The 203,343-nt window shown below is 46.5% G+C and overlaps 1 protein-coding gene across 1 annotated transcript; it reads right to left on the bottom strand.

The window, feature by feature from the left end:
- Positions 1-2,444: 2,444 nt before the first annotated feature.
- GLP2R (glucagon like peptide 2 receptor) lies at positions 2,445-185,728 on the bottom strand. The gene is made up of 13 exons (XM_019498124.2): positions 185,411-185,728; positions 149,354-149,447; positions 137,308-137,412; positions 132,633-132,754; positions 112,785-112,891; positions 103,309-103,465; positions 90,671-90,830; positions 80,066-80,126; positions 73,909-73,978; positions 50,183-50,271; positions 41,736-41,874; positions 20,847-20,888; positions 2,445-7,747 (listed from the first exon to the last, which is right to left on the bottom strand). The coding sequence occupies exons 1-13, from the start codon at positions 185,513-185,515 to the stop codon at positions 7,412-7,414; spliced, it is 1,587 nt and encodes a 528-aa protein (XP_019353669.1). The 5' UTR covers positions 185,516-185,728; the 3' UTR covers positions 2,445-7,411.
- Between the last annotated feature and the right edge of the window lie 17,615 nt (positions 185,729-203,343).

Genomic DNA, 203,343 nt, shown 5'->3' with positions numbered 1-203,343 from the left:
GACAGACACCCTGTCTTCCTGTCTCAGGATGTTGTAAATCAAAGTAACTCTTCACCATCCATCTGCATACCTAAGCCATGAGGTATGTGACTACAGCCCGCTCAATGACAACAAAGTGATTGGCTGAGTGGGTTGTTAGGGGTACCGCAGCAGTCTGCCTACACTAAGTATGTAAAAAGTAGGCCTGTCTGAATAGGGAACTATTCGATTCATGTTCGGATTGGGCCAATTCAGATGCCAGTGAGCTCCAAATCGGTTTTCCACTTCAATTCAGCCAAATCGGCTCCGAAGCTTCAGAGCTGATTCAGAAATTCGGCCATAGGGTAAAATGGGGAATTTTTGCCACAAGTTTTGCCTTTCAGCAGCTAGAGGTGCAGGGCCCCAGAACCCCTGCACCTATCTCCTTGACAGTTGGTGGGCTTTGTGGCCTCAGCAAGGGCTAGCGTGCCTGCGGCTTTCACCCCGCTGCACCTTAACACACACAGTGTCACCCATGTCATGAGTTTTGCTTGTCAGCAGCTTGAGGTGCAGTTTCCCCCAAACCCCTGTGCCTATCTCCTTGAAACTTGGCAGGATTTGTGACCTCAGCAAGAGCTACCATCCTGGCAGTTTTCACCCCACTGTGGCATCACGTATACACATGAAATGAGTTTTGCTTTCAGGACTTTGAAGGGCAGTTTCCCAGAAACCCCTGCACTTATCACCTTGGAAATTGGCACACATCATGCTCTCAGCAGAGGCTACCATCCCTTCAAGCATCAGATGAATCAGCCAAAAGACAACAAAGTTATAGATATTTCATTGATTCTTCATTATACCCTATAGCCAAATCACCAAATCTTTTCAGAATTGATTCGGAAGCTCCGAATCGATTTGGAAAGCCTAAAGCTTCCAGCTACTTGATTCGGATTCATAGATTCAGCCTCCGAATCATCCGAATCATCTCCAAATCCAAATAGTGATCCGAAGCTTTGCACAGTCCTAGCAAAAAGACAGTGAAGACTGGGCCCCGATGACGCTGTATACCACCCACACCCCATTGGGAGAAAACTGCAGGCATCCCTCCCATAAGATCATCATGTCCAGAGGCACTGCGACTAGCCATTGTGACTGAACCTGAGCACCAGAGGATTGGCCTCTTTGTGTGTGTGTGTGTGTGTGTGTGTGTGTGTGTGAATGATTTGAGATAGAGCATTGCTTTTTCCTACTTGATCTATGTGTCACTCAATAAAGACCTTGGTTACTGTACCCATGTGTTGGTCTTTTCTCCAACACTGCCACCTGTCCCACACTCTGCCTCTGCTCCCTGCCACCACCTACCTGCTGCCTTTGGCCTGCACCCCCGCTTACTTTCCCCTCAAAGCTTCAGCTCTGGCTGGGGCCTTGCTCCCACCCGGCCACACAGTAGCAGTTACAGCATCAGCAGCTCCAGCCCCAGAGCCAGGCCAGAGCTGCTACGACCACTACTGCTGTCACTGCTCTTGCATGGCTGGGCAGATGCTGGAGGCAGAATGTACTCAGAACTTTGTGCTCTATGTCCCAGGCTGGAGTTGGGCTGGAGCTGGGCCTGCAAAGAGAAGGTAAACAGCAATGGCTCACAAAGCACCGGCCAGGCACATGCTGCCTTCAGATCCTGCACAGTAGTAGCGGGATGTGGTGGTGGCAGCTCTGCCTATGTGTTGAATGGGGGGTGGGGGGGAGGCGGGGACTCATTTTGGGCTCAAGTAAATACAGTAGCTACTCGCAGCACAGCCTATACACATTTGGCTAATCCATATTTAAACCTGGTTAACTAATCACTCTCTATAACTTCTTGGGACAAATCCTATTTCACCTTCACATGATTAAGTGGTGTGCACATATTCCAATGTAGCTGAATAATTGGTATTTTTTGCATTTAGACCAATTTTGGATCCTATTTCCTCCTCCACCAAAACACTTGCCCTCCTGAGCAGGCTCACTGGGAACAAGGGGCTGCCAGTACACTATTCCTTAAAACCAGCAGCTACCTCACTGAGCCACGCACCCACCATCTTGTCTGCTTTCTCCTGGCCTCACATACCTCCCTCCCATTGATGCCTAGGGAGCCAGCTTCAAAAGGCATGCCAGAGACAGGACTCATTAACATCTGCCCTGCAAGGTGGTGGTTAGAACACTGTTGGGAAGCTATATTAACCTCCACAAGCAAACCTGCAGGAAACAAGCCAATGTTTATTTCTGCTAGCAAAACTTCAGATGCTTCTCTCATATACCTGCTGTAGGACAGATCAGTTCATAAAATGCGTGACATGTCATAAAGTAGAACAGACGGAAATCTTTTGATCAAATATTTTATTTGCTGAAAAGTGCACATACAGGTATACTAAAAATATCTGTGAATTTGTGAATCCATATAATACTTTCAGTCAACACATTTAAAAAAGTAAAAAAAAGTCACATTTCACTTTGATATTTTTAAAAGAAAAAGTTTGACTTTATTTCAAAAAGATATTACTACACTAAATTTGCTTCAATTTATAAGAAACACATTAACAAGGTCAGAAACAGCCTTTCAAAAACAGTGAAACATCAAATGTCCAATAAGGTCTTAACATGTATGTAGCATAACTTTCCATTCCAAAAAAACTGAGGCTATGGCTAGGAGATTGTCTCGTGGATCTTGTTCTGACAAATAAGAAATGGCTGAGAATCTGAAGGTGAATGGAAATGTGAAAGGGAGTGATCATGACCTTGATGGCATTCATGACTCTAAAAAGAAGAAGGTCTACAAAACAAATATACTGGACGTTGTAACAAAGCAGAGATGAAGCAGAGCAAGGGGATGGGGAAGGGACCTTTACCAGGGGATGGAAACATCAGTAAACACACAGCAAGGTAAGGGAGGAAAAAGTGTCAAGTGGGGGGGAGGTGAAGGAGGTGGAATGAGCCAGGAGTGCCTCACTTCCTTCCCATTTTAGGAGTGGGGTAAGGGCCCCATTACAGACTCATTTGGCCAGGCCATAACATCAATTGGGATAAATCCTCTTATATGAATGTGTCAAAGAGCAGATCCATCCAAATGTTTCCATTCTCAGCTAAGGAACTGTAAGGTAATAAGCTGTTTAGGCATACAGGTAAGCTCTATTTTTTACAATATGGTGCAAAAAAATATTGATTAAAATCTTAACTAATATTAAAAAGATGTGGAAAGATAGAAAACACTTTCTATATCATTAATAGGAAGAACAGAAATAATCAAAATGAATGTGTGTCCCACCATTAACTATATACTCAGTTAATTGCCCTTGAAAGTACCTGCATCTGTTTTTAAGCATAGAAATTAAATTATATTTACCTTCATATGGCAATTTAAAAGACCAAGAAGGGCATGGTGCAATGGTGGAGTAGATGTCCCAGATTTCTATTTATATTATATGGCTTTTCATATGAGGGTATTTAAATATTGGATGTATGAAACTATTTTAAGGGACAAACCTATGTGGTTGAGAAGGGAAGAAAAGTTAGCTTCCAAGTTTGGATTATTATACTCATTTCCACATCTTAAGAGTTTACCTAAACCTCTGAAATGAAACATTGTATTTAACTCTTCATGGAGTGCATTGCAGAAAATCAAAGCCATACCATCTTTAGATTTAACAAGATCTCCCTTTATTCCTTTGTGGGGACACCCTCAATTGAAGTTTAAAGATAATAAAGGAATCTCAGATATCTGGGGGGGAGGGGAGGATATAGCTGCAATAAATTCCATCATTAAGGATGGTAGTCTTGCAGCTATTACTTACTATGTGATGGTTCATTTATGTCATGAACAGGAGATATTCTAGAAAAAAATTTTGTGCTTGGCTCAGTAAGACATATGGAAATATATGGAATAATTTATCACATACAAATTTGGAAAGAAGTGTTGTATTCTAGGGATAAATCTCACTTTGTTGGTAATACATACAAATGGTTTAATAAAATATTATATCCAGCGGACTCATAGATTGTTAGGGGCTAGAAGGGAACTTGCAAGATCGTTGGGTCCAGCCCCCCTGCACTAGCCAGGAAAGAGAACTGGAGGCAAGTGAACCCAGCAAGTTGACCATCCAGTCTCCTCTTGAAGATTTCCAGGGTAGGTGGTTGCACCACCTCTGGAGGGAATTTGTTCCACAATCTAGACACCCTGACTATGAAGGAGTTTTTCTTAGAGTTGATGTTAAAGGTAAATGGGAAAAGGATTTACAGTAGGGGTCTGCGAAATGGGCTGTATTCAATTTGGATTCGGCCTAAATCAGGGACAATAATTTGATTCGTTGATTCAGATCACTGTCCCTGATTAGATTCAGCTGAATCCAAATCTGAAGATTCAATGTGGATTCAGAGAATCAGGTATTTGGCCATAGACACAGCTTTAAATGTTTTTTCTACATACCTTATGGTACCAAGAATGTCTCATGAATGCTGTGATGCTGGAGCAGATGGAGTGTCCACAGGAGTGCGGGCCACCCCTCTCCCCCCACCCATGTGCTCAGCGGCACACCTGGAAGCGGACCAGAAGTAATTCTGATCTACTTCCAGGTCTACCGGGAAGGGTGTTGTGGGGTTCCCCCATGCCCCTCTGGCTTGGTGATCAGTTGCAGGTGCCCCCCCAGACTCAGAAGGCACCAGTCACTGAGCCAGGGAATATGGGCCTCCACGCGTTCCCTGGTGGACCCAGAAGTGGACCAGAAGTGCTTCTGGTCCACTTCCGGGTCTGCTGCCAAGCACGCTGGGGGACCCCCCTCCCCCCCCTGCGTTCCTGTGGGCCACTCCATCTGCCCCAGTATCACAGCATTCACAAGCTGCCTGGTAACTTGCGGTATGTAGAAAAAGATTTTAAGCTGCATCTATGTCCGAATCGCCAAATCTTTCTGAATCTCTCCAAATCAATTCGGAGGGTTCCAATTCAATTCGGAGATATTAAACGGTCTCCTGATTTGATTCAGATTTGGAGTTTCAGCCACTGAATAAGGCCAAATCTCCGCCGAATCGAATCAGGGACCAAAGCTTTGCACAGCCCTAATTTACAGAAATTGTTAACAGTTGAGAATTTGGGTAGTTTCTGGAAATCACTTCGTAAAGCATCTAATTCATTGCTTTTAGGATTTTTTTTCAGAGCAAGATCTTAAATAGCCTTTCTGGGGCCCAGAAAAACCTATTTAAAACAGGGCTACCTTGGATGGCTATTGCTGGAGATGTGGAAACCAGGTTGGATCTCTTAGTCGTGTTTTATTCTTTTGTTCAAAAATTACTAGCTTTTGGCTTAGCATGCATGCAACACATTCTAAAATACTTAAAATTAACATGGTGCCATCACCAGATTTATGCATATTGGGGATTATGGATTCATTACTATTGTCTGTGCCCATGAAAAGATGGCTAACTATAATATATTTGGTTACTAAATGGTTAATTTTAAGGAAATGGAAAACTCCCAGTGTACCTTCCCTTACAGAATCATAGAAAATTAGGTTTGGAAGGGACCTCGGGAGGTCATCTAGTCCAACCCCCTGCTCAAACCAGGACCATTCCCAAATAAATGATTCCAGCCAGGGCTTTGTTGAGCCAGGCCTTAAAAACCTTGAAGGATGGGGACTCCACCACCTGTCTAGGTAAACCATTCCAGTGCTTCACTACCCTTCTAGTGGGAGTTTTTCCTAATATCTAACCTAAACTTCCCTTTCTGCAACTTGAAACTATTGCTTCTAGTTCTGTCTTTGCCACCGTCTCCATCCTCTTTCATTCTTGGAATGGTTAAAAGAATTTGTGCATGTTGCATTATAGAATAGATTGCATATGCAGATAGGCATAACTAGGCTCAATATGAAGAAATATGGTGCAATATGAATCTTCTGTTAAGTTTATAAGTTGATTTGCTTGTGGTTTGGTGTCCTTTAAGTGTATATGTATATTTGTTAGCTGGTTGCATATAATGTCAAGCTCGTCGAGCTCTCCCCTTCCCGTAGTCTCTATTAAATGTATAGAAGGTATGCTTAATTATCTATTTTGTAATGCTTTGGATTTGCTTATTTTATTTTACTTATTAGTTTATATTTTATCGTTTTTGTTGGTTTTATGTTATTGTTATAATATGAAAATTAATAAATATAATTACCAAAAAAATAGATGGATAGCTAACTGGCTCAATAATCACAGGTAAAGACTAATTATTAATTGATTGACATCAGAATAGCAGGAAGTTTTGAGCTGGGCTCCGAAGTGTTCTGTGCCTGGTGCTATTTAACATGTGTATTAATGATGGAGTTTCCTGATCAGCTTTACAGATTACATGAAAATGGGAAGAATTACAAACTCCTTTGAGAGTAGAAGTAGAATTCAAAAAGTTAGATTGGAGTGGGACTAAAGACAAAAGAATAAAGTTTACTACAGAGAAATGTTGGGTGCTACACCTTCTAGACTCTACATTTTAAGGATGTGGAGAAGGGTCCAGAAGTAGGAAAAACAAAATGATAAAGGTGTTGGAAGGCAAGCTATACGGGCAAAGATTGAGACAGGTATATTTAGCTTGGAGAAAAGGAGATTTGACAGATAACTTAAAGAAATGGGAGAACAATTGTTCTTCCTTGCTGCTGAAAGCAGGGCAGATGGCAATGGTTTTGATTTGCAGCAAAGTCAAATCTAGATTAGATCCCAGGATCAATTTACTTAGTGTTAGAATAATAAGTCAGTGAAACAGAAAGCGCAGGAAAACTGTAGAACCCTGGATAAGTATTTGATACAGAGAGTTTGAGACTAGCTTTGTTTTACCAGATGACCCTTGAGGTCTCTCTCAACCATATGATTCCATGCTTGTATGAAAAGCCTTAAAACCCAAAACATGCATGTTGTTTTGAACAAAACATTTTGTTTGACTTAAAATAATGTTTTAATTATGTGTTTCTCCCAAAAATCAAAACTATTTGTTTTGAGTTGACCTGAATCTTCTTTTTTAATTTTGGTTTGTCCAGTGAACAAAAAAACGCATTCACAAAGCTAGTTATGATATATATATGGGATCAAAAGAAAATTCTCTTCTCCATTAAATGATTACCATAATAGAAATATGCAGATAAAGCCATAAGAATGATATGGTAAATCTGCCATGTGCCCAATCTAGAATATAGCTAGCTCCTCATGATGAGTGGATTCACCAGTACCAACAGCCCTCTTTTTCTTTTAAGCATCATGTAGACTGAAATTAAGCTTTTTTTACTTCTTACCACCAGGTCTGTAGGAGTGCTAATGCTCTGCTTATATATCCCTCCTGTAATTAAGAAATATTTTGGGAAAGGGGCCAGACAGAGTTGAATATTACTTCATAGTAAAAACAGAAAGAGGTATCTTCTAAAGATGTAGATATTATGTTGTCCTTTGACAGAAAAAAACCCTTCTAAATCTCACTTTCTTCAAAGACTTCCTCGGTTGTCTCTCCACTAGTGACTTCTCCTTCACTGCTGTCGGACATGCTAAATCTGGGGTTTCGGTGGACTGCAGGGCCTGGCTCTGGGTTAATATCTGCTGTCCTCTTTACCAACGTCTGCTGTAACTGCATACTGCAGGGTTCACTTATTTCTAGGTAAAACTGGTTGCTGGCCTGGTGCTGCTTCTTTGGCTTCTTTGAATATTTCCCTAGGTATTTGATGTTTTCCCCAAGGAAGCATTGCCAACAGCCAAAAGGATCAGCTAGCAGGAAACGAGACCATTGCTTCTGCAGTTCTGCCTTCACCTGTTAGAAGAAGAAAACAACCTGATGCAAAGTATCTGTGCAGTGTCTTTCACACAGGTGATATGCTGCATTACATGGCCTCAGAGGTTTATACACAGAGGTGTTGTAGATAAAACAAGCTTTTCACCCTTTGGGCTAGGGACAGACATTACACATTAACCAGTTTAAGTGATGAGAAACTGGTTTAAACCATTAACAGAACAGATGTTCATTGCACATAAGCCATTTGAAAATGGCTGAAACTGGTTTGAGATAAACCTGGTTGAATGTAGTATCAGACTTAACTGATTTGGGTCAAACCAGTTTATGCAATCTCTGTCCCAGACACCTTGCTGGTTTAAGATAAAACCAGACACCCCCAGCATCCTGGCATGCTCTCTATGCTGGGCAGGGCTCTCTGCTCCACAGCAGGACTGGCCTCTCCTCTGCTCCCTGGCTGCAGCTCTGGCACAGACTGTGTGCTGCTTTCTCCCCTCCCCTTCACCACTCCCTGCTACACAGGAATTCCCCCCTCCCCTCTGCCTTGCTGTGGGGGTGTCTGTGTATTAGCTAGCAGATCACATTCCGGCTATGGTCCCTGCTGAATCAACAGGTAGAATCAACAGGTAGCTGGTAATGGCCTTCTGTTTTCTTAATGGGGTGATAAACACTGAGTTAGGGGTGCTAAACACTGTTATCAATTCCCTACTGAGCTAAACAGAGTGTCCTGTGGTCTGGCCATGCCCCACCCCCTCCCCTCAGCTCAGTACTACAGGAGGGCTGCTCTAGTGCCCCCAGCTTCTAGCTTGAGCCACTGCAGTCATGTGCCTGCATTTCTGGGATGCCTGTACAGTTACAAACCAGTTCAGCCTAGCCAGGTTAGTCTAACCTGCAAAAATTGAATCAATTCAGGCTCAGGTTTTTGGAATATCTGTCCCTTAGCTCTAATCTTGCATGATCTCTTCTGGGGAGAGTGGAAGTCAGTCTCTAAGGCTAACTCTATCTTGCACTTTTTTGACTGGGCTTCAAACAAGTAAATGTCAGTGACACAGATTTTGGGATGTAGCTGCCTATATGAAAGGAACTATGCAGAAATCTGTGCATAAGTCAGATAGGAAACTGAGCTGCTGTTAGACAAGAATGGCTATAGGGTCTGGGAGGCACAATCCTCAGCCCTCCAATTTCAATCCTGAGCTGACAGGCCCCAGGCCCACTGAGTTTATTACAATTTCTGTCATGAAAATTACTTTTTTTCAGTGGTCTTCCTTGACAAAGAACCAGGAGGCCGTAAGTTCCAGAATAACTCCCAATATTAATAGTTCTTGGCATTTTGGAACTATGTTCCTGAGTGAGGCCTCTCCTGCAGGAAAGCATCAGTTGTCTGCCATATAAGATTGAAGGAAAGATTGTTCTAACCAATTCTGAGAACACTGGCAATAAAATCCTAGCATACAATACAGCAGGCCCAAGTCTCATCCTCTTACTACATGATGTGAAGTTTCAAAATGTGGATACGTGTCAGTAGAATGAGGCTATGCTGTATATGTGCCCCACTCTGTTGACAAGGTAACTGTGTTAGCTCTCAGGTGGCTAGGATGCCTGCTGATAAAAGCCCCTTTCTTATTTAAAAAAGCAGATAAATATGCTATAGGTGCAAAGGGCTGGGGCCAAGACATTGTTAAGCACAAAGTTAAGTGTATCCAGGCATCCATCCCTTGCCTTAAATGGAAAAAAGAGCATACTGCATATACATGAGGATATGGCCTTTGTTTGTAATGCTCACAGATAAGCATTCAAGCTGAATTTCTACATGTTTGGCTTCTGTTTCAGATTGCTTTAGAGAGCTTAAGCAAAAGTGGTGCACTTGTTTCAAAAAATTTAGTGAAAGTTCAGTGAAAGTTACTTACAGGGCGCATCTACACAAGTAGCCTAATTAACTTTACAATAAATGTCTTGTGTCTACACATGCAGCACTGTTAGGCTGCAGGAAACTAAACTCGGCAGCAGGGTAGTATTTGTAAATACAAGTACTATATCTTACTGTGGAGTTACTATACAACAATGCATGTGTAGATGCTGACCTGGGCATAAATTATGCCCAGTTAGTCCAGTCAGCAGGTGGCCACACTCCTGCCTGCTACCTAGCCACATGGCTGCAGGAGCCTGATGGCCCAGCGAGCTTCTTTGCTGCACAATGCAGCCACCCATTGCCTAGGCCTGAACCCCATACCCCTGCCAGAAGACTTGCCCTCTGGACTCCAAGCTACACTGCCAACAGTCAGAGCCCAGAGCTGGCCCTCATGCCCCCTGCCAGCAGGGCTGGCACCTGGGCAGCTGCAGCCAGAGCCTGGAGCTCCCCCTGGCTGCTGCTGGCCTGGACGAAACTGCTCCTTCCTGGCTCTATGTGCCGCTGTCCCAGGTGCATTTATAGACACTGAACCCAGGAGTTTACTGTGAAGTATAGTTTCATAGTTTCATAATAGCTAGGATCAGGAGGGAACTGAACAGATCATCTAGCCTGACTGCCTGCCACAGGCAGGAATGAGTGCTGGGTTCACAAGACCCCAGACAGGTGATCATCCAACCTCCTCTTGGATTTGCCCAAGGTAGGGGCGAGGACCACTTCCCTGAGAAGTTGGTTCCAGATTTTGGCTACCCTAACTGTAAAATATTGCCTTCTGATCTCTAACCTAAACCTATTCTCCATCAGCTTATTACCATTGTTCCTTGTCACCCCAGGTGGTGCTGGGGAGAAAAGGGCTCTACCTATTTGCTGTTGATCTCCCCTGATGTGTTTGTAGGCAGCTACCAGGTCCCCCCTCAGCCTCCTCTTGCTGAGGCTGAACAGGTTCAGGTCCCTCGGTCTCTCCTCATAGGGCCTGTCCTGCTGCCCTCTCACCAAGCGGGTGGCCCTCCTCTGAACCCTCTCCAGGCTGGCCACACCCTTTTGAAGTGCGGCGCCCAGCAGTGGACGCAGTACTCCAACTGCGGCCTGACCAAAGTCGCATAGACAGGGAATATCACTTCTCTGGACCAGCTTGAGATGCACCTTTGGATGCATAACAAGATATGGCTGGCCTTTCTGGCTGCGATCTGGCATTGGTGGTTAATGTTCATCTTGGAGTCAATAATGACTCCAAGATCCCTTTCCGCCTCTGTGCTTTCAAGAAGGGAACTCCCCAGCCTGTATGTATGCTGTGGATTCCTTCTCCCAAGGTGCAGCACCCTGCATTTATCTACGTTAAACCCCATCCTATTCTCGTCTGCCCACTTTTGTAGTCTGTGTAAATCTAGTTGCAGCCTCTCTCTCCCTTCAAGTGTGTCCACCTCACCCCACATCTTAGTGTCATCAACAGACTTGGACAGCGTGCTTTCCACCCCCTCATCCAAGTCACTGATATAGATGTTAAACAGTGCGGGCCTGAGGACCGAGCCCTGGGATACCCCACTGCTCACATCTCACCAGGTTGAGTACAACCCCTCCACCACTACTCTCTGGGTGCGCCCCATCAGCCAATTTTTTACCCATCCAACTGTGTAGGCATCAATGCCACAGTCACTTAAGTTATTGATGAGGATGGGGTGAGAGACAGTGTCAAAGGCCCTCTTAAAGTCTAGAAAGACTGTCCACAGCGACAACATCATCCAAGGATTTAGTTACTTGGTCATAAAAGGCAATCGGGTTGGTTGCCTTTTATGACCAAATCAAGCAAATTTCCCACAATTTATAAGGTCACAATAATTGCACATGTAGATGGGCCCACACTGGTATTCTTTTCCACTCCTGGTTATATAACTATCTTAATTCAGACATCACAGGGTATTTTTGGTACTTATATGTCCAGGGGTGTTCCATTGCTGGACGTGTAGCCCTGAGTGCCTGGATGGGTACATTGTTGCTTACATGCGTATGCATGCAAAGATACACACTGCAAACTTAGACATCTGAAAATGGAGTTGTCCCCTTCTTTTGCCCCTAAGCTAAGGCCCTCATCATGGATGCTTGGAGTCTATGGGTGCTGGCCTCCTCACCCAGAGAGAGGTTTGAACCAGGGTGTCTTTCACTTCTCAGCACAGGGCTCTAACTACTATACCACAGGTCAGCCATTTCCATCACTCCTTCTGAAGCTGAGTCAGCAATTGATTCACTGGAAAAAATGGATGGAGGGCAGTGCACTGAGAGCAAGGGTCACAGCTAGAACCCAGGGTCCCTCCCTTCTAAATAAACAAGCACCTCACCAGCTCACACATTCCATGGCTTGTTCCTATCCTGTTAGCCCCACTCCCCTCTCTTGGCTGCCCAAAGGCCCAGCTTGAAAAGGAGTGCCAGAGAAGGGGCTTAATAATGGATGACCTGTGTTGTTATGGTTTGAGTGCTGCACTGGAACATCAGGCACACCCAGGCTTTAATCCCTATGAGTGGGGGCCTAAAACCCAGGATCTCTGACATCCCAAGTGAATGTCCTAGCTACCTGGGGGGATTGTTTTTTCTCTTTTCTGCATGCATATGTAGCTCTCAACATGTGCAAGGTGAGTCAGCCCTGGGCTCTGACTGATGGTGGCAGTGTGGCCTGTGGAGCCTTTGCAGAAAGGCTCGCTAGCCTAGTGAGGAGAGCTTTCAGGTAGATTCATGGGAATGAAGAACAAAGCCCTGAGGGAAGTGGGGAACCAGTAGACAGCAGAAGCAGGAGGCAGCAACAGAGGAAGCCTCATTTCTCCTGAGAAAGTAGGACAATTGGCTAGTCACTCAGGCGTCTATACACAAATGCATGGAGCCTGGGAAACAAGCAGGAAGAACTGGAAGTCTTCGCATAGTCAAGGAACTATGACGTGATTGGAATAACAGAGACTTGGTGGGATAGCTTGTATGACTGGAGCACTGTCATAGATAGGTACAAATTGTTTAGGAAGGATGAGAAGGGGTGAAGAGGAGGAGTTACGCTGTAGGTAAAAGAGCTGTATGATTGCTCAGAGCTCCAGTATGAAACTGGAGATAGTCCTGTTGAAAGTCTCTGGGTTAACATTTGAGGGGAGAGCAACAAGAGTGATGTTGTGGTGGGTGTCTGCTACAGAACACCAGACAAGGAGGATGAGGCAGATGAGGCTTACTTCAGACAAATAGTGGAAGTTTCCAGATCACAGGCCCTGGTTCTCATGGGAGACTTCAATCACCCTAACATCTGCTGGGAGGACAATACAGCAGCGCACAGGCAGTCCAGAAAGTTTTTGGAGAGCATTGGAGACAACTTTTTTGTGCAAGCGCTGGAGAGACCAAATAGGGGCCATGCTCTTCTTAACCTACTGATCACAAACAGGGAAGAATTCTTGGGGGATGTAGAAGTGGATGGCAAGTTGGGCAGCAGTGACTATGAGATGATCAAGTTCAGGATCCTGACAAAAGACAGCAGCAGAGTGTTAGACCCTGGACTTCAGAAAAGCAGACTTTGACTCCCTCAGGGAACTGATGAGCAGGATGCCCTGGGAGGCCAATCTGAGGGGCAAAGGTCTCCAGGAGAGCTGGTCGTATTTTAAAGAAACCTTACTTAGGGCATGGGAACAAATCATCCCAATGTGCAGGAAGAATAGCAAATGTGGCAAGCAACCAGCTTTGCTTAACAGCAAGCTCTCCAGTGAGCTTAAACACAAAAAAAGGAAGCTTGTAAGAAGTGGACACTTGGACAAATAAATAGGACAGAGTATAAGAATATTGCTTGGGCGTGCAGGGATGAAGTCAGGAAGGCCAACGTATAATTGGAGTTGCAGCTAGCAAGGGACATGAAGGGTTTTGACAAGTATGTTAGCATCAAGAGGAAGGTCAGGGAAAGTGTGGGTCCCTTACTGAATGAGGGAGGCAATCTAGTGATAAATGAGGAAAAGGCTGAAGTACTCAATGCCTTTTTTACCTCAGTCTTCACAGGTAGGATCAGCTCCCAGACTACTGCACTAGAAAGCACAGTTTGGGGAGAAGATGAGCAGCACTTAGAAATGAAAGAACAGGTTAGGGGCTTTTTAGAAAATCTGGATGTGTTCAAGTCCATGGGGCCAGATACAGTGCATGCGAGGGTGCTGAGGGAGCTGGCTTATGTAATTGCAGAGCTATTGGCTATTCTCTATGAAATCTCTTGGTGACTGGGTGAGGTCCCAGGTGGTTGGAAAAGGGCAAATATAGTGCCCATCTTTAAGAAAGGGAAGAAGGAGGATCCAGGGAACTATGGACTGGTCAACCTTACCTCAATCCCTGGAAAAATCATGGAGCAAGTCCTCAAGGAATCCATTTCTAAGCACTTGGAGAAGATAATGATTAGGAACAGGCAGCATGAATTCACCAAGGCCAAGTCATGCCTGACCAACCTGACTGCCTTTTATGATGACATAACTGGCTCTGTGGATGTGGGGAAAGCAGTGGATGTGATATACCTTGAGTTGAGCAAGGCTTTTGATACTGTCTCCCACAGCATTCTGCAAGCAATCTGAGGAAGTATGGGTTGGATGAATGGACTGTAAGGTGGATTGAAAGCTGGCTGGATTGTTGGGCTCAACAGGTAGTAACCAATGGCTCAATGTCAAGTTGGCAGCCTGTATCAAGTGGAGTGCCCCAGGGGTCAGTCCTGGGGCCAGTTTTGTCAATATCTTTATTAACAATCTGGACATAGGATGGAGTGGACCCTCAGCAAGTTCACGGATGACACCAAGCTCAGGGATGTAGTAAATGCACTGGAGGGTAGGGATAGGATTCGAAGTGACCTAGACAGATTGGAGGATTTGGCCAAAAGAAATTTCATGAGGTTCAATAAGGACAAGTGAAAAGTCTTGCACTTAGGGTGAAAGAATCCCATGCACTGCTACAGCCTGGGGACAGACTGGCTAAGCAGCAGCTCTGCAGAGAAGGACCTGGGAGTTACAGTGGACCATAAGATGGATGTGAGTCAGTAGTGTTGCCAAGAAGGCTAACAGCATACTGGACTGCATTAGTAGGAGCGTTGCCAGCAGATCGAGGAAAATTATTATTCCACTCTATTCTGCACTGGTGAGGCCGTATCTGAAATACTGTGTCCAGTTAGAATCATAGAATCGTAGAACTGGACAGGATCTGTAAGATCATTAAGTCTGGTCCCCTGCCATGAGCAGGAAATTTTTGGTTTCACATGAGCCCAGCACAGTGCCTGTCCAGCCTCCTCTTGAACACCTCCCAGGTTGTTGACTACACCACTTCTTCTGGGAGTATGTTGCAGATTCTGGCGACCCTTACAGAGAAGTTCTTCCTTGTATCTAGCTTTAATTTACCCTTTATAAGCTTATGTCCATTAGTCCTCATCCTTTCTTAAGGTGCCTTCCTGAAGAGTCGCTCACCTGGCTCTTGGTGTTCACCCCAATATACTTGTAGGCGGCAATCAAGTCTCCTCTCAGCCTTCTCTTACTCCGACTGAACAGGCCCAATTCCTGGATTCTCTCCTTGTAGGGCCTACCTGCATAGTTCCCGGATTCTCTCCTTGACTATGCAGGTGGCCCTTCTTTGTATCCTCTCGAGTTTATCCAAGTGTGGTGCCCAGAACTGGACACAGTACTCCAGCTGAGGCCTCACCAGTGCCAAATGGAAAGGGAGGAGCATTTCCCTGGATCTATTGGATCCACATCAACTGATGCACGCCAAAGTTCTATTTGCTTTCCTGGCAACCTCATCGCACTGCTGGCTCATATTCATCTTCTGGTTGATCATAGCCCCCGGGTCTCATTCAGATGCTGTGCCAGCCAGTGGACCACCACCCATCATGTAGTTGTGGTGAGGGTTCTTCCTACCCAGATGAAGGACTTAGCACTTATCCCTGTTAAAACTCATTTGCTTCCATTTCACCCATGAGTCCAGTCTGTCAAAGGTCATCCTGGATCCTGACCATATCCTCCAGTGTGCCTGTGTTTCCCCATAGCTTGGTATCATCTACAAACTTAATAATTGAGCTTTCCACCCCCTCATCCAAGTCATTCATGAATATTTTAAAGAGCAAAGGTCCAAGCACCGATCCCTGGGGGACACCACTGGAGACAGCCTTCCAGGATGAGTCCATCCCAACAATTACCACCCTCTGGGAGTGGCCTCTAAGCCAATTGTCCACCCACTTCACTGTAGACTAGTCAAGTCCAGCACCCTTGAGTTTGTTTGAGAGAATCCTGTGGGAAAACAGAATCAAAGGCTTTACTGAAGTCTAAGTAAATTATGTCTACCTTGTGTCCCTCATCCACATGGCTAGTTACCTCATCATAGGAGGACACAAGGTTTGTTAGGCATGACCTACCCTTGACAAAGCTGTGCTGATTGCTTCTTAGCACCATCCATTTCCAACTTGCAAATAATGGCCTCCTTAATAAATTTTTCAAAGATTTTACCCAGGACCAACGTCAGACTGATCAGCCTGTAGTTTGCAGGGTCATTCCCTTTCTTGAAGATGAGCACCACTTTGGCCTTCTTCCAGTCATCCAGGACCACTCCTGAGTTCCCTGATTCTTCAAATAGCTTGGCCAGTGGTGCTTCTATTAGCTCAGCCAGTTCTTTCAGGACTTATGGGTGCAGGTCATCGGGCCTAGCACACCTGAAGATATCCAAGTGTTTTAAGAGATCCCTTACCTGTTCAGGATTGATTTTGTGTAGTTTGCTGTCTTTCCCATGTTTCCCAGGCATCTGGTCAGGTGAACAACCACCGTTTGATTTCAGGAGTACTAATGTGAAGTATTCATTTAGAAGCTCAGCTTTTTCGTGGGCATTGACCATGGGCTGCCCCTGAGCATTCAGTAGGGGTCCCACAGTGGTCCCTGACTTATTTTTCTTACCCCCTGTGTATCTGTAAAAGGATTATTTGTTGTCTTTTATTCCGGTTGCCAGCTTGATCTTCATGCCTGCTTTGGTTTTCCTTGTCTTGTATCTGCAGGCCCTGGCGATACAGGTGTATTCCTCTCTGGTGCTGAGTCGTTCTTCCATTGTTTATATGCTTCTTTTTTCTTTTTCGAAAGCTCTCTAATATGCCTGTTGAGCCAAGTGAGTCTATTGGCTCCTTTCCTGTTTTTTGCCCACATGGGGAGGGCCTGTTTTTGGGCTGTGAGAATTGCCTCCTTAAGGAAGCTCCATCATTCCTGAACTCCCAAGTCATCTGGTTGCTGGTTGCACAGGGCCTTTCCAACTAGCCTCTTGAGTTTGCCAAAATTTGCCTTCTTGAAGTCCAGGACTTCAGTTCTGCTGTCTGATTTCCCAGTCTGATGGTGGATGGTGAACCTAACCAAGTCATGATCTCTGTCTCTCAGAGTACTACCAATCCTTAGGTCACCTATGATGTCATCACCTTTGGCCAGCACTAGATCCAGGGTGGCCTTACCCCTGGTAGGCCCTTCCACAACCTGTGTCAGAAACAGGTCATCTACTGTTGCCAAGAAGTTGGCTGACCTGCTGGAGGTGGCCAAATGATCCTCCCAACAGATGTCAGGGTCATTAAAGTCACCCATGACAATCATGTCTCTGGAGAATGCCTGATCACTCTCCTCCTCTTGTGAGGGAGGCCTGTAGTAGACTCTTACCATATCCCACCTTCTGTGGGCAGAGGGAGACCCTGGCGCACAAGACATTCAAGTGTGCCAGGCTGCAGCCCCTCCATCTCCACCTCCGGAACCTACTTCTGGGGTTCTGGATGAACTTTAACTCCCACCTTTTTATTTGTAGACACCCCATCCACAGCCCCACCAAGTCCTGGGACCTCCTGGTCAACCTCCTCCTGGACCTGGCCAAGTGGGCCCTGTACATGACCAGGAAGGAGGCTCTGGCTGGGAAGGTGCTCGGGGATTGCGGGGCGGCTTTCCTCTCACTGGTCTGCACACACCTCCAAGTGAAGCACCACTGGGCAGAGTCCACCAGCTCCTTGGATGCCTTTGAGGACTGGTGGATGTGACCGGAGGGGGGCCTCTGCTCAGTGTCCCCCTCACAACACTCCTATCCTGTTTTTGCCTTTGTTGTCCCAAGAATTTAGTTGTCCCATTCATCCATTAGCCCCCATGAAAAGGAGCTATTAGTTAGCCAGGTGAGCCTTAGAGTCCATGGTAACTGAATGGACAAATAGACAGGTCTCCCTCTCCTGATCCCCCTTGTATCCTGACTGACCCATAGGGTCTCAAGGGACCCTTCTCTGCTGTCAAATTTCCCTGCAGGAGGGGTACTGCTCTTTCACATAGAGGGTCACACCACCTCCATTCTTCGCAACCTGATCCTTTCTGTAAAGCCTATAGCCCTCAATATTGACTGCCCAATGGTGTGTGTCATCTTACCAGGTCTCCATTGACCCAACCAGACACTTGAGCTCTCCCTTAGTCACCTCGGGTTTTCTGATGTGCCGCCTGTGTTGCAAGATGTCAGTACCAATCTGGTTCTCCATTTCTTGAATACCCTCACATGTGTTGTTGTGGCTAGTGGCTTTGTGAACCTTCTCCCTGGTCCCCTGACTTGCCTAGTTTAAAGCTCTCCTCAACAAGTCAGCAACTCTCATAGCGAGAGTTTTGGGCCCCCAATTCAGAAAGGATGCGGACAAGTTGGAGATAGTTCAGTGAAGGGCAACAAATATGGTTTGACGGCTGGGGCACATGGCTTCTGAGGAGTGGCTGAGGGAACTGGGTTTTAATCTGCAGAAGAGAAGACAGAGAGAGGATTTGATAGGAGCCTCCAGCTACCTGAAGGAAGGTTCCAAAGAGGATGGAGCTAGACTGTTGTCAGTGGTGGCAGATGACAGAACAAGGAACAATGTTCTCAAGTTGCAGCCTGTGAGGTTTAGGCTGGATATTAGGAAAAACTCTCACTATGAGAGTGGTGAAGCACTGAAACAGGTTACCTAGAGACATTGTGGAATCTCCATCCTTTGAGGTTTTTAAAGCCTGGCTAGACAAAGCCTTGGCTGGGATGATCTAGTTGGGGATGGTACTGCTTTGAGCAGGGGGTTAGACCAGATGACCTCCAGAGGTGCCTTCCAACCTTGATTTTCTATGATCCTATGAATGCACCCTGCAACAGAAGGCTCCTGGATATATAAGTACCAGAAATGTCCTACATGTGGCTGTAGCAGATTTCTGCCTCAGGGCCTTTTCTGCAAAGCTTTTTCCCCTTCCCTGAGCATCCTCAGCTATCCTCAGTAGTAGCCAGTCTTTAAACCTTCTAGCTTTTGCTGTCTAGAGCACCTCTCAGCCTGCCCGAGTCATATACAGTCTTTCATCACACAAAGTAAGCGAACAAAAACCTTATTGCATTTGACCCTGTATGACAGGAGGATGTCACAAGGCCAGTCGCAACATCAGCCTGCCCACCTATCTAGGACAGTCTTCCCTGTCTCACCTGCCACACCCTGATGTGTTAAAGAGAAAGTAATAATGTGGGAGGCTGTGCATTTTATGCCTCAATGCCTAGGGTGTTATACACAGCTCCAAACTTCCCCATATATCATGTCCCATGCCTTGCAGATGGCATCCAAAGTACAAACTCAGCCTCAGGCATCCTCTGATGTACTGGGCCTCCTGCCCCCTCACTAGGGCCTCCACTCATGCCATTTCACTAGGGCTCCCACTTATGTTACCTTATTATTGGGGCCAACCTGTGCACAGTCCTTCAGGCCACACAGATTCTACTCTACATGCCCCTGTGAAGTCCGTCAAGCCCACCTATGCAGACCCTACTCTGTGCCATCACATACAGCCCTTCAGACCACCCCTGCAAACCCTACTCTGTGTGACCTACTATACCCTCTATACCCCTTCACTGGGGCCACTATTCCATCCCCTCACTGGAGCCTTTACTTGGTCCCCATATACTGGGGCCGTGGGTCTTACACTCCATGGAACTCAGGTGTCCGTAGAAGTGCCTGGATCCTTCCTGTCCCTACTACTGGGTTACCCATCAGGTTGTGGGGTCTGAAGCTATAAGGCACCCCATACTCACCTTTCACTATAGGGTGCAGCTGGTGTGGCATTTCCTGGGGACCACCCCACCACAGGCAGCCCCACCACACCATCCTACCCCAGCAGGGTGTAGTTTTAGGTCATACCCCAGGACCAGGAACCTCCTCCATCCCCATAGTTCCTGTCCTGCACCTCCAAGGTGTTATGTGAGCAGCAGCTCCAGCCGGGCAATGTTCCCCCTCTGGCTGATGGCAGCAACTGCTACCTCCACTGCTCAGGGCCTGCTCTTATCACTAGCAGCTGGGCCCTCTTCCCAATTAGGTGGCCTCCTACTGGCCATGTGACTCCTGATTGGCAGTGCAGTCACCTGCAGGCTGCTTTGCTGTCTGTTCTAGCCCTTAAAGTAGTAGGCACCAAAAGTACTCTGCCAGACCCTGGAATGGGTCTGATATGGCCTCCACTTTCCTTTCCCTCTTGATTCAAACATCCTCAGCTTCTCCTCCTCAAACCCCAGAGGTCTTCTGCCTCTGATGTATCACCTCCACTTAAGCAGCTGGTTCTGCCTGCTGGGTTTTTTGCTTCCCAGTGAGCCATGCCCTCATTAACTTTCCCACAGCTGCAGCCCTTCAGTCTAATTAGCTACCTTCCCTAATGGGGACAGGCCACCCTGATACAATGGTCAAATCTAGGTGCTCAAATCAGCAGGAATGGAACAGAATGCCACCCTTAATCTTCTCTATATTAGAAGCAATTATTTTTAATATCATTATCATCATCATTGGCAACCATTGGCCTCAGGAGACCATGGACCATCATGCCTTTGGTGGATTACTGGGTACTACCACAGCTTCTTGAGCGGCTGAGTCTGATGTACAACAAGCAGACCCTCTGGCAAGTTGCAAATACAAACTTGATTGAGCTTGCACTGGCATGCTGAGTACCATTTTGTCTTGCCTGCCTATGACACCTCTTCTCTAGTTCATCATTAACCCTCTCTATCTCAAAGCAATGTAAGCCGTGCTTCACAGAGGCTTTCCACTCACAACAAAGCAATTGATATATTTTTACATATAGGAGAATGCATTCAGGAATTCCTAAATAACGAATACTGGTATTACTTTTGTTATTTTCATTCTGCTTATTCCCACAAATGTTTTGCACAAGTCAACTTGAAACATGTCCTCGTATATAATGCCTGTCTTACCTCTCCATTAGCAAAGCAATATAAAACTGCTACAAGGAACCCCTACAAGAGAAAGAAAAATAGGAGGAAAATTAGATAAGGCAGAACATCCTTCTCATTGCAGTGTTAACTTAGTTGTGATTATTATTAAAATTGCCAGTATACTATTCCAGGAAGACAAACCCTGTTTCCTTTAAAAAAAAACAAAAAACACAACAAACTCATATACAATTAAGTCTGTTTTAACAGAATGCAAAAAGACCTAAGCATTAAATTTATTAAATATAATCTAATTAATAAAGGAATAGACTTTACTTAACAATATTGAAAATATTTTGGCAGAGACTCTCATTAATGAAGAGTATCTAATCAGTTGGTTTTCTGTGTCTATGCAGTGGGGAAGTTTGTACCTAAAGGAGGAAGGCATAAAGTTAGAACATAGACTCACCTCTTTTTGAGGGTAGCACCCACCCCATTGAATCACAGCGCATCTGGCTTGCTTGCTTTCTCCTGTCCTCAAAACTCTTCTCTCTTACTTGGATAATACTGGAGTACTGAATAATACCTGACCTGTGCTGTTGTGATTAGAGCACCACAGTAGAAAGTTTGAGAGAGGCAGGTTTAAACACCCTTTGGACAATGTGGGCCCAAACATCAGGTTCTGACTTCCTGGAAAAGTATCCTAACCAGTCAGCTATTGAAATCAGAACTTGGGAGGGTCCTCTTCCTCTGTCCAACACTTACTAATTGTAGGTTTTGGTTTGCTGACATTTTCATACCATGGACTCCGGTGTGTGGCACATGCACAGGTGAGGCATCAGGGGGGCATTGGAGGCCACACCACCCAGGTTTCTTTACCAACACCAGGGTGCAGGGAACAGGGCTGCAACCTGGATAGATCCAGGGCCCAGGAGCAGTGGGGGTGGTGGTGGCAACAGGATTTCTGATCCAACAGCAGGGTGTGGGGCTGCAACACAGCTAGACCCAGCTGCAGCAGGGGCAGTTGTGACAGCAAGGGGTTGTGCCACCCACCCCAGCACTTGCATGTGCCCATAGGCAACTTGTATGTTACTGCATCTCTGTACAGCCAGTGAATAACCTACTATACACGCTCAGTTTCTATGCACTGTGTGCATGCATACTTGCATGTCCAAACTTCCAACAAATAGAAGGGCTACTAGGGCTGTGCAGAACAGTACCGTTCCATTTCAACTTCCATTTCGACATTTCAATGGGGCAGTATTTTGTTTTGTGTTTTATTTAGTTTTGAAACCCCTGTTCCGTTTTGTTTTGTTGAAACTGTTTTGCTGTTTTGACGCTGTTTCGATGTTTCATCCATAGGCTATAATGGGGAAGCACACAACTGCCTATAACTTTCTCATTTCTTGCCTGATTCAGACAAAAATTGCAGGGATGGTATCCCCTTATGAAGTCATGAAGCCTGCCAAGTTTCAAGAAGATAAGTGCAGGGGTTTCTGTGAAACTGCATCTCAGGTAGTTGACAAGCAAAACTGTGACAAGGCTGACACTGTGTGAGCGTTAAGGTGCAGTCCCACTCCTCAAGTGGCAGGGGATGGGGCCTGGCAGGGGTCCCCCCATGGTCCCCTCCCCACTCCTCAAGTCCCCCTCCCCCGCCCCCTATTTACCAGCACAGAGTCTGGGTCCAGCTCCCTGCTGGAGCCAGTGGGGCTTCCTGAATTGCTGAAGCTCTCCTAACTTTTTCTGAATCAATTCAGAGAGCTTCAAATCAGTTCGGATCTTTGAAATTGGTCCCCTGATTTGATTCAGATTCAATGATTCAGTTACCGAATGGGACCAAATCTCCTCCAAATCAAATCAGCACTCAAAGCTTCACACAGCCCTACTGAATAGTTAGTTACCGAAATATATCTTAGCAAGCTTTCAGCTGGCCTGGCATGCATTGCAGGCAAGAAAGCCAGTCAGTGAAAATGGAAATGGAAGCATCAGGGGGTGAGGGACAGGCTGGGGGAAAGGGAAATGTAGCAGCACAGGTAAAAGTGGAGAGGTACCTGGGGAGTCAGATGTCCTAGTGCGTCATAAATCCAATGTCTATACTAAGTCCATGAGTTTCTGTACCTAGGAGGCTGATGAAGTGAAGTTCATAGGCCCACCTGTGAAAAGTGGTTTGTAAATTCAAACAAGCACCAAACCTTGCTAACATAACCTCATCACCAGAAGCCAACTTCCTACAACTTAAAACACAAAACCTGCCAACAATCTCCAGTACCCCCACAAACTGCACACCAGAATCCATCAAAGACAACAATACCCAACTGCCTATGAGGGCACATTTCTCACAAAAAAACCCCACTCTGTCTCCAGTCTCTCAGGCCTGATCCTGAAAGGGAATGTACAAACCACTTTTCACAGCCAGGCCTAGGAACTTCACTTCATCAGCCTCCTAGGTAGTAGGTACAGAAACTCATGGACTCAATATAGACAGTGGAATTCTGACACACTAAAACCTGCTGGACATCGGACTCCCAGGTACCTCTACACTTTTATCTGCACTGCTACATCCCCCTCCTCCCCCACCCCAGCCTGTCCCTCACCCCCTAATGCCTCCATTTCCATTTTCACTGACTGGATTTCTTTCATGTGGACCATACTGGACTACAAGGAATCAAGCCAATTCCTGATGCACTCCTTCAGCCACCTCACCAGTGCCTGCACATCTGGTGACAGTGGCTTGCCCCACCCAGGAACATTGATCCCCTGCAAGCTCTCCATTTGGCTCTGAAGTTCCCTCACTATGGGGATCTCCTGGCTAAGGAGGGCATCTCCAGCGCTGAGCATCTCAGTGGCCTCAAGGAAGGGCTTGAGGACCATCAAGATCTGGGAGATGGTATCCCACTCAGCTCTGTTCAGTGGGGTGCTGATCCCAATCTCCCCAAGCAAGGCCATCTCATGGATGGTCTTCTGTTGATCCACCAGCCTCTCAAGCATCAGGTATGTGGAGTTCCACCAAGTCTCCAAATCCTGCATGATTTTGTGCTGCGGGATGTTCAGCTCTGTCTGTTTGTCCTGCAGCATCTTGTCCCCCTTGATGCTCTGGTGGAAATAGCCTGTCACCTTCCTGCATTTGGAAATGAACTTGCTGGGGGTGCTGGTGCCATCACTGGCAGCCCTGTCCCCCTCCAAGGCATCCCTGACAATGAGGTGCAACTTGTGTACCACACAGCAGATGCCAACAAAATTGGCATCATGGATCACCTTGACCATATTGGCCCCATTGTCGGTGACCATGAACCCATGAGTGAGCTTCCTCTACCCAGTGAGCCACCCCTGCACCAAGCGGTTCATGGCCCCCAAGATCTTGGTTGCTGTGTGGGACTCATCCATCACCTCGGCTTGAAGAAGAGCCCACCAACAGCCTAACTAGTTGTACCAGTGCCCTGTGAGGGAGAGGTAGGTGTGTTCTCCACCCCAGCTCCTCCAGATGTCCGGGGTGACATGTAAGGCCACCTGTGGCCCTGCCTTGCACAGCTCCTCCCTCAAGTACTCCCTGCATGCCTCATACAGGGAGGGCACCACTGTCCTGCTGAAGGTGATGCATGCAGGCACTTGTTAGAATGGGGCCACAAGTGCCATGAGCCTTCTTAAGCCTGGCCACTCAACTAAGGAGAAGGGCTGGGCATTGACAGCAAGCATCTCCCCAATCTCTGGGTGATCTCACTCACCCTTGCAATGCGCCCCCCTTTCCGTCCACCTTTCCCCCACTGTTCCAGGGTGGCCTGCCTCTGCTTTGGGGGGATGGGGGCTTTGGAGTGAGAGGGGGACTTCCCTTTGGGCATGCTCCCACTGGTACCAGGCTGAGGAGCAGGGGATGGGAGGTGGTGCCTGCGGAGATGCATCAGCATCCCCATGGTGCTCACATTTTGTTCCTTTGTCCCAGCTGGTTTGGGCTCGGCAGTGCAAGCAGATAATGTATGTGAGATCATCTGCCAGCTCAAAATGATCCCAGACCACACTACCCACTTGCTTCTGGGGTGTGGTTGCATGTGTGGATGCAGCCTTTCCCCCTCCTCAGCAGGCAGAGGCACAGCAACAGGAAGAGCAGGCTCAGCTGAGACGCTTGCCTCCACAACCTCTACCTCAGCCTCCTCTGAAGTGCCTTCTGGGGAAGACCTGGCCCTAGGGGAAACTTGAAGGGTGTAGAGAACAGACTCAGATTATTCCCTCTCCTTCCCCATAATTTCTCTTCCTAGGCCACTCGAATCCAGCTCCAGCTCCAGCTCCAGCTCTTCCTCTGGTACTGGAAGCCTCAGCATGGGAAGTGAAAAGGGGAGGAGAAGACTGTCGTGCTGGTGCTGCTGCTTGTTGTCATGGTGGTGGTGGTGCAGGGGGTTATGGCTGTGCTCTTGGAGGGGAGACAGTCTCAGGCAAAGGCAGTTGCACTGGCAGTGCTCCCCTCTCCTTGCTCCTTGTAGAAGCCTCATTCCTGCTACTTGTAGGCAAGAGGCTGTGTCCCTGTTTTGCAGGGGCAGAACTTACAGCTCTCCCTCTACTTCCTCTTCAGCCCCTCCCTGAAGGGTTGCCAGCTGCCTTTCCACCACACTTCATAGTATGTTTCATAGTGTCTTGCTTTTATACAAATATATAAATGTATCTGCGTTCCTATATATATTCTTTAAGGTGTGTAGTCTATGCCACAATGTATAAATTTACAGAAATGAAATATAAATGTATCTCCCTTCCTATATAAATTAAATTCTATAGTGTAATATGCAATATAATTATAAAATTGAAAAGAATAAATCAATGAATATAATAATAAAATAAAAGCATCCAGAAGAAAGAAAAAAGTATTCTGGAATCCCTCTTGCTAGGTTAGGCTAGCAAGTAGGAAATCATTCAAATCAATGCTAGTAGTAGCCTTCATTGTCTAATGGTCCTGAGCGGCTGGAAGATAGCTCAGTAACTGTCAAATCATAAGGCAGAAGGCAAGCCAGTTCAAACAATGTGGCCTTTTATGCTGTTTATCCATCCCTCCCCCAGAGCACTGGGATTGGACAGGACCTCAGGGAAGGATGACAGTCACTGGCCAGCTACACAGTCAATATCAGATCAGTCCTTCCTCCCTCTTCCCCCTCCCTCTCCTTAATTTCTGTTTCCCTGCAGGCAAGCCCAGCTTGAGCTTCGAAACTCAAAACGTTTTGAAACTTTTGAAATGTTTTGGCTGCCCTTGTTTCATTTTGAAGCTGTTTCAAAGCCCTTCATTTTGTTTTGATTTTGCTGTTTTGAGCTCAAAACAAGTTGAAACAGTGTTAAAACAAAACAGCCGATGAAATTTCACACAGCCCTAACAGCTACCCATGCGTAAGAGTCCCTTGTACCTTACTAGCTGAAAAACTACTGGATAGTGCCATGCTCTTTGAAAACATGATGGGGGAAAATCTTCCTCAGCAACTGACTACAGAAGGAAGCTCTACTTTGCTTTACCATTCACCTATAGTCTTTAAGCTTAATTTTTCATCCAAAAGAATTCATCTGCTTTAAGATTTTAGTAGTGATGGAGCTTCTCATGATGAAAGCAACACTGAAATCTCATTATCTAGTGCCATGATTCTCAACTAGGATGCCACAGCACCCAGGGGTGCCATGAGATCCTTTTAAGGGTGCCATCAGTTACTGCACAATTATTAGCACTGTTAGATGTGCAAACACTTGCACATAATTCACAAGATAAACCCTGCAATTCCAAATAGGGAGCTTCATTGTCCAAAACATTCTGACCTGTTGCAGTTTAAGTTCTTTTCAATAGAGGAATTGATCTATTATTTTCCTGTAGTAAAATAACAATTAAAGACTAAGAGCTGGCATTTTTCAAGCAGTGTGTGAGTCTAAAAAATTCAAGAACCACTGGTCTAATGGATATACACTAGCTTGCTGTATTTAGATCTATGTACTGGTGCAACAGACTATTGTGCAGTTTATAATACACTGGGTTTAAAGTGTTTATGTTGCAGTAATGTTGCATACCTCAGTTTCTCTGACAGGATTTCACATGGGGAAAGGAGGACTTAACTGAGTTTTGAGTCAGACCTGTGAGAACCTTCCTGAGTGCTTTATTAGTTGGGAAATGGCCATGAAGAGAGCAATAGACTGATTTGCATATGAGTATAGATAATAGCAGGATTGAATTCCAGTCCTTAAATAGACTCTTTGATATTTCTGATGCCAAGGAGGGACTTCAAAGCCTCAGTGCAAAGACATAGGAAAAAAGAGAAAGCCTGAAAGAGAGGAGCCTAAACTCCTAAAGGCCTTGTTAGACCTTACACTGTAAACCAAACAAATGTTAATTGACTTAGTATTGTTCTGCTTGTAATGTAAAGGCAAAAAACCTGCTCTGACTGTCCTCCACCTGCACACCTGTGACTTGCCACTAGAGCAGGGATGGGCAATTATTCAGGCTGGTGGGCCACTTAATGAGTTTTGCTGACCTGTCAAGGGCTACAACTCTCTCTCTCTTTCTCTCCCACCATCCCTCCCTCCAGGGGCTGTGACCAATGTGGAAGCCTGAACTCACCCACAGCTTTGGCACACCCCTAGAGACTGTGTAAGGCTCAGGGTTCTAAGCAACTACTCCTCTGGGGAATCTGTGACAGATTTGTGTGTTTGCAGCAAGCAGAACCAAATTATCTTTGACTCAGAATCTCCAAGCATACTTTTTGGCCCTTGATGCACTTACTAGTACCCTTCTGAAAGATTGGTACTAGTACTGCCCAGCCACCTCAGTAGCTCTTGCACATTCTTAGAATTCAATCAAAGCTGTGGATCCTCTGGATTTCTGTTTCCCCTTTGAGGGCTACATGACAATGAAAATATAGAGGACAGAAGACTTTGAAAAGGAATTTGTAAACCAATCACATTTTGTTCAGACAAAACCTAAAAAAAAATGCAGATCTATGGAAAACAAAAAACAACTGCCCGTCCTCAAACTCTTGGTTGTGTCCTCACCACTCTGAGAACCAGGTCTGGTTTTATCTAATGTCCTTTCAGGACTCTAATTTCTTCCGTCTCTCCCAGCCTATGCTCGCCTGCTACTGCTTCTCGTCTCTTCTTTCTCTAAAAATGACTAGCAAAATATAGATTTATTTGTATAAGTTTTCACACCCTCCTGAAAGGTAACTCTCTTTAGTGACTTCATAACCCTTGTTAGGTGATCTATTACTTGCTTACACATCCCTGATTCCTCTCAATAATGGCTATCTTATTGTCTTAGGTCAAGGATACTTCAATTTTAATGGGAGACTCTCCATATAAAAAATTCTTGATTACTCTAATTTGTTTTCCCAGGACAGGTTTACTCAGTTGTTCATTGTTCTTAAGGAGTTTTATATTCAGGAAGAGCTTGGTGACAGGCCCAAAATATATGATGCAAGGGCACAGAGAGAGACATTGATAAGATTATAAACAAGAGTTTAAAACATGAAATTGAAATTAAATGTTCCCAGGTTGCTTCAGTGATAATCCTTAGTTTTAAAAAAAAATCCAGAAATCAATATTCTTATTTGGGAGAGCAGACAATCAATTGTTCCCCCTCTCTTGTAGATAATATTTGACGATAAAAGAGAAATTGAGATTCTTCATTTTAGCGTCAAGGATAGTTTTTTACCCACTTCAGTTTGCCCTGCTGTTTTCACCAAAATACTACAAATAAATAACTACACCCCTCAACTCATGTCCCTCTCTTCTCTTTCTCTTCACAACCTCATAGAATGTCTTTCCTTTCTCAGCCAATGCCACAGAGGCAAGATGGGCAGAATAGGTGCTATTAGCCTTTACATACATAAACCAAAGTTTGAACTGAAGTGCCCAGAGGAGGACTGAGACACCTAATCCCTTTGTGGGTCTAGCCAACTGCTGCCAGGAGAGTGGGACATACAATGACAGATAGCAGTAGTATCTACATGTGATGATAAGGAAAATAGATGATCTTTAAAGTTTGTCAGTAGAGTTTCACTAAAATCAAGAGGGATATGTTAATACATGGCAGCTAAAGAACAAGTCTGATATTTCTATACAAATACTGTTCATGTTCACTTTTAAATGCTTTTTTACCCTTCACTGCCTTAGCAGTTACTTTTAGAAGGAATACCACTCTAGTACTCCCTGCACTTCCTGCCAAAATGGCATAGGGAAGAGTAACAGGGAAGATACCACCAGTATCTGGGGGAACGTTTGTTCACCAGAGCGCCCCAAGGGATGATGACTAGGTCGAATGGTCATAAACTACTACAAGACCATTTCAGGCTGGACATAAGGAAGAATTTCTTTACTGTCCGAGCCCCCAAGGTCTGGAACAGCCTGCCACCGGAGGTGGTTCAAGCGCCTACATTGAACACCTTCAAGAGCAAACTGGATGCTTATCTTGCTGGGATCCTATGACCCCAGCTGACTTCCTGCCCTTTGGGCAGGGGGCTGGACTCGATGATCTTCCGAGGTCCCTTCCAGCCCTAATGTCTATGAAATCTATGAAACAGCAAGAATCTCAGCTGACCATCACCAACACAGGGTTTACGTATCAAATAAATGCAAGGCTTCCTGGATGCACCATTTTTCTGAAGATTTTCATTTGATTGACTGTGTATTGGTTTGGCAGAGAGATGTCACAGACCTTAAGCACTAAATCCTATTTCATTTTTTTACATGACTCGGTGGCATTTATGTAGCTACATAACTGTCACTTTTGGCACTTGGGCACACTTTGGATTCTATTTGTACCTGCGTAGCTATGCTTCCTCCATACTTCCCTTCTGAACTGGTCTGTAGTCCATACTATCCAAACACCTGGGTGAAGAGAAGTGTTCAGGCATGTGTATTACACTGAATAAGCCCTGAAACTATAGGCACAAAAAAGCCTAACTAGCAACAGTTGCCACATGAGGATTGCCCTCCCATCTTCTAGCCCAACATCCTAGAGATTTTGCACTTGCCTGAGGCGTCACACACCCAGATTTTACATCCCCCAACCCTGCACGTGTTAAGCCACTATTGCCACAAGTTTCAAAGGAGAAATTTCTTTCAAACAAATGTATTAGGCAGAGGAAAAAAATATTCAGAAAAAAAATTGCTTCCTGGGTCCTTTCTGAGCCTATATGGAAACCGAGATATGGTGTAGGGTTTCAGTAGTACTGTTTATCTCAGATGTACACAATGTAAACAGCACTAAATTATCCTTACATGATTATTTTTAATCCATCATCAGACAATATATTTTTCTGTGGGTAAAAATGCATGTTATGCAACACTAGGTCAAAATGACTGGATCTTTCCACTCTGAAGTGGAGATGTAAGTTGTGTTGTTAGAACTAAAGAAGAGCTGCATCTTAGAATTTAATTCACATTGTTTTAGTTAAACCTTCCAGCTGACATTCAAGAGGTAATTAGTTTCCTTTAACAAAAGTTTAATTTAATTTAAAATTAGTTCAGTGGTTAGAGACTAAACAAAATTAACTGAGTCTAGTTTGGATGTTTTTCTCTAATTCTTGTACAAAATAATGTTTTAGTTAAAATGAGATTCTGTAGTAAATGTAGGTGAATCCTTCTAACTATTTTAGAGTTTTTTAAATGAAAAAGGTTTGTTAAATTGCAAGTCCTGAAAATTCTCTTAGATCTAATGAAACTGCCTTACTATATACCAGCAGGTAGCATAAAGTTGTCTTAGAGTCAAATTACACTTAGATCATAATAAGAGCGCCTAAAATGTGCACACATCCATAGGTTAAAACGCATTAACTCATGCTAAATGCTCTCTGAGCATCCACTTCAGGCAAGGGTGAACTGAACTCTGGCCTGTCCTATCTCACTCATATTACAGTAACTTCAATCAACTCCATGGAGATAAAACAAGCAATTTGTAGTCCTCCAGCATCCTAGGGTTCACTGCTCCCCATCTCTCTTCCCCCATTCCCTCCCTCCCAGAGCAGGGATAGCACCCAGGTGTCCTGGATCCTAGCCATGCTGCAGCTAGCCAATCCTTTAATAGTATTAACCCTTAACATGTGACTGCTCACAGCATGTTTTAACTTTAAGGGTAAAGTTACACATTACACCTCTATTTACCAATCCATTAAACAGATTGTTCATTTAAAGCCATTTAACATTGCTTAAAAGTGGCATCTATTCAATGCAAACATTAAGAATAAGGAAAAGCCAAATTAAGGAACGCACATCTCTTATCGATGCCATTATGTCCACAGGGTGCAAGAAGCATTATAACTAACTAATTTTACAAGGAATTCCCTTCTGCCTCCCCACATAAATCTCTCCCCAGACTTAAGTAGAAAAACCTTAATTACAATCATTATTGTAATGAATTAGTTAACTTATGTCTCACTACATTTCACTATACCCATGACTTTTGGGTGAAAACAAAGGCAAGAAAATGAAGGTTACGGATCTGTCCTGCTGAGATAAACATTTGACCAATATGGAAAGTCAAGAAAGTAATACTGTGTATAGGTAGGCATGTAGATCTGCATGGCAGCTTTGCAGACCTCCTAGACTGAAACACTATGTAAACTCACTACTTCAAAGCTTCCTTAATACAGAGGTAAAGGAATGGGCAATGCCTGATACTGAATGCCAAGGGTACCTAGACTTAAAATTTTGAAAACAAGGAAATAAAAACTTAAGGTGAAGCAAACAAATCTCTACAGAAAAAAAAAATATCTGTACAGTACCTATCATTTTTCAAGTTATATTGTTTGTATACATAGAAATAAAGGACTGGAAGAAGTTTCCTGGACCGTCAAATCCAGTCCCTGAGTTTACAGGCAATCACAGCAAGCTTCACAAATGCAACTTCATGTTAAACTACAAAGTACAATATCTGAACACCACGATCACTCTATAGCATGCCCCAGGTATGAGTGAGAGATACAAGGGCACAGCCAATGTCCTGCCCCTGCAATGACAAGGAAGCGATTGGTTAGTATATTCCCAGAAGACCCGAGGGAAAGGAGCTTCATAGTGGCTGCATCTACACGAGACATTTACTGTGGCGTTGCCTTAATTGGCTCCACAGTAAATATCTCAACATCTACATGTGCAGTGCTATTAGGGCAGAGTAAACTAATTAACTCTGCAGCAGGTTAGTACTGTTTAACACAAGTACTATCCTGCGGCATAATTTTTTTATTCTGCATCAACACATATGAAAATGTTGATGGAGCTGGCTGGAGACAAGGATGCTTCAATTTGGGGGCTTTCTGTCAGCCAGCTCCACATTGGAGCACCCTCGTGCCCCAGTCAGCCCCTCTGCAGTTTGCTAAGCCAGGTCAGAGAAGTCTTGGGCTGACAAGCTGGCACCCCTGGATCGCCTGCCAGCTGGGCCTGTTTCAACCAAGCTTAATATGCTGCGGTCCTGGGCTATAAACTCTGATGTGATGTGTAAAGAAATCCCCTCCTCCTCTCTTGGCCCCTCACTTGGGTCATCCCAGGTGACCCCTCTCTCTCCTTGCTTTCTTCTTGGTGCAGGCTGGTCAATCAGGTGACTTAGCCAGATAAAATTCCTAGGGGGATGGAGGGAGCTCTCTCTTCCTTTCAGCGGGCATTTTGAAAACTTCAAGCAAGCACCCCAGGCAATTGTCTGGTGAATTTTGTAAGCAGAATTCTGGAAACCAGCCAGGAGATAAGAATTATGTGTAGGTCAGTCATGTCTTAAAAGGGTCACCATATCCAATCTCTGTAATGGTTCAAGTTGCTTTTGTTTGCTCAAGGTGTTTTCTTACTTCCTCATTCTACCCCCTACCACCCCGGCCAATCAATAAAGGTGTACAACCTTCATTGCTGTGCTGCTGAGGTGGGAGGCTTCTGCCCCTTGCTTGGCCAGTGACATTTTTTTCTTTCTATTCTCCTTCAGTTTTTCCTGATCCTGTCTAGGGATGCTTCAGGCTAAAAGAAGCATGCAGAAATATTACTGTGGACAAAGCACCCCCAAGGTTCACAGGGTTTGTGTGCCCCAGGCTGCACAGAGCCCTGCCAAAGACCCAGTGCCTGGGTGGTGGCGGAGTTACCCCAGGTTTGCGAGTGTTCTCCAGGAAGCAGGACAGCTGGCTGCAGGCTCCCCAAGAGAGATTCCTGAAGCAAGGTTTTGGGCCTGGCACAGCAAGGCATAGTAGTACCCTCTACTGTGCCTCCACAGTATGCACTGGAGTTCATTGGTGCTCATTAATTGCACGTGTAGATACATTCAGTCAGGGCTAATCTTATATAAGAGAAAAATCCATCCTCAAAAATCTGGTGATGGTCCTGAGCAGAAGACCCACTAACCGGCAACCTTGAGTTTTCTATCCAGCATGAGCGCCAGCACAACATGGTCAAATATTGACCAATATGCAATACTTCAGACAGCAAAACAAAAACAAACAAGCAAACACACAAAATGATTCCCCCCTCTTCCCTCTCCAAAAAAGAAACGCTGGGTGCCAGTGGCATTGATGAAGGGGAAAAAAATCCTTCTTGGCCCTGCTTCTGACCAGCAACATCTAAAATAAAGTTGTTTAATGTTCTTTATTTCATAAAGAAAAGATTTCCATTCCCTTAACAATCTCTTTGGCATTTTCTTGACCTTGTTCCTGCTGAAGTTAATCTTTTCTGAACACTAATATCCAGAATTGCACACAGTATTCTAAATGAGATACTATCTATGCCCAGAAAACTGTTACCAATGCATTCTTTTCTCTTCAATGCGTGGCCTGCTTAACTAAGACTCAGTGGTGACTCCTAGTCATCCTGCAATCAAACAATATAGTCAGGTCCCTCTCTTCCTCGTGTCTCCAGTCTATGCACATCTATCTTCTAGCTAAAGTCCTTGAATCCTTGTTATTGGCCTTTAAGTGCATGATTTTCCACTTCATATTGGTAAACTACATTCCATTTCTAATGCTTCATTCTACAAGATTAACTAAAAAAATTTCCTGTATAATAATATGGCTTCACTTCTGTACTCACAATATCTCCAAGTTATTGCTGCCACCCACAATGTTCATGAGGACACTTCTATTTCTAGTACTAAGGTTTCTGATAAAAAAGTTAAGCAGAATCAGTTCCAAGACAAATCCCTGAGGATAAAACTGGGAACTGCTTTCTGGATAAGCAACTCAGCATATTTCAATATTTCAGCATATTTCAATGAAGTCTGTCTTTTAGTCGATTGCCCTTATCCACCTCACAGTTATAAAATCAAGCTCCATCCCCTCTGGTTTGGCCAATAATTTATCATATTCTTCTTTTGTATGACATTTTAGGGTTACAGCATGCATAGATTAGTATCTAAATTTGATAACCATGCGACTTCTTCAGGGGTAGCTACATGGATTAATTTTTAGATCACCATTAAATGATCGAATTAGGCAATTGTACACAATGTGTTGCATCATCTGAAAAATCACACTACAATCACAACCCAGACTCTCTTTGATTCTCCATTTATGGAGTAGGTGTCCGCATTTTCCTGGAAGGATCTGAATGCGATTCAGGGAGGACCAAATCTTTCTTGGTAGGCCAGATCCTGGCTGGTGGATTGTAGGGTTGCTGATGATGTATTTCTGTGGCCAGTTGGTATTTGCCCAGGCTTTCCTCCATTGTCCTTCAGTGCTTTTGTTATCATGATAGAGCTTCTTGGCATATTTCCAGAAAGGTTTTTTTGATTTGAGCCTATCCGGTGGTGGCATGGTGATGTCCTTGTTGATTGGGAGGTCTGGGTTACTGATGGCCTTATGGTATTCCCTCATGCATGTGGCATCACAGTGGAGCCGTGGGCGAGCAATGTTCCCTAGGACTGGAAGCCATGGCAATGGAGTACTTTTTAGCGTTTCTGATATAATCCACATAGCTGCTTTAACTGTGTATCAACAATCTTTGTGTGCACGCTTTTGTTCCAGACTGGGAAGCAATATTCTGCTGCAGAGAAAACAAGAGCTAGAGTGGCCACTTGAAGCATGGTTGCATTTGCTCCCTATGTTCTGGCCAGTTTATGTACAAAATGAGTTTGTGCTTTCACTTTTTTAGCAACATCCCATAGATGTTCCTGAAAGGTGAGGCTCTGGTTAAGAGTTATGCTGAGATATTTTGGGAACTTCTCATGCTGAACGCCTTCTCCTCAGAAAGTGATGGTGAGTTTCTGGTCAGCATGGGTGTTGTTTAGATTAAATGATGTGACAACAGTTTTTCTCAGATTTGGATAGAGTCTCCAACACATGAAATATTCTTGAAGCAACTCGAAGACTTTGCAAAGATCTGTCTGGACTTCAGCCTGGGTCCTTCTTTGACTAGCAAGTACCAGGTAATTGGCATAGCCAAATTTCTGGCTGGTGGTGACAGGAAGATCACTTATGTACACATTAAAAAGTGCTGGTGCAAGCACTGATGCTTATGGGAAACTGTTATTTAGTAGATGAGTTCTGCTGACACTGATCCTGAGATGGACATGATATCACCAGTTAGACAGGAGTATTGATAAAAGGTAGAGGTTCTACTAGCACCTGATGACCCTTGATACCTGCAGCAGGAGGCCATCTTGACACACAGTATCATAAGCTGCTGATAAATAGATGAAGGCTGCTCCTGTGATCTCTTTGCTTTGGTACCTGGCTGCAATATACATAATGAACACCAGCACTTGGTCACAAATGCTGCATCCTGAGTGAAAGCCAGCATATTCAACTGGTATAACCTTCTTGAAGATGGAAGACATGTGAGCCAGTAGCATTTTTTCAAGCTTATACATTGTACAAAGCAGAGATATAGGACAGAAGTTGTTGGGGTCCATGGTTGATTTTCTGGGTTCTGGAATGGCAATGACCTTTGCTTGTCACCATATCTTGGCAATTTTCTTGTGGCCATTATGTCAGAGAACAATCTGGCCAACCAACAGCATATTTTTTGGCCAAGATGTTTCAAGAACTTGGGGTAGATCCCATCTCATCCTGCAGTCTTCCCTGATCTGGCAGCTCTTAGGGCTTCTATGACCTCCTCTTCAGTGAAGGGAGATTGTAACAGGGGACTTTCTTGGGGCCAGTCTGCCATTGGCCTGCCCACCTGCTCTGGGCCAACTGTCTGCCTCCTCACCTGCTACGCTTTGTTTCTTAATTGGTTTTAATAAAGGCAGGAGGCTGCCTATTCTTGCCCTGATGCCAGGGGGCGCTATCTGCAGCTCTGTTCCTCCCCTACACTACAGCCCAAGCCTCGCAGATGGCATCCAGGTGACAATGCTCCCAGCCTACAGCTGGACCAAGCTTAACCCTCGTTGTCAGGCCTCAGACACATGCACATTCATACCACCCTCCTTTCACTAGGGCCTCTCACACTCCACTCCCTCTCACAGGGCCTCTTTCACACATTGACAACTCATACTGCCTTGCTCCCTCTTGGAGTGGGCCCCTTCGGCTATAAGCTTTACCTAGTGCATGCCTTGGGTGGCAGACATACCATCTTTTGGGCCTCTCCCATGACCCTCACTGAGGTAGTGGCCAGCCAATTACCAAACCAGGGCCAAACTTGCCCTGGCCCCTCCCAGGGCAACTCTATACATACTCACACACATATACTGAGCTCCCAGCCCTCTGGTTTCCCCCTCACTGGGGCTTAACGCCCTCCCCCTCCCTGGGGCTGCCCCCTCACTGGGGCTCATCTCTGGCACTTCACTGGGGCCACGGGGTTTCCCTCCCTGGTGGGGGCTCAAGTGGCCGTAGCCATGCCTGGCCTTTTCTGGGTCTTACAACCTCTTTGGGCTCAGGTGGCTGTAGCCATGCCTGGCCCCCTTGTACCCACAGTGCTGTGGGGGCTAGAGATTAAGGTACCCCAACCTGCCTTTCACCGGGTGGTAACTGGCCTGGTATTTCCTGGGGGCTCCCATGCCACTGGGTGCCCCATCAAGCCACCCACTCCTGGCAGGGTGCAGTTTTAGGTCATGCCCAGGACTAGGAGCCTCCAAACCATCCCTTACAGCTCCTGCCATTTCCTCTAAGATGTTTCTGTAACAGCCTTTCAGCCAGGTAATGTTTCTGCCTAGCCTGCCAGGAGCAAACTGCTCTGTTTATATAGGCGGACAGAGTTCTAAAATGGCCGCCATAATCAAGCACCTGCTGACTGTTTGGCTCAGCCCTTAAAGTGGCATGCACCAACAGTGCCCTGCCACAGAAATGTTTTCGGTGCACATTCTGTCATTTACTGCTGAAGTTGAGCCCTTACTTGCTGTCTAGTCTGGTGATCTGTAGGGGTCTTTCCATCCAGCAGCATTTTTCAGGTGATGGTATTTACAGATATATTTATGGTCTTATTTGTTGGTGGTAGCACCACTCCTAGGTGTCTCAAGAGGCTCCAAGCTTTACGACTCGAGTCTGTGAAGTCTAATGACTCCATTGCTTTGGTCCATATTTGTCTTCTGGATTCATTTAGGGAGTTCAAGAGAGCTTTGCCACATTCCAGGTTTCCTGAGGCCAAGAATTCCTGGAACAGATATTTGCTTTGTTCATTCCGACATAGAGAATATTCCACCTGGTAGCTCCTGGGGATGTGTAATGGGGCCAGTTTGAGTACAAGCTTGGTGAAGTGCTCAAAATTTTCTGGTTTTGGTGGAATCCAAAAAACAGTGTGCTTGATATCCTCAGTAAAAATGTTCCCAATTAGCCTTTCTGAAGTTATATCATGGCATGGGAATGGACATTAGTGTTGGAATTTCAATTTCTATGTGTATCAGGACTGGCCTGTGCTGGCTGTTTGGGAAATTGTTTAATACCATTCTTGAAGCACACAAAGGTTCACCTGCACTATAACGTGACAAAACATAAAACAAGGTTTGAATCCTTTCTCCACCATGTGAAGTGGAAAGAGCTTCAATCTTTAGCACCAAACAAAAGGAACAGGTTTTCTGTAATTGCTTGGTCAATGACCTGTTCTCTACAGTTTTTGTCAGTTGTGTAGCCCCCAAGTCGTGTGATGGCTGTTAAAATCGCTGGCAAAAACCACTGGATGTTTAATGTTAGGCAGCATGCTTGGAATCCATGTGGCATTTGGAGGTTTATATATATTTATCATGGATAGCTATAGGTGTATTGTTTTCCAGATTTGTTGCGGTGACATCTTTAAGGGTGAATATTACATATGTTGCTCTAGTCCATGTTTGGGATGTTGGTGGCTTGTGACTAGCAGAAATCCCGGGATCTTCATTTTTGAGGTTCTTTCATTGTTAATTATGTGTGCTTCTTCAAGTAGTAGCACATCAAGCTTACGAAGTTTGAGGAGTCACACTGGAGCCTTGATAGGCCCTCCCCATTTAAGTGACACAAACATAGTGATGGTTCCATGTTGCAATAAGTTTGGTCCTGAAAAAGGTCTTTGGCATTGAAATCCTGATCGGGAAGCCCTTTACAGGCATTCAGTCATCGAGTTGATGACATTTGTTGTGCTTTAGCACATAACAGGAAAGACCACGAGAAGGTTGTCATCTTCTTCCCCAATTTCTCACGAGGCATAGAATCATTACTTCTTTGCCTCTATACCAGAAGTCTGCTACTATGTCAGAAAAAGGCTATTATATTAATCCTGGTGGTACCTAATAAACCAATTTTTCATTTTCTCCCATTTTCCATTTTCTTTCATACCCTTAACTACTGTATTTGCTCAAAATCCAAGATGAAGTTTGTTCCCCATTTAACATGGAGAAAAGGTCTCTTGTGTTAGATTCCAGAGCAAGGCAGGGGTCAGGTGGCTGCTGCACCTCTGGCTTCAGTTCTGGCCCTAACCTGAATGCAGGACTAGAGGCAGAGTCACAGCCACCTACCCACTCTCTGCTTTTTCTCCCCATCCACACTGCCAGCCTCCCTGCAGCTGTTGCTTACTTTCAGTCACAGCTCTGGCTCCAGCTCTGTCCTAGGACACAAAGCACATGGTGACTAAGTATGTGCATAGAAAGTTAACAGTGGCAGTGGTGACAGCTTTGGCCCTGGCTCCAGCCCCAGCCCCAGCCCCAGCTCTGGCTCTGCCCTATTTCTGGTCCTCGTTTTGATCCTGGGGCTGGGGCTGGACTGGAGCTAGGGCCTAAACTGGACCAGAGCTGCTGCTCCTGCTGCTGCAACTACTGCTGCCTGGTGAGAGTGGGGCCAGAGCCATGACTGAAGCTTAGCAACAGTGGAGGGGGCATCCAGCAGGGAAGGAAAAGTATGGGGGAGTGTAGCAAAAGGCTTAGTGCTCCTGCTACTTTAAGAGAAGGCAGAGTGCATGAGGAGCAGCCCACAGGTGTGGCAGGAGACAATTAGAGACCCACCCAACTAGAAGGGGGATAGTCTTGAAGCACATAACCCCAAGGCCTAAGACGGCCAGGTAGTCTAGCCCAGAGAACCATGGAGAGAGGAGCTCATGGGCAGTAGGGTTCCTGGGTAACATCTGAGCTGGGATAAGCAACTCTGGAGGTTTGAGAAAGGGACTAAGGAGAAGAGAATGCCCCAACAGGCCTGAAAGTAAAGAGGCCGTGAACATGGAATACAGAGCGTACGGCCCATATGGAGTAGACAGGGCCAGGGGCTATAGTGCAGTAGGAGCAGACTTGGAAGTGTTGACACAGTGAAAGGGCTGGAGTCTCAAGTGAGACTGAGAATGCAGGTCTGAACTGGGGGGCCCAGTCCCAGGGACTGAGGCTGGAGGTCAGGAAGGATGAGTAAGCAAGGCTGGAGAGCCCAGAGGTTAGTAGCCCAGAAGCGGCAAGTGTAAGCAAGGCCAGGGAGCCCAAATGCCTCACTGGCTCAGGAGTGGTCCCAGCATCCAGAGATAGGGGCCAAAGGCTGAGGAGAGCCACAGCTGGAGGCTGGCAGGGCTAGGGGAGCCCATAAGTCTCAACTGGCCTCAGAGTGAGGCCAAGGACTAAACCAGGGATGGGCAATTATTTGGGACCATGGGCCATATAGGTAGTTCTGGGGAGCTGCTGTGGACCAGTCAGGACCCCCCATCCCACAACAGCCCAGAGCCTGCATGCCCTATGGCTCTTCCCCACCACTGCCAACAGCACACAGCCCCAACTCGCCCCCAACCCACCCCAGACTCGCCTTGGCCAGAGCGGACCAGCCGGAACCCATACACATAGCCATGAACCTGGCCCACCCTGCACCTGCTCTGGACTGCCTGCCCATGCTGAGCAGTGGCAGCAGCCAGGCAGAAGCTGCTGCTTGACAGGGGGGGGAAAGTGGCAACTCCTCCTCACTGCTGCTGTGTCCTTCTTGCTCTCCAGATCCTATGACTGTCCTGTGGCTCCTCTTTGCTGCCATCACTGCCACCACCACCTCCAGGCTGCCCAGCAGGGCAGCGGTGGTAGTGCAGAAATGCTGCAGGGCAGCCCAGGCTTGGGCTCCAGGTGGCTGCAGCAAGAAGGACTTGGTAGTGGTGAGGGAGAGGGGCTGCTTTTCCCCCAAACCCAACAGTAGCTTCTGTCCAGGCACCACTACTGCTGCTGCTGGTAAATGTTAGTGGGCAAGTCTGGCACTGGAAAGGGTGAGCCAGCTCATGGGGTGAGCTCATGGCATGGGGTGAGCCAGCAGTGCACATGGGTTCTGGCTGGTCCAAAGCAGCAGCAGTGGCAGCCAGAAGGAGCCACAGTTGCCTACTCTTTTAGCCTTTGGTAAAAGGATTCTTCAACAGGAAACAAAACAGAAATTTTTAAACTTTCTTCTAAGGAAGTAAGTCCTAAAGAAAGAGGCCATTCTACATTTCTCCATTTAAAATTTTCTGGCATTTAAATTTGTTTTTCCCTCCTGATAGTCAGTGCTAATTAGTCTGCTCATGGCACATATGAATGCAGTTACACTGCTTCCAATACAGGAGGTGGCTAGCACAAAGAAATACAACATATTTGTGGGTGTTGTCTGGCATGGTATGTTTGTTGATTAGCCATGCCTGCTCTGTGTGAGAAGGGACATGGGCAGGTGAGGAATCAATTTTCCCACATTAGTGCCTATGAAACTGCAGAACTTGAATAGGTTTTAATGAACTCATGAAGTATAGTTTCATAGTTTCGTAGTAGGTAGGGTCGGAAGGAACCTGAGCAGATCATCAAGTCCAACCCCCTGCCATGGGCAGGAACAAATGCTGGGGTCAAATGACCACGGCTAAGTGATTATCTAGCCTCCTTTTGAAGACCCCCAGGGTAGGAGCAAGCACCACTTCCCTTGGAAGTTGGATCCAGATCCTAGCCGCCCTGACTGTGAAGTAGAGCCTCCTGATATCTAGCCTGAATCTACTCTCGGTCAACTTATGGTCATTATTCCTCGTTACTCCCGGTAGTGCTCGGGGGAACAGGGACTCTCCCATTCCCCACTGGTCACCCCTGGTAAGTTTGTAGACAGCCACCAGATCCCCTCTCAGCCTCCTCTTGTGGAGGCTGAACACGTTCAGGTCCCTTAGCCTCTGCTTGTAGGGTCTGCCTTGCTGCCCCCTGACCATGAGAGTGGCCCTCCTTTGGACCCTCTCAATGCTCTCCACATCCCTCCTGAAGTGCGGTGCCCAGAACTGGATGCAGTACTCCAACTGCGGCCTTACCAGTGTTGCATAGAGGGGGAGGATCACCTCCTTGGACCTGCTCGTGATACATCTGTGGATGCATGACAAGGTGCGATTAGCCTTCCTGACTGCGTCCCCACATTGGCGGCCCATGTTCATTTTGGAATCAATGACATCAAGATCCTTTTCTGCCTCTGCGCTGACGAGAAGGGAGTTCCCCAGCCTGTAGGTATGTTGCTGGTTCTTCCTCCCCAGGTGCAGCACCTTGCACTTGTCAGTAATGGTATTGTAAGCCAATAAAGATTGGAGTGCAATAATAAATTAAAACACTCTATCTGATCTATATAGGACCATCCTATTCCTATAGAAAAGATACTTCAATTAAGTACTTACATGAAAGGAGCTCATTGTTAATTGAATGAAGACTCTTATGTGTCTTGAAAATCCTTCTACTTGTTCATCTGCGATAAATGTAAAGACAACTTCATGGATTCCCAGCAATGGTATCAACACAAGAGTAGACCTTGCCAATCTGAAAAATAAAATGTTTGAATACTGGATTTTTCAAAAAGCTTGGTGAGATGTTATTTCTTCAGCTATGGAAAAATAACTAGAAAAGCAGTTTGTTCACAGGACAGAGCAGAATGCTAGGTACCAAAATTGAAGGGACTGCACATTCAATAAAAAGAGAATAAGTAAACAGAGAAAATGAGAAAACAAAGTAAAAAGAGAATAAGTGACCCAAGGCAAACATGACAGAAGTAAGACTGTATTCAGAGAAACAGCAAAAGAACTGGCTGTAGCAGTGGGGATCGGGGCAGTGGGGGGACAGTGGGGATCTTCCCCCCCCACCTAGCACCCATGTGGCAGCTACCCCATGGCACAGGTATGATGCTGCTCGGCAGGGCACTGCATGCTGTCTGGGAGCTGGAGCCACTGGGGCTGAGCAGTGCTGTGATCCGAGTGACTGCTGGAGCCACCCCAGCTCCCAGACAGCACGCAGCACCCTACTGAGCTGTGCTGCACCCACATGATGCAACAGCGGCCGCGCGGATGTCAAGCAGAGAAGGGCAATCCCTGCTGCCCCCCACTGCCCCTGCTGCACAGGGGTACTCTGCGATGAGCCCTCAGAGTTCCTGATCACCGCTGCTGTAGCTGGTGACTGCAGGGATTTTTAATTTTTTTTTAAATACCAGGAGGCTGTGCTGGGCGGGAGATGGAGCTGGCCAGGGAAGGCTTGGGGGCTTCTCCCATGGCTCCCCCTGCTGGGGCACAGGCAGGCACAGTCGGGGGCAGTGGTGATCATTCCCCCTGCTTGGCACCCACATGGCAGCTGCCACATTGCACAGGTGCAGTTCGGCTCAACAGGGCACCACGTGCTGTCTGGGAGCTGAGGTGGCTCCACCTGTTACCTGGAGCCCAGCACCACAGCCCCAGTGACCCCAGCTCCTAGACAGCATGCAGTGCCCTACTGAGCAGGCTGCTCCCGCACCATGGGGTGGCTGCTGTGTGGGTGCCAGGCAACAGGAGGTTATCCCTGCTGCCCCCCACTGCCCCATGCTGTGCTGGAGGCTCTACCACAAGCCCTCAGAGGCCCTGATTGCCACTACTGCAGCAAGTGGGTGTGGGCCTTTATTTTTTTTAAAGTGCTGAGAGGCTGGGGCTGGGCGGGGGATGGGGCCAGACAGGGCAGCCATGGGGGCTTCTCCCACAGCTCCCCCCACCCAAGGAGAGGCAGGCACAGCCAGAGGAGCCGTGGGAGAACCTGCAGCCATCCAGCTCTGTCTGCCTCTCCCTGGACTATCTGAATCTCTCCAAATCTTTTCCAAATAGATTCAGAGGCTTCAGATTCGATTCAGACCTTTTAATGGGTCTCCCAGTTCGATTCAGATTTGGAGATTCAGCTGCTGCATTGGGCCGAATCTCCTCCAAATTGAATTTGCGACCAAACCTTTGCACAACCCTAGTGCTCATGGCTCCTATTATTCATTTCAACTAGCACTTCCAAAAGTCAGAAGATCTTAACAAAAGTGCATTAAAAGATAGTCAGGTATATATACAAAGATATATACCTATATGTAAACAAATATATATATAACAAAGATATATACCTGTTAAGTATATATGTTTGAAAACGTGACTGAAATCATCTTGGACATAAGGGAGAGCCCTCTACCTAACTACATGAACTTCACCTGCAGTCACCCAATATCAACTTCACCTGCAGTTGCCCAATATCACTCAGCATAACTACTATTTCCCAGCATGCCCTTCATCACTAATGCACTCCTGTACCACAGCTGCTTGCTACCAAGACTGGAACTGGAAAAGTGGAGGAAGAGGTGGAGTGGGGGACATGAGGGCGCTGCCCTCTCATTAGGCAGCACCCAGGGCTTATGCCTTCCTTGTCCAGCTGTCCTTATGCTTACTGCTCTGAGCATCTGTAGACAGGTGTTAGACAAAGGAAGTCTTTAGACAGTACTTACAAGAGAAAACTTACAGTCATTTTTCTACACATTTTTACAGCAGTCAGTTCAATGGAGGCCTGAGAATGCTTGGGCTATCAGTACTAAAGCAATATAAATATTAAGGTATACAGACAACTATTAAAACAGCATTGCCTGAGTTCATAGAATGATAGAATTATAGCTAATTGGGGTTGGAAGGCACTTCATGAGGTCATCTAGTCCTGCTCAAAGTAGGACCATCCCCAACTATCCCCAAGCAAAAGCTAGGAAATACCATAATTGTGTCCTGATAACCTAACTTCATAGTTTCATAGTTTCATAGTTGGTAGGGTCGGAAGAGACCTGAGCAGATCATCAAGTCTGACCCCCTGCCATGGCAGGAAAGAATGCTGGGGTCAAAAGACCCTGGCAAGGTGTCTATATAGCCTCCTTTTGAAGACCCCAGGGTAGGAGCAAGCACCACTTCCCTTGGAAACTGGATCCACATCCTAGCCGCCCTGACTGTGAAGTAGTGCTTCCTGATATCTAGCCTGAATTTACTCTTGGTCAACTTATGGTCGTTATTCCTCGTTACTCCCGGAATTGCTCAGGGGGACAGGGGCTCTCCCATAGCCTGCTGTTCTCCCTTGGCCAGTTTATAGATGGCCACCAGATCCCCTCTCAGCATTCTCTTGTGGAGGTTGAACAGATTCAGGTCCCTTAGCCTCTCTTTGTAGGGACTGCCCTGCTGCCCCCGGATCATGTGAGTGGCCCTCCTTTGGACCTTCTCAATGATCTCCACATCTCTCCTGAAGTGCGGTGCCCAAAACTGGATGCAGTACACAACTGTGGCCTGATCAGTGTTGCATAGAGGGGGAGGATCACCTCCTTGGACCTGCTCATGATGCATCTGTGGATACATGACAAGGTGTGATTAGCCTTCCTGACTGCATCCCCACACTGTCGGCCCATGTTTATTTTGGAACCAATAATGACTCCAAGATCCTTTTCTGCCACTGTGCTTTCAAGAAGGGAGTTCCCCAGCCTGTAGGTATGCTGCTGGTTCTTCCTCCCTAGGTGCAGTACCCTGCACTTGACAGTATTGAATCCCATCTTATTCTCATCCACCCATCCCTGTAACCTGTCCAGATCCAATTGCAGCCTGTCCCTCCCTTCTAGCATGCCCACTTCTCCCCACATCTTAGTGTCATGTGCAAATTTGAAGAAGGTGCTTTTCACCCCCTCATCCAAGTCACTGATGAAGATGTTGAACAGTGCAGGCCCGAGGACTGAGCCCTGGGGGACCCCACTGCCCACATCCCTCCAGGTTGAAAACTTCATCTACCTTGTTCATATACACAAGGTGTATATCCAGACATGGGTCATCAGCAAAACTGGTACTTTTAGAACTGTCCTTACAGAGTAACTGTTGATATATAGTTGCTATATAGACCAACCACTGATTAAAGGAAGAAACTCACACTTTGTCAGTAGGTTTCATAACCATGTTCTGAGGACAAAGAAGTGCTGGATTTACGTTGCAGTCACATGTTTTGTACATGAGTGCACTATAGTGGTTACAGACGGTCCTAAAAAAATCTGTCACTTACACAGACAGCATTGGGAACACAGCAATCTATCTTATTCCTGGTGCCTGCCCCCACAGCGGATCATGGCACCTGAAAGGAGCCCTGAGTCATGCTCTTTCACTTTCTGTAGATGGCATGTATCTACTCTGTCTGCATGTCAGACTTGTGAGAGGCTGAAGTACATCAGCTGCACATGGAGCCTTCAGAGAATATTGCCAGTTTCTGGCAGACTTACACTGTGAAAACAGATTTATAACTTGAATCAAGCTAGATATTTTTTATGTGCATGGCAAACAGCAGATTTCTTACTCCAAGGTAAACTACCAGATCTCAACTCCCTGAACCAAAACATGCTGAGAAAATTAAGGGTTAAATCCAGACTGGTAAACTAGGCACATAGGCAGGATTTAGGCAGAAGACCTGACTAACACAAAGCATTCCAGAACACTCCTGCTCCAGCAGCCACAAAATTATATAGATGATTTGATTGATTTGATGCCTTCATTTTGGATTGTGAATTTAATCATAGGTTTTGAGGTATGTGCAGAAATGCTTCAGTTTGAGCAGGTAGATGCTTAGTTTCTATATAAATTCTGTTGCTATCCAGAATGGAAGTGAAGTGGCAACCCCATAGCACCACAGAATCATAGAAAATTGGGGTTGGCAGGGACCTAAGAAGGTCATCTAGTCCACCCCTGCTAAAAACAGGACGAGACCCAACTACATCATACCAGCCAATGCTTTGTCTAGCCGGGTCTTAAGAACATCCAAGGATGGCAATTCAATAACCTCTCTGGGTAATCTGTTCCAGTGTTTTACTACCCTCCTCATGAGAGAGGTTTTCCTAATATCTAACCTAAACTTCCCTTGCTGCAACTTGAGACCATTTCTCCCTGTTCTGTCATCTGCCACCAGTGACAACAGTCTAGCTCCATCCTCTTTCAACCCCTCCTTCAGGTAGTTGAAGGCTGCTATTAAGTCTCCTCTCAGTCTCCTCTTCTCCAGACTAAATAAGTTGAGTTCCCTCAGCCTCTCCTCAGAAGTCATGTGCCCCAGCCCCTAAACCATTTTCACTGCCCTTCACTGAACTCTCTCCAATTTGTCCACGTCATTTCTGTAGTGGGGGAATGGCCAAAACTGGACACAGTACTCCAGATGTGGACTCACCAGTGGCAAATAGAGAGAAAGAATCACTTCCCTCACTCTGCTGGCAACACTCCTATGAATGCAACCCAGTATGCCGTTAGCCTTCTTGGCAACAAGGGCACATTGTTGGCTTATATTCAATTTATTGTCCATTGTAACCCCCAGGTCTTTTTCTGCAGCTCCAGTTGGTCCCCAGCCTCTACCAGTGCATGGGATTGTTATGTCCTAAGTGCAGGACTTTGCACTTGTCCTTATTGAAGTTCATGAGATTTATTGTGGTCCAATCCTCCCCCAATTTCTTAAAGTCTCTTTAATCCTAGTCCTACTCTCCATCATATCAACAACACTTCCAAGATTGGTGTAATTTGCAAATTTGCTGAGGGTGCTCTCCATCCAATCTTCCAGGTCACTGATACAGATATTGAACAAAATCAGCCCCAGGACCAACCCCTGGGGCACTCCACTTGATACTGGCTACCAACTAGACATCAAGCTATTGATTACTACCCTCTGAGCCCAATAATGCAGCTAGTTTTTTATCCACCTTACAGTTCATTCATCCAACCCATACTTCCTTAACTTACTGGTGAGAATGTTGTAGGAAACCAATGGCAAATGCCTTGCTAAAGTCAAGGTATACCATGTACACTGCTCTACCAGGATCCACTGAGCCAGTCATCTCATCATAGAAGGCAATGAGGTTGGTCAGGCATGACTTGCCCTTGGTGAATCCATGTTGACTGTTCCTGATCACCTTCTCCTCCAAATGCTTAGACAGATTCTGTGAGAACATGCTCTATGTTTTTTTCAAAGATTGAGGTGAGGCTGATTGGGCCTTAGTTCCCTGGATCCTCCTTCTTCCCTTGCTTAATAATAGGTACTATATTTCCCCTTTTCCAATCATCCAGAACCTCTCCCGATCACCACGAATTTTCAAAGATGATGCTCAGTGGCTCCACAATCACATCAGCCAACTCCCTCAACACCCTGGGGTGCATCATGCCCAGCCCCATGGACTTGTACATGTCCAGCTTTTCTAAATGGTCCCTAACCTGTTCTTTTGTCACTGTTGGATGCTCACCTCCTCCTTAAACTGCTGCCAGGGGGTATAGTTTGGGAGCTGACCTTCCTTTGAAAATTTAGGTAAAAAAAGGCATTGAGTATTTCAGCTTTTTCTGCATCAGCAGTCATTAAAATGCCTTCCCCATTCAGTTGAGGACCCACACTTCCCTGTTCTTCCTCTTGTTGCTGAAATCCTTGTAGAAACCCTTCTTGTTACCCTTCATATCTCTTGCTAGCTGCAATTCCAATTGTGCTTTGGCCTTCCTCATTTCATTTCTGCATGCCTGAACATTGCTCTTATATTCCTCCCTAGTTGTTTGTCCAAGTTTCCTCTTCTTGTAAGCTTCCTTTTTGTGTTTTAGTTCATTGAAGAATTTATTGCTAAACCAAGCTGGTTTTCTGCCATACTCGCTAGTCTTCCTGCACATTGGATGATTCATTCCTGCACCCTCAATAAGGTTTCTTTAAAGCACAACCAGCTCTTCGGAACTCCTTTCCCCCTTAGACTGGCCTCCCAGGGGATCCTTCCCATCAATTCCCTGAGGGAGTCCAAGTCTGCATTTCTGATGTTCAGGGTCCTTACTCTGCTGCTCTCCTTCCTTCCTTTCCTCAGGATCCTGAACTCAATCATTGCCTGGTTTCTGCTGCCCAAGCTGCCATCCACTTCTACATCCCCTACCAATTCTTCTCTGTTTGTGAACAGCAGATCAAGAAAGCATAGCTCCTAGCTGGCCTCGCCAACACTTGCACCACGAAGTTGTCCCAACACTCTTCAAAAACTTCATGGATTGCCTGTGCACTGCTGTATTGCCCTTCCAGCAGATATCAAGATGACTGAAATCCCCCATGAGAACCAGGGCCTCTGTTCTTCAATTAGCATGCATAATGTGCACCTACAGTACTGAGTTCAATACAAAATGCAGCAAACATATATTATCAGTCAAGACCACAGCTGGAGGAGAAGAATGTGCCAGGTATCTTTTACATAATATCCTAGTGGTTAAACACTCAGATAGTGGGAACACTGGATTATACCCCCACCCCCAGCCTAAAGAGATTTAAACCCAGGTATTTCATATTCAAGCAGAATGCCCTCACTATCAGGCTATAGGGCTCCCTCCACTCTTCCTGGGACAGCTGGGTAAGAAGGCAGCAAAGATTCATAGGACAAGAAGGAGAACAAATGAGAGTAAAGCTAACTCTGTAGCCTTATATTGAAGGGACACAGATGGAAGAGGTTTCAGTCCTTATATTCAGGATTATTTCCCATTTCTCCCCAGTGTCTGTGTAATATAAAATGCATAAGTAAGTGGGAAAGCAATGGCCAGAATTCATGTCTCGTATCTCCCAGCTGAGAGCACTAGAGCCAGCACTTAGCCTCCAGAGTCAAGTGTACATAATGGGTTTACTGCTGCTATTAACAGGGCCATGTTTTGACAGTGGAACTGTGTAACATACTCAGAAACACTGAGTTTTCAGATGCTGCTACTGATCTGCAAGAAATTCCCATCTGATTGACTATACTGCCCATCCTCCTTCTTTCCTCCTGTAATTAGGTATCTTGTCAGTGCTGTGCTGTATATGGAAGAACAGTTGGAATTACTTTTCCTGCCCTCTGCAAACATAGGCTGAAGTGTTCCCCAAATCCTCCTGTCTGGTATTCTGAGAGCTAAATGGGAAGCAGCATCTCCCTGTCATTCTGCAATTCTTGGTGGAACTCTTTTCCACCAAGCTCAGGTAAAGAAGCTAGACCTCCACCTGGACCAAGAGGGGATGAAGAGGCTTCCAGCCATGTACCAGGACAATGATAGCAGAATCAGCTCTGAGCCTCTGCAGAATAGCAAAGGAAAGAATGAACAGTGTGGTTGTATTGTTGGGGAGTGAAACTACCTTGTATGGTGTGTGAAAGAAATTAGCTGGTCCATAAAAGGTAGGGGTGATCTGAATTTTGTGTGAATGGAAAGGGACAAAAATTCATTGGAGAGATTCATAATTTAATGACATCCTGTTTTATGAAGTTTTTTTTCTATTTTTTGCTCCTGTGTTGTATCTCATAAATGAAGTAGTATATTACTTATCTTCTTAGATTGGAAATCACAAAAAATGCAGTGGGGGAATTCAGTAGGTGGTGCTCATCTCTTTGCAGCTTTAAGGATTCCAAATGTCTGTATGTTATACTAACAGAAGTGAGCGACTGATGAGGGACCCTTTCTTTTGAGTTAATAATAGACAAATCCTGAAATGCAGGATATAAATCCTGTAAGAGGTGATGTTTGTTTTGAATGAGGTATAAAACTGAGGTTCCACCCACTTATTATTAAAGAGTTCATGACAAGTAGAACAAAACAAAGAACACTGTAGTGGTATTCCAGGATAAGAAAGTACATTCAAACTCTACATTTTCCTTCAGCTGACAGGCTATTATTCTTCCCTTTTTCTGAAACACTTATAGTACAGGCTCAGAAAAACTGTCCTATTTTACCTGTTTGTTAATTACACATAATTATATATCCTGCAAAGCACCATGGGACATGTTTAAATAAAAAGTTCTAAGGAAGCAAAATAGATTAGTAGGTCTTTCAAATTTATTACATACCTGTACTTGTAATCATGAAAGCTCATTTGCTGGGCTTTGAGTTTGGAAATTAACAACTTCAGAATTTTTAGAAAGATGCAGAAATTAACCTTAAAAGAAAATATATATTGATTAGTAACAGAAAATGTCACAATACAGTAATACCATTTATATATATATATATATATATATATATATATATATATATATATTTCTATATAGTTATATAGAAATATATTTGAACATTTTATATGCATGCACACATACATAAATGTATGTCAAACATGCAAAAACTAAACTAAAACAAATGAAGATTGCAAAGTTAAGTACTCTAAAGTTAGAAAATCAAATTTTCTAGATGGCATAATCTTACTTTTGCTTGTTTTGTTTGTATTTTCATAGGAAAGTAGGAAAGCTGGGCTGGAAGGGACCTCACAAGATCATCTAGTCCAGCCTCCAAGATTGTGTTATGATACAAGCTTTAATTACAAGATCAGATTTTGGGTTTAATGTAAGACACCTGCCTCATTCAGTGAGTGGGCAATTATTCTAGTTCTTCTAGTCTTCTTTATTCAATATGTGATTCCCAGCCTAATTTAACTCACACAACACTAATAATGCACTGAATACAGCTTTATTCATATCCTCATCTATATTTCTATGCTACTTTCACAAGGATATCTGGAGGATTTACAAACAATGACTGTATTTTCACAACAGCCTGGGAACATGAAGGAATTGCATTATCCCTGTTTTACAGATGGAAAATGAAGGTACAGGGAAATAAAGGCTAAAATGTCAAGTGTTCACCAATTTTGAGCATTCAGCCTGAGACACTTCTGCATCTACATTGTAAACTATGCATAAGTGCCTCAAATAGCAGCTACACAACTAGAAAACCGCCATTTGGATGCATAAAGTGAAATGTGATTCTGCCCTACATGCCTACCCAGGTGAAATAGAAAACCGCCCTGTTCCCAGTCTCAATAGCTTGAAGAAAGCAGAAATTGGCCGTATCTACACGAGATGCTGGCTGCGCAGTAGCCTGCAGCTACTATGCAGTAGCGTTGCATGGCAACAACAGCAGTGTGACACTACTGCACAGTAACTCGGGTTACAAAAAGCCATTTGTTGGCACTACTGCACAGTAACTCGGGTTACTGTGCAGTAAGTACTTGTATAAATTTGTTTATACAAATACTAAATGACTGCACAGTAACGACTGTACAGTCAGTGTCTCATGTAGATTTGGCCTCTAAGTCATACATTTGGCAGCAAAGCAGAATTTACACAGAGTTACAGATGATGACAATGGAACAGATTCAATACTACCTTAAGGATTTCCCAATTTTGAGTGGGAGAGAATACCAAACGGCAAACAGGCAGCGTTTTAGGTACCTGTCAAAATAATACCTAAGCTACCTGTCAAGATCATAAGTCAGAATTATCCAAGAAAATCAGTTGTATAGAAGGAACAGAAGAGGTCTCAGCACACTGAGGAAGACACTTGCTCTTTTTTGTGGATGTGTCTAGGATGCTGCTGACAGAAATAACTAAAGCTATGGACAAACAAACATTTTAACTGCTTTAAAAGAGGAAGGGCAGCTGATAGTGGGAGCTATATCTCGATTGTTACAATGTAACTCTTATCCCAAAGCTCCTCTAATGTGATACAAATTTTAACACTGAGGGTACATACAGACATTCAGGAAGGTTACGGGGAGGTTAAATCGTGTTAAAAATGGTCACCTGATTTAACTTAGTTCACTCAGGTGGGGACCTTACACTTAGATCCCTAGTTAGGTGGTTCAGTGTGTGAACTCTACCAAAGTTCAGGATTGTTAGATCGGTTTAAAAATGGCCAACCAAATCTAAGTTAACTGTACCTCAGAGGTAGTCTAACTTAGACTAGATCCAGTGAGATTGAGCTAATTGAACTTTTGTACAGTTCCCAGCACAGCCCCAGGCCTGGGAAAACCCAGGTGCTGCTCCAGCCCCAGGGCTGTGCTTTTCCTACCTCCTGCCCCCTCCCCTGCAGGCACTGGGCTATTTTTAGGCCCTGGACAGCCCCCCACCCCACAGACCAGTCAGCCACCCCACCCCCAGAATCTGCCAAATGCCCCATCCCATAAGCCACTCCCAGTACCAGTTTTACTCAGTACTTGGATCCAAGGAATTAAGTTGGAGTGGAGGGAGGGGCAAAGGGTATTGGAATAGATCTGGTTCAATGGGGGGGGGGCGCTGTTTGTCTGAGGGTGGGTTGTTTGGGGGGCTAAAAGTAGCCCCTGGTTATAGGTGGGGAGAAAGCCCCTATCCCACCAAGCACCACAAGATCCCCTCTAACCCCCCTGATCCTGCCAAACTCTCTTGGACCCCACCAACCTCCCCCTGTGGGCCCTGTTTGCAACCCCCCACCCCCGCCCCAGACCCTGCTGGCCCCCTGACCTGTCAAGCCCCCCACAGACCCTATTTGCCCCCTGAACCCACCCAACACTCCTGGACCCCCATCAACCCCCTGTGGATGACATTTGCCCCCCACAGTTCTCCCCAAACCCTCCTGCAGACCCTGCTAGTCCCCAAGCCTTCTGCAGGTTCTGCTAAACCCCCCTTCCCAATTTACATTAAATCAGGTGGATGTTTTTAACTCAAGCTAGCCTCTCCCTAACTAGCCTGAATGTGTGTACATACCCTGAACAAAACAGAATTAAAGTTGCAATGGTTTTGCTACCCTTGATACTACAGAAGCATGAAGATATAAATTCTATCATAATAGCCTATATCAGTACTATTTGATATTGATACAAGTGTTGTCTGTCTATATCTTTACATGTTCCCCATCACTGACAAGGACAAACACCAGCAGCAGTACATGCAGGCCCAAGGAGCTTGACCGACCCTAGAACATGAAGTAGCTGTGAATTCACAAAGCCTCTGGGATTCAGAGGATGTTTCTGATAGACCTGTCCAATAGTAATAAATCATTATAATCATCTCCTGTGAGCACACCCCTCTCATCTAGCTGTACCCACCTGGAAGTTAATCCTATCACTGCAGAGCATAGTCACAAGCATGGGAGAATTTCAGTCCGCTAGGCATCTGATAGTATGCTGATGTACTGTATGCCTAGAGGAAAGTACAGTAGTGCTCCAGATATCACACTAATCTTGGTCAAAAACCCAAGGACACTCATAAACTTCTATTAAGTGAAAGGATTCCTTTCTTATTGCTCCCAGAGGTCCAGCAATGACCCAAGAGGTTCTGCATAGCACTCTTAAATGACATATTTTATTTGCAAATGATTTTGCCCACAACATACAGTTTAGAATTTTCAGTCATATCTAGTGCAACTGTATACATTGGTTCCTATTAGTTATGAAATATGTTAATTCAGTAAGACATTTTCCTTGCCTCTCCCACTCCAGGAAAATTGATCTATGCGTTGCTTTTTGGTGTTCAGCATTTGTCTCATATGCCTATATAGGCTTCTTGAACTCCGCAGCTAATACTGACTCGATCCTGCAGATTTATAGTCATTTTAGGGCTCACTTTCCTAAAGTGCTCCTCGCACCATCAGGAGTACTTTTCTTTTTTAGTAGATGGCCTTACTTATATATTTGCTGATGCTCCTTCCTTGCTTTTTATTTGCATATTATTGATATTCTGTAGGTTTTGGCAAGCCGTGCACATCACACAGCCTTCCTTAATATTCTTTCCCACTATCCATGGCTACATTCCTGATTTTGTACTATGACATGATCATATGTCCAGGGTATCAATTTTCCATGGATGTATATGTAAGATGCAGCACTTTCATATAATATAGCCAGGATGTGGCCCAAAGTATCAACAGAGTTCAAGAACCAAATTTCAAGAAAAAGCAAAATAAAGTTAACATCTACCAATTACTCAATATAGCTAGTACAGGATCAAAAGCACAAACACATTAATGTACTATTGATTATTACTATAAGTCTAGTATAAATTAATTAACATTTTCTACAGCACATGCAATATTCCACATGTGTTTTACATTTGCATAACCATTAAATGAAAACTATCCAAATCTCAGATGGTTAGATTTTTTTTTTAAATATTGAGCAAAAATAATCCATTTCTCAATAGTTCTTTTCTATTTCTACGCAAAAACAAGGAGTCACACTTCCAAACGTGGACTATCTTTTTTTAATATAAAAATAATTTTCCCTTTTCCTAAGTAGAATTAATACCAAAGTACAAGTTCATATAAGTTATCTGAATCTGAATTCCCTTTATTTATTGCTCACTGAACAGGTAGTTCTCGTGAGATTCAAGAGACATTGGTTCTTGACCCTACACTGCTTAACACTACAGAAATATAAAATCCTTCCTGATAAAATTTGCTTGTAACACAAAAATTGAAGGAATGATAAATAATGAAGAGGACAGTCCAGTTATACAGTGTGATCCAAATTGCTTTAGTAATGCCAAGCATAAATTCATAAATATAGGATCAAATAATATAAGACATACTTGCAGGATAACAATGCCATCGTTAAAAGCAGAAGTTACGAAAAAGATTTAGGGAGTAATGGTGAATAGTCAGATGAAATGAGCTTCATGTGCAATGAACAAAGACAAATGAATTTTTGGATGTATACGTATGGAAATCTCAAATTATATAACCTCTGTATCTGGCACTTATGTGACTGCTATTGGAATCCTGAGTCCAATTCTTGTGTCCACAATTCAGGACAAATATTGAAAAATTGGAGAGAATTCAGAAAGAGCCACAAGAATGATTAAGGGATTATAAAATGCACAGCATAGTGAAACTTCCAAGGGGTTCGATCTGTTTAGCTTAAAGAGAATGGTAAAGGGTGACCTGATCACAATGTATAAGGTCATAAAGGGAAGTGAGAATTTGGCAATAAGAGTGCTTTTCAATTTGTCAAATAAAGATAAAAGATCCCATGGCTGCAAACTGAAGTTAAACAAATTCAGAACGAAATAGGGTAGAATTTTTTTTAACAGTGACATTTTAAAATCAAGAACGGATGTTATTATAGAAGATGTTCTCTAGTTCAAATGGCAATTAATTCAGAAACGTCCTTTGGCCTGTCCTGTGCAGTTGGTTAGATGAGATTATCACAATAGTCCCTCTTGGTTTTATAATCAATGATCTCTAGATATGAATTACAAATAGTACTTTTAAGTTATTTATGCAGGATATTTCTTTCTGAGTATCATCTAAATTATGTCCTGGACCATTTGAGTTTTCCCCATGCCAGCTTTTTTTCAATATATCTAGAATATGAAGAATGAATTTTTCCTTTCCAAAATGTAATTCTCTTATTTAACAGTGCACATGTACATGTGAACCGTAATGCACTTTAGCCTATTTTAATGTGATTAAAGCATCACAAAAAAAGTGTTATTTAGCTAATGTGCATTAAGCATCACTTTAAAGTGGTGCTCTTTAGTTAATGCACATTAAGACAGGCTAATGCACATTTTTGTAGTACCTCACAATGGAGGTAATATATTTAATGTGTATTAACTAAAGTGTATTAATGCATGTATAGATGTGCCCACAGAGAGGCTGCTTTAGTGGCAGTCAAGCCAAAAATGTGTTTCAAGATTAGGAGGAAGTGTTTCCAACTCACTACTCTATTACTCCAAGACAAGACAGCTTGACAGAATAAGAACTAAAGAAGATATATAATTGTAGCTGTCAAGTCACATCTGAAACAAATGTTAGTTTTAAAGATTCTTTGGGTTAATCTGATATCTTTTATTAGACCAACTCAAAGAGTTGGAAAAATTTTTCTTTGCAAGCTTTCAGGTGTAAATACCTTTCATCAGGCTGAGGAAGCATCTGCAATTGGTGTGCTCTTCCTGGATGGAATGAATAGTAAAGAAGCAAGAAAACCACTCAGTGAAGGTATAAATTGAGAAGTCAGTGGGTAAGGCAGGCTGGGTGGGGGGAGGAAGGGAAATGAATGTAGCTGGTAAATAGTGGAGAGGTAACTGGGGAGTCAGATATTAGGCAGGTTATAATTAAAGGTGCACCAATACATTGGTCTGATATCGGATCGGTACCAATCTAAAGAAAACTGGCTGTATCGGATATCAGGCCGATGGGGCCAATAATTTGACTGATAAATGCTTGTCCTGAGTGCAGCTGCAGTGCAGCATTCAGGCAGTGAGGAGTAGAGCTGGCAGCATGGAAAGCTGCCTCTAGCTGGTAAGTGTGGTGGGGTGAAAGGGGAGGGGAAAGGGAAGTGGCATGGTGGGGGCAGATCAATGCCCCCCGCAGTGAGGGAGGAAGCAGAGGCAGGCACTGCCGGGGGGGCAGAGCCATGGCTTGTCAGGGGGAGGCGGCTTCCACTGCTGTTTGCACCCCAGGGGGACATGGGGGGCCTTATGCCCCCAGATCTGCATGAGGTGGGGTGAGCTGCAGCCGGGGATGCACAGGACTGTCTTGGTGGGGCCTGGGCTCAGAGCAGGGACCAGCGGTGCTGGGAGGATGCTGCATCCACCCCAGATTTTGTACCACTCCACTTCCAGTGCTGCCGCCGCCAGCCACCCGGCACAGCCCCAGCTTTTCCCAGCACATGGGTGGATGCAGGGCATTGAGCCAGGGCTGTGTCAAGTAGCTGGTGGCAGCAGCAGTGGGAACAGAGTGGCAGCAAAATTTGGGGTGGATGTAGCATCCTCCCAGTGTTGCCAGCACCTGCTTCAAGCCCAGCCCCCACCAAGAAGAGCCCCATGCAGCCCCAGCTGAAGCCCACCCCACGCAGATCTGGGCAGCACATGCCCACCCCATGCCTTCCCAGGGTGCAAGCAGTGGCAGGAGCCACCCCCCCATTATGAGCCATGGTTCCACCCCACCCCCCGGCCTCCTTCCTCACCATGGGGGGCATTGATCTGCACCCCGCCATGCCCCTTCCCTCCCCACCCCCCTTCCACAACACCGGACTTACCACCTGGAGGCAGCTATATCAGCAATCAGGTCAGTATTGGCTGATATGCCTCCTTAAATATTGGCTATAGGTTTTGGCCCCCAAAACCTCTATTGGTGCACCCCTAGTTATAATGTGTCATAAATCCAATGTCTATATTTAGTCCATGACTTTTTGTATCCAGTGGGTTGATGATGTGAAGTTTGCAGGCTTGTCTGTAAAAGCTGTTTTGGAAATTCCCTTTTAGGATTAAAACTGAGAGATTGGAGAGAGAGTGGTTTTCTTGTGAGAAATATGCCCTCACAGGTAATTGGGTATTCTTGTCTTTGATAGATTTCTGGTGTGCATTCATTCTGGTACACAGTTGTTGTTTGCTGACTCCTACGTATTTTCCATCAGGTCATTTGGTGCATTGGATGAGATATATTACATTTCTGGCAGTGCAGCTGTAAGATCCAGGAATGCTAATGTTGCAGGATATACCAATTGTGGGGGTGGTGGAGATATGCTGGCAGGTTTTACATTTCTTGTCATGGCATGGTCTGAGTTCATTTGGTGTGTTTTGGGCTGTAGGAAGTTTGCTTCTGATGATGAGGTTAGCAAGTTTTGGTGCTTGTTTGAATTTACAATATACATCATCATTGTCTGGCTTTCTTGCATGCATACCAGCCTCTGGCTTCTTTACTATTCATTCCATCCAGGAAGAGCACACACCAATGACAGATGCATCCTAGTTTCATAGTAGCTAGGGTCAGGAGGGACCTGAACAGATCATCTAGCCTGACGCCCTGCCACAGGCAGGAATGAATGCTGGGTTCACAAGACCCCAGACAGGTGATCATCCAACCTCCTCTTAGATTTGCCCAAGGTAGGGGCGAGGACCACTTCCCTGGGAAGTTGATTCCAGATTCTGGCCACCCTAAATGTAAAATATTGCCTCCTGATCTCTAGCCTAAACCTATTCTCCATCAGCTTATTACCATTGTTCATCACCCCAGGTGGTGCTGGGGAGAAAAGGGCTCTTCCTATTTGCTGATGATCTCCCCTGATGAGTTTGTAGGCAGCCACCAGGTCCCCCCCTCAACCTCCTCTTGCTGAGGCTGAACAGGTTCAGGTCCCTCAGTCTCTCCTCATAAGGCCTATCCAGCTGCCCTCTCACCAAGTGGGTGGCCCTCCTCTGAACACTGCAGGCTGCCCACATCCTTTTTAAAGTGCGGCACCCAGTACTGGATGCAGTACTCCAACTGCGGCCTGACCAATGTCACATAGAGGGATAGTATCACCTCTCTGGACCGGCTTGAGATGCATCTTTGGATGCATGACAAGGTATGGCTGGCCTTGCTGACTGTGGTCTGGAATTGGCGGCTCATGTTCATCTTGGAGTCAATAATGACTCCAAGATCCCTTTCCGCCTCTGTGCTTTCAAGAAGGGAACTCCCCAGCCTGTATGTATGCTGTGGATTCCTTCTCCCAAGGTGCAGCACCCTCCATTTGTCTACGTTGAACCCCATCCTATTTTCATCTGCCTACTTTTGTAGTCTGTCTAAATCTAGTTGCAGCCTCTCTCTCTCCCTTCAAGTGTGTCCACCTCACCCCACATCTTAGTGTCATCAGCAAACTTGGACAGCGTGCTTTTCACCCCCTCGTCCAAGTCACTGATGAAGATGTTAAACAGTGCAGGCCCGAGGACCAAGCCCTGGGTTACCCCACTGCTCACATCTCGCCAGGTTGAGTACAACCCGTCCACCACTACTCTCTGGGTGCGCCCCATCTGCCAGTTTTTTACCCATCCAACTGTGTTGGCATCAATGCCTCAGTCACTTAATTTATTAATGAGAATGGGGTGAGAGACAGTGTCAAAGGCCTTCCTAAAGTCTAGAAAAACTACGTCCATGGTGACACCATCATCCAAGGATTTAGTTACCTCATCATAAAAGGCAATCAGGTTGGTAAGGCAGGACCTGCCTTTGATGAACCCATGCTGGTTGCCCCTGAGCATGTTCTTTCCTGCAGGCCCCCCACAGATGTGCTCCTTGATGATTTTCTCCAAGATCTTCCCGAGGACCGAGGTGAGGCTTACAGGCCTATAGTTACTTGGGTCCTCCTTCCTTCCTTTCTTAAAAATTGGGACCACATTAGCTAGTTTCCAATCCCCTGGCACCTGGCCAGATGACTACAAATGCTCATACAGCTCAGCCAAGGGCTCTGCGATGACCCCTGCCAGCTCCCTCAACACCCTTGGGGGAAGGGCATCTGGACCTGCAGATTTAAAAATGTCCAGCCCTTCTAGAAGATCCCTAACTATATCTGCGCTGACCCAAGCCCTGACAGACATATCCCCAATTGTCCCTACCTCTGGCAGGAGGGATATCCCGGTACCTGTCCAAGAAAACAGAGGCAAAGAAACTGTTAAAAATTTCAGCTTTCTCATCTGGCATAGCCACAAGGTTACCATTTGAGTCTTGCAGGGGCCCTACATTGCCTGGTGCCCTCTTCTGGCTCCCAATGTACTTGAAAAAGGACTTTTTGTTGTCCTTAATCCTGGACACTAGCCTGAGTTCCGTCTCTGCCTTGGCCTTCCTAATAGCCCTCCTACACTCACGGGCCGAGAAGGAGTACCCTCCTTGGTGATAGCCCCTCCCTTCCACTGGTTGTACACCACCCTTTTAGTCCTCAGGCATTCCTGTATGCCCTTGCTGAGCCAAGGGGGTTTCTGAGCACTCTTACCCCCCTTGCTTCTCTCAGGGACTGTTACCCTTTGGGTCTGGAGGATTGCCCCCTTAAGGTACGACCATCCCTCATGGACTCCCATCTCCTCTACCTTCTGGGCCCTCAGTGCCTCCCCCACTAATCTCCTAAAGTCATTGAAGTTGGCCCTTCTGAAGTCAAGGGCTTTAGTCTTGCTATAAGCCCTTGACACCCTGTGCTGGATACTGAATTCCAGCAGGTGATGATCGCTATTGCCCAGGTGGTCAAGGACTTGCAGTCCCCTCCGCAGGTCATCCCCAATGGGCAGGACCAGGTCCAGCAAGGCATTACGCCTAGTGGGGCTGTGCACCTCCTGGATAAGGTGAAGGTCCTGTAATACAGCCAGGAACCTATGCGAGCGGTCAAACCTGGTTGTCTGCTCCTCCCAACAAATGTCTGGGTAGTTTAGGTCACCCATGACAATGACTTCCCTCCAGCTAACCACCTCCATAAGCTGACCGGAGAAGTCCTCGTCCAGCTCTTCCCCCTGGTTGGGTGGTCTGTAGTAGACCCCCACCGTAAGGTCCCTTTCGCCACGCCCCCCATGTAGTTTGACCCACAGTGTCTCTGCTCGACCTTCCTCTAACCCAAAGCTAATCCTTGATGATGCGAGTTGCTCTTTGACATAGAGTGCAACCCCACCACCACCTTTCCTCTCTGTCTTGTCACTTCTATATAGGGTTTATCCCTGAATGCCCACCGCCCAGTCATGGGTAGGGTACCACCAGGTTTCTGAGAGCCCTACTAAGTCTGGATTCTTACTCGCAATCAGGAGGCACATTTCCTCTTGCTTGATCCCCATACTATGAGCATTGGTGTAGAGGCACTTGAGGCCTCCTGAGGGTTCATGCACCTCTCCCCTACTCCCAGGACTATTGTGGCCCCCTACTCCCAGGACATTGGTGCTTACCTGGGCATCCTTTTCTCTTGTCACCCTGCATCCTCAGTCTGATGGACGGGTATTTTATACCCGAAAGCTTGCAAAGAAGAATTTGTCCAACTATTTGAGTTGGTCTAATAAAAGATATCAGATTTACCCTAGAAACCTTATCTGCCTATGTCCTTAGACCAACTGGCTACAACCTATACAGCTTTAAAGATTTAGATTCTTTAGAAGCTAAAGATTAGAGACTTTCATTCTAAAGTTTTTACTAGAAAGAAAACAGCTCAACTATTGTTTCTGATCATATTTCATAGAATTTCATAGATTTCATAGACATTAGGGGCTGGAAGGGACCTCATGAGATCATCGAGTCCAGCCCCTCCATCATAGGCAGGACATCAGCAGGGATCAAGTGATCCCAACAAGAAAGATATCCAGATGTTTTTTGAAAGAGTCCAGAGTAGGTGTTTGCACCACCTCTGTGGGGAGTTTGTTTCAGACCCTGGACACTCACACCATAAAGAACTTTTTTCTTATGTCTAGTCTAAAATCAGCCTTCCTGGAGTTTATGGCCATTAGACCTTGTTATCCCTTGGGGAGCTATGGTGAACAGCTGTTCTCCCAGGTCCTGATATACCCCTCATATATAATTGTAGGCTGCTACCAAGTCCCCCCTGGGCCTTCTCTTTTCCAGACTGAAGAGTCCCAAATCCCTCAGCTTCTCATTGTACGGCCTGTCCTCCAGGCCTTGGATCATACGAGTGGCTCTCCTCTGGACTCTCTCAAGCTTTTACACATCCCTCCTGAAGTGGGGGGCCCAAAACTGGATGCAGTACTCCAACTGCAGCCTCACCAAGGCCAAGTAAAGTGGGAGGGTGGCATCCCTGGTTTTGCTTAAGATGCATCGGCAGATGCACGCCAGAGTTTGGTTTGCTTTGCCAGCTACAGTATCACATTGGTGACTCATATTCATCTTGTGGTCAATCAGGACCCCCAAGTCTCTTTAGATCGTGGTGCTAGCGAGCATAGCACTGCTGAACTTGTAACTGTGTTGAGGGTTCTTCCTACCAAGGTGAAGCACCTTACACTTCTCAACATTGAAGGCCATCAGGTTTTGGTCAGCCCACCTTGAGAGCATGTCCAAGTTGGCCTATATCCTCAGCTTGTCCTGCAGTGTCACTGCCTTCCACCATAATTTGGTGTCATCTGTGAACTTTGCCAGTTTGCATCTGACTCCTGACTCCAGATCATTAATGAACATGTTAAAGAGAACTGGCCCAAGTACCAAGCCCTGAGGAACTCCTTGGTCACCTTGCACCATGTTGATTTACTCCCATCAACTAGTACTCTTTGGGTCCGACCCTGTAGCCAGTTACCTAGCCATCAGACCGTAAGATGATCAAGGCCACAGTTCCCCAATTTAGCCATGAGGACATCGTGGGGAACTAAGTCAAAGGCTTTCTTGAAATCCAGATATATGACATCCATGTCATCTCCCTTGTCCAGGGCTTGTGTCACCTGGTCATAGAAGGAGATGAGGTTGGTCAGGCAAGACCTGCCAGTTACAAAGCCATGTTGACTGGCCTTCAGAAGCTTGCCTTCCATTAGTCTGGTGTTGATGGATCCCTTGACAATTTTCTCCAGGATTTTTCCAGGGATGGACATCAGACTGATTGGTCTATAATTCCCCAGGTCATTCCTCCTCCCTTTCTTGAGCATAGGAACCAAATTGGCTCTTTTCCAGTCTTCAGGGACCTCACCCAAGTGCCACGAATTTTCAAATATCTTTGCCAAGGGGGGTGCAATGATGTCTGCCAGCTCCTTCAAGACTCTTGGGTGCATTCCGTCTGCGCCCACAGACTTGTGAATGTCCAGTTTCTCAAGGTGTTCCTTCACCTGATCCACATCAATTTTTGGTCCGTCACCTGCTCCCAGGTTGATTTGTGTCCTTTCTGACAGTGTGATCCTCTTGGGAGGGTAAAAAAACTGATGCAAAAAAGTCATTTAGGAGATTGACCTTTTCTTGGGCATCAGATGTCAACTGCCCTGTTTGATCCCACAGGAGCCCAATGCTATCTTTGTTCTTTTTTTTTTTTACTTTCCACATATCTGAAGAAGGACTTTCTGTTGTCCTTGGTCCCCGAAGCTAGCCTGAGTTCAGTTTGTGCCTTGGCTTTTCTGGATCACTCCCTACAGGTGCGAACAAGTGCTGAATAGTCCTCTTTGGTGATGCTTCCCATTTTCCAACTGGAGTAGGCTTTTCTTTTAAGTTTAATGAGGTCCAACAGTTCCTTTTTCAGCCAAGGGGACTTCCTTGCTTGCTGATTACATTTCTTGTGAGATGGAATAGTTTTCCCCTGTGCCTCAAGGACCATGTATTTGAGAGATGACCATTCTTCATGTGCCCCCTTATCTAGCGGGGTATGGCCTCTAATTGCCTAACTTACCAAATCTTTGAGTTTGTAAAAGTCAGCCTTCCCTAGGTTAAAGATTTCTGTTTTACTGAGGGATTTGTCTGCTCTTCGGTGAACTGAGAAGGTGACCAAATCATAGAATCATAGAAGTAGGGTCGGAAGGGACCTCGTAGATCTTCAAGTCTGACCCCCTGCCTGGGCAGGAGGAAAACTGGGCTCAAATGACCCCAGCCAGGTAGGCATCGAGCCACTTCTTAAAGACCCCCAGGGTAGAAGCCAGCACCACTTCCCTTGGAAGTTGGTTCCAGATCCTAGCCACCCTAACGGTGAAGTAGTTCTTACGGATGTCCAATCTAAACCTACTCTCCAACAACTTGTGGCCATTATTCCTTGTTATCCCGGGGGGCACTAGGGGAAACAAGGTCTCCCCAAATGCTTCTGGTCCCCCCTAGTGAGTTTATAGACGGTCACAAGGTTCCTCCTCAGCCTCCTCTTCTGAAGGCTGAACAGGTTCAGGTCCTGTAGCCTCTCATTGTAGGGTCTGCCCTGCTGTCCCTGGATCATGCGGGTGGCCCTCCTCTGGACCCTCTCAATGTTGTCCACATCCCTCTTGAAGCGGGGTGCCCAGAACTGGACACAGTACTCCAGCTGTGGCCTGTCCAGTGTCGCATAGAGGGGGAGGATCACCTCCTTGGCCCTACTTGAGATGCACCCGTGGATGCACGATAAGGTCCGATTAGCCCTGACGACCGTGACCTCACATTGTCGGCCCATGTTCATCTTGGAGTCAATGATGACTCCAAGATCCCTTTCTGCCTCTGTGCTCTCAAGAAGGGAGTTTCCCATCTTATATGTGTGCTGCCGGTTACTACTGCCCAAGTGCAGCACCCTGCACTTGTCCATATTGAAACGCATCCTGTTTTTGTTAGCCCACCCTTGCAACCTATCCAGGTCTTTCTGCAGTCTTTCCCTCCCTACTAGCATGCCCACCTCACCCCAAATTTTGGTATCATCAGCAAATTTGAACAGGTTGCTTTTTACCCCGTCGTCCAAATCGCTGATAAAGAAATTGAACAGCGCGGGCCCAAGGACCGAGCCCTGGGGGACTCCACTGCCCACTTCCCCCCCAGGTCGAATATGACCCATCCACCACCACCCTCTGAGTACAACCCTTCGGACAATTTGCAATCCATCTGACCATGTAGGCATCAATGCCACAGTTGCCTAGTTTTTTAATGAGGATGGGGTGGGAGACAGAGTCAAAGGCCTTGCTGAAGTCCAGAAAGACTACATCCACTGCGACACCTGCATCCAAAGCTTTTGTGACCTGATCGTAAAAGGCAATCAAGTTGGTCTGACATGACCTGCCCCTAATGAAACCATACTGGTTGCCCTTGAGCATCATCCCCAATGCCGGCCCATCACAGATGTGTTCCTTGATGATCTTCTTAAAGAGTTTCCCCAGGATTGAGGTAAGACTGATGGGCTTATAGTTGCTCGGGTCCTCCCTCCTCCCTTTTTTAAAGATGGGGACCACATTGGTCATCTTCCAATCATCTGGAACCTGGCCCGAGCACCACGAGCGCTCGTAAAGCCATGCCAAGGGCCCTGCAATAACCCCTGCTAGCTCCCTCAACACCCTGGGGTGGAGAGCATCTGGACCTGCTGACTTGAACACCTCCAGCCCCTCCAGAAGCACTCTAACCCAGTCCTCCTCAACCTTAGGTCTTGAGGCATTCCCCTCGAGTCCGTCTTGAAACACGGTGGGGGGGTCCCAGTCCCTGCACAAGAAAACGGAGGTGAAGAATTTGTTAAAGAGGTCTGCCTTCTGCTCTGGCGCAACCACCAGATTGCCCAGTGCATCTTGCAGGGGCCCCACATTTCCCGGTGCCTTCTTCATCCTCCCTATATATTTGAAAAAGGACTTTTTATTATCTTTGATCTTGGACGCTAGTCCTAGCTCTATGTCTGCCTTAGCTTTCCTAACAGCCCCCCTACAGGCCCGAGCAGTGGAGGTATACTCTTCTTTGGAGATAGCCCCCGCCTTCCACCAGGTGTACACCGCCTTTTTGGCAACCAGGCATTCCAGGACGTCCTGGTCACTGTCACCAAGATTCCCCTCAATCCTCAGGTCACTCACCAGTTCCTTCCCTTTGGCCAGGACCAGGTCAAGCAGTGCCTCTCCCCTAGTCAGCCCATAGACTTCCTGTGTTAGGTAAAGGTCATCAATGCAAGCAAGAAAGCTATGCGACCTGTCAGATCTGGCTGTGCGCTCACCCCAAGAGATGTCAGGGAAGTTAAAGTCCCCCATGATGATCATGCATTGAGAGTGCAGGACGTCAACCACTTCCCTACTGAATTCCCAATCAAGTTCTTCCTCTTGGTGGGGAGGTCTATAGCACATTCCTACAAATATGTCACCCTCACCATGCTCTCCCTGTATTTTGACCCAGAGAGTCTCAAGACACCCTTCCTGCTTAGAAAACTCAATTTGCAGGGAAGTGAACTGATCCTTGACAGAGAACAACACCCCCACCCCTCTTCCCAATATGGTCTCTCCTATACAAGGTATAATCCTCCAAAGCAACAGACCAATCATAGGCAGAGTCCCACCAGGTCTCCATTATCCCTATAAGGTCATAGTCATTTTCACATAAGAGAAGAGTCAGTTTCTCTTGCTCATTTCCCAAGCTCCTGGCGTTCATGTATAAGCAGTTGAGTCTGGCATGAGAAGCCCCATGCTTCCCTTTGGGGTGAGGCAGGACCTTTCCTCAGGCTGTTATCAGAGTTGGTTCCTTTGGGCTGCTCAAGTTATTAGTAATGCGGCTGACATGACCTGGGCTAGAACTGTTAATAGACTGCCCATCCCCCAGCAGTCTTAGTTTAAAGCCCTGTCAAGAAGGTCAGCCATTCTGGCTGAAAAGAGCTTCTTCCCTTTCCAGGTGAGGTGGAGGTCATCCCTTCCCAACAGTCCACTCTCTCCATATTAACCACCTCCTATTCTGCTCTACAAACATATTGTTCCACTTTGCTTTGATCAGTTCTTTATCTGGTCAGGGAAAGAATGGATAGCATGGTAAGGTACTTAGGTCTCAAACTGAGCCTGGCCACACTGGGTTAGTGGCATGCTTCTCTTAATATTTCTGACTTACTCTCCAAAATCTCAGCTCTTGTTCCTTACACACCACACTCCAGTCTTCATGTTTCTGGAGAAAAATGTCAAAAGTAAAATGAGCATAATTAGTGCAGTGAAACCTGTCTTCATCTGCAGAGAGTCTGAAACAAAAGTTCTGAGAATTGGGAACTGCCTATTTTATCTCAATAAGACATTAACTTAGAAGCCTAATAATAACCCATTAAATGTGAACAATAAATTATTTATTAAATATTTCACTGGTATCAGAATACATAAAAAAGGAGACAGAAGACAGAAGATTTCTCACTGTGGTGCCAAAAGCAGGTGGCAATTAAAAGAAAGACATCACCTTTTCCTTTTGTCTGACCTCTGAAGGCTAAAGACCACAGAGGAAAAACAGCATATGGAGGCCTCTAAGCAGTCTGACATGGCTTCCATTCTCCCCAAACAGCTGGCCACTCACACCTCACAGCAGTTAGCATATGGTCTGCTACAGGTGTAAGAACTGATGTCTTTGTGGCATGGCTGCTGCCTCTTACACAGGAAGATATTTGCAGACTCCAGAAGATTTTTTACAGTTCTGACACTGCTTTCATGTTCTTAGACACTTCTTAATGACCATAAAGGTAGACAATTCTTTTAATGAAAAATTAATTTCTGACATCAATACATGATGTTGGGAGTGCAAATTGTGGAGCCGTGCCTGTTCCTTTTTCTGGTGATCCTATAATGCATCTGAACAACTATAAGGAAACATTGACTGTGAGAAGTCCAGCAATTGTGGTCATAATTTAAACATCTACACATTCTGCTGTGAGAGGCATCTCATTCTAGTAGCTCACATGGGCAAATGTTGGTTTGTGGGTAGAACTAGAGAGAATATCATCGCTACAATTTTTCCAGCTCAAGTCCTATGCTTGGTGGCACATTTTCTCACTGATACTCAGCTACATAACCCATAACCCAATACTATGTAACTTTGACCTGAATTGAGTTATTCCAAATGGAAATAGGATACTTAAATAGGAAAACTTCCCAACAGAGGTTCTCTAGGTGCCATTGATTTGTCTTCTCCCAGGAACCACAAAAGAGATTGCAGCAGGGAAAGAATGAACTGAGATACTCCTTGATTCTGTGCCTCCTGAAGCCAGACAAGGGGATGATTCTTCCTTTTGGGTTCACTGTGGGTGGTCTCAAACAGAGATTGTGCAGCTGTTGCAAGACAATGTTGATAGGTTAATCTGCCTCTCCAGATCACAGTAGTACTAAAGTTACAAGTTTGGATCCCATGGCACTACAGGACAATGAAAAGTGGGAGGGTAATGAGAAGGAGGCAGTAACCTATATATGGAAAATGAAAATCATACATGTCTGCATGTCCATGAGAAGGAAGCCAGGGTTAATGGGAAACAAAGAGACTGCCAAATGGCAATAGCCAGCAAGAACTGCAAGAAAAAATAATTAGGTGCTTGTGTGATGCAACAGGGATTCTCCATATCTGGCCCCTATAAGTCCACAAAACTGTCTTTATCCTCTCATAGAAACAGCCACCAACATGGTGAAATTCATGTATTAGCCTCCTTCCCACTCCTTGTTCCTGTTAATCCCCTTCCTGAAGACATACACAGATAGAAAGATACATTTTGGTAGATGATTATATCTTTCAGCAGCAAAATATCTATTCCTATATGCCCATAGGGGCCAACCTTTTCAGCAGGTGTGCTACAAATTAGCTCTGTACACTGAGTGCTGCTCCAATCTCCTTCCTTTGCTCAATCTGCTGCTCTGCTTTCTTCTCTCTATCCTGTACTCCCTGCCTACTCTGATGCTATGCTTTTGTCTTCCTGCCCTGTCTGCCACTGTGCTGCTCATCCCCTCTCCAATTTATTGTGTGCCATACTCAGGGGCTGCTTCTACTACTTGTGGCACATGTACTGCAGGTTAGCCACTCCTGCTATAAGCTACTAATCTGCCTGTAAACCCTATAATGGGCACTGACATGTCCCCACAAAACAAGATATCCCCTTGGTGAGGGGCTGGACCACTGGCTCCCTTGGCTAAATCAGTGGTGAGGGGCAGGACCACTGCCTTCTCAGCCAATCAGAAGTAATGGGTGGGGGCCACTGGGCCCCTTGACCAATCAGAAGCAAGGGGCAGGGCCACCAAAAAGAGGCCACATCCTTCCCTCCCTCCTTCCCTGGCTGGCTCAGAACTCTGCTCCTCCTGGGTGTGCAGTGCCCTAGCTCTAGGCACGTACAATTGAACCGCAAGGACAAATGACTGACATGTATTTCACCCAATGAACTGAAAAACAGGACTTTTTGCAGTCTGTTCCTTATTCAAAAATGACAGGGGGAAAAAGTGTTTTAAAATAGGGCAGTCTGGTCAGGGCCAAATTAATGCATAGACAAACTAGGCACATAACTAGGGCCCTCAGCTGCAGGGGAGCCTGGTACTTCAGTCCACAGCAGCAACACAGATGGCCCCATCCACCTCCCTTCTCTTCCCTTCCCCTCCCCTCTGCTGGCCTCACCACTGCCGCTACACCTGCTTTCTAGCAGCGACTCTGAGTCCTGTTCCCTGTGGGCAGCAGCACTGGGGTGAGGGGCGAGGTCTTGATTGGCCAAGGGCCCACAAGCTTGTTTGTCTAGGGCCCACTAAATGATTAAGCCAGCCTTGGGTCTGGTATAAAACAGTGGAGACCCTAGTAAACACTTTGTGAAGAGTGAGCACATAGACAGTTCTTGTAAATAGAAGACAATATGTGGCAGAGAAGCAGGTGGTAGTGCTCAGACAGCTTTGAGACAGAAGCTGGTGAGGGTAGCAGCATAGCTGAAAAATTCTGGGAAAGGTGTCCTAGCCAGAAATCACAGCTGCAGTCACTTCTGATGGGACATATAGCAGAGTGCCTGGAGCTGCTGCAGCTATTGCTCACTGTAGTACTGAAGGTTGTGCAGTCCCTTATGGCCCCTGCTATAATTAATAGGAACTAATGGAACCCAAAGCAGTTGAGACACACCAGCCCACAGCTACCAGGGGTCCAATTAAATATCCTACTTCTGCATCTAGCTAGCTTCCTAGGTCAACTTAAATGTGGAAAAGCACTAGCCTGGCCTTGTGTTTGGCCTTTAAGAAGTTGCTGAGACCCGCCGGCTAGTGGAAGGAAACCAGGAAGTATGACCAGATGAGAGTAGACAGCTGGTAGCAAGATTATGCAAATTGAAGGAACAGAATTAATGCTGCAAGGAGAATGGGATTGGATGCCACATGTGGTTCTACAGCTTCTTGGGAATATGCTCTAGCTCCTTTCAATAGTCATCTCTTAGTGCTAACAGGTCAGTAAGAAGCTATCTGCCATGACAATGGCTGAGAGAACATGAAAGATGACTGCTCCTGCGGCTGCTCTGAAGAAAGGGCTGCTTCTGGTCATCATTTTGACTGGAGCTACTTTCATCTTTTACATCAATAGGGTAAGAAAATGCTGTTAAGGTTGCCAGTGACTAGGAGTCTTAGTCTCCTGCCATATCTGGTATCAGATGGATGCTACCTGGACTTTTTCTGAGTCAGACATAACTGCTGATGCTGGGTCTAATAAGGGCAAAAGGATCAAGGAAGAATCCAGTCACCTGTCAGAAGGAACCTGCTGCGGAAAGGACTAATTAATATCTTCATGAATGGCTTGCAATATGGAATTGCAGATGATATCAAGCTGGATGGAGGACAAGATTATAATTCAAAATACCCTTAAAAAACTGGAGAAATAGTCCAAAATTACTTAGATGAAATACAGTAAAATGCCAAATACTATACTTAGGATAGCAATTGGAAAAAAAATATATACAGGTTTCCATCGCTTTATGCTGTACATGCATTCCTGGAAAATGGAGCATACCTCAAATTCACATAAAGGGAACTCAATTACAATGTAACAAATAGGGATACATTCCAAGACCTTGACTGTACTGACCCCCAGACCCTTTTCTACCAGTTTTACAAGACAATTCTGGTACTCACAAACAGCAGATCCTACACGCAAGCACAGAGCACTATCATAATGGGAATGGCAACTACAGAAACATGTTTTGCAGACAATGAGCTAGGAGCCCAGTTGCACACAGGAGACTATATTTTGGTTTGCATCACTCCCACAATACACAGCACAAAGCAGCTTCAAAGAGAAGCTTTGTGGATTCCACTACACTGATTGCATAAGAGTGAATTTACCTCACATATAACTAATTATTAGCATAAAAAGGATCACCATCAGCTGGGCCACCTACCTCTCCAGGTCAAATTAGGCCCACAGGGCTTATTGCTGCAGCCACTGGAGCCCGTGCAGTGGCAGTGCTATTGAAAATACATATATAAAAATATTATGTGATTTTTAACTCAACATGTATATGTATTACTATATGATACACATGAACATATGAAAGCAATACTTTAAAAGAATACATTGTTTTCAGATTATTTCTTGCCCTCCCAACTATTTTTAATTAGTTCTATTTTTTAGCAAGCTCTACTAGAAATTTTTTTTTTTTTAATTCTCATTTCACACACAAGGCAGCTGCATTTCTCTGTGTATTTTATTTTGCTACCTAACAAATTGCATCTTGGGCTTGGCGGGTTTCCAGCACCCCATGCACCATCCCCACCATCTTCTCCAGCCACCAGCACATGCAGCCTCCCTCCTGCCACCTTCCTACACTGCCCAGGGGTAAGCCAGCCCATTCCTGGGCAGTCTCAGGAGACAGGAAGGCAGTGGGGTCAGTGCTTGGGAAGCTGGAAGCCCCGGTGGACTCAGGAAAGGGTTGGATAAGGCCAGGTGCTGCCTCCAAGCTGAGGCAACACCAGGCCCACTAGCAGTCCACCCTGGCAGCCCTGGGGGAGCCACCACCATGGAGAGAAGGACTGGGGTCCCCCACAGCAGCTCAGGTGTTACCTGACCTGCCAGCAGCTCACCTCCCCAGTCACAGGCAGGCTCCGCCAGGGGAGGAACACATAGCAAGGGTCCCAATCCTTTTTTTTCCCCCTTAGTGGAGTCAGCTGACAGCCAGAGAAGATAAGCTGCCAGCGGTGTCTGAGCTACAGTGGGCCTGGGTTCTTCCCTCTGTGGTAGTGGCATCCCCCAGGGCATCCCAGGTGGGCTGCTAGTAGGCTGTGTGCTGGTCCAGCTCGGAACCAGCACCTGGCCCACTAGCAGCCCACCTGGGCAGCCGCAGGGGGCACTGCTGCAGTAGAGGGAAAGACTAGGGCCCCCCTGAAGCTTAGGGCCCACTGGCAGCTCACCCCCCTGGCTGAGGGAAGGCTCTGTCAGAAAAAAAAAAGATCACCAACAGTGATGGAAGCCCCTAAATTGAAAGAGTGGGTTTTTAATTGTCACAATTAAAAAACCACCAATTAAAAACCCACTGTTTCAGTTTAGGGGAACTAAACCACTGTCACATACACAAGTGGCCCAGGTGTCCTCCAATTTATGGCATCACAAAATGTGAATGTCTTTTGCCATGACAACTTCTTTGAGTACCTGGAGCATGACATGAAGCTAATACATCTCTCTACTTGAAAGTTGTGCCACCATAAACATTTTTAAGGTGACACAAGAGTAACATCTTTTTGCACCCTTACATTAATGGAGTTATTCTTGATATAAAGAGTCAGGCTCATCATATTGGTAATCTAACAGAAATGCTGCTGTTTGATTCTTGCAGTCAGGTTCTGCTACCTCCCTATTCCTCATCCAAGGGAGCAAGTTGTAGATTGCTCAAAATTGGTCATCTGCATATACTACCTTATCTCAGAACAGTGCATATCCATGAAGCAGTTCAGGTTTTACCATAGCATTTTTTCCTTTAACTTTCTCAAGCTTTCCAGTGCCTTTCAGATTCCTGAGTACTTCCTCTTAGCAGTAACTAACCTCTGTGGCATTCTCTCCTCTCTCCCTCTCTCTTCAAGTCTATTGATTCTCTCACCTCTTCTTGTTCCATATATTGTTGCTGGGTGACATGACTTGCCGATATGGGTTTAACTATCTCTTCTATGTTGATTGTTGCTAATTGCTTTTCTTCATTCAGTTCCACATCTCCGCAGTTGTTTTAATAGGTTAACTGTCTCCTCAAACTCAACAGGGACATCTATAGGTGAAAATTACTGCACAGTATGAGCATGTCTACATGTGTGCCCGTACTGCACAGTAACGATGGCAACTTATGCTGACTTGGGTGTAAATTTGCTGCCTGCATGATGCAGGTAGCAAATTTATGCCTGAGTAGTTACTGTGCACTAAGGTACATGTAGACACCTCACTGCGCAGTAACCCTGTTTGTGTGGACTGATTTGGGACTAACTTTAGTCCCAAGTCAGTCCACACACAGCGTTACTGCACTGTAACACCTGCATGTATACACGCCGGTGTAAAAGCTGCTTACTACGCAGTAAGTTACTATGCAATAACTGCATGTGTAGACACACCCAGCATGGCCAAAACTAAGCTCATAGCTTTTCTTTCCAAACCAATTCCACTATTTATGTCCTTCGCTTGGGCTGAAACCAGCATTTTCTTTGTCACCTTAATCTGTGCTTTAGTATTGAGCTTTGGTTGCTCCCTCTCTTTTTCTTCCTATCTGTCTTGACAGATAAGTCACTTGTTCATGATCCAGTCCTTTCCTTCATTGACTCCTGCAATTTCATCTTCTAATACCTTCTGTATATTTACCTTACTCCACCCCAGTCTTCCCAAAACAGTGCTAGCACAATCATCTCCTCTCCTGCTGTTCTGACCAGGTCAGCTCTACCTTGGAAGTCAGAATACCCAGGAGAGCAGTCAGAGTACCTTCAAGTTGATGCTTGTCATTGCTTTCAAGGCCCTTCATGACTCAGCTGTAACAAACCTCTGTCTGTCTTTCTTATGTTTCCATGGTTCCAGTTTAGAAGTATCCTTCATTTCTCCCTCCCATTCCAGGATCTGTTCATTTTTCCAGGGTTCCTTTCTAACTGTGGTCTATAGTACTTGTATGAACATACTAGTGGTGTGCACTGTGTTCTAGGATTTACTATATGGTACCTAGCTAGCTTTCACATGTTGCATATATTTAGTAAACCTAGTTATTTTGATCCCAGTATGCCCCTTCATCAGTCCTTCATGGTATATTTCTTGAATAAAGAGTAAGGGTAACAACTGGCAAGAAAGATAATATCTTAATGCAGTCATATACCAAAAAAAGGAAGTGACTGCAAAGTCTTAAGAAAAGCAGAAAGGAAACTGTACTCTGCAACACAGAGAGCATGAGTAACCTGATAATTTAGAGAAAATAGGTTGCATATGTCTAGCGTAAAAGACACAAGAATCACATACATAGTACAGTTAAGCCCCACTTAAAAAAAAAAAAATCAACAGCTTTGCTGTGTGACCATGTCTTTAGAGCCCTCATTGCTTTGGAGATGGGAAAAAATGAGCTTCGTTTCCCCTCAGAACCCTGGTTGGCTATGGAGTGGTTAGGAAGCCCTACTCTAACTTCCAGTTGCTAGCTGTCATCTAACTGGATGAAGGGATTTTGCTTGGAGAATGGATCAAAGCAGAAAGACAGTTAGACCTATGTAATACATAAATGACAAATTCTTCTTACTGAAATGGAAAACAACACTGGTCCTCGGATGATCCACCAGATTCCCATGTGTTCATTTATTCCCCAGCACCTCAAAAAGAATTTGAAATATAATGATATTAGAGTGATATAGACAAGTTTGAAAAATTAAATTTCAACATCACAATGAAACATCAAATGTAATATGACAAAGTTTAACCTATTTATCTGTTAGTTATAAAAAATAATAAAATGAAGTTAAGACAAAATATTTACCAGTAATTTGTAGCAGTGTAGCTGCCCTATGCTGCAAGTTTCAATGAAAGCCATTTGCTTCAGGAGATACACAAGCACCCCTCACAACACCAAACATGAATGGCATATATAAAAGATGGTTAGTCAAATCACTCACATTATTTGGACCATATAGCAAAAGTCCCCCTCCTATGCACACAGAGAGGATTTTGTCCTCCCCATAACAAGAAAAATGAGTTAAAATTAACGCCCTCTGGCTGCACGACAATCCCAGAAAGGAGTGCAGAGCAAGACTTGATGTTGCAGCCAAAAAGCTGGTTTCTTGCACCACTAAAACCCAGCTGTGATATCCTTACTCTGCGGCATTCCTCTGGTGAGAATGCTGGTACTTATGGGTGGGGATGGTTAGGTGTTGGGGATGGATGGCAATTATACAACAAACTGAACAAATCTGGGAATTGGCTCCCCTCCCCTCCTCTGCCTTCTCCCCATCCCATCCTAAGACAGTACAGGAGCTAGGAGAGAAGGGGCAGCGCTTGGGGATGAGGCTGCAGAGATGGAGCGTGTCTCCTGAATAGACTCCAAATTGGAGCTCGATCTCCCACCCTCCGGACTCAACAGCTATTTTATTTTCTGTATGTGATGAAACACTCGGTCAATCATAATTTACAGCATGGAATAGTGACTCTATTGTGAATTACGTAAAAAAATTAAAAATATGTCAAAATATTAAAAACAATGTGAAAAGCTGACATTCTGGAATTCCTGTCCTAAGCTGAATTATAATTAAAGTGAATTTTAAAATAAATCAATTCTTCTTCACAAAATATTTTGTTTACTTTGAAACAGCAATTGTGATAGAAAATGTTTTCATCTCAAAAAATATTGAGCACCTCTAGTGTAGAGAGATGTAGTTAGCCCAGTTAGTCTGAAGTCAGTCAAAAGGCAGGATAGATATGCACCTTTATAGACTAATTTAAACTGAAGGAAATCATAAGACAAAAACCCTTTCAAACTCTGGAGTACAGGCAAATGCAAGCCCAGGAGGACCTGACCGAGCATAAACTAAAATGGATACAAATTAAACAGAATGAGAAAATGATTTAAAATATTAGTAGAAGGGAAAAAACAAGTTTAGAAGCGATTACACAGAAAAACAAGATAACCAGAATGGAGACACCCATTTAGAACAGTTCTTTTAGAAAATCTTTAAAAATATTTATATTAAAGAAAAGAGCAAAGAATTTGTGTTTAAATATTATGATAATGCCAAATAGTATGAAAGGGTTATTGGCTGGGATTCTCAAAACAGCCTGATGGAGACATACATGAGCACCTGAATGCCTACACTGTAATCCACTCTAACAGTTTCCTAAATCATTTAGACATGTCATATAAACATACTTCACAAATTCATACACAGAGAAAGAGTATACTGGAAGCTGGCTACCCCTATCAGTAACCAGTGACAAACCTGACAAATCTTGATTCTTAGGGTTGTTTAGGGCTGTGTAAAATGGGTCCTATTCGATTCTGATAGTGACTTGAGCTGTTGATTCAGATCACTGTCCCTGATTCGATTCAGCCAAATCCAAATCTGGCAATTCAGTGCTGATTCAGTGAATAAGCGATTCAGACACAGGCACAGCTTTAAAAGTTTTTTCTATATACCCTGAGGTAGCGATCACTGCGGTGCTGGGGCAGATGGAGCATCCCACAGCAACGCGGGGAGGGGTCTCCAGCATGTTGGCAGTGAACCCAGAAGTGGACCGGAAGTACTTCTGGGTCTGCCGGGGACTGCGCTGGGGCCCCCCATGCCCCTCTGGCTAGGTGTTTGGCCACAGGGGGACCCTGGGTGCCCTCCTCAGACCCAGGAGGCACCAGTCACTGAGCTGGGGGGGCACAGGGGCTCCCCAACATGCTCCCCAGTGGAGCAGGAAGTGGACTAGAAGTGATTCTGGTTCACTTCCAGGTCTGCTGCTGAGCATGCTGGGCCCCTTCCCCCCCATGCTGCTGTGGGACACTGCATCTCCCCCAGCACCACAGGGTTCAGAGCCTCTACTACCTAGAGGTATGTAGAAAAATAATTGAAAGTTGTATCTATGCCTGAAACGCCAAAACTTTCCAAATCTCTTTGAATCAATTCATAGGGTTCTGAACCGATTTGAAGAGATTAAAGGGTCCTTTGATTCGATTTGGGTTCAGAGATTCGGCCACCGAATAGGGCCAAATCTCTGCCAAATTGAATCAGGGACCGAAGCTTCGCACAGCCCTAACTGTTATCCACAAATGTGGCTAGAACATCTTTCTACTGAAAAGTAGGGGTGCACCAAAATATCTGTTAACTATGGGATCAGTACCAATAAAAGAAGAAATGACGTTATTGGCTATCGACTTTTTTTGGTCATGGTAGCCAATAATTATGACCACATACCCAGAGCACCCTGGTGAGCGTAGTCCAATCCCCACATCCCACTGCTGGCCTGAGGCTGTGGCAGACTACAGGTCCCAGCAAGCAGTGGGAGGTAGTGCCAGAAAGCAGTCACAGGGCACTGTGCTCAGCAACGCCACATGTGCAGGTGGATGTGGGGGAGAGGGGCTGAGTGCCAGGGCTGCTGTGGACACATTGAGCTGTGCATGGGTGGGGTAAGGTGCCGCATGAGGGATATTCCTGCCTTTGCAAAAATGGCTACTCCATGGCGGCTGTGGGAGCTGAGGCAGTGGTGCACTCTGGGGCTCCAAACATGTCTGGCACCGCTGTCCACATGAGAGTCTGCCCTGCCCACCCAGGGCAGCAGGACAGGCTGCACAGGGAGTGGGGCTGCGGGTAGGAGCTGTGGGTGAGGGGGCAACATGCATGGGAATAAGGTGGTCGCCACCTACCTCATTGAGGGCCGGAGCAGGCAGGAGGCATGTGTGTTATAATGCAAAACAAACAAAAACGGTTTATTTATGTCAGTAGTTTAAAATGCCCTGCATTATTACTAAATATTGTTTATCACATCAGCATTGGCTAATATTGCTGGTTAATCATCGGTTATCAGTATCAACCAAGAAAATCTTTATCAGTGCACCCCTATTCAAGAGTCTCTGTTCTGTTTTACCAAACAGACCCTCCTGACTCCCTCCAACCTGACCAAAACCTTAGGCTGTTTTTCTGATACGTTTTGAAGAATGTCCACTTCCAAGCTGAAACTCAGCCTGCAAAACAACTTCTCTTTCCCCCAGCCCTGCTTTCCCTACTTTCTGTATCACAATCATCTTTCTTATCCCTCAGCTCAATCATTTTGAACATATCCCTGATGTAAGCCCCCACTTTTTGTCACACATCCAACCATGTCTAGATCTTCTTGCATTTTTCACATAACAAATCCAAGACTCAGCATTTGCTTTCTGTCCACACAGACAAAACTGTTGTTTTAGCTCTGATTATGCCACACCCTGGCCTTGATGTCAACAATTCATCTCCCTGAAATCCAGGAGAGGCTCTATAGTAAGCAGATGGGGAAAAGACACCCGATAGTAGACAATTCTTTAAGCTACTGGACAAAAGCAGACTGAGATCCAGTGGCTGGAAGCTGAAGCTCAACAAATATAGAGTAGGGAAAAGGTGAGAATCTCTAATCTGAGGACAATTAAACATCACACCATCATTTTAAATCTTCACCTAAATACTAGATACTTTTCTAAGATAAATTACAGTTGAAACTGAAGTTATGGAAGTATCTCAGTGTGAAATTCTCTGGTTTAAATTACACTAGAATAAATGACCTAATAATGTCTTCTAGCCGAAATCTATAAATCTTTGAAAAAAATATTCAAAATGTCGCTGCTAAAATCCTCTTCCTGCCCAATCATTTAAATAATATCACTTATATATCTTTAAATTCCATCACTGGCTTTCTGTCCTCCACTAAATGAAACATAGACCCTTCACAATTTAGCCTTACCCTGGCAGACATCTAATCTCAAAGCTGATGCCAATCTGTGTTCCACCAGTGATTGAAAACACCATAGCCTTATACTCCAAAAATCTCATTTAACAACTTCTTCAAGCTTTCCCCAACATGTGAGAAACATACTTCTGATGACAGTATGATTAAAGGTCTAAAAAAGGAAAGATTGGAGTTTGGTAGTTGTACATATGTTCACACTACCATATATTGGTCTAAAAAAACAGAGATGATGTTAGTCACAACCTGTGGACTTCTTATTTCCCTCAGAAATGTCAGATTTTTTTTAAAGCACAGAATGGATAAAAACAACCCTGAACTGTATGAATAACACTAGCTTAAAGCTGGCTTCACAAAAATAAAAAAGGCTCAGAGATGAAGTTTTCAAGCTCACCTAAGTTAAGGTAAAACTATTTTCTTAGAACATTTTCTTGTAAGAGGGATGGATGATGCACATGTACCAAAATGGACCAGGTGCAGACTATGCTTTCTATAAATTATTGAATTATTGTGGCATAGTGTATCTGGCATAACTGTGGAATCACTCATTTTTGAAGGCTGACACAGTGGTTGCTGTATATTAACAATTTTATTTGTTATAACGTGATGGTTTTGTAGTTCTCTCTTTAAGGCTGAATTGAGTTTGTCCTTAAGGTATAAATTCAGCTAGTTTGAAATGCATGAGAGAGGCAAGGATTTCTTAGGGTGATATCTTTCATTGGACCAACTATGTAGTAGAATTAGACACGCTTTTGAATGCAAGACATTCTTTGCCAGGTCACAAGAATGTATGAGGGTATCCAGTATCATTCCCAAAGTTATTTACTTTTGGAGGCCAGAATACATTTTCTTGAAATTAAACAAGTGAAGACTTCAGTTTTTAAGTTAAAATTCATTTAAAAAATGAAATTTAACACATCCTATCAAACCATTTCTGCTCCAAATTATCTTAATAATTGAAAACTCACATCCCTCAAGATTTTGAACTACAATAACATCTCATAGGGCCTTGTTACACTGTGAGCTCCACAAATGTTAATCAAAGTTTGGAGCAGTTACACTTCAGGCCAGCAGGGGCCTGGAGGACTGAAAGGTAAGAATCACCCCCTCCCCTTCCCATTCTGGGCTTCCCCACTGCTACCCTGCCCCACCCCCCACCCCTAGGGTTGTCCCCTTGCTCCTCAGGGTTCCCTCTTGCATCCCCCTGGACATTACTTACTTATGGCTGCCTGCATGGTTTGTCCCAGGGGAGCAGGCAGCGGAGGGCTACCTGCCTTCCTGGCCACCATTGCTGCTAGGCTGCTGCTCTTCTAGCCCAAGACCAGAAGCAGCAACTTTGGCCAGGCACATAGTTTAACCCTTCCCTGCCTGCTCCCCATGGGCAGATAGCGCAAGCAGCCACAAGTGAGGGTGGCAGTGGGGCAATGAATGGGGATCTGGGGTGCTGGGAAGGGGGAGGCAGTGGGCCTGCTCTTGGGCAGCAGGGGAGGGGGGTAGGTGGGATGTTTACACTAAGGTGTAGCATAGCATGGCCATACCTTCAGTGTAACACAAGCTGGGTAGTACAGATCAGAAATAATCCTGCCCTGGAGTGGTGTAACTTTGAGCTGTATAACACAAGCTTAAAAGCAGTTTCAAGTGTTAATGTGTGGACAATCCAGGGGTAAAGAGCTCCATGAACCACCCAAAATTACCAAGTAACGAGGCCTATATATTGGCCATATTGAAAGATTTTTTATTTTTTTTAACGAGTGATAAAGGTACTAAAACTATGGACTGTCCTTTAAAGAGCCTTCCTTAAAGAATGCTGTTGATTCTCATTGTACTCAGTGGGAACAGAGTCAAAGTGCTTGCAGGGTAGATGTTGATATCCGATGCTGTCAAAGATGTCCAGAAAAAAAGTAGCAAGTTTGCTCTATGTACTATAAAACAAGGACAAACCACATTAAAATAGGCAAAGTAGACAATACCATCTTAGTATGGTAACCTACCCTGTATCCTCTAACTTTGATTTACTTATTCCCCAGGGGGCCACAAAGAGAACTGGAACAACTAAAGACAAGAGAAAGGTTAAATTAATACCAGATTGCAAAATGCATCATACAAAATACAGACATGCTACAGCTCTACACAATAAGAAATATAGCAATTCTCATCTTTTAAGGATCTTATCAAAAAATTACATACTGGGTGCATCTATACATGAAATTAAGGTGAAGCAATAAACTTTGGAGATGTTTGTGCCAGAGTAAACCGTGCCTGGGCGTAGCATCTACACGTGTGCCCAAGACAGGCCTGGGCTGCCAGGGGGCATGGGGAGGGTCAGCCCTAGGCCCTGGGTGGCAGTACTGGGCAGGGGAGGGGCTGACTGAGGCACAAGAATGCTGAGTCAGCAGAGCTGTGTGGCTAGGTGGCAGCCAGCAATCTTGCTTCCACCCGGTCACCATCTACACATGCATTTCAGTGAAGTTAAATACTCTACCATAAGATAGTACTGTCCCCAATACTTTACTGCAGAGCTAACTAGTCTACTCCATAGTACAGTACATGTGTAGATGCACCGACTGAGATTCAGCTTGCTTCTTCTTGTTCACACAAAAATAAATATACGGAAACCTTACAAGCAGAGATGAGTCCCTAAATCTTCATGAAGATGCTTGCATATTGCTTGTTTTGATAGGAATTTAGAAGCTTCTGACACCTAGAATGCAGTTTGGTTATCTACAAAGAGGCAGTGGCATCTTCCAGCTGGGCCATTGCCAAGAATACCCTTTTGCCTGTTCTCACAATCTCACTCCAAACCTGAAAACACATTGTTAAGGTCCCTCCAGAGTATTCCTCTCAGGTCACTCTCCTGACCCTGGTCTCAAGCATGCTTGAGCACTGCTGGTAGGCCTCTAGACCAGTCTAACTAGACCACTTCCAGGTACTGAGGATGGATGCATGGGCCCTGCTTAGCAGTGATTCAGCTGGGATACATTGCCACTGCAGTGTAAATATTATCAGTAAGTGCTAGTAAAGGCCTCACAAACTATGTAATGGATTCATATACATGCAAGCTTCAAAGGACAAGCTTAAGGCTTGGAAGGTGATGGACAGGTGCGAATAAAACTCTTCACTAGGAATTAACTAACTTGGGTTTGAGTCCCAGCACTATCCACAACCTTTTGTGTCACTTGGTATAATCTAAGTCAGGGGTTGTCAAGTGAGAGTATGCATACCCCTTGCAGTACCTGGAGAGGTGCTATGGTGTAAGCATGGGTGGGTGGGGATGGAGCACCACCCGCGGAGTCAGTTTTATTTATGTTATAGTCGGATTCAGGAATACTACATATGGACTATGACCCCACTGTGCTAGATGCTTTATAAACACTGAGCAAAATATAATCACTGCCATAGATTGTGTTGAGTTTAGGACAAGAGGCAACAGGTGGATACAGACAGCAGGGATGAGTACAAAGAAGCAGTGAGACAATACAGGTCAGTATGACAGGCAGTGATCTCAGTGCTCCAGTTATTTAACCACTTTCAAAGTTTTTTACCCTTCAGATCCTGACACATTCATGGCTTTAAGTCCACTCTAACAAAATTTGTCTTTGGTAATACTTATTGAGCTCCAATCACCATCACATCAAGGTGTGCTACTTTTCTGATGCCTGCATTCATCAGTACCAGTGGTTCTAAATGTACAGGTTAATACAATCAGCAATTTTAAAAAAAGAGGTATCATTGTACTCATCTAATCTGAAAATCCTATACAGCCTGATCCTGCATAGATCAAAATAACTAACAGCTGAACTATACCATTTCATTTAGAAATACATTAATTCTTACTTCTTAAAACTCCAGTGACAGTCTACCACAGGCCTCTGTAAGATGTGGTAATATACTGCAATGGTAATTTCCCTCCCAGTTAAAAAGTATCATCTTCCTCCCAAATTGATGAAGAGGTGATTAAATTCATTCTCATGTAGCAGTTGATTACCATGCTGTTACAACCTTGCACTGTATTTTCAACATGAACTCTACCTACTTCAGTTTACAGTCACTCTATTTTTCTGTGTTCTAGACTAGATTTATAAACCTTCTAGCATGAGATGTCTGCTCTGCATGAGTACCTAGAGATTGTGATCAGGTGTCCTGTTGAACTTCCCTTTTATAAACTGAAGGTACTGAATTCCTTCTAGTCTTAAATTCTGGAAAACACAACTTGAAATTAATGCCATACTAGTACAAATTCTTTCCACTAGGTGTGTCTATATGTTCATTAATGCACCATAGTTACTGCACATTCAGTTTAGTACTTGGTTAACCAAGTACTAAATCAATGTGCAGTAACTTGAGCTACTGTGCAGTAGTGCCAGTGCATGGGTTTTTAGTGATGCTTACTGTGCAGTAGCCTAATACTACTGTGCAGTAGCATATTAACAGAGTTTTTGCTCAGCACGCTACTGTACATTATTAGACTACTGAGCAGTTATCATCTCCTGTAGATGTGTCCATTGATTATAACATATTATAAATCCTAGGGGCCAAAAAAGAGGCATACAGGCTGTGGAAGGAGGGGGTATCTACCAAGCCTGAGTACACCTACTTGACCCTACTGGGCCTGCACTTGCAGGGAGGCAGTCAGAAAGGCCAAAGCAGAAATGGAACTTAGGCTGGCAACAAAAATTAAAGACAACAAAACATCTTTCTTCAGGTATATAGGGAGTAAAAAGAAGGTGCAGGGTAGCATAGGACCCCTACAGGAAAAACTAGGGCAATTAGTGATAGATTGGGGGGGGAGAGGGGGGGCAAGGCTGACATCTTCAATGAGTTTTTGGCCTCTGTATTCCTGAAGTCAGATCAGGACAAATCTCCCAACTGGACCACAGACAGGCTATCAACTGTAAGGGAAACTATCCCACCAACTGTTAGGGACACTTGGAGGGGCTGGATGTGTTTAAGTCAGCAGGCCCAGATGATCTTCATCCAAGGGTGCTGAAGAAATTGGCCACTGTCATAGCAGAGCCACTACTATGGCTGTTTGAGCACTCATGGTGCTCAGGTCAGGTCCCAGAGGACTGGGAAAGGGCCATGTGGTCCCTATTTTCAAGAAGGGGAGGAAGGAGGATCTGGGTAACTACAGAGCAGTTAGTCTCACCTCTATCCTTGGGAAAACCTTTGAAAAAATTAAGCATCACATTTGTGGGAGTCCAGTGGGAAAAACAATGCTGAAGGGCAACCAGCACAGATTCATAGCAAGTAGATCCTGCCTGACTAACCTTGTTTCTTTTAATGACCATGTCATAAAATATTTAGATGCAGGAATCAAGGTAGATGTCATCTACTTGGATTTTAAGAAAGACTTTGATATGGTATCTCATCCTATTCTCGCAGATAAACTGAGTGGCTGTGATGTAGATGATTACATGGTAAGGTGGGTGGCAAATTGGCTTAGGGGCTGCACGCAGAGAGTGGTGGTGGATGGATCAGTATCAGCCTGGAAAGATGTGGGCAGTTGAGTCCCACAAGGCTTGGTCCTTGGACCTGTGCTGTTCAATGTCTTCATCAGTAACTTGGATGAGGGCATGGAAAGCACTCTGTTCAAATTTGCAGATGATACCAAGTTATGAGGTAAAGTTAACACACTAGTGGGTAGAGAACAAATCCAGGTGGATCTGGCCAGGTTGGAACAGAATAGGATGCAGTTCAACAAAGACAAGTGCAAGGTGCTGCTCCTAGGGAGAAGGATATTTACTGACTAGGGGAGGACCTTCTCAGCAGTGGAAAAGGATCTCTGAGTCATTGTAGACACCAAGATGAACATAAGTCACCAATGTGATGAAGCAATCAGTAAAGCTAACCACACTTTATCATGTATTAGCAGGTGCATGGCAAACAGGTCCAAGGAGGTGATACTTCCCCTCTATGTGGCATTGGTCAGGCTGCAGTTGGAGTACTGCATCCAGTTTTTGACACCACACTTCAAGAGGTATGTGGACATCCTCGAGAGGGTTCATAGCAGGGCCAGTCACATGGTTAGGGGCCTGCAGGCAAAGCCCTATGAAGAGAGACTGAGGGTCCTGTATCTCTTCAGCCTCCACAAGAGAAGGCTGAGAGGTGATCTTGTGGCTGCCTATAAATTCATCAGGAGGCAGGGGGCAGCAAGGAATAGGAGATGCTCTGTTTACCAGAGCACCTCTTGGAGTGACTAGGAACAAAATGGCCAAACTGACGGAGAGCACATTTAGGTTAGACATCAGGAAGAACTTTATGGTAAGGGTTGCCAGAATCTGGAATGGGCTTCCAAGGGAGGTGGTGCTCTCCCCTACCTTGTGGGTCTTTAAGAGGAGGCTAGACATGCACCTGGCTGGGGTCATCTGACCCCAGCACTCTTTCCTGCCCAGGGCAGGGGGTCAGACTCAATGATCTACTGAGGTCCCTTCCAATCCAAACATCTATGCATCTATGAAAAATCTAAGTTATGACGTATTTTGGCTGCAGGGACGGGAGGACACCAGAACTGCTGTAATGTTCTTTTGATGCACATGGTTATAAGAAAGTAGAGCTGAAAGGGACCTCAAGTCCTATTCTCTCCAATTTTTCTATATCCCTTTTAAAATGTGGACTTTAGAACAGGAAACGATATCCATTAATGGTCTCACTAATTCAGTATGCACAGGTAATTCAGTCTCCTGCCTCCAACTCCATAGTCCCCTAATCAAGGATCATGTTTAGTTCTTTAGATTAACATTACACTGGGAGTTCATATTCACTTGCTTTTCTACTGTGACATTTTTGTTCTTTTTAAGTTACTGCTTTCTGGGACTGAATTCCATATCCTGGATTTATGATAATGTGATCTACGGTCTTTGTTTCTAGAGTTATGAGTTTCAATTTGGCTGTACTAAAATATACACATTTTAATGGTAACTGCTTAAAAATAATTTTAAATCTATTCTTATTATTTCTCATTCTGCTAAACATTGTCAACCACAAATTTTTACCAGAAATGCAAATTGTACCAGCTGCATCTCTGTAAATAATGCTGAGTTGTTTGAAGTTAAAAAAGGATTCAGCGGCTTTCTTATTTATGGAAAAAGTATATCCTCCTAGATATGACAGAATTTACTTTTTCCTACTTTTATAAAAAATTACGGTCCAATGTGGTGTTTGCCATGATCCAGTTGAGCCTTCTGTATAACACAGGCTATGAGTCTCTTCTGAATTCATTCTTGCATGAATTACCACATGAGAATCTTTTTGAAAAAACATTTAGTCTTAATCAAAACTTACTTCCACAGCCTTTAGTAAGGTGTTACAGTCACTGGATACCTTTACTGCTAAGATTGAATTGGTTTGTTTTCAACTTCCAACCACTGCTGGAATTATTATCTGTTAAACTGAACTCTATTATTAAAGTTTTGTTCCCTCTATAGGTAATTATATATTGTGATCAAGTTTCCCTTTAACTTTCTAGTAAGACAAATGTGTTTGGCTCCTGGAATTTCTTATTATCTGACATATTTTTCAACTGTTTAGTCATCCTTGAGGCTCTTTTCAGAACCCTTGCAACTTATAAACATCCTTCTTGAATTGTGGACTCTAAAATTGGACACAGTATTCTGGAAATAGTTGTGCCAGTGCCAAATAGAGAAGTAATATAATCTTTCTACTCCTACTTGATATTCCTCTGACATCCAAGGATTGCCTAATTCCTTTCAGCCACAGTGCTGTGCTGGGAGCTCAAGTTCAGTTGATTCTCCACCTTAACCCTCAAATCTTCCTCGGAGTCACTGCATCCTGTGACAGTTTCCCACTGTTAAGGACGGCTTACATTCTACAGTTTTTGTATGTACACAAATTATTTTAAGTTTGGCTTTACTGAAATACACAGACATTTAAGTGTTAAATTCATATAAAACCATAGATTTAAGGCCAGAAGAAACAGTTATAGTAGTCTCCTCTGTTGTCCAGCATAACAAACCAGAGAATTACAACTATTAATTTCTGGATCAAGTTCATAATCTTCATTTTTAGTCTTCAAGTGCCAGTACATTGTAAAAGTAATGACCAGACAGCCACTGAATAAGCTGCTGAATACTGACAATCAGAAAGCCTTGGTTTTCTCTTTGACCCTAGCAAGCAAATGTAGCATGATATTTAGGAATAGGATAGCCAAGGGAAATATATTTGACATATTCAATCTAAAACCAACAGGAAAATGATTGTCATGGTGTGGATGGGAGTCTTTCATAGTAGACAGTGGGCCCAGATCCTATTTTGCCTCTAAGGTGATTAAGACTTTGGTGTTGGTTGCCCCAAACTGATGTGTCTAGGCTCAGGAGGGTAATCCTATTCCCCCTCTGAGGTGCCTGTATCTCCTGCTCTTTTTATGTGCAGCCTTGTGTGTCTCCAGAGGCTAATCCTATTCAGCTGAGGGAGATACACATATCACATACCTTTCCCATTCTCTCAGTAGCCAGAGTTATGGATGGCCTTTCACTCTTCCATCATGTCAGGATCCTACTTGACCAGACCTGCTATAGGAAGACACCCTGTTCGGACGGAGTTCTCTCAGAGACACCTACCAATGTGCTTAATTGAGAAACAGTAGCATTTACTTAAGTGAATAAAGTGAGGAAAGATGTGTGCTGATGGTGCCTACCCTTTGCCCAACAGCTTAGTGGTTACGGCACTTGCCTGGAAAACAAAAAACTGGGATCCTAGGCCCGCATCATCTGCTGAGAATTTGAGCCTACATTGCCTACTTCCCAGAGAGTATCTTAGACACCAGACTAAAGATTGGACATCCCTCTCTCTTGTTGAAACTGGGCCACAGGGTACCTGAATAAAGGAGTCAAGGAGTCATGGCAGCAAGCAAAAGAGAACCCAGTTCTGTGGCCCAGTGCAGTAGGAGCTACCCTGGGAAGAAGCCCTGAATTTTGTCCACACTCCCAATACTTTTCCATTTTATTCAATGACTATCTAACATCAAATACATAAACAGTCCTGAACCCAGGATTTCCCCTCCTAGTTAACTCCCCTAACTACCAGGATACAGTTGTACTCCCTTCTGTTTGTATTCTGTGACAGGGACAAGCTTTCACACCCAGTGCAAGCACTAGCCTGCCTCCTGTCTATGGGCCAGCCACCCACCTCACTTTCCTGCCATGCCTTGATGATACTTAGATGAGTATCTATGAATACCTGATTATGGTGTTAATTAGGCTGGAGGCTGCCCATTTTGCACCCCAATGTTTAGGGGGATCTCTGCAGCTCCTTTCCATCCCTGCACTGTAGCCCAAGTCTTGCAGATGGCATCTCAGGCAGCTAGACTCAACCAGACCCTTCACCCATTAACTGTGGTCCTCCCTCTGGGACCTTCAGCTCCCTGTTAGGCCCTGGCCCTGTCTTAGGCCAGTCAGGACCCCAAGCCCTTTTGACCCCTCTCTGGGTCTTGGCCCCAGCATGGACTAGTTGGGTACGTCGGGTCAGGTCTAAGCTGCATGCCTGCCTACAGGGTTGAGGGGTCCCCCATTCTTGGGTCAGGTGCTTCACAAAGTGTGCCTGGCCCTGCAGGACCACTCACCCCAGCAGGCTCAGGCACTTCAAGAAGCTTACCTGGCCTTCCCTGCATTAAATAAACTAACTGAAGGTGGGGCTGAGGCTAAGGTGCCCCAACCTGCCTTCCACCAGGGAGGTGCTCACTCTTGGCATCTAAATGGGGACTGCCACATCCCCCAGAAGCCCCACCAGGCCTTCCTGCCATGGCAGGGTGTAGTTTTATGTCATGCCCAGGACCAACGAGGCATCCAAGCAATCCCCATAGCCTCACCCTTATCTCCAAGGTGTTCCTGGCACAGCTCAGCAGAGAGATGTTTCTCCTCTGGTGGCTGATCATGAACTACCCTCAGCCCAGGGAAATGGGCCTTAAAATGGCTGCCCTAATCAAGCACCTGCCCTTCTCTGGCCTAGTCCTTAAAGTGGCAGGCACTACCAGTGCGCTGCCACATACTCCTTTAAGTCACCCTTCAACATGTGAAATGGAAGATTCTCCCATCCCTGCCTAGCCTATAACTTGGTGACTAGGACATTATCCTTGGAAATATGTGTCCAAATACTCTTAGGGCAGGTGTGTGTTGGGGGGGGAGGCCCTAGATCTGAAGTCTTCTATTTTGTTGACAGGTGCTTAACAACTAGGACATTGGGCAAAATGTGAGTGGTGGTGCCACTACATTTCATTGCAGCCTCAAACAGGTACTATATTTTCTCTTTCTTCATCTAGGATTTATGTCTTGCCTCACATTCACAGAGCAACAGCAATGGGTGCAAGGATCAAGAGAAGTTGATGGGATGGACTTTTCTGGGTGCTCATTTGTGTTTAACTTCTTCACACATAAGATGTTGGCTCTGCAGTTGCTGGTATCTCCAGCTGTACCCTGCCCCAGTAGCCACAGCGGGTTGGCACATGAATTCTCTGGCTGCCATGTTCACTCACTGTGCCTACTGCCACCCCCCAATGACCACTGCCTCCCCATAACACCCTCTTCCAGAGCTGAAAATGGCCTCCTCAGAGCTAAAATTTGGATGGCAGTGTTTAATTATGTGCAAAAAGAGACATCTCTAGGCACCACCATCAACGCTCATCCCAAAGTCTGGCAAAGTGGATGTTCATGCACACATAACACCAGGAGATTGGCATCTGTGTGACTGACTATCTCTGGCCATGGTGCCAGTGGGTGGTGAAGCCACTGCACCTCAACTGGAAGTGGTTCAGGCAGGATCAGGCCAGATATCACAAGGCAGGACACACTGCAATCATTGGCATCCAGGCATATCCTCAGGCATCTTCAGCATATCTTGAGGCTCCCAAAAGCATGCTCCATGACTATCTGGCAGCTGCCAAGCCAGTAGTTAAACAGCTTATTACAGGCATCCAGGTAGCCAGTGAATGGCTTCATCAGCCAGGGTAGGGTCCACAGTTAATAGCAGGGGTACAGTCATTTCCCCCACCTTGATGTTTGGTACACCAGGGACAAAATCTCTTCACCTGTGGGAGAACTGTGCTTCTAAAGATGTTGGCATTGTGCAACCTACCTGACCAGCCAGCACTTATGTGCATTAAATGGCCAAAATGGTCCACAACTTCCTGCATCACTACTAAGTAGCCCTTGTGGTTGATGAAGTTGCTACCATTATGTAGGGAGAAGGATGGTGACATGTCTGCCATTGATTAGGCTGACACAGGGAATTCCAGGCAAAGCTGTCCAGAACCTCCTGTGGGTCAGCAAGGTGTATGATTGGTGGGGCCATAAGCCATTGGATCATGAGATACCACCCACACTGCTTCACTCACTGTGGACTTCTCAACACTGAAATGGTTTGCCACAGACTGGAGGCTGTTTGGGATAGCAAGATTCCCTATTGTGATAGTGACATGCTTCTCAACGGACAAAGGCAACCTTATCCCAGTAGTTTGCTGCTAGAGGCAGGGGGCCAACTCAGTTCAGATCTCCATTAAGGTCCCCTGGACATATGAAAGTTCTTACATCACTGCTGGTCATCCAAATTCATGAACTTCTCACCCTCAAACTATCTTTTCACACTCACTATATGACTAGATGTTGCCTGTCCAGGCCTGCTGGCATTGTCTTCTCTATGCAATCTTTCATGTAAGCTCATGATGCTGGCCCAACCATCTAACACTTGACCACTGCAAGACATACTGGGATGAGTGTTCTCACTGGCCGCCTACTGGCAGAAAAGTGGCAGTGTATTCAACCACTCAGTGAACACTGATTGGAAGGATGATGTATGCACCTGATAATCCTGTGACTTTTAAGATCTGAAATAAAAGAGGCACAACTGGCCCTGGGGTAAATGTGACATCTATTTGGAGCCTTAGAAACCTTTCAGCCACCTAGTTTGCCTGTTTGCTGAGCTTGGGTGTACAAGGAGTGAATAGGTAGGTCTGTTTTCACAATGGTGGTTTTGGGTACAGCAGGGATATGGAACAGATACAATCTTCCATGACTAGAAGCTGCCTAAGTGCCACTTCAGTGTCTTACGGGTAGAATAGAATCTGAGCCACAGTATTTAGAAACCTTCACCACCTCTGGCAAAATAGAATTTCTGGCGCTACCTTAATATGATGCTATACCATACAATTATAACATGTAAACACAGGATTATTTTATGTAGGTAGAGATGTTTCTGGATAGTTGTCTCATAATGTGAATTATTCAGTAACAAATATCTATAGTCACTGATATCATTTTAATACCTGACTGACATTTAAAAAATGCGGAAGCTGGGGGGTTTTGTATTGGAACATTGTTTCCTCTTAATTCAAGAGAGGAAAGGGTACAGATTATTTTACCAATTTTAAATGTGTCAACTGCTGAGCCCTACCCGTTATGTTGCTATGAACTGGACCCTGATCACATGATCAATTCTAGGTACCTTATCAGTATAAGGAAGCTCACAAACTGCAGAGCTAAGAACATAATCCAGTCTCCTCTTTTTTTCATAACATATCAAAATCCATTTTATGATATCTATCAAATAGAACATGACAAACCATTTCTTTGAAATTGTTATTTACTTACCCCATCCAATCACAGTATATGTCTTTAGTAGTTGTTTATCGGGGAGTACTGCAGTCACCAATAATGTGTAGAGATAAATTCCTTCTACCAAAAGCCAAAAATAATTTGTACCAACAAAATAATGCATGAAAAACTGTGCCGTCCTGCAAACGGTTGAAATCTGCAGAAATTACATCATAAATTATTACATATTATATAACATTAAAAAATGAATGAAAAATCCTAGTTATTTTATGACTTTGTTTATCCTTCAAAATAGCATGTGGTTTTCATAACTAATTTAATTCAGTTAGACACCTTTCTAGACTTTCACTGTGTTACTAGCCTACAGTTTCCATGCATGTTGCCACCTGGATACGAGAGAGAAGTCGACATTATACCGAGATTTCCAAAAGACCTCTGGTATAGTATCCCATGATGTTCTCATAGGAAAATTGGAGGATTGTGGGCTTAACTGCTTGACAGTTAGGTGGGTAGGAAACTAGCTGTGAAGTAGGACCCAGAGAGTTCTTATGAATGGATCTGTGGCATCCTGGCAAGAGGTGGCCAGTGGTGTCCCTCAGGGGTCCATGCTTGGTCTAGTGCTTTTCAATATCTTTATCAGTGATTTGGATGAGGGGGTGAAGAGCTCACTGGCCAAGTTTGTGGACAACACCAAGCTATGGGGAGGCATGGGCATGCTTGAAGATAGGCTGCAGATACAGGCGGACCTACACAGCCTGGAGAGTTGGGCGGATTGGAACCAGATGAGGTTCAACATTGAGAAGTGTAAAGTGCTCCATCTGGGGACAAACAGTCTCCAACATACAGGCTTGGTGGCACTAATTTCACTAGCACCACAATTGAATGGGACCTAGGGGTAATAATGGACCATTGCATGAACATGAGCTGTCAGTGTGATGCTGTAGCCAGCAGGGCAAACAATACTCTGGCATGCATCAACTGATGCATCTCATGTAAAATCAAGGAAGCAATTCTTCCACTTTACACAGCGTTGGTGAGACCACAGCTGGAATACTGTGTCCAGTTATGTGCACCACACTTCAACAAGGACGTAGAAAAGCTTGAGAGAGTCCAGAGAAGAGCCACCCATATGATAAGAGACTTGCAAGGCAAGTCATACGAGAAAAGGCTGAGGGACTTTGACCTCTTCATCCTAAAAAAAAGAAGGCTGAGAGGGGACTTGGTAGCAGCTTATCGCTACATCAGGGGAATACATTAAGGGCATGGTGAACAACTGTTCACCAAGGCACCCTTGGGGAAAACCAGGAGTAACAACCACAAACTCCTGGAAGACCGTTTCAGACTCAACTCTAGAAAAAACTTCTCCACGGGCAGGGTGTCCAGACTGTGGAATAAACTCCCTCCAGAGGTGGTGCAATTACCTACCCTGGAAATATTCAAGAGGAGACTGGATGGTCACTTCACTGGGGTTACCTGAGCCCAGCTGTCTTTCCTGGCTAGTCCAGGGGGGCTGGACCCAATGATCTTGTGAGGTTCCTTCCAGCCCCTTACAATCTGTGAATCTCTGAAAGTTTAAATTAGGGTCCTAGGTATACGTAACTGAGCCTAGGTGGAAACTTGTGACATCACACACAGTACCAAACAGTAGGGCTGTGTGAAACAGCACCATTTTCTTTTGACTTCAGTTTCACCATTTCGAATGGACAGTGTTTTGTTTCAACATTTAATTTCATTTTGTTTCGAAGTACTGTTACATTTCATTTCATCAAAACTGTTTCACTGTTTCGACGCATTTCAACGTTTAGCCCATAGGCTATAATGGGAAATCATGAAACTGCCTATAACTTTGTCATTTCTTGCCTGACTCAACTGAAAACAGCAGGGATGGTAGCCCCTGCTGAAGCCACAAGGCCTATCAAGTTTCAAGGAGATAGGTGCAATGGTTTCTGGGAAACTGCATCTCAATCTGCTAAGAAGCAAAACTCATGTCACATGTGCGTTAAGGCACAGTGGGGTGAAAAGTGCATCCATGCTATCCCCTGCTGAGTCCATGGAGCGTGCCAGGTTTCAAGGAGGTAGGTGCAGGGGTTTCTAGGAAACTGCATCTCAGAGTCTTGAAAACAAAACTCATTTCGCTTGTAAGTGTGAAGGCACAGGGGAGTGATAACAGCAGGCATGGTAGCCCCTGCTGAGGCCACAAAGCCTACCAAGTTTCAAGGAGATAGGTACAGGAGTTTCTCAGAAACTGCACTTCAAGATGTTGACAAGCAAAACTCATGCCATGTGTATGCGTTAAGGTGCAGCAGGGTAAAAACAGCAGGCATGGTAGTCCCTTCTGAGGTCATGAAGCCTACCAGGTTTTAAGAAGATAGGTGCAGCAGTTTCTGGGAAACAGCCATAAGCTGCTGACAAGCAAAACTCATGACGTGTGACTTTGTGTGTGTGTTAAGGCATGCCCTCACTGGCACTGGGGCCTCTACATGACATGGTAGTGTGCCCCCATGAGTTCTCCTCCACCTCTACAGCTTCAGTTCGGTCCACCACTTTAAATAACAAGAGGTAAGTAAGCGGCACAGTAGCACTAGCACCTCAAGCAGCCAAACTGTCACAGAGCTTTTCTTTCCTTCCCTGCAGGAGCTTCTTCTCCAGCAGCTGCCAGAGAACATTCCTTGCCAGTCCAAGCCCTGAAGCTTAGAGGTGCCCAGGGCCCTACCTCCTTCTAGTCAGCTGACTGGGGACAGGTGCTAGGGATGTAGGTTGTAGCTGTGTTGGTCTAAGGACATGGCACTGGCAGACAAGGTTATTTTGGTCAATCTGGTATCTTTTAGTAGACTAACTGAATAGTTAGAGAAATATATCTTAGCAAGGTTTCAGGTTGAAAAACCACTCGTCAGGCTGAGGAAGCATCTGCACTTCATGTGTGTGCTGTTCCTGGACGGAAGGAATAGTAAAGAAGCCAGAGGCTGGCATGCAATGCAAGCAAGAAAGCCAGTCAGTGAAAATGGAAATGGAGGCATCAGGAGGTGAGGGACAGGCTGGGGTGGGAGGAAGGGGGATGTAGTGAGTGTTCCCTCACTACAGGAATCACCTGGCTAAGAAGGGCATTGCCACTGCTGAAGGTCTCAGTGACCTTGAGGAAGGACTTGAGGACCACCAAGATCTAGGAGATGGCATTGTACTCAGCTCTGTTCAGGGTGCCACTGATCCCAATCTCCCTGAGCAAAGCCATCTTATTGATTGTCTTTGGTTGCTTGCTGGTGGTGCTGGCACCATCACCAGCAGCCATGTCCCCCTCCAAAATGTCCCTGACAAGGAGGTGCAACTTGTGGGCCACACAGAGGATGCTAGCAAAGTTGCATCATGGACCACCTTGATCATATTGGCCCCATTGTCAGTGAACATGAACCCGCGGGTGAGCTCGCCCTGCCCAACGAGCCACCCCTGCACCAAGTGGATCATGGCCCCCAGGATCTCAGTTGCCATGTGGGACTCATCCATCACCTTGCTTGAAGGAGAACCCACCGACAGCCTGACTGTGTTCTTTTGTAATGTAATCTGATTTATGTCATATATGTAGGTAAGATAATTGTATGTATGTGTTTTTATGTAATGTATTATGTATTTATGTAAGAAATAAAATATATAAATGTATGTAGTACGTGTTCCTGAATAAATTCTATATTATAATATGCAATATATGCTGTGCTTCCCTGCAGAGTGAATGGAATGCACACTGTGAGAAAAAGCACAGATTTATTTTCTGGGGGAAAAGAATCAAAATAAACTAATAAAAACAAAAAGAGGATTTTGGGGGAGGAATAAATTGAAAGGAATCAATGAATATAATAATAAAATTAAAGGGTATAGAAAGCGAAAGGTATTGATAAATCCCACTTGCTAGGAACAGGCTAGCAAGTAGGAAATCATAGCCTTTTTTTTGTCTGACACTTTTGAGCTGCTGGAAGACACAATGCTGCATTTTATGTTGTTTTTCCATCTCTCCCCCAAGAACACTGGGATTAGAAGCGACCTCAGGGAAGGATTACAGTCACTGGCCAGCTACACAGCAAATATCAAAGCAGTCCTTCCCCTACCTCCCCCTCCCTCTCCTTACTTTCTGTTTACCTGCAAGCAAGCCCAGCTTTGAAACTTGAAACATTTTGAAACTTTCAAAATGTTTCGACTGCCCTCATTTCATTTTGAGGTTGTTTCAAAGCCTTTTGTTTCATTTTGATTTTGCTGTTTCGAGCTTGAAACAAGTCAAAATAGCATTGAATTGAAATGAAACAGCTGGTGAAATTTCACAGAGCCCTACCGAACAGCTCATTAGGATGTGCCTTGGACTTCAAGATATCAGAAAAAGTATACAGGAGAGAGAGACCGAGTCCAATCCAACTCAGTCCCTAGTGTAAGTCAGGCATGTTCTGAGGATCCAGCTGCATCATTCCTAGAATGCACTGCCCTTGCTTAACAGGCAGCTCCTAAAATCAAGTTGGGGATTTGACTGTAAGCTCATGATTATAGCCTATTTAATGTGTAGTAAAGCATCACTGCATGGCATTTACTGTGCATTAGCTTAGTCTAACATGCCATTTGCTAGTACTGACAGGGACAAGTACTAGAAAATGGCGTGTTAGTTTAATGCACCATAGTGCACATCTAAATACCAACCAGGAACAATTTGCTCCCAGACAGCCCAGACAGCAGAGGGCCACAGCTGCTGCCTGGCTACACCCCAAGCTCCAGGAAGCGGTGGGAGCTGTCCCAGGGTGAGGGACAACTCTCAGCCAAGCAGAGCTCAGGATTGCAGCCCCACTCAACAGTACTGGCTTGAGGTGATACCTCGGGCCTGAACAGAAGCAGTGCCCTGATCTCTCTCCTTGCTTTGCTTGCAGGTGGTGGAGGCCAGGATGAACTTGCTAGATCAGTCCATCATCAAGAAAAGTAAGGAGGCATCTGCTAGCCCAGCAGACTTGGCCTCAAGCCCTGCTCTAGTCTCCAGGGCCAGCTTTTGGCGAGTACCAACCTCTGCACCTCAGGGTCACTGTCTCCCAAGGCATTCAGCTGAAGGGAGGCAGTGATGAGCTGGGATCCCCCAGCCCACACCCCAGTTCCTTCCCAGTACTGAGGGGAGATGGCAGCTGAGCAGTGCTGGAACTGGGGGGAGACCCATCAGCTAAGCAGTGCCAGGACAAGGGGGAACCTGGGAGCTGGGCAGTGCTGGGACCAGGGGGAGACACATTAGCTGAGCATCGCCAGGACTTGGAGGAGACACATCAGCTGAGTGCTCCTGGGACCAGGTGGAGATGTGTCAGCTGAGTAGTGCTGGGACTGGGGTGAGGGGAGACATGTCAATGATCAGTGCCAGGACTAGGCGGAGATGCATCTCTCCCCAGTCCTAGCACTGTTCAGCTCCAGCATCTCCCCCTGGTCCTAGCATTGCTCAGCTTCCACCACCCACCAGCACTGGGCAGGAGCCTGGACATGGGCTTGGAGATCCCAGTGTGTCACTGCCCTCCCTCTGGCTGAGTGCCTTGGGAGGCAGAGCAACCCTGAGGTGCAGAGGATGGTGCTTGTCAAGAGACAGCCATGGAAACCAGAGCAGGGCCTGAGGCCACTGAGCAGGTGGATGTCTCCTTACCTTTCTTAACGATGGACTGATCCAGCAAGTTCATGCTGGCCTCCTCCACTGCCTGCAAGCCAAGCGAAGAGAGAGATCAGGATGCTGCTGCCAGTCGGGCATGGGGCATGATCCTAAGCTAGCACAGCTGATCCAGGCTGTGATCCTGAGCTGCACACAGCTGGGAGCTATCCCCTGCTCTGGGACAGCCCACTCCCCCTCCCAGAGCTCAAGCTTGACCTTCATACCCCATGCCAGCCCAGGGCTGGCACCCAGGGGATTCTGGAGCTCCCCCTGGCTGCTACAGGGGGGCAGAGCAGGAAAGTGGGGCAGGACCAGCCCTGGACTGAACTCTCATCAAGAACAAATTTGCTCCTGACATACATGCCCGGGCAGTTTAATGCACCTGAATTTTCTGCACAGAAAATTCAGATGTGTTCATTGCACAGGTAGACACATTCACAAAGTCTGTTTGCTGTGGTTCTGTGAGAATTTTAATTTGGAAAGGTGTCTGAAGTCTCTAAAGAACTTGACACCACCTACCATTAAGGAGGAAATACTGCCAATTCTTGAATGAGGAAGCAAAAGCAAGTTATCAGAGGGTTTTCTGCAGGACTGTGTAAGAGGCACAGATGAGGAAGCAGTTACTGTGATGGGCAGCAGAAAAGGCATGGTTTGTTTTTTGCCTGAAGACAGAAGATTTCATATACACGATGTGGGAATCAATAACATTACTGAAATAAAAGATGGATAATCTTGAAGAACAGGTGCTCATGTTATCTTCAAAAACCAGGTTCAGGCAGCATCTGCACAGATTTAGCAAAAGAAGGGATTGGTAATGAAGGAACTGGAAAGGACAGAAAATAGAGAAGAGGATTGGCAATCTTTTTCTAAGTGAGGAAATGGAACCAGGAAGCATTTGATACATCCTGAAGCAGAAGCAGATGTGCAGTCTTTGACCATCAGAAGGAACAGATCTAGAATTAATTAAGGACCTTTGTAAAGTATTGAGGTTAATTTTTAATTAAACTTAGAATATTGAGACCAGTAAAGCTCAGAACAGCAATAAACAGGATAAACCAGGTAACTATAACCTGATTAGTAAGATACCAGTCCTGGGCAAAATCATGCATACCTGTGGTATGGAACTCAGTGGGCACGTCTACATGAGACGCTGACTGCGCAGTAGCTCATTACTACTTTGCAGTAGCATTGCATGGAAGGAAGCGTGATGCAACGCTAGTAGTAACTGTGCAGTAGTAACAAGCTATTGCGCAGTCGGCCTCACCTAAAAGCCACTGGGCTGCTATTGTGCAGTAACTCCAGTTGGGGCCTTTGTGATCACCCTTTCCTTCTCCAGATGCTTGCAAATGGACTTCTTAATATTTGTTTATACAAGTAATAAATGACTGTGCAGTCAGTGTCTTGTGTAGACGTGGCCACTCAGTAAATAATTACAGAATCGTAATGTGTTTAATATCACCAGATGTTTTTTACAGAAAACAGGCTTTGACAACTGCATCTGATGTTTTTGAATGACTGTTTGATGAAGGTAATTTATTTTTTATCTTAAAATTGAAAATGGAGGGCTCTTTAATTTAGCAGACAAAAGTTTAATAAGATCCCAGGGCTAGACAAACTCACACTGGAAATGAGAAGAAAAATTTACTGTGAGGTTATTAGTAGAACTGCTTGGGCAGGGACACAAGAGATTCTTCACCGCTAAATCAAAACTGGATGCCTGTTTAAGAGAACTTTTCTGTGAATAATAAAATAAATTCAGTAGACCATGTTATTTTTTAACAATAAAAACTCTGTTTATTTTATTTTGTCTCATGTTTTCATTTTCTCCATATTGACACTGCACTGCTGATTGCAGAAGTTGGAAAGGGAAAAGGGAAGTGCTGGCATCTGGCTAGGGGAAGGTAGTTTGGGGACATAGGCTAAAGATATTCATTACAATTTTCTGCCAATAGGGTCTGAACAGCAACATTTAAATATATATTTTATTTATGTATTAAATTCAGTACCTTGTTGGGCTAAAAAAGGCAATTCATATCTCTCAGGATATTTTTCAAGAAGAGAGCACCACTGGAATTAGCTGGTTACTCCCAGCTTTCATGGTTTTGTGGCCAGTCTAACAGAATGCAATAGTTCCCACTCTGTGCTCTTGCTAAGGGACTGAAGTACAGCAAAATCTTCCAGAGATGCTTCATCCAACATCCGCAATGTTATTTTGATTTCTATTTGTCAATACTTTTCTGAGGTCTTCATGCAGAGATGTCACTGGAATATCCTCCCGTGTGTACTCTTTGTTTTATTCTCTTCTCCATCCTTATCACATGAAAATGCCTCTGATCATTCTCTAGAGGATACCTATGGTATATCTTGCATTTTCATGGAATCATAGAAAAGTAGGACTGGAAGGGACCTCTGAAAGTCATCTAGTCCAACACACTGCCTGAGGCAGGATCTTTTCTATCCAAACCATCTTATGCAAATCCATGTCTAAACTATTCCTAAAACCACACATATGCTCCAAGAGATCCAAGGAAATGGCAGAAGGCAAACATCCCTCCCTCCCCAAGGTCCATATCAATCTGACCAAATTTGGCAAGTGGTTTGACCCTGAGTGCAAGGGCAAGACCCTTTAGACAGGAACCTCAGGGTTTTGTCCCAGAAGGAGCTGCTGTGGTCCATAAGAATCTCCTTTTGTATGTCTGCTCTGAGACTGAGTTTTCATAGCCTTCTTGAGCTGATCCAGTTCGCTTCACATGTCTCTCAATGTCTCCATTATTGTCTGCAAGTCTGAGGACTCTGAGGTTGGGGTGTGTGCTCCTGACTTTTCCTCCCTGTCATGCATGTGTACCCTGGAGACCTCGGGCTACCAGTTTTCTCACCACTTCCATCTCAGTGGCTAGCTTTATGGCATCCTCCAGGCTATGGGGCTTCCCCAACTGAAGCGGGACATGCTTCTCTCCACTGAATTCATCGCTGACGAACTAATCACAGGCCAATAGGTCTTGCATCTTGTGGGAAGGTCTTTACAGCTAATCATCTTATGGCAACGCCAAACTCTTACACTGACTCTGTTGAAGTCTTCTTACAGTTAACTAGAGCTGCATGGTCCCGGTTAGGACCTACACTTGGTTCCAAAGCATTCCTGAGGATTCCGGGCAGGTGCTTGTAATCCTGTTTGGCTTCACTGCTGAGTGCACAGTAGACTTCCCTGGCCTTCTCTGTGAGCAAAAGGCTCAGGAATTTTAGCTTAGTGGACTCATTCCACCCATTTAGCCATGAACGATGCAGCAGCAGCAGCAGCCAGGGGGGATTGTGGACCACCCACAGATGCCGCCGGTGATGTCAGTGGCAGGGTGGCAAGCGGCTACTGCCTGCAGGCACTGCTGACAGTGTCAGTGGCATCTTTTTGTAGGGGGGGCACCGCCACACTCAGGGGGTGCACATGCACCCTCGTGTACCCCCTATGCATCACCCTTGAATTTAACTCAGCTGCCATTTCAAATTGCTCATCCCATTCTTGTTGCTCCCCCCCCCATAGGGTGCTGGATTGAATATAGGCCTTGAGACACTGGATGGGGTGGGGAGGTTCCTCTCCCCCTGGGGGTACCTTCTCTTCTATGGTATTCATCTTCCATGATCAAAATGGGGAGGGGGGGGTTCTGCTCCCCCTGGGGGTATGTTCTCCTCCATGTTGTTCATTTTCTCTGATCAAATGCCCACAGAACAAACACAATGTATACACTCAATACAGCAGTTTGCCCTGTGCCTTAGGACCTGTGACTACAAATTTCCATTTGCCTCATTTGTGCAATAGCCCCTCCTCCGCTTCAGAATCCCACCACTACCACCATTTTGTGCCAACCCTGCAGGCCTAGAAACTGGCACAAGAAACACAGGGGAGTTCCCAGTTTTATATAGAAAATCATAGGAGTTATAAGCCGACAGGCCAAAGGGAGGGAACAGGTAAAAGCTAAAGAAATATCAACACTGCAGTAACTTACACTCAGTACCTTAATTCCACCCACACACCACCTTCAATACTGCATTTGTCAGTATTGAATTCTATCCTGTTAGCTCCAGCCCAGCTTTCCAATCTGTCAAGATCCTTCTGAATTGCACTTCTGGCTTCCAGCATGTTTGCAATCCTTCCAAGTTTTTGTCATCTGCAAATCTGTTCAAGAAGCTTTCTATGCCAGCATCCAAATAATTAATAAAGATATTGAATAGCACTGGACTCAGACCCCTCTGGAACTCCACTTAAAACCTCCTGCCATTCCAACATGGTTCTGTTTATAGTCATCCTTTGCTTGCAGCCATGTAGCCAGGTATGTCTCTACCTTCTAGTAGTTTTCTCTAATTTGTTTATGAGAAGATCATGTCAAACTGTCAAAATCTTTGCTAACATCCAGATATACTATATCCACTACATTCCCTTCAACCATCCTGTTGTAGACAGAGATCAAATTTGTTTGACTTGATTTACTGATAGTAAATCCATGCTGGAGGCCTTTGTGATCACCCTTTCCTTCTCCAGATGCTTGCAAATGGACTTCTTTATGATATACTCTAGTAACTTCACAGGTATCAAAGTAATGCTAATTGGTTTATAATTCCCCAGATACTCTAGTTTGCCTTTTTTAAAGAGGAATACTATGTTGACCCTTTCTAGTCCTCAGGTATCTTGCCTGTCTATTATGAATATAATTTATGGTAAAAGTTGACTTATACAAATACAAATTATTTTACTTCCTAAATTGAAATAAGCTAGACTCACATAAGTACTTCTATGCTGGTGTAACTTTATCTACATACTGAAGTACAAAATTTATATATTGGTAAGTATATGTACAGAAGAAACATTTTATAATATAGATATTGATAACCCCTTCAAGTGTTCACCTTTTCTTTCCTCTCCTATCACATTATGCCTGTCAACTTTAATTGCTGCTCAAAAAGGTTTTTTGGTGTAATATCATATATTTTGTGTTTATCAATGGCAAACAATACTATGTACAGACCTAACAGTTGAACTGTTCCAAGAATGTCCCTGTTTGGGAGCTGGAACACCACTGTTCTGTTTTAGAGGTATCTGCATATACACTATTATACATCATTTAGACATTGCAGTGTTGTCAAACTACGACCAAAGACTGGTAATGAATAACCAGCTCAGCACAATTGCTATTGGTGACTGCCCTAGGAATTCCTTGAACAGAGAAGAAAGACTCTGGTCAGCTGGACTGTAACAGCGGGGGAGGGGATCCCCAGGCACCCCAAAGATATTGATGCCCCCTCGCCCCCGTTTAAGGCAGCCTGCCCTGCTCTTGTCTGCCATGCCTTTGATGTCAAATGATTTCATGTAAAAATGCAGGAGGCTGCCCATTTGGGGCCCTGGTGTTCTGGGCCAATTACACAGCCCCAAACCATCCCTATACCATGTCCCATGCCTCACAAATGGTATCCAAAATCTCCTACTATTCCCCCAGCCACTTTGCTGGGCTGCACTCAGCCTTTGACCTGAACGTGGCCTCCTGGCCCCTACTCTGGGCTATACCATTCCACCCCTCACTGAGCTACTCTCTGTCTCTCACTAGGCCACTCTTTTTCTGGTCAGGCCCTACTCTGCACAGCCCTTCAGGATCACTCTGCCCTTCACTGGGTCATACTTTGCCCCCTGTTCTGGGCCTTTTCTCTGGACCTTTCACCCATTGGGCCTAGGGTGGCCATCATAGAGGAGATTCCAGTTTTCTGCTACTCTGATACAAAATCCAATGCCTTTAGTTCCTATTTTTTTCTTTTCAAGAGAAAAATAGAGGACATAAAGACGTCCAGTTTCACATCAATAGAGGACAGAGGACAAGTGGACTGTCCTCTATGATGGCCACCCTAATCAGTCCTCAGGCCCCAGTTAGTGGGCCTTGGCCCCACTTGGGACCACCCCAGGGTCCTGGTGGCATTGATGCTGGGTGCTTTTCTTTCAGGGTGTGCTTCCCTAGCCTTTCCCCTCCACAAGGTCACCAACAAGGCAGTGGGAGCTGGGGCTTTCTGGTGTCCCATCCTCACCTTTCATTGGGGAGGCACATGTGTGGCATTTCTTGGCGACTGCTCTACTACAGGCAGCCCCACCACACAATCCAGCCACAGCAGGCTGTAGTTTCAGGTGTTACCCTGGACCAACAGGAACCTCCTCTATCCCCATATTCCCTACCCTAACCTCCAGATGTTCTAGGAGCTGCTGTCTTTTGACTAGGACATGTTGTTCCTTCAGGTTTCTAGATGTAACTGCTGGCTGCTTCCAGGGTCTGGGCTTATAAACTCCTTGCCCAGCCCGCCTACAATCAGGGAGCCATCTGTGGTTATGTGACTGTCTAATTGGGCCTGAACTCACCTGCTGGCTACTCTACAGCCTAACTGATGTTCTTTAAGTAGCAGGCGCAAACAGTGCACTGCCACATGGACACTGGGGAAGAGGAAGAAGATGCCAATTGCCTGTACTGCAATTTTTTTGATCCCCCTTCTTGCTAACATTTAATTCAATAAAGAACAACTCGGTTTAATAAAGACCTTTCCTACACTTTACTAAAATCTGTGTGGTGGTGTACTGACTAGAGGTACCTAGGTGTATAGTGATGAAGAGAAAGGGACTGCATAGACCCCTGCTTGTGGGTTCCCAGAATCTAGGTGCTCTGGGGCTCTCAGAGCTTTTGTGGCTTTTAAAGAACACTTTTCCTCAAGCAACCCAGCAATTTATATCAACTCTTGGCACTGTATAGGGTTTGCTGCATCACAGGCTGATTTGGGGGTAAAGGGGTGGCTAGTTGGCTGGGGGGCACTACCTTGGCCCTTACTTCTCCATCCCTGGGGGCCTGGTGCTCTACTGCCTTAAGAAGTCGTTTCCTGGGAGGGGTACCTGGACCTCTGCTTCTGGGTTTTCAAGGAGCAGAGTATTCCCAAAGTCTCTACCATTTTAAACAGCATTCTCCTCCAAGCTGCTTATTAATTTCATTCCATTAATGGATTAACAAAGCATTACCTCAGAACTGAAGTAGGATAGCCATCCAGTTTCATTATTAGGTGTTTTTGAATAGGTGTTGTAGAAAATGGCATCTTTAATAAGAATAGCTATGGCTCGCAATATAAATGAAGCAAATAAATTCATATGGATGTAGTTTCTAGTGCAATGAAGTTTTCTGTGGAAGTACAAAAGAGAAACATATCCGTCTGTGAATCTTTAATTATTACCCTGATTAGAAATGATATACAATAATATCGTATACATAGATCAGAGGAACGTTGGACTGGAAGGGACTCAAGAGCTCATCCAGTCCAAACCCCTGCTCAAGGCAAGATCATCCCTAACTAAATCATCATAATTCAGTGTTTGTATAACCTTCTCTTGAAAATTTCCATGCATGGATATTCCACCACCTCTTTGGCTTATACTGGGCATGTCTACACATGCATTTAAGCGTGATTAAATTTATTGTGCATTCAGCTAATACACAGTAAGCAATTTTTGGCAGGTGTCTACACAGCAGTGATTTGACACTAAATCTTGTGCCAAGTCCCTCCAGGCCTGCCATGTGCCCCTATGGCCACTAGAGGGAGCTCCAGCCTCCAGTCACATATCTGCCAGCACTTAGCAGCCATGTTGAAGCCAGAGCCAGCTGCCAGCACTTGGCAGCCATCTTGGAAACACATCCCCACACTGCTCCCTGGCCAGCCCTTTTCCTGCCCAGGAGCCATGCATATGCCAGCAGGGGCTAGGGCACCAGGCGCAGGAGGCCCTGATCAAACCCCTCCTCCTACACTCCCCACTCCAGCCCACCTGCCCCGCTACCTACACAACCTCCCTACCCCCAGCCCACCCCCAGCACCACTCTCAGGACACACACATTGTTTTAAAAAAAAAACTTTATTACTCTCACAACATCCGCCCTCATCCCTCCACCCTCACCACATAGAGCCCTCTCACCCTCGTTCCCCAACACACTGAGCCACTTCCTCTCCCCCATCAACTAACAGAGCCCCTCCACCAGCCTCCCCACACACCAACAATAAAAAACCTGCTTCCCAAAGTGCAAACTATTTACAATAGTTTCAGTCTCTATCTGAATCCCAAAGTGAGAGGCCGTGGGGTGGGAGCACCTATGGCTCAAATCCTGGGGACAGGTGCCCAGCACTCTGGCCTCATTTTTTCCCCTGTTGGTACAATTGTGGCAGCAAGTGTAGTGGATAGAGGGCTTCCTCTGAGGAGACAGTGGCTGCTGGTCCTCTGGTGTGGGTGCCTCCCACTCTCCTGGGGGCTGCCCATAGCCAGCAAGGCTGGTGTGGGGTCCTGTCCCCACTGCTGGCTGCTCTGGTTCTGCACCCACATGGAGCCAGGGTGAGCAGTGGGCCTGTGACCAGGTGAGGAAGCTGGGTGGTGGGAGACCAAGGTCAGGTGCTGGAGCAAGAGGTTCCAGTCTTGTGTGCACTGCTGGCCCAGCCAGTGCATCTTTATGGCTCCAGCACTGGGCGGCAGCAGTCCAGAGGCCACATCTCTGCTGGGGCTGGTGGGCTCTCCCCTGGATCCAGATGTTGGCCCTACAGAGGCAGGAGACAGAAGCCTTTTGTGAGAATTTGCAACATTTCAGAAATAAGATGCTCTACACCAGGGGCTGTGCACTGCCCAGCCTCAGATGCGGGGTCAGCCATGCATGGGGCAAGGGACTGGCCACATTCTCACCCTCCTTGCTGGGGACCTCTCCAGGGAAGTGCCCTGGGGCCAGCTCCCCCACCCCCCATGTCACCTCTGCACCCCAAGCATATCCCTTCTGCATGTGCCCCAGGTGGTGTGCAATGAGCTGTTTGTGCAGGCTGAGGGGTGCCCAAGCCACTATGCCCTGCTGATGATGATCCTTCTGGTGCCCTGGGCACACTTGCACTCCTGGTTTTAGACCCTAAGCTATGAAAGTGCAGGGAGCAAGCCCAAGCTGCTCCACAACCTCTGCCAGCACCTGGAGGGCTACCTGTGGTAATGCTATGCTTCCCTGCCCCCAGATCCTGAGGAGGACATTGCCACTGGCATTGACCCCTTCCTTGGGGTGTGAAAGGTCCATGCCATCTTTATCCATGCCTACCCAGATGCAGGGACACAGGCTGCTCAGTACAGTTTTGAACTGTTTTCCACCTCTGCGTGCTGTGGGTGGGTGGGGAAAACCCAGAGCCAGAGAGAGTGTAGGTGGGAAGGGGGACAGGAGCCAGGGCCAGAGATGGGGATGGGGCAGAAGCTGGAATGAGGGCCAAGAGCAGAAGCAGGAGCAGGGTCAGGGACCAGGATGGGAGACAGGGGCAGAAGCAGGGACTGGGAGGGAGGGACAAGAGCAGGAATGGGGACTTGGGGGGCTCTCCTTCCCCCAATGTGAGACTTACCATGTGTCAGGGACTGGTGAGGCTGGCAGCTTGGCATGGGCTTCCTTGTTGGTGATGGTGTCCGGCTGCACCCAGTGTCCTTGGACCACAGTCTGCAATGGGCTGGCATCCAACCAGAGCAGCTTCTAGGGAGGGGCTGGTGCTGGTGGTGGCCGGTGGTGTCATGGCTGGCCACTCCTCATAGCAGGGCCTGGGGATGCATGTCTGTTGGGCAGCTGCTGGCCACGTCTCCCTGATCTGCTAGTGGTGCAGCAGCTGGGGAGATGGACAGGGCAGGGTGCAGAACACCTCAGGGCTTCTCCTCTAGAGAGGTGTCACCACTGGAGAGGTCAGAGTGGGGTGGGGGCTTGGCCAGGCCACCCCTGATGGTGAACACTGCAGAGTTATGGCCTGGGTCCTGGGGTGCCAAAATGTTATCAGTTCCCACATAAAGGGCATGGTCTTGTGGGCATGACCAAACCAATGATTGTGGTCAGTCACAGCCACCCACTGTGCCCACGAGGTGTTTATCTTTATGCAGTACTGCTGTGCCACCCAGGAGTGCCCTCACTAGTGCATCCTGCCTAACAGGGCCTCATAAATATGGGTGTTTGAGCTCCCCCATGCACAAACTGCCTCTGGACCTCCGCACCTCCCAAGAGGGCCACAAGGTCTCCAACCTCCTCTTGGCTCCAGTTGTGGCCCTGGGAGGAAAGCTTGGAAGTGTGCACATGGGTGGGGCCAGTTCTCAATGGGGAGGACAGGGAGAACATGGCGGTGCATTGTGTTCTAGATGGGCCCCTGTGTTGCACAATGGCCAGCAATGCTCAGTAGAGGGACACAGCCAGGGACTAGGAATAATATGGCAGAGGCACTTCACCACAGTGTTTTCAAGGACAGGGGACAGTGCTGGGGGGTGAGCAGCAGCAGGGAGCAGGTGCTGGCCCTGCTGCCAGAGGCCCTACAGCACTGGGGAGATGTCAGGCTCAGCAGGGGGAGCAGCAGGCTGCAGCCTCTTTCTGACACTCACCTGTAGCCAAGCAGGAACTCTGGCTAGGGGACAGGACTGGCAGAAGCAGCCTGGATCCTGTCCAGGGGGTACACAGGGCCTCCAGCGTTCCAAGGTCCTGGTGTGTGTCCTCAGGGCACAAAGTGGCTGGAGGCTTTTATAGCCTGCAGGTAGGGGCTGCTGAAGAGCATCCCAGCCCCTTGGGCAGGACAGGCGCTCAGTCAGGAGATCTGGGTGGCTAGGCAGACCCAGCACTAAAGTTAGTGCTGGATCATATCTACATGTGTGATAATATGCTAATGTGCTCTAACTAATCACACCTACACTTGATACCTGTATTTGCAGGTATCAAAATTAGGTGTGATTAGCCACTTTTACTGCACAGTAAGAGCAAGTACATGATGACATGTGCCTGTACTGCACAGTAAATTAGGTTAATTAGCATTAATGCATCTCATGTAGACGCACCCAAAAATGAGTAAATACCCTCATGGTAAAAAAGTTCTTTCAAATATTCAACCTAATTTACCACAGAGTAAACTCACCCTAGGGTTCCCTGCCCAGCCAGAGGCTCACTGGTAGCTGTCCCACCTGCAGATCAGGGCCAAGGGTGGGACCTGCCCCTCCCCCACAGCTGTTTCCAAGCCCCGTGCCTTGATCACCTAATTAAGGCACAGGGCTGGGAAAGAGCTCTGGGGCTGGGACCTGTCCCAGACCAGGATTTTTTCCATCCAGCCCTGAGCAGCATAGGGAAGTCTGCAAATACAGCCTGGAGCTAGTTGGGGACCGTCCCATTTGAGGCAGTTCCCAGCAAACTTCAGGCTGCACATGCAGACTTCCCTGTGAAGCCCTGGTCTGGCTTGGAACTATCATAGTCTGGGGCAAGTCCCAGCCTACCCCAGTCTAGGCAGGGAACTCTTCCCATTCTTGGAGCTCCCAGCCCCAGCTCTGCAATTGGAACAGGTCCTGGGAGATTGTTTCCTGCTGGTTTCATAGTTGATAGGGTCAGAAGGGACCTGAGCAGATCATCAAGTCCAACACCGTGCCATGGGTAGGAAAGAATGCTGGGATGAAATGACCCCGGCTAGGTAATTATCTAGCTTCCTTCTGAAGACCTCCAAGCTAGGAGTGAGCACCACTTCTCTTGGAAGTTGGTTCCAGATCCTAGCTGCCCTGACTGTGAAGTAGTGCTTCCTGATGTCTAGCCTGAACCTACTCTCAATCAACTTGTGGCCGTTATTCCTAGTTACTCCAGGTAGTGCTCAGGAGAGCAGGGCCTCTCCCATTCCCCGCTGCTTCCCCCGGTAAGTTTATGGATGGCCACTGGATCTTCTTTCAGCCTTCTCTCATGGAGGCTGAACAGGTTCAGGTCCCATAGCCTCTCCTCATATAGCCTGCCCTGCTGCCCCCTGACCATGCGAGTGGCCCTCCTCTGGACCCTCTCAATGCTGGCCACATCCCTCCTGAAGTGCAACACCCAGAACTGGACACAGTATTACAACTGTGGCCTGACCGATGTCACATAGAGGGGGAGGATCACCTCCTTGGACCTGCTTGTGATGCATCTATGGATGCATGACAAGATGTGGTTAGCCTTACTGACTGCATCCTCAAATCGGCGGCCCATGTTCATCTTGGAATCAATAATGACTCCAAGATCCCTTTCTGCCTTTGTGCTGATGAGAAGAGAGCTCCCTAGCCTATAGGTATGATGCTGGTTCTTTCTCCCTAGGTGCAGTACCCTGCACTTGTCACTATTGAATCCCATCCTATTCTCATCCACCCACCCCTGTAACCTGTCCAGATCTAGTTGTATCCTGTCCCTCCCTTCTAGTGTGCCCACCTCTTCCCACATCTTAGTGTTATCCACGAACTTGAATAAAGTGCTTTTCATCCCCTTATCCAAGTTGCTGATAAAGATGTTGAACAGTATGGGCCCGAGGACCAAGCCCTGGAGGACTCCACTGCCCACATCCCTCCAGGTTGAAAAAGACCTGTCCACCACCACTCTCTGGGTAAGGCCTTCTAGCCAATTTGCGACCCATCTGACTGTGTAGGCATCAATGCCAGTCGCCTACTTTTTTAATGAGAATGGGGTGAGAGACAGTGTCAAAGGCCTTCCTAAAGTCCAGAAAGACTACGTCCACTGCAACACCTGCATCCAAGGATTTTGTGACCTGATCATAAAAGGTGACCAGGTTCATCTGACAGGACCTGCCCCTAATGAACCCACGTTGGTTGCCCCTGAGCATAATCTCCCTTGCTGGTCCCTCCCAGATGTGCTCCTGGATAATTTTCTCAAACAGCTTCCCCAGGACCAAGGTAAGACTAACAGGCCTATAGTTACCTCAGTCCTCCTTCCTCCCTTTTTTGAAAATTGGGACCACATTGGACTTTTCCCAGTCCTCTGGCACCTGGCCAGAGCACCACGAGTGCTCATAAAGCTGTGCCAGGGGCCCTGCAAAGACCCCTGACAATTCCCTCAGCACCCTGGGCTGGAGATCATCTGGACCTGCTGATTTAAATACATCCAGCCCCACCAGAAGTTCCCTAACTAGGTCCTCCCTGACCCTAGGCCTGGTGGTGCCTGTCCTGAGTCCACCAGAATCCTGGTGGGGGAAATGTCCCGGTTCCTGCTCAGAAAAATGGAGGCAAAGGATTTGTTAAAGCGGTTAGCTTTTTCATCTGGTGCAACCACCAGATTGCCAAGCGTGTCCTGCAGGGGCCCCACATTACCCAGTGCCTTCTTTTTACTTCCTGTGATCTTTGATCCTGGTCACTAGTCCTAGTTCTGTCTCTGCCTTAGCCTTCCTAACATCCCCGCTACAGTCTAGAGCAATGGAGATATAATCCTCCTTAGTGATAGCTTCTCCCTTCCACCAGGTGTACACCTCCTTTTTAGCTTTCCAACATTCCTGAATGCTTTGGTGAGCCATGGGGGCTTTTGAGCACTCTTGCCTCCTTTGATTCACATTGGGACTGTCACCCTTTGGGCTCAGAGGATCGTCTCCTTAAGGAACGACCACTTATCTTGGACTCCCAACTCCCCTACCCTCTGGGACCTCAGTTCCTCTCCTACTAATCTCCATAATTCATTGAAATTGGCCCTCCTGAAGTCAAAGGCTACTGCCTTGTTGCAGGCCTTTGACACACTGCGCTGGATAGTGAATTCCAGTAGGCGATGATCACTATCACCCAGGTGGTCAAGAACCCACAGTCCCCTCACCAGGTCATCGCCTGTGGCCAGGACCAGGTCCAGTAAGGCATTTCCCCTGGTGGGACTGTGCACCTCCTGGGTTAAATGGAGGTCCTGTATCTCAGCTAGGAACCTACGTGAGTGGTCAGACCTGGCTGACTGCTCCTCCCAGCAGCAGCCTTCTCAAACTGGCCAGGAACTGCCTTCTTGAGCTGGCCTGAGAATTCCCAGTGCCAGGGAAGTTCCCGGTGCCAGGGAACTTCATGGTGCCGGGGCAAGCTCTGGTGGGCAGCCTCTCAGACTTCTAAGCATGTTTATTGTTCTTTCCTGGACTCTTTCTAATCTATCCATATCTTCCTTGAAATGCAGAGCCCAAAACTGAACACAGTACTCTAGGTCTGCCCATAGCAGTGCAAAATAGAGCAGATCACCTCCCTTGACTTCAAGGGATGATCCTGTTAAACCAATACAGTAGGCTATTGACTTTTTCCACAGAAAGAGGACACTGTTGGCTCATATTCAGCTTGTGGTCCACTGTAAGCCCAAGATCATTTTCTAGAGTACTGCAGCCTAGCCAGCTATTTCCCAGTCTCTATTATGTGCATTTAAGTGCAGGACTTTGCACTTGTCTTTGAGAAATTTAATTTGATTGATTTGATTGATTTTGGACAAACTGTCCAGCTTATCAAGGTGATTCGGAATTCTAACCTTATTCTCCAGAATGTTTGCAACTCCACACAACTTGGTATAATATGTTAAGTATGAACTTAACCCAATCCTCCAAATCATTAGTGGAGAAACTAAACAACATCAGAAATGGGACAGATCCCTGGGAATCTCCACTCAATATTCATCCCAGCTGGACTCCAAGCCACTGATTGAGCACAATGATTCCATCAGTTATTTTGGACCATAGTACCTTACAGTACTTTCATTCAGTGTATACTTTCTTATCTTACTAATGAGACAGTTGTGGAGGACAGTGTCACAACTCAATGTATAGCACATCCACTGCTCTCCCTTCATCCACAGAGCCTGTAATCTTGTCTCAGAAAGAGATCAAGTTCAAGTATGACTTACTCTTGATGAATCCATGTTTGCTGTTCCTGATAACTCTGTTCTCTTTCAGCTGTTTGAAATAGATTCCCTACTCTATGATGTTTGCCTTTTGCTCATGACCTGGAGCAAATTTGCTCCTGGTCAGCCCAGCCACTAGGGGCCCTGGGGCTGGGAGCTTCTCCTGGCCCAGTGCTGGGCTGGCTCTATGCCAGCCCCAACCCCAGCCCCAGCCCCAGCCCCAGTTCCAGGCCCTTAAAAGCCTGCAGGCACTGTGGAGCCATGTGCAGGCATCCTGTGGTCACTTGTGGCCATTGCGTCCCTGTGCACAGGCTGCAGGCCAGCTCAGCCAGCCTGCCTGCACCCTGGCACTGCTTCCTGGCACTATAGTGCTGCACAGCTACCAGGGCTATGCTGTCCAGCCCCAGAGGCCTGCCAGCACCTGGGCCTAGCTGCAGCCAGCTCCTGACCACCAAGGCCAGCTCCATCTGGCCACAGAAGACCCCCCAGATGTCTGCCTAGACCCTTCAGATGCTGTCTCATACTGCCTCACTGCACAGTTTCCAGTCCTGCATTCTGCCCCTGCACTGGGTGCTCCAGGCAACTTCCCAGGCCTGGCAGCACTAGAACAGCTACGTGGAGGCCCAGAAATCTATTGTGGAAGCCACACTGGCATCCTCCCTGATGCCACACACTGTCTCCCAGGACCTCAACTGATTGCTGTAGGAGACTGGGGACCTCATAGCACTGTGGGGTGAGGCTGAGGTGCTGAAGCAGCTCATGTGCGGTGGGCACTCCAATGCACATGTTTATGAGGGGTTATCAGACCGTATGCGTGAGCATGGGCATGAACAGTTGGCACACCAGTGCCACATAAAGGTCAAGGCCTTGTGGGTAAAGTGGGTCACTGTGACCAACCACAACCATTGATCAGGGACTGCCAACAAGTCCATGCCCTTTATGCGCAACTGGACACCATCCTCATGCCCCAGGATTCAGGCTGCGGCCATGCTGTGTACTACAGCAGGGGTGGCATGCCCAAATCTCTGATATGGCCTAGCACCCACAGTGACCCATCACTGGGGGGAGGGCCCCTTGTGCTGCCAGCAGCCCATTCCACCAAGCTTCCCACCCCCAGCATCCTCCAGCTCCGGGAGCCTGGGCCAGCACCTGCCCCATCAGTTCATCAGCCTCAGACCTGTCCACAAGGCCAAGCTGGCCATGTCACCACCAGCTGCCAGCAGCACCAGTTCCACCTTGTGGGGGCCCCAGCCCAAGGAAACCACACGCTGTGCCTCTCCAGCCAAGGACACCATGGGAGCCCACTAATGTAGGCCAGATGGAGGTCACTGTGGCAAGCCGGCAGGGCCAGCACAGTGGCCATCAGGAGCATGGAGTGCTGGCCATTGCTGCCAGGGGCAGGGGCTGGAGCAGCCATAGCATGGGAAGGCAGAGGCTGTGGTTACAGAGCTGCTTTGTGCTGTGCTCATACTCTGCATGCCGCTCATCACCAGAAAAGCATCTGGCCATGGAGCAGGGCTGCCTTTAAAGATGGCCTCCAGCCACAGCCAGCTGTGGCCAGAGCCTCCACCTCCCTCTGGTGGTGGCAGAGGCCCATTGCAGGGACTCAGGAAGCGGAAGTAGTTTGCTGCTAGGAACAGCAAATCTGATCCTGCTTCCCTGCATGTGTAGATGCCTGCCTGAGAGCATTTGCTTTCAAGTATTTTACTTGAGAATAAACTGCTCCCAGATCAAATGCATGTGTAGACACACCCAATTACATTAAAAAGAATGTGCATTGTATTAAGCTTGAAAATGCAGTACATATTCTGTAATAGCATTGGTTTACACTAACCTGAGCAGAAGAAGTATAAGTAGAGCTAATATGAGGGAGATGAGGGAAAAGTAATGTCCTACAGTGTACAATAGCTGTAGTGAGGATAGTAACATGTGTTCTTCTTCCTAATCATAAGAGCAAAAGAGAAAAACATATAAGCTATACATTTGGGGAGTCAGCATAGACTAGTGGGAAGGGCTCACTATTGGAGTCAACAAAGGTTTTATTATTTTCTGTGACTTTGGAAAATTATTTGATCACTCACTGCCTGAAGTGTCCCCTTCTGTAAGGAATTTGAAATCTTTGAATAATTCAAACAGGGACTGTAACAGATCCATAGGCAGAAACCCTCTAGAGACTTCTCTAGCTCCTCCGAAAGTAGGTGAGAGAGGCAGAAGCTGTGTGGAATGTTCTGGAGGTAGTAACCATTAGAGGGTGGCTAGAGAGAAAGGGGGGGGGAGCTAGAGGAGAGGGGAAATGGAAGTCTCTGGGAGGGAGCAAGCTGTGACTGAGGGGAAACTGACCCTGGGATACTTTCACAGGAATTTTGAGGGCTAGGTGGCAGTCTGCATGGAGGGTAAAGATTTTGTCAGTTTTGTTTTAGCATATTCTTCTCTCAAAAGCATTTGATCATTTTCTTTTTCATACCATTTGTTCATCCTTGTAATAAGCCCTTTTGTTTTTCTGCTATGTTACCAAAGTGCCTGTGGTAAATTATGATTTCTGAGCAAATGAATAACCTAGGCACACCCATTCAAGCAGAGTGGGGGACCAATAAGCTTACACAACCCCAGGGTATATCTCTGGGATCACCCCAACGCCCTGGGGTTTTGTCACAGCCACATAAGCCCAGATACCATTCCTCCTCCAAGAGGTATGTTTTGTGGTTCTTAGCTGCTAAATCATTAAATGCAATCCAATTTCACCCTGTACAATAATCACAAAGCTGCTAGGATGTCTAGATTCTTTATGCATCTTCATTTTGACTGGCTGAACACATTGGTGATGTGTAGGGGGTGCATGCGGATTCACATGCACCCCCTGAAATTGGCAGTGCACCCCCTGTGAAAAGCACCACCAACCCTGCCAGCAGCACCTGCATGCAGTCACTACCTGCCCCCCCCTCCCACCACCGACACGACCACAGCTGCCTGTGAGAGCTCCCCGCTCACCACTGCCATGCCCCCACTGCCAGCATCACCACTGCTGCCTGTGGGCGGTCACCGTGCCCCCCCAACCCCCTGGGGCATACTACATTCATGTCTGAACATATTCACATATATCCCACTGAGTGATCTTTCTGTTGCCAGCTTTAACCATTTTCAAGGGACTTAGGACAAGCTACAGCAGGGTGGTGAAAGCAGAAGGCCCGGTTTTTGAGTCACTGCAAAATGAACCTTTGCAGACTTTACAACTAGTCTGATCAGAAAAGTGAGGAAAAAAGCAGGGAAAGCCCCACTCACTGCTACATGCACACACCCCACAACACACACACGTGCACCTATCCCCCCACACACCTCAAGCCACCCTCTCCCTCCACACAACCCACAAATCCCATACCCATCCAGAAACACCCACATATTCCCACACACTTCCCACAACCCCCCATACCCACATCCATACACACCCCCAAACCCCACATGCACACACATCCACACACACCCACAGCCTCCTACAAAGCCAATACCCACCCACCCATACCTCCACCCCTCCACACCCCCGCAATATACAAGAGTAAAACTTCATTTTGAGCTATTATGCAATCACCTCTATACACACAACACAAACACACACAAATCAGGACAAAAATATTGGAGTTTTTTTTTTAAATAGAATTAAAATATGTTATTGTGGATGTTTGATTTTTAGTATATAATTTTTTCCCCCCATTCCAAGCTGACAAACCCCCATCTCAAATGAGTATTTTTGTAATGAAGGGAAGGACTTCCAGTGGCAAAGGTCAGGTGTTAGGGGGTGGGACTTGCGGTCCCAAGATGGCGACCAGGGGATGAGGCACCTGTCAAGGGGTGGGACTACCCTTGAGGCCCTTGACAGCTTGCCAAAGCTCATTAAGCAGCTCTCCAGCCAAAATAATTGCCTGCCCCTGCTCTAGGTCCTTTTCAGTCAGAGACATTTATATCTCACAGACTTCCTAACATGGTGCTCTAACTATCATACCTCAGGTCAGGCATTATCCAGTCACTTCTCCAGCATTTCTTTTGCACCATGGTACTAGGAAGCCAAGAAAGAGACATATGTGGACCTGGAAGGACAAGCCAGATCCATATCTAGCCAATGTGTAACTCTCCTGTGCATGCTCAGTCTTTACAGAGACATAGGTGCAGTATAAACGTAGGTTCCAAATCATCCAGGTAGATGCTTAGAAAAGTGACATTTAGATGCTCAAAAGGGAACAGATTTTGGCTCTACATGCCTTAAATTTAGTTATGCTATAATATGATATTTTTTGTTAGGGCTCTTTGCTAAGTGGTAAAAACAAAAGAAGCCTTGTCAGAGAAGACCATAAAATAAAGGAGAAAAGAAAACACGATAATAGCAAAGGACATCACCAAATTGTTTAGGAAGGATATAGAAATCCCTCCTACCAAAATTGTATTTTCACTGAAACATAAATCCAAGCTACTTGCCACTTTCTATGGCCGTGTATGGACTGGTTTAGTCCAGTTTTAAAAGTTTCAGAGCAACAAAATAATTTAAATAAATCACAGAATATTTGTAGAGTGAATGAATGTAAATATGCAGTACAGAATAAAGGGAAAATTGGACAACTCAGAAAATCCAAGAAGACCTGCTGCCAATCTATTGCCAGCCTGCATGATAACTTCCTCCTCCCCCTTGAATTTCCTCAGGCAACACAGGTAAGAATCTATATTGAGCTGTTATAAGTAGACAGAGAGACAGTGGAATGACCATCTAAAGACAGTGATAGGGTTCAGACAATATTCTGAGTAGGCAATGAAAGAAAGGATAGACGAGGCTGCACAAAGAAAAATCTTTCTACAACCATGATCCGCACTTCCATGAGAGAGGCACCCTGGGACAAGATGGGCTGATCTCCTCTGAAGGGCTTTAAACTAGGTTCATTGGGGGATGGGGAAGCAGAGGATAAGGAGACCCTATGATTAGAGAGCCATGAGCAATGCACTGATCAGTCCAGGCAAGTACTAAGGTAAGTACTAAGGGGCCCAACAGACATCAGGACAGGGGGGTACCAAGGGGACCCATCAGGGGGCTTAAATGTCTCTACACTAATGCTAGAGGCATGGGAAACAACCAGGAGAAACTTGCACTCCTGCTTGCAAGCAACAACTTCGACCTGGTTGGACTAACTGAAACCTGGTGGGACCCTATTCACAATTGGGCAGTAGACATTGAGGGTTACAGGTTGTACAGATGGCATAGAGTGGGGAAAAAGGTGGGGCGGGTGTTGCTCTCTATGTAAAGGAGCAATATACATCCTCTATAATCAAGATGGGGTCAGAGGAGGGCCAAACCGAGGCCGGTGATAAAAATTAAGGACAGCAAAAAGTCCTTCTTCAGGTATATAGGGAGCAAAAGGAAGGCACAGGGTAGCATAGCACCCCTACAGGACAAACTAGGGCAATTGGTGACAGAGAGGGGGGACAAAGCTGAGCTCTTCAATGAGTTCTTTTCATCTGTATTCCTAGACACAGACCAAGACAAATCTCCCAGTTGGATCATAGATAGACATAGGAGGGACACCAGCCTACCAACTGTTAGCACAGACTTAGTGAAGGGGCACTTGGAGGGGCTGGATGTGTTCAAAGCAGCAGGATCGGATGATCTTCATCCAAGGGTGCTGAAGGAATTGGCAAGTGTCATAGCAGAGCTGATGGCACGGCTGTTTGAGCACTCATGGTGCTCTGGTCAGGTCTCAGAGGACTGGGAAAGGGCCAATGTGGTCCCTATTTTCAAGAAGGGGAGGAGGGAGGAACTGGGAAACTATAGGCCAGTTAGTCTTATCTCCATCCTTGGTAAAACTCTAGAAAACAAAATTAAGGATCACATTTGTGGGATCCCAGCAGGGGAAATAATGCTGAAAGGAAATCAGCATGGTTTCATTGCAGGTAGATCATAGAATCATAGAATCATAGAAGTAAGGTCGGAAGGAACCTTGTAGATCTTCAAGTGCGACCCCCTGCCTGGGCAGGAGGAAAACTGGGCTCAAATGACCCCAGCCAGGTAGGCATAAAGCTGCTTCTTAAAGACCCCCAGGGTAGGAGCCTTCTGGTCCCCCCTAGTGAGTTTATAGACAGTCACAAGGTCCCCCCTCAGCCTTCTCTTGTGAAGGCTCAACAGGTTCAGGTCCCGTAGCCTCTCATTGTAGGGTCTGCCCTGCTGTCTCCGGATCAGGTGGGTGGCCCTCCTCTGGACCCTCTCAATGTTGTCCACATCCCTGTTGAAGTGGGGTGCCCAGAACTGGACACAGTACTCCAGCTGTGGCCTGACCAGTGTCGCGTAGAGGGGGAGGATCACCTCCTTGGCCCTACTTGAGATGCACCTGTGGATGCACGATAAGGTCCGGTTAATCCTGCCTGATTAAACTTGTTTCTTATTATGACCAGGTCACAAAATCCTTAGACACAGGAATAGAGGTAGATGTCATCTACCTAGATGCTAAGAAGGCCTTCAATACGGTATCACATTCCATTCTTGTAAATAAACTGACAGTCCGTGATGTAGATGATTACACAGTCAGGTGGGTGGCAAATTGGCTTAGGGGTCACACCCAGAGTGTGGTGGTGGATGGGTCGATATTGACCTGGAAAGATGTGGGCAGTGGAGCCCGGCAAGGCTCAGTCCTGGGACCGGTGCTATTCAATATCTTCATCAGTGACTTGGACGAAAGCATGAAGAGCGCCCTGTCAAGTTCACAAATGATACCAAATTATGGGGCAAAGTTAACACACCAGGGGGTAGGGAATGGATCCAGGTGGTTGGAAAAGTGGGCAGAATGAAATAGGATACAGTTCAACAAAGACAAGTGCAAAGTCCTACACCTGGGCAAAAAGAACTACTGACATGCTTACAGCCTGGGGGATGACCTTCTCCACAGCACAGCAGTAGAAAGGGATCTTGGAATCATAGTTGACTCTAAGATGAACCTGAGTCATCAATGTGATGAAATGATCAACAAGGCTAACTGCACTTTATTATGCATTAACAGATACATAACGAACAGGTCCAGGGCAAGGTTCCCTCCAAGGCGCGCATGTGTGCGGCTGCGCACAATTTAAAGTCTTGCTGCGCACCAACTTTTTAATGCCGTACACCCACCCGGGGAGGACCTGGGCACAGAGTGCAATGGAGGCATCGGGAGCCTGGTGGTGTAGGACATTTACCAGAGTTAAGCTGCTCACCCCACAGGCAGCAGCTCCTCCCCGAGGCGAAGCAAGGTGAGGCAAGGCAGGGGCGGGGATGGGGACAGGGGCTGGGACAGAGTGCCTCCTCATGGCTCTGGGAAACTGCTCCAGCTGTTTTTTACCTCACTCCTCACCTCACTGGCATCCTCGTGGGGAGGGGGAGTGGCGTGGGGCAGACAGAGGCTCCTCCCCAAGGTGAGACGGGGGCAGGAATGGGGCTGGGGCAGAGCTGGGCACTGCATGGGCTCTGCTGGCTCTGGGGAACTGCTTTGTTCTCCAGGCCCTTCAGGTGAGCTTTGCCCTGAGCCCCAGCACCATGTGCCTCCCTGGCCCAGGGCAGTTGGAGGAATGGAAAACTTGCCTTGTGACAGGAGATTGGTGGGTTGTAGCCCCAGGGTTCAGGGCTTCTGCTGATCATCTGAAGGAGCAAGAAAGAGCTTGCCCCTCTCAGCTTTAAGTCCTGGATGTTGGCCACAGCCAGAAGTGGAAGATGGGCTGGGAGAGGGGGTGCTGGTGCCCCCAGAGGTATTGAGAGGCCTCCCCAGTGCAAGGACTGTGGGGGTTTTGCCTACTTCTAGCACACTCGTGGAACAAAGCAGCGCGCTCACGGACCACTACACCTTAGAGGGACCATTGGTCCAGGGTGGTGATGCTTCCCCTCTATGCAGCACTGGTCATGCCGCAGTTATAGTACTGCATCATTTTAGGCACTGCATTTCAAGAGGGATGCGGAGAATCTTGAGAGGTTTCAGAAGAGGTCTATTCGTATGGTCAGAGGCCTACAGGCCAGGCCCTAGGAGGAGAGACTGAGGGACCTAGATCTCTTCAGCCTTTGCAAGAAAAGGCTGAGAAGTGATCTTGTGGCTATCTCTAAATTCATCAGGGGATGGCAGCAGGGAATAGGAGATGCTCTGTTTACTAGGGCATCCCCTGGAGTAACTAGGAACAATGGTCACAAATTGATGGAGAGCAGATTTAGGTTGGACATTAGAAAGATCTTCTTCACAGTAAGAGTTGCTAGAATCTGGAATGGGCTTCCAAAGGAGGTGGTTCTCTCCCCTACTTTGAGGGTCTTCAAGAGGAGACTGAACAAGCACCTAGCTGGGGTTCCCTGACCCCAGCACTCTTTCCTGCCCAGGGCAAGGGGTTGGACTCAATGACCTACTGAGGTCCCTTCCAACCCTAACATCTATGAATCTATGAAACTATGAAAGAAGTCCCTGATGCCTACCAAACAAGATGTTAAGAAGAGGAGGGGAACCCACAGAGGCCTATATAAGAAAAAGGCAAAAAGATAAATTAGCTAGTGGAGGTGAAATGGAATGAGGAAATAAATAGACAGGATCAGAAGCCCAGGATGGCGCAGAACAAAAAAAGCAAACCATCCACACAGAAAAGGCTGAAGCAATCTATCTAAAATGGACAAAGGATGGATCAAGGGAGAACAAAAGACAAGATCTACGGAGAGAAGAATTAAGAGACAATAACAGACCAGACAGTAACATAAACACTGAGAAAAAGCAACATTTACATAGCTGAGGACTCAATACTAAGAAGAGTAGACAGACCAGTCACAAAGGAAGATCCAAAAAACAGAAATGTGTGCTATGTGTTAGAAGCAAATGTACAAGTCATAGGTCTGAGGTTGAGAAAGATTCTGATGAAAGCAAGAAAGAATCTATTAACTGTTCTTTATGTAGGAACAAATGACATTACCAGACACTCATTGACAAGGATAAAGGATGACTATATTTGGCTCTGGTAAATGCTTAATGAGATCAAGTGACAATCAGTGGGATTTTTCCAGTCCCAAAAGAAAGAAATAGAGCCAGACAAGATAATAATATTAATGGATGGCTTGGAACTGGTGCAATTGGGAAGGTTTTGGGACAGTCAAGTATTAGCAAATATTCATGGTCAAAGGACTTCTATCCAGGGATGGGCTCCATGTGACTAACTGAGGGAAGAATCTTCTGGGGCCAAAGTTAGCATGAATTATTAGAAAAGCATTTTAAGAACTTAGGGGAGAAGTCTGGGAGAAACATACAAAATATATACACTGATAAAAAATATATGATAGGAATAAAATAAGAAGGTAGTCAGTGAGAAAGGAACACCAAATTGTGGAAAGGAAGTAGCATTACAGAAAATACAAAACAGGCATTTGAATCATACATTACAACTGGGAACTTGGTTAAGATCAGATGGAAACCACTGAAATGTTTATATATCAATGCAAGGAATCAAGACAATAGAATGAAGGAACTAGAACTCCTGGTTTGGAAAACAAAACAGGACATTATAGGAATAATGGAAACAGCTAAATATTAACCATGCATGGAATATAGCAGGGGTCAGCAATCTAGAACCTGTGGGCTGGATCCACCTGCAAAGAGATTTCATATGGCTTGCTGTCACAGGGCACTAAGTTGTGCCGGCTCCTTTAAGGGCAGAAGCAGCCTAGCCAGGGGGGAGGGCCCTGCAGGCTAGCCAGAGTGCTACAGCTGCAGGTTGCCTGAGAAACATGCTAATGAGGTAATTAGCTGGCACCTGCAGGCGGTCAGCTGACCGGAAGGAAGTAGGGCCCTGGGTACATATAAGCTCATGGCTAGTGCTGGCAGGGTTCACTCTCCCTCTGGCAATTGCCAGGAGAAGGAGCTCCTACACAAGAGAGCTAACTGAGACGTTGTGCTGCCTGCTTTGCTACCCCCAAGTGCAGTAATACTCCAGGAGCTCACAAGGTACCAGGGCTAGGGGACACACTATCTTAGAGGTGGAAGTTTGACCTCATAAAGGGACAGAGTGCTGCCTTCACTGTTAGTGTTATGTTATAGCCCAGGGGCTTATTTTTGTGCTATTGTTTGTACTTGAGGTTTGGGGTGAGGCTGTAAGGGGAGGTACGGAGGCCTCACTAGTGCCCAGTGGAGGCACGCAATTGTCTTGAGCCCTGCCAGAAATGGGTACAGGGCTAGAGCAGTTAGGAAAACCTGCAACAGGCGGAGGGTGTGAGACAAAAGGCAGGTGGGACCAGGGAGCGCAGCACCAGAGGGGCGCACTCAGCCAGGGCCAGAGGCCCAGCGACTGGAACAGAGGGAGCAGAGCTAGTGCCTCAAAGCCATGGCCAACTCAGTGGGCCTAGGCTAGAAGGCCTAGCCAGATTAAAGGAGCAGTAGCCAAATAGGCTGAGGCCCCAACAGAGGTGACAACAGTTGTGTCCCAGGGGAGCGGGGATGCCGGGATACCCCTGTGGCGGCAAAGGGTCCCGCTTACCTCCCACAGGGCCGGAGGAGCCAAAAGGAGTCCACGCGCCAGCGCGAGCCGTCAGCCGGGCATTTATCTGGCTGCGGCTGAGCGGTAGGGGCGGGGCACGCCGGCCGGGAGAGACAAAAGGCGGCCCCGCCGAGACAACGGGGCGGCTGAGAGGAGAGAGCTGCAGCGCGGAGCCCCAGCAGGCGGGGAAGCAGCCGCCACCCGCCGAGGGCAGGACGGAGGAGGAAACTGACAAGGACGGCTGCGAGCGGTGCAGCAGCGCAGCCGGGAGCAGCACGTGGAGGGGAAGAGCCAGCTCCGTGAGGTGGGGCACAGCCAGTGGAGAAGCCAGCAGCGGAGCCGGTGGCAGGGCCGGCAGCAGTACCCAGGAAGGGGCTGGCTGGGCCCTGTACCGCGGAGCCGACGGTGAGGGTAACCGCGGCGTCACTGGTAGGGGCAGCGAAGAGGCCAGCGGCACCCCGGAGAGGGAGGGGCCAAGTCGACAGCTCTGCTGGAGGTACGCCTGGCCCGAGGACCGCTGTTGACGGCCAGAGGTTTGAGGCAAGAGGGAGGCAAGGCGAGGACGGAGTAGAGGTCAGAATAGGAAGACCCTAAGGTGGTGAATGGCTTGGGTGTAGGGGAGGACGGAGCCCCGAGATTGCCCGCGGAGGAACGCGTCAGCACCGAGGGATACCCCAAGGGAAGACCCCCCACTGAAGATGTCATCAAAGTCGTGGCAGGCGAGTTCTGGGGTCCCCCTTGATACCAATCGGGGTAAACTTCGGGGCGCATCAGCAAAGCCCAGGTGGGCGAGATCTGGTGCCCAGGCGAAAGCGGCGCATGATCTCCTGGTAGAGCAGCGGCGGGTACAAAGTGGTGCATTGGCCAGGAAAATGGAAGACCCAGACATGGCGGCCTATGCCGGGGCCCAACCCATGCCGATGACAGCGATCGAGGTTTTGGAACAAAACCTACAGGCCTTCACACAAATTGTCAGCTCCCAGCAGCAGATGTTTGACCAACAGCAGGAATGGTTCAGGCGAGGCCAGGTATCCTTTAAGATGCCGAAGATGACGAAGGAGGATGAACCCGAGGCATACACAGAGGCCTTCGAGCATCACGCCTTGATGACCGGCCTTCCCCAGGACCATTGGGCCAGCCAGCTGGGAGCCCTGGTAGTTGGGGTGGCGCAGGCGGCCTACCGAGCCATCCCGAGAGAGGAGGCCTGGGACTACGAACAGGTGAAACAAGCAATAGTCTATCGGCTGGAGATTAGCCCAGACTATTACCGACACCTGTTCAGGGCCAAGAAAGGGCCCGACGAGAAGCGTCCCTGGGTGCTACTACAGCTGCTGCGGGACCTGCTCGACAAATGGGTGAGCCCGGTGGGGTCCGACCGCGAGGACCTGGCGGATCGGGTCATTTTGGAGCAGTTCCAGATTGACCTGGATGAGAGGATGCAACACTGGGTGCGACAACACGCCCCTCGGAAATGTGAGGAAGCATTAAAACTGGCAGAAGCCTACACGGCAGCAGAGGCAAGTTATCTGAAGGAAAGAAGAAACCCGAGGCCAGCGTCACCGCCACCAAAAGAAGCTGAACAGCGGCAGGCCCCTATCCGGGGGGTCAGTAGAGACGTAGTGTGTTTCTGCTACGGGCAGAGGAGACACCTCTCGCGAGAATGCCCCACGCAACCCGCTGCGCGGTGGGTCCCAGCTACCCAATCCAGAGGCTTCCCTGACTGGCGCCGCAGTGCGGAGGTGGGGGAACCTATGGACTGCAGCTACGCCAGCTGTGAGGGAAACGCAACATGGAGCCGCCCGACCGTCAAAGCCTGGGTGGACAGCCGGCCAGTACAGGCCACTCTTGACTCCGGGTGCGCCCAATCTATGGTAAGAGCCGACATAGTCCAACGGCGAGACGGAAGGGAGGCCCCACCAGTGACAGTGACCTGCCTCCATGGTGAAGCCAAACGCGTACAGCGACAATGGATACAGCTGCGCGTCATGGAGCACCAAGGGGAACTACTCATAGGAGTGGCACCGAAGATGGCGTGTGAGATGCTACTAGGACGGGATTGGACACCCCTCTACGATGTGCTAGAATGAGTGAGAGATGTAGAACTCACCTGAAAAAAAAATGGGAGCCAGCGAAGGGTGGCTAGGCGAGGAAGAAGCGGACCCAACCGACATTGAGGGACACATGAACTTTGACCCAAGCCATATCACCAGTAGCCAACAGTTCCGGGAGGCGCAGAACGAGGACCCGGAGCTCGAGACCCTCTGGAGACGAGCCCACAAGGGCCAGGATGAGGCCGTGTCACCCAGAAGAGAGCAACCCCAGTTCGAGGTAAGGAATCACCTCCTCTATCGCGTGCCAGGGCCCAGGCGGGAGGGCCCCGCAGAAGCGCAGCTAGTAGTCCCGAGACAGCTCCGCCAGGCGGTCTGGCAACTCGCCCATGCGAGCCCGGTGGGAGGCCATTTGGGGCGAGATAAAACCCTGGCCAAGGTAGGGCGATGGTTCTTTTGGCCCGGGATGGGAGAGGAGGTGACCTGCCAATGTGCAGCCTGCCCAGAGTGCCAGAAGACCCGGACTGAGCACCCTGCTAAGGCCCCTTTACAGCCAATGCCGGTCATAGACACCCCCTTCACGAGGGTAGCCCTGGACATTGTGGGGCCCTTACCCCGTAGCAGTTCCGGCCACCAGTATATTCTAGTCATGGTGGACTACGTGACACGGTACCCCGAGGCCATCCCATTGTGAACCGCAACGGCCCCCCGGGTGGCAGAAGAATTGATAAAGTGGGTCGCGAGAATGGGGGTCCCTAAAGAAATCCTGACTGACCAGGGCAGGAATTTCATGTCCGGCGTCATGAAGGTGGTGTGTCGGACCCTACAAATGCAGCAGATACGGACCTCGGTGTACCACCCCCAAACCAACGGGCTGGTGGAACGCCTTAATGGCACCCTAAAGAGGGTATTGAAACGGTGTATCCAAGAAGATCCTCGGAAGTGGGATTTACTGTTGCCATTAGTCCTATTCTCGCTCAGAGATACCCCCCAGGACTCCATGAAATTTTCCCCGTTCGAGCTAGTCCTTGGGCATCGCCCGAGGGGATGGCTGCAGGTCCTCTGAGAAGAGTGGGAGAGGGACGCCGGGGGCCTGCAGGACCCAGCAGGGTATCGCCAGGCTTTCCAACAGAGGATACGAACGGCCCAGAATATAGCTCGCAAGAATTTGAGAAACGCCCAGGCGCGGCAGAAGGAGAGATACGACGACAGCACCAAGGAGCGGGCCTTTGAACCAGGGCAGCGAGTACTAGTGTTATTACCCTCGTCCACGAGCCGTTTCCTAACACAATGGCAAGGCCCCTTCGAGATCCTACGGTGAGTCGGGCATGTGGACTACGAAGTGCACCGGCCAGGACATCGCTGAGAGAAACAAATCTTCCACGTAAATTTGCTGCGGGAATGGAAAGAACCAACGGGCTGGGTAACGTTCAGAGAGACGGAAGGGGAGGATTTGGGGCCCCAAGGGCCACAGCGAGATGTGACGCCGCCCGGCGGGGTAGAGCAGCTAATTGAGGTAGGGGAAGACTTGTCTGAACCACAGAAGCAGGAAACACGGAAGGTAATTCGGGAATTCCGGGATGTGTTCTGCAAAGAGCCGGGGTGGGTCCGCAGCACAATGCATACCATTAAGACACCTCCCAGGGCTATAGTAAGAGAGAAGCAGAGGCCCATTCCACACCACTTGCTAGACGCCGTGCGGGAGGAGGTGGACTCCATGCTGCAACTGGGAATGGTGAGACCTTCCCGAAGCCCTTGGAGAAGCTCATTGGTCCCCGTACGAAAGCCAGACGGGTCACTGCGACTATGCGTTGATTATAGAAGGTTAAACGCACTGGCAGCCTTCGACGCATTCCCCATGCCCCAGGTAGACGAGTTAATAGAGAGAATTGGAGGGGCCCAATATATATCAACGCTGGACATGGCCAAGGGATACTGGCAAATCCCAGTGGCCCCGGCTGACCGGCCAAAGACAGCCTTCGGCACACCCTGGGGCCTATATGAATTCGTAAGGATGCCCTTCGGGTTACATGGGGCGGCTGCAACTTTCCAGTGGTTGATGGACCAACTGCTGGCCCCCCACGCAGGGTACGCGGCGGCCTACATCGACGACATTATTATATACTCACCAACCTGGACGCACCATAAGCAGGCCCTCTGGGCCATGTTGTCAGAGCTACGACGGGCAGGGCTTACAGCAAACCCACAGAAATGCGCCTTAGCGAAAAGGGAGACCAAATACCTAGGATTCTTGGTGGGCAGAGGCACTATCAGACCCCTGGCTGACAAGGTAGAGACGGTACGGGATTTCCCAGCCCCTCAAAATTGCCGTCAGCTCCTATCATTCCTGGGGCTGACCAACTATTACCAGAGGTTCGTGCCCCACTTTTCGGAACTGACAGCTCCCTTGACAGACGCATTGAAGGGGAGGAAGAACGGGGCGGTAACATGGACGGAGCAGATGGAACAATGCTTTAGAAAATTAAAACAGGCCCTCTGCGAGGATGTGATAATGCACGCTCCTAACTTTAGAAAAACTTTCGTTTTGCAGACGGACGCGTCCAAAACAGCAGTGGGGGCCATCCTCACGCAGGAGGAGGAAGGAATTGAGAGACCCATAGCATATGCCAGCCGCAAGTTGACGCCGGCAGAAAAGAGGTACGCCACAATAGAGAGGGAATGTTTGGCCATTCGGTGGGCCGTGGACCATTTCCGATATTATTTAATGGGCCGAGAATTCAAGCTAGTAACGGACCATGCCCTGCTCCGATGGCTAAGCACTGCCAGGAATGATAATGCCCGGATCACCCAATGGGCATTGGCCCTACAGCCTTACAAGTTCCAAATCGTGTTCAGGCCAGGGAAATCAAACACTGTGGCGGACTTCCTGTCTAGGTGCAACAGCAGCAACTCGGGCAAAGCAAGGGGACCACAGACGAATGAGGCGGACAACTCCCCCGATATACCCCGGAAAGGTAAAATAGGAGCGCCCCAAGGCATCTTGAGGGGGGGGTTGTGTCCCAGGGAAGCGGGGACGCCGGGAGACCCCCATGGCAGCAAAGGGTCCCGCTTACCTCCCACAGGGCCGGAGGAACCAAAAGGAGTCCACGCACCGGCACAGGCCGTCAGCCGGGCATTTATCCGGCTGCGGCTGAGCAGCGGGGGCAGGGCACGCCGGCCGGGAGAGACAAAAGGCAGCCCCACTGAGACAACGGGGCGGCTGAGAGGAGAGAGCTGGAGCACAGAGCCCCAGCAGGCGGGGAAGCAGCTGCCACCCGCCGAGGGCGGGACGGAGGAGGAAACTGACAAGGACGGCTGCGAGCGGTGCAGCAGCGCAGCCGGGAGCAGCACGTGGAGGGGAAGAGCCAGCTCCATGACGTGGGGCACAGCTGGTGGGGAAGCCAGCAGCGGAGCCGGTGGCAGGGCCGGCAGCAGTACCCAGGAAGGGGCTGGCTGGGCCCCGTACCGCGGAGCCGACGGTGAGGGTAACCGCAGCGTCACTGGTAGGGGCAGCAAAGAGGCCAGCGGTACCCCAGAGAGGGAGGGGCCAAGTCGACAGCTCTGCTGGAGGTACGCCCAGCCCGAGGACCGCTGTTGACGGCCAGAGGTTTGAGGCAAGAGGGAGGCAAGGCGAGGACGGAGTAGAGGTCAGAATAGGAAGACCCTAAGGTGGTGAATGGCTTGGGTGTAGGGGAGGACGGAGCCCCGAGATTGCCCGCAGAGGAACGCGTCAGCACCGAGGGATACCCCAAGGGAAGACCCCCCACTGAAGACGTCATCAAAGTCGTGGCAGGCGAGTTCTGGGGTCCCCCTTGATACCAATCAGGGTAAACTTCGGGGCGCATCAGCAAAGCCCGGGTGGGTGAGATCTGGGGCCCGGGCGAAAGCGGCGCATGATCTCCTGGTAGAGCGGCGGCGGGTACAAGTTGTAACACCCATGAGGCATGAGGTGTGGTAAAGGGGAGGTTTGGAGCCATGTGATTAGCCCACAGGGCTTGAGGTGCCCCGTGCAGCACAGTACAGAAGAGAGGTCTGGAGAAAGGTTCAAGAACCAGTAAGTTCTAATGAGGTTCAGTGAACTGGGGCCACACAAAGGCCTGTGGGCAAACTCCTGATTTATTTTACCAGCAAGATGTGGAAGGCAAGACGAGGGCAGAGCTGGCACAATTGTGGAGCCACCATTGGCATCACAGCTGCCCCTGGGGTCCCTCCCCATGACGCTTGCCAAGCACAGGAAATACATAAATTAGCAAGTTTTGCTTGAGGGTGCATCTCTGCCATCTAGTGGCAGACTATCTAGCAACCGCTGCCTTCAGCCTACTTTACCACTGAGAAGTGTTAATTTGGCAGCAGTTAGCAAAAGGTTGCTGACCACTAGAATGCATACATTGTAGAGTACTAATTGTTTCAGAAAGATTGAAAAAAACACGTTGGGGTAGCAAAGCAAAAAGAAAACCCCCTGTGGCCTCACGTGATCTAACACCCCTGGTGGTCACCTACCATCTCTCACTGGAACCAATCAAAAGAATCATGAAACACTACAGTTTATGCTCAACAACAGATCAAACCTTGAGAAAAATATTCCCAGTCCCTCTGCTCCTGGCTTTCAAACAGCTCCCTAGCCTTGCCCAACTCATCATCAGAAGTTCATGCTACACTGCCCATGTGGGAAAGGCACCTAAAAAAAACATGGATTCAGATGGTTTTGTTATGGGGGGGAAAGGGTGAGGAGGGGGGTTCATAGCAGTAGCAGTGAAAATGTGCTAACAAGTTAAGCCTTTCCCAAAATGTGATATACCTGATCCAACGCACCAAGTGTTCTTATGGCAACTACTCACCAGAAAGAACTCTCACAGAACAAATATAAAGGACAGAGAAATGCACACACCATTAGGAGCACAATTCTCATAGAACAACCAATCCCTCTCTGATCTCATTTTCCTCATGCTCAAGGGAAATAAAGCATACACCTGTAAAAGATCAATTGGGGTGGGGGGGTGGAATCCATAAGCTGGCTGGACACTAAGAACCAAGGACTAAACGGTGATATTGGGTTTACCATGCATTGTATATTATTCAACTCCTGAATTCTTTCCACATGCGCGTGGTGAAAATGACCCTCCTCCCTTTTGATAGGCCATGATGATGATGATGATTTGTCTTCATTCTTAATAATAAAAATGGGCCTAAAGGGATTGTGTTGGGGGGTTGCTACAGACCTCCATCTTCAGTCCTAAAAATGGATAGGGAGCTCTACAAAGTCTTGAAAGAAATTAGTAATAGTAAAAATTATATAATTATGGGAGACTTTAATTTCCCTGATATAAATTGGATAACAAATGCCACCAATAATGTCAGGTCACCAATATTTTTGAATGAGTTAGCTGATAGATTTCTCTATCAAATGTTCACCCTACCACTGAGAGGCAATGATATTTTAGGTTTAGCATATCAAGCATCTTGAAGTAAATATGGGGTTAAGATGGTGCGGGTGGTAAGGCCAATGGCTGATAGCCTAAGGGTTGTACATTTGAAGCCACAATACAGGGATGGGTAATTATTTCGGCTGGCGGGCCACATAAGAAGTTTTGGTGAGCTGTCAAGGGCCACTGCACACAAAATCTTTCAGAAGATATCATTTTAATAAATTATAGATAAAAAACAAATAAAACCTCTGCATGGGGCCAAGCCCCATCTGCTCCCACCCAGGGCAGCCTGTGCTGTGCTTCTACCAGTACCTGCCCTGCACCTGCCAAAGGTTCCAACCTAGCCCTGGCCAATGTGCACAGCTTCTTGGTGGGGCTGCCTTCCACCCACTTGACCACTTGGCTGCTCAACATACTAGGCGGGCAGAATGGATAGAAGGCAGCCTGGTGCTGGAGACGGAGCCCCATGTGCTGAGGCAGAAGCTGCCCAGCTGCAGCTTTCCTCCTGCACACTGCTGCTTCCCTGAGCTACCTGCTGCTCAGACTGGCACAGCAGGGACAGGAAGAGGAAGAGCTGCTGGAGGTGGGGGGAGCCAAGCAGTATCGAACTGGCTGCAGCATCTGCAGGAGCAACCCTTTCAGGAAGCTTTGCATGCTGGCCTGGGCTGGAGGTGCTTCTGGCATGTGCAGGGTGGGTGTAGGCCACAAAGTGGCATGAGCTGCCCTAGATGGGGCTCAGCCCCATGCAGAGTGCTGTGGGAGCAGCCATGAGCCAGCTGCAATCAATTGGTGGCCCAGATGTGGTCCACGGGCCATATTTTGCCCACCCCTGCCTGTCAGATTCCAATGAATCTGTGAATTCTGCTAAATACCTTGTTACAAGGACACAAAAAAGGAAAAAGGAAGTAAACAGATAATGGAACAAAGAACGGAACATTATTTTATCCAAGGAAGGTCACATTAAGCCATTCTAATGTGCCACTCTAATATGCTTCTATTACAGGATGACTGACTACATTGACAATCTTATGTGGTGGAATAGATCTTTCTAGATGTAAGCAAGGCTTTTGATAGTACCTAATGGGAATGGGTTATATAGAAAGTGAGCTATGAGACAGCAGAATGGTTACTTTTGGTGTTCCTCATGAATCAAGTCCTGGGATGAACAGCTGGTGTCAGCTGTTCCCATGACTGCTGCAGCAGGGGTTGAGGTGAGTGGGAGGAAGCGGAGTCCCAGGCAGCATGGGGTACAGCACAGCTTGTTCACACTCACCCTAGCCCCTGCTGCAGTGGCCCCAGGAGCAGCCAGCACCAGCTGCAGAGGGAACCATCAGTGGTTGCAGGGGAGAGGCATGACTCTTGCTGCTCCACACCCTCTGGGAGGTCTGGGGGGGCTGGGCTGGACTCTTCCTGGGAGGCGCATGCCCCTGGATCTGTACATGGGACAACAGCAGGCTGACACTGCAAGCTGGGGCCAGTGGTGGCACCGGGCTCTTCATGGTACTCGGGGCAGGCGGTGCCCAGTGCCAGAAAGAGCCTGGTGCTGCTGCCAGCCCCAGCCTGCTGATGGTTCCCTCCTCGGCTGGCACTGACCACTCCCAGGGCCACTGCAGCAGGGACAGCAGGTAAGTGCTGCTCTGTTCCCTCTGCTTTGCTCCCTTGTCCAGCCCTGGGAGCAGCACCCCAACCCCTGCCCCTTCCCTAGTCCCAGCCTCACTCCCTCCCTCCCTCACCAGGGAACCTATCCCTATTTGTTACATTATGAAGTGGGTTCGCTTTATGTAAATTCAATTTATGCACCATTCTCTGGGAATGCATTTACCACATAAATCAAGGGAAACCTGTACTGGGTTCATAGCCACCCCATGTGATATATAGATTTTAGTATTTGAAATCACCATGTTGAGGTTCAGAGGTAACATCTTCTCTGTACAGGTAGACAAGGTTCCTTGGGTGAATTTGATATCTTTTATTAGACCAACCCAAATGGTTGGAGAATAGTTATTAAGCAAGCTTTCGGGTTCAAAAACCCTTCATCAGGCTAAGGAAGCCTCAGCAGTTGGTATGTGCTCTTCCTGGATGGAATGAAACAGGTGGCACTTGGTAACCCAGTTAATTCCTAAATTACATAGGGAGCCAATTCACTGTGAAGAAATGATGAATGGAGAGGAAGGGTTCACCCCAAAACTGCCTACTATGCAGGAAGAGCATTGGTCTGGAAGGACAGAGCCTTTGGTTTTGGTCCCTGTTTTACCCAGTGCTTTCTGTCTTGGCCACACAATCACACTCCCTTGCTCTCCTTCCAACCCCATGACTTTTTCATTCTTAGGCTTTTAAAATTATTTCATTCTTAGGTAAGTGGTTCATCGTCCTCCACACATCAAGCAGTCGCTAGCCATGATTTTCCTCTGAGTAAGGATTTGAGCCTTTATGTAGCATCTAGGCACTTCCACGGAAGATCTGGACCACAACATCATGTACTTGAAGGCAAACACATCACTAGAGCACTTCTGAGTATATTCACCAGGTCAAACTGAAGATGCACAAAGGAATCCAGACACCTACTGGCTTGGTGCACTTTGTAGAAATACAGTTGTTTTAAATGACTGGATATGTAAATGCCACATAAGTGCCTCTTAAAGGAAAAAAACAGTTTTGTCCCATAGATATTGAGGCCAGCAGTTATAATATTTGTTATTATATTTCCTTCTATTAAGAGATGTTAAGAGGAAATTATAAGATACTTTGGACTGAACAAATAACACACTCTTCTCCCATCCTCAACTTTATGGTATTCATCACAATCATCCTATTTATCACAAGAAGCTGAGCTTGGATTAGATTCCTGTTGTGCTCAGTTGGGGTACTGAACTTTCTCCACAGAACCATGGTATCTCTGTGCTTTGAATAATGAGATGTCCTCAGTAGGTGAGTGCAACTGTATACTATTCTTGGCATAAATGACAAGACATGCAGCTAGATTTCTATTTAATAGGAGGAAAAAGTACAGGCACTGTGTGTACTGACTATAGCAGATCAGAAAGTGTATCTTGTGAACTAGGATCAGCTGCTACAAAGATAAGCAATGCTGATCTGAATTATGCACTGCCACTAGATGGGGGGTTCCTGTGCTGTCATAAAGTTCTGAGATACCACTGCATGTCATTATATTGTGAATTGTACAGCAACAACAAAGATGTTCACTATACAGAAGATCTCTGCAATCCTAATTAATAGGATTCTGAGCAAAAGTGGTAGATTTATCTGTCATTTCCCCTCCATTTTGTACTTTTAATAACCAATCATGCATGCAGCTGTTCACTAATGCTATTAAATTTAGAAATAGAGGGAGTGAAATTGCGTATTTGTTCCCTGGTGGGCAGACCAGAAAAGTTTTGTCTTGTATGTTCCTGAAGAATCTGGGGAATCTTCTGAGTCTGAGTTATTTGTTGGATGAGTTTCATTTTCTTGCCATTTTACTAGAATAAAGTCAGCAAAAGTGGATATCCCATGCCTAAAATGCAGACAACTTGCTAAAGACAAAACAGATTCCCCCAGGCTTAATCCTTTCTCTAAAACAGGACAGGTTTCTATAGAATAACTTAAATAAAGTCAGAATATGCTCTATGAGTATTCAATGGAAACATCTGATCAATTTTTCAAGGAGGGATTAAAGAGATTAAAGTATTAAATCATAAAAGAAAACATCAAGCCTACTTTTTGTTTGAAGTAATTCTTCTCAAAACATTCAGAATTATCCCGCCAAATATGTGTTGAGTTTTCTGTTTTTTGCCAAATTCCATGGTCTAAGCAGACTCTGTATACATTTCCTGCACTTCCTGAAAGTAAACAGAGGTTTAGCCTGAAAAGCCAAGACGGAGATTTCATTTTTCATACATGTTTTACTGATGTCATCTTCTCAGCATAGGTACAGAAACTCCACAGAAGTAAAAACCAAACCAAGAAAATGCTTCGCTTTGGCCTTTCATGCTTCCATATAAAAAAATTATCAACGTATTATTAACATCAAATTCCCAGAATTTCCTTAGTAGGCAACCATCAACCCTTTGGGATCATGGTGCACGTAACAGTTCACCAGGACCTTTGACACTTACACCTTCATATGCATATGGATGAGTGGAGGCTGCCCAGGCTTTCCATCCCCCCTCTAGACCATTGAGACAAAATCCAAAGTCCAGACTGAGTCTGGACATTCAGTGCCTCAATGACTATAGTTATATGTACACCTGGCAGTCTAACCAGGGTCTCCCATGTGGCAGACAAGGATTTTACCACTGAACTGCAACACCAGGTATATTCCAAACAAACAGAAAGTGACTACATCATTTAAATTATTAATCAGTACACTTCCCATTAGATGCAGATAACATATTTTAGGCTGTATATCATATCACAACTCTGGGGAAGAGGATGATCTAGGACAGTGGGAGCTAACCTTTTGGCAGGTGTGCCACAAATTAGCCACACCCTTCATGGATGCCACTCTGATCCTCTTCCCCTTGCCTGATCTGCTGCTGCTTTTTCTGCTCCCTGCCTTGTGTTTCCTGCCCAATATGCTGTTCTGCTTTCTATTTCCTGCCATATCTGCTACTGCACTGCCTGCTCCCTCCCTGATCAGCTGTGTGTCAAACAGCCACAAGTTGGCTAACCCATATATAGAAGACCAGCTTTTTTACTTTATTATAGAAAATAGGAGCAAAATCCTGAGATGGTATCAGTTTGTATAGAGCTATTAATTTTAATGGGCAATACACCAATTTATACCAATAGTAATACTCCTAGAGTGTGTATACATGTTCATTAATGCACCATAATTACAGTGCATTAAGTTTAGAACCTATAATAACAGGTACTAACTTAATGCACTGTAATTGGCACTACTGCACAGTAGCACCAGCTAATGCTTTTTTTGTGATGCTAATGCTCAGTAGTCTGTTTCTATTGCACATTAGCGCGTTATCATGGTTTTTGCCTGCTGCACTAATGTGCAGTAGAATTAGTCTACTGTGCCTTTAGTGTCTCATCTAGACACATCCCTAGTGTTGTAGGGATGGAGTGCTGCTCCATGGGGATGCTGTTCCTAAATTATTTTCAAGTTAAATCATCAGAATAACCTCACAAGTCTCCCAGGGAAGTATCAGCTGACTGTAACCTCTTGGTTTCATTTTAAACATTTCCATAAAAACTGTGAAAGAGCAGAGACAAGGAACATAAGCAGAACAGTTGCCTAATCTGTCTAGCTAGGGAAAAAGAAGGGATGTGGGAGGAAGGGGAAAGGGGGGATAAAATGACAGCTACCTCATCTGAGGAACAGAAGACGATGAGTGGAACCCCTTCTAAACAGCAAACACAAATGTCACATCTTTTTATGTGTAGAATGTTGACTCTTAGATGAGCCCTATCCGTTTGGGGGAGGGGAGGCAGAAAAGTCTGATGGTAAAAGAAATCTGAAGGCAGGCAAAAAGTGTAATTTTTTTTTAATCTCACAATTTTAGTGTCTGACTTCTCATGAGAGGCAATAAGAATCCCAGCCAATTGATTGAAATCCAGCCAGGAAGTTGCAATGGGGGTGTTTCAAACCCTCTAGTTTAAGCACTTCAGTATGTAATCCATCAGCACATACAATGTTCTTCCCAACACAGTAGGTTGGCCGTAAGGGCCATAACTTAGACCCATAGGTTGTAGCTCCCGTTTAACACCCTGGGGTTTCTTGGCTCAAGGAAACTTCTAGGGCAGAAGTCAATAATCTACAGCCTGTAGGCTGAATCCAGCCTTCAGAGCTATTAGATTCAGCCTGAACCCAGGGGGCTTCAGTAACATTTGGCCATGTGGGGCCTTGCTGTGTCGAGCACTGGATGACTTGGGTGGCTAGGAGAAGTGATGACAGCAGCCAGGTCCTAGTACCAGCCTTACTCAACCCAAGACAGGTCATTCCAGCCCACCACAAGAAAAACATTACTGGTCCCTGTTCTAAGGGAAGGATCAGTGTTGCGACAGCACTAGAGATAGGGGTGGAGAAAAAGCAGTAGTTTGGGGTAGTTTTCTTAAAGGTCAGCACCATGAAAAAGTCATTCAGCCCTTGTAGTTACTAATAGGACTGTGCAAAGCTTCGGTCCCTGATTCGAGTCAGTGGAGATTCAGCCCAATTCAGTGGCTGAATCTCCGAATTGGAATCAAATCAGAGGACCCTTTAACCTCTCTGAATCGAATCAGAACCCTCCGAATCAATTCGGAGAAATTCAGAAATATTCAGTGATTCAACTATAGACACAGCTTTAAATGTTTTTTCTACATACCTCTAGGTAGCAGGTGGCTCATGAATGCTGTCATGCTGGGGCAGATGAAGCATCCCACAGGCGTGCTGGGGGTCCCCAGTGTGCTTGGCAGTAGGGCTGTGTGAAATGGCAGCATTCTGTTTCGACCAGTGTTTTGACATTTTGACAGAACAGCGTTCCATTTCTAATTTTGTTTCAAGTCAAAACAGCTGGTCCGTTCCATTCCATCGAAACAGAGTCGAAACGATGAAACTGTTTTGATGTTTCGCCCATAGGATACAATGGGAAAGTCCAAAACAGCCTATAACTTTGTCATTTCTGGCCTGATTTTGATGAAACGTGCAGGAATGGTAGCCCCTTCTGAGGGCATGAAGCTTGCCAAGTTTCAGGGAGATAGGTCGAGGAGGGTTCTGGGGCCCTGCACCCCTAGCTGCTGACAGGCAAAAGTCGTGACATGGGTGCTTGTACAACTGCTGCCTCTCATCAGGCAGCAGGACTGAAGATCTCCCATCACTTACCACCACAGACCTGGGGGTAATAATTGATCACAGTATGAACATGAGCCGGCAGTGCAATGCTGTAGCCGGCAGAGCCAACAATACCCTGGCATGCATCAATTGATGCATCTCCAGGAAAACCATTGCAAAGAAGTGATTCTCCTGCTCTACTCATCTCTACTCAGTATTGTGAGAGCACATCTAGAGTACTGCATCCAGTTCTGGGCTCCGCACCTTAACAAGGATGTGGTAAAGCTTGAGAGAGTCCAGAGAAGGGCTACCCATATGATCAGAGACTTGCACAACAAGCCATATGAAAAAAAGGCTGAAGGACCTGGGACTCTTCAGCCTGAAAAAGAGAAGGCTAAGAGGGGACTTGTTAGCAGTTTACAACTACATCATGAGTGTACATCTAGGGTTCAGTGAACAACTGTTCACTAGGGCACCCTTGGGGAAAACTAGGAGTAATGGTCACAAACTCCTGGAAGATCGTTTCAGGCTCAACATTAGGAAAAACTACTTCACAACTAGGGTGTCCAGACTGTAACCATTACTCCTAGCTTCATGCCCTCAGTAGGGGCTACCAGGCTACCATTCCTGCAAGTTTAATCCAAGTCAGGCCAGAAATGACACAGTTATAGGCTGTTTCAACTTTCCTCATTATAGCCCATGGGCGAAACTTCAAAACAGTGTTGAAATGGTGAAACGTTTTGACTTGCCTCGTTTTCTTTCGAGGCTGTTTCAACTATATCTCTTTTGTTTTGATTTTCCTGTTTTGACCTTGAAACAAGCCAAAACAAAACTGGTGGAGAAATTTCACACAGCCTTACTCGGCAGTAGACCTGGAAGTGGACCAGAAGCACTTCCGGTCCACTTCCAGGCCTGCTGGGGAGAGAGCGGGAGGCTCCCCTGCCACACCCTCCGGGCTTGGCAACTGGTGTGTCCTGGGTCTGGGGTCCCCCTGTGGCCAGTCGCTGAGGTGGGGGGCCAAAGGGGGGGGGGCGGGCTCTGCGCAATCCTCAGCGGACCTGAAAGTGGACCAGAAGTACTTCTGGTCCACTTCCGGGTTCACCACCAAGCACGCGGGGGGGCCCCACGCACTCCTTTGGGATGCTCCATCTACCTCAGCATCACAGCATTCATGAGCCACACCTGGTACCTCAAGGTATGTAGAAAAAACATTTAAAGCTGCGTCTATGTCCAAATCACTGATTCTCTGAATCAGCATCAAATCTTCAGATTCAGATTTGGTCAAATTGAATTGGGGACAGTGATCCAAATCAACGAATCAAATCACTGTCCCCGATTCAGGTTGAATCCAAATCAAATAGGGCTCATTTCACACACCTGTAGTTACTGAGCTATTGCAAGCTAAAGATGGAAAAAAGGACACAGAAAAAAAATCCAATAGAAAATCAGTGATGATCTCTCTACATTCCTTGAAATGTGGTGCAGTATGCTGCCTTTTGCAGCTAGCTAGGAAAAAAGAAATGCAAGATAGTCTGAAGCAATCCCCATTAAACAACAGCAGAGCTACAGCTGACAACCCAAAGGGAGTATTCCCAGTATAAAGCTTTTGAAGAAGATAAATCATGTTACCATTTTCCAGCCATGGCAAATATGAAGGACAAGGAACAGATATATTTCCTGGAGGTGAATTAGGCCAGCAAACAAACTGATCAAATGTCCCATTACAATATATTCCTGAAGAGAGAAAAAAAAATGGTTAGTGTTTAGTAAAAATTATTCAGGCATTTAGCAACAGTAAAGGCTGTTATAGCTGATTCCAGGTGTCTGTTATGTGTAGAATCCAAGCCCTGCCTGTACAACGGAGAATTTTTCTGGAAAGTAGTGACTCAGGAAAACATTTGCAAGACCTAATGGACAAGAAACTCAACATGAACTCCCAGTGCAATTCTCTAGCAAAAAGGGCTACTTCAATTCTTGGATGCATAAACAGTGGAGTGGTGATTGAGAAGGTAATTTTGCTTATGTTGGCACTGAGGAGAATGAAAATAGAACACTGCCCCCGGTTCTGTTGTTCACTTTTTAAAAGGGAAGGTGAAGTGCTGAAAATGTTAAGAGAAGACCACAAAAATAATTCAAGATCTGGAAAAAATGTTTTACAAGAGGGTTAAAGATTTCTGATAATTTAGTTAATAATAAAATTTAAAAAATCAAAACGTGAGTTGATCATAGCATATAAGCACCTTCTTGGGAAGGAAATACATCATGCTAGCAGAATTTTTAGTTTATGTATAGTGCTTGGCTATAGTTTGCAGCAAACAGTTTAATCTGAAAAATACTTCCATAAACCAAGAAGACATCCCTTCCTCTCATTTGCCCAGTGGTTAGGAGAGTCACTTAGAATAGTTCTTATTCAAATGCCACCTCTGCTTGAGGAAAAGATCTGCTATAGAAGAAAACATCCTATCCTCCTTGCCACAGGATATTCTTATTTGGGTTTCTTTCACACTCTCATGACAGAGATGTTCAATTTGGTATACAATCCTTAAATATTCATTAGGCAAGCAAGCATGACTCCATAGTCTGATGCAGGGCTGTCCAATTGGTGGCCCACAATACACATGCAGCCCATGAGGGGGTTAATCTGCAGCCCCTGGCCTACCACTCCCCACTTTTCTCTGGCTGCAACAGCGACAGGGGCTCCAGGATCTGGCTTCCGCTTCTCATACCTGCCCCTGGGAGTGGGTTAGCAAACAGAAGTTTGAGACATGTTGCAGCAGGGAGCCCACAACTGGTGAGCTGGAGCATGGAGTACCTGCCCATGTGCACAGTAGAGCCATGTGAGGGAAGGGGAGCATCTGCCCACCTGTGCAGTGGGGGGGAGATGGGGAGGAGAGGGGAGAGACCTACATATTGGTAACCCAAGTTCCCTTGACTCCAACCCAAGCAGTATGAGGTCCATGCCAATGCAACCCACATGGCTTAGAAGTTGGATAGCCCTGATTTGGTGTTTAAATTACTCTGCTAAGAGATGAGATACTTTATATCAGTTCAGTGGCTTTATTTTTTATAACACATGGAAGCACAGAAGCCGAGTATGTAGGGGCCCAAGGGCCCTGGCCCCCTCAGGAAGAGGGCTGTCACCTAAAATGCGCAAAACCTTTCAAATGTCCATCATCATAGCTCCTCCCCCACCTTCTGCCAAAAATAAAAGTTGGTGCCTATACATGGAAGAGCACCTTAATCACCTATCTTTAGAGATATTCTTCTCTGACTTTGGGCCAACAAACATTTATGTATTTTATACAGAATGGATCAGGGTTAACAGGACCAATAAAGGTTTAACAGGACAAACTAAGTTAGCCCTTCCTCCCCTGCCCTTCACAGTTCCCTGTGGCATGGTGATTAGGGTACTTTGTTGACAGGCATTATGTGAGTGTGAGTTCCTTCAAGTGGAAGAGGTATTTAACCCCACGTCTCCTACATCTCATGTGAGCATCCTATTTACTAGGCTATTATGCAAAAAGAAGAGAGCTCCTCATTTATGCTGTATCTGAGAATGATGCTTGAGTCTGGGCTTTCAGTTTGCTTGCTTTTCTTTTGTTAAAATGCCTACAATGGAAATAGAGAGACAGATTCTATTCCACCTCTAGGGCATGTAAGTTGACTTAGGCATCTTCCACTCTTTTCAAGTTTCTGAAAAACTGCTAATGCAAAAGCTGACAGTGTTTTCCTCATCCTTCCTTTTTTTCAAGTGACCTCAATTTTAAGGGTAAGTAAGTGTTATAAAAGTAGATACATGAATGGATTTTCAAAACTTCAAGAGGGTGGATTAGAATTGTACTTAGGTACTTAATTCCACTTGCATACCTAAGAGGTGGAACAGAACTTGGCCCAAAAATATGTTGCTTTAATGTAAATTGAAAGCTTTGTTTAATCCAAAATGATTTTTTGGGGGTTTTTTCATTTCAGCACCTTCCTGAAATACACATTTTTTTAAACAAACTGCCAGGAAAAATGCTGGGTTCTCTATCCCTTGATTTCTTCCTGTCATAATTGGAGGGGTATAAGTTGTAGCTGTGTTGGTCTAAGGACATAGGCAGACAAGGTTCTTTGGGTGAATCTGATATCTTTTATTAGACCAACTTAAATAGTTGGAAAACAATTATTAAGCAAGCTTTTGGGTTCAAAAACCCTTTGTCAGGCTAAGGAAGTTTCAGCGGTTGGTATGTGCTCTTCCTGGATAGAATGAAAAGTAAAGAAGCCCGCGGCTGGGCTGGTCTGCATACAAGACAGGTAGTCAGTGAAAATGTAGATTGAGCAGTCAATGGGTGAGAGACAGGCTGGGGACGGGGGGAAGAGAGAGAAAGGGGATGAAAGTGGAGAGAGACCTGGGGAGTCAGATGTCAGGCACGTTATAATGTGTCATAAATCCAATGTCTATATTTAGTCCATGATTTTTGGTATTCAGGAGGTTGAAGAAGTGGAGTTCATAGGCTCGTCTCTGGGAAGTGTTTTGTAAGTTTCCTTTGAGGATCAGGACTGAGAGATTGGAGAGAGAGTGGTTTTCTTGTGAGAAATGTGCCCGCACAGGTAATTGGGTGTTTCTGTCTTCGATTGATTTCTGGTATTTCAAGCCAAATCTTTGTTTCAGTGTGAAAAAATTATATGAACTATGCAGAATGACCTGGGCTATTTAGGAAATCAGACTATATGATAGTCTCTTCTGGTCCTAATAATTATGAAGCTATTTAATTCTAGATCTGGTAACAATGAAGAATATATTACTACATTCCACATGACCATGGAGATCTGTCCTCTATCACTGGGCATTCCCATTCATTTCAATGGCAATTAGGTGCCTAAATAGGAAATAAGGATGCCTATACACGAGCCTGGAGGCTGCTCTAATGTGTTGTAATTCCAGTGCATCAGAACAGACTTGAGTCTGCTGGAGCATGACCATTACCACTCTCCAGCAGCCTCTCATATCTCATGTATCAGCATCCCCATGCTTCAAAATGGTGGTGGGGCGCTTTATCTATAGCTTGTTCAACAAGTTTTAGATAAAGCACCCCCACCATCACTTTGAAGTGTGGGGATGCTGATACATGAGCTATTCCAGGCACTTTAATTAGAGCAGCTCTTGGAGCCACACTAATTAAATGCCCTAAGTGCCTAAATATCTTTGAGGATTTGAGTCTTGGTAACTGTAAGGCATACTCTGTTTGTATCTGGACATCTGCCAACAACTATTATACAGAGGCGTTGCTATACAGCTAGAAAACATGGAGATTTTGGGTTTGTGAGTGAACAGCCTTTGAGCCCAGAGCTGATTTTGTCTGTCCTTGGTAACAAACATTGGGTGAATCCTACTTTACCTGGCTCTGACTTCATCTGTTTTTTACTTAAATTGGGTAGAAAAAGCCAAGGAAGAATTTTTGAACTACCAAAAGATCATAAAATCATAAAATCAAAGGGAATCTATACACATGTCAGACACCTGCTCCAATGTATGGTACTGTGTTGGAGCAGACTCGATTAATCAAGTCTGCTGGAGCATACTAATTATCAGGTGGCAGCAACCTCTGCGTCACATCTGTTCAGCTTCCCCATGGTTCAAAACAGTGGCGGAGGTGCTTTAACCAAAGCTCATCATATGCACAGTATGCTTAGGTCTGGCCTAACCTGCCCCAGCCCCAAGGTAGGGGGCACTAGAGACAAAAAGCTTCACCTGCCAGAGCCTGTCCATCTGGGTCCGTGAGAGTGTCTTTGTGAGCTGTGTTGAGTAGCTCTTTGATGTGTTGAACAGGTAGAATTCCTTCCCTGGGGGGAAGCATTGTTGATCAGGTAGAATTCCTACCCAGAGGGACAGACTTCCATCTCCAGCTCCCTCTGTGCAAAAATGAAATGTATTTCTTACCTATGGGGACTTTTTACCATCTTGTACCATCTACACTTTTCCCAGACCCTGATGACGGGACTTCGATCTTGAGAGCTTGCAGAAAAGGACAATTTTCTTGTCATTTTCCAGTTGATCTAATAAAAGGTATCATTTTGGAACCAAGAGCTCTAGTTTTTTGTATGTCACCTGGCAGAGGCTTTTGCCTGATGATCCTGTGGCTGTTTCCTAGCCCTCCCTTGCTGCAAGAGTGGAAATTCAGGTAAGGGCCCCACCAGGACAGGGGCCAGGGACTCCCTTTGGAGGAAAGGGGGTCGGGCGTGCAGACAGCCATGTGCTATGGGACTGGGATGGCCCTGCATGCTGCAGGAGCATGGGAGCTGCGCTCAATAGTGCAGACTCAGGCTGGCCCCTCACACTGCCATCATATGCAGTTGGGAACTTATAGAATCATAGAATAATAGAAAATTAGGGTTGGAAGGAACCTCAGGACGTCATCTAGTCCAACCCCCCACTCAAAGCAAGAACATCCCCAACTAGGTCATTCCAGTGAGGGCTCTATCAAGTCAAGCCTTAAAAACCTCCAAGGATGGAGAATCCACAACCTCACTGGATAACCTGTTCCAGTGCTTCACTACCCTCCTAGTGAGAGAGTTTTTTCCTAATATCTAACTTAAAACTCCCTGGCTGCAACTTGAGACCATTGCTCCTTGTTCTGTCATCTCTCACCACTGAAAAAGTCTAGCTCCATCCTCTTTGGAACCACATTCGGGTAGTTAAAAGCTGTTATCAAATCCTATCAAAGCTGCTCTCAGTCTTCTCTTTTGCAGACTAAATATACCAAGTTCCCTCAGCCTCTCTTCAGAAGTCATGTGCCCCAGCCCCCAATCCATTTTCATTGCCCTCTGCAGGACTCAGTCCAATTTGTCTACATCCTTTCTATGGGGGGGAGGGCAAAACTGAACACAGTATTCCAGATATGGCCTCACCAGTGCAGAATACAGAGGAATAATAACTTCCCTCGATCTGCTTGCAGTGCTCCTACAAATGCAGTCAAATATGCCGTGTTAGCCTTCTTGTCAACAAGGGCACACTGCTGAATCAGATTCATCTTATTGTCTGTTGTAACCCCTAGGTCCCTTTCTGCAGAGCTGCTATTTAGCCAATCAATCCCCAGGCTATAGCAGTGCATGGGATTCTTCTGCCCTACGTGCAGGACTATGCACTTGTCCTTGTTGAACCAAATGAGATTTCTTTTGGCCCAATCTTCCTATTTGTCTAGGGCACTTGGAATGCTAGCCCTACCCTTCAGCATATCTACTACTTCCTCCAGCTTGGTGTCATCTGCAAACTTGTTGAGGGTGCACTCTATGACATCTTCCAAGTCACTGATGAAAATACTGAACAAAACCAGCCCTAGGACTGACCCCTGGAACACTCCATTTGACACCGGCTGCCAAGTAGACATTAAGCCATTGACTACTTCCCTCTGAGCCCAGGGATCCAGCCAGTTTTCTATTCACTTTACAGTCCATTCATCCAATCCATACTTCCTTATCTTGCTTGTGAGAATGTTGTGGCAGACTGTATCAAAAGCTTTGCAAAAGTCAAGTTATATCATGTCTATTGGTCTCTCTGCATCCACAGTGCCAGTCATCTCATCAAAGAAGTCAGTCAAGTTGGACAGGCGTGACTTGCCCTTGGTGAATCCATGCTGGCTATTCCCAATCATCTTTTTCACATCCTTAAAAATGGATTCCTGGAGGACCTGTTCCAAGATTTTTCCAGGGATTGAGGTGAGACTGCCTGATCTGTAGTTCCCTTCCCTTCCTTCTTCCCTTTCTTAAAGATGGGCACTATATTTGCTCTTTTCCAATTGTCCAGGATCTCTCCTGGACATCATCATCTTTCAAAGACGATGGCCAGGGCTCTGTAATCATATTAACCAACACCCTCGGGTGCATCCTGTCAGGCCCCATGAACTTGTATACATCCAGATTTCATAAACAGTCCCTAGCCTGTTCTTTCACCACTGTTGGCTGATCACCTCTTTCCAAATTGTGCTGCCAGGTGCAGTGGTCTGAAAGCTGACCATACATATGAAGACTGAGATGAAAAAGGCATTAAGTAGTACTTCAGCCTTTTCTGCATCATCAGGCACTAGATTGCCTCTCCCATTGGACCCACACTTTCCCTAATCTTCCTCTTACTGCTGACATACTTGTAGAAACCCTTCTTGTTACCCTTCATGTCCCTTGCTAACTGTAACTCCAGTTGGGCTTTGGCCTTCCTCACTTCATCTCTGCATGTCCAAGTAATATTCTTATACTCCCCCTAGTCATTTTTACAAGCTTCCACTTCTTGTAAGCTTTCTTTTTGTGTTTTAGCTCACTGAAGAATTCCCTGCTAAGCCAAGTTAGTCTTCTGCCATACTTACTAGACTTTCTGTGCGTTGGGATGGTTCATTCCTGCAACCTCAGTAAGGTTTCTTTAAGCTACAGCCATCTCTCCTGGACTCCTTTCCCCCTCAGAATGGGCTCCCAGAGGATCCTACCCATTAGCTTCCTGTGGGAGTCAAAGTCTGCTTTTCTGAAGTCCAAGGTCCTTACTCTGCTGTTCTCCTTCCTTCCTTTCCTCAGGATCTTAAACTAAATTATCTCATGGTCACTGCTGCCCAAGTTGCCATCCACTTCTACATTCCCCACCAATTTTTCCCTGATTGTGAGCAGCAGATCAAGAAGAGCACATCCCCTAGTTGATCTCTCTAACACTTGCACCACAAAGTTTGCACCTTTCCCACTGTAGGAAAGGTGATGCCTATTAGTCTGCACTGGAATGTTTACATGACTACCAACTTTCATAAAGTGATTTTTCTAGGGACAGTTGTCAAAATATAATGGGTGTATGACAGCCTGATCCAACATTCATGAGAGGTAAAAATGGACCTACAGTCCTGGGGAACAAATAATGAAAGGGGAAAATAGGACTGTGTAGCTCAGAGGTGGACTAAATACAGCCCTTAGGCTGCCAGGCACTTTCATCCAGCCTGCGGTGCCCCCCAACGAATTGTGCCCCACCCAGCCTTTCCCCTGAGAGTGGGAGTGAGGCACCTACACCTGCCCCCAACATATCCTATTATACCTTGCTCCCACCCTCATGGGCTAGAGGCCAGTCCCACTAGCATGGGGCGGGGTTGCTGCTGCAGGATTCCCTGGTGTCCAGCTCTCTCTGAGCAGCAGGTAGGGAAGCTGGGGTGTGCATGGGGCTGCAGCTGGGCAGGAGTGTGCAGCTGGGGCTGGCTGCAGCACAGACCCCACATCCCTGGGCAGCAGTAGTGCAGAGCTTTGGTGGGCAGGGTGTGGGTGTGAGGGGAGAGGGGTATGGGGTATAGGGACCCCTCCCATGCTTCCCCCCCTCGCCCCCCTGTGGCATGCAGCCTTGGAAGGCAGTGGTGGCAGCCGCAGGAAGTGAGAGGAGGAGGGGGTGGGCTCTGCTCTGTGCTGCACTGCAAGGAGTTCAGCCCCCACTGGGCCATTTGTTCCCCAGTGCTCCCTGCACTTGCGGGGCACAGGAGGGAAGCCCCAAGTACTGGAGTGGACTGGGGAGGGAAAGGCATTTGGCTCCAGCACCTGGGACTACCCTCCTGTGCCCTACAAGTGCGGGAAGCACTAGGAAAACCAACGGCCTGGTAGGGGCTGCGCTCTTTGCTGTGACATGCAGCACTGGCCAGAGCCAGGCACCAGCACCCCCACCTGCTGCTGCACCATAGGGAGAGTGTGGAGGGGTCCCCACACCCTTCCCACCCTCCCTCACACCCCACAGACCACACACACATACACACAGAGAGACACACAGATACATACACACACATCCCAGTGTTGTCTGAGTTGACTGCACGAGAGGACAGTGTGTTTCAGAGCCACACACCCAGACCCCACAAACGCCACACAACCCCTCAACATACCCTATGCCCCCACACACACAGCCACATCCCCTCACAAACACCCCCACACCCTAACACATACACCCACACCCCCAAACACCCCAACACCCCACCATACACACACACACCCACCCCACCATACACCCCACCATAAACACACACACACAATCCCCCCCCCCGCACACAATATAAAAGACTACGAATTTATTTCTATGTTATTATGCAACTACCTCAATATACAGTACAGTGATGAGGCTTGGAGAACATAACCCAAGTATTTATGTTCTTCATGGCTTAATTTTTAAATGACCTGTTCAGCCTAATTAAAAAATTCCAGGCCGTGTGTGTTTTCTGTCACCCAAGGAAAGCCAAGTTTCAAGGAAGATAATACCTCATTGGCTGTAAAACAACATATAGTACACCCAAGTGTGTTTATACAGACTCTAACAATTCTGCTGTGTTACCGCTATCTAATTTTTACTTTCTATATTATTTTTAATGCTATCATTGGCCATGCATAGGGGTGTACCCCCTGAGATTGCAGGTGCACGTGCACCCCCTGAGGTTGGTGGTGCACCTCCTGAAATTGGCCACCACCAACGTCGCCGGCAGCACCTGTGGATGGTCATTGCTTATCATGCACTCCCACCCACCACTGACTTTATTGGCGGCATCTGTGGGCAATCACCGCTGGCCACTGCCAAGGCTACCAGCGGCATCTGTGGGTGGGCGCCAATCTCCGGTTGGTGCTCGTCACCCCCCCGCACTGCCGATACCACTGCAGCCACCTGTGGGAGCTCTCCACTCACTGCCACCACACCCCCCCCACAGCCATGGCCTGCGGGCGGTCACTGTGCACCCCCCAGCCTTGGGAGGCACGTGGCATTCGTGAATGCTATACTTTGAAAAAGATTTAAAACAGTTGTTATTATGAATTGTGCTCTTTACAAAATATTTAATGAAAGACTTTATTTGCAAGTTGTAGGTGCCCTGCAAATTTCAAATCATATATCCAAGGTGAACGAAAGTTGGGCAATCAAGGAGAGTCTTTACAAACAACATACAAACCAAAACCCAGAAAAGTACCTTTGCTGCTACCTTTACTTCCAATAAGGCAACTAGTCCTCCTTGCTAACTTGCACAGAGTCTGCTTACAACACAATACTGAGCACACCTATACAGGCCAAAGTCACTTCTGCATTAACTACCATTTCTACCCCCAGTTTCATACATCCTTATCTACAGATTCTGTCAAACCAGCAACTCTGGAGTGGGTACAGCAAATCCATTAGTCTCAGGAAGAAATACTCACCTTAAAAAGATCAAAGAAGACTACAAGAAACAGGCTGACCAATCTTTCCAGTGGGGGTCTGCCTACTCTGTGGCTTTGCTCTGAACTCCCCTCACAAAAAAAACATAACCACCAGTTTCTGAGACCCTACCAGGTTAGTCTAAGAAGCCATCCTGTATTCCCCATTTCTTTTCTCCAGCCCTATGTAGAGAACTCTTTCCCATACCAGACCCAATGTCACTACCCAATGTGCAAGTCCAGGGGCAGAACAAGTACCTGGTCTGCAAGATTTTAGATGCAAAATGAAGCAGGGAAACTCTGGTACCTTATTGATTGGGAGGGACACAAGCCTGCGGACTGTACATGGGAACAAGCTGGAAATATTCATGCGCCAGGCCTATTAAAAGCATATGTGTGTGAATAGTATATGTCTCTGGTCAGTGTCTCTGGTCTGCTTGCAAAATGGAACTGTACAGCCTAAGTCAAATTGCTTATAACTCATCTGGCAGCAGGAGAAGTGTTTTTATATATGACCAATAAAACTAATTTCCATGCTTCCAAACCAGTTTCAAAGCAGTTTAACCCTCAAGCATCCAGATATACAAACCTCCTGAATCATTTCAAAAGTGTACCTAGATAATGAAGTATTATTTTGAACCAGTTCTCTATGACATGGTTCAGTTTTGTGTGTGGACCCCAAGCCTTCTGTGACTAACATCTTGGTTCATTCTCCAAGCATCCCACACTGTTCTGCTCCTTGCCTCCCCACCCTCACATAGCAACTTTCTGCTCTGGTATGAAGCCATGACTCTACTGTCCCAAACTCTAATGACTGTGCTTGATTACCGTTGCACTGTCCCTTGCTGGAGGCAGCTCTCTTCTGCTTTTTACAGATCGAGTTAATTTCCTTCCATTGGTGACAAGCCCCCAGCCAGCCCTGAGATGCATCACAGACTTATTGGAGTTTACTGCCACCAATGGAAGCAAACTGGACAGCTCTTTAAAAGCTGTGGAGAGATTCCACCTGGAGCCCCCAACTCCCAGGCACACACAGAAATAGGGGTTGAGGCAGTGCCACTCCCCTCACCCTCCACATGGCCACTCATCCACTCCCAAATCATCCTGGGATGCACCAAAACCTGGTCATTTTCCAGGAATTGAAGTAAATTGATGAGTGCCTTGGTGGAAAGTGTTTTTTAAATGCTGCAAAACCTCTGGCAACTCCTAAGAAGACAGCTCCTGGGAACCTAGAAGCAGGGGTCAAGGCAGGACTCCCACCCTACACACACACCTAAGCATTCCCAGTCAGGGCACCACCACACAGATTTTGGTGAAGTGCAGGAACAGATCTTCACTAAACTCAATGTTAGTGAGAAAAAGCAGCAGAAAATTGCAATTGGGCAGGGTGATCACTATCGATTCCCAGCAGCAGTATGATGGTGCTACAATGCCTAAAAAATGATGGTTCTACTTAGAAACCCTAGTATTGTATGCGTGGACATCTCAGACCCAAGACAATTTGGAAGTGGTTTCTGATTGATGTGTGCATCTAAACATGCAGTTAATGCAGACCAATAAACTGAGGAGCTTAGTGCTCCACAGTTTTATGCTCCCAGGCACACATGTTTGAATTTGCACCCAGGAGCAAAACATTCCAGAGCAAAGGGCTCCGCAATTTATTTGTGTGCACCACATGGAGCCCTGTAGGAGCAGTACAGACTGGCAGACGACCCAGGGAGTCAGCCTGCAAACCCAGGGCTGCTCCAACTGGACCCATGTGCTACAGGTGGGGCTGGTGGGGGCACAGGGTGCCTCGCTGCGGGCTAGCTAGCAGGCAGCCCCCACACTGAGGAACCCTGAGCCACAGCCAGTCAGGGAGTGGCACATGGAAACAGAGGAGCAGCCAACCCAGGGCTGCTCCCCCATCTCTGAGGGCTGTGGAGCCCCTGCACTGGGGTGCAGTATGCTTTGAGATGGGGAAGTAGCCAGCCCTGAGCTGGTTACTCTCCCATCTCCACATGCTTCTCCACAGCTAGCTGAGACACAGGCTGCCTCAGAGCAGGAGCTCCACATTGCACAGAGATGGGGAAGCAGCCCTAGGCTGGCTTCTCCCCCATTTCTATGTGCCACTGTGCACCTGGCCAGAGTGCAGTGTGCTTCAGCACAGCGCTGAAGCACCCTGTCCCCAAGCCAGACAGGGCGGCATCTACATGTGCTGCTGCACACAGAAGAACTCAGCAGCAAGGTGGTACTTGTATTTTACAAGACTACTGGGCTGCAAAGTTAATTAGTTTCATGCACCCTAATAGCAGTGCATGTGTAGATGGTGATACTTTATTATTCTGCTGCACAGTAAAGCGTTTCGTATAGATGCACTCAGTTACATTCTTTGAACAGTTCAAGTGTTATGCCTGTCTATACCCTTGGAATCGAAAAATCTACGAGTTGAACTAGAAGCCATGCAAAATGGCTTAACCAATTTCTATTCACATAATTACTATGGTTACTCAGACATGTTGTCCCATAGTGGTAGATTTCTTACCAGTTTCTACTGTCGTTTCTTGTAACATTTTCAAGCATTCTTTTTTATAGTTAAACCAGTTAGTTGTTGTTTTCAGCAGCAGAGAGGCTATGACCTGCACATAAAAAAAAATGAAAAAACGGAGTTTGAAATTTGTATTCTTCTAAGTTTATTTTTCTGTTGCTTTAATAAATGAAATAATTTAACCTCAATTGAAGTATTTAACATTACTGATGAAATTTTGAGAATTGTCACTTTTTAACTGGCCAAGAAAATATTGTTGCACCATTATTTTCTCTTTCCAAGCCACAATATTTATCCATTTGTATTTCTCCCCATGCTGCATGTGAAAACAAACCAAGAAGGTTTTAGTTATCTGGAATCAGGCACTATGAATATATTGTCTCAGCAGATCTGCCTTGTAGGAATCATTGTGAGTCTTAGCATTTTTTCACATAGTTGGCAATAAGGTCAATCTGACCTTAACAATAATGTGCTTGTTTCAAGCAAGGTACTTGAAAAACTAGCAGTTTCTTTTCCAGTTTCACGTATTCATCTCCAAAGCCCTGGGCCCCTCCCAGGTGTGTTGGGCTCAGACAGTTACACAAGGAAATAGATGTCCTGTTCCAAACCTCATCCATACTCCTGCAGGCAGTAAAGCAACACTGTCATCAGTGTATTTTAAACCAAGCTTTAAATGGGGTGTACGTGTAACCCCCTTGTACCATAAAAGGGAGCTTTCCAGAATGCTTCCATCTTGGCAAGGCTGGTAAGAATATCATGGGCATGGTCAGTGGGGGTATGGTGGTGGTGGCTTGTGGCCATGTTGGGTGTACCGCTGAGATTAAGGGAAAAGAAAAAAACATCTATCCTAGCAACCAGGTTTGAGGGAGGGTTCCTAGTTTTGCTTCAGGCAGTTGTGGACCACACATGTAACTGCTGGCTGGTTGGGCAGGGCGCATAACACCAGGATATTTGGGACCTCCCTTCTCTGTGAATTGATGAAAAAGAGAGAGTTTGTCTTTGGCATGTCTGACACTGAGGTGGAGGTGGTGAATGTACTCTCCTACTTACTAGCAAATCCACCTACCCACTGCTTTCCTGGCTTATGAAGCCTTCATTGGTTGCCTGGATGCCCAAAAGGAACTGTTTAATAACCAGCTCAGCAGCTACAGAATGGCTATGCAACGTGCTTTTGGGAGCCTCACAGATTTCATAGACATTAGGGCTGGAAGGGACCACGGAAGATCATCAAGTCCAGCCCCCTGCCCCAGGGGCAGGAAGTCAGCTAGGGTCAAAGGATCCCAGCAAAATAAGCATCCAAACATTTCTTAAAAGAGTCCAGAGTAGGTGCTTGCACCACCTCTGGAGGAAGTCTATTCCAGGCCTGGGGGCTCAGACAGTAAAGAAGTTTTTCCTCAGTGGCGACAAGTAGGGGGTGCACAGGGGTGACCAGCTGGTGCACCTCCTGGCCAGCTGCGCTCGCCACTTAGGCAACAGGCAGGGGGGGCAGGTGAGAGTGTCAGTGCCCCCCACCCCTGCAAGCTGTGCCCAGGGAGGGGGAGCACCTTGGCACTCCCAGAACTGGCTGCAGCCACTTCTGGAAGTGGCCACAGCCACTTCTGAAAGCAGCCACAGCGATCGGCCATCTTGCAATTGGCCGCGGGGGTACCCCACACCTGATCAATGTGCTCAGCTGCAGGGGACCCCCCCCCCCCACTGACTGGTCCCTGGGGGGGGGCATGTGCCCCCCCCGACTAAGATGGCACTAGTCGCCTATGTTTTTCCTTATGTCCCGCCTAAAATGGTCATGGAGGAGTTTGTGACCATTGGACCTTGTGATCCCTTGGGGCGCTCTAGTGAACAAACATTCCCCCAGATCCTGATGCACACCAATTATAGGCTGCCACCAAGTCACCCTAAGCCTGCGCTTTTCCAGCCTGAAGAGTTCCGTGGCTCTCAGCCTCTCTTCATAAGGCCTGTTCTCTTGCCCTCTGATCATGCACGTGGCTCTCCTCTGGACTCTCTCAAGATTTTCCACATCCTTCTTAAATTGTGGAGCCCAGAATTGGATGCAGTACTCCAGCTGCGGCCTCACCAAGGCTGAGTACAACGGAAGGATGACATCCTTAGATTTGCTTGAGTACATCTATGGATAAGTTTTGTTCACTTTGCATTGGTGGATCATGTTCATCTTGTGGTCAATCATGACCCCCAAGTCCCTTTCAGCCATGGTGCTAGTGAGCGTAGCACTGCCAAACCTATAAGCGTGATGTGGGATTTTTTCCCTGAGGTGGAGTACCTTACATTTTACCATATTGAATGCCATCAGGTTTTTATCTGCTCAGTTTCTAAGTCTATCAAGGTCAGCATGGATCACCAGCCTATCCTCAGGTGTAGACACTCTACCCCAAAGTTTGGTGTCATTGGCAAACTTGGCCAGTCCACCTCTGACACCAGTGTCCACATCATTAATAATGTCATTAAAAAGTACAGGTCCAAGGATGGAGCCGTAGGGGACACCTCTGGTCACGGAGTGCCATGATGATTCACTTCTGTCAACTACCACTCTCTGGGTCCAACCTTGAAGCTAATTCCCCAGCTATTGGATTCTGATGTAGATGAGGCCGCAGTTGGCCAATTTTTCCATGAGGAGATCCTGGGACTCCAGATCAAAGGCTTTTTTAAAGTCCAGATATATGATGTCAATCTCTTCTCCCTTGTCCAGGTGATATGTCACCTGGTCATAGAAAGAAATGAGATTAGTCAGGCAAGACCTACCCACAACAAACCCATGCTGGCTGTCCCTCAGGATTCATAGATTCATAGATTCATAGGTGCTAGGGTCGGAAGGGACTTCAATAGATCATCGAGTCCGACCCCCTGCATAGGCAGGAAAGAGTGCTGGGTTCAGATGACCCCAGCTAGATGCTTATCTAACCTCCTCTTGAAGACCCCCAGGGTAGGGGAGAGCACCACCTCCCTTGGGAGCCCGTTCCAGACCTTGGCCACTCTAACTGTGAAGAAGTTCTTCCTAATGTCTAGTCTAAATCTGCTCTCTGCTACTTGTGGCCATTATTTCTTGTAACCCCCGGGGGTGCCTTGGTGAATAAAACCTCACCAATTCCCTTCTGTGCCCCCGTGATGAAATTATAGACAGCCAGAAGGTCATCTCTCAACCTTCTCTTGCGGAGGCTGAAGAGGTCCAGGTGCCCCAGTCTCTCCTCATAGGGCTTGGCCTTCAAGCCCTTAACCATACATGTGGCCCTTCTCTGGACCCTCTCCAGGTTATCCACATCCCTCTTGAAGTGTGGCGCCCAAAACTGCACGCAGTATTCCAACTGCGGTCTGACCAACACCTGATAGAGGGGAAGTATCACCTCCTTGGTTCTGTTTGCCATGCATCTGCTCATGCACAATAAAGTGCCATTGGCTTTTCTGATGGCTTTGTCACACTGCCGACTCATGTTCATCTTGGAGTCCACTAGGACTCCAAGATCCCTTTCTGCTTCCGTGCTACCCAGCAGGTCATTCCCTAGGCTGTAGGTGTGCTGGACATTTTTCCTCCCTAGGTGCAGCACTTTGCATTTCTCCTTGTTGAACTGCATTCTGTTGTTTTCTGCCCATATGTCCAACCTGTCCAGGTCTGCTTGCAGCTGTTCCCTGCCCTCCGGCGTGTCCACTTCTCCCCACAGTTTTGTGTCATCTGCAAACTTGGACAGAGTACACTTCACTCCCTCGTCCAAGTTGCTGATGAAGATATCGAAGAGTATCGGTCCAAGGACTGAGCCCTGTGGGACCCCACTGCCCACACCCTTCCAGGTTGATACCGACCCATCCACTATGACTCTCTGGGTGTGACCCTCTAGCCAATTCACCACCCACCGGACCCTGTAGTCATCCAAGTCACAGCCTCTTAACTTGTTCACCAGTATGGGGTGGGATACTGTATCAAAGGCCTTCCTGAAGTCTAACTTTATGACATCAACCCCTACTCCTGCGTCTAGGCGTTTTGTAACCTGATCATAAAAAAAGACTAGATTAGTCAGGCATGATCTACCTGCTATGAACCCATGCTGGCTTCCCCTCAGCATAATTTGTCCTGCCGGGCTCTCGCAAATGTGAGCCTTGATAATTTTTTCAAAGACTTTGCCAAGGATGGAGGTGAGACTGACTGGCCTATACTTGCCTGGGTCCTCCTTCCTCCCCTTCTTGAAAATGGGGACCACACTGGCCCTTTTCCAGTCCTCTGGGACCTGGCCCGTGCGCCACGACTGCTCAAATATTATCACCAGTGGTTGCTCAATGACGTCAGCCAGTGCCTTCAGTACCCTCGGATGGAGCTCATCCGGGCCTGCCGACTTAAAGGCATCCAGTTCCTCCAAGTGACCCTGCACCATCTCAGGGCCTATGCTTGGTAGTCTGGTGTCCTGCTGCTGCCTCTCTACATTCCCAGTGAGAGACTTGTCCTGCCCCTCACTTAGGAACACAGAGGCAAAGAACTCGTTGAGGAGTTTAGCCTTGTCCCTCCTGTCCATCACCAATTGCTTCTGCAAGGATGTTGCCATCAGCCAGCTTGTCTAGAATGGTCTCTTTAATAATTTTTTCCAAAATCTTTCCAGGGATTGAGGTCAAGCTGATTGGCCTTTAGTTCCCCAGATCTACTTTCCTCCCTTTCTTGAAGATAGGCACCACCTTGGTCTTCTTCCAATCTTCAGGTACTTCACCTGAGTGCCACAAATTCTTGAAAATCATTGCCAGTTGCTGGGCTATGATGCCTGACAGCTCCTTAAGTACTCTGGGTTGCAAGCTATCAGGACCAAGTGACTTGAAGCTGTCCAGACTCTCAAGATGTTCCTTTACAAGGTCTACACCAATGCTGGGTATAAATTCACCCTCACCCTGGCCGTCCCACATCATGCTAGGCAGGGCAGTCCCTTTGGGCTGGTGAAAAACCAATGCAAAGTACCCATTAAGCAGATTGGCTTTTTCCTGGGTGTCGGTTGACAGTTGTCCCACTTGGTTTAGCCAGGGCCCAATGGTACCCTTGCTTTTCTTCTGACTCCCAACAGATCTGAAAAAGGACTTTTTATTGTCCTTGATATGTGTAGCCAGTTGGAGTTTGGTTGCAGCCTTGGCTTTCCTGGTTCACTCCCTACAGGTACAGACCAGCGCGAAATACTCCTTCTTAGTGGTGATTCCTGTCTTCCATCCTTTATAATCCTTTCTTTTTTACATGTAGAAGGCCCATGAGTTCTCTGCCATCCCTTTGCCAAATCCACTGTTGCAAGTTTATACTTGAGTGACTATTACATAAGGAGCTTCATCTCGCTGGCCCTTGTCACACCCACCCAGCTCCTGCAGCCTGGCTTCTGTGGCCACTTGGCTTTCTTAGACTGGTCTACGGAAGGATCTGGGCCCCTGGGGGCTCCAGTTCCACAGACTGGTCCCTGTTCTCATTGTTTCCTCTTTTTTTGGTCTTTGCACATGTGATCAAGTCTACCTCTACAGTTATAGCTCTTCCCCCTACCAGTAAATCCTAAGGGGATTGGCAAAATATGGTACACCTCTGCATTCCAATACACCAGATTGGTTGTGGAGGGGGCCATCATCCTGTGCAAAGTTCTTTTGCAGTGCCAACATGCATCTGGGGACACATTACAGTACATGTTTGAATAAGTAAAGTATTATTTTATTAGTACATTGCACAACGTTACCATGTGATACAGAATTCCTCTGCCTCAGGAGCTGAATGTGGACACAGGGGTGAGGAAGCAGATGCAGAGTTGAAATTGGTGCCTACACAGACATGAGTGAAGGTGAGCAGGACCAGGACAAGGGGGACTAACCTGTGCCATTCAGGGAGCCTGAGCTGAAGGCAAGTAAGGTGAAGAAGGGCATGCAGGCAACATGTACAGGAACAGTGCAGGAGGACAGCAAGGGTCAAGATGATCCATAAAATGTTCAAGTAGCTCTTTGTGCAGCACCCTAGTAGCATCTGGACAGACTTCTTTCATACCATGTAGACAAAATGGAAAAAATCTGATGCTTCCATAAGGACTGATCTCAGGGTGGAAGAAAAGACTGCCTCCCACCTGTCCAAACAACTGCCTACAACTTGTTGGGAGTAGGAGGAAGGATGGAGGGAGAAGGAATGGGAAGGGGGTTCTAGAACAGGTGAAAGATTGTGGGGTGCATCTCTGGGACTATGTCTAGAGAACCTGTGGCTATCTTCTGTGAATAAAGGTAATATCTTCCTGTAAGAGTGGGGGAGGATCCTGTAACTTTCCCCCAGCTGTGACGTATGTCAAGGCCTGTTCTCTGTGCCTCTATGCTATGCAGGAGATTTATATAAGGCACCTGCCTTATCAGTTTTGTTGCTGAAGGTTCATCTCTGCAGGTCAGTCCCAGGGACATCTCTGATATCCATGGGGATAACCACAGACACTGCCAAGTACAGATGGGATGACATATGCCTGATAAAGGCTTTCTTGTCAAAGCTCCCCTGTGTTTTATGCATGCCCTGCTGGAGGGGCTTCTTGACTCACTGCCCCAAGACTCTTCTTTTGCCCCAAGACTCTGTCTCTGACCCCTGCCACCTGACCTGCTGCTGTAGTTCTCCCTACAAGCCGTTGTGTTCCTTCAGTAAATGTGCAGCAGCATACCTCCTGGGAGTTCCCTTGTGTGCTGGGTCATAAAATTATTTAAGGCTTACATGTCCATTGAGGCAAAGTCAGGGCATCACTAGAGGCAGAGTGTTTCATAGTTTCATAGTAGCTAGGGTCAGGAGGGACCTGATCAGATCATCTAGCCTGACCCCCTGCCACAGGCAGGAACGAATGCTGGGTTCACAAGACCCGAGGCAGGTGATCATCTAAGGTGTTGCTCCCTCTCCTTCCTGTGCTCTGGCCCTGTTCTTCCATTTCATCAACAGTGCTCAGACTACCTTGCTAACAGTGGGAGATTTGAAGCCATAGTCCTTTAAAGAGAGTCTGGAACTGGGAGATGTGCTTGAGAGGCGTGCCTCTGTATGCTTAGCTAATGTGTAACTATCAGAGGGCCTCTGTAACACAGATAAGGCTAACACAAGTAAGGTGAACTAGAATCATGTGAGGCAGTAGCTACAGACGTGCCATTTTACACATCAGAATTAATCTCCTGCATTACTAGCAGCACATCTAGAGTTGCCAGTTTTGTTATCTGAGGCCGGATGGATTCTTCTCCTGACATTGCACTTGGATGTTTTCATAAAGCAGTGGAGATAAGAGACTGCAGTGTGAGAACTACTGCAAATCTTTGTCTCTGCCTGAGCTATGTTTGTAAACTGCCTGTTGAGCCTTATCACTGTGAAAACAATGACTGGTGAAACATGTGTGCAGTCCTACTAGGCAGTTCTCTTCTCCTGCCCTACCTCTCTAGGGTGCACTCATCCTGCATCTCCCCTTCCCTCCCAGAACCAACCTTTGAAGTGACTGAGCTGAAGCAGCATGTGTGGCTGCATGCAGCTTCCCATGTATGAAGTATGTGTGCAACAGAACTCCACGCGGCCTCTGGGACCTTCTAGTCCAGCATGTCCTCCACAATCAGTCTGCTTTGGGCACATGGCCTGCAGAGCCAGAGAAATATCCTGAAGCAGGCCAGGAAGATGGCTGCTGGGAGTAGGCAAGGGACACAACAAAGGGCATGGTGATGGCTATCAGGGTTTCTTCTTTGTGCAGGTCAAGAATGCAGTCTGGCAAGGGCCCATGCTTCAGCACATAAATTTGTTAATGGCAGGACAGGATAGTGTTCTAGCAGCAAGTCTTGAAGGACTTCTGCTGGTCTCAGGAGGATGGCAGCCCTGTTTCACTCCATGAAAGGAGAATGTGTTTTTCTACTCCCTGAGCCAAGCCACCACAAGCTTGTTGAAGAGTTCCAGGATATAGAATCATGTTGCCCATAAGTCTTCAGGAAAAAGGCATCCTTAGTGTGCTCTGGGATGAAATAGACAGTATCCTCCTCCAAAACGAAAGGCATGAATTTCCTTACTTATGGCATGCCTATGAAAAGCAAGAGGGAGATCAGGGCTTGATTGCATGGCAGTTACTTCTCCTCCCTGCCCAGCAGCCCTTCTCTGTTCCTGGGAAAACGTGAGCTCTATTTTGGCTGCTGCATGCAGAGTTACAAGCTGCTGCTACCAGCCCAAACAGCTGGTATAACTCACCATCTTTTGAGCGTTGGGGCAGTGCAGCTGTTGACCTGCACCAGGATATTTAGACTCAGCTTTCTTACAATGGTGCTGTAGAGAGAATGGTGAGGTCTCCCCAGATGTGGCAGGGAAGTATTCAGGTGTCCTTTTGCTACAGGGTGGTCCATGGTGCAGGTGTCCTTATGCATTTTGTAGCAGTAACTTCTTGCATGTTTGTGAGACAGCCTGCTGTCTGCCTTGTCCAGCAGTATGCGGATGTCCCCCTGGAGCATCTCTTTCTCAGGGATGCTTTTTCTGACGATGCTGACAATGACTTGGGGCAGCCAATGGTGTAGCTGCCCTCTCAGTCATCTCCTGAGGTCATGCAAGTCACTATAGCAAGTGCTCATCCCAGGGGTGGTCGTAATGTCCCCTGGTGGCTGTTCAGCCCTTGTCAGCCTGTCTCCCCTTGGGGTCATCTCTCCTTTACTCACCCACCATGCCCTGATGTTAATAATTTCTGATGAAAGGGAGGCTGCCCCAGGACTTTCTAAGTCTGGTCTTACTCTTAGAATCACAAGTGCTCATGATCCTTGCCTTAAGGGCTAATTTTGTGGGCTCCATCTTCCCCATTACCCACTCCCATGCCTTGCAAGTGATCTGCTAATGTATGCCCTCATGGGCTATGGACTCCAAGCCCCAGTCCTTGCCCCTCCTGGGCTCTAGACCTCTGGGTACTCTAGCCCTGCTGATGCACCACCCTCTCTCTGGGCTTGGGCCCTCTGGCCCTACGCTATGCCCTCTGGCAGGCCCCCAGCACCAGACATTTGTGTTCTAGTCCCCCCTGGGGCACCAGACCCTCCTGGTCCCTCCCAAGCATCATATGTTCTCCCCAAGTACCTAGCCCTTCCTGGGCTCAAGCTCTCTCTCTCTCTCTCTCTCTCTCTCTCTCTCTCTCTCTCTCCCTCTCTCCTCTGCTGCCAGGCCTATCTCTTCCAAGGCTTGGCTAGCTCCTCTCGAGTGCTGGGCCCCCAGCCCTCTGCTCCCAGGCCTATTTGTTCCAAAGCTAGGCTGTTCCAGGGCTCAGTGCTGCTTATCCCAGCTCAGCAGTCATCACAGGAGCCCTGCTGCTAGGACCTCCTCTCACAGTGGCACTTGGGGGTAGACTGCCTGACCAGTTCAGGCCCTGGGCTTATATAACTGAAGCCTGGCCCCCTCCTGGTCAGGTGACTACCTAATTAGGTCCACCCCCCCGCCCCCCTTGCCACCTGCAGGCTGCCTCTCATCCAGCCTCTGCTTTTAAAGTGACAGGCATTTCCAACACCCTGTCACAGTCACCCAGTGTCCTCTATTAAAGGACTGAAGCGAAATAGGAGCTCTCTCTGGATATGCACAAATATCTTCCTGTTCCTAGAATGAGGCCATTTATGCATCTAAGGAGGAAGTATTTTCACCCATAGACACTAGTCCTAGAAGTCAAAATTAGTCACCAGATGCATTAGACATCTTAGGCAAAATAGGATTTGACCCTTTATCTTCTAGATGACTGGATAAAATTCTGCTCAGTAGTGAAAGTTCTCTAACAGAGACAATCTTTGTCAGCAAGTAGATAAATATTTATCTACTTACATTTATCTATGCTCTTCTCAGTAGTTGCACATTTATGGTGCACATTTTATTGACATAACAACTACTATATACAGCACTGCACACTTCACAGTTTAATTCTGCTCCCTGCAAGTGTCAGACTTACAGGACCACCTTTTAACAAGATATGCTTTCCTAACAAAGAAACTATTACTCCAAACATCTAATTAAAGCACCACCCTCCCCTCCGACCCCCCACCAACAGAGTATGTGTAAAAGTGCCCTAAGATATTAGGGCTGTATTGCACAATCTGTCATATATTGTTGCTGTGACAATAGAGCAGTACTCCTCCACCTACTTTTAATGTTTCTAGATTGTGTAGCAATCATGACTATGCCACAACACAAATTTTTGTATATTATCACAAAAATCATGAAAACCCCAGTTTAGTCATCTCATTGATCTGAACTGCAGCAATACAACATGAGGAGCAGGACATCTTTCAGATAGGATAATCCCAGATACTCTTCATGGACCAACTCAGTTGTTTCACCTACATGCACATTGGTCCTGGAATATTGGCTTCACATACTCAAAGTGAAACACCCTGTTTAAATTATAAGATGCTTCATTATGTACTGGCTGCAGCAGTGATGGCTATAGCCCAACAGAGGTGTCTGGGAAGAGTGTAGTGGGGAAGGAAGGTTGACGAGTGAATCTTATCTGCCATGGTACCAGCTAACTGAACTCTGGAAGGTGCAACTGCAGCATGGGCTCAGTTCACATTGGCTGCAGCAGCCCTCTTCCCCGCCCCCTCCCTTCTGGTGCTGCCTCTAAATTGACAGCCAAAAATTGTCATATTCAATTAAAAGTCATGAACCAGCATCTTCAACCAAGGGTTGATATAAACTTGGCCAACTCATCTCCTTACTTCCCTAACTCTCAAACTCTTCCTATAAACATGTAAAACATTTGGTTAAAAGGTATGGCAGACCTCAAAGAAATAATTCTTAGTTTCTCAGAAATTAATAAATATGCCAAAGGACAGTCTCACACCCCTGTATGTAGTATGGCACATGCATAACAGCACCTTATAATCGATACTGTCCAAGACCACTTTGATAGATAATATCAGCATAGACACATGGGGGCCAAATTCCATTCTATTCAATATAGTAGGCATTGAAATGGACTTAGGCACGTACCATATTTACTCAAATATAAGATGGCCCTGAATATAAGATGACCTCCCAATAATTAGATTCTATATATGGAAAATTTATAAATGTATTATAATTTTCCAGGTGTAGAATCTAACTATAAGCGGTTTGCCTTGAATTTGTCTCCCTTCCACTGCTACAGCAAGGAAAATAAATCTGGGGGGATCAAGTGGTTCCCTCGCCCTCTGCCCCCCCCCAACTTCTTCCCCCTACAGCCCCTTCCCCCGCTTACTGTCAGACCCTGCTCTCCCTGAGCATATTGAAGTGAGAGGCAAATTTGAAAACACTGACTGAAATAAACATGCCTGCAGTAATTTGCATATAGGCAAATTACTAAGGGTACCCATAGATTTATTTCATCCAGATTCGATGCATTTTACCTTTCTTGAAACTGTGGCGAGTTTTAGCACAGATATTTCATAAACACACTCTTAAACAGCACTTTTGCATTTACTTATATGTAGTAAAAAGTATACATGACATTAGTCTAAAGCAGTGGTTTTCAATCTTTTTTTTTTTTATTTGTGGACCCCTAAAATATTTCAAATGCAGCTGCAGACCCCTTTGGAAATTTCAAATGCAGCTACAGACTCCTCTGAATCGTAAATGTGGGTATTCACACACCTTTGATTCATTATAGTCATCTTTCACAGACCCTTTAGACACAGTCTGCAGACCCCCGCAGGTCTATGGACCACAGGTTGAAATCCCCTGGTCTAATACTAAAGCCAAAAGGCTCATGATTTACCATATAACTTATTGAGATGGCCCCCTGCAGAGTCAACAGTGTTTCAAGCCATGGTGACCCCATAGCTCAGTACTGCTCAGTGGGTGTGTGTACTCCAGAGGCCCCCACAAAAGATCCATGTGCTAATTAGCCCTTCACTCATGACTTGAACTGGATGTCCTTGTCACAAGTCCTGGGATCCTGCAAAAATGTAAATGCAGATAAGACACAGGGCAATCTGATCCAGCTCCACATTAATCATAGGTGACGGGCTGAGAGAGGTGTGGTGGCCAGAACCAGAAGGGCTACTATCATGAGCAATAAATATATGCTTTTGGAGGCATTTAGGCAATTGTATAAGCAGTTAAGATTAGCTAATGCAAAACTCGCAAGTTTGCAACCTGCAAGTGGAATTTGTCTGTCACAATTTAACCAAAGTGTTGTCTCTAACTGTTTGCACTGATCATGGGACCACTGATCCCCAAAAATAAGCAGAGCTACAAGATTAGCTGATCTAACAGGTTTTTTAAAGGTCAAACCATAACAAGATCAGACCACCTAATATAATTAGCACGTTCCAAGGAATCCAGGAATAAGAAACTAAGGGCAGAGTGATGCTAATTTCAAACCTCAAAGTAATGTGGTGTAGTTTGCTTATTGGGTGAACCAGAGTTCGGGCGGTAACCCTTCATGATAATTTCTAACACCTTTTGATCCCATAGGGTAACAGCTATAGGGCAAGATTGTGAGTGGCTCTAAAGCCAACAGATTAGTATAAGATAAGGCATAAAGGAACGTGCATGTCAAGTGACCAGTTAGAAGGACGGGACAGAAGGACCATCGCTGTACCAAGCCTGGACCCTGGACTCCCAGTGTGAGTGAGGACCGGATCCTGACCAAGGGATCTTCCCAGTGACCCCTTGGACAGCACTGATTGGGGATGCTTGACTTCACTGGAACAACTTGGCACACACCTGGCATAGAGGGACTGCCGATAAGTTGCCAACCCCATGTGGGAACTCTTTGTCATTCTATCTATCTGTTGTTATCGTGCACTATTAGCTGTTTATTACTGTACTATCTGTTTGTTGCATTAACCTTTCTGTTAACTGTTGTATGCTAAGCTATAAGTAAATTTGCCTTTACTTCACTCCCGACTTGCCTCCTCGATCCCAAACCCAGCAGCCTCATGGCTGATACACTCACAGCACCTAGCCAGCCTGTGACAGAGAGGTGACAGAGGGATTCCAGATGAACTGTTGGGGCTTTGTTTGGAGATGTTTGTCAGGCATTAATGTCTGGTGAAGAAACAGGAATAATTGGAAATAAGAAAGAAAGACACAGCTCAGCTGTTGGAGTGAAGAGGAAGTCAAAAATTATGTAATAGAGAAGCTGGCCATGGCTTGAAAAAGAGTCAGTACTGAGGGAATCATGCTCTTTGGGCTCTCATTCAGATGGGCTGCCCTGACTAAGCCTTTGGGTAGATTGCTATTAGTAGATTGCTTCTTGGCCTGTGAGCCAAGATCAGGATGATGGCCTGGTCTAGCTGTGAGGCTTAAGAAGGATTGGCAGTAGCTGGATCAGCAGTAGCAGCAATGGCAGCGGCAAGGTTTGGAATAGAGACAAGGAAAGAGACAGGACATACTACACTGGTATAGGACAATGGGTGAGAGCCAAGAAAATGAAACAGTTCTGCATAAGGATCTCCATAAGACAAGGCTTTCACTTGGGCATGACTTTGCTGGATTTCAGCAGACTGACACTTCAGGGCATGCTGAAGTTTGAGCTCTCGCTATGAATTGCCTAATTCAGATGCTGAGCAACTTGGACTGGGAGGTAATGTTTAGGGATGAGACAGCATACCAAAAACTCTGGGAGACTTGCAAGGAGTGTTAAGAAGACATTATTCTGGCACATTTTTATTTTAGGGCTGTTAAGGACACCTGAAAAAGAGTACAGGCAGTTCTCCACTTACAACATTTTGAGTTACAACATTTTGCACTTACGTTTATAAATTGACACCCTGTTTCAACTTTCTGATGTCAGTTTTGACTTTACAATGCTTGATCTGATGTGACACCATACCAGCAAACAAGTTTTCTGTGTCACCCATCTCTCTGGAGAACATCTGTCCAAACTTCCTTGGACAATTTCTTTAAGAAAGCAGACAAGACTCCAGAACTCCAAAACTCCAAAACTCTTGAGAAGACTCCAGCCAAGAACCCTTCAAAAAGTCCAACCAAGATCTCTTCAAAAAGTCCAGCAAAGTCACCTCAAAGAAGTGGGGACTGGACTTGATCTTCCAAGGTCCCTTCCAGTCCTAATGTCTATGAAACTCCTTCAAAATCAATATGATTGCTATTTACAATATAAATACATTAATGTAGCTATATTACTCATCTATAATTGATCGAGTACAAAATTCTGGTGTATTTTTGCTGAAAATAGGATACCAGGTCTATAATAGGGGGTTAGGAACCAATCCCCCATTTATAACATTGTTTCTTATGAGAAAATTGGTTCCAAGTTATAATGTTTTGACTTAAAACCTGGTTTTCAGGAACCAATTGTTACAATGTTTTGACTTAAAACCCAGTTTCCAGGAACCAATTGTGTCGTAAATCCGAGCACTGCCTGTAGTCACAATTAAAATGCATGCAGACTTGGTTGAAGAGAAGTGTAACAGAGCAAAGACAGCCCTGTTCCTTTGATGTTACAAAGTTGCAAGTGGGGGGGGAGTCAGGTCAGAGACAGAGCAAAGTTAATTATATAGTAAATACAGTTGGGAAGGGATCGCACTGGGGGTGAATGTTAACTGATTAGGAGCCAGCAGCTACTTAAGTCCACAGCAAGGGGTTTTCCTTTGCCCCACGGGACACAGCATGGAGAGATTCAGCAGGGATGCCAGGAGTAGCAGACCCAGCACTGGAACAGTTTGCTGGTAAGACTGGCTGACTGGGTGTAGGTAGCCACAGTGACCAGTGAAGCAAGGAGGTGTGAAAGAGAGGAGAAACTTACTGGCTGAGAGAAGGTCCCACAGAGAAAGGATCTGCTGGTATTAGTGGGCAAGAGAAGAGAGTGGGACTGAAGTGGAGCTGACTGGCTTGGAGTGGGCTGCACAGTGGTGAAAGCAGCCGGGGTTCTCCACAACCTGCGGGGAAGTTACTAATAAACCAATTTTCTTTTATCCTGATTTACTGCATCCTCTGTCATTGGGGAATTAACTTCTTATTCTTCCATCATTCCAAAGCATGGCAGGTGAGCCCCAGGGAGAGAGATTCATTATTCATCCCCACCCAGCCACAAGAAGGATATAACATTTTGGCTATTGAGGCACTGCAAGAGAGTGGCGAACATGGACAAGGTTTGAGACCTAGATGGGGTATGGACTGGAGCCTTAAGACCCCAAATGTTACTCTAGGTCAGGGGTTCTCAAAGTGTTTATGCTGCAGTCTGGCAAACCACGGCCTGGCCTGGCAAACTGCAGCCCAGCAGTCACAGCCGACTGTGGCCGGAGTTTCCAGCCGGCAGACAGGTAAGGATACCCACTCCCCTGGATGGAGGGACGGTGGGCCAAACCCTGCTCTGCCACAGGCCTTCAGAAGAAGCTGCAGCCTCCCTCCCTAGCTCTGGAGGGCCGCAGTTTGCCAGTCCACAACCACTTTCAGTCCAGCAGCCAACTGTGCTTGAGAACCCCTGCTCTAGGCAGACTCAGTAGAGGTAGGCAGGGTACAACACCTGCCTCCAGGAATTGCCTTAGGACCCCAGAATGAACTAATGATTTACTACTGAGATCTGAAGTTATGTTTGAGGTGCAAGGAGAAGGGACATATGGCAATGGCCTGCCCATATGAGATTTGCATGGTGTGCAGAAAGAAGGGTCAGAAGGTACAAGAGTGTAGGAAGGAATGGAAGTGTAATTTGTGCAGAGAATCAGGTCATGTGATTTGTGCCTGCCCCAGGTCATTCACAAATACAGTCAAAAGAAGACAAGGTGGGGAGAGTACTACAGGGGAAGGTGGGCAGAGAGGCAGGGGGACCACAAGGAAAGCAGATGAGGCAGGGGAAAATAATAGGCCAGAAGGGAATGGACACATGGGGTCCATGGGGAAGAGGTCCATGGTGGGGTGGGACTAAGGAGGAAATGAGGAGAAAGGGGATGGGAATGGGGAAGAAGAGATGACAGGAGGAATAGGAAGAGGGGAAAGGGGATTTAGAGAACGAATGAGGGGAAGGAAAGAAGAGATGGGGTGAGTGGAGTAAAGATGGAGTGAGGGAAAGGGTCAGAGGGACCTTGGGAGGGTGAAATAGGAGTAATATGGAAAGGGGGAACAGAGGTTGGAATGGTTAAGGAAAAGAGTAGGGATTGGGGGAAGAAAGGAGAAGAGCAGGAGGAAGATGGCAACAATATGGAATGATCCAGAGGTGCAGGAAGTGGAAACCCAAGTGGCAGGTGTTTGAGAGGAGGCAGGAACACAGGAGGGAAGAAAAGGAAACAGCCCCTCTGCTTTGACCCACGCCTAGCTCCAAGGTCCGCTGGTTCATTGGGGCCTGCAAATGGAAGCCAAAGCCCGCTGGAGCAGAATTCTTAGAGGAAGTCAAATAAAAAGTTTTGTTTTCCCTGCAATGAACATAGTGAAAGGAGGGGATGGAGGAGAAAGAAAGAGGACAGGAGAAGAAAGAATCAGTCTCAAGTTTGGAATCAGAAGCAGTCATACCCAGATTTAGACCTCAGTGCATAGACCAGTTTTAGAGGGTGGGGGGCAATATATTGGGATAAATAGGATCATAATGCTAATATCGGTTAATGTAAGGAGCATTTGCAGACATGTGAAATGGGTGGGGGTAGGCCAATATTTGCACCAGATAGAGGCAGATGTGACACCTACGGGGATGTAGGATACTGGGACAGGGGAAGTATAAAGACCTCATAGGAAGAAGGAAGCATGGCACATCCCTGTGGTTGGCAATAATAAGAACAGGACAGCAAGCTGGGCGGTACTAATTAAAGATGCACAGCTGTGACTAATAAGCTATCAGGAGATGACTGGGGGAAGAGTGATGCAGGTGATCACAGAGAAGGGAAGGAAAAGGTTTAGAAATCTGAACATTTACACACCATCAGAGTGGGAGGTATGCTGCACCCTCTTGGAGGAACTGACAATCCTCCTACTGGGAGCACTGCCCCTAATATTGTTTGGAGCTTTTAACTGCATATTGGAGGTAAGGGATAGGATGGAGAGCAATGCCTCAGGATATGGGCAAGAATAGTAGTGGAGCATAAACTAAAGGATACCCAAAAGGCTGTCAACAGCGTGGAGCTGAGAGTAGGTTAACTAGAATGGATGCAGTGGGCCACTTATGATCCTGCACAAACTTCATTTGTGCATCTGTAGACTGGAAAATTCAAGAGGCAGAGAAAATACTGGTCATCTTCTGGGACCACCTGCTACTCAGAATAGTGTTGTAAGTGCTATCAGGCAGAGAGCAGTGGAAGTTAAATACAAAACTATTGGAATAAGAACAAGTGTGTATATGATATAGGAGCCACTATGAAGAATGGGGAGCAATGAAAGATGTATACAAGCAGAGTGAAATGATGATAAGTCATTTTCAGAATGTGGGAAAAAGAAGGGCCTAGGAAAAATGGAAGAGGTTTACAAGACTGTAGTGGAGACTGCAGTATCTCCTATTACTGGCAGAGAAGGGATTCCCAGTGGCAGAGGAAACTAGAGACATAAAGAACCTATTGAAGGAGTGGTTTAGAGAGAAAGGACAGAGAAACCGCTTTCTTGCAAAGGCTGCCTGGGTGGAGGAGGAGGAATGATTTTCTTACTTTGCTGGAAGGAAAAGGAAAAAAAAGTATAAAGGCAGTGTGGAATGACAGAGGAGTGGAGCTAACAAAGACATAAGAAATACTAAGCACAGTGAAGGAATGTTGACAAAATTTATACTCCAGAAGAGCATGGCACCAGGGAGACCCTGACTCCTTTTGGTGGAGGTAATGGCAAGCTTGGAGGAAAATGAGAAGTAGCAGCTGGAGAAGATGTAAACATTGGAAGGACGATGGAAGGCAACCCAAATCTTCAAGACAGGGAAGTCCCCATGGAATGATGGGTTCCCAGCAGAATTTTACAAGAATTTGTTGGACATCCTAAAGCCAGACCTATTAGTGTGTTCCAGAATTGTATGGAGAGGGAGTAACTGGGAGGCAGGTACAGATATAGGAATAATAACTCTATTGTACAAGGAAGGAGAACAGGAAAAACTGGAGAACTGGAAGCCAATAATCTTACTGAAGCTAGACTATGAAATAATGGCCAAGTTATTAGCTAATAGTTTAAGAAAAGTCTTGGGAAAGGTGGTCCACAATGACCAGGCCTTAGCAGTCCCTGGCAGAGTAGTAATTACAATACTGCCACTAATAAGAGATACGATTTGATAGTGTCAAGAATGGAGATTGAACGTGGCACTCCTCAGTCTTGACATAGAAAAAGTGTATGATCGGATGCAGTATAAGTTCCTGTTTGGCACACTGAACAAGATCAGGGTCCCACCACATTTTCTAAGTTGGATTGAGCCTTTATACAAAGAAGCGCAGTGTAGGGTAGGAGAGAATGGTCCTGTAATGGAAGAAGTCAAGGTCAGATCAGGCATGAGACAGGGGTGTTCCCTTTTGCCACTCCTATTTTTCTGCACCATCAAGCTGTTGGTACAAAGGATCAGGATAGATCACATGATCAATAGTGTGCTGATCTCCAAAGAAAAGGACATGCAAGCAAAATGCATGTTGTACGTGGACAATGTTGATATTTTAGCAAGAGACAGTACGTCCCTAGAATGGGCAATAAGACATACAAATGAATATGAAAAGGCTTCAGGGGTAAAACTAAACATACAAAAAAGTAAGTCCACTGGTAGTGGGGAAGATGGAAGGAATAGGAAAACTGGGGTTACAGGTCACAACAGACCAAATCAAGACATTGAGAGTGGGTGTGGATGTGAGACTGACAAGTGGCATAAAGTGACGTGGCCTGGCATAAAGTGAAAAAGAAGGTGAAACAAAAACTAGGGAGCAGGTACAACCACAAACTGTCAGTGGGAGGACAGGTAAATTAATTAAGGTAGTGGTACTCCCTGTCATACTGTATATAGGTGTGGTGTTCCCTCCATCATAGACCACCATATGTAGGTTCCAACAAGAACTAAAGGTGTTCTTTTGGAAAGCCAAAAGGGAAAGGCTTAGGAGAACAACACTATATAAGGAGAAATAGAATGGAAGATGGCACTTCACAGAAGTGTTTCTGTTTGTTCATGTGACATGTCAGTCTATGCTGCACAGGAGGGATAAAAGGGGGCTCCAAATGGGCTTGGTTTGTCTGCTACTATGCAGGGATATTATTGTGTGTAATGTAAAAGGGGCATTAGTTGTAGCCATGTTGGTCTAAGGACATAGGCAAACAAGGTTCTTTGGGTAAATGTGATATCTTTTATTAGACTAATTAAAATAGTTAGAAATCTTTTTCATTGCAAGCTGTCAGGTAAAACACCCTTCTTCAGGCTGAAAAGGCATCTGCCATTGTTCTGTGCTCTTTCTGGATGAGATAGGATAGCATAGAATAGAATAGAAGCCAGAGGCCAGTATGCAAGAATGCCAGTCAATGAAAATGCAAACTGAGGCAGTCATTGGGTGCAAAACAGGTTGGGGGGAAGGGGAATGTAGACTTGGTGATAAGATGTAGCTGGTAAATAGTAGACAGGCAGATAACCTCTCTACTAGTTACCAGCTACATTTTATCACCAGGTCTATACCCTCCATCCCAATCTCCCCCACCACCTGTTTCTCACCCATGGATTGCCTCAATTTGCATTTTCATTGCTTGGCATTCTTGCATACTGGGCTCTGGCTCCATTGCAGTTTGGGACTACGTAGAACAGCTGAATGCCTAAGACAAACATGTTACAGGGAAGAAAGTATATATCATGCGATATGGGAGCGTCAGTTCACCAGAATGGCCTGTGGGAAGGCAAAGAAACTCATACAGCTGCTAGGTGCTAAGAGTCAACTCACACTGGAAATGGTTTTGTGCAGTGTGGGCCAGGGAACAGAGGAAGGATGGAGTATGGAAAGCTGTAGTGAGCTTTCATACAGCATTGTGGAAGGCAAGAAGCGTACTAGTTCTACAGAAACTAGAACTCTCTGGAGAAGATATCTTGTGTTAGGGCTTGAGCGACCTGTGGTAGTATTGCTCACGGGACACAAGAGAACTAGGTAAGGATCAGGCAATAAGTTTATGAAAAAAGAAGAATGGAGATACCTAGTAGATCTAGGAAGATGAAAAGATGATGAGGCCTGAAAGGTTGTGGAGCTATAGCTGCAGGCCAGGGGTTGGCTAGAAAAAAGGCATGATAGGGTCTAAGACAAGGCATATATGGGATAAGGGATCATAGGCATTAATGGATGAGGTTGAAAGGTAACAGGGAATAATGCAGTATTAAGAAACAAAAGCTTCCAGACCCCTGGATTAATGGGAATTTGGGGAAGGAGGGAATCATTAGATAATATATAAATGTTCTATGTTTTTTGTTGGTATTATTTTATTGAAGTTTTGGAAACTGGTGGAAGCGTGTTTTAAGTTTTGACACCTCATTGTTTCATTTTCTTCTCAGTTAATGCAGTTTTTGTAAGGTAATATAAGCTAATGAAAGAGTGTTTTAAGTTTCAATACTTTATTGTTTTGTTGGCCTGTAATTGATGTAAGTTTTGGGGGGTGGGATCTGTAATGCAATGTAACCTGTTGGAAGCAGGGTTTTTTTTAAATTTTGATACTTTCATAATAATAATAATAAGGTTCCCATCAGCATGTTTGCCCAGTATGGGCCACGTGTTTTATAGTCATGCTCAATGTTGGTTTTAATTAATCAACTTCATAATTAGTTTCTGTGCGCGCCGGGTCTGACCCCGGGTCGCTTTCGTCCCTCTGCACGCGGGCTGTGGCCAGCAGCCCGGGCAGGCCGGGTCGGAGATGGCGGGCACCGAGCTAGAATTGGGCACAGACACGTAACGGTTGATTTTAAGATTGTTTTACTTACACCGAGACGGTCGTGGTGTAGGCTGAGAACTTGCTTGAGTTGCGGTTACAACAAAAAACACGAACACACGTGGAGTTTGCTAGGCTCCACGCAGACAGAACACAAACAATCACGTGGAGCTTGCTAGGCTCCACGCAGACAAACTCCGGATGTCCAGGACAAGCGCGCATTAAACTCATCGTTATGTCTTATAGTAGGCTCCGTTCGAAGACGGGAAGAGGTGGGCGGTGGATCAGGCCGCCAAACTCCTCTGAGCGACACACAGGGTTTCTATTACCCTGCCGCGCACACCCAGAGTCCCCACGAGATGGATGCGGAGTCCTCTTCGGCTTGGGCAGAAACTGCTGAAGCCTCTTATACGGCTAGCAGGCCAATCGCTAGCCGCCATGTGTGAATAATTTAGCACTAGCCAATTGCGGGGCACGAATTTGCATCCGACAAGCGGGAAATCTTTGCACCGTGCATTTCTGTGTTGCAAAGGAAATGCACCCTGCAAAGCTCGCTGCAAAGTGGCGGGAACACTCCCCTGCACGCGGGTTCTCTGCGCAGCAGAACTCCTCCGTGCAATGAAGTTGCAAACCCACGGGGATAATTCTTTGTGCCGAAGCACACACACAAAAAAATCAGACCTTTGGGTCATGACAGTTTCCTTTAATGAACACATGCTGCTTTTGGCAGTCATTTAATGATGGACATTGTATTTAATGAGGTTTCCTTGTATGCAAATATAAGGTGGGGGGGAGGGGAGGGCTTTTTTCCTCATGCTGATTGGGGAAAAAAACCTCTTATGTTTGATTAAGTACTGTAAGTGTGATTCTATTCCATGCTGCTCACATCTCTAAAAACAGACAATGGGTAAAAGATGGGTGGGTTCTCCTTGTCCTTGATGCTTTTTGTGACTCAGCCTTAAGGTTCAGATAATAGTGTCTTACAAAAGAAAATGCATTCAGGGACATGAACAGAGTGAAAAAAATTGCACTTCAGAATGTATGTCCATTTGGATGCTTAATAGGTAGAACAGAATCTAGCCCTTTGGACAGAATCCTAGTTTACTTTATACACCGAAATGGCATTTCCTTTACTCACATACATGCATACCTGAAATCCATACATCCATACCTGACCACAGATCCCACACTTCTGTCCTGGAAAAAAACAGGGGGAAGGGCTCTTAAGTGTTTTAGCTTAGTAGCCAGGGCATTCACCCCAGAAGTAGGAAACCTAGGACATTTTAACACGTGATTTAGGGGTGAGGGTAGAAGGGAGTGCTTTAATTAGAGTGACTCCAAGAGCCACTCTAACTAAAGCACCCACAGTGTCTCATGTATCAGTGTCTCTGCACCTCAGAATGGCAGCAGGGGCACTTTAACTAAAGCTCATCAAACAAACTTTAGTTAAACTGCCCCTACCACCATTCTGAAGCATGGGGACGCTGATACATGAGACACGGAGGCTGACTGGAGTGCACTAATTAGCACACTCCAGCAGACTCAATTAATCTGTAATTACAGTGCAGCAGAGCAGCCTCTCCACATGTGTACAAGGTCCCCTAGCTTCTAGTTCCATTCCCCCTACAGGGAGTTTGAACAGGCACCCCCCCGCCCTCCAATTTGCCAGTGCAGTGGTCTAACACCAGGCCACAGGTTGCTCCCCTTTCTAGCCATCATCTTAAAGCTGAGCCATTGCACCTTGCATTTAAGATTCATTGGCTAGGAAGAAATGGGGAAATTTCTGTCCCATTAGAAGCCAAGGTCTATGCTGGAACTCAGGTCCCTCACCATTCCAGAGGAATAGCTGTCTTATTGAACCACACACTCTCTAGCTTGCATTTTTTCCCCTCTCTCCACATACCTCATTTTCTTGGGTGCCCAGGGAGGCAACTTCAAAAGGAGGGATGAGGAGATTCCTTAGTAATGCCTAACTCATGACTTGTTGGTTAATGTATTTTGTGGTACTATGTGCTGGTTTAGCAAAATGCAAGAGTGCTAGAACCTGGGTCTCCTGCCTTCAGGACAAGTGTCCTAATCACTTAACTTTAGGGCTAAACCATGGCAAGGCCTTCCTACCTCTCTGGTGTTTAACACCTGCTCATCGTAGTTTATTGTCAGGTACAATTTTGTGATTTATTCTCATGAAGGACAGTTGCATATGGAGCCACATAACTGTGCAGGCAGCGCTCAATCTGCTGACCATGTTTGGTAGCCATGTGGATGATTACATATCCATACTGCACATAGAGTAGGATTGCAAACTGTGCTTAAGTATAAAATATGTCAGTTATTTGGCAGAATAACTGCCTTTTGTGCATGAAAAGTGGTTTGTGGTTCTGCCTTGATCATTATTTGTCCACTACCAAGACGAAATCTACCAATACAGAACAGTAGTGCCAAATTGAGGTTGGACTCCTGAATGCCAAGTGTCTGGGAAACCAGAGGCATCAAAGTATTCCACTATCCCACTCAATATGTCCTTTTGTATGACCTTAACTAAAAATGAAAGATTAGATGCTGGTTAATAATAATACAGAATGTCACAATCAAATTTTTGGAAGATAGGCCAAACACAGTGTTCCTTTAAAGCATCAGACCATCTGAAGAAAACCCCCCTTTCAGTTTTCCAGGGAAATCTATTTTCATCTGGCTGAGTTGCATCCTTTTGAAATATTGCCTTTCATATTTGTGCTATGAACTTTTTCTGAGTTTTGGTGACATGCCAAGAGCTGACAGCTGACAGAGCTTCACAAAAATTGGACTTCACCAAAATATAATCTCCACTCCTGGCCTGGTCAATAAGTGCTTTTGGGGAAACATGGGATTTTTTTGTCTTTTTCCCTTTTCCCATAAGAATGTGCCTTTTTTCAGAATTGGGAGGAGAGAAAATCTAAACCCTAGGGTAATCTCCCCCTAGTTAAAGTGGTGACGTATTCTCTGTACTCCAAAGCCTATATTTAAAGTGAAGTCCCCTCATACACTCTCCTTGAAGACAGATAAATATATTTCCCTATTTGCATCATTAATAAAGTAACTGTATTTATCCTACATGGCTGTGTGAATTGAGAGGGGAAGTCCCACAGCTATACACTTTTCTTTTATAGTCTTTCAAAAATATAGAAGACGGATATGTTTTCTTGCTCTGTTTGTAAGTGTAACAGGATGGCGTCCTTGGGGTTACCGTGATCTCCCCTAACGTCCCCTTACCATGCCAATTAGCCAAAAGAGCACCCTCAATTATCACCCACCACGTCTTTGATGTTTAAATGTATAATAGGAAGGCTGCCTTTCCGTCCTCTTGGACATAGTTTTCCTGCTGTACACAGACCCCGTTCTGTAATGGGTGTTTCGGTGCACCCCAGCCTTATGGGCTCTGCGTGGCTCCAGCCACCCCTTTACCATGCCCCAAGCCTTATTTCTTCTGATTAGCCAACAGGAAAGCAAACATGCAGTACGGGGCAAATAATTTTTTTCACTCCTTTCATTTTCTGCTAAAACTAAATTGCTTGGCAACACACAGTTTTCAGTGTGGGACAGAGGAGACATGAGCTTTCTTTACTAGGAAAATACAGTTTTAAACAGCATAGAGAACTCTCATCAGCTCTTCAATTTCCCTATCCCTACTGCCAGGCCAGCTCCTGGCTTGAGACTGTTAACCAGTCTCTACTCACTCTGCTTTTAAATCCCATGAAATGGAAGGACTGCTTATATCCTTCACTTGATGGAATTGCAAGATAGGGAGAGACTATTTACAAGAGCTATGAGAAAGGAATTTTTGTTTCCAAAACAAAAAATATTTTGACATCTCCCAGATGTGGGCCCCAAAATGCTGGCAATCAGGGGCAATATTTGGGACATTCACTGGTCAGTGAACTTCATCTTAAGAGGTAAGGAAATAGTGATGATGTAATTGTAGGAAAGGCTGTTCAGTCTGACAGACTTTCTCTATGCAATGCACATGGAGATTTAGGCACATAAGAATGCCAGAAAAGCCAGTATTCTGAGTGGACAGCTACATAACTTAGTCTGTAAGAGTTGCAAAGAAATTGGTGGATCTGTATCCTGCTCCTCAAAGAAATGGCTGCCTAACTCCAAACCATAAGAAAGCACCTCTACCTCACTTCATTCAACATTCAAAGCCATAAACCCTCTCCTAGGTGTAGGTGACTAGATTGGGTCAGCACTTTCTTACAAAATACAGTTGGAGGCAGTGCCTCCAAGGATGGAGATTCCACAACCTCTCTGGGCAACCTCAGGAGAGGTCCCAGAAGACTGGAAGAGGGCCAATGTGGTGCCTATCTTCAAGAAATGGAGAAAGGAGCACCTAGGAAACTACAGGCCAATGAATTTGACCTCAATCCCTGGAAAAATCCTGGAAAAAATTATCAAAGAATCCATTATTGATAGGCTAACTGAAAGCAGTTTTCTAAATAACAGCCAACATGGCTTTGCTGCAGGCCGGTCATGCCTGGCTAACCTCATTTCCTTCCATGATCAGGTAACTCACCACCTGGATAAAGAAAATTAGTCTGATGTCATATACTTGGATTTAAAAAAGGCCTTTGACTTAGTCTCCCACAATGTCCTCATGGGAAAATTGGGAAAATGCGGCCTTGACAACTTTATGGTCTGGTGGCTAGGTAACTGGCTCCAAGGTAGGACCCAGAGAATATTGATAGATGGAACTGAGTCACCATGGCAGAAGGTGACCAGTGGCATCCCTCAGGGTTCAGTACTTGGACCAATGTTCACCAATTATTTGGATTTTTCAACATGTTCATTAATGATTTGGATTTGGGTGTTAAAAGCATACTGTCAAAGTTCACAGACAACAACAAATTATGGGTTAGTGCTATCATGCTTGAGCACAGGCTGGAGATAAAGGTTGACCTGGACAGGCTTGCAAAGTGGACAGATCAACATCTCCAGTAGAAACCCTTCTTGTTACCCTTTACATCCCTTGCTAGCTGCAACTCCAATTGTGCTTTGGCCTTCCTGACTTCATCCCTGCATGTCCAAGCAATGCTCTTATAGTCCTCCCTATTTATTTGTCCAAGTTTCCACTTCTTATAAGCTTCCTTTTTGTGACTTAGTTTACTGAAGAGTTCCTTGCTAAGCCAAGCTGGTCTTCTGCCATACTTGCTAGTCTTCCTGTGCATTGGGATGGTTTGTTCCTGCACTGTCAGTAAGGCTTCTTTAAAATATAGCCAGCTGTCCTGGACTCTTCTCTCCCTCAGACAGGCTTCCCAAGGGATCCTATCCCAGAGTTTCCTGAGTCAAAGTCTGCTTTTCTGAAGTCCAGGGTCCTTACTTTGCTGCTCTCCATCCTTCCTTTCCTCAGGATCCTGAACTCAATCATCTTGTAGTCACTGATACCCAAGTAGCCATCCACTACTACTTTCCCCACCAGTTCTTCAGTGGTAGATTTAGAGTTAGTGGGACCCTGTACACAGCTTCATTTTTGGGGCCCCTGCCTCGTGACCCAGCCAAGAAAAAAAACATTTGAGACATAGAAAAAATGGCAAAGCAAATGCTTTGCTAGACTAATTCATAAAACCACATTTGGAGCACAGTTCACAGGAGAAGTTTGCAGCATGCAGAAAGCCTGGACTGCTTCATGACTTGCAACGCTTATTAAGTTCAGTCATTTTCAGATTTGTCCTGTATTTTGGGGCCCCCTATTGTTGGGGGCCCCGTGCCACTGCACAGTTTGTTTCATGGTAAATCCACCACTGCAATTCTTCCCTGTTTGTGAGCAGCAAGTCAAGCACAGCATGGCCTCTAGTTGCCACTCCAGCACTTGCACCAGGAAGTTGTCCCCAACATTCTTCAAAAAATGTCCTAGATTGCCTGCGCACTGCTGTATTGCTCTCCCACCAGAAGTCAGGGTGATTGAAGTCCCCCATGAGAACCAGGGCTTGTGATTGGGAAACTTCCAGTAGCTGTTTGAAGAAAAACACTAGAACAGATTCATAGATTCATGGATGTTAGGGGCTGGAAGGGACCTCATGAGGTTATCTGGTCCAGCCCACCTGTACTTGGGCACAAAAGACTGCTGGGGTCAGATGACCCCAGCATGGTGCGCATCAAAATGTTTTTTAAAGATCTCCAGGGTAGGTGATTGTACCACCTCTGAGGGGAGTTTGTTCCAGACCCTAGGCACTTACATCGTAAAGAAGTTTCTCCTTATTTCCAATGTGAAGCGATCTTCAAGCAGTTTGTGTTCATTGGTTCTTGTCTTCCTCTGGGTGAACGGATGCTCCCCTAGGCCCTGATGTATACCCCTTATATACTTATAGGCTTCCACCAAGTCCCCTCTAAGTCTTGTTTTGTCCAGGCCCATGTCTTTCAGCATCTCCTTATATGCTCTGCTCTCCAGACCTCTAATCATGTGTGTGGCCGTCTTTTGGGCTCTCTCAAGCTTCTCCACATCCTTGATGAAGTGCAGTGCCCAGAACTGGATGCAGCACTCCAGCTGTGGTCTCACCAAGGCTGGATAGAGCTGGTGGATGCCATCCTTAGTCTTGCTTGATATGTATTGGTAGATGCATGCCAGTGTTTTGTTCACTCTGCCAGCTACAGAATCACATTAGTGGCTCATGTTCACTTTGTTTTCTATCACGACCCCCCCAGATTTCTTTCAGCTGTTATACTGGCAAGTGTAGCACCACTGAGCCTGTAAGTGTGTTGTGTATTATTTCTCCCCAGATGGAGAAAAGGCTGAAGTGCTCAATGCCTTCTTTGCCTCAGTTTAATAGGCAAGGTCACCTCCCATACTACAGCACCAGGCAGCATAGTTTGTGGAGGAGGTGAGCAGCCCAACAGTGGTGAAAGAACAGGTTAGGGACTATTTAGAAATGTTTGACATATACAGGTCCATGGAGTCAGATGGGATGTATCAAGAGTGCTGAGAGAGTTGACTGGTGAGATTGCAGAGCCATTGGCCATCATCTTTGAAAACTCATGGTGATTAGGAGAGGTCCCAGGTGATTGGAAAAGGGCAAACATAGTGCCCATATTTAAGAAAGGGGAAAAGGAGGATCCAGGGAACTACAGAACAATCAGCCACACCTCAGCCCCTGGAAAAACCCTGGAGTAGATCCTCAAAGAATCCATTTCTAAGCATTTGGAGGAGAAGAAGGTGATTAGGAACAGTCAATATGGATTCACCAAGGACCTGACGAACCTGATTGCCTTCTGTGACAAGGTGACTGGCTCTGCGGATACAGTGGATATGCTATACCTTGATTTTAGCAAGACTTTTGATACGGTCTCCCACAACATTCTTGCAGGCAAGCTAAGGAAGTATGGGGTGGATGAATGGACTGTAAAGTGTATAGAAAACTGGCTGGAGCATCGGGCTCAGAGAGTAGTAATCAATGGCTCAATGCCTAGTTGGCAGCTGGTATTAAGTGGACTGCTTCAGGGGTTGGTTCTGGGACTGGTTTTGTTCAATGTCTTCATCAATGACCTAGAAGATGACATAGAGTGAACCCTCAGCAAGACTAAAGATGACACCAAGCTAGGGGGAGTAGTAGATACACTGGTGGATAGGGCTAGGGTTCAGGGTGACCTACCCAAATTGGAGGACTGGTCCAAAAGAAATCTCATGAAGTTCAACAAGGACAAGTGTAAAGTCCTGCTCTTAGGATGGAATAATCCCATGCATCAGTACAGGCTAGTGGCTGTGACTGGCTGGGCAGCAACTCTGCAGAAAAGGACCTGGGGGTCACAGTGGACAATAAGCTGATTATGAGCTAACAGTGTGCCTTTGTTGCAAAGAAGGCTAACGGCACACCTGGCTGCCTCAGTAGGAATGTTGACAGCAGGTCAAGGGAAGTGATTTTTCCCCTCTATTTAGCACTGGTGAAGCCACATCTGAACTACTGTGTTCAGTTTTGGGCCCCCCACTGCAGAAAGTATGTGGATAAATTGGAAAAGGTCCAGTGGAGGGCAACAAAAATGGTGAGGGGCTGGGGGACATGGCTTCTGATGAAAGACTGAGGGAACTGGGCATATTTAGTCTAGAGAAGAGGAGACTGAGAGGGGATTCACTAGCAGCCTTTCACTACCTGAAGCGGGGTTTGAAAAAGGATGAATCTAGAATGTTGTCAGTGGTGGAAGATGACAGAACAAGGAACAATGGTCTCAAGTTGGGAAGATTAAGTAAGATATTAGGAAGAATTTTCTTACTAGGAGGGTAGTAAAACACTGGAACAGGTTACCCAGAGTGGTGATGGAATCTCCATCCTTGGAGGTTTTTAAGACCTGGATAAACAAAGCTTTTTCTGGGATTATCTAGTTGGGGGTGGTCCTGCCTTGAGCAGGGGGTTGGCCTAGATGACCTCCTGAGGTCCCTTCCAACCCTAATTTTCTATGATTCTATGATTCTACCCTCCTCATGAAAAAGCTTTTCCTAATATCTAACCTAAACTTCCCTGGCTGCAACTTGAAACCATTGTTCCTTGTTCTGTCATCTGCCACCACTGAGAACCATCTAGCTCCATCCTCTTTGAAACCACCCTTCAAGTAGTTGAAAGCTGCTATTAAATCCCCCATCAGTCTTCTCTTCTCCAGTCTAAATAAGCCCAGCTCCCTCAGCCTCTCAGAAATCATGTGTCCCAGCCCATTAACCATTTTCTATGCCCTTCACTGGACTCTCCAATTTGTCCACATACTTTCTGTAGTGGGGGCCCAAAGCTGGACTCAGTACTCCAGATGTGGCCTCACCAGTGCTGAACAGAGTGGAAGAATCACTTTCTTCAATTTGCTGGCAACACTCCTACTGATGCAGTAAGCCATTAGCCTTCTTAGCAACAAGGGCACACTGTTCACTTATATTTAGCTTACTGTCCACTGTAACCCCCATGTCCTTTCCTGCAGAGCTGCTGCTTAGCCAGTCGGTTTCTGGCCTTTACTTAGTTTGTTCCATCCTGTGTGCAAGACTTTGCACTTGTCCTCATAGAACCTCATAACATTCCTTTTGGTCCAATCCACTAATTTCCCAAGGTTTCTCTGAATCCTACCCCTACCTTCCAGTGAATATACTACTCCTCATGGCTTGGTGTCATCTGCAAACTTGCTGAGGGTGCACACCATCCCATCTTCCAGGTCACTGATGAAAATACTGAACAAAACCAGCCCCAGGACCAATCCGTGGGCCACTCCACTTAACAGAAACTGCCAAGTAGGCATTGAAGTATTGACTACTACCTTCTGAGCCTGATTATCCAGCCAATCTTCTATTGACTTTACAGTCCATTCATCCAATCCATACTTACTTGTGACAATGTTGTGGGGCACCATATCAAAAGCCTTGATAAAGTCAAGTTATATCATGTCCCCTGGTCTCCCCACATCCACAGAGCCAGTCATCTCATCATAGAAGGCAATCAGGTTGGCCAGGCATGACTTGCCCTTGATGAATCCATTCTGACTGTTCCTAATCACCTTCTTCTCCTCCAAATGCTAAGAAATGGATTCCTTGAGGATCTGGTCCAGGGTTTTTCCAGGGGCTGAGGTGTGGCTGACTGGTCTGTAATTCCCTGGATCCTCCTTTTCCCCTTTCTTAAATATGGGCACTATGTTTGTCCTTTTCCAATCACCTGGGACCTCTCCCATCCAGCCCCATGGACTTGTAAACATCCAGCTTTTATAAATAGTCCCTAACTTGTTCTTTTGCCACTGTTGGCACTCATCTCCTCCCCAAACTGTGCTGCCAGGTGCAGTCATTTGGGATGTGACCTTGCCTATGAAGACTGGGTACTTAAGTGATTAGGACATTCATCAGGGAAGGTTGGAGGTACTTAGATTCCTTTCCCTGCTTTTATGCCTATTTAAGTACTTTATACAAAGTGGAGCAGCTACAGCAGGAAAGACTGAGCGCCACCCCTGAATAACCTGCAGTTTGGGAGTAGACCAGTAATTCTCAGCCAGGGTTCCATATACAATATACAATATTGTATACAATAGTATAATATATTATTATTGTTTGGTGTGCAAATACCTACCCATGATTCACAAAATAAACCCAGATGAATGCACCCATTCAGGGGCATGCGTTTGCCACGGCCATTTGCTGCTGCACACACTCCTGCATGTGGGGTATGGTGTGGGGCAAAATTCCCTGCTTTGGGGAAATGGCCATTTCCCCATTCCTCCTGATTCCAGGCATCCTGGAGGAGCAGGGGGACAACTAGAAGAGGGGATGTGCTCTGACCCACAGCCAGAGCATCTCCCTGGAGGACTCAGACTCCATGTCTGTTTTTCTTTGGTGTGTTCTGAGGCGGGGAGGGGGTGCATTTTATACCAGGAGTTCTTTATATCATATTTTGGCACCACACTACAAATTTGCAGCATGGCAAATGGTTACACATGCACTGCATGACGTTTGCAGCACTTCAGACACCTTTAAGGCACTACAAACTGCACTGGTGATGCATAGGGGGTGCACGCAGGTTCACGTGCACCCCCTGAGGGGCAACCCGGACACAGGCTGCAGCAGCAGTGGGGAGGGGCATGCCAGGCTGGCAGCCTGCTCAGCACAGCAGGCAGGTAGGTAAGGTTTCTTCTTCCTTTAGTTTCTGGGCTGGAGGGGGGGAAGGGAGCTCAAGACCCTCACAGTGCAGAAGAGAGTGGGATAGGGGTTGGGCCAAATCATTCACCACTGCCCCTGTTGCACTGTAGGAATTGTCCCACAACCTGGCCTGGCCAGTGCTTCATTCATGGAGAATAGGGCCCTGGCCAGGCCAGGTTGTAGGGCAACTGAAGCCCAGCAACTTGTGCTACTGCGCACACTGCAGGGGAGCTGGGGGAGGGACGACACATTTCCCCAACTCCTTGGCTCCAACGTGCTGTGGCCCTGGATGAGCCACTGGGCCCTGATTGCCCCCCAATGCAATCTGGTTGGGGCCCCATTCACAGTGCATGGAGTGGTGGGACAAGCGGAGCCTGCTGGCTCCTGCAGTGTTGCAGTGCTGGGAAGCCAAGGGTGGCACATAGCTCCCTCCCTCCCCTCCCCCCCCGCCTCCCCCCCCCCCCCCACATCTTTGCACAGGGCAAGGGTGGGCTGCAGCTGTGAGGCAAGCTGGGCACGGCCTGCTCCGTGCCTTGCTGCAGCCTATGAAAGCAGTGCGGCACAGCACCATGTGCCTCACTGCCCAGCCTGCCCAATGGCAGGACACACATGTCAGTGCACCACTTTCAAAGGCTGCAGTGAGGCACAGAGCAGGCAGATCCCAATTCACCTCACAGCTGCAGCCCCCCATTGCCCTGTGCAAAGATGGCGGGAGCCACGTACCCCCCTTGGCTCCCCGTTGTCACGACTGCAGTAGCCACCAGGCTCTTCCCAGGGATGACTTAAATGGGGCAGAGTGGGAGTCATGACTCCTGGGGGCTTTGTCTCCTCTGGCCTAGTGAAGCAGCTGAGGCTGGCCCTGCTCCAGCTCTGGGCACCCCCGGGCAGTGCAGGCTTGTGGCCAGACTGGGGCTGGTTCAGGGAAGCAGCCAGGACCAGTGCAGAGCTGGTGGGTGCTGAATGCTGGCGCTGGGCAATGACCCCTGGCGCAGGGTAAGAGGAGGCTGCAAGGGTGCAACGGACCCCAGCTCCGAGCCCGAGTCCTGCCCAGTGCCAGCCCCAGCCTCGCTGCCTCTCCCCCATGGCCCTTTCTCCTCCTCTTGCCCCTGCCCCCACAGACTTTCATGCGGGGGTGGGGATGCAGTCAGCTGCTGGGGGACCCCCTCCCCACCCTGGTCAGCAATTGGCTGCTGGTGCCCTCCCAATATTAGGAGGCACCAGTTGCCCATGACAAACAGCACATGAGCACTGTTCTGGACACACCCAGACATTTCAAATAGGACTCCATAGTGTCAAAATCATTCTGATCTTTGATGGTTTTTCTGAGTACTTTGCAATAGGAAATTTTAGGTTAGATAGGAAACAATTTCTTACGAGAAGGGTAGTAAAACACTGGAATAGGTTACCCAGAGAGGTGGTGGAATCTCCATCCTTGGAGGTTTTTAAGACCTGACTAGACAAAGCTTTAGCTGTTATGTTGTAGTTGGGGTTGGTCCTGCTTTGAGCAAGGGGTTGGACTAGATGATCTCCTCAAGTCCCTTCCACCCCTAATGTTCTATGATTCTATGAATAGAAGAATTTCTCTATTATTTCTTCATAATCAAGAAGTGAATGAAAGCTAATAGCTGGCATTTTCTGAGGCGGGCCTTGAGTCTAAGAAAGGTTGAGAACTACTGGAGTAGATACTCCCCTCAGAATTAGAGGTATGGGTACAAGTACTTTTAAGAAGAGGCAAGATTTTAGTGTGGGCCTCTCAAAACCCTGCTACATGTTTTAACCACCAACATAGGGCTGTCAAATTCATCCCATGCCCTGAGCCAGATATGGAACGTGTGAATCCTTGCAAGCTAGATCCGCAAAGCCAGTGGCTGCTGCAATGACTACAGTTTTGGTGATGACAGCACCAGCAAGGAAAGAAGTGGCAGTGGTAGGACCAGCAGCTGTGGAGGTAGTGGTGGAAGTGGGGCAAGCATTTGCTAAGCAGGTATAGGGTGAATGGTGTCAGGCTAAGCTTCCACAGGGTGAGTGGGGCTGTCTCAGTACAACCCTTGCTCAACCTCCCTGGCACTGACAGTTGTGTGTAAGACCCTGCATTCTGTGGCAGGCTGTTCCCTCACTAGCCTCACCCCACATGTCTGGGGCTGACACAAGCCCCATGGGCTGGATCTCCACAGGCCAGATCCAGCCCAAGGACTATATTTGACATCCCTGAACTAATAAAGGAACTTGGCAACCACATGTGTTTCTGTGAGGCTGGTTAGTATGCTCTGAGAATACCTACTGGATTGGTCCTCCCTGTAGAAGCTGGTGAGGAAAACCTAGTTGTGGATGCTGCTGGGGTTTTAGCATAAACCAGCACTGAGCTGCTTTGTTCTTTTTCTGACATATCAGATAGCAGATATTTGCACATTGAAGGAACTTTACTGTGAACTTAGATATCTGAAGTCCAGGTGGCTCAAGGGTCAGGCAGCAGCCAATGATCCACATTTTGTACTTGAGACCAAGTGCTAGCCCCTCCGTTAGCTACATAAATGAAATGGACTTAGGCACCAAATTGTGATTCTATGCCACCCTGCTTGAGTCCCTGGAAAACAGTCAGTGCAAGAAATGGGAGAGTCCTATTCTTCCTCACTGTGTTTTATGACTCAGTCTTAAGTGTAAGATGACAATTTGTTATAAAGGTAGATGCATTAATGGATTGTCAGGATTTGGACAGGACAGGGTGGAATAGAATCACATTAGGCGTGTGAATTCTCCTAGGCCATTTGTACATGCCATGGGGGTTTAATTTGGTATCGTTCTCCCTAAATTGAAGCGATGGGTCTTTAAAAACACTGCTTCAATTTATGGCAAAGTAAAGCCCCATGGCATGTGCACAAGGGTTGGGCCCAATCCTTATCTGCCTCTTTGGCGGTGGGAGGGAGGGTGAGCTGCTAGCAGGCCAAGCAGTTCCTGAGCTGTGGCGGGGGCTGGTGCTTCCCTCCGCATCAGTGGCAACGCCCTCCAGGCAGCGCCCTCCAGGCAGCATCCACCCTCAGGCACCCGGCTTGGGCGTTCCCAGGGGGCATCACAGCTGTGGAAAGAACCACCGGGCCCTTGCATGGCTCAGGCAGGCAGACAGGCTCCAGGGAGAAAAATAAAGATCAGGCTTACCACTTTTTTTTTCCTTCAGTGTCACCTGCATGCACAGGCTGCCTGCACAGCCCCTGAGCTGCATGGACCCCAGTGCTTCCCTCCACAGCAAACTAAACTATCTTGGAGATGTTTTCGTTTGCTGCTCCCTGAAGTCATTTAATGCGCATTATGCCACCAACATATGCGAACAGCCACACCATTAAAGTGCATTACACTGACAACATGTGCAAACAGCTGCACTATTAAAGTGGTGCAAAAGAGCATTAAGCCTTAAACATAGTGGTGCTTGAATTCTAAATGAATATGAACTCATTTCTGTGGTTAGAATTGTATGAATGCAATATCTTTTTCTTTCCAAAATTTGAAGTCTTGGTGTATTTATTGACTTTAAATAAATAAAAAATTGTAGCAAGACAAGTTTAAGTTAGATATTAAGAAAAACTTTCTCACTAGGAGGGTAGTAAAGCACTCAGAGAGGTTGTGGAATCTCCATATCTTCCTCCTCGGAGGTTTTTAAGACCTGGCTAGACAAAGCCTTGGCTGGGATAATCTAGTTGGGGATGGTCCTGCTCTGAGCATGGGGTTGGACTAGACGACCTCCTGAAGTCCCTTCCAACTCTAATTTTCTATGCTTCTATGAAAAACCCTTCCAAAACCAAGACATGCAACAATATATGTTTCCTTAAAAGCAGAGTCAGATAAAGACACATAAGTAGAAACACATTGTAGGTTTTGGTCAGTGATAAATCTGTTATATTAATACAGGAGTTAATTTGTCTTTCTTTTCCCACAAATGAATGCTGCATTTGTATGTTATTTTTATTCAGAATGGAATTACATATACTATAAAATGTTATTAAATTGTTAAAAATGTACCTGACTTACTAATGAACACATTGATCTTATTTCCAAAAGAAAAGAACTTTAAAAATAATTCTATGGAAACCATTGGGCAAGAAATCTTTTAGACTCTTCAATATTCCACATATGAATCTATATTAAGAATTTCAAATCTTTTACTTTATTTAGAAGGAGAGAAAGGGAATTAATTCAGCAGAGAAGCAGAAGAAAATAACATAAACACTGTGTATAATGTTACCAGAGTTTTGTAAACAAGTTGAAGCTTTAAAATTTTTATATTAATATTTGGTGGTTAACAGAAGTGCAAACTGAAATGTGCATCATTTATGACTTTCTAGAAGAAGTCTGAATGACATTCAAATCGATGCACTTTACTATTATACCTAAAACAGTCCTTCATATGATGCAGTGGGGAAAATGGGAGCAGAAAATAAGCTTGACATCTGGTATATAAATGTTAAGAGAGTTACTATAAGGGAAATATAAACAATTCATTCAACATAAAAATCATAATCAGAATAGGAGAATATGAATATATTATCTGGGTAGGAGATTGAGACAACACCTTAAGGCTCATCATTCAACAATATTCTTTTGAAATGTGTAATGAATTTAAATAAATGTGCCTTATGAACTAGCATGCAGGTTAAGAATATCTAAATGCTAAGTAAAAGGAAAATTTGTATCTTAGTACCAGTCATTAGTAATTAAATTATCTTACCTGTTTGACTAAAAACAGAACCAAAACAGGACGAACTGATCCAGGAGATATTCTGGAACAGAATCTCATATTGGAGCAGGATCCAAAGTGTGTGGCAATGCTCATTTCCTTGTTTCCCAAAGGAAATTCCTTACGTGGTGTCTAGGATAAAGCAAATTCCCTACTTCGTTCTGTAAAAAATATAATGTCTAATCTTTAAAACTTCAGAGACTTTTACATGTAGGATCAAATTTAACTGTATGTAAATCTGCTAAACCCCAGAGCTGCCAGAAACTGACTTCCTTTCATTTCTCTGCTTAAAGGGAGAGAGAAATTACTTTAAACTAACAAGCACGTCTGCTTTCTGTCATTTGTCCTTTAGCCAATGAGAAATAGTGAAAGTATTAAACATTAAGGGGCTGATCCTGTTCACATGGAATTTGATGAGTTTTGCCATTGACTTGGGTGGGAACAAAATGCAGTCCCTTGTGCAAAAAACGTCATTAAACTATTGAAATATACCATCAAGTAAATACCAAGAAAAACTCTGAATGGAACACCTACAAAATGAGGATGCAGGTTGGGTGACAAAGGGCAGCTAAACAATCTGTCTGGGAAGAACAGGATTGTGACATGGACTATATGCCTGCCATAAGAGCAATGTTGCCAACTTGCAATTTTATCTTGAGCCTTGTGAAATTTGAAGTGTTTTTTTCAGCTTCAGCTGCAGGAGTTAAGAAATTGTTGTAGTGTTTTAACTTCATTTTTTTCAAAGTTTTTGTTTGTAACAATTCTGGGTGTGAAGAAAAACCTGAAAACATGACCCAACTGTGTTACAAAGGCTCAGGAAGCTGGGAGAAATAAACAGAACCCCCTTGCCTGCTTCTACACTCAGAACTGAGTCACAAACTGTGCACTACTGCCAAAATCTGTAGTTATTTAACTGCATTTATTCATGTAAAATGAAATAGGATTTAGCCCACTCTGTCCCCTGGGTATCTGGCATATGATGCAAAATGGCTATTCCAATCAACACTGAATGTTATAATTACTAAATGTATTAATGACTGAACTAACAGTGTAATACAACTATATCTAGTGGTCTACACAAAGATTTAGATCAGAAGTATCAAACTCTATTGGACCTCTGGACCAGATCCAGGCCACAGGGAATTCCAATTCCAGCAGCAGGGTGAGCAGCAGCAACATGAATTGCCACAAGTTTCTGAGCTGCAGAAACTAACATACCCATCGCTTGCCATCCCACCAACAATACATGCCCCCACTGCCCCCCTCCCCCCCAATTCTCACCCCCCCTTACAGAGTCCCATGACCTGGATGTCATGCACTATGCTACCCAGCCATCTGCAATCGAGATCCAGCCCATAAACTGTATCTTTGACAACCTCAATTTAGGTCATCTTGTGGAATGGAGACTCAGAATTTTACAATATGAAGTGCAAAATCATGCACTTGATGATTATGAGTCCATATGGACTCATGTTATAACAAGGGATGTACAGACTGGAGACTGGAGACTTCTGAGGAAAAGATAGATCTGGGTGTGTTGGTTGATAATAAGATGACCATGAACAATCAGAATAAAAGTGAAAAAGTCTGTGAAAAAGTCCAGTAGAATGTTAGAATGTATAAGGCAGGGTATACGTAGTAGAAGCACTGAGGTACTAGCACAAGGCATTGGTAAAACTCTTACATAGAATGCTATGTGTTGTCTTGGTCACCAGTGTTAAAAAAAATTAACTAAAAATGGAATGAGTTTAAAGAAGGACCATTAATGTGATTAAAGGAATAGAAAACTGTTTTATGAAAGAAAATTAAGGAACTTGGCTCATTTAGTTTAGCAAAACAGAGACTAAGAAGCAATATGATCATTCTTTACAAGTTCATTTGTGGGGTAATATTAGAAAAGAAGAAAGCTTTTCAGGCTCAAAAACAACAAAAATGAATGCCAACATACTGACTATGAATAAATGTATATAGGAAATTAGAAGACAAGCCCTAACTATCAAAAGAGCAAAGTCTTGGAATGATCAGCCCAGAAGAGCAGTGGGGGCAAAGGATCTGAATTACTTTAAGATTGAACAGGAAAAAATGTGGAAGGGATGGTATGGTAGAACAGAGACTTTTGGCACACTAATCAGTGTGCCTGACTTGAAATCATATAACTGCAGCCTCCAGGTTAGGGTACAAAAGTATCTCTCTAGAACAGAAGACATCTGGAAATCCCATGCCCCAGGGCTTTGTTAGTCACCAGTTGGGACAAGGAAGGATGCTACTGGCTTCTGAAAGGGAGGGAGTTGACCTTCCTCTGAGGCTTTGGCTACAGCTAATTCCCAGGTGGGGAGGAAGGAAAGGGGGGTAGTTGACTGAACTGCGATGCTGTTCCTGACAGTACTAGAAACCCATAGATCCCCAGTTGCAGGTTCTTATTTTTCTGCTCAAGGTCATACTAATCAGTAGCATAACTAGGGTGGGGCTAGTAGGGTACCCACCTCAGGCACTATGAGGGGGCTGTAGGATACACACCTCACCTGGAGTCTTTGCCCTGTGCACTGTCCGGGAAGCTCTGCACTATGCTACCCAGCCATAGGAGCTGACAGTACAGCACCACACCAATCAGCATATCTGGGGGCAAGCAAAATGGTGCTACCCTTTTCTTCCCCCCGGGAGCCTTTGTAGCAGTAGGGAAAGTTCTGCACTGCCCCAGTCAAGCCACAGGAGCTGGGCAGTACAATGCTGCACCCAGCAATGTATCTTGGGGTGGGGCGTGAGTGGGGTAAGCAGAATGGTGCTTCCTTTCCCCCTCCGCTCCCACCAGGAACCTTTCCAGAGCAGGCATAGTCCTGCTTCCAATATGTGTGTTTGGTAGAAGGAGTGAATGGATCTGCTTTGAGGAAGCCCAGCCATGGGGCAGATGACACTGCTGATGCTGAGCAGTGGCAACAGCAGCAGCAACCCAAGCAGGTAAGACGTCCCTTCCTCTCACCCACACCACTGTATGCTGTGTACCTTTTCCCCCCATCTACCATGGCTGGCATATCCTTGCTGCACCCCTCCCCTCCTCCTACATTGGGTCCTCAGTGGTCTCCCTAAGCCACTGATATTGATATCCAAATTTCAGATTAAGAAGGAATTCCCCCCTATGTCACAATGGCATGGACAATGATGGGGCCATGTCCAGATGAGCAACAGACCCATCCGCAGCAACACATACCACACATTCAGGCATTCAGGCCATTCCTGCACTGCTACCTTGCAAAAAAAAAGCAGGATAGCACATATGGGGACAGCATGAGCCACCCAAACTGGAGCCTAGCCAGCCAGAGCCATGCTCCAACTGCCAGTCAGGCTCCAAGCTGCAGGAGCAATGTGGCTGCAGCTTCCCCAGCCCCCAGGATGCCATATAAGGCTGCTGAGGCCAACAACTGTGCTGGTCCCAGCCTCCCCTACCCCACCTGGAGTAACTTACCACATGCCAGAGGGTGTATGGCATGGGCGTTCCCCAGGGACAACTAGCAGTAGCACAAGGTGTCCCACTGCCAGTTGTCTCCAGGGAACCAAATGATCGCGTTCATCTGGATTTTAAAAAATTATATTTATTGTCTCAATAACATGGGGCATAGACTTTTTATACCAGTGACCCAGCAGGATTTGAAATTAGGAACCCCATCCACCTAGAACATCACTCTAACCATTGTGCCACAGGTCAGCCATTATTCTGGCAATTTTTTGGTGCTCCTTTTTAAGCTGAGCTACTAATATAGCCACTGGAAAAATGGGTGGGGGAGCAGTGCAGGGGAAAGCATCTGTCTCACTAAGAGCAAGGGTTAGAAGTCTGTCTTACAGGACAGCTGACCCACACACTTAGGCTTGCTCTCTTCTTTCTGGCCCTAAGTATCTCCTGCACACCTCTCTCCTGTGGCTGCCCAAGGGGCCCACTTCAAAAGGGACATTGGGGAGCTGTTGGATTAATGACTGACCTATGGGTTGGTAGCAAGGTTTGCTAGGAAGTCAGAGACCCTGGTTCAAGCGTCCTCTGAGTAAGGAGATCCTAGGACCTCCAGGTATCAAAGTGAATGCTGTAGCTGCTGAGCTACTGGGGAGAAAGATGGGAAGTTTCTCTCCCATTTAGTTCCCTGTGCATATACCCAGTCTGAGCATATATGTGGTTGTCCAGGAACACAGGGCTTTGTGTCCAGGAACACTTGTGTGAAAGTGACATTTTTGGCATTTAGGCAACCATGTAGCTGACTAAATCTGGACACTTATTACAATTCAAATGTAGCAAATCTGCTCCAACTTTAAACTTGGATGAAGCAGTGTTAAAGTTGAAGTTCTTTTGCTACATTTGCATCCTTTTCACTCATTCACACAAAACAATTAGAACAAACCTGCTACTGTCCTTTTGATACATGCCCCTTTTGAAAGGGTTCCAAATGTAGGTGTATCTAAACACTTTGGGCACTCATACATGTCACAGGGGTTTAATCCCCAAGGGCACTTGTACCTGTGACTGTTCAGTGACTTAGACCATCCCCTATGTATTTTAGTTTTACTGTGGCAAATTTATCTATGAAATTTCGTTTTACCATGGCAAATCTATCACATGTACATGTTGCATACAGGTCAACTTGCCACTTTACATGTTCTGGTGCCCCTTGCCCACCAGGTGCTGATGCAATTCACTGGTACTTCCATGTAATTTACAGTTTTCATTGGCAGGTTTCTTGTGTAATGAATGCTTAATATAGCAGGTGTAGCTGCAGAACCCAACATGAATCAATCTTCAGCTGATGAATCAATCCTTCAATCTTAATAAGTTCATTAATTAAATTAAAAGTTCTTTTTTAAAATTAAACCAGTTTCTGTTACTCATCTTGAAATTTACATTTTTCTTGAACTATGCTAGGCACCCTGAAACAGAACCGCTTCCTCCCCTCCCCCCCCCCCCAATTTTTTATGGAAACTGCTCTGCAGGAAAATTATTGGCATTGCTCAGCAAAACACATTTCCAGTCTGGTGTCCGCTGTGTATTGCTGACATCAAGTTTGATGCTGCTGACCCCTGTCTAAATCATTGCTCCTGACACTGCCAGACCCTGGTCTCCCCCTCACTGTTTCCTGATCTCCACAAAAAATGCGCCATTTTTTTGCACGCATCTCCCTCAGCACTGAAAATAGCTTTTCGCTCAGTGACACAAATTCAAAAATGGTCCTCAACATTGGGTTCTGCTAGGTACAACTGGCATCCAGTTTAATACTGCTGACCCCTGTCTTACTTGGTCCTTCTGACACTTAAAGACCTAGGCATTCCTCTGACTGTTTCCTGATCTCACCTGTCCAGCCATATTTCAAGATTAAATTCCCAATACCAGATTTGCAATCTCTTCTAGGATCCCCTGCTTTTTACAGATGCCATCAACAGTAACGTTATTGTCTGCTCATCATCAGAACTTCTACGGCTTTGTAAATTACTGTGTATTACTTTATACACTCTCAAAAATTCTAAGCAGTCCCATTATCACAGCCACAGCTATGCCCCACGTGCCAACATTGAAATTCCATGCTGTACTCCATGGGACACGCTTCATGATTGAACCCCTCCCTCCCCAGTGCAGCACATATAAACTATTTCCCCCACCCCTTCAAGGGACAACCACACATCCTCAGAAGGCCGACAGCCACAAGGCATTTGCCAGTCTGTGCATTGATTGTAAACACACAGAAACTTACAAGGATAAGACTTTATTTTCTTTATAAATCAATTTTACAGTCTAAAGTACCCATTCCCACCCCTTTTCAAAAATATCCCCTCCTTGTCTACTCTTCTGGGTCCCTTTTTCTGATGTGACTGTGATTCTTCGGGGGAAGAGAAGAGATCAGGGTTAGTCCCTGTGACCACCTGGCCTCGAACAGCCATTCACGTGCTGCCTTGGCCCGGACGGTCAGTAATGGATGTCTCGAGGTTTCTTGTAAACCCTGAGGTAGATACTTATCACCCAGGTGGACACCCCCAGACTTTCCTGCCACAACTTTGAATGTAATTTCAGTGGGGGGGGGGGCATACTGCCAGGGGCTCCTCAGCAGCAGGTAGTCCACTAGACAGCCGTCCGTAGTGCTCCACCTCCCCTACACCCCAGCCTCACACCAGCCTTTGGCAGGTCACTGGATCTTGGCAGCCGTTCCTCCAATGCAGCTGTGCTCTTGACCCCAACATTCTCTTGAATCCAGCACTTTCTCCTATGGTGGCTCAACTGATCCACTATATAGCCCATACTGGGCCTCCTCTTGCCCTGAGCTGCCTCAAGCCGGGAACTGAAAGACCAAACAACAAACAAAAAAAAAAGGCAAAGAAAAAAGAGAAGGACAGAAAGGAGCTGTCCTGCTGATGCCTCTATGCTGCGCTCCCTTCCCCTTAACTGGGACTTCTTCCTTGCTAGGGGACTTAGTCCCTTGGCGTCGTCTATCAGCCACACAACCCCTCCAAAAGGGGGGAAAAGAAAAGGAACAAAACAAAATTACGAGTTGGGGAGGGCCCGCCTGGTTTCCTCCCTGGCCCTATCATTAGGATATGGAGGTGTCCTCCTCATCACTTTCTCTAAGATCTCTTTGTCCTCCTACCCGCCAGTCAGTATCCCACACCCAGTACTTGGGAACTCTCTGGGAGTTGACCCGTCGTCTGGTCAGGGGTGGCTAAGGCTTCTCTTCCTGAGCCGGTGCTCCCCTCATGCCGCCTCATGCGGCTTGCGGAGTCGCTCTCCCCCAATTTCATCTGAGGCACTCCGCTTCCAGCGCCTCACTGTCCTTTCTGGTCTGGTTGGCCGTTGTTCACATTGTGGGCTGCTGCCAAGCCTGCTACTGCCCTGCCAGGCTTTTTCTTTTGCTGCTCACACCCGTCTCCTCCGGTATAGAGAGCCTCCTCAGGCTCTCCTGCCTCCTGGGCACACCAGCCTCCGCCGGTGCACAGAGCCTCTGTCAGCTCTCCCTCCTCCCAAGCATGCCGGTCGTTGCTGGTGTAGAGAGCCTCTGCTGGCTCTCTCTCCTTCAGGTATGCCTGTTGTCGCTGGCACTGACAGGCTCCACTGACTCTCTCTCCTTCTCTCTCCCCCTGCCTCCACAAGTGGTCCTTTTATTCCTGCCGACTGGTGATTGCCGATGACGTCACCGGCTGGTCTCAGCTGAATAAAGGCACAGCTTACAACCCATGCGGGTTCCCTCCTTCACTCTGGCTATGCTGCAGGCCCTGCTGCAGGTAAGCATTTTCCTTGTATTGTTTCTTTTCCTTTTGTGCATGGTCCCTGCCCTAGGAGCCCCCAGTGTGCGGTTCAGGGCTATTTCACCTGATCGCCCCCATGACAGTCCCATACTCCCACTCTTTTACCTCACCTTAAAGCAGATTTCCTGAGCAATATGTTCCCATCCTTCTGTAAAAATACCTATACACTGAGTGCCACTAGAAATACATCTCCAGGAGTCTGTGTGGCAATGTCAGCCATCAAACAATGCATAACTGGAGGGCAGTTGTGAGAGAGATGTGTGTTAGCCTGACTTGTTCACACCTACCCTAAACTGTTCTTTCATCACTGCCTTCCCTTATTATTATATCCCCAATCCCCACCCTCCCCCATACAAAAATCTTACCACTGCTGATTTTCTTCCTCTGGCCCCTGCTCCAGTCCTCTCACCTGATGGTCATTGGGTTGCAATTTCTGTTCTTGAGTGAAGCGGGGGATGGTAAAGCCACAACACAGTGAGTGTATGAAACATGATCACAGTGGGTGGTGGGAGAATCACCACTGGGGGGCGGGGTGGCAGCATCACCACCATGATAATTGGAATTTGGAAGATTGTAGGGATGAGCAGAACAAGAATTGGGATAGGGACTGGTTGTTGCAAAATAGGGTGTCCATATATTCTTGCATCCTTGGGGCATCTGACCTCCTTGCCATGGCAGTTCGAAAGTGGTGTTCTGTGAACCTGCTCACAGTCCTTAAATTGGATCAGGTTTATACACAGGGAGGGGTCATGCCCAGACATAGCCTCCCCTGCCACCCTCACCACCTGTTATCAAGCCAACCTGGCTTCAAACTGCCCCAGTTGAACCACTTGGCCTGGCGCCAAAAATTGAAACATTTCTAGAGCATGTCTGGTCCTCAAACTTTGCACATGCACTCCGGGAGGGGGGGAGGGGGGCGTAGCTGCTGACCCTTGCATTAATCAGCCCTTGTGACACTTCCAGACCTAGGCATCCCTCTTACTGTTTCCTTATCTCTTCCACACAGCACTCTGTTTTTGCAGGCATCTTCCTCAGTAATAAAAACCGTAGTCCCCACAGAGACGTACATCCACCAATGATCCCCAACTTTCAGGTCCACAGTGTACCCCAGTGTTTAATGTTGTCCACAGGCAAAGCATACCTTAATGTGTCCTCTTAACACATCCTGACCTAGAAATCCTTCTCGCTTTCTCTTCCTCCTATTCTCTGTCAGCCAGCACCCTGTGTTTGCAAGCAGGTTCTCCATTGCTGAAAAATGGAGTTCACTCCATCTTAGACATTTGGATTCAGTCCCCGACTTTCAGATCCACATGGTCCGCTGAAGTGTACACTTGCATGTAGGTGTGGCATGAAAAAATGGGTCCTGCACACACTGCCAGACATCATGGCCACCCAGTACCCAGTGCTTGCAAGTGGGTCCCCCATTTCTGAGAAATGGGATGCACTAAGTGTTAGACATTCATACTCAGTCTCTGACTTTTGAGTCTGTGGGATCCCCCAAAGTGTAAAGTCTCCCATTGGAGAAGCATGCCTTAATTGCTTCCCCTGACACTGCCAAACTTTGCCATTCCTGTCAGTGTTTCCTCACTCACTCACCCAAGACTGCCCCATAAATGACCTCGCCTCATTGTGGCACCAAAAATTGCTACTCCACTGTGCAATGTGTCTGGTCTTGTGACTTTGCACAGACCCTACAATGGTAAGGGTGGGGTTGGAACTTCCATGTGAGAGGTCACCTCAAGATCTATAAATTCCACCACTGCACTCTTGGGGGTACACCCATTAACCTAACATGTCTGAGAAATGTGCAAGAAGAGAGTGAACACCACTGTGTAGGTCTAGGTCTGCATGGGCCTTTGCTGAAATGAAGAGCCTTGTGTTTGTTTTGGGGCACTCTGAGGTCATGCAACAGTTTGTAAAGAGTCCAAGAGCCAACTGACACCTTTTCATCGATGTCACCCACAGAATGTCAGAGCATGGTCACAACAGGAGCAAAGAAGAGTGTTGTGTCAAGGCAAAAACCCTGCAGGCAAAGTTCCATTGTGATGTTGCCAAGACACAGCACCTGGGCACCCCTGTTCATCACGTGCTTCATTACCAGTTCCTAAAGCCACTAATGGAGGTATTGGATTGACGCAAAATATGATCCATTCAGGCCACCAGGGCGTCCTCGTCTATGGCCAGTTCAACTGAGGGCAGCTCTCCAACCACATCTGCCACTCACACACAAGTTAGCAAATTCAGTTCAGATGACAGCAGAGGGGACAGGGGCAGGTCACCGAATACTTCTGAACAGCAGGAGGAGAGACCGGGGTCCTCCACCTCCACACAAGGTACGCATAATCCCTGTGCAATGGTCAGTCAACTCTTAGCTATATTGACTTCTGAGATTGCATTTGGCTGGGAGACTTGGTGAGGGGGGGATTTTTTTGTTTTTCCTTCCCCAGTTATGCCTATGTAGCCAACTTTTTAACAGACAATCATGGACTGCTCCCTGACCCTTGCCAGGCACAGTCTCATGCCTTTTGGGTAAAACCTCTGCTTGCTGACCGCAGGATTTGAGCAGTGCATCATTTGCCTAGTGCAAAATGTACTTAAATTTGTGTTTTAACCGCATTTGTTTTACAAAGTGCTTTCTGTTGTTCATTTCCAGTTCCAGTTGCAACCCCCCCGCCCCTCCCCACTGTGAAGAAATCATCCTCAGTCTGCTTCACTTCTGTAAGGGGAAACCCAACCCATTCTGCCTCCTCTTCACACTGGTTGATTAGGCAACTGAGCCTAGTCTCCTAGTGGACTGGGCTGTATAAATTTCTTTGTCCTGAGTTTCCCACCACATGAGACCTGCTGGACCAGTTTTGTGACCCTGGTCTCTCTACCTGAGGATGCTGACAACATTTAAAAGAATTGGTCTGCATACAATAGTGCCTGTTTCTGGTTGGGACTCAGTGATGAGGTCACAAAGGTTATATAAGGGGTCACTCCATTTTGGAGAGGGCCAGTCACCTTTGGGACCCTGAAACTAACAATAAACCTCCAGAGTTCATCCGTCTCTGGATGAACATGTGAGTAATTTACCTGAAATTTAGCAGGTAATTTAGGATTAAGTGAACTAGATACATATCAAAAGGGCCAACAAGCCTAATCTGTTTTGCTCAAGTAGGCTTTCTTTCAATTTTCCATTGTTTTGTATTCCTTCCTCACTCTCTCCCTCTCCCTTTTTAATCAATAAAGCTATCTATTATAGCACATCTTGCTGTAAATGCAAGATGGGGGTGAGACTAGCCTTTAAATCCACCTTCGCTCAGCTGGCTAAGGTGGACGTGGCTTTTTACTTTCCATCCATAGAGAAGGGTACTTATGAATGCTTCAGCCTAAAAGAAGCCCCCCAAAATACCACTATGGTCTAAGCCTCTGTCCAAGGTCTGCAGAGTCTGTGTACCCTGGACTGCACAGAGCCCTAACCAAGACCGGAGCCCAGGTGATGGTAGCAATTACCCAGGCAAGAAATGCAGGTGTGCTCCAGGAAAGAGGTCAGCCAATGTAGAAACCCCCAGGGGAGACACCCAAAGCGGGGTTTTGGTCAGGCACAGTGAGGTGGGTGACTCAGCGTAATAGCACCACCTACTGTCCCACCACACCCACCAAGGACTGTAAGGCAGACCAGCCAGGCACCTTATGTGAGAACAGACAGGCTGGTGAATAGGATTAACAAATGAAGGTACTGGATAAAAGAACTGGTCAAACAGGTCCAATAGTTGCTTGGCAGTATCATGGGGGTGATGCACGAAAGCACCCAAAATGCCTCAAGGAGGCATAGAGAGAATTGTGAGGAGTGGCAGTTGCTTTCAGGTGTACTGCTTTCAATCCTGGTGCTGGTGGTTGTAGGAACTGAGCCATCTGGCCCTCATGCACCTTCTTGTGCAGTCTACAACCATGGATCTCACATATTCAACTACTCACAACAGAGAGCTCTCAGTCAGGCTGTGATTAAAGACTGCCTAGCTGTTTCTAATAGTTTTTAATCAGGTTCTTAGCTTCCTGTTTCTTTTACAGTTTTATAGATTCCAGTAATAGCTTAATACTAGGGCTGTGAAAAACACCTCCGTTTCATTTTGCCTTCCATTTTGCTGTTTCATTGGACAGTGTTTAGAGTTTTGTTTCATTTCAAAGCACTGTTCAGTTTCATTTCATTAAAACCATTTAGCTGTTTCAGCACTGTTTTGATGTTTCGCCCATAGGGTATAATGGGGAATAATGAAACTGCCTATAACTTTGTTATTTCTTGCCTGATTCAAATGAAAACAGCAGGGAGGGTAGCCCCTGCTGAGCCCAAAAAGCCTGTCAAGTTTCATGGAATCAGGGCTGGAAGGGACCCCGGAGGATCATCAGAGCCAGCCCTCTGCATGAACAGGAAAGACATCTGGGGTCAGATGACCCCAGCCAGGTGACTGTCTAGTCTTCTCTTGAAGACCTTTAGGGTAGATGATTGCACCACCTATGGGGGGAGCTTGTCCCATAGTCTGGACATCCCAGTTGTAAAGAAGATTTTACTAATGTTCAGCCTGAAACTATCTTCCAGGATTTTGTGGCTGTTGTTTCTAGTTTTCCCCCAGGGTGCCCTGGTGAACAGTTGTTCACCAAGCCCCGATGTACGCCTCTGATATAGCGGTAAGCTGCAATCAGGTCCCCTCTCAGCCTTCTTTTCTTTAGACTGAGGAGTCCGAGTTCCCTCAGCCTCTCCTCATATGGATTTCCATGCAAGCCCCTGATCATGTGGGTGGCCCTTCGCTGGACCCTCTCGAGCTTTAGCATGTCTTTGTTGAAGTGAGGCACCCAGAATTGGATACGATACTCCAGCTGTGGCTGCACCAGTGTTGAGTAAAGTGGGAGAAACACTTCTTTGGATTTACTGCAGATGCATTGATTGATGCGTGCCAGAGTTTTATTGGCCCTAGTGGTTACTGCGTCACATTGCCAGCTCATATTCATGCTGGGGTCTGTTGTTACCCCCAGATCCCTTTCATTTGTAGTCCTGGTCAGATTAGGTGTGCTGAGGGTTCTTCCTTCCCAGATGGAGCACTTTGCATTTCTCTATGGTGAACCTCATCTGGTTCTGTTCTGCCCAACATGCTAGCCTGTCTAGGTATGCTTGTATCTGCTGCCTATCTGCAGGTGTGTCCGCATGACCCTATATCATGGTGTAGTCCACAAACTTGGCCAATGGGCTTTTCACCCCCTCATCCAGGTCATTGATGAAGATATTGAACAGTGCTGGGCCAAGTACTTACCCCTGGGGTACACCATTGCCCACATCTCACCAGGACAGCACCGATCCATTCATTTGGACTCTCTGTGTCCTGCCCTGCAAACAGTTTCACACCCACTTGATGGTCCCTCAGTTGAGCCCACTATCTTCCAATTGTCTGATCAGTACCTCATGGAATACCAGGTCAAAGGTTTTCTGAAAGTTGAGGTATATGATGTCAACAGCTTTTCTCTCATCCAGGTGACGAGTCACCTGATCATAGAAAGAAATTAGGTTGGTCAGCCAAGACCTGCCCGCGACAAAGCCATGCTGGCTGTCATTTGATAGCATGCCTTCTGCAAGTTTGTCACATATAGCCTCTTTGATTAATGTTTCTAGAATTTTCCCTGGAATAGAAGTTAAGCTAATTGGCCTGTAGTTTCCTGGGTCTTCACACTTCCCCTTCTTGAAGAAGGGCACAACATTGGCCCTCTTCCAGTCCTCTGGGATTTCTCCTGAAGCCCATGATTTTTGTAAGACCATTGCCAGGGGCTCTGCGATTACTTTGGCCAACTCTTGCAGCACTCTTGGGTGGAGTTCATCCGTGTCCTGCTGATTTATATACATCTAATATCTTCAATTGATTGTACAGCAGTTCTGTGGCAATGGTGGGAACAGTGTCAATCTCACCCTTCTTGTTCTATGCCCTACCTGACATGTTCCCTTTAGTTTTGTGAAAGACCGACGCAAAGTAGTCATTTAGGAGTTCTGTTTTTCCTGAGTGGTAGTGACCAGGTATCCTGAGGCATTGAGCAGTGGCCCCACACTCCCATAAGTTTTCCTTTTACTCCCTATGTAGCTAAAGAAGGAATTCTTGTTGTCCTTGACTCTTGTAGCTAGTTTTAGTTCGGTTTCTGCCTGAGCTTGCCTAATCTGTTTTCTACAAGTGCAGGCCATTGTCAGGTAGTCTTCCTTAGAGGCTGTCCCAAACTTTTCATTGCTTGTATGCCTCTTTCTTCTTCTGTAAGATGGCTGCAACTTCTCTGCTTAGCCAAGAGGCTTTTTTGACCTTTCTGCTGCTTTTTCTCCATAAAGGAATGGATTTTCTCTGAGCCTTAAGGATTGTATCCTTAAGGAACGACCATTCTTCTCATGCTCCCTTTACCTGCGGTCCTTGGTCCCTCAGGGCATTCTCTACTAGTGACCCGAGCTTATTAAAATTTGCATTTTTGAAGTCTAAGGCTTTGAGCTTGGTATCTGTCTTGTCAGCCTTCCAATGGACCGTGAACGTAATGATTTCATGGTCACTATTGCCTAGGCTGCCCTCTATGTTTAAGTTGGTCACAAGGTCATCCCCTTTGGCCAGGACCAGGTCAAGAACTGCATTGCCTCTAGTTGGCCTGTGCACCTCCTGAGTCAAAAAAAGCTCTTCAGTGCTGGTCAGGAAGGATTGTGAATGATCCAAGCTGGCCAAGCACTCCTCCCAGGAGATGTCTGGGTAGTTGAAGTCACCCATGACAACCATGTCCCATGCACAGGCAGCCTCCATTAGTTCATGGGCAAATGCTAGATCAAGTTCCTCCCCTTGGTTAGGCAGCCTGTGGTATACACCTACAGTCAGGTCTCTTTCACCACACCTCCCCCAGAGCTTGACCCAGAGGGTTTCAAGCTGTTCTCCTTTGGGGCCAACATCGGCCTGTAGGGAGGTGTGTATCTCCTTCATATAGAGGGCAATACCCCCACCTCTCTTCCCTACCTGATCCCTTCTGTGAAGGACATAACCCTTTATGGCTACGCTCCAGTCACGAGAGGAGTCCCACCAGGTCCCCATGATCCCTACTAGATTGTAGTGCCCAGTGAAAAGCAGGAGGACTAGTTCCTCCTGCTTGTTCTCCATGCTTCTGGCATTGGTGTACAGGCACCTAAGTCCTTCTACTGAAGTCACTGGCTGCCTGTTGCATTGAAAGGGAGCCATTTTCATAGCTCACATAAAAGTGGCTTGCTTGGTTTCATTGTCAATGGAGCTTCCCTGTATATTAGTCCCCAGGTGGGCTCCAGTTAGCGCTTCCCCATCCCCTGTGTAATCTTAGTTTAAAGCCCTATCTAAGAGATTGGCCATCCTAGCTGAGAAAAGGGATTTACCTTTCCGCAAGGGGTTGGATGCTGTCTTTCCCCAGGAGTCTTCTGTCCTTGAAGTGGGAGCCATGGTTGTAGAAGGAGATACATGCAGGTTGTTCATGGAGATACATGCAGGGGTTTCTGGGAAGCTGCACCTCAAACTGTTCAGAGCAAAACTCATGTCACTTGTAAGTCTGAAGGCACAGGGGGGTGAAAACTCAGGTATGGCAGCCCCTGCTGAGGCCACAAAGTCTACCTTGTTTCAAGGAGATAGGTGCAGGGGTTAATGGGAAACTGCACCTCAAGATACTGACAAGCAAAACTCATGTCACGTGTATGTGTGTGAAGGTGGAGTGGAGTGAAAACAGAAGGCATGGGAGCCCTTGCTGTGGCCACAAAGTCTGTCAAGTTTCAAGAACAGGGGTTTCTGGGAAGCTGCACCTCAAAACTCAAGCAAAACTCAAGCAAAACTCATGTCATGTGTATGTATTAAGGTACAGCAGAGTGAAAACAACAGGCATGGTAGCCCCTTCTGAGGCCATGAAGCCTGCCAGGTTTCAAGAAGATAGGTGCAGGGGTTTGTGGGAAAATACACCTCAAACTGATGACAGGAAAAACTCATGACATGTGTGACTTTGTCTGTGTATGTTAAGGTATGCCCTTACTGGTGCTGGGGCCTCTATATGACATGGTAGTGTGCCCCAATGAGGTCTCCTCCTCCCCTACAGCCTCAGCTCTGTCCACCACTTTAAATAACAACAGGTAAGTAAGCAACACAGTAGCACTAGCACCTCAGGAAGCCAAACTGTCACAGAGACTTTCTTTCCTTTCCTGCAGGAGCTTCTAGGGACATGGTTGTCATAGAGGACCTAAACTACTCTGCTGGGAGAAGCAGTCAGCCAAATCCAACCATTCTCATAGGTTTTTAACCTACATGCAGGACCTTCACCTAATGCAGGACATATACTGTCCCACTAGGGGGGATGCCTTACTGGAGTTGGTGTTGGCTCTGGGGAGGAACTGGTAGGGGAGCTGCACTTTCATGGTCACCTTGAGGACAGTGACCACCAATCAATCGAATTCACCATACAGCATAGGGTGGGTAAGATAATTAGTAGGGTGGAAGTGCTTGAATTTAGGAAGGCTAACTTCAGTGTGCTTAGGAGTCTAGTCAATGAAGCACTGCAGGAGAAAAGTATTGGCAAGATGGGAGTCCAGGAAGGGTGGTTGTTCCTAAAGGAAGTGATCCTTTGGGCACAGAGGAAGACGATCCCAGTACAAGGGAAAAGGGGGAAAGGAAACTTCCTTGGTTAAACAGGGACAACCAGGGGAGCCTAAGGGCAAAAAAGAAGACATATAGGCATGGGAAGCAGAAGGAAGCTACCAAGGAGGAGTATACCTACTTGGCCCACACTTGCAGAGAGGCAGTTAGAAAGGCCAAAGCAACTACAGAGCTGAGGGTGGCAACACAAATTAAAGACAACAAACAGTATTTTTTTAGGTATGCAGGGAGTAAAAGCAAGGTGTGGGGCAGCATAGGACCACTACTGAACAAGCAGGACCAATTAGTGACAGCAAGGCAGGGACAAGGCTGAGCTATTCAATGAGTTTTCTGCCTCAGTGTTCCTGAAAAGAGCTCAAGATAAGTCTCCTAATGGGTTCTTAGATGGGCATCAGAGAGACACCAGCCTACCAACTGTCAATGCTGACTTGGTGCAGAGTCACTTGGATGGACTGGATATGTTCAAGTCAGCAGGCCCGGATGAGCTGCATCTGAGGGTACTGAAGGAATTGGCCGGTGTCATAGCAGAGCCACTGGCATGGCTGTTTGAGCATTCATGGCACTTGGGTCAGGTTACGGAGTACTGGAAAAGGGCCAATGTGGTCCCTATTTTCAAGACAGGGAGGAAGGAGGATCCGAGTAATTATAGGCCAGTCATTCTCACCTCCATCCTTGGAAAGGTCTTTGAAAAGATTATGAAGGATCATATTTATGGGAGTCCAGAGGGGAAAATAATGCAGCAGGGCAACCAGCATGGATTCGTAGCAAGTAGATCATGCCTAACCAATCTGGTTTTGTTTTATGACAGGGTCACAACATGCTTAGATGCAGGAATAGAGGTGGATGTCATTTTCTTGGAGTTTAGCAAGGCCTTCAATACAATATCTCATCCCATTCTCATAAATAAATTAAGAGGCTGTGACATAGATGTTTACACAGTCCAGTGGGTGGCAAATTTACTTAGCAGTGGTGGTAGTAGATGAGTTGGTATTGACCTGGAAGGATGTGGGTAGTGGGGTCCCACGGGGTTCAGTCCTTGGACATGTACTTTTCAATATCTTCATCAGTGACTTGGATGTGAGTGTGAAGTGTACTCTGTCCAAGCTTGCGGATGATACTAAATTGTGGGGTGAAGTGCACACTCCAGAGGGTAGGTAATGATTGCAGGCAGACCTGGACAGGTTAGAAAAGTGGGCAGTACACAATAGGATGCAGTACAACAAGGACAAGTGCAGAGTGCTGCACCTAGGGAGCAAAAATATTCAGCACACCTACTTTCTGGGAAATAACCCTCTCACCAGCACAGAAGCAGAAAGGGATCTTGGAGTCATAGTGGACTCCAAGATGAACATGAGTCGTCAGTGTGATGAAATCATCATCAAAGCTAACCACACTTTATCATGCATCAGCAGATGCATGACAAATAGAACCAAGGAGGTGGTACTTCCCCTCTATGCGGCATTGGTCAGACTGCAGTTGGAGTACTGCATCCACTTTTGGGCTCCGTGCTTCAAGAAGGATGTTGATAGACTTGGGAGGGTCCAAAGAAGGGCCACTCATATGGTTAGGGGCTTACAGGACAAGCCCTATGAGGAGAGACTGAGGGACCTGGACCTCTTCACCAGAGAGCAAGAGAAGGCTGAGAGGTGATCTTGTGGCCACCTACAGAGTCATTATGGGGATGCAGGAAGGGATTGGAGATGTTCTGTTCACCAGGGCTTCTCTTAGGATAGTGAAGAACAATGGTCACAACCTAACAGAGAGCAGATTTAGGCTAGATATCAGGAAAAACTTCTTCACAGGAAGGGTGGCCAAAATTTGGAATGGGCTTCCAAGGGAGGTTGTGCTCTCCTCTACCTTGGGGGCACCAAGTGCCCTGATGAAAAATATGTAGGAGAAACCAAGAAACAACCGCACACCAGAATGAGCACACACCACAAATCTATCAAAGACAAGAACGCCACACGTTTCCAATCTCTCAGGCCTGATCCTCAAAGGGAATTTTCAGACCAC

The sequence above is a fragment of the Alligator mississippiensis genome, chromosome 8, assembly GCF_030867095.1.
Source record: "Alligator mississippiensis isolate rAllMis1 chromosome 8, rAllMis1, whole genome shotgun sequence".
In the NCBI taxonomy this organism is placed as follows: Eukaryota; Metazoa; Chordata; order Crocodylia; family Alligatoridae; genus Alligator; species Alligator mississippiensis.
Note: the sequence above shows the minus strand (reverse complement) of the source record. Positions and strands in the feature narration are given on the sequence as shown.

Bases quoted from the DNA above. Each gene is read 5' to 3' on its own strand.
- GLP2R (XM_019498124.2), bottom strand. From the start codon at position 185,515: ATGAGCATTGCCACACACTTTGGATCCTGCTCCAATATGAGATTCTGT. The intron at 90,831-103,308 runs GTAATGCTTTGT...TAATTTCTGCAG, and splicing joins TATCCTACTTCAGTTCTGAG to ATTTCAACCGTTTGCAGGAC. The intron at 41,875-50,182 runs GTATGTAATAAA...TTTATTTTTCAG, and splicing joins TTTCATGATTACAAGTACAG to ATTGGCAAGGTCTACTCTTG.